The 288,358-nt window shown below is 40.8% G+C and overlaps 5 protein-coding genes across 16 annotated transcripts; 1 reads left to right on the top strand and 4 right to left on the bottom strand.

Annotated features, from left to right (window-relative positions):
• Positions 1–45,110: 45,110 nt before the first annotated feature.
• kiaa1549la (KIAA1549-like a) lies at positions 45,111–160,447 on the bottom strand. 7 transcript variants are annotated; one of them, XM_082538625.1, is made up of 26 exons: positions 160,282–160,311; positions 159,885–159,974; positions 158,379–158,740; positions 116,054–116,773; positions 112,579–113,400; positions 111,842–111,957; positions 108,017–108,239; positions 104,770–104,903; positions 103,705–103,873; positions 95,691–95,750; positions 94,603–94,763; positions 92,680–92,851; positions 87,566–87,726; positions 85,769–85,804; positions 79,318–79,511; positions 70,868–71,013; positions 64,212–64,336; positions 63,232–63,452; positions 60,851–60,983; positions 56,153–56,394; positions 55,720–55,885; positions 53,709–53,806; positions 51,440–51,585; positions 51,207–51,361; positions 51,046–51,106; positions 45,111–48,688 (listed from the first exon to the last, which is right to left on the bottom strand). In XM_082538625.1, exons 3-25 carry the CDS (start codon positions 158,617–158,619, stop codon positions 51,077–51,079), a joined length of 4,671 nt encoding a protein of 1,556 aa, XP_082394751.1. In that variant the 5' UTR covers positions 158,620–158,740; positions 159,885–159,974; positions 160,282–160,311; the 3' UTR covers positions 45,111–48,688; positions 51,046–51,076. The 7 variants fall into 7 exon arrangements, with proteins under 7 accessions (XP_082394751.1, XP_082394750.1, XP_082394756.1 ...); XM_082538624.1 differs by lacking the exon at positions 159,885–159,974 and having other exon boundaries at positions 160,282–160,361; XM_082538630.1 differs by lacking the exons at positions 158,379–158,740; positions 159,885–159,974 and having other exon boundaries at positions 116,054–116,770; positions 160,282–160,447.
• A 28,286-nt stretch (positions 160,448–188,733) lies between these two features.
• On the bottom strand, positions 188,734–220,329 carry hipk3a (homeodomain interacting protein kinase 3a). Its single transcript, XM_082539069.1, has 18 exons — positions 219,941–220,329; positions 215,452–216,488; positions 215,057–215,248; positions 214,717–214,898; positions 203,863–203,986; positions 201,845–201,964; positions 201,194–201,280; positions 198,430–198,614; positions 198,117–198,279; positions 197,643–197,766; positions 197,408–197,502; positions 197,060–197,211; positions 196,603–196,764; positions 196,146–196,514; positions 195,819–195,980; positions 195,420–195,694; positions 194,105–194,253; positions 188,734–193,011 (listed from the first exon to the last, which is right to left on the bottom strand). Exons 2-18 carry the CDS (start codon positions 216,484–216,486, stop codon positions 192,481–192,483), a joined length of 4,107 nt encoding a protein of 1,368 aa, XP_082395195.1. The 5' UTR covers positions 216,487–216,488; positions 219,941–220,329; the 3' UTR covers positions 188,734–192,480.
• A 2,932-nt stretch (positions 220,330–223,261) lies between these two features.
• Positions 223,262–232,553, bottom strand: tcp11l1 (t-complex 11, testis-specific-like 1). Its single transcript, XM_082542301.1, has 10 exons — positions 232,220–232,553; positions 231,706–231,855; positions 229,678–229,810; positions 229,480–229,600; positions 229,165–229,385; positions 228,754–228,890; positions 227,323–227,492; positions 227,037–227,218; positions 225,353–225,525; positions 223,262–225,250 (listed from the first exon to the last, which is right to left on the bottom strand). The coding sequence occupies exons 2-10, from the start codon at positions 231,845–231,847 to the stop codon at positions 225,027–225,029; spliced, it is 1,503 nt and encodes a 500-aa protein (XP_082398427.1). The 5' UTR covers positions 231,848–231,855; positions 232,220–232,553; the 3' UTR covers positions 223,262–225,026.
• Positions 232,554–236,657: 4,104 nt separating this feature from the next.
• On the bottom strand, positions 236,658–245,603 carry LOC309710533 (DEP domain-containing protein 7-like). 2 transcript variants are annotated; one of them, XM_082540101.1, is made up of 12 exons: positions 245,481–245,603; positions 241,191–241,376; positions 240,949–241,090; positions 240,751–240,846; positions 240,307–240,488; positions 239,645–239,843; positions 239,403–239,554; positions 239,117–239,278; positions 238,844–238,986; positions 238,636–238,761; positions 237,949–238,024; positions 236,658–237,191 (listed from the first exon to the last, which is right to left on the bottom strand). In XM_082540101.1, the coding sequence occupies exons 1-12, from the start codon at positions 245,545–245,547 to the stop codon at positions 236,980–236,982; spliced, it is 1,743 nt and encodes a 580-aa protein (XP_082396227.1). In that variant the 5' UTR covers positions 245,548–245,603; the 3' UTR covers positions 236,658–236,979. The 2 variants fall into 2 exon arrangements, with proteins under 2 accessions (XP_082396227.1, XP_082396228.1); XM_082540102.1 differs by having other exon boundaries at positions 239,117–239,241; positions 239,396–239,554.
• A 93-nt stretch (positions 245,604–245,696) lies between these two features.
• ccdc73 (coiled-coil domain containing 73) lies at positions 245,697–269,690 on the top strand. 5 transcript variants are annotated; one of them, XM_082540094.1, is made up of 22 exons: positions 245,698–245,971; positions 246,143–246,237; positions 249,707–249,796; positions 249,948–250,088; positions 252,204–252,275; positions 252,357–252,428; positions 252,520–252,555; positions 252,740–252,814; positions 254,273–254,311; positions 255,569–255,704; positions 256,695–256,774; positions 256,999–257,121; positions 257,384–257,443; positions 257,642–257,746; positions 261,511–261,621; positions 261,797–261,937; positions 263,394–263,607; positions 263,711–265,347; positions 265,575–265,671; positions 265,836–265,975; positions 268,550–268,629; positions 269,147–269,690. In XM_082540094.1, the coding sequence occupies exons 3-22, from the start codon at positions 249,752–249,754 to the stop codon at positions 269,328–269,330; spliced, it is 3,588 nt and encodes a 1,195-aa protein (XP_082396220.1). In that variant the 5' UTR covers positions 245,698–245,971; positions 246,143–246,237; positions 249,707–249,751; the 3' UTR covers positions 269,331–269,690. The 5 variants fall into 5 exon arrangements, with proteins under 5 accessions (XP_082396222.1, XP_082396220.1, XP_082396219.1 ...); XM_082540096.1 differs by having other exon boundaries at positions 245,697–246,237; positions 252,526–252,555; XM_082540093.1 differs by having other exon boundaries at positions 245,698–246,237.
• Positions 269,691–288,358: the final 18,668 nt, after the last annotated feature.

A 288,358-nucleotide genomic window follows, 5' to 3' on the forward strand; every position in this document is an offset into this window, starting at 1 on the left:
TTGTGGCATCCCTCTTTGATGAATCTTGTGGGTCTGTGACCGGGGAACACCACAAACGGGTACAGGAGACGTTTCAGTGCAACTGTAACATTCCTGACTGCCCGACAGACGGTAGCCTTGGAAACGTGCTCAGCGTCACCAATATTATACAGAAAGCTCCCGTTTGCAAAAAACCGAAGTGCAATACAAATAATATGTACAGAACTGAGAGGATGTCCACGATGTGTCACATGCGTAATATATGGCCTGAGGATGTTATCCAAATAACTTATAGATTGTGCTGAAGAACGGTAACGTTCACACAGAAAATCATCAGGAAATGATAAAATGTCCAAACGCGCTCTGATCACTCTCTCCCGGCGGAGAGCTCTGCGGAGAATTTGGGCTTCACGATCTACTGGCTCTTCAAGGACGGGGCACGCCATGTCCGACACTTCCTACTGTCAGGTTTCCGACAAAGGGCCGGAGACAGTCAGGGTTAGTTGTAGTAAACCTGCTAGGGGGCAGGTTAGCTTCACGGAGTGTGTCGTCATAGTGACTCACTGAGGCTTCATCTGAACTCGCTTTGTGAAACCGAAAACCCAGAGTTTTCGTTAACTCAGGGTATACTTACTCAGTTTTTCCACTAAACCGGCTTCCTGAAACAGGGCCCAGGGGACGATAGAGACTATTTGGCTTCATTTTTGGGGAGCTGTCGTGTCGTCCATTTTTTCTACAGTCATTGGTCAGAACAATGAGGCGACTGCTGTCTCCAGGTAGAAAAAGGAGTGATACACCTGCTGCTGTCAGACCTGCAGGTATCAGGCTGTGATGTTCTCCTTTATAGTGGACAGAAATTATTGTTTTGGAGTGGCACAAATAATTTCTGTTGCATCTTATTGAATGCAGAACAGCTGATTGTTATGTAAATAGTTTGAAATGGTTATTGGTAAAAGGTTAATGGATGCAAATAACTTTGTTGTTTGCAAAACTTGTGCATAGGATTTTAAAATTGACAATTTATATTTGCATTCAAAGTTATGAAATATGATTCATTAAACATGTTTGTGGTTGTTACAGTAAAAATTATAACTTTTTCTACTCTGATTTTATGTTTTTTGTCTGATTGTAAATCAATTGTGTTAATACAGTATGTCAAAATGAAAACATAACTGTAAATTCAGACACGTGAGGTTGTGCTGAAAAGGATGATACCAAACAAGGCAAAGTAAATAGTTTTTAAAGGGAAAATGTGGAGGGAAAATCAAAAGTAGTTAAAAATGGTCAATTATACCCTGGACCCCAGAGGGTTAAACGTTTTTTTTAAAAGTAATGCAATAGTTACTTTTCAAGTAATTAATTACTTTTAGAATATTGTAACTCAGTTACTAACTCAGTTACTTTTTTGAAGAAGTAACTACTAACTATAATTAATTACTTTTTCAAAGTAACTTGCCCAAAACTGATTATGAGACCAGGGATGCCAGTTTTATATATAATTTAAATACTGGGTCTATTTTAAATAAATCAATTACTGAACCCATATTTGCTTATAACCCAACCTCCCACCAGCCCTTCATTTAGCTGTTTGAAAAGCTATTTAGCCTAGCCCAAGCAGATTTTTAACATGGATAGTGGTGATCTTAAAAAATACAATATATTGATCAATATTGAGCTGATGTGAAATCATTTATGACAGTAACTTATTATCACTGGCTCTCCTGTCTCCCTCCCCTCAGCCCCTAACTGTCACATCAGATGGTGCCCCTCCCTGAGCCTGGTTCTGCCAGAGGTCTTCCTGTTAAAAAGGAGTTTTTCCTTCCCACTGTTTCCAAGTGCTTGCTCATAGGGGGTCGTTTAATTTTTGGGGTTCTCTCTGTATTATTGTAGGGTCTTTACCTTACAATACAGAAAGAGCTGTTGTTTTGATTTGCACTATATAAATACAATTATATTGAACTGAACGATGCATGTTTTAGAAAAAAAATTTATTGTAAGAAGTTGTGGATTACTGATTTACACCCTGCCTGACTCTGCACAGATTTGTCATGTACTGATGGAAATACGAAAATGGCACCCAAGAGCAGACTCAATACCCAAGTTGAATGTTTTGCAAGGTTTCTTTTTTTTTTTTTTTTTTTAACAAAATGTGACTTTAAACAAGAACATGGCTAGAAACTGAAACTGGGGAACTAGAGCTGAGGAAGGTCGAGGGCGGAGAAATACTTAAACACAGGGAGCACAGGGAGAGCCAAGAGGTGAGTGTGTATGGCCTTGGGGTGTGCTTACCTGCAGACTGGGGGGAGGTGTCCATAAAAGTGTCCAGTGGGGTGAGCAAGGTGAAGGAGGATATCTAGTCCCAGAGGAGTGACGACAGGCAGGAGGGCAGCCGGGTGAACAATGTGACTATGGAAGTCCTTAGATCTGACTGTAGTAGCTGAAGCAGTTCAGACCAACACTGAAGCATGAACATGGCAGTAGGCAAATCTGGTAGGAACTGAGGACAGAGAGCAGCATTAGATACAGGACAGAAGGACCATGGAACTGACCAAGGAAGTCGAGTTACCACCAGAGGTCTGGACACCTCTTGCACACCCTGGAAAATCCCCACTCACTCCCAAGACAGGATTAGTCGGTGCCTTTGTGTTAGTTAGTGGACTAACTATGCAACATCAACACTCATGAAATGATTGAAGGGTTTTTATCAACAGATAAATGAAAATTACTAAAATAAATAACTAATATAAGCTGATAAGATCAGCTGGCCAATATATCAGCTGGGTTCTACTATTTACACAGAATTTATATTACTCACAATATCTAATCTGATTTAAAGTGTACCTCCCCAGTTCAAGCTATTCAGGATATTATCAGAATCCATGCTTGTCAAACATGCTGACTAGAATGGGAAGATCGTCTCCAAAGAAACTCAGCCATTCTGGATATACATTTCCATCTCCTGGAAGACTTTGGAAGCACATTTCATCAGCTGAACAGCCAACAATAGCACGCCTCCAATATTCTACTCATATCATGTGGGTGTTATGGGTTCACGCTAAAGCTTCACAGTGCATTTCATCTGGCTCTTTGTTGTGTTTTTGCAAGGAGTAATGGCCAAAAACCACATGCTCAAAATTTCTAAATATATTGAATATTTTTGAGATGCAGGAGACAGACTGTAGTACTTTTTATAGTTGCCACACAAGGGAAATGTTAAGTTACTCCATTGTTTGGAGCTTGGCAGGTTTGGGTGTCAGGTTGATGCCAACACACATTAAGGAATTTGAGTCACTGAACTGGACCTTTCTGACATATTTTGGTGCTGAATTATGCTCACCTGATAGAGTTAGTTACTGCAATTCTTCAAGTTAATTTTCATGTTTGCACTTCTGTATGTGGCAGTTGTCTAGATCTGTCCGGATACAATTTATGGATGATTATTGCAAAGCATGTCAGCTTTGGCACTCAACCCCTGCAAATATTGTCACTTTTTTTTTTTTGTCAAAGAATAAAAATGCCCAAAATTCCGAACTCAAAGAAGTTATGGCCATCTTTTATAAACAGTTTATGGTACAACCTTGCCTATTTTTCAAACCACAGTATGTCTGAGAGCTGCACTGCGCTCTGAGTAACGAGGCTGCTGGTGGAAAAAATAGTTTTTCTTTCTTCTATGATGGATTTGAGTCCAGTGAGACATTAAACAAGCTGTTACTCTTTGAATCTGAGCAACTGACACCAAAACCTGACATCAGTATCTGTCGTTTTTCCTCCACTGCCTTTCTGCTATTTAATGTTGTTAGAATGTTTAAGAACATTCTACCTTTAAAAATTGTCAACAACAGATAACCCCCTGAGCAAGAAAACACAACGCTCACATCAACACAGAGAAGCCTTTATTTCATCTTTATTTCATCTTTTGACATGAAGAGCTAAAGGCATCCTCTATGAAGTTGTTTATTGAGTCACTCACACAGACTCACACAGACACACACACCTAAAAAAGGACTCAAGCATGTGGAAAAACCCAAGGCATTACTTGTGATTTATTCATTTAATAACCACAATCATTTTTCTCTATTTGGGTGCATTAGCCCGAAGAGAAAAATTGTTACAAATGCAAGTAAAGAAGAAATGGTGAACAGAGGGTAAAAAAAAGAGAAGGACATTGTAGAACTACATTTGTGGGTCTGACCTTCTACCAGCCGATGACATGACTGCCAGGATGGTAAAATCTGCAGTACACATAAATCATGGCAGGTGAGAAGATGTACTGGATTATGGAAATGAGGCATAAAAGGTTTGAGTGAACCGATGAGCATGATGTAGCTGAGTACATGTCACCTTTCCGTGTCCATTTCCTTTTTTCTGGAATTGAACGTGAGCAAAAGATGGATATTTTGTCTGGCTTCTGTTCATTTGTTTGTTCCTTTTTCCCTTCTAGCCACTTCTGTCCCAGCCTTATATTCAAGCTATCTTCAGTACTTCACTTATTCACAGCTGTTAGTAGAAAAAAAATGACTCCTCATTCTCTTGCCCAGAAGCAGCTCCATGCTCTGACTTGTATGCACTAGTGAAATACGTATCATTTCTGAAGTCTCCAGGTCATAACACTGTGAGACAGTAAGTGTAATGGTCCATGTGTCACTGATGCAGGGTTTTGAAGGAGATGTGTAAGGGTTTTCTAGTTTCGTATTTATTATGATAATTTTCTGTTTTGCTTTCAAATTCTTTATTTATTAGTCTTCTGGTGTTATTTTTATATTGATGATCCTGTTTTCTGTTACTTTAGTTTATTTATCCCCTTTTGTGTTCCCATTCTTCATCGTCCGTCTCTGTGTCAAGTATGTGTATCCATATATCAGTTATTTCCTGTTTTATTTTGATAGCCTCTTGTCACGTGTGCTTTGCATGTGGCCCTATTTCCCTGTCTCATAATTATATTCAGCTGTCCTCACACTTGTTGCCTGTTCCCTCATTAACCTTTGCATTTATATATTTTCTCAATGATCCCTTGTCCTTTCTTATGTTCTCCATCATGACCGTGTCCTTCCTTCTGTGTTTACAGGGGAATTGCAGATCATTTGTTCCTGACGAGTCTGGCAATAAAGCAGCTTTTGAGATTAATTTTCTTCATTTCTGATTCCTACATCTGGGTCCCAACTCCTGTTTGCTACACAGCCCATGTTGACTATAATTTTCATGCTTTCCTGAAAATGTTTAAGTCCAAAAACTAGCAAGGGGATGAGGAATGAATCAAGAACTATATTAAATGAATTCTTCAGAAGGTCACAGTTAACGGTTCATGTAATGAAAATTAGAAAATTAATCCAAAATTTGCGCTAGAGCTGCTAAATGTCCCTATGCATAGGAGTGGAAAGAGTCGCAACGTGTCACGGTACTGGGTCTGCAACTCAGTGTTTTGTGTATTTTAGTTTCATTCTTTGATTATTGCATGTTTTCAGTGTTTCCTGTTTTATTTTGAAAGAGTCTTGTGTCTTTATTATTGTGTTTAGGTTCACTTCAACTGTACCATAGTTCAGGTTCTTTTGTGTCAGCTGCTTCCTTATGTGTTTCCACTTCCACTGATTACCCCAAGTGTGTATTTAGTCTGTGTTTCCGTTCACTCATTCTCAGGTCATCTGTTATTTCACTCTGTAATCGTCATAGTGTTCACAGTTTTTCAGTTTCATAGTTGTTCATTGCCTGTACTAAGTTTAGTTGTCGTTTTCTGTTTTTCTCCTTATCGTTCTTGTTGCCTTTATTCATCCCTAATAAACCTCGCTTTTGTTTTACAAACCAGCTCCATCTCCTGTAGTGTCTGCTCTTGCGTCCGTTTAAAATACGTGGGCGCTCCCCGCCACGACACACTGTCAACGGTTTGGTTTGTACTGGTTTGGTTTTTGGTTTGGTCCAGTGTACTTTTTTTTAATATTTTGTATTTTATGCTATAAATTGATAATCCACCATTCACAGTTTTTAAAATATCAAGAACATGCCATTACTCTCAAGGACGTGTCATGTAGTCACACAAAACCTGAACGAATGAGGCACTTTGGTGTAAAGCGCATCAGGGTTAAGTTAAAGCTAGGTGAGACTTTTGCGCAGTAAACGTGGAGATATTGCTAATTTTAGAATATTTTAAAACTGTTTGCCTTAAATTCACTTTGACAGTGAATGATCAATTATTCACCCTCCAATCCTAACGAAAGAATATGTTTCCTTGATGCTAAACTACACTGTGACTGCTGTCTTTGAGATGTTTTGTGCAAGTTCAGCACAGAAAGACTGAACTGACTGATATTTACAGGATATATTTATCAAAAGGAAATGGCTCTCAATGTTGTGATCTCATAATTAGTGCAAACAAAAGACCTTTATTGCTATTTTCAGGCCATCAGTATAAGGTAAACAATAAGATCAAGCAACACTATACTTTCCTTTCTTTAAAATAAACTTTTTTTCAGTTTTCTTTCTCTGAGAGAATAGTGTACTCATAAATATTATATATACAATAATAATAATGTGTTTTATTAGATCTTGCAGCAAATTGATGCATTCTCATAAATTATAAGATTCTCAAATTCAACAACGACAGAAACGCAGCCTATAATTTCCTCCTGAGTGACGGTGAAAAAAGGCTTTGGGGCTCTAGTCTCTGTTGCATGGAGCTCTCCACATGATTATCATTATTATTATTATTATTATTATTATTGTTGTTGTTGTTATTATTATTATTATTATTATTATTATTATAACAAAAATAAGTTCATGGCAGATGAGATAATACAGTTGTGGTTATTGTTACATAGAATGAAAAGGTAAATGTTGCAGAAGTATTCTGTCCAGTTTAAAAAGAATAGACGGTATGGCAGAGACTTGTATCTTGTATCCAGGACACTAAATCTGTGCAGATAGTCCTGAACATCTTTGTATCTGCTGTCCAGGTTGTTAGTGATGACTTTCTTAGCATTTATGATGGTGGAACTGTACTCTTTATAGTTTCCATGTCATCTTTTGAAAATCATCACTGAAAATTAGGGGTATGTTTCTGTGCTCATGAGATTCATCAGTCTTCAGAGGATGGTTGGTTTTCTAAATGATATTCCCAAAAGGAACATAAATAGCAGCTGTAAATGAGACTAATGAGAACTGCAACAGTGAAGAAGTGAAGCATTGCAGACCATAAAACCAAATATCATGAAAGATTCATTCATTCATTTCATTCATTTATTTATTCATTTTCAGGCACAACAAATACCTATATTGAACATAAAATACACAAAACAAAAAACAAAACTTGCCTGAAAAAGGAGTGGGACGAAGAAAACTTATTAAATCCCACCCCTATACTCACTCATCAACAAAAAAAAACAATAAACTTCCCGCAGCTACGCCCATCATTGCATACAGACCCATCAACAGCCCCGGGCAGATACAAGCATCTAAGCGGCAGCTCGCAACCAACAATTAGAGCCTTCATAACTGAATACAGAATATATAAATTATAAATTGCATTACCACAGGTAACAGGCAGTAATAACTACAAGTAACAGACACACATACATATACATACATATATATCTACACACACAAGTACATATATGTACATACATACGCACACTTTATTTTTTATTTTTTATTTTGGAATCCATACCAGCAATGGTAAGAGGACAGACATTACAGAGCACACTAAAACCCATCATTGAGTATACTGTGACCAGACCAACTGTTTGTAGAGAAATTTAAATCTATGAATATTTTTGCATTGTTTCAATAGTAAACTCAGACTGTTCCAGATTTTCACACCACATACAGACACACAAAAGCCTTTACGGGTTGTTCGAGTTCTGGGTAATTTGAATTCTCCAAAGCCTCTCACATTATAAACCTTTTCTCGAATTTCAAATCTAGTTTGTAAATTTGCCGGTAAAAGTTTAGTAAAAGCTTTATACAAAATTATGGATGTATTGTAATTAACCAGATCCTGGAATTTAAGTAACTTTGCCTGAAGAAAGAATTTGTGAGTATGATCTAGATAACCAGCCTTGTGAATAATACGCAGTGCTCGTTTCTGTACTGTGACTAATGGATTAGTTGTATTTTTATATGTATTTCCCCACACTTCCACACAATATGTAAGATATGGAAGAACCAGGGTACAGTACAGAGTACGAAGTGCATCTTTATCAAGGAATTGTTTCACTTTGTTCAAAACTGCGAGGCTTCTGGAAATTTTGGTTTTTATGTGTCTGACGTGGGGTTTCCATGAAATTTTGTTATCAATTATAACTCCCAAAAATTTGTTTTCACTCACATTATCAATTGGTACACCTTCAATGATAATTGGTAATTCTATATTATATTTTAAATTACCAAAAAACATTGCTTTAGTTTTATTTATATTTAATGATAATTTATTTATGTCCATCCATTTTTTTATTAATTTTAGCTCCCTGTTTACAGTCATTACAAGATCAGTATAATCATCGCTACTGAAAAATATGTTGGTGTCATCTGCGAACAGTATGAGTTTAAGTACTTGAGAAACATCAAAAATATCATTTATGTATACATTGAAAAGTTTTGGTCCCAACACTGACCCTTGGGGAACACCACATGTAATACCAAGTTTCTCTGAATGGTAATGCCCTATGCTAACATATTGTTCCCGACCTGTTAGGTAACTTTTTAACCAGTTACCAGCTTTCCCTCGAATACCATATCTTTCCAATTTATCCAGTAAAATTGAGTGATTGATTGTGTCGAAGGCCTTTTTGAGGTCAACAAAAATACCAACTGCATATTTATTTTTATCCAGTGTATCAGTAATTTCTTCTACTGCCTCAATTATCGCCATTGAAGTGGTTCTTTGCGTTCTGAAACCATACTGACCAACATTTATTATTTGATGTTTTTCAAGGAATTTTTCTAATCTTGAATTAAAAAGTTTTTCTAGAATTTTTGAGAATTGAGGCAGTAGAGAAATAGGCCTATAATTGGTAAAACTGTGTTTGTCATTACTTTTATATAGTGGTATTACTTTCGCAATTTTCATTTTTTTTGGAAAACAACCGGACTGAAATGATAAATTACAGATATATGTTAAGGGACTAGCAATATTCAGAATAACCTGTTTAACTACAGACATATTTATGTCATGATAATCCATTGAAGACTTACTTTTACATTTTAATGTGATATTTATTACTTCTTGCTCATTTGTAGCTGAGAGGAACAGTGAAAAGGGATTTGATTTTATATTACTGATATTTTTATTTTTATGACACGGGATGTCTGCTGCTAGTTCAGGGCCAACATTTATGAAGAATTTATTGAACCCATCGACAATATTACTCATGTTGTGATTTTCACCATTTGCATCAGTAAAATATTCAGGATATGATGTTCCAGAAGATCCTTGTTTAATTAAGTTGTTTAACACATCCCAAGTTCCTTTTATATTGTTTTTATTTTCATATAATCTTCTTCTATAATAAAGTTGTTTGCTCGTTCTTATAATATCAGTCAATTTATTTCTATATGCTTTATATCTTTGTTCCACTTCTTTTGTTTTTACTTTGATAAACCGTTTATACAGATTGTTTTTCTATTTGCAAGCATTAATAATTCCTTTTGTGAGCCAAGGACTTTTTATCTTTTTTTTCTTTGTCATGTGTTCGTTTACAGGACAATGTTTATTGTACCACATAGTAAAAATATCTAGAAAATTATCATAAGCCTTGTCCACATCTGACTCTTCATACACCGAACTCCAATCTTTTGGTTCACCGAAGCAAACGTTTTTTCTATCCATTCATTAAAAGTGTCAATACTTGAACTGGGTGTCCGATATATACAACTTATTATAACATTTCTCTTTTTTTCATTCATAATCTCAATAGTCAAACATTCCAAAATTCCATCAATAGCCATAGACATAGTTGTTACAACATTATATTTTATAGAGTTATGAACATATATAGCAACCCCGCCGCCCGCCTTATTTAATCTATTCATGTATTTTAAATCATATCCATTCAAACAAAAATCTATTCCTTTATCGACATTGAACCAAGTTTCAGTGATGGCTATAACACTAAAGGGGCGAGAAAATTGTTGCAAATAGTCCTTAATGAAATCAAAATTAGAGTACATACTTCTGCTGTTAAAGTGAATTAATGAGAGCTTCCCGTCTAGGTTAATTTCTTTTTCATATTGTTCCTGAGTGAAATAATTACAATTTTTAACAAAAGAAGAGAGAAAGTTACTTTCAGAATCTATTTCTGGATCTATTATATTATGCTCCTTATATTCACAATCTAGATCAATTACTTTCTGTTGAAGAACTAATTTCAACGTGTCCATGTCATTTCCTGGTGTAATTGATACATTGGTGTCAGTTATACTTGTCCAGATCCTCCATGTTCCTCACTATCAGTACTTTTGCCTCTTCTGGTGTCCCGTTTAGCTTAATGAAAATCTTACAGTTTGTTACCCATGTATGTTGTATTTTACCGTTCTTCTTCAGTTGCCTTGCCTTCCTCGCGATGTCTGCGTTTTTTCGTGTCAGATGCTCATTAATGAAAACGTCCGTGCCTTTCAGTTTGCGTCCTTGTTTCAGCAGTGCGACCTTGTTCTTCCGATTGACAAATCTCATAATGATGGCCGGCAGTCTGTCACTCCTCCTGGGCAGTGAGTGACATGCTTCTATGTACGCGCGCGCGGCTTGATTTTAATACCGCTGATGACCACGTCGTTCGTACGGGTGTACTGCTCCAGCTCATCCACCCGCCGCTCAAGATCCATGATCCGTCTGTCCTTCTCGGCATTTTGGAGGCGTAGCTGTTTTACCTCCTCCAGAAGCCCCAGAAGCAGCTCCTACTGTGCCCTGACTGCGGCCACGTCTCCGCACAGCGCTCCGAGGGAGGTTTTAATGTCCTCAACCTCCTCTGGTGTTGGGCCTTTCTTGGGTGGCATACTGAAGCGAGAGCACGAGGCGGCCACCACGAGGGACCCGGAAGCGGAATTTCTGATGATGGCGCCTGGCTAGGCCTGCTGGCTGATGGTGGAGCCTGGCTGGGTCTGCTGGATGTGGCCTGCTGGCTGATGGTGGAGCCTGGCTGTGGCCTACTGGCTGATGGTGGAGCCTGGCTGTGGCCTGCTGGCTGATGGTGGAGCCTGGCTGTGGCCTGCTGAGCCTGGCTGTGGCCTGCTGGCTGATGGTGGAGCCTGGCTGTGGCCTGCTGGCTGATGGTGGAGCCTGGCTGGGTCTGCTGGCTGTGGCCTGCTGGCTGATGGTGGAGCCTGGCTGTGGCCTGCTGGCTGATGGTGGAGCCTGGCTGGGTCTGCTGGCTGTGGCCTGCTGGCTGGCTTCAGGGTCATACGTCACATGAAAACCAAAATAATTCCAAACGCCAGATCTGAATGAGGGTGGGGAGGTCCACTTCTGTCTCGCTAGCTTGATAATAAATGGTCCACTGAGCTTTGTAACTACAAGGAACACCTTTGAAATTACAACATATTAGGTAACCCACTGTCGATGTAAAATTTGTACAGCTGTCAGTCTAATCAACCAAACAAATCTAAGCACAGTTAATAATTTCAATTATTTTTTTTATTTATTATTTAAGTGTGAAATGTAACATCAGTGTTAATAGATTATTCACTTCATAGAATATTTTAAAAAGTGAGTCAATTCAATCCAATTCAGTTTTATTTGTACAGCGCCAAATCACAACATCAGTCGCCACAAGGCGCTTTATATTGTAAGGTAGACCCTACAATAATACATACAGAGAAAAACAATCATGTGACCCCCTATGAGCAAGTACTTTGGTAACAGTGGGAAGGAAAAACTCCCTTTTAACAGGAAGAAACCTCCAGCAGAATCAGACTTAGGGAGGAGAGGCCATCTGCCAAGACCGGTTGAGGAGAGAGAGGAAGACAGAATAAAGGACATGCTGTGGAAGAAAGCCAGAGATTAATAACAAGGATGATTCAATGCAGAGAGGTCTATTAACACATAGAGAGTAAGAAAGGTGACTGAAGAAGAAATACTCAATGCATCATGTGTCACGGGCCACCGGGGCAGACCGTGTGGAGTGAGTGGAGGACCCAAGAGCAAACAGAGGTGAGGACACAAAAACCGGACTTAACAGAAGGTGAGCCTTTATTTAGGGCCGAAAACTTAAGGAACAAGGCAGCAAAGCAACTGAGGGAAAACCTGAACATAGACTGGGAAAACTATGGCTAAACAAAGTACAAACTAGGACTAGTTAAGGCTGGGAAACTATGACAAGGGGTAGGGGAGATAACACAGACGACGCGACACAGACTGTAAGAAACACAGAGACTAAATACACATGAGGGATGATCAGGGGAAGTGGCCACACATGGGAACGCAGCTGACACACATGAACTTAACGACAGGACAGGAGGAGTGAGCTGAATACACAGACAGTGAATGCAGGCCTTCAAAGTAAAACAGGAAACATGAGACATGAACCGGGGAGACGTAGTACAGGGGGAGGTGACATAACTGACAGCATGAACTTGACAGTACAAGACACACAGACATAAACACACGAAGGGCAAGGGAGACGTAATGCAAGGGTGACATAATTACAAAAAGGGCTGGACTACCTTAAAGAACCTAAGCAAACAATAAACATCAAAATAGGTTAAGCATAACACACTGGGTCACACGACCCAGGACCATGACACCACCCCCCCACCAAGGGCTGGCTCCAGACAGCCCAAACCAAAAGAAACAGACCACCGAGCCCGGGCGGGCGGCGGGGGACCAGGACGGAGGGACCAGAACAAGAGAAAAAAAAAAAAGCCAACAGACAACACTGGAGCACGTGACAACAGGCCAGACATAGTTCAGGGGGTCGGCCCGGAGGGCGGCAACACACCAGCCCACAGTTTACGAGTTCAGGCGGCCGACCCGGGGGTTGGCAACCCAACAGGCCACGCCATCCCCTATCAGGAGGCCGTCCATGTGAGAGGCAGTGGCGGTGCGGTTCGGGAGGCCGACCCGGAGCCCGTGGGCACAAGAGTTCGAGGGTCATACGGTCGGGGGGCCGACCAGGCGGGCGCCACAGGTGACAGAGCCGGTCAGGAGGCCAGCCGTGTGGGTGGCAACGGCGGCGGCGAAGGGGACGGCGGAGCAGCTCAGGGGGCCGACCGCGCGGAAGGCAGCGGTGGCTCTCCAGTGTCAGGCGCACTGGCCGAGGCCCGGTGGGCACAGGACCAGTCGAGGCAGGACCAGACGACGGCGAAGCAGGAGCTGACGCAGAGGTTGGACCAGGCGACGGCGAAGCAGGAGCTGAAGCTGGACCAGGCGAAGCAGGAGCAGAAGATGGCTGGACGGGCTCCTCGGGCCCTCCAGCTGACGTGGCACGAGGCCGGTGCGGTTCTCCTGAACCCCCAGCTGACAAGGAAGGTTGCTGGACGGGCTCCTCGGGCCCTCCAGCTGACGTGGCTTGAGGCCGGATGGGCTCCTCGGGCCCCCCAGCAGACGTGGCATGGTGCTGGACGGGCTCCTCGGGCCCTCCAGCCGACGTGGCTTGAGGCCGGATGGGCTCCTCGGGCCCCCCAGCTGACGTGGCATGGTGCTGGACGGGCTCCTCGGGCCCTCCAGCCGACGTGGCTTGAGGCCGGATGGGCTCCTTGGGCCCTCCAGCCGGAAGAGACGGCTGAAGCAGAAAGCAATCTGAGGCGGAGAGAAAGCTCACGCCATTCCTAGCAGGCTGCTTCCCAGCCTGTACAGCTGACGTGGAAGGAAGCTGAACGGGCTCCTCGGGCCCTCCAGCTGACACGGCGTGAGGCCGGATGGGCTCCTCGGGCCCTCCAGCCGACGTGGCTTGAGGCCGGATGGGCTCCTCGGGCCCTCCAGCCGACGTGGCTTGAGGCCGGATGGGCTCCTCGGGCCCTCCAGCCGACGTGGCTTGATGTGAGAAAACTTGGTCACATGGACGACATTCACATGGCTGCTAGTGGAATTACTGCCTAGGGGTACGTTTCCAGTGTCAAGATCAGTAACACATACAATGTTATTCGTCATGTCACAGAAAACCAAAGTAGACTGCACTTCAATCTCAGCTTTGGGAACATTAGCTTCATGGGGTGTGGCTGAGGGAGCAACACCTGAAACAGAACCTTGTCCTTTTAAGCCATTAACGTGGCTTCTGCTGCCCTTGGCTGCCCTCGCTGTGGAGCTAAACACAGTTTCTTCTGACTCATAACATGACTTCGACAGAGTGTCGCTCAGGGAAAAAGTCAGGTCAGCTAACACAGTTTGCTCATCTCCCACAGCATCCAGAACACAGTCTAGGTTATCCATAGACCCTCTAGCATGAGTCATGACTGTCTCAGGCCGAGCATGTTCAGACACACAATACACCTTCTTGGCTAACGTGCCCATGTACTCACTGTTTATCAGTTCGCCACCTGGTCTCAGGTCCTGGACCGAATTATTCCTGGCAGAGGTGGAAACAGGTGCCCTGCCCTCACGGAATGGAGGTGGGTTAATTACTGGGTCTAAGTTCCCATGCCTAGAATTCACAGTGGCGTCCTCACCAACTAGAGTGGGTTCATGGTCACAATTCTCAGACGCATTCAACTGGGAGTCAAAAGGCTCAGTTATATAAGCCACACAGGAAACAGTCTCTGGTTTCTCTAAATCATTAACATGGTATCGAATTTCCTTATCTGCTCCCTCAGAACAGGTAGACACAGCCCTGCCATCCTCGCTACATGACACTGGCAGGGTTTCTGTTGGCGCTTGTACGGCCACATGAAGAGCTTCTACATCAAAATTCCTGGAAACCCCACTTAATGGTTCACGCTCAGTGTTGCTCACATTTCCAGCAACAAGAATGCCCCCAGACTCATCATCAGTGATTGAGTGGTGGTTAACACAGGTCACACATGGAAACGCTAAACATTCATGTTGAGACACTCTACAACCCTTGGGGGGCCTCTCTAGCTGTTTAATTTCAGTCTTGCTGCTCGTAGTGTTACTATCAGCTGGTCCATTTACAGTCTCTTTAGTCTTGGCCGGTAAAACAGATATTTGCACGGACTCTGGCTCTTTGATACGATCGCCTCTCTTATGGCTGAGCCCGCAAGGCAGCAGTTCAGTAGTGGGCATAATCTCGCCCATGGAAAAGACACGTGGAGCAAAAGCACAGTCACTCACCTCCATGTCGGAAGGGGCACGAGATGAAACGAGACCCTCCCCAACCTCCAGCTGCCGAGCGGCGCCACGGTGACGTCGCCGTCGCCTCTTCCCTGAAGGCGACGCGGTGACGGAAGCTCCGGTTGCAGGGGAAGTGAAAGGGGGCAGGCCCTGGCAGCTCCGCGGGCCCCCAAGAGCCAGGCGCGTTCCCCGAAAGACTTGCTCATAGTCGGGGGTCAGCCACGGCTTCCACCGGAGCTTCTCCTCCAGCTCCGCGAGAACCACCTGCTCCCGTTCAGCAACGTCCTGGGCAGTGATTTGTGGGGACATCTCCTCAGAGCCGAAAATCACTGCTGACGCGGACTCGGAGGCGACTTCGGCCAGCGGTTCCAGCCCAGGCGACTGCTCTGACGACACCCCGGACTCTGGCTGCGCTGACGTGCTTCCTCCTAGCAACGGCTGTTGACACAACATTGATAGCCGTGACGGCTGGCTCCTCGTCCTCCGACCACATCCGTGCCAGAAAGGAGGCTGGAGAAGCGAAGTCCGAACGAAACGGCGAGGGTGAGCGGCTCGTGTACGAAGGAATGGATGGTAGCGACCCCAGGTTGCGCCCGAGTCTCAGTGAGCCAACCTTAATCACCCCGGAGCCGCAAGATGGTGGAGGATGGTGCGGAGGTAATCAGAAATCAGGGGGGGTAGCGCCTCCCATAGCCAGGGGAACACGGTTACGCTCACCCGCAATGGGCGAAGCAACTCCTCCGTATCCTCCTCCCCGGAACGCTGCATCCACTGACAGCATAGCGCTTCAACTGCCTGAACGACCTCCCTTCTCTGTGTCGCTGGGTCCATACTGGTCGCGTCGTACTGTCACGGGCCACCGGGGCAGACCGTGTGGAGTGAGTGGAGGACCCAAGAGCAAACAGAGGTGAGGACACAAAAACCGGACTTAACAGAAGGCGAGCCTTTATTTAGGGCCGAAAACTTAAGGAACAAGGCAGCAAAGCAACTGAGGGAAAACCTGAACATAGACTGGGAAAACTATGGCTAAACAAAGTACAAACTAGGACTAGTTAAGGCTGGGAAACTATGACAAGGGGTAGGGGAGATAACACAGACGACGCGACACAGACTGTAAGAAACACAGAGACTAAATACACATGAGGGATGATCAGGGGAAGTGGCCACACATGGGAACGCAGCTGACACACATGAACTTAACGACAGGACAGGAGGAGTGAGCTGAATACACAGACAGTGAATGCAGGCCTTCAAAGTAAAACAGGAAACATGAGACATGAACCGGGGAGACGTAGTACAGGGGGAGGTGACATAACTGACAGCATGAACTTGACAGTACAAGACACACAGACATAGCAGTTGGTCCTGGCTCAGCTTCGGCGCCTAACAAGCTCATCACTGGACCCACTTCAGTTTGCCTACCAGCCTGGCATTGGCGCAGATGATGCCGTCATTCACCTCCTACATCGTTCCCTCGCTCACCTGGAGACCGCTGGAAGCACTGTGAGAATCATGTTCTTTGATTTCTCCAGTGCCTTCAACACTATTCTTCCCTCGGTTCTGAAGGACAAGCTGGAGAACTCTGGAGTGGACCATCACCTCACTACCTGGATCCTGGACTACCTTACCGACCGACCACAGTATGTGAGGACTCAGGGCTGTGTGTCGGACAGGGTCGTCTGCAGTACGGGGGCCCCACAGGGAACGGTTCTGGCTCCGTTCCTCTTCACCATCTACACTGCAGACTTCTCCCACAATTCCACCCAGTGCTTCCTGCAGAAGTTCTCTGATGACTCTGCAATAGTCGGCCTCATCACTGATGGGGACGACAAGGAGTACAGAGGTCTGACTCAAGACTTTGTGGACTGGTGCCAGCTGAACTACCTCCAGATCAACGCCAGTAAAACCAAGGAACTGGTGGTAGACTTCCGCAGGCACAAGCATTCTCCACTGCAACCACTGAACATCCAAGGTATGGACATTGAGGCTGTGGACAGCTACAGGTACCTTGGTGTTCATCTGAACAATAGACTGGACTGGACTCATAACTCAGACGCCCTCTACAGGAAAGGGCAGAGCAGGCTGTACCTGCTGCGGAGACTCAGGTCATTTGGGGTGGAGGGCCCACTCCTGAAGACCTTCTATGACTCTGTGGTGGCTTCTGCTATCTTTTATGGTGTGGTCTGCTGGGGCGGCAGCATCTCTGCTGGGGACAGGAAGAGACTGAACAGGGTGATCCGAAGGGCCAGCTCTGTTCTAGGATGCCCTCTGGACCCAGTGGAGGTGGTGAGTGACAGGAGAATGGCGGCTAAGCTGTCATCCCTGTTGGACAACGTCTCCCACCCCATGCAGCAGACTGTGACAGCACTGAGCAGCTCCTTCAGTGGGAGACTGCGGCACCCACGGTGTGGGACGGAGAGATTTCGCAGGTCTTTCCTCCCCACTGCTGTCAGACTCCACAACAAAGACTTTAACTGAACAAACACACACATCCACACATGTGCAATAACACTAAGTGCAATAATCTTTTCTGGCATCGTTGTATTTTTACTCAGTTGTATATAGTATTTGTATTTGTATTCTATTTTTATCTTATTGTATATTTTATTCTATTTTATTCTACTGTATATAGTATATTATTTTATTCTATTCTGTACAGCTGTGTACTGTATTTATTCTTATTGTATTCTAATTTTTGCCTCATAACTTTTGCACTGTCCACTTCCTGCTGTGACAAAACAAATTTCCCATGTGTGGGACTAATAAAGGTTATCTTATCTTATCTTATCTTAAACACACGAAGGGCAAGGGAGACGTAATGCAAGGGTGACATAATTACAAAAAGGGCTGGACTACCTTAAAGAACCTAAGCAAACAATAAACATCAAAATAGGTTAAGCATAACACACTGGGTCACACGACCCAGGACCATGACATCATGGGACATGGTCATCGCTCTGTTTATAAATGATGTGCACCTATAAGCAGAAGTTTGGAGCATGAGTATTCCCTTCATGAATACGTATATCAACACATGAGTTCATATATAATAAACTGTAGCACATCATGCTCACTTTCAACATATATGTGAAGTTTACATTTTCTCCTTGTGCCTGCATCAGTTCCCTCCAGTTATTCCAGCTTCCTCCCATAGTCCAGAATGTGCATGCCATGTGCGTGTTGAGTTATTTTGTGATAAAGTGAGGTATATAAAGTACTTCCAGTGTTGAGAATAAAGTAAAACTCTGATTAAATATAACATGTAGTATAAAGTACTTTGAGTACAGTGCAAATAGGAAAGTTCTATACAAATGTGAGTCTATTGTAAGCTGCAGAGCTCAGCCTAGGAGACATAGATGAATATAATTGGACAGATGCTGAGTAAATGTGAAATGCATGCTGTAATTGTAAACTGTTGCTACTGTGTAACCAAACTGCTCAGGGTCTAAGGAGCTTGCAAATAAAAGCGTCTGGACTTCTTTAAGTTGCTTTCAGCTCCTTAGACTATGATGACCTGGATGACTGAGAACCTTCACAGACAAACTGCCCATGGCACACTAGGAGGCCCTGGACTAAGGCTTGCATGGCTGCCTAGCAAACAAGGCAGAAGGAACAGGAGATAATCTGCAGAGGTAGGTAGACTAGAAGAAGATATACTGCAGACTAAAACCTTAATACCATGTATGTGGTGACATTACACCTGCTAATGAGGGAATTCAATAAATATTGATTGAATTAAAAAAAGAGCTGATTTCTTTCCATTCTACCCACTGGATATACAAATCATACATTTCAGTGTTAGCAGAAAATATGACAGCAAAAGGAGCCTATGTATATTAGTACTGGGATAATGTTGTTTTTGAAGAGACCACATGCTTAGCTGCAGAGAAAGAGTGTGCACATTACTCTTAGCACATGGTGTACCACATCATATTTATAAAGAGATTCTTTTGAAAAGCAGAACACAAAACAATTCTTACACCCTTAAAAAATAAAAAAGCAGGTTTCTGCTGTGTTTTCTTTTTTTGTATCCTCTCATCTTCTGCTTTTCTGTTCTGTTTTTCTCCTTTGTAAGTCGTGGCTGTGTTGTGATAGAAATGGAGCCTGCCTCTCTAACCACTGCCACCCTTTCATTTTTCACTAGCTCTTTTATTCTATTAAGGGTCTACTATCCTGTGAACATTTTCATGCTTTTCTTAGAAATAATTACCTGTTCACAGCTTTTATTCAGTGCAGTCATCTTGTCACCTAATTTCTGTGTTTCTTTGCCCAACTTCCAGCTGACCTCCAGCAGCGGCAAGGTCCCTGCATACAAATGAAAGGTAGGGGCCTGTATTCCCACCCATTATAAACTTAAACAATAGTGAGGTAATGTTCTGTACCTGTTTTCTTAAAAAAAAAAAAGAAATGTCACTCAAGCTTTTAATTACATTTAAATGAGTGCAAAAACTAGATATTTAGAAAGTAGAGCAAGAAGTTTGCAAATAAATTAATTAGAATAAGCAATTGCTACATTAATTATGGAATGAACTGCAGGGTCATTCTGTAAGAAATAAGCAGATCAATAAGTTAATGTTAATGTTGACCCATTAGACTGGTACTTGTTATGGTCTTAGTTGTTGTTGCTGCTGTTGTTGTTATTCTTCTCAAACGCCTCTTACAGTTTCTCTTTGTTTTTGAATTCTAATTCTTGGATTTTTATTTGAATTCTCAGTTACTGTTTCTGTAGATGTTCTCTTTCATGTGTCCCATGTTTGCCTGGGTAGTGCAAAGCCAGTCCTCAGGCAGTCATGGTCAGCTCGACTATCTGCAGTATCTCATGTGATTTCATGCCATTAGTGTTCCCATTCTGTTCCCTCAGTCTCGTCTCTGTTTTTGTCTTTTGTCTCTGTCAGGTCTACATGTTGTGACTTCCTGTTTTACTTTGGTGGTCTTTAAAGCTCTTGTGCTTTGTCTAGTTCTACTTCCTCTCTCACCATCTGTAGTTAGTTTCAGCTGTGTTCCCACCTGTTGCCTCCTCATCCTGTAAGGATCAGTTGTCTTAGCCTCCATCAGCTCTGTGTTTTCTCTCACTTATAGCTGTGTTCCTCCCTGAGGTATAGTTTTGGTTTCCTTCTTTCTGTTCTGCTGTCATTTGTGCTTTTGTAAAAGCTCGGCAATAAGGCTGCTTTTTAGTTTGTTTACCCCTCATTTCCAAATCCCGCATTTTTGGTCTAACTACCTGCTACGCAGTCATTTGACAGTTTGCTTTTTTCTTTTAAATTTTGTCATTGTTTTGGGACAGAGGGATTGTAAACCTAGAATATTTATAGAGACAAGTGTTCTATCTGCCAGGGTCACAGAACACAGTCAGAACATTGTGTACAAACAAGAACTCATATATCAACATGTGGTACAGCTGGCAGTTACATGGAAACAGATTACAGTTTTTTACAGTCGCTAACAAGCGCCTACCCATACTTCAGATACTTTTTCTAAACTCTTAACACAGACCCACACCTACAAAACACAATTGGCCAAATGGATAATATCCTTCCCAAAAATACACTTTGTTAAATATATACTAACTCCTCATTTCAAAATTAGAACACATCGTTCTCTGCACACACTAACTGTACAAAAACACTATAAATCTGACTCAAAATGAAATTAGTCTGTCAAAGAATAACACTTGTTTTCACTTCACAAGGTACATGCAGTCAATCAAAGTACACCAGGTTTCAAAATACTGGCTATTATTGACATTACAAAAACTGCATAGACTTTTATGTTTCAGTTTCACAGGTATTTGCATGCGAAACATGCAATCCACCATATTGACACCAGAAATGTCTTGGTTGGTAACTGTATGTCCACATGTACAGTAATGTTCACATTCAAAAGCATTCCAGTAAAAAGCAAACAAGTTTTTGTTTCTTTACTGTTTACCACAGGAGGTACAGTAGAAACACGGTATGATAGGACAGAGAAAGTTTTACAGTATTGCTTACAGTGAACAAAATATCCATGAAACACACAAGAGCATTCTGAACAAAAAAACAACAGCAAAAAGCCAAGATAAAAAGGGGGGGAGGGGGAGGGGGGCTAAAAAAAGGCAAAAGATTTGCATCTAATCTCTGCGATCTTCAGGGTTAGGCCACATGTTTTCATCAACATCACATCTGATGTTATCCAAGTCGATGCACCTGGGATAAAACCGCCTGGTATGTCGGATCCACCGACATATCATTGCAGAAGCAGAGGTTTTTATACTGTATCTAAGGTTTGGAATATTGTTTTTGCTATTGTGGGATGTTGTGTGTTAACATTCGTAGATACTACAAGAACAGTCCATAGTTTTGTTGGGAGGTATAACTTGTCTGTTAAGAAAATGTAAGCATTGTGGAAATGTGTTCACTGACTGTATATTGGGTGAACACGACATGAAATGTGTGAATGGTATGGCCACAACAGACCGATGCTGTGCTAATTGTGTTTAGAGTTTTGCAAATGTGACAACTGTTTGGACAAACGCTTGTTAGCGACTGTAAAAAACTGTAATATGATGCAGAGCCCTTTCTTCTGTAAGGTCAGCTTGATACAGGAAAGTAGCAGCGTCTCTAAAACTTTCATTACATTCCCTCCTTTTGATGGTTCATTGATCACACAAGTATTTTGCAATTATGACATAAACATCAGACCCAACAGTCCAGACAGGTTAAAAGTAGGTTATCGTCGTGTTTTACAGAAAGCTTGATGTTGTTTTTGCATGCTTTCGGCACTCTTGGGCTACGTCCACACGTACACGGATATTTTTGAAAACGGAGATTTTGCGTTTTCGTTTTAAAAAATAATCCCGTCCACACGTAAACGCAAAAATGAAGGAAAACGCTGCTAGGAACATGCCAAAGCAACAGGTGGCGATATATTCCTAACCATGTAGAAATGTTGGCCAATCAGAAGTCTAGATGCCTGGGAAATAGTAAACAAAGATGGGGCATAGAAGCAGAACCGAGTCCTATGTGTGGAGGGACAGTAACTGTGTGTGTATGTGTAAGCATTTAAACACTGCAGAGAGTACAATTAACAGTAACAGTATTTTGTCTAAGTCCCCCATTGTAGAAATTCATTTCACTGAAACAATAACGTGGCGCATAGTGTGACGTCAAAAAAGGCGCACACCTTTGATGCTGCGTTTTCTCCGTTTTCCTCGTCCACATGTAAATGCAAAAACTGAGTTTTCGAAAATCTCCACCCTGGCAGGCGTTTTTAAAAATCTCCGTTTTCAGTGACCAAAAATGGCATTCACGTGTGGACAAAAGGTGCAAACGCATAGAAAAATCTGCATTTTCAAAAATACCCGGGTACGTGTGGACGTAGCCTTGGTGTGTAGCAATGACTACAAGAGACAGAGTCCATCTTACACTGAAACATCATTTTCCCAAAGGGCCAAATTAGAAAATGGGACTGCTGTCAAGAGACAAACCAGTAAACTGGATTTAGTTCTGCTCAGTATGAATTTTATCCTTTCATGAAACTGCTACTGGTAAAAGTAGATGTTAGAGTGACTGTAGGTAATCTTTTTCTTCTTTTGGCTGCTAACTTTGGATTCACCACAACCACAACAATCTGCTTCCATTTCACCCCAATCCTCTCCATGTCCTCCTTCAGTATATCGATGAATCGTCTCTCTGGTCTTTTTCCTCCTGCCTGACAGCTCCGTTTTCAGCTCCATCCCTCCTCTGCACATGCCCAAACCATTTCAGCCTTGCCTCTCTTTGTCTCCAAACCATTCAAACTGAGCTGTCCTCCTATTATATTAATTTCTAATCGTGTTTACTTTCTCAATCATACCAGGTCTCACTACCAACTTGCAAATCTTTACTTACAAAATTGAATTATAGCACTAAAAAAGTGAAATGGGTGGAGTAAAAATGCTAACATTTTATCACTATTTAATCAGCTTTCCCGAAAACTGTTGTGAACAAAACACTTCAAACATACAAAATACAAAAGTCTTATTACTATCTATTACTATTTTGCTTGTAGTTTAATTACTTCATCTGCAGTTTTTCAGTTCTTACTTTCTTGTTGAGTCAGAGAAATCGAGTCTATTTTGGTCTTGAGCATGTGCGTTAAAGTAAGGTTCAGTGTTAAGGACAGCAGACAGCTGACTATCACTGAGACAGTATCTGTATCTGTATTTGTTAAACTGAAAATGTTTGTTCACATGTGAAGGTAGATCCAACGAGAAACTTCTGAGCATGTTTCCTTATGTGTACAAAGTTCTCCTCTTTCAGAGAATAAAGAAAATCTGGCAGTGATACTGACTCCGCCTGTAGTGAATCAGACTCCAGGTCAATGAGTTCAAGCAGAACATGACTGGATGCATTAACCACATTGCAAGTGGAGGGAGGTGAATCATGTGCATTTCACTCTTAGCTGTTTTGAAGTCTTCAGACTAATGATGCAGGGCTCCTGACATGGATCAGTACCAGCTGAGGCATTCAGCTGATTATTTGGCTTTTTTCACTGTTGGCCAGTGAGTACGAATGTTACTGAAATACTGAAATAAGCTTTCTCATCAAAACCTTCACTATGCTGTACATTTCAGATTTAAAGATGAACTATTACGCCATAGACTTTAAAGTTACCATCTGATGGATGAGAAAGTTTAAACATTTCTACAACTTTAGGAGATACTTTTTTTAGTTTAAACTTCATTGTTATTGTAACATACCTAGCAAATGGTGTTATGAAGAGTACCCTACACACAACATATTCATCAGTAACTATCAAACCTTGGGTTTCCATGACTACAGAAAGTTTTCACGTTACAGTAACAATCTTCCCAAACTTCTTTCTGGAGATATCACTGGCTGTGCTTGGTGATATGTGCCACATTAGGTATCTCTCTAGACTACACCCACATTGCACATTTTGACTGTTAGATTACAATGTTTCTGCTCTGTGTACAGTAGCTGATCTTTGGGACCAAGCTAACAGGAGATGTAAATTGGTTGAGAAACGTGACAGGTTTCAGGATGAAGTGGGTGTAAATTAGAATGTAGATTCCTGAGACAGTCACACAGTTTCTGTGGTAATCAAGGATAACCTATTTGCAGTATGTGAAAGTGGCAAGTGCTGAATCCTGGAAATGGACCCCAAAATTGATCCTTTTTACCTTACCTGTCAGGGGCCCCCAAAATGGAAAAGTGTATGTAAAATATAAACATGGTGCTGCACTCATCCTTAGTGAACTCTGGATCCATCCTTCCCATTCCTCACCTCACTGTACATGACTGACTTCTGACCAGATTAAGAGGGAGTTGGATAAAACTACACCAGGGAAAAGGCTTCTTCAAGTTTCCGAGGATCTGTAATAACCAGCTGCGTGTGATCATGAGGCACATTTATAACCCAAGTAAGAAACAGGAGAAGATACCGGTGTTACAGAATATCTGGTCTAGTTCCTGTACTGAAGAAGATGAAAAACATACTACAGAGACAACAAGTGAAAACATCTTTTGCCTCTCTTAGGCCTGGTCCTGACAGAGGCTGCAAAAATACAGACTTTCTGTGCTTAAGCAGAAGTACATATAGTAGTGTTAAAAATACTCCAGTATAAGTACTGATTCAACTTGTTCCTACATTAGCCCACACCCAATTTGATCCTGGGTCTGTCAATAGGCAGGGTCACTCAGATCTTGCTGGGCCATTCCTATTCTTGATCCTTAAGTCCAGGTAAGCCAACAGGACTGCTATGGCTCTCCTTCAGGAACCTTAGCCAGTGCTTCCTAATTCCGCCTTTCAAACTGTATTTTCCATTTACAACATTACATCCTCTAATTACTCTTGACTTGACATTTCACATTATCTACCTCTCTCTCACTGTGTGGTGCTGTCCAGCATTTTATTCTGCCTCCTGAAACAACCAAGACCCAATGCGATAATGTCACTGATATTGATGTGCTGTCACCAGGAAAGCTGCAGAGATGAGAAGAACAGAGAGGAAGAGGAAAAGACATAGAAGGAGGTGGTGAAGGAGGCATAAAGTAAATTACCAACAGCCACCCAGACTGAGAACCACATAAAGGAAAAAAAACAAACAAACAAACCCCAGAGGGGACAGAAAAGGAAAGGGAGGGACAGAGATAGAGTTCATGTGGTTTAGAAGGGAGCTGTGGCACTTGGATGTAATTCACTTTACTCTCTCCAGAGGAATCCATTTACCCCCTTCCTGCAATTATGGGGTCTTGTTTCCTCTGTTAATCCATCTGAATGTTTGTTTGAGTTTGTTTCTGGTGACTATTAGGGCACACTCGTATAGATGTACACACACCACAAAGCCACCCTCCTCTGTAATAAATCCCTCATTACTGGCAGTAGTTGTTTTTCTTTCTCTTCTCTGCTGTGTTCTGGCAGTTGCAGCTGTTTTCTCTTGCTCTGCATTATTAGCTTTCTGATGTGGAAACGCACTGTGGAGCCTCCTTCAATCCACAACTCTGGGACACAGAGAGAAAGAAAGGAATAGAGACTCTAATTAGACTCTAATTCTACAATCCTCCTACTATTGCCACTCATTATTTAAATAAAGTAATCCCGACTGCTGATGTGTTTTCCTGTTGTGTGTCACAGGATAAGATGAAGATAGCATTGAGGCTAAAAAAAAAAAAAAGCTAGGAAAGCTGCAACCACCAAGTACCTGCAGAGGGTCAGGCAAGTCCTGAGGAGTCAGCTGAACGGTAAGAACAAGATCCAGGCTATCAACACTTACACCCTGCCCGTGATCAGGTACCCTGCTGGGATAATAAACTGGCCAAAGGAGGAGATAGAAGCCACTGACATCAAGACAAGGAAGCTCCTTACCATGCATGGAGGGGTTTACTCCAAGTCCAGCACCTTGAGACTGTACACTATGCAGAAGGAAGGAGGCCGGGGACCAATGTTGTCTGTCCAGGATGAGACAACGAACATTCACTAATACATCAGGAAGCTGGCCACGACCAATAGTGAATACCTGAGGCAGCAGAAACCTGAGCAAGAGGAGGACCCTTGTTATCTAACAAGAGGAGGCAGGGCATACATGGAACGCCATAACCAAGTGGTCGGCATAGTATAGAGAAACATCCGTGCCAAGTATGGCCTGGAAGTCCCAAGGATGGCCTGGAAGTCCCAAGGTCAAAATGGGAGATGCCCCCAAGGGTGGTTGAGAATTACCTAGCTAATATCCTGTGGGACTTCCAGATACAGACGGACAAACTTGTAATGGCTAACCAACCGGATATAGTAGGGGTGGACAAGCAGAGGAAGACAGCTGTAATGATAGACGTAGCGATACCGAATTGCCAGCAACATCAGGAAGAAGGAACACAAGAAGTTGGAGAAGTACCAAGGGCTCAGAGAATAGTTCGAGAAGATGTGGAGTGTGAAGGTAACAGTGGTCCCAGTGGTAATCAGAGCACTCCGATCAGTGACTCCCAAGCTAGGCGATCCAAGGAACAACATCCGAGATCTCTGTCCAGAAGAGCGCAGTCCTAGTGGACCAGAAGCTGCCACTGGCCTTCTACCCCTCCTCAGTGGAGAGCGTGCTCTCCTCCTGCCTTGGTGTTTGGTACGCAAGAGCTACAACGAGCTACAACTGAGAACAGAAAGGCTGCACAGAGGATAATTAAAACTGCAAATAATCGTCTGCCCTCTTCCACCCCTGGAGGCCATTGCCAGATCCTCCTGAATCAGAAATACCAGGGCCAGCATAGGTGACTCCTCACACCCCCACCCATCACCTGTTTGACTCAATGCCGTCTGGTTGGTGCCTCAGGTCAATCCGGTTCCACACCTGTAGACTCACAAACAGCTTCTTCCCCTGGGTCATTCCGACTGTTAATGAACACCCCACCCCTGCCCACCCACCTCACCATGTAACCCTCATCACTCAGCCAATCACACATGGACTTTAAACTCATACCAAGTCTTTTCTTTGCACTACTTCCAGGCACTTTGCAACTATTTTGCTGTCTAAGGTGTGCTTTTCCCCTTTTTGTATATATTTTCCTGTTTGCTACTTACTCCTGCTGTCTACTATTTATACTTTATTCAGCACAGTTGATGTGGAGCACCTACAATTTTGTTGTAAATGTACAATGACAATGCCAAAGTGCTTGTTCATAGGGAGTCATATGATTGTTGGGGTTTTTTGTTTTCTTTGTTTTATTGTAGGGTCTTTACCTTTCAATATTAAGCCTCTTGAGGCAACTGTTGTTGTGATTTGGAACTATATAAATAAAACTGAATTGGTGTATTTGTCACTTAATTTTTAGCTTTAGCTATGAAAAATCGCACCGCTGTCTTTCACTACACATGCAAATTAGCAGCGATTCTTCTGCTGTTCACTCCAGGCTACCTGCTGCTGTTCGCCTTCGATCAGCTGTAAGTTTACTAAATTGACTTTGCTTGATGTTGCACAGATGCTTCCTGCATTTCCTTCTGATAAGATAAACCAGGTGTTTCTTGTGATGTGTACTCAGTGCATTTCTTTCTTTCCACAATGCCAACATGTGCAGCACACATGGATTGTATCAGTGGATGTGCGTGTATGTGTGTGTTAGCTCTATGGTGACCTTCTGAGCATTTCCTCAAGACAATGCCTTCTGGAATATATTATATAACCTGGAAAATGATTAAGTGGGTAATGAACATCAATGCTTGCTTTTAAAATATATTCAATTGTTTCATAATTAGCCTTTTAATTGACCATATGGCAAATGTTATACACGGTTACAGCCACTGATCTACAGCTAATTCAACACTCTCTTTTACGTGTGTGTGTCAGAGTGTGTGCGTGTGAAGTCATGTCCAGTCAAGCAGGTAATGATTTGACACCAATTAACACGATCACACCTCCATCTTGTTGTCAGAACACCAGCTGTGGAAACAGATACAAAAATAGAGGAGAGGAAAATGAAGTGTAATGCTGATAGACTGATAAATGGAGAAAGGTGAAAGAGTAGAGGAGTGCCAAATGAAAAGATAATATGTGTGCATGGTTAGAAGAGAGAGGTGGTGATGTGAGATGGAGTGGAGGGAACCCCTCAGGGAGATCATGGGAAAATTGGGCTGCTTTATATGGTGCTGTCACAGGAATGGAAAGACTGGCCGTAGCACATTGTCAGTCAGGGTGTGCTGTATGATGTCAGGGAAGTAAATCATCCTTCATTGCTTCTGTCCTGCTGTCCTTCATAGTTTCCACAGAATTCGGTGCTCTAAAGGGCTTAAAGTTCACAATTTTAGCTTAAGAGTGCCACCCCTCTCATGCCTTTTATAAAGTCACGGCTTGCATTATGCCACTGTCTGCAGCCGCTAATCTGATTCTGGAGAATTTTACACCAACTCAGAATAACTACAAAAACATGATAACCTATTTCCTGAGAAGTAGAACTTTAAGAGCTGCACGTCTCCAATGTTATGTAACAGGTGGACCGTATATTCCTCTTTTTAACAAAACATTGATGTGAAAAATGAAAAAATGTGATAGAATCTAATCTTCTGTAAACCCCTACATGTGTTATATAAGATTGTAAACAAGAGTTTTGAGAACATTTCTGAATGTTTTTGATGGTACTGAGATCTGTCATCTCTCCAAGTGTATCACACAGTGCCATCTTCTGGTAATCTCCTGTATCTTGTTATTTCTCCACTGTTGAGCCTACTACCACATACTCTGGCTAGGAATTTCAAGCACCACCCCTGACTTAGAGGGTTAATGGAGCAGGTGCCATGGGGAGCCTAAAAGTCACAGCTTGTATGCAGGTTTAATCATAATCGAAAATTAGCAATCAAAATGAAAAAGGGCCTCAAGGCCAAAATCCACCAGAGCTCTGGCTAAAGTAATATTGGTCCTGTTGTATTACCCAGTACAGCGTGTTTAATTATATCTATATATGAATAGAGTGGGGTTAGAGGGGTTCACAGTTCCTTTGTAAAGAAGTTACCTGAAGCTTTTTTTGTTTTTAATGTTAGGTTAGTTCTTAAAGGGCAGCTCCAGTTTTTAGTGCTAAATAAGTTTTTTTAAACACAGTAAAAAGTGCTTCACAGTTTGGGTGTTACTTTAGCTCAGTGGGTGAGCAGGTGACCACGTGCAACAGGAGAGCAACGCCTCAGGTTTGAGTCCATCTTCCCCCATCAACAGACACTCTTCGAACCACGTAAACAGATTAAAAACTATGACCAAAATAATGGGAGAAATATTAAGGGGAAGTTCACCTATAAAGATGACTATAGAGCAAATTACAGGTTGAGCTTACCTGATAGGCTAAGGATGACTGTTCCAAAGATTTGGGCACTACAGCCTCAAAAGTTTGATCATCTCTGGTTTTAAAGTAAGAGCATTGAAAAGTTAGATCATAACCAGATGATCTGAGAAGTCAGTTGTGGTGATAAGGTCTCAGTAGCTCTGATATGTAATTAGGGGCCTGTCCAGGTAGAGCTTTATATGTTGACAATAGGATTTAGAATTTCACTGTGAGCCAGTAAAGGGCTCTCTGATTTGTTCCTTTCTTTTACAGACGAGCTACAGAGACTGTGACTCTGAGTCTGCATGACTAAAGTTAGGTAGAAAATAACAAAGGAGAAATCACTTCCTTAAATTTAGTTTCAGCAATTGGAGACATATCTGCTGTAATGACATTTATTTCTCGATGCAATCCATTATTGTAAATTTAAAAGTTATCAGGACATGGTCAGATAAAATAAAGGTTTTCGGGAAAAACTATGTAATGTTCAGTTTCTGCTCGATAACTCAGGACAAAACCGAGAGTGTGGTTAAGATGCTGAGTCTGCTCATTTTCATTTTAAGAGAAGTCTAACAATGAATTAAAGCAGCATTCAGGATGCTATTTTCTTATAGTTGCGCCTATTTAATATTTTATCTAAACTAGGCACTAAAAACTCAGGAAGGAACTCTGAGTAAGGGCCAGGTGAGTGATAAAGAACAACAAATAAAACTGTGGGTGTACAAGGCAAAGATTAAGGCTTTTAAATAAATCATAAGGTCTTTGGTTAACTGATGAACTCGAGTCAATGATTACAGGCACTCCTCCTCCTCCTTCAGGGATTCTGACAGTGTAACTCAAGGGCACTGATTCACTTAAACCAGCATATTTATCCTGTTGCAACTCAGTTTCTCTGAGGTAAAAGAAATCAATATTTTGATCAATTACATAATTTACTAATGGGGACCTGAAAGAAAGAGACCTAATGTTTAATAAACCAACATATACTATTATGTAACCGTGTTTCCCTTTTGGTGCTGTTGAAACTGTTACATTATTCTTTTTTGTTAGTATTTACTACTATTTGTAGTTATTTGTAATTTAAAATAACTACTGGAATCTAGATAACCAAGCTGAAGAGAATGGGTGGATACAGGAATCTAGTGGTGTAACCCAAAGCAAAATAAAGCCGAATAAATGCCACGGCTGTAGTGGCAGACGTGGTGAGACAAGGACCCGAGTGCAGGCACTGATTTTACTGTGAGTGAGCTTTATTTACAAGTGATGACAAAATTAACAAAAGTACAGATGGCAGGGACCAAAACTTAAGAAAAACCTAAACTGGGAAAACAAACTAACAAACCTGAAACCATGAAATGCAGATGGAACACAGGGGATGACAGGCAGAATGATACGCAAACGGACCGACAAGGAGCAAAGGAGAACACACACTATATATACAGGAAGGGAAACAAGGAATGACAAACATGAGGGAGACACAGCTGAACCTAATTAAATATGATGAGACAGGGAGGAAGCAAAACAGAATACACTGAGATAGGACCCGGACCTTCAAAGTAAAACAGGAAACAGAAACACAGAGGCAAGAGTGACAAGGAAGACTCAGAGAACAGAGACCTGAAATGTGAGGCAGGAAGGCACATAACCAAACCTGAACACTAGAAATCAGGAAATACTAAAGAACCATGGAGCTAGAAATCAAAGAGCAATGAAATGAAATGAAAGTTCAATAACAGAACAAAACTCAAAACACTGCCTCAACGACCCAGAACTGTGACAATAAATACACATTTGTCAACCACAATCTCCATCCTGCTAAAACTGAGGCACAATTTAATGGTACGTGACTAAATTGACTACACATTAAGTATTAGTTATTTTTGGGTAACTGTATTAATAAAACTTTGATTTTAGGACCTTTCTTCCCCCTTTGTTTACTACTTTGTCTACAATAATATCTTTTCGTCAGACCTCCGGTTGTGGGTAAAATGCACATCCCTAGGCTGTGATGCAGACGGGATACATAACATTACTTGTCATATAGTGCATAGAGTAAAATGTCATGTGAATATATCAAAAGGCATAAAGTGCTTTGAGTGTCCAGTAATAGCAAAAAATGTCAATCTACGCAATTATAAATATCCATCTGTCCATTCTGTTGCGCTTATTCTTATGAGGGTCATGGGGAGGCTGGAGGCTATCCCAGCTACCATACGGCGAGAGGCGATGTATACCCTGGACAGGATGCCAATCAGATGCAGGCCATTCTTTTAAAATACAGCTTCCCCATGCACAAGGTCAGCTCCAAATAGGTTTTCTGGGGTGGTGTAGAAGAATGTGACCAAGCCTGCACAGAACTCCGACCTCACTTCAACCAACACCTTTGGGATGAATTGCAACACTGACTGCAAGCCAGATTTCTTGTTGACAGCCTTCCCAGGAAGATTGGAGGCTCTTACAGCAGCAGATTGATACCCATTGTTTTGGAATCACCAGAATGTCATTAAGAAGACTGTAGCTTGTGTCCTCTGTGGGAATTTTGCTTTGCAATTTTAGTTTTAATTAGCTGTTTAATTTAGTCTTTATCTCTTATTTTCTTTCACTTTCACTTTCACTCACTGTTTGGTTAGATTAAGAACTGAAAAAAAGACCATAAATCAGCTTAAAACTTGCCTGTTCATAACTGAAAACAGGTGCCCACTATGTTCAATGTGATGCCATAGGGGTCTTCAACAAGCTGGCATAGGCACTGAAGCAAAAAGATGACTAGTGTTACATTCACTAACAAACTGAAGAAGCGATTCTGTACAGACTAGCAGTACAGAGCCACGATGTCAGTCATAAAAAGAGAGGAGCCTCTAGATCTACAGAAAAACTGTGGCGAGTTCACCAAGATTTTCCTGACAAGTACCTTGAAAGGGGAAGTTAAGTGATAACAACCAGTGAATAGAGCAGTTTCACCTCACTGTGTCTGTGCCACTCATAGATAACTGAAGAGAAAACCTCCTTCCAACCAGCCATGTTACACACACTGAGGGGTAGCAGGCTGGAACCTGCCTCTAAGGATAACAGCAGGTATGTTCCCTTTGTTACGACATCGGGTTTATTGATGAGGGATGTGGAACAGGCTGACTGAAGGCTCTGACAGAGAGACAACAGAGAAGTCTGCTGTTTGGGAGGTCATAACTCACAGAGGCTTCAATTTTCATTTGTGCAGGGGAAAAAAACCTGCAGGGGAGTTCACCTGGAGAGGGAGGGGAGGAAGGTGGATGTGGGGTTGCAAGGTTAACTGCACAGCAGGGAGGTAGACGTGTCAGTATGTGACAGGTTAGGAGTGAGAATGTATTGCAGGAAGACACTGAAGGTCAAACTGTTGACAGAGCAGCCTACGGAAGCTCAGAATGAGGAGGAGGGAGGAAGCTTGGAGAAGGTCAGACACGGAGGACTTCTGAGCTTATAGAACTAAGAGGTGGCGGAAATGGATTGAGACTTTAATTTCAGGAGCTACAGAGAAACCATACATCTATATTGTCTACTGTAATGCTTAACTGTGGGTTCTCCATCTGCAGGAAATAAGTCATTTAACAATTTACAGTTGAGCAATCATTTTTGTACCTTTCCGCTGTGATCTGTAAATTGTAATGAAAGCAGGTTCTTATTACAACTAATGCGAGTAGCACAAAATTGAAACATATTGTTGAAATTGCCTGCAGTTTGCTCAGACTGTTCATCATGTTCTGTAAATGGATCATATATTATACAAGAAGATTTATTTAACAAGAAATAAGATCTTCTGTTGCCTGGCAACTTATAGTACTTATAGTAGGGAGCATCTGACAACATTTGGAATACCTGAATTTGTCCAAAGAAATACAGCGAGCATCACATCTGCATCTTCCCCAGGGATTTTTGTAAATAATGTAGAGCAGGCAAGCTTGCGCGATATGTGGCCAGAGGCTTGATGATTTGAGTGGCCGGGTGCTCTACCAAAGCCAAATGGTTGTACATTATTAATTTGATCTTATTATCTTAAAATGTATCTTTTAAGATCAAAATTCTGTCAGACAATAACACAGTTTTGTACTCAGCAATATTTGTTTTCTGTCTCAAATCCCCAGCTGTCCGATGCTTATGTTGCATGGTCAATAATGTTATTTTTCAAAAAAGTCACAAGCTATTTTTCTTTCTAGGCACATAAAAAGTATCAATCTTCTATAAAAGTAATATCAATCTTCTTACCTAATTTCAATTGAACCATAATGGGGATTTTTTTCTTTCTATAGTTTTCAATAACTGGCCTAAATGCATGACACAAAGTCACATAAATGTAGACTGCAAAGTCTTGCATACGATAGGCATGAAGACAAGTAAAAACAAGCTCCAAGACTATGGACCAGTCTTAATGTCCACTCAAGTGATTGTGGTAGCTTTCAAAAGCTTATATAGAAATGTAAGTGCACCTTATTTTGGGGTGACCGTGGCGCTGGAGGTTGGAAAGCGCATCTGTAACCGGAAGGTCGCCGGTTTGATTCCCGGGATCTCTGTCCTGGTCGTTGTGTCCTTGGGCAAGACACTTTACCCTACTGGTGTTGGCCAGAGGGGCCGATGGCGCAATATGGCAGCCTCGCTTCTGTCAGTCTGCCCCAGGGATGCTGTGACTACAACTGTAGCTGCCTGCACCAGTGTGTGAATGTAAAGTGCTTTGGATGCCTTGAAAAGTGCTATAAAAATCCAATCCATTATTATTTTGATGATCCAAAACTAGCTTTGCACTCTTTTTGTTTTCTTTCTAGTTTTGTATAGCAGGCTTGTTTTGTACCTGGGAGTTTTGTAAGACCCATCGACTCAATGGGTCAAGCATTAGACTCCTTGGTTCATTTGGAGCATTTGGAGCCTCAACCTGACCGTTGCCTTTTGGGTGGAGTTGTACAGTGGCTTGCATTAGTATTCAGCCCCCTTGAACTTTCCCACACTTTGTCACATTACAGCCACAAACATGAATCAATTTTATTGGAATTCCACGTGAAAGACCAACACAAAGTGGTGCACACGTGAGAAGTGGAACGAAAATCATACATGATTCCAAACATTTTTACAAATAAATAACTGCAAAGTGGGGTGTGCGTAATTATTCAGCCTCCTTTGGTCTGAGTGCAGTCAGTTGCCCATAGACATTGGCCCTTTCTCAATATGCGTACTTGTGCGTACTTGCGTTCTCGGGTACTCGTGATACGTCATCAGTCGGAGACCAAGTACTGTTCCAATCCGAAGTACGCATCAAGCCGAGAACGCAAAAAAATCCCGGATGTGTTCTTGCTCCGCCTGTTTTATCGAGCATGCATCGGTGGTGACTTGTGTGTACTTGGTACAGCTAAATATCCCAGAATTCATTTCGTCCAAAACTCAAACGCGGCAATGGCGGATGAGTGGGGCTAAAAACTTTTAAATATTACTCTTTCTGGGTCACAAAATGAACTTTTAAGTTATTTTCAAGCGAGAATGTAGCTGGGTAAACTTCAAATATCCGCTCGATTTATCAAGATATCATATATTTCCAAACGTGCTCCGACGTTTTCAGAGACGTCTGTGACCTGCCAGCGCCCTAGCAGACAGCAAGGACGAGGATCACTAGAGCCGGCGAGAACAGTGGACTCCCGGCACATCGTTTTCAACCCCACTGCGGTCTTTTCGCTACTCAGGTTAAACAAACCCCAAACCCCAGCAGCTGTCTATAGTACTAAAATAAAAATAAAGGCGTTCTAACATCTCACCTGCTTGTTTTTATTAGGACATACATGTACACTATTTTTATTAATAGAGATTTCGCTACTGAGGTTAAACATGATCTATAAGTCACTTAGATCACTTCTAAATGTTAATGTTTGGTTTATTTGAGTGTTTTATTTGTTCCTGAGTAAATCGGTTTGGCTGTGATTAAAGTTAAGCTTCATAACATATTACTCACAGTTAAATTAAGAGGGGACGGCAGTAAAAACTCCGGACCTGTGACATCATCAAGTACGCTGGTGTTCCAATTGTACAAATCGCGAGTCCGTGCTCGCGTTCTCGGCAAGTCCGTACTCCCGTGCAGTCTCGGCAAGTCCAGTCTCACCGAGAACGTGAGTGCGTACTTGTGTACTTAGAACTGAGAAAGGGCCATTGCCTGATGAGTGCTAATGACTAAATAGAGTGCACCTGTGTGTAATCTAATGTCAGTACAAATACAGCTGCTCTGTGACGGCCTCAGAGGTTGTCTAAGAGAATATTGGGAGCAACGACACCATGAAGTCCAAAGAACACACCAGACAGGTCAGGGATAAAGTTATTGAGAAATTTAAAGCAGGCTTATGCTTTCCCAAGCCTTGAACATCCCACAGAGCACTGTTCAAGTGATCATTCAGAAATGGAAGGAGTATGGCACAACTGTAAACCTACCAAGACAAGGCCGTCCACCTAAACTCACAGGCCGAACAAGGAGAGCGCTGATCAGAAATGCAGCCAAGAGGCCCAAGGTGACTCTGGACGAGCTGCAGAGATCTACAGCTCAGGTGGGGGAATCTGTCCATAGGACAACTATTAGTGGTGCACTGCACAAAGTTGGCCTTTATGGAAGAGTGGCAAGAAGAAAGCCATTGTTAACAGAAAACCATAAGAAGTCCCGTTTGCAGTTTGCCGCAAGCCATGTGGGGGACACAGCAAACATGTGGAAGAAGGTGCTCTGGTCAGATGAGACCAAAATGCAAAACGCTATGTGTGGCGCAAAACTAACACTGCACATCACTCTGAACACACCATCCCCACTGTCAAATATGGTGGTGGCAGCATCATGCTCTGGGGGTGCTTCTATTCAGCAGGGACAGGGAAGCTGGTCAGAGTTGATGGGAAGATGCATGGAGACAAATACAAGGCAATCTTGGAAGAAAACCTCTTGGAGTCTGCAAAAGACTCGAGACTGGGGCGGAGGTTCACCTTCCAGCAGGACAACGACCCTAAACATAAAGCCAGGGCAGCAATGGAATGGTTTAAAACATATCCATGTGTTAGAATGGCCCAGTTAAAGTCCAGATCTAAATCCAATCGAGAATCTGTGGCAAGATCTGAAACTGCTGTTCACAAACGCTGCCCATCTGATCTGACTGAGCTGGAGCTGTTTTGCAAAGAAGAATGGGCAAAGATTTCAGTCTCTAGATGTGCAAAGCTGGTAGAGACTGACCCTAAAAGACTGGCAGCTGTAATTGCAGCAAAAGGTGGTTCTACAAAGTATTGACTCCGGGGGCTGAATAATTACGCACACCCCACTTCGCAGTTATTTACTTGTAAAAAATGTTTTAGAATCATGTATGATTTTCCTTCCACTTCTCACGTGTGCACCACTTTGTGTTGGTCTTTCACGTGGAATTCCAATAAAATTGATTCATGTTTATGGCTGTAATTTGACAAAATGTGGAAAAGTTCACTTTTGCAAGCCACTGTATCTCATTGCTGTGTTTTCATGGGTTCTCTCTGGGTACTATGACATCCTCTCAAAGACATGCAGTTAGTGGGCTTAGGTTAACTGGCAATTCTAAAATTGTCTATGATTGTAAATGGTTCTGTATCTCTGTGTTACCCCTGCAAAAGACTAGCAACCTATCCAGGGTCTACCCAGCCTCTTGCTCTATGGAATCTGGGATAGGGTTCAGCCCCCGTCACCCTGAATTGGATAAGACGAAGAGAATGGATAAATAGAGGCATGCTTTGCATCAATTGATCTGAAAAAGTGAGAAAATGGGTACCAAAGAAAGCTGATAGGCTTTGTAGTTTGTTTGTTCATTTTAGAGCCAGAAGTCACTGTATTTAAAGGAGAAGATGGAGTGCTAAGTAATCAGCTAACACTAGCAGGCATGGTGAGCAATGGGCATCCATAGACTGCAAAACACACGGACACAGATAACTGGTCATTAGTGCTAAGAAACACACAAGAAAAGTACTGAAATCTCACACATCAGAAACAGAGCAGAGACTTATTGGATGGAGGTAAAACAAGGCCACATTATTTTAATATTTACAATTAAAAGACGCCAACAGCATAAATATGGTTGAGAGGTCCAAATCAGTGCTTCCAGTAAGTGGGCTAGCTGCCCGTAAGCATCCAGCTGTCAGTCATAGTTGTCAGAATAATGTATAACTTAAAGCCTTGGTAACACAGTTCAATTAATAGGAAAATTACAAAAAATAAATAAGTCACCCACTATGAATGGCTTTAATGGACGTTAGAGGAACTGTATTATCTTCATTTGTAACAGAGGTTGGTGGAAGTCACAAAGTTTTTACTACTTTACTGTAAATAGTTCAGTTCACAGCCACTGATAGAATGATATAGGTTTGCATATATCATTCATTCGCTTCATTATGAGTTGGTTGTAAAGAATCGATTCAAGAAGGAACAGCGCTGAATATTCAAAAAAATAAAAAATTAGCAGCTTGAGTTACCATGGAGATTCCTGTCACATTCATAGAGCCACTTTTGTGACTCTGATAACTGCAGCTTTAGGTTCAGCATACGTTGGTAACATATTAATCTTGCATCCCTGTGATATGATGAAAACACCTTTTAAATTTATGCCGTAAGACAAACGGTTAAGTGGTGATAAGTGTGTTCATATGTGTATTTGAACTTCTTCGTTCTTGGGATTGGGCCAAAAGAACAGCACAAAGTCAATGAGTGTAGACAGTGCAAGTTATCCAGTCTGATGAACCATTTTTCTATTAATTCTGGAAAGATGGTGCAAGTGAGATGACCAGGTGATAATTCTGGAAGTTGTGACACAAAAGAAGAAAATCAGAGGCAAATCGATGAATGAGGGTTTGCCGGATATCAAACAAGAAGAACTTGTCTTCTCACCGCTGCACTGAAATATCTAACTTTTATCACCTCGTTGAAACAAGAACAAAACACATCAACTTTTAATTCAGTTCATTCCTAAATATTTTATAATTAATTTCAGCAAAGTTTCTTGTAAGGAAGGACATCATTTGGGATTTATTATAAAGAGAAAATTGAAGCCGTCTTCAGTTGATGCATTACTAGTGAACTGCTGCTTTAATGAAGTCTTTTAATCAGTGCACAGCAGATCAGCTACATATTCCAACATTTATATAGAATACCAATAATGAATAAATAATGGATTCATGTTTTCTTGAGTTTAAATTGATTTCTTCGGGACACCATCATTTTAACCTACAATTAACATCCAATTATGTAGTTATTTTCAGCAAAGAACCCCAAACCCGCAGTGCAAAAAAACCTACACAGTTAAATATTTAATTTTGGTTTTTTATGATGTAATGACTCACTGAAATACCTCCAATAGTCCTTATGTATTACTTTTAAACCACCGTCCATTTTGGCCCCTTAGTCGTAGCTAAAGAAAGGGCTGCTCAGCAAGAACCAAAAGCTTAATGTATGAGCAATATTTCACTCGTGGCTGCACTTTCCTTCCCTCTCACCATCTTTTCCTCTCCTGTATATAGAACTATAATTACAGTGTCTTCTTTTTCTTATTAGCAGATAAGACTTTCATAATGGTTCCCTGGAGAGCCTGTCCAAACTTAATTAACACTGGCTAAACAGTCCCCTCTCTCCCTCCGTCTTCTTCTCTGTCCTCACCTCTGTCTCTCTCTATTTGTCTCCCTGCCTCTCATTAGACAATGACAGCAGCAGAGAGAAGGAGCCAACCAGTCAGTGATAAATACTAGAAAGCCCTGCACAGGAAAATGAAAGCTGGACTTGACACATGCTTGACTCAGACAACACTCAACAACCACTGGGGACTTCCTGGTGTAGCTGCGTAAATTAGCACACACTGGTCTGAACAAGTTGTGAGTATGTCTATGTGTATGTGAGAGAGGATCTAATTCCACTGAGCGGTATAAGCCCTGAAATCATGTTCTGATCTTCAGCTGAGTAGCCTGCTCTTTTAATTTCCGTTTGTTTGACTTAGAGAGATTAGCCATTAATTACCGACTAGAGAAATCTCCCCCCCACACACACACAACACACACACAACACATACGCAACACACACATACGTGCACATGTGTAGCGTAGCATAGAGCTGTTAAATAGAGCTCATTACACCGGCCCTACCAAAGGTAGAGAAAGCTGAGACAGCATTGTCTAACAGAGCTTACACACACAGAGCTGGCAGGGGTAACAATCAGCTAAACGCTGCTGTTCCAGGGGAAATCTGGCAGGTTTTAGCTGACTGTAACATTAACCTCCCATATGGGAATGCAGGGGATTAGCACCTGAAAGAGACAAGTTTACTGAAGCCAAGACAGGATGAATGATATTACAAATGCAAGACGCCTGAGCTGGCACAAAGGCAGGCTGCTTGTATTTTCACAGAGTCCATCATTGGTTTCAAAAGGCCTTTATATCATGTCTAACTCTGTATTACTCTAAATGTGGCCCTTGATGTCTGGAGGATATGGCACAAAAATACTGGAATAAATGAGTGACGAGGTTTCTCATAGAAAAGTATACTTAGAGGCTCACATGCAGTTACATTACATTACATACAGGGTCGACCGTGGCTCAGGGGGTTGGGAATCGCATCTGTAACCGGAAGGTCGCCGGTTTGATTCCCGGGATCTCTGTCCTGGTCCTTGTGTCCTTGGGCAAGACACTTTACCCTACTGGTGATGGCCAGAGGGGCCGGTGGCGCAATATGGCAGCCTCACTTCTGTCAGTCTGCCCAGGGCAGCTGTGGCTACAACTGTAGCTGCCTGCACCAGTGTGTGAATGCGAGTGAATGAATAGTGGTATTGTAAAGCACTTTGGGTGCCTTGAAAAGCGCTATATAAATCCAATCCATTATTAGCATTACATTTAAATGCCTTTATCAAAACATTGTATGCAAACAATGGATGTAACGTCTAGTTATGAAAAATGATATTTCCTCTGGTTGCAGAAAGAAGTCAGATTTGATAGGTAAGTACAGGTAAATGCATCCTTACTTTCCTAGTTCATGGTCTAATGACTAATTAAAACGCTAATTTGATGTCTTACTGAATACAACATCCTGATCACTATGCAAAGTATGGTTTCAATCAGTATCCAGAAGGTCGAGATGGGACTCATTCGAGTTCATCTTCGCATTTCAAACAGCTGGGGACCTTGAAGTTTTAAAGAACATGACTTGATGTCACAGTTGTTATGTCTGTCTTTTATATAAAGTCTGGGCTCTAAGGAAAAACAGGAAAACACCTTAGCCTGATGGCCAATAACTTAAAATGCATGCAGAATTTGATAAATCTGTTGGAAATGCAGTTATTATAATACATGTTGCGTTTTTACAGCTTCTTGCTCTTCCCCAAAGTAGAAAAAAAAAAACATTTTTAACGTGGCGCTAATCACTATTTTTGTTAGAAATGAATTAAAATACAATGTGTAATGCAAAAGGCATTGCTTATGGTGGATTTTTAAAATATTTTTTTAGATTTCTTGGTTTTAATTTGCACCACAACTGCTCAAATCTAAAGATCCTTCATTAATCATATATTTTTCTCACACACTAGATTTCTATTTAAAGCTCTAATGAGCTGCATGTACACTAGCTGCAACAAGCAGCACACAGACGTTTGGCACTACTCTGTAAAACATTGGTGGAGTATTGAGGAGCTAATGAGCTACATATTTCTCTCAAACATTAAATGCACCTTAGAACACACATGCATCAACACTACAATGAGCGGGTGGAGGGAGGTTTGGAGTCTTCTCTCACCCCCATTCTCTGCGACCTGCTGGAGCGGGGGGGCTAGGAGGAGGAGTTGGCCGTCCGACTGCGGTCTGGAGGGTGGGGCCTCCCTGCTGCTGCGGAGTCGGGGCGGTCTGCCTCCCCCCACCGCAGGGAAAAGGGTAACACCACCTGGGTCTGGGTGCAGTTCCCCCCTCCAGGGGCAAGGGTACCTAGACCCGGTTTGTAGAGTACGCTTGGGGAGTGTGATCGTGTGTACAGCGTCTCTTTATGTCTGTCTCCACGTTGGTTGAGTGTGGAGTAAGTGCATATGAGAGCATGAGGGTGGGATAGATGTTTGTATATGTGTGTGTCTGTATTTCTGTGTCTATATGTCAGGTTGGGTGTCAGGTGCCACCTCTCTGGGGACATCTTAGGCCCTCCAAGGTTTGGAGGCCTATCTCCCCTTACCACCACTTCCCCTGCCAGTGGCGGACTCCCTCAGACATCGGTGCGTTGGTGGTTCTTTGTGTCCGGGGATGGGCGTCCAGGTACACGCCGGCTCACTCCTTGGCAGCCGCTTATCGGGGACTGGAGCCTGGGGCTCGCTCGGGCCACTTCAGAGGTGGGGTGCCCTCGGCCTCTCGGCCTGGGGCTCGGTCACTCAGGCGCAGCTGGCTGCCGGCGGAGCTCACGGGCGCGTCACTGCAACTCCCCCTGGCTTCTGCTCCGCGGCTGCTGAGTGAGCCCTCATCTGGGGCTCTCCTCAGCTCTTTCTGGGACAGTGGCGCAGCTGCCCCTCTGTTGGTCTTCCTTGGTCTCTTGTGTTCTGGGGGCCTCTGGATGTCTGGAGTTTTGATCTCCTCCATACCTGCTTCATGCCCTGGAGGACGGGGCTGTGGCTCCCCACACCCTCTAGCAGATCATTACATGAAGGAACCTTTAAAAAAAAAAAAACAAGCGCGTCCATGCTCACAGGTGTACACACGGGTGATCACACCCACAAACTACACCCTTTTTGGCTCCTACCTCAAAGCACACTGTGTTCTGTTGATCTTATGTGCTGCACAATAATGTTTAATATTTAATATTTACTGTCATATTCCCATATATCATTGTGATATTGTTTATTCTATTACTCTTGTTCTCTTCTGCTTGTTTTCTTTTTTCTTTCTCAGCAGGTGACCCAGGTGATTGATATATGCATTTTCTTTTTCTTTTTTTTCCTGCCCGTTCTGTTGGTTTTTGGTTTTTGCCCTTCTCCCCCGTCCCTCTTCTCAGCTGTTTCTCTTTCCCTCTTTCTTTCTCCCCTTCTTTCCTCCAGTCAAGTCTGTCCCGTATTCAGTAAGTGAAAATAAAATGAACAATAAAAGGTGAATCAAATGGACCATTACGGCAAGGCTGGGATGGTCAATTTGGTAAAGTAAATCCGTTGGGCATCTTTCTTTGCCTTTAGACAACAATTCTGATGGCAAAAGAGCCAAACGGGACAGGCAAAAAAAAAAAAAAAAAACAAAAAAAAACAAAACATTGGTGGAAACCAAAACCAAGCTAAAAGCGGGGGAGATGTTGGATTTAATTCATCAGATGAATAGAAAAAATGTATCTTATGTCAATTTGATCATAAGTTTCTGACGATCAAAGCATAAATACATAAGTTTCCTCTTAGATAACTTTGTTAGATTATGCTGCTCAAGCTTCTTAGCTTAAACTTTATAATTCTTCTCAAACAGACATTTTCATGCATGTATATGCAAATAAATTTTTTTTTATGCATTTACGTGAAAAAGAATTCTAAGGATTTATTGTCAGGATATAGTGAAAAGCTATCTGGTCCTTGTCAGGTCTTAAAATTAGGCAAATATGACCTCATATGCTCTCCATCCATCCATTTTGTTCCACTTATCCGTGTGGGGTTGGGGGGTCAGCAGCCTAAGAAAAGAAGCCTTGACCTCTCTCTCCCCAGATCCCTCCTCCAGCTTAAATGGGGGAACACCAAGGTGTTCTCAGACCAGTCAAAAGATATAATCACTCCAGTGTGTCCAGGATTTGCCCCGGGCCTCCTCCCTGTGGGACGTGCCCAGGACACCTTGCCCAAGAGGTGCCCTGGAGGCATCCTCATCAGATACCTCACCTCAACTGCGTCCTTTTCACCATACCCAGGATATGGTTACTGGTGCCCCGCCTTGGAGCCACAAGTCCAATGAAGGGACATGTATGAAGTGTTCTGGCCATGCCCCACCACCCGCAGGAGGCGTCGTAGGAGTCGGGTGCAGCATGAGCTGGGTGAAGGGTGAAGGAGCTGGCAGCCCAAGCCCAGGCTACCAAGGCTGGAGATGGGAACATGGAAACGTATGACATATTACAATACATCATTATTTAACAAAGACTAACCTAAAATGCAAAAGCAGCGTGTGAGGAACTATGTACATTTTTTGTGCAACTATAGTAATTGAGAGGAAAAACATACAGCAGGCTGCTGATATTAAAATGCACATAACTGATCATCAGCAAGTGTAGGCACCTCTGAAAAAAGGTTTTGCCCATCAATAAGGGTTATACACCTATTTACAAACAATTTAAAGTTATTCTCCATATTCATCAGTAATGAGTGGGAAAACATAACAGTTACCAATCTCACCATGGTCAGACAGTCCTCAGAGAAACTACAAAAAATCCAAGCTACATCTATGACTCTACAGGCCTCAGTTAGCATGTTAATTGTTAAAGTTCACAACAGTACAATTAGAAAAGGGTTGAACATGTATAAATGATTTGGAAGCATTGGCTGAAGAAAATCGCTTCTCTTTCAAAAGTAGATGACGGCTCAGTTTAGGTTTGCCAAGTTGCATCTGACCACATGAGTTCTGCACAGCTGACACCAAAGTGGAGATATTAGGCCAATGCTCAGTTAAAATAAAAAAGCTTAGAAATGTCAAAGGACATTGCAAAATGTAAAAAATGTAACCAGGAAAGATACAGATGAACAAAACTTGTATTTTTATAGCGAATGTTTGAAGCATAAGGTTGATTGTTGGAAGTCTGGGCCCTCTGTGCAAGCTTTTGTTCTTAGGTTGCATCCCGAGTGTAAGAGACTAGAAGATGAAAGGCAGGATTTGCAATCAAAGTATTCAAAGCTTTCTGAGGGATTAATGATATTTTAAATTGGATTAAATTAGTTAAAGTACAACTGCTGCATTTAGGAGCAACTTAAAGTCATTAATGTTTTCTTTTTACTGGCTACACAGAGATATTCTGTGTAGCCAGTAAAAAGATGGGAGAAAAAAAAAGCATCGATTACTTCTTCCAAGTGAGCTAGTAAAAGAAATGCCATTGATATCTGAGAATGTCCTGAAGTGATCAAAGATAGATACATTAACTTCTTGGGTAAAACTGGCCTGTCAGAAATATGTCGAGCCCAGAAAATATCTTGTTTAGACAGAAGAAAGAAGACTTTTCACTGAGTTATTCTTTTGATTCTTTTTTTGAACATCCCAAATCCAAATCAAAAGATTATTCCTTCAGGCTACAGTCAGGTAAGACAACAGGGGAGTTTGAACTGTGATCCAGGGCTGTGTGTTTTTTGCAGTTTACAAGCTGAAGTCTGCCGCAGAGACATCTCGTTCTAACTGAAAGCATGTGAAGGTCACTGACAGGCAGCTGTTTCGGTAACGCATCTTTCATCTCAAAAAGGATTCCCCGTGCATGTTTTATTCATTACCTAACTGCCTTACCTTAAAACACAAATAATTTCCTTATCTTTTGCAGGTATCTGCCAGCGGTAACAACACAAACACTATCTGACAGCTGACAACTTTTTCATAAGCTGGATAAAGATTAAACCTGTAACGTGTGTCTGCCTCCCTCTAGTGGTTTATACTGTTCATACACGGCAGCCCTGTTTCACTGCACACAAATACAAACAAAACACACAGGCTGAGAATTGTAATTTGTATTTATTGTTTAAATTCACCAAAAAGTTTTCTGCATAACTACATCCAACAGCATTCATGGTTGTCGTCACTGTGACCTCCTCAACACCTGAGTGACGATAGTATGACATCATCAGCGCCGCCAAGATGTCACAGCTTCATGACATGCCCTAAACGGCAGAAAAATACTACTGATAGTTAAGTCCGTCCCGGAGTCCGTCATCAATCAAAGCGTCTCGCCACTACCCGTGTAAAACACAAACATTGCACATCAACTTAGAGCATCGCATCAAGCCTCGCTTTTTACCCACCCACCCCTTTCTTTTGCATGGAGTCAAATGAAATGATAAAAGTGCGTCTGTACAGTGAGGATGAATTAAAATGTGATGGTTCCTGTTGTCATCCAGTAATGATACTGACAATTCAAAGCATTCCAAAACACACCGTGTGCTCCCACAATGCATCAGGACTTTCTTCTCACACCTTTGCTTTCCTATCGCTAAATATACACAACTAATATTCATCATGTGCAGGCCTGGATTTATGAAGCGGAGAGCTGTTAATAATCGTCTGTACTGGAAGAAAACCAGTCTGTTCTGCTTGCTGCACACATGGGTTTCATTTAGCAGATTGAGGCAAGACAGTACAGGACAAAACTGACGATTTTGGGATTGTGGGGTTATTTTTCTCTCATAGTAAAATCTTCAGATTATTGCAAAGAAAATGTCCAAAAACTTTGTTTCTTATTTTACAGGACAGTTAACTGATCCCTGTCTGTTACCTAAACTTTTAACAAAACATTTTCATGTTTTCAAGTTTTTTAAAGAGGCGTTTGCACACAAACTACTCACAGCTATTTTTAGCTGTCGACAAGGTTTAATGTTTTTTCTCTTTTGTGAAAAAGAAATATCCAAATCCAAATTTCCTTCTGGAAGAACAAAATGAAAGTGAAAAAGTTTTTTTGTTTTTTTTAATTCTGACTTCTCAGTAATCAACTTGGAAAGTTAATCCATCCACGTATTTGCCTGTAATGTCTTGCTTGAAGTCATAAATGTAAAGGAAGAGTTGTCTACATGTCTGCAGACTACAAATGTCCCTTTCCCCTTTTTAGACATTTGTGTAAATTCCCTAAAATCTATCTCAGTCCATGACCATTTCAGTGGCTGAGATGTTGCTTTAAAGGCAGTCTATTTGTTTTTAGCCATGACTGTCAAAATGTAAGAATTCTAACTTTAAAAAAATATCAAAATCCTGCTATAAAGTGTTAATTTGTAAGACGTGTGTATTACCATGTAATATAAACTTCCTAAAGGTCCTGGGTTAGGAGTCTTCACTGTTAGTTACTGCTGAGCAAAAGTATTTCAAACTTCGTGTTAATTGTGCAGTTACACATTTGACATTTTTGCATTGATTCTGCTCTTTTCTTGTCACAAAAGTGCTTTCATCTTTAACTACCTACTATCCTGTCTTTACATTATTATATCTATACTATATCTCTCTGTCCTCTGTCTCCGACCCCCAACCATATCTCTCCCACTCACCCACCCGTGTCTAATATATTCTCATTTGGTATCATTTACTTTTTTGACATATCATTTATCTTTTATATCCACTCGATAAAGTTAATATATGGCTATAATCTCCTTTAATACCATCTAAATGATAAGGAGCTTTACGTACAGTGTGGTCACAGAATTCCAGTTTTCCTCAGTAAAAATGAGGCTAAATATATTCTAGACATTCCCCATAATAAAAAAAAAAAATGCATTATTTCTATTATTATGGCTATCAACTTTTCTACTTAATGAATACTGCAATTACAGCGGTAAATTATCTTGCTGCACATCACTATAAACTCTCTTCTTCTTTCTTAATGTAATGATTTATGCATTGTGTTATGACATAATATGATACTGAAATGTGCGCCACCTTCAGAAAGTCAAGAAGTTACAACCTTCTTTCATCTGAAACCCAAACAGACTAAAACAAAGAAAAGAATGGCATCGTGATAATGTCAAGTTTCCCTCCCACACTACTTGCATAAATCTCTTCATTAAATCATCTGCTATATACAGTAATACATGTAATCGTTACATATACGGCTCGTCTGAGCCCGGCGAGTCTCTTGAACAGTACTAAACCATAGTCCGGCGACCAAATAATAATCCCTCGGCCTCAAAAGAACCAAAAGTCAAAGTTACAGTAGAATACAGTAGACACCTTTCAAGTAAAAGAACTGTTTTTTTTCTAAGAATACTGGTGTGTTCACATAACTGTAAGAGACCTGAGTCAAACCACAACTGAAACCCCTTCAAAAGCAGCTCATACTAAGTATGTTTTTATCCAAGGTGCCTTTTGTGCCTTTCAAGAAACGGCATGTGACCAAAATCATGCTGAGCAGGATTTCGGTGAGTGTCTCTGACTCAGGTCTGTCTAATGTTTAGCAGACAAAAACGTCATAATCAGATGACTGACAGAACATAGTGACATACAGTAATTCTTGTTTTCATTGCTGAGTCGGATGAAGGAAAAAGGTAAACGAAGTAATTCTTTTTAAAAAGTACAGAAATGCCGTCATAACCACAGACAACTAAGCCACCGATTTCTCTGCTTCAAAGAATGTTATATTTTTTTTGCCTCGGAGTAACATTTTTTGTACAATAATCCATTGATAATAATCAATGCACAAAAGTAAAAGACAAAAGCACACAAATATCCAAAAACTGAAATAGAGACAGCTCAAGACAAGAGATTTTTTTTTTGTTCCTTTTTCCTTAGTTATTTTTTTTCACTCAAGTTTAAAATACACATATTAACCAGCTGTTGAGTTTTTACATAGGAATTTGGATTGATCAAAAAAACAAAACAAAACACAGTTTTAAGTCAGTCCAGCTTTCCTGGCTTTACGGTGGACCTTAGGGGCAAGTCCACGATGGCCCAGTCCAGTCCAGTTCAGAAGAGGACTAGTGGCAACGGCTGGGGCGCTACAGTACTGATAACGCAGCGCTGCCTGCCATCGTGTGCTGGGCAGATGGCAGTTACTCTACGATGATTGCTGGGCCACAGAACTTGTCACGCTGTACTGTAATCACCCTGTTCATCCACTCTGCATCTGTGTTGTTAGGCAGGGAGGCACAGCACAGCAGCTCAGCTCAGCAGTGTGAGGGGCCTCGGACTGTACAGTGGTGGTCACCACAGAAGAGGCAGTCTACATGGAGATAGTGACTATAGGCCCAGAGGGGCCAGCACAGGCCTGTGAGGCCGGGGGCTCAGAATACAGAAAGAGAAAATTATGGCTGAGCTTTTCATTGGCATAAGATCGAAGACGAGGTGAAGAGGGATTAGGGGGCAGAGGAGCTCTGGAGGATGTGAAATGCTTTGAGCTGCAGATGAAGTGGGCTGACAGAGGACAGACAGAGGGCAGGCAGAGGAGAGCTGTGGGAAAAGGTGAGGGCAGGGGGGGGGTTCCACTGGTGATGAATGAATCATACAGGAGGAGCGCTGTGCCGGAGCCAAGGAGGGGTGATGAAGCTCCAAAGAGTTTTGAGTGTGAAGGAGGTCCTCTGCCCATCTGAAGAGACACCTGCACAAAACACAAAGACAGTGGCCACGCATGACAGACCTGCTACCACAGCACAAGTTACTGTATGTGATTATCTCTTTGTACATCAGGATGAAAGTCCAGAAACACCAGCAAAATCAGAGCAAAGCTTGATGTTAAAGCTATAAAAAAAGAGTTAGATTTTAACTTTTTTCTTTGTTTAGTAATTAACAGCAACATTAAAATCCCATCAGCCTTTTACTGCTGAAGAACAAAAACATAATAAAATAATAAAATGGAAAATCTCTAACTCTCAAACTTTAACAACTCCATTCGCTCATTCATCTGTTTCACTTTACAGTGCAACTGCTGCTTGATCTCATAATCACATCTACGGGCTTTTTCTACTCAAAAGAAAAGGCTGTAACTTTTAATTTTAAAGACTTGCTTTCTTTAAGGACAGCTTTACTCAAAACTGGATTATTTTATTATTTTAGTCATTTGGCACTATGTCTGTGTCCTGGGACATACTGAGCCTTCCACATGCATAAGTGGAAAGCCTGAAGGCAGGAGGAGCAGCAACAGGACCCCCTCGTGGAACAGGAGTTATAAATAGATTGAATAGCTATTACAGTAGCGGGAGGTGGGTGGCAGAGCAGGCTGGAGTGGCAGCAGCAACTTTATCCAGTTTGAAGCAACTAAAAAGTCTCATTCAACATGAGTCTTGCCAAGAAGTTGCACAGTTGCTCAGCTGAATAAGATCAGCTGCCAGTGTTACTGACTGAGCTGCACTAGGAGGAGTCACAGGAGTCACCAACCCTATGCTCAATTTGTGGATCATCAAATAGCTATTTATCATTTAACTTGAAAGTATTTGCTAGCTATTTCTCTCAAATGTGTGTATTTTGAACTTAATAGTGTCACAGATAAAGTCTAACTATTTCCATATCAGCTTCATATATTTTACCCTGCACAAATTAAAAAACAAACAAACCCTGAAACGGTATCGGTCCAGGTACAGCACTGCATTGCTTTCTGAACACTACAGCAAACATTTGATCCTGTCAGCTTTTCGCCTGCAGGCTGGCATGCAGTCTGAACTCTGAAGCAGATAATGGTTTTGCTATCAAAGTAGAATTACCTGCCCAAGGCTGTTTGGCCAGGAAAACAACAGTCAACAAAGCAAAGCTTTTTTTTTTTAAACAGTATTTTGAAGGATTCACATGTTTTTTCATGAGATTTCTACTTTTTGTATATCTGGTAAATGGCCTTGATTTATACAGTGCCTTTCCTGTATTACTCATCTATTCAAAGCTCTTTGTCATGACACACTGAGATTCAGTCTATGAATATCTGCTTTGTCTACACACATACTAACACACCAATGACTCTATCTGGGGAATCTGCCGTTTAGTATTTTCCCCAAGTAAATTTCACCGCATAGACCAAGGAAACCATGGATTATCCAATTAGTGGAAGACCTGCCAGGCAACATATGCCCCTATTTACACACAAATCAAATAGTTAATCCTGATCACCATCTCTGGAGGTCTGCAACCTCAGGATCATCCTGAATTCTGCTCTCTCAAACTCATCACATACCAAATCCATTAAATCTCTTCTACCACCTAAAGAACGATTCCAGACTCTGACTTCTACTCTCAGACCCAGCAAGTAAAACCCTCATTCATGCCTTCATCACCTCCCGCCTGGTCTACTGCAGTGGTCTCTGCTTTCGTCTGCCTAACAAGCTGCAGTATGTTCAGAACTCAGCTGCCCGAGTTCTCACCTAAACTAAGTACGGGCAACATATCACCCCCAACCCTTATACACCTCCACTGGCTCCCAGTCAAGTCCCATATGTCCTATAAAATCCTTCTCCTCCCCTACACCCCATCTGGGTTCCTCAGTTAAAGGCCTACTCTCCATTTCCCACATCAAACCGTAGTCCTTCAGGGACAGAGCCTTCAGCGCTGCAGTGCTGCTCCCTGAGAGATTTGCAAAGCTCTGTCTCTGGAAATCTTCAAAAGCCAGTTGAAATGTCAACTCTTCAGTCAAATTTTGGCCTTCGACTCATTTTATGTCCAAATTAGTATGAGGTCTACAGTGAGACACTAAGCAATTCCATAATGCCACAATTATACTCTTATATTTAATTTTTTTTACCTTTAAGACATCAACAAAATAGTAACTAAATACAAAATATTTTCACTACAGATGCCAAAAATCCAAAATAAAATGGAAATATACGTTGAACTATAGATGGAATACAACATTTAACTTGTACAATAAACTAAAATCAGCTAAATCATAGATGAAAAGGTAAACAAAATTCACCAAAGAACCACGACAGTATAAGACTGCAGTGCAGAGAAAAAGTGACCCACCGAGCTACTGACCGTTTCAAATCAGTGTCACAGTCGGACGACTTCAGCAGATGGTCTCGAGGTGACGTGAGTTCTGCGGGAAGAAGTGGGGGAAGTGCTTCACACACACTGAAACTTCCTGCAAAGTGTTCACAGCACATTGTGTACTTAAAAAAAGGAAAACAGTGTCTCACAGGTGTGTCGTTCCATTGCCGCGGCAGGTCTTCTGGTTCAGGTGGATAAGACATCCATGATGGACTCCGGTATGAGGATGGCGGTGACATGACGAAGTAGTCTGAGTAACCTGGGCGGTTGGCCGATATAGCGTAGACTGCTGTTATTGGGTTTCCTGTGAGATGTAAATAGATTTAGATTGAACGGAAATAACATATCAATAGAAATTCAGCGTCCTGTCAGTGTGTCGTACCTGAGTAGGTGCTGATGGACTGGTCAACAGTGACAGCAGGGAAGGGGGTCCTGGAGAGTGGCAGGTAGGGGGCACCATTGTGCTGCTGGGCCTGCAGCTCTGAGGCTTCTGACACGCGAGGCTTCAGACTAACATCAGGGGTGGAACTGTCAGTGGAGAGGAGAGGCAGAAATCAACCCGATGTACAGCAAACAGACACCTGCAAATAACAACTATAGCTTTTTGTGCCCACAGGACACAATTCAATAAAGCAGTTAAGAGAATCTGAAAACATTTGAAACCCGAGTTTAAAAGTTGTTGGCAGAAGAGCAAAAATAATAGCAACTGGAATCTGTTCAAGAGTTCAAGAGTGAGCAATAAAAGCAGTTTAAATTCAGTTGGAGTTAACAAATCAGAGACATCACTGACGCGTCACCACCAACAATATAACATAATAAACTGAGCATTAAAACTGAATATTATAATATGACAAAACCTTAAATAACATAATTTGGTCAAATCTCCCTTCCTTACTTTCTAACTATTTACCATTATTTATCAGATGCTGCATTTAGACTTAGCTGTCTGACACTTTAAATAATAAAAAAACAGAGTTGGCTGTGAGGCTTCAAAATGCAGTCATAAACCAATGGGTGATATGATGGCAGTTATGTCTCTCTTTTATATACAGTCCAAATTTCATCTGTATCAGTTTAAAGGTCAAATCTGCACCATTTGGAAAAAAAAAACAACCAAACAAATATTGATCTTTGTTAAACACGGTTTAAAAAGATATAAAATCTTTAGTAATCTATATAACAAGAATAAAGTCCATCAGACATCTTTTCATCTTAAGTCACATCAGACTGTGGTACTGATAGCAAGTTCAGAAAGTCCTGGTTTAAGTATACACTTCGAATGTTCTTCCCTGTGTCTGCATGGGAACTCTGGGCTTCCAAAGACTTCCGTGGGTTAGCCCTGCAACAGAACTAGTGACCTGTTTGGGGTATAACCTGCCTCTTGCCCTATGACAGCTTCTGGGGTGATGTTCATGCACAGTACAGAGGTTCCCAGACTTGTTTTCAACATCTGGCTGAAATTTCCAGGCATTCTGGGTCACTGCAGTGAAGGACACATGACCTCACGGATCATAAATCCCATCCTGTCACCTTGAGCCTTATTAGAGCTCTCCATGCAGTCATATTCTTTCTCCACCTCTGCACTGAAGCACCATCCTCTTCATCGTACAGACACGTGTTACAGTGCATGTTAACTACAGTAAAGAACCGGAGGACAGATGATGTCACTGGCACATCTCAGGACCATGATGCACTGTGCGCACTAATGCCTCACAGTGCATAGCAAAGAGGGATTAACGTGCTGCACTCTTTCTCCCTGGGAGCACAGTGGAGCTGATGTGTGACGAGCTGACTGATTAACCGCCATAATATGACCGTTTCTGGTTGTAATAAGCAAGAATAATGGTCACATACCCGTGGCCATATCTGAAAATTTAATTAGCAGTAATTAGAGAAGTCCAACTAAAAGCTGTCTCTGTCAAGCAGAACATTTTAAAAAATATATATATAAATACATCTATATTTATATATAGAATTAATATATTTTTATTAGTAGATTGATTGTAAATTATAGTTTGTCTTTTTTTATTTTATTGCATAATTTTTTTTCCTGCCACTCTGCAGCACCTTCTTTTCCCACAAGTGTTAATTATTTATTTTGCCCACTAGATGGCGAGAGTGCTCCTCACTGCTAACCAACAGACTCAATCACTCTCTGCAGTGCTAAAGTGCCCAGCAACACAGTGCACACAGCAGCAGCATTCAAATGAAGAAGAATATTCAGTTCAAATGATGCAGACTAGCATATGGGCCTAAGAGAGAGAAGTGAGTGGCACAAACCGAGGGTGCACGTGGAGGGCACTCTTGAAATGACGCTGATTAAAATTCTGATACATTTTGTGTATTCTCCAGTGTACTCTCCACTATCTGTCTGATCCAGTGATTAGCCCCAGTGCTGCCATGTGACTGGCTGAGAACCAATCTCAGAGTACTTTTAAATGCCATATGTGAGCATTTCCTTCAAGTTTGATGTCTAAATATATTTATGGGCCACATGTTCAACACTGCATGTTTTTATCTTTCACTGAAGGGACTGAGTGTTTCTTGCTTTTATGTTTTTTTCTCCTTATTTTAGGCTTTAAAAATGTTTTCCCTTCCATATATGAAGTGCAATGTGTTTGACTGTTTGATTATATAAATGTGCGTAGTACCGTCGCAGTGAGGTCGCAGGTGGCGGTCCTGGTCTTGAGGGGATCAGTGGAGGTGGAGAACCGATGCCCATATCAGGAAGCTGGGTGAACCGGAAACCCTGCAGGAGCCACAAATGCAATTTAGAGATCTGTTCAGCTCAGTATGAACACAAAACAACCTTAATCCAAAGGGAAAAAGAAGAAATAAATAGGGTAAGGAAACCAGGGGATATCTGATCAGAGCGGAACAGAAAGATCAAATACAGATTCAGATTCAAGCAGCAACTTTATTTGTTGGAAGGCGTTCAGTCCTCAGTTTCTTTAATCATTCTCAAGGTTCTCCTTGCAGAGCAGCTGGTGACGGCACGCAGTTTGACTGTCCAAATTCTCGGTGTCAGTTTCTTGGTGCCAACATTTTAACTTTTGCATGCAGCCAGTTTAGCTGTTTAGTCATCTGGCAGATAATGCAATGTGACTTACACGAGTATAGATAATTACCCCACATGAGCAACTATTTACTACACATGCATGACCTTATCAAGCTCTTTGGGGATTTACGTATCTATTTGCTGGCATAATAAAGCTAAATATTAAACATTCTCATCCATTATGCAGAGTTTCTTTTTTATACTTCAAGTAGTTTAATGCATGTCGGAGAAAAATTACTGGAAGAAATTACTGTGTGTAAGGTGTCATCATTATCTTTGTAATGTAATCACTATCCATGTCTCCACTTTTCTGTTTGAGCATCTTTTGTGTGTAAACATTTCTTTCATTCATTTGTAGCTTTCAATTATTTATTTTGGGTTTTCAGACAGTATGTTTCTATGTTTTGGTTCAGTCTCATAGCTGAAGGCAGTGGACTTCACATTACTAACACATATTAGGCCTAATATGCCTATAACCAGAGGTTATTCAGGAAATAGTCACTTTAAGCTATTTGGGTGAATTGACCACTTAAGCACTCAAGAGGAAAGGTGCTACAGTGTACCTAAAGCCTGAGGTCCAGACAGGCACCCTGTTTACTCGTTTTATTCTAAATTATTCATTAATGTTGAGCCTAAATCTTTTTATTAATTTATTTATAATTGCCTGACTGGTGAAAATTCTTAACAACTTAAACCTATCTGCAATATGTTAGGTTGCTAGGTTGCCTGTGGCTGCATTTTGGTGGGTAATGGTTAGAAAAAAGTGAAGAATCTACTATATAAAGCTATGGGATCCAAAAATCAATACTCCAAATACTGTGAGCCTTCAAATTCTAACAGAAAAATACAAAAAATAAAACAAAAAATTCTGGCTTTCCAGGAATCAGACTTACTGAAGACTTTCTTACTTACTAAAATCAGAATATATTGATACCTGTCACAGAGGTAAGCAATCAACTCAAGCACTGTAGCTGCTAAACTATGACCATGTTTGTGATGAGTCACCTGCCTGAATTGGACAAAAGTACAGATATAGATTTTCCATAATATCCGATCCACCTATTTTACTGCTGTTTGCCTTGTGCATGAATGTGTTCAACTCTTCTTGCTTTGGAGATGCTCGTATGGATCCTGCTGCTGTTTGATGCTACTGGTACTTAATAAACTCAGGGGACAGACAGATAGTTTGAAGCAACAAAAACATCCCTAGGTCCTCTAATTAAATACAACACACATGAAAGGCCAGGTTAATTGCCACATGAAAGCTGAAATGTTCAGAGAGACTTGATCTTGTTTATGAGATCAAGTCACTGAGGATTGGTCATCCTTGGCGTGAGATTAGTTTGAGCTCTGTGAGTGTCAGAGTATTATCAAAAGGTAAAGTTCCTGAAATGCAAATTTCTTTAAAACTATTACACCCTGTTATTACCAGACCTTGATTCCAATTTTAGACAGGGCTATAAATGTGTTGGTTTTTATTGGAACTACTTTCTACTCAAAAATAGAACCTATTAAAAACAGATGGTGACAGTGAAGTTATTGGAAAGGCTGTTGGTAGCTTTAATTGTATTTTTCTGAGCCTTAATCTTCCTTTAAGTGCTTACTGGTTTGGGCAGGCTACACTGGTGCATGTCCTCATAGCCTATGCTTCTCTGCCTGCCTCCACAGGGGTGGTTCATGGTTCCGGGGGCACTGGTCACTCCGTCACTGTAGTGGCTGGTACTGGAAGGGTTGTAGGCGCTGTGAGCGTGGTGATGATGATGGCGATGGCTGAGAGAGGAAGAAAAAAAATGAAATAGAGTCAATTCACACACACCTACTGTCTCTTTATTTTTCTAGTCTTGCTCCAGCGCACACTGCATAGGCAAGCAGACATCAGATAAAACTGCTGTGATTTTGAGAAACAGCTTGGGAGTGGGATGTATGTGCTTTCAAAGTGCGTATCAGGGGACCTCTCTCTTTTCTTTCCCACACAGTACTGTAAATTATGCAGATGTTATAAAAGAAAAGAGTTTTCAGTGAAAAATAAAAACTTACTTGGTTGGAGGAGAAGGAGGGTCATGGTCCGGAGGTGCCAGGCTAAAAGCGTTGCCTAGCAACATATGCATCTGCGTACGGACCTCGTCAATGGACGGCTGGGAGCTGAGTGTGGAGGAGTCGGAGCCACGGTGAGCCTTCACCCCCAAGCTGCCGTTCCCAGTGCCAGTAGATCCACCTCCATAACCCAGAGAGCTCATCAGACGGTCCACGTTGGTCTCCTCAAAGGGTTCTGGTTCACCCTGTGGAGTGAACACACAAACATTTAGCAACCAGTACAAAAGCAGTTTATCAGCTTTTCCAATAAGTTTCGAGGACACAAACACCAAGGTCATGTGTCCACAGTTTAAAGCTCATAACATTCCTCCTTTCACTCCTGGCTTCCTTATAAACAAACCCAAAGTGATAAACATTCTGGTGCCGATGTTTTCATCAGTTATTGCAGAAGCAGTAAAACGAGCCACACTCACAAACATTTGTTTTTCGTGTTTTTCTCCTCTTATGTTGAGTGCTTTCATCAATCCTTGAGAAATGTAACTGTATAGTTATAACTGTATAGCACTAACTGTACAACTGGATGTTTTCAACTCAATCCCATGGACATAGATATCGTTTCTTCTTGTTTTTGTTTTCTATCTTTTTATTTTTAGTCCTTTTTATTCCTGTCCCTATCCTATTTTCATAAAACATTTAAAACTAAAAAAAATATGACAGGAATTTCCATTATTCTGCTGTCTACAAAGCATAAAACAAGCATGAAATGAGTTTTCATGAGTCACGTGCAGTCAATGAACTGCTCCAGGTGGGTTATTCAGGGCAAACATTTTGATGCAGGAAAAGCACAGGTGGAATTTTTTACATTAAAGACCATTTTTACATGTGGACTCAACTCTTATTTAGGTTTCTGAAATCTTATTTTAAGAAACATCTGCTGTTAATAAAGGTCTAGATTCTGATGTGGTGTTAGAGCTGGTTTACCTCTTGCTCTCAATGCTGTTCTGGCACGTGCCAACAAGAACACAGGGTGCTTCTGTTGGTACGTGCCAATGCCCAGGAGGTAGATCCCTGGCTCCTTCAGTCTACATGTTGAAAATACTGCACCTGATTTATCCATCGCTGTGTGTGCATAAGTGGGTATAGAGGAATATCAATGGGTATTATGTTGCTTGTAGTAAAAAGTGCTATGAGTACTTAGAATAGAAAAACAGTCTGTCAGTAAAAGTCAGTGCATCTTGTGTGTAAATACTGTATGTGCAACTTCATCGCTTTGGAAATGCTGGTATGGATCCTGCTGATCTACCGCAGGTATTCAAACGGAGGAGTGAATGAAGTGAACTCAGTATGCATGAAATAGGTCCACATGTACCACAAAATGGCCAAAAAAAATGCACAAGAAAGCACAAATTAGCTGTAATAGTGACAAAAACATTGTTTTGACTTTGTCCCCTTTGTGGAAAAAAGCTTGTTTAATATAGATATGTAACAAGTGGAATTATTTTTGGTATTTTGAGAACTTAAGACAGGCTTTAATTGAGAATTCAAGAAAAACCAATACCTGTTGCATTTCCTGCTCTAATTAGCTTCATACTGATAAGATTTCTTGCCCCTTCTTCGTGTTGCACCAGGGTCTAACTCTCCTTCCCCTGTGTACATTTGGTCTTTCTTTCCTCCTCTCTATCCAAGATTGTCTGTCTGCCACTAATCAAGTGTTCTGGTAATCTTTCCTTCTATTGGACCTCAATTTTCCTCTTAATTTTTTACCTTTTTTTACCCTTTAGTTTTGTTACCTCCACTGAAGTCAGCCTTCTTGATCTTTAGCCGCATCTTGGGAGTCTTCTCATTCACTCATATATATACAGGGACTGCACTAAATGTGTCATGCTGTAGTCAAAACCAGCGTAAGACTCGTTGCATTTAGAAGAGTGAGTTTCAGAAACGGCACCATCTTCAGTATCAGAATAATGCTAATAAGCAGGGATTGCATTTCGCTCTTAACAAGTACTGTAACATACATCTGGAAAATTTAGTTATATTTAAAAAGAATCAGTCCAGCACTGTTACCACATATCTCTGCTCTTTTCTGTTGTAACAAAAAGAAAAAAGAGAAAATCCTGATGCAGTTTCATCGTTTGTCTCTTCTCGACTCCTTGCAATGGAGTCGTGTACTAGTCAACAAAAAAAGTCTCACAGCTGTCATCTATTGATTTTTTTTTTCTTTCTAGAATTTTACTATTTTTCTTGTCCCTGGACACAGATTTCCTAGCGTTATTTTTATGTTCCTAAACACAAACCTGTCCAATCTCATATGGACGGATTTGCATCCATGTATATTGAATTAATATTTTGTGCTTTTAGAGCGAAAGATGCTCCACAATTACAGGAATGAATGGAGGAGTTGGTGGTGAAATGGATCCTCTCATTGCTTACACCAGAGACTACCAGGTATCCAAAGACCGTTTATTTGCTTGCTCATGTCCCCGTGCTGCAAGCACAAAATATAGTTCCTAACAAAGATAATCAGTTTCTTAGTCTTGATATAATGACAAAAAAAAAAAGGAGAATATTTCTCTGGTAACACAAGCAAATAAGTTATACTTTTATTTTAGTAATTCATTTGTGCTATAGCAAAATCTTACAGTTGTGTCATTGTGCATTTAAAGGTTGTCATGGGAGACGAGATGGTTATTATATTGGGAAGGTATTCACACTTCATTTCATGCAAGGATGATAATAATTATTATAATTTTGAAGAAGCATCTTGAGGCTAATTACCCACATTATTGTGGAGCTGTAAAGTCCATTGAGAAGAAGAAAGATGGCGGTGCTGCAGCTCTAAAATTCGATTTTAGCCCAAACTCTCCAAGGAACATCAGGAGCAGCAAGACTGTTGCTGGTTTTGTGGTGGAGGAAATACTACAAGTATCAACTCACTATGCAGTAATGTAAGTCAGTAACTGCTACGGACATATGCAAAGATAAATGGAAACAGTTGTTTTCTGGGAGCACAAAAATGTGGTTAAATGTAACAAATTAGTTTTTAATAGCAGTAAAAAAAAAATTTGACATTTAACAGGGTAAAGATCAGTATCAAATCTATATTTAATATTCTTTGCCTTTTTCCCAAATAGAACTGTATATCTAAATATATTTATTACCTTATAAAAATTGGCTTTTTTTTTTTTAGATTTTCAGATTAGCTCTACTGCAGCTATTTGTGACTATGCTGTGTTAAAACGTCACATAGGAAAAAAGACTTTCATCAGATAAATGTAAGACGTGTGTAACAGAAACTAAAATAACCCACTGTATCAGTTTTTAATTAAATTTTGCATTAATTAATTAGACTAACAGATGAATGAATGAATAACAAGACATTAAAACATAATCACATCACCACATCAGGATTCCATTAAAAGTTGGATAAAGAATATTATTAAATTATGACCTAACCATTGTACAAAACCACAGGAATAAATTCCACAAACCACATAAAAGCCACTCATAAATCCAAACATCGCTAATACCGCTTTAATATGTCTCAACCGTTCTAAAGCATGAAAACAAAAGTGATAAGGGATTCTGATCACATTGCTTTTCTGTCCTGTCTGCACACACACACGCTCATGCAGAAACACACCATGTTCTCCTTCCAAACCGTTTGGTGCAGGGGTGCCCAATCCCGGTCCTCGAGAGCTACCGTCCTGCAGCTTTTAGATGCATCCTTGTTCCCACACACCTGAATCAAATGAATGGCTTGTTATCAGGCCTTTGCCAAACATGATGGCATGCTGAAGAGGTAATCAAACCATTTGATTCAGCTGTGTTGGAGTAGGGATGCATCTAAAAGCTGCAGGATAGTAGCTCTCGAGGACCGGGATTGGGCAGCCCTGGTTTGGTGCATCCGAGGCTATTAACTGCTATCAAGTCTCCCATCTGAATCCATGAATAGGCTATAATCATATTCAGAGTCATTGACATTCAGGTAGGTAGCACGGTCGATGCTGTTACTATGGTGCGTCAGAGGAGCAGCATAAAGAGACTTCACTCACGATGCTCTACCTGTCCCCGTTTTATCTCCTCCTCTCTGACTTTTCACCCCTGTTGGCTACTGTAAAAATGAAGGAATTGTGCTCTAATCTTTTTGTCATTTTCTTCTTTTCTATCTAATTTATTTTTCTTCATCTCTGTGTAGGTTTATAAGGTTCATCAGAAGGTAATTTGTTAATCCACTGGGTCAGAGCTAAAAGCATCGGAGAGGAAAGGAAGGGAAGGATTAAAGTTAGAACGCTCTCAAGAGATTATTTTATTAGTGTGACGAAGTGGCAGCGCTTTACTTTCCTACAACTATCAAGTGACCCATTTCGTCATCGCTCTATGGCACTCAGTTGTTCTGAGATTGGACCTGAGCTGCTATATTACAGCTCGTTACAGAATCAGACTTAAAAGCTTTGCTTTTTCTTACTACTCAGTAAGTTTATCTGAGTCCAGAGATTCAAAAAGATCTATCGGAAATCCTCCATCCTCAAGTCACAGACCTTGGTTAAGTCTGAACTCTTGGTTATAATACACAGGTTATATAGACCTATACTCACATATTACAATTTGGGTCAAGCTATAGTTTCTGGCTTTATTCTGGATCTGCTCTACTGACCCCATTCCTGGTTTACTGTTTCAGAAGGTTGTTGTCCAGTCACTTACATCATAGCCATTGTTGCGGATGCCCCTCCTGGATCTTTCCCTGAGCACCAGCAGGTCCATCTCCGTCTCTACTGGACTGGGGCTGCTCAGAGACTGCCGGCTCCAATATGTAGGCTCTCGTGGGTGAGAGTACCTGGTGGAAAGAAATACAACACCAGCCTAGTGTCATTACTACAATTACTCCTGATGGCACTGAGGTCCTTTTCCAGTCCTTTGACATCTATGTTTAGGGTAGTGTTACGACTGTTGTCGTAATTTTAATATTGGTGCATCCAGGGTGGACGGATCGTACTGATTGGCTAATGATCGGGAGGCAGCGCATAAGAAGACACCGCCAGGGACTGCCAGGTCATTCATCCTCGGCCCAACCCAACCGGCAGACCGTGTGTTCACTGTTTAACTATGTTGGTTTAATGTAGGAGCATGTAGGGGTGGACCGCCTTTTTGTTTGATTCGTTTTCTCCTGTTTTTGTTAGGTAGGGAGGAAAGTAATTGTCGTTTGGTTTAGTTCTTTTGACTAGGTAAGTTTTATTTACTCCTGAGATAGGCTACCTTTTGTTTGTTGTTTTGGCCTTGGGTTCACCCCGAAGTTATAATTTGCTCCCTTCCTCTGTTTTTAAATTCACTCATTGTAAATAAATCACTGTCACAAAGTGTTAATTGTGTGACGTGCTGCTTGGGGTTGGACGGGGATGGATCACCCTTTATGTTGTGGTCTAGCCGCACCTAGATGGGCTATAACAGTAGTTTGATGCAGTGTGAAATGAGAGCTTGATCTTCCATCATGAGGACTTTGTCACACTGCCCTGTATTGCTCTACTCTTATCTGAGTAAGAGGTCCTTGATAATCAGCATTGGTAAATACTCTTAAAATGGCCTGGTGTACCTCAAGGTTCCGTTCTGGTTCCCATTGTTTTTTTTATTGTATTTGCTATCACAGGACATGAAGCTTCTCAATACTTGGGACCACGTCTTTGCACCTTGGCATCATGTTTAAAACTCAGCTAAACAACTTCTGTGTTATTTTTTATTCTTTGCTTAAATTTGACTCATCTGTGTGACCATAAACATGCCAGCTTTTTAAAATTAAGATTTCTATGAATAAATGTCAGAAGCATAAGTCTGCCTCTTGCTTAGATCCATTGAACAATAACTTTAATTAATGTCTCCTTCCTGACTGACTTGTACACAGTTAGTTGCAAATCCTAAACTCTGGAACTGCCTCCCTCTCCCAATAAGGTCGTCAACTTCTACTAACAGTATTCAAATACCAGTACTTACCGTACTATTAGTAAAGAGCCAGTTAGTTACTAGAAGCTAGTGGTTATAGCGATTAAGCTAAAAATGTTAGCTTGCCAGTATGGACGTTTTTTACCTGATACACATACTCTGAAAAAGGAAAAGGCCTAAAATGAAGATAAATAAATTCACAAAAGTAAATAAGATCAACTCTTTTCAGTCTTGGTAACCCTTTTGTGACATGATGGTCAACATAAGATTAATAGCTGCATGTACAGAGTCACCAGTTAAATCTAATAAAAACTGCTGTACAGGTATGTTGGCATTGAAAAAAAAGTTAAAATTTTAAAAGTTTTAAAAGCTTTTTTTCCCCCCTCCTCCATAAGTCAATAAGTTATACTTTTACCAGCCTGTTTGCAGTTATGGAATTCACCCATATATTTTAATTAAACTATTTGAGTGTCATTTGTTTTTCTGGTAAGATTCACTGAAAGGAGTTAACGAAAAATATTATAGAAGTGTTTTTGTCATATTCAAAACAATTCTTTTGTATTCTTTTGATTTGCTTAAAATGACCTAAATTCTTCTAAATCTGAATGGTTTTTGGTAGAAGTTTGAAGTTGCTGAAGTGCTGAAGTTTAAGTTTCAGAAGGCAATAAAAGCTTTTCTTTGTCTGATGTCAAAGGATTTGTGAAATGTCCTCAGGCTGAATGTATTAAACTTAGTGACAAAAACAAGCAAAACCGACACTCTGTCAGTGTGACCTGTGAAATATTAATATGCTGACCTAATCTCACCCCTCTCTATTCACTCACTTGTTACGTGTTGCTTAGCAACTATGCTTTACAGCTACAGCATCACATTAAGTTTATATTTCCAGATGAAAAAAAAATGAATTTAGCCTTTATTGTTCATCATTGTAGTAGTTTAACACTTGAACATTCATTATTTAAATGGCATGAAACAAAAATTTCATGTGTAAGAACTGTAATTTCATAATAAGGTCTAATCCTCGTAATACATATTTTGTGATTGGTCATTGAGATTTATTTCACTTTCTGCAGCAAATCAAGTCAGTGATAAGACAAACATTTAATTATATTCCAAAATATGCATATTTAATTATATTTATATTACAATACCTCTTGTGACACCCTGCAAAGGACGCCCTCTTTTCCTCGGCAGTCATTGGCTCTTTCACCGCGCTGTCGTGCCGGCTGTGCCTCGTGTCACGGTGGCTATAACCGTGGCTTCCAGTCTCGGAGAGCGAGAATTCTCCGTAGCCTTTCCTCCGGGCCTTCTGACGCAGTTTGTTCCTGTAGTGCTCAATGTCGGACTTCTGTTTAAGCCCACTATGGTTAGCCTGCAAATTCAAGTAATCAAATTATTATTATTTTATATATATATATATATACATATATATATACATATACATATACATATACACACACACACACACACACACACACACACACACACACACACACACACACACACACACAATTGTTATTTTTACTGTTTTGGCCTCTTTTTAGTACTCACATCCAGATATTCAGACTATGAAACACACTCTAATCATGGGGTTTTCTAGTCTTATGTTAATAGACTGAGGGTGGATTTATCATGAGCCTGTGTGTTGCTGTTTGAGCTGCAGCAAGGTGCAGACAGGTTGAGGCAGAATAAGAATGAGATGTGATGGGCTGACTGAGAGATTAGAGAGAGACAGAGGAATAGTGTTTGTAGCAACAACAGCTATATTCAGTAACAGTACAATTTGTCCCAGAGGAGATGTTATGTTACTACTACTATGGTGGAGGAGGGGTAGTATAACAGAATGGAAAAGCATCTTTCTGAGTTGATGCACCTAAAGAGCTTGATAAACTACTTCTTCAATACCACCCATTAATATTTGTTCAATCAATTGAGTTGATTGATATCAATTTGGATGCAGTCCAACATCATCAATCGTTTAAACAATGGGAGACGAAACGTGGTTACCAAATGCTGCACTTGTCTGTGTGACTCATGGTGTCCTACTTTTTACTCTGCCCTATTCTGTCACCACTTCCGAGTCCAGGAAAGCTTTGAAGACATGCGTGTAAATGTTTGTTTGCCAACTCACGTCCCCATTGACAACCACAGAATCTTGGCTGTGAGAAGAGGAAGAGGGATACGAGTAGGTTGGCTGGGCTGTCATGGGCTTGATAGTGATGAGACGCAGAGAGCCTGTATGGTCTTCATAGGGATCTGGAAAGACAAGAAAGCACACAACTTGGTAATAAGCAAGAGTACCAGTTCTCAAGGTAGAATAAATCAAAAATCAGTATTAACAGATGGATACAGAGGTTTACTAATGGAGCTACTTTTCATTTCTCGCATACTGTAAGCTTTATATTAAGCTTGGGTGGACTATTTTTGAACCAATGAATGATATGCCTGTTTTTTGCCTTACATCCACTTGCAATCTTATAGTTTACTGTGACGTACAGACCAAGGAAGAAGTTTGTGTTTCAGGTTTGGTGAGGAAAATTTCTGTATTTATTACTCTGTCATGTAGCACTAATAAGCTGGTGTGTGTGTCTACATTGCACCCACAGAGTTTTTGAACTTACTAATGAAGCAAGCTATTGTTAGCTAACACATTAGCACTCTAGGATTTAATTTGTATGATTTTGCTTGTGCTATGTTGGGTTTTTTTGGAGCCATAAGATGAATTTGATCAGTAATGGGTTATCAGCTTTTCAATTTCCTACCTTCCGTTGTCTCATTGCTCACATGTACTTTCCTCCACTGTTTTCCACTCCAAAATAATTGCTTTTATCCTCTAATGTGAGATTTACTTGTTGTCATGGAAACTACAACTTTAATAAACACTAAATCCAATAAGAATTGAGTTTTGTCTCATGAAAAACATCCGCTGTATGTGACTGGTCCTCTGCTTCGCACAGTAACACAATCTCAGTATTTATGAGACTGTATGTTACAGCAGCGAGCAGCAGATGGATAGTGCTATGTTGCTTCACAGTGACTCACTGACTGACTGACATCATATGGCAGACTGCTTCTTTGTAGGGCTACGACAGTATGCCATTAACTCTGCTCCAAACCCACAATGTTACATTCGTCCAGGCACCAGCTTCGTCTGCTCTCATTTGCTGGAGAAACTGTTCAGCCTATCAGAGTGTGACAGCTCAGGTCAGGACAGGTGGCATCACAAGCAGCAGAGGGCTGTGAACCTGAATGGACACAGGTAACAATGTGTTGTAGCTAACGTGAACCCTGAACCATTTCACAGCAAGTGGCAAACACTGTACTGGTGTTTGAATTGAACATGTACATGGTTTCTGCCACAAAGGTTGTTACATCTGGTGAGTGCCACGGAGTGTGTGTGTGTGCATGTTTAGACATCTTTGTGAGGACCAAAAATTGGCATGCTATAGTTTTGGGAACCAACAGTCACTTATGTGGACAAAATGCCCGTCCCCAAGTTTGTAGGCATTTTTGAGGCTCAAAATGTGGTTTTAGTGTCAGGGTTACAATTAGGTTATGGTTAGGCTGAGGGTTAGGATTAGGCATTCATATTTGATGGTTAGGGTTAAGGTAAGTGGCTAGGGAAGGCATTATATCAATGAGATATCCTCACTAAGACATGAAAACGAGTGTGTGTGTGTATGTGTGGCTGTGGGTGGTTGGCTGGTTGGCTGCATATGTGCACTCCTGCACTCAGGGAAGACAGAGGCCAAAACGAGGGTGAAATTCAACAAAGGCTATTTTATATTATTTTATTTTACAATAACTTATCTTGCCTAAGTTTCACTATGAAGAAAAAGTAGCAACTGAATCATATTTATTTTCATACAGCACTGACTGGTTTGGTCTACATAAATGGGAACATTACAAACATTACAAATATAACGTTTGTAGGCTTTGCTTTTTAATTTTTTCCTTATTAGGAAAAATTTCTACTTTCCTGTTGTGTCTGTTCCTTCATTTAATTTAGCGGCAGCATGATGGCTGTGTTGTTGTTTTGCTTCCTCACAGCTACACATTTCAGATCAACAAAGAAGGGTCCTTCTTCTCTTCTTCTTTTGTGGTTAAATACATTTTAAAACATGTGGCTTCATTGACTGAATGTAGAAACTACATGTTGCATAATTTGAATAAACTACATTTTAGAGCCCCCGTTACTCAGTGTGTCTTCTGGTAAACAGTATGAGTCAGTCAACAATCTGCTGGTACTTTTGCTGTTTACTCCTTTATGTTTGCAGCAATATTGGTTACTATTATGGAGATGATTTAACAGATGAACAATAAAGTTAGTATATCCATAGACTACATATAAAACCACCATCATGTTATCCATTAGTTTTGGGATTTGAACCCTGAACATCTGAGGAACATTAAAACGTTCATTTAGCTATACTAAGGTCAGTGTTAGATGTAGTCTGTTTCTCTTGAACAGTTGCTCTAAAATCATTCTAAAATGTAAAAAACTACAACACTGTTTTTAGTCTCTTGTTGTGGAAGTTTAGCGTGCGAAATAAAAGAAGTCCCACTGTCTTTTGAGTGGTTTACTCTTGTAAGAAGGAATTTAGTCAGCACAAGGCACTGATGGCACTGCCCTGAAGGATTCACCGGAACAATGGAACCAGGCCGTACTTATATGGAAAGCTGTATCTTCATATCGTTAGCTTCATAGCATAATTGCCTAAGTCATTTGACTAAGTCAATGACTTAGGCACTTATGCTATGAAGCTAACGATATATAAGAAACTAATCTTCTACATGTCTCACATCTGACAGATTCATTTTGGCTCACACTTCTTTACAACATTGCTTCAGTTTATTGAAGTTTGCATGTATTTGTTCATCACAGCTCTCTTGACTGAAACACTGGAACACCTCAATTGTTTTCTTTTTTGGCCATTCTGTTGCAGATTTGCTGCTGCTGCACTTGGGGTCATTGTTTTGTTACGCGACGCAATCTGGACTAAGCTTTATCTTGAGTATACAGAGGAGTTCACAGTGGACTCAACTACACCTCAACAGGCCCAAATCATCACCCCTCCACCACTGTGCTCAACAGTAGCTATGAGGCATTTGTGCTGGAATGCTGTTATGTTTCTCAAACTGTGGCACTGTGCATTATGGCCAAACATCTCCACTTTGTATCCCATCTGTACAAAGGACATTGCTCCAGAAGTCTTGTGGTTTGTTCAAAATCAACTTTGCAATTCTAAGCTGTGTTGTTCTGTTGAGAAAGAAGATGCTTTTCCTGATAATGCTTCGAAACGAGCCACACTTGTTCAGTCTTTTTCTAGTTTTTTTGCCAGGAACTTTAACTTTTAACATGCTAACTGAGGTCTGTGGAGTCTGAGATGTAGTTCTTGCGTGTTTGCATTTTCATTTCACTTTCGCTGACTCTCGCAAGTAAAATTACGGGTGTAGTACAAAATTCTCTTTAGCCAATGCTTTGACACCTGTAAAACTTCCTGAAGATGTGTGACCCACTGCAGCAAGCAGGTGTTTTTATCATTTCTGTAGCATACCGGCATTATTCTCTCCCTTTTTTTCTGAAAACTCTATTCCTGTCCATCTCCAGCTCTCTGCAATCTCTAGTGAGAAAATGAAACAATTACTCATCTTCTTGTCTCTTCTGGGTAAGCATTCATTCGCTCGCATAAACACTATTAATCACTTAAATTGCTGTGAACATTAGTTTGCTGATGCAAAAGAGATCTGAAAATCACAGTGTCCCAGAATGCCACTGAACAGCAGCAACGTGGCAGTGTTACCAGTGATCAGAGCAATGTTTAGGCAATCAATTCTGAAACTGCAGAGCTGGAAAAAAAACTGGGCTGATAATCTGTTGAACAGTTCAAAGATGCAGTGCATTCACTGCCACTACTGATTACAGGTGATGTAGATCAAAAGGCACAGTCTATTATCTCATGTCTGACAAAATGTTTGTTTTTAATCCTGTGATGTCTGCTAATTTAACGCTAGTGAGGAATCTGTGCAGACAGCGAATAATGTTATCATTTTATCACATTCTGCAAACTATGTAATTTATATAATATTTTATAAATATGTTTTAGGTTTACAGGTTGCCAAATATTGCAAGGGCTGACAAAAGCATTCATGCTTGCATCTTTGGACCTCTAAATTAGCTTAGCAGGTTCAACCCACAGACTGTATATAAAAGATGGACTGACCACCAAGATGGCAACCATTAGTTATGAAATCTGTATGTGGCGGGGCGTGGTCTGCAATGCTGCTGCAGGAGCGATGGACGCACCTGCAAGGCATCTGCAATCATGCCTCGTTGGCTTGAAAATCTGCACTGGGTCCTGAGGGTCGTGTTGTTGTTGTTGTTGACGCAGTCGGGCTTTGAGCTGGAAAGTTGCAGCCGACTGAGTGTGTTTGCAGCAGCTTAGTAAAAAGATGCGGAAAAGCATGTTCATGGAAACATCATCAAGTCTGCCGTGCAATGTGTACACTGCATTTGGAAACTTCAACATTTGCCTTGCTTGTCCCATGTTGAAGTTTTTGGACCATAAGTGAAACTAGTTGGATGGACGGGTGAAGTCCTAAACCATACAAGGCTATTTAGCTTCATCAAGATGCATCCATTAGCAATATGCTACAGCACATATATATTTATTAATTAATAGTAAGTAGCAGACTACTAAAATAGATAATTCCATTAAAATGCTAAAAAGGGACTAAAGGGGCAAACACAGTTGAGAAGTCCATTGCAGTGGAGTGGTCCAAATTACCAGAAGTGAGCCTATCTATGGAAAACTACAACATTTTTTATTGTCACAACCTGCTAACATGCTTTTTTAAGCTTTATTAGGAGAACTGTCATTTACTTCAGCAGCGGAGATTGTCATATGGCTGTAAACAAGAACCTTCTTCTTTAAAATGACACAGTACCTGCCAGCTACTTTGTTGAATTAATGATGGAGAACATTTCAAAAGGCTCAAAGATGATGCAGTAGAAAACAGACATTGTCTTTTTTCATTTCACATGTTCTGTTTAAACTTGGCACCACCATTACTCATAACAGGAGTTCACTTGAAGTTGCGCCATCATGCTAGAACCAGCTATTGTAGCCTCAGGCAATGACGAGAAGACCACAGAAGGTGGTAAGCTCATTTTTTTATGAAGCCTCAGTTTTTGTCATTTCTAGATTTGACTTGAGTCCTAACTGACACTGACTCAAGAGTCTGGATAGATTTAGCCAAAGAGTGATTATAAAGAAAAATGTTAGTAGCTTCCTGGTCCGAAAAGGGGAAGGGGAAGTGAAATAGCTATTGGAGGACATCGTAGTGGCTGGATTCATTTTTCATAGATGTACCCAAATGTAAATGTGTGTATATGACAGATTTAGCACAGCTCCCACAGATTAACATGGGCTTTGTGTATAGTTTTGCTCACATATACCATGCTTACTCCCAACACAAGCACACCTATGCTAATTTTGTTTTGTGTTGTTTTGCTTTTATATCAACTTTAAAGTTGCTTAATTTTTTTCTTGAATTCAATTCAGTTCAATTCAATTTTTCTTATGAAGCACCAAACCACAACAACAGTTGCCTCAAGCTGCTTAAAGTGAACTTAATAATGTGAAGTACGTGTTTGTCATCATCATGGACCAGTCTCCTCTTTTTATGACCTTTTTAAACAAATGCTTTTAAATTAATAATGCATTCTTCATAATTAGTCATCAACCGTCTGTCTAATTGATGTAGTAGTGTGAAAAATATCAGAATCGGCATAAAAAGGTAGAAAACAACATGGAAATAAAGATGTCCTTATAACCAAGAAGTGTCGATAAAACATCAATAAACTAAGCTACAGCATGTCATCGCAGATTTTAGACTACATCAGGTCCCTTCTTTAACAAAAAAAAAAAGAAATGTGACTCTTGATTACAAGTAACCTTCTCATTTTAATAGTAATTCAATTATAACTTGGCATTTAAGTAGTCATACCCTTTGTGTGTGTGTGTGTTTTTAATATTGCACTCTGTGTGAGTGCAATATCTAAAAGCTCATTTAAAATGATGGAGAGGACAGGCATCAAGGATTAACAAGTAACTTTCCTACAGCATAGAACATATGCAGTGGGTTGTATGGATTTGAATAACACCTAAGGTGACACTACGCTGTCAGAACTGTTTCCTCCCACTTCCTTGTCTTTCTCTGTGGTTCTGCTCCAAAGTAAGTTGATGCAACGCTTAAGGAATATGTACTCGCTTTTATCTCCATGCAGCATTTGGAATGAGGTAAGCCGATTGAAAACAGCCTAAATAGCAACACGTGAATGCTTCATGTGTCTTCTAACTGATCTAATATCCCAGTTTGCATATGAGCGGACGTGTGACAATATCTGATGAGTACATGTGTCGTCCCTGATAGTTACATGATGCTGTAGCAGGCTGACTCATTGTAAGCATGAGTGTGTTTGCGCTTCATTAGCTCACAATAATTATCCTTGGGTAAAAACATCATAGCATGAGTGTGTGTGTGGAGGGGCGGGGGGTGGTCAGTTTTTTGGTGATCTGCACTTGTTTATTAGCAATGAAAGACTTTCTGATGGGCACAAACATAAGGAGAGGCAGATTTTTTTCCATCTATCCATCCATCTGTCTTTGTATGTGTCCTTCTCCTAATACCTTCCCTTCTTCCTCCTTCACTGGAATCATCTCATTCTTTGTCTACCTTCTTAACCCCCTCCCTCCTCATCTCTCTTTCCTTCCTCCTCCTCACCGTTGGCGCCCCTCTTGTGTAGCTCCTCTTTGCCGTTCTTGCTGCTGCTGCCAGTCGCAGTCCTCCGGGCCGAGGAGCTCTTGCTGGTGTTCAGCTTCCCGGAGCCGTTACTCGACACCGAGCCATCCTCATCACTTGGCAACCTCCTGTAGTAGCCATGGCAACAGAAAGGAGGCGAAGGGAGAGAGGAAAAGGGAGGGGCGAAGAGGTTTGTGAGTGTGTACACAAACAGGGCATCATCTCACAGTTATTACTGCCAACACACTATTTAAAAAAATGTTAATGGCTCATTACAAAAAAGAAAAAAACCCAAAAGTGCTTTACAAGCCAAAAACATGTGGTGTGGTGTTTGTATGTGAGTGTGCGCATTTTATGACAATCGTGTAGGTAAACCAGCAGATTTGGAAGTTTATATGCAATTTAATTTGTCCTGGAAATGCCAAAAAAAGAGAGAAAAAAGGTAAAAGCTTGGCTGTAAGGACTGTATAGTCTACGGGAACTGAAGGTGAACAAACTTTGTAAAATCTAAGCTACTTTTCAAGTGGCATTGTTTAACTATAAGTGACATCATTAGTCACAAAGACAGAGATGTCTAAAACATTAAAATCTGCAGCAGCAACTTGATCTGAAAGGTGAAGATTAGCATTGTCACACATCGTGCTACCTGCCAATTGTCAACACCACTGACTCAACTTTTGTCTCATCTTGAGCTAATCACTTGTCATTACCAAATTATATAATTGTCAGTCATAAAAGTTTGAGTCCCCAACTTTTTCTTTGTGCTTCATATTGTCCCTCCTGACAGGGTCAAAGGGGACTGGAGCTACAGGATACTCCCTGGGCAGAACACCAGACTGTCACAGACAACCATTCACATCTACAGATAACTAAGAACTAATGAACCTAACATGCATGTCTTTGGAATGTGACACCAGGAGAAGACATGAATTCCACACAGAAAGGCTCCGGCCTGCTGGCGGATTCGAACCCACTGTGCTGCCCGGATAAGCCATTAAGTGAAAGGATGACTGATGGCATATGACATCACATCAGCAAATAAGATAACATTATAGATATACAAGCCTGATCATTTAGAGTCAAATTAATGTCATAGCATTTTTTTTAAATGATAAATGATTTATTTCTTATCTTATCTTGTGCACCTAAACTAATAACACTCCTGACTCCTGGCATTTTCATGCCAGCTTCCACACCTGATAATCAGCAGTTACAGTAGCTTGACCTATGTGATGTTAGCAGCTAACTAGACAAATTACATCACCTTTTACTGTTGTACTGTGTCATACGGTGTTTGTGCTTTTAGAGATGGTGATTAGACTTGTGCTGAATGCACCTTGTAAAAAAAAAAAAAACGTGAAATGAAGAAATGCAGGGCAAATGTGAAGGACAAGCAGAACAATGGCATGCTGATTTTTTGGGATAGCCTGGCTTCCGGCCAGGGACCTTGATGGAAAACAGCCCAGCATGCATATATTTCCCACTCAAAGAGTCATTTCCCTTTACTTCAGAGGAAATTATATTGATGACATTTATTTCCTGTTATAGCAGCAACCTCCAGGCTTTATCATAACCTTAAACCAAATAGTGATCTACATTATAGTGACTTGCTTTTGTCCCCAAAAGGTAACATCAAGTCAGTGTATTAAACACTTTTATGTCCTTTATGTCCAGTGTGTGTGTGTGTGAAAAAAACTCGTGCATAAACATGTACGAATTCAAAAATAGCACTTAGTCAGTTCAATCTATATACCGAGCACACACATACGCACACACACGTGCAGGGTACACAAACACACATGCGCACAGCCTTGAGGCATGTAAGACACAGCAGCTACACAACGTGACAGGCCGGTCTACAGGTGGTGTGAGATGCACAAATCAGCCGGAGCCGACATTACAGAACCACAGGCGAGGCTAACACTGTGAACACACACACACACACACACACACACACACACACACACACACACACACACACACACACACACACACACACACAATGCAGCCAGTGCTGTGTCCGGTGACTGGCCAAGTCAAAGTAAAAGTCATGTGGAATCAGGCAAAGAGCCGCTGGGATGGAAGGAGAAATACAGTGTGTGTTCCACATAAATCTGTGAAGGCCAGAGGGAGGAGCAGCTGAATCAATAATCACACTACTGGAGACTAGCGTTCATCTCCGTGCCGCTCTTTGTGCCTCACAAACTGCAGCTCTCTGGAGGCTGAAGTGAGCAGAATAAATGCTGCCCCTGTGAACCCATCCTACAGTGTTGCCCCATGGTTAGCATGCAGACTGCGTCTTCCTCCTTCCTCACACCAGAGCATGTTCAGCGGGTAAAATAATCACCGCCGTTGTTTCTCACATTGTTTCAATTTTTTATGGTTTAAACAAAGAACCATTTTGAAATGAAGCAGAAAATGATCACATCACTCTACTCGTGTCAAGACAATGACGCAATCACACACAAAAAGCTGACTGCAATTTAGTCACTGTTGAAGACAAACGGTTATATTACAAAGCTGCAGGAGTAAAATATATATTCTTAAAACACAAACATGTGGCACCTGTTCCACTGCTCATTAGCACAAATAACTATAATATACAGCAAACAATAATATTAAAGGAACTGTTGAATTCAAATACAAGACAAATACTATTATTTACTCTCAGACATCATACAGAGCCAAGAAAAAAAAAACCCTCTGACATGGCCTGTTTAGTATTTAACAAAAATTCTTAATTATTTTAAAAGATAGACTACCATCTATGGATGCCTATCTGTCAATCTGCTGTTTTGTGATGGGTGGGAACAACATCATCTACCCAAATCTACCCACTTGTGATACCACAACCAGTTAGGGCCGAGGGCAGCGTCAATGAATTTGAAATGCACGCACAAAATAAAAAGCCCAAACTGGAACGCAGTGCAAAGTGATTTCAATAACATGTATACTGCTTAGCAATGCAAAGTCATTTGAAAATGACAATCGTGCAACTTTTCATCTAATGCAAGTCGGAAACTTTTCCTTTATGATAAAGCACAGCACCTGGTTCTGCCTGCACACAGACCACAAAGCACAACAATAAATGCATTCTTGGTTGTTGTTTGGGTTTGAAATCCATTGCACCCCACATTGCATCGGTTCGACAGTGAGATATGTATGTACCCAGGTGGTAGAATAATGTGAATAGTGTTACCTTCTTTGAGAATGTGTGTGCCGGTTGGTAAAGCTGATTATCAAACTATGCCAGCGCTTCCAGTCCTTTACACTGTCATCACCGTCACACAGAACGGCTGCCTCTCGCTTGGCTACAGCCAGGGTTATAAATATACATGTGTTTATCATCCTCGAGAGGCAAAGCACAACTAATCCCACCTCCATTCATTTTCATCTAGCGGTGTATAAATGTGAGGCTCTGTCTTATGTGCATTTCTGCATTTGCATTAATGTGAGAGGAGGCATGATGCATCTCATTTATGACTCCCGAACTTCCTCAAGGGAAAGCTGTCGCAATTGACTGTGGGCGCGGGTGTGGGTGTCGCTCGTAGTAGAGAAATGTTTGGGGATGGAAACGTTTACAAAAAGAACAGTTTTCATATTTTGTTCTAAATCTTTTCAGTGTTTATGCATAGAACAGATTATGTCATAAGTCTAGTGAAATCTACCGGGAATAAGACCTTTTGGTACATTTTGGGAAATGTGTTTAAATGGCAGGATTCCGGCAGATGTTTGCAAATCACATTCATCGCTCATGCGTGAAAAGCAGGGACAATAACAAGGAAGATTAGAAACAAAAAAAGAGAAAATATATGGGGAAGAGACTTCATTTATTACCAAATAAAGACAAGCTGCATAAAACATGAAGATTAGCAGCAGATAGATGCAACTTTCATTTTCTAACATTATTCATTCTGATTTGAAATCACAGAAATACAATCAAACACTCAAATGTCTAATCCTCAGTAGTAGCCCAGTGGCTGTGGGGACAAATGACCATCTGTTTAGCCGTGTGTTTGGGTCATTACATGGATTTCATTAGTTTTTCACTGAGAGCAGATTGTGTCTGATCAGTTTGTCTCTTCCCATGAGCTCACATTTCCAAAATCACCATAAATCTAATACACAGTATTTCGCTCAACTTTTAAAAAAAAATGTAGAAATAACATTTTACTAGAGCCAAGCTTCAGAGCTTTAATCCAAAATAGTGCCCAACTTTTCAAAACGGGCTCGTTCCGGCTTGCTTGTGATGGTTTTGGTGACGTCTTTGAGTTTTGGTTCTTGTTTTCATTGTTATTCTAGTGGTGTTGACTTTTTGTCTGCCCAGCGCTTCCCGTGTTCCTTCTGTCTCGTCTGTCTGCTTTCTGTGTGGCATGTTTACTGTGAGTCTTGTCGCCTTCATGTTAAACATGGTTTTTGTTTGTTTCCTGTTTGACTTTGATAGGTTTCTTCTGGCTGCTTTGTTTTATCTTGTGTCCTGATGTGATTTTTCTATCCGATTATTGCTGTAGCTTGCATATTCTCCAGTTTTTAATTATATTCTTTGTGTTTGTATGGTCACGTTTGTCCTCTGCTGTCATATGTTAGTCAAACAGGCATGCACTCAAAACATTTTTTAGGGTGTGGAGACCAGTCAGTGAGCTAATGGCAAATTTCTGATCTCTAATTAATAGTGTGTATTTCCAGACTGGTTGGGGAGGTATAGATATGTTGATGCAGCAAAAGCATGCTTGCAAATGCTAGCAGGTTGCTGTTGTTCCCCATAGTTTATATGGAAAACGGTGAATGTCAGAAAAAATACTCAACAAGTAGTTGTGAAAAGTGCGATCAAAACTGGCAATTTCTACCGCTTACCTTCAAAGACAAAGTTTCACCTTTTGAAATGTATTGTTTGAAGTGGTAAGATAGAACTTTTACTGTGAAGGCGCATGCTATCCGTTTCCATTTTGTGTGAACTTTTTTCATGTTTTATCTACAGCTTGAAGAGTAAAAAGGCTAAAAAGTCTGCAGCTTTCATGCAAACTACAGGCGACTGTAGCAATTTGCAAGGGATCTCACGGGGAGCTTTTTGGTGCAGAACCCAACTTGCAAATCATTTCGCTGGGCAGTGAGCTGACCTGTGAGAAGGTGTGAGGAGGTCACTAACTGGTCTCTAGGCCTGTGTGACTGAGGCCTTATGCTTTTGCAATGTTTCTTCCATGTTCTTTTACAGACGTGGATCATAGTGACAGGCTTCAGCTGCAGTTTCTGAGACAAACTTTTTAATCAACAGTGAACTTCCTCCTGATTTCACTGGGTACAGATGCATTTTTTTTTTACTTTATTGCTCCCCAACTTTTGAAATCAGTCTATGATTCATACCACATGCCGAAACATGATCCAAATCTTTCAAACCTGACACTACGCTTTAAGCAATACACCCCCCAGTGTGTAGAAGACTGGAGGAAATGCGCTTAAGCTTGCACGGATTCTATTTTTTTAATATTAGTAGTATTTTTGGAGACATTTAGTTGCAGATAATTATCTGTGAACGACCTAATGAACCCACATTAGTGCAGCAGGAAGCCATCGGACTCATGTCATCAGCGTATTTAAAAATATGAGAAGAGACGTGACATTCATTAGTGTAGAGTTTGTATAAAATCCAGTACTGGCCATTTTTGCTAATGAGAGGACACGGTCTCTCTGCTCACTAAAACGACAATGAAATTATTCATCCAAAAAATGTTATTTAAATGTTACTTAAACAGATGACTTTGGGTTTGTACTCTCTCCAGTGTAGACACCAATCCCAACACAAAAAGAGCCTCAGTAACTATAAAAAAATTAAAATTGTTCGCCTCTGCTGCGAAGCCATCTCTGATATCTATAAAGAAATGTATATGATATTCGTATGTTTCAGTGAGACTAGCTGTGCGTAAGACACCTCCACCCCCACCACCTGTACGGTTGGCGATCCGATCCCAGGCTGGAAACAGTCCCAAAGTATCCTTGGGAATACACTGAACCCCAGATTGCTCCTAGTGTGTGCATCATGTGAATGTTAGATAGAAAAACTGTAGAAAAAAGTGCGTTTATGAATGTCTGTGTCGATAGATAGTTTTGTTTTTTTTTACTAATGAAATATCTGAAGGAATTATGAATTCATACCACCACTCAGTACTTGTAGGAAACTTAATTATCTTTGCGCCTCAAACAAACACAGTGGTGAAATCTCAGGCAGCAGATTCCCCTTTGATGCCATGAGCTTGACAGCAAACTGATAACCAGACAAATCAAAGACAAATGAAAACTTTCTAGTTTTCAGACTCAGTAACATGTAGAAACTCCTAAAAATCATCATAAAACACTGATTTGTGTAACAAGTTATAACTATGCACAACATTTTAAATTTGAAGATAATCAAAAATCTCTTTGAAACACATTTGAGCTTTGAAAAAAAATACTAAGATGAAGCCTGTTTGTTTTTTTGACTCAGCAGGGATGATTTTAAATACGAGAAGCTGAGAATATTTTATATTGAAAGCCATATGGAATCCTAGAGTGCCTTATTGGGTTATATTGCATTATATGTTCACATTTCCCCATAAACTGACATAGAAAAGGTACAAAATGGTGCGTAACATTTGACAAGAATGCAGGAAATGAAACGTCTGATGCTTGAAATAATCAGGGGGAGGGGTGTCTGGCCCTCCACCTTTCCTAAACACATGTTATGTATATTCTTACATATAAAGTATAATGAGAGAGATATTGATTTTGTGGATTATCTGTATTTTTTATTTTAAACTTGTTTATTAATTTCTGACTTTGAGACACACCGGTGTGTCTACTGGCCAGTTAGTTTTTTCACAGGTCCAGCAGCCCCATAATGAGTCATTTAAACAGGTAATGCTCGTCGTTGCCAGTGATACCCCGTCCCACGCTGTTTACAGTAGATCTTGCTCATCAGTAGATGAAAGGCACAGTCGTTTAAATGTATTTCCTGTTAATTTACACAAATCTTTTGTGTCACATCATGTGTCAGATAGGTGTTAAGCTGTTAACAGTTGAAAATTACTGGAGCAATTATTTATTCACACTTAAATGGGATCATCTGTATTTGTATAGCAACACACCTAACACCACTATTAGACTCAGTGCTCTCAACTTCAGCCTAGTACATCACTCCATCCGTTGTTTTGGCTGCAAACAGAAGCAGCTTCCCTTCTTTTGTCTACAAACAGCCTTTCGTTAACATTGGACTTATCTTAAAATCATGTCAATCTGTCAGACTGTGCACTGCTTACTCTGGGCTTCTCTCTGGCTTAACTGTGATGCACAAACAAGCACTGATGTCTGGACTTGCTGAAAAGCTCTGGTTTTGTCACCGCCTTGTTCACTGACTGAAACAGATGCTCGAGAACTTTGTTCTTCCCCTTCACAAGACTTCCAGCTGGGAACAGCATGTCGGATCAGCTCGCTATCTCAGCACTGTACCTGTGTTCAATCACAGCGTATAGTGATGTATGAACAAGGGAGAGCTTTCCTTTACATCCACATCTATAATGAATTATGCACAATGATGGCAGCAGTGTGACATAAGACACCTCCTCTACTGGGTTTTGGTCCGTGAAAGGGTCAGACTACACTTTTGTGTTAACGACATGCTTTGCTTAAACACCCAAAAGCAAACCGTCAAGCTCAAATTTCTCTGAGCCAACTGCTGCTATTGTTGGACATAAAACAATGTTTTAAAACAGACAATACAGCTGAGGGTGTGTTACCCTCTCTGCATCACAGCTGATCGAGCCTAATTCATACCTAGTAGATGCATATCAGCTGAATGGGTAACACAATATTATGTGACAAAAATTGTATTCTTAAAACTTCTTTATGTAAATTTGAGTCAACAGGACTTTTGGAGTTTCATGTGTGTTTATGTTTTCCAGATTCTTCTGTGGGGACGAGTCGCCCTGGCAACCAGCCAGCAGACATTTAAACCCAAACCATGATCAATACCTAACCCTAATCAAATCAATTTTATTGTCTAAACCTCACCAAATATGTTTTTTAAATTAATAATATATCAAAAATAACACAAATGAAGTCTGTGAGGTCTATTTGGGTGAACATTTTTCATTTAATACTTGAGATTTTGCCATTAGAACTTGAGTTCAGTCCACATAAAAAAAATAATGATATATAATTAATGTTTTATCCAAATTGTAGCATATGTCTGTGCATGTCTCTGTTTCGGTTTGGTAGGTAACACCTGACTAAATGATCACACCAAAATAAAGATTTTTGTGCTACTTGTCTTCATGATTTAAAAAAAAACAAACTAAAAAAACAGATGCAATGATAAAGCACAATAATGCTAACATCCAAATCATTTATATAAGGTCAGTTTTCCCAGTACATTAAAGCAGATGAGTCAGTAACTTTCTTACCCTCCTTTGTGTATGTCAGCAGACGGAGGCCTCTTATTGGCAGTCCCATCCTGGTGCACCTTCTTATCCAGTGACAGCGACAATGGAGCGTCTCGCACAGGCAGCCCCAAAACCAGCGTCTCCTTGGTAACAGAGACTGCCTCATCACCAGTTCGACCCATGTGCTTCTTGGCATAGTCGAAGCCCTGGACAGGCTGTTGGGGGGGAAAGGACAACACATAATGTTTGAATTTGCACAGTCAAAGCTAATCCAGCTTTTAGCACAATCCAGTCAGGAGTTTTTGGATTGATGGACCAAAAGCAACTTGAGACATGAAAACAAACATCGACTGTAGAGCACATGCAAAGACATCAAAAAAGACAATGCAACCGTTTCTGATATGCTGTACATGGCAGACGCTGATGAGAGGGAAATATTGGAAGTCAGTTTACTTTAAAACTCACAAAAAATTAACAATATATAACAATATATCAGCCACAGAATGTGCAGATCTAGCATGAATGAAAAGAGCAGTTGACACCAAAAGAATAACTGAAGAATCAAAAGTGCGAGGCAGGATTTCTTGCAGAATTGAACATCAGAGTTTTCCCATTTACATTATTGGTAAGCTAGTTTTCAGTTTAATTATATATGTTATACTGATGCATTTCAACAAGCAAACAAATAGAGCCAATAGCCAGCTGAAGCATGCATACAACTAATGTTCATGACAGTTTCAGCTGTGTGGTGGCAGATGTCTTTTCTGCCTGTTGCCATAGCAAAAACATAAATACATCTGCACTTTTTATTGTCTTTGCCTACTGTTTTGTGACATCAGTTGCCCATTGCTGCATTGTTCAGTGCACAACACCTTTTATCCTGATATAAGCACTCTGGATTGAGCGGTAATTGAAGCCATAATGTTGGGTAACACACTTACAGCAGAAGCAAAAGCTTAAAGTTTAATTTGGTGAGAAGTCACCACACTTTAGAAAAGCTCGCTGGATTTGACAGGCAATACCATACGTGCAGTTTTTATGGCATGCCACAGAAATTAAAGTTAAGGCTCCTTCTTTTACTGATAAGAGCTACTTAAGTGACACATATAGAATTTTACTTTGTAAACGTTTGCCAACTATTTGCAAATTCTAACACTTGGATAGACTTGCTGCGCATGTTCTATGTAGGGCTCTGGCTATGACAGCAAAAAATTTTAATTTTTCCTTGTTGTCGTTTGCCTTCAGTTTCTGAGCCTTGCACAGGATCCAAAAACTCCCTGTGCATGGGGTTCTAATTTTAAATTTTGAATTCCCACTCAATACTGCTGCTCCGAGAATGTAACCTTAAGCTTTGATCCATGAGTTTGGGGGGTTTTTTGGGTTGTTTTTTTTTATAGACTGCTCATCATGTAATAAGCCCAATAGCAGTACCAGCTGGAGTTGATCTCTGTGGCACATACACACCTATCACATGCCTGGTGTAGCCATTTCCTGTGATTAAAGCAGAAGCATAATGCTGCAGCTTCAACTCTATTATTGATACAGTCTATTCACTGGGTTTGTGTGTTTCTATACTTTTTTTTATCCGTTTAAAACCTTCTGTTTCACAAGCTGGGCTACTGCAGCTTAAATGTTAAAGTGTGTTTATTATGTTTTTCCTTTTCAGATTTAACCTCTGTGTGAATAGATATGTCAGTAAACACCATGAACGCCAGCGATGGGACTGCCTTTGTTTGACTGGACTGATAGATGAAAGACTTCAACTCACTTTTCAATTCATAAAACATTTTGAGTCCGTTGTCACCCTGAGCTTTTCACGCTAGCTGCAGCACTGAACAACCTGATGTGGGTGAACAGCGCTCAGAGTTCTACCAGCTGACATGACATGGTCTCCTGAATACTAAAGAAACATTTCCAGATAGGTGTTGCTTCTATTTCAGATAAAAGTAATTGAATGGACATCCCTCCCTGAACCTTTTTTTTTTATCAGTCTCCAAACACCAGAGCTGGCATAATGAAAAGTTGAAAAATAAATAAATAAAAAAAGATTAACAGCACCTTTGAAGTCAGGGGTTTTGGCATAAAGAGACAGAACATAAAAAGAGGCGGCAGCAAAAGCAGTCTGAAAAGCCTCCGAGGCCTGGACACAATCTTTGTATTCAAATTAAGAAAAAGCGTTTAGCGCGCAGGAGTGAAAAAAATTAAAATTTCAATTTAGGTTACACAACCACGTAAATGAAACCCAGATTGAAAAAAATAATAAAAATTGCCGCCTCTTTTCTATTTCGAGCAGCTCTAAAATGGGACGTCTAATGCATTTGATGATGCATGCTAAATTCTGAGTGCGTGTGAGGTTAGGCAATGCGTGCATCCAGCTGACGGCGTTGTTAATAATTCATCAGTCATACACACCGCTGTACCATCAGCAAGCTCCAACACACGTGGCTGCAGACGTGGATGAGTGCCGGGGAAAGTGATAGGAGCTCAGATAGAGACGGAAAGAGAGCGCTACACCGTAGGCCCTCTCACCATGCCATAAATATATATGGATTGAGTCCATCTTTACACGCATATTCTACCAACTGAATTGATGTATGTTGACAGTTGCTGACTCTTTCATGTGAAAGACCTATGGAGAGTGCAAACACTCATTTGCCTATAACCTATGAGGAGAAAAGAAAGGGCAACGTGCAAGGTAGGAGCACAAGATGTGCTGTTGCAAATATGTCCTTCCACCAGTATGCATGTGGATTATCACAGCACAGGCATAAGGTTTCATGCCACGGGTGCTGAAATGGCACTGAACTGCAGGTGATGGGTAAAGTCATGCATGGAGACAGTATGAATTCTCAGAAATGACAAAGCCGAGGGGATGTAACCTTGAAAAGCAGGCTGACATTTCACCGCTCACATTTGATTCATGATCGTTCTTTCTCTCTGTTCTTTTCACTTCCACACATCTGTCTATTCAAATTGTCTCTGCCCTTTCTTCCTTTCAGGACTTTCTCTTTTCCCATTCTCCCTGCCTTGTCATCTCGCTCCCTCATTTCCTACGTCCACTGACAGTGTGTTGACTTAACAAATGGCCGTCTTTCATCTTACGCGAGGGGCCCAGTTTAATGAAGACTTGAAGCCCGTGCTATGGGGTGATCCTCTGATCTCTCTGTCGGAGATGGATGGTGTTTTTCTCCACATCCATTTAGAACAGCACCAGAAGAAAGAAGGCGAGGAGAGAGAGGAGGACAGCAGCAAGAAGTCCGGGATTTCTTCCACTTGAGGATGTCATATGAAGTCACTCTGAGCACGACTCTGTGGCACCACCAGATTATCCTCCCTTTTTTCCCTTCAGTATCACACAGATGCTTCTCCTCTTGTCTAATTTTAACTCAGAGCAATACCCAACAGCAGCTTGATGAGGTGCAGCAGATGGATAAGATATGCTCTTTTCCCCCTGTGGCCATATTGATTTAAATTCAGCTCCAGCAGGGCTGATGGCGGAAGCACAGCCAAGAGATGCGCTTAAAAAAAATTTAAAAAAAGAGACTAGATGCATAATAAAAAAAATAAAGTAAGGCTTGATTGCACATCAACAAGGTGCTGCAGCGGTTAGATAAACTCCTTCAGGGGGCCAGTCGAGGCATGATGCAGCAAAATGCAAACTACCTTCAGTCCTTTAAATGGCAGCCACTGCATTGTGCACTCACTGAACACCTTACAAATGAAAAATGGATTTCTTCTACTTTCGCTGATTCCACCTCTATTGTACTCCACATGGAGGCCAGCTATCTGAGGCTTTCATGCGTATACAAGGCGGCACAGAGGGAGGAAAAGCCATTTTGAAGAATGTTCCGGCTGCACAGCAGAGTGATAAAGTGAGGAGGAAGCAGCAGAATCCCTCTTTAATGCTTAAACACACATGCAGACCTAATATAAGTCACACTATTGATCAGCAGCTTTAGCTTGTCCTGCACAGCGTGGGAATAGTTCACGCACACATGCGCACGCGGGCACAGTTGCACACAGGAGGTCAACTTGATGGAGTCTGCTTGGTATTCAGATGACTTAACAGAACACACACGCAAGCCAGCTTAAGACACGGACTCCGTTTACGCCTGAAATTTGTATGGGATTTATATCTGCATGTCCCGTGGAGGAAAATTCAAGATGTATACACAAGCACTAAAATTAGAATGTGTTGTAGAAAAAAATGAAATGACAACATGGGATCTTTGCCGGGTGTAAATGCGATCTGCAAGGTGTGACCACAAATCCAGCCAGTAACTTCTAATCAGCTCTTCTGCTTCTTTCTTCTTGAAAATTGAAAATTAGACATTTTCAAGCTAAATTAATCAAATTCAGCAGTCGTCTTCTAGCATTTCAGTCTTTTTACTTTATAACTGCCTTTTGTGTTTTTCTTTTTCCCCACTGTAGCTCAGCAAGACAACACTTCCTATGAGGAAACACACTGAGGGAATTTGGTGCTACAATAACTCACTCTGCAGGACTGGCTAGGCTGTTAATCTCAGTAATGCGTACCGTGCTTTATGCTCCTTTTGGACTCTAATGGGGACTATAATTTTCAAAATGAACATCTTATTGTATTCAGTAAGACTTGAAACTAGCAACTGAGATCATGAAGTCATTACAAAAGTGCTCACTGAGGTAAACAAGGAGACGTTCATACAAGTGGGGGTATTTCGTTGCAACCACAATCCTCACCCTCTCCAGGCCATTAGACAGAATGCAGGGTTAGGGCACAGGTATAACATCTGGGATGTTAGCTTTGGGTGGTGAGAAACAAATCAAAATGTATATACCAGAGAAACTAAACAGCTGACTCCTCAAAGTGCAATAAAATTATGAACAAGGCACCCGACTAATAAAATAACTGTTGAGTTAAAATATTCCACCTTGATTACATCTCATTAAAGTAAGTTATTGAAATCACAACTGTTTTTTGGAACAGTCTATATAAGCGTGTATTTTTGCTGTAAAGCTGGGCAGATTGTGGACCCTCGAGTTGCCATTTAAAGACCTTCAGTTTTTGGCAACCCGGAGGTTGCTGCTTGATTGCATAGAACAAGAACTGCACGCCATTCCCACTCTCTTTTTTATCATTTCTTCTAACATCTGGCCTTTCTTATGTAAGCAACAAAAAAAAAAGATTTTAAAAAAACACCAGCCAGTACTGAATGTAGACTGGTCAGTATACATGCCGCCATGAGAATAATTTAAAAAGACCAAAACTAACTGAAAGTCTCTAACTTTAGTTTTCAGCTCCCAAACTTAACTCCTGTTAAATATTTATCTGATTTATTGAATGCACATCTTGCTCGGGTTTGGGAGAGAGTAAATACAGTGGTTGTAGCTTCACGGCGCCACTTATAAAACCTCATATTTTGGGCCTCTTTAATATTTCATGCGCTCTCTTGTGAAACAGCCCATTAAATGTTTACAAACAGTTACGAAAGCAAACAAACCTTGAAGCTGGAAAATTTGAATGTTAATATATAATACTAAAAGAAGTGGAAAACACTCAAACCCAACACGTACATGTATTTTCCGAGGAGTCTACACATACTAGCTCCGTGTCCAACCAAAGACATCCCGCCTACCCCTGCATGCATCGTTCCCTCGGCTCGCTTTGCATCTTGAGGGATGAGGATGAGAAAGGCTGGACCAAAATAACCCTGATATGTTCCACCGCAGTAACACTAACCACACTGATGGCCTCTGCACAGTTCTTTGTCATTTAAGGCATTTTTAAGCATCTTTATCTGTTGGCTCTGTTGCTGCTCTGCTTTGAGTTCATGATCATATCATTTAGTGGAAAAACCACATATAAAAAAGGGAATGGGTTGGAGGTCTGTGTGCAGGGATCCTGCTGTGCCACTGCAGAATGTGAGCAGGATAAAACAACCGGTCTGAAAGGGAATGGCAATAGCAAATAAGCCAAGGCTGATGACACAAGCTTGTGTCACTCTTTATGGATGCTACAAAAATAAAAATAGATCAATTTGGTTCGCAGATGTTGAGCTTCATTTTTGCAATTCAAATTTATGGGCCCCGGTTAAAAATGGATTCTTCTTCAGGCCAATAGTATTAAGCTCATTTGGCTGTTTTTATGAGCCAGCATTTTATCAGCCTATCAACTCAAACCTAAACATTTTAAATCTCACCGAGCATGCTTTAGATATTTCTTCACCTGCTCTCAATGCTCCCCCTTCCAATTTCCTATTGATATCTCGTAGCCAATGAGAATGGTGGAAAAAGTGATGTCCACAGAACAGCAGCCGCATGCAAGAATTTACCCGGCAACAAGGACACACAGAACACAGAGTGATAAGCAGCCAACAAAGCAGTTCAAGCAACTGTTCAAACCCTATTAATTAATGAGAATAACAGCAACTCATTCATTCATCCACTGACTCTATCAGTCAGCTATACACCTTTCAGGCGTCTTAGTGAATACCTGGTGGTGGTAACTGCCCTCCCTTCGATATGAAGTCTAAACAGGGAAGAGAGGGAAATGGTCAGGAAAGGGTTATTATAGAATAGAAGAGAATAGAATAGAATAGAATAGAATAGAATAGAAAACAGGTGGATAGGGGAGGAAGGAATGCATCAAATGTTCCGGTTTTGGCCATCACTCTAATCTGGGTTAATAAGGCTGTATTCACCGAGTTCAGAATGAAACAAGAGTAGCAAAACAATCAAAGTAGGATACTTCTGACATGCCTACCATGTCGAGCTATAAAAAAAATGTGTATTTCAATTTAAGAAAATATGTTGAACACTTTTTTAAGTGAAAGATCACTAAACACCTCATGCTATGGTGAGTTTTACCCACGGCAAGAACATTCAATGTGTGAAAAAAGGAATTTTAGCTCATCTCCCTTTAACATGGCAGTCTGCTTTATTATGGACTGTCCATGGAAAGTAGCTGGGTGGGGCTTTGCACTTACACCCAGATGTGTGTGCCTGAGATGCCCATTGTAGGGATATCAGCTCCCTTTGATATCATAAAGAGCAAAGAGTAGGAAAAATTATAAACCAAGGTTATTCAAACCTATTTGGTTGGAAAAGCAACAATAAAAGGCAAACTTTTACACTTTCCCTCCACCTAACACAGTCTACAAACCCCTGGAAACTGTACTTATGTGCCACTTTATAACAACATTATAGGCAAATGAAGCTTTAGTTTTATCCAATAAAGTGTTTTTTCTCATTTCTTACTATTTGGTGGGTACAGAAGTTTTAGAATTGAATTTATGGCCAACGCTATATGATGAAATATCTGTAATCAGTCAGCGTTATCCTTTAATGTGCACATCCGTAGCCTACTGTGGTGCAAACGGGCTGCAATCAATTCAAATAATGGAAATTATCTGCAGGCTTTTCCAGTAACTCAGTGAGTCACTTCGCTTTGTTTTGGGCTGTGAAATGTGAACATGGTTCACGTGGATTTACAACCAGCCACATCCCATAAGTCAAGTCAATGCATGTGCTGGAGTGGAGACCTAATGATGATATCGAATTTGAACTTAAAGGCGATCAAATTCTGAACACCCCTGCAAGAATTTTCTGAAGAAATAAGGCTGGCGGGCTCGCTGCTTGTTTAGCACTTAACTGACTGCAGTGACACCAGCAGCTGTTGTTCTGGCGTCATGTGCTGCACGGTGTCAACCTGACCCGATCAAACCCAGCTGGTAGCAATCCATAACAAACATGCCCATTGCAAATGATTGACTTTTACTTAACCTCACACTGGCTCATGTTGGCTGAATGCTATTATTGTGAAAGGGCCAACATTACCCTAAGGTCCACTTCTAGCACAACAGGGCCTGCCCATTTCCTTTTGGTCATTTGGTCTTTGCAGCATGCATGATTAGCAGTAACCATGGGCTATTGGGCAGTGAGAAAACAAATGAGTAATTCCGGGACAGATGGGATTCATTTTTCTGACCTGAAGGAACGGCTTAACACACTCGTTACTCTGCGCAGTTTGTCACTCATAACAGGGTTATGTAATATTTTAGAAGATCCAATTTCTAGTATTGGGATTTGTTAAAGTGAAGCAATGACATTTAGATATTTTAGGTTAATTATTTTTTTCCTCTTCTGCTATAAATACTGCAACAGTTGAGCTGCAGTATTTATAGCAGGAGGGGAGAAAGGAGCAGAAAAAGCAGCAAAGGGAGAGAAAAAGTGGACAGACACAAACACAAAGGGCAATAAATAAAGGCAGGAGAAAGGGATAAAATCTTACCTTGGATCGAGTTTTAAAGGTCCTGAAGGCGCCCGTTTTAAAAAGGACCCTGTTTCTCTTACACAGAATGAAGGCCACCATTCCGATCACCACCATCAATAAGAAGAGAGGCGTCAGAACGGCCATGATCCACAGGTTGCTGGGCGGTGTCTTTACCACAGCTGCACACGAACACAAATGGGTTCAGTCATTAAAAACAATACACTGTATAACAAGTTAATTAAATATCTTTACAAGAGCTTATTAGGTAAACTGATTCAGGCGGTTTTCCCAGATGCCTCATTAACAATCTCTTTTCCACCTCCATGTTTTTCCTTCTTGGACTTCACTAGCAAGGCTATGCATGATTCACAGCTCAAAATATGCTGGACATTGATGCTAAGCCACTGCCTGAAACAAGGCAACATCTGATTGGCTCTTCAGCACAAGTAAAACAATTTAAACAGCAGGTGGGTGTGGCTTCTGCATAAGACCCAGAGGTTTTAAGAGAGAGAGACGTGGCACTGAATTAAAATCACACAGTCAATGCTGTCTGCCAGAGATGAGCATATTAAAGACATCACTACTCTATGACGTCATAAAAATCTAGGAGTATAAAAAGCTGTGGGAAAATAAAGCGTGTAGAGAGTCTGAAGCCTGAGCTTTTAGATGACAGGGATTGCTTGTTTTGAATGTATATCCAATATCAAAATCAGGCAACAACTTGAAGTTCACCAGAGTTTTGAACTAATAACATATTTCTCTGAGTTTCTCTTCAACACAGCAGTTTACCAAATGGATGCATCTCCATTACAAGAATTAATGTAGATGGTTTCCACTGAGGCCATGAAAGCAAAGCAAATGAATTTTACAGGAACACTGTGTTCAGCTCCCTGCCCAAACACTGTGTGGAGGAGCTGTGAAGGGCACACATGGTTGTTGGTGTCTTTCCAGTTTCTGTATAACTCAGAGGGAGAAAAGGTAAGGGGGAACATTTTGTCCTCTCCAGCACAAACAATACGAACAATAGTTACTCAAAGAAAACTGACCTGAAAAGCATATCTAACTACAGCGTCTTCTTAATTTAGAAAATCCTGTTATGCGTTATTTTATTTCTATTTCATTCAAAGCTCTTTTAGATGCACTGAGTATAACTGAAAGTTAATTTAAGTCCTCCCTGCAGTCTGTCATTCCATCTTCACCTTCCAATCCCTGTGTTTTGTCTTTGTGCCATTCTGCCTTTAATCAGTTCGAACCAATCTCTCTCTCTCAGCTGCATGAAATAGTCTGCAAGGTTAAGACTACCAACTGTTCCACCGATGCTATCCCCTCTCGGCTTCTGAAGCAGGTTCTGGACTCAGTCGGACCTTTCCTTCTGGTCCTGATCAATGCCTGCCTCAGTTCTGGTTGTTTTCCAACACCCTTCAAGCACGCTGTTGTTCAACCTCTCCTTAAAAAGCCTAATCTAGATCCATCCCTACTCTCTAACTATAGGCCCATTTCCAACCTCCCTTTTCTGTCTAAAGTACTGGAACGAGCCGCCCTCACGCAGCTCCAGCTATTTCTTGACAATAACAATCTCTATGAGAAGTTCCAGTCTGGTTTTAGAGCTCGGCATAGCACAGAAACCGCCCTTCTGAGAGTTTTTAATGATTTGCTTTTAACTGTTGACTCTGGTTGTGCTGCTGTCTTAGTAACCCTGGACCTGACAGCAGCCTTCGACACTGTTGATCACAACATACTGCTATCCCGCCTTCAACATTGTGTCGGTTTAAAGGGCACTGTCTTAAAGTTTTTCCAGTCCTATTTGAATAATAGGAGTTTTTCTGTTCACCTTGGTGAACTGTCATCTCCCAGAGCTCCTTTAACCTGTGGCGTACCTCAGGGGTCCATACTAGGCCCCCTGTTGTTTATTCTGTACTTGCTCCCTCTGGGCGATGTGCTCCGTAAACATAATGTGTCCTTCCACATCTTTGCCGATGATATTCAGATCTACCTCCCTCTGAGGTTGAACTGCAATGTTTCTTTGCAGCCGCTACTCTCCTGCTTGTCTGACATTAAGACTTGGATGACTCTTAACTTCTTACACCTTAATGAAAGCAAAACTGAAGTCATTGTGTTTGGGCTTCCTAAAGATCCCAACTTCTCTCTTGACTTTTTGGGACCCCTAACCTCCGATTGCACTTCTTCCATTAAGAGTCTTGGTGTTATTTTTGACAATGCTTTTAAACTTGATAAACAAATCAGCTCTGTAGTTAAGGGATCTTTTTATCATCTGCGGATTTTAGCCAAAGTCAAGTCTTACCTTTGCAGGAACGATCTAGAAAGAGTGGTCCATGCTTTTATTACTTCACGGCTAGACTACTGCAATTCCCTCTATGCTGGCCTAGATCGTTCCTGTCTACATCGCCTTCAACTGGTGCAGAACGCTGCCGCTCGCCTGTTGACCGGTTCAAAAAAAAGAGACCACATCACTCCGGTTCTCTGCTCTCTCCACTGGCTCCCAGTTGCCTTTAGGATTGATTTTAAAATCTTATTGCTGGCTTTTAAGGTTTTAAATGGCACTGCACCTTCTTACCTGTCAGAACTCCTTAGTACTTATCGCCCCAGGAGATCTTTGAGGTCAGCCGACCTGATGCTTTTAGATGTTCCCAGGTATAAATTAAAGACAAAGGGAGAGAGGGCGTTTGCTGTGGCTGCACCCAGACTGTGGAACAGTTTACCTCCTCACGTCAGACTCTCCAAAAGCCTAGAAACTTTTAAAACCGCTCTTAAAACTCACCTCTTTTCATTGGCTTTTAGAAAGGTTTAATTTATTTGTTTTATATATTTTTATTTTATTTTTATCAGCGAGGTGTTATTACGAAATTGTGTTCTATTGTATTTTTATCTGTATTTACTGTACAGCACTTTGGTCAGCCTTGGTTGTTTTTAAATGTGCTCTATAAATAAACTTGACTTGACTTGACTTAAACCCAAATGTCACAGTAAGCCAACACTGCTGTGCCCAAGTTTAGCAGATCTCTCCTAAAGAGGAATGTTTTAGCAGTGTGGGGTCTCTACAACTGCTACTAAATGAGAAATGTGCTCTGTGAGTTGATTCTGCGTCTATAATATCTCACACTGACAAGATTTGTGTTAATATTCAAAGAAAAAAAGGTCCACGTACTTCATTGCTCCTATTTTTATGCTAATTAATTCTAAATTCTAGACTAAAATCTGCAAGTGTTAGAACAAATGGGAACAGATCTTTTTTACACCAGACATTTTGACTTGTCACAGCAGGAAAAGCACTTAATGAAACATTAATAACTTAATGGAGTCATCTTTCACTCTCTGCCATAAAGTGATCCCGTAAGCCGTGACAGTGGACCAGCATGCATGACAGTAGAGCCGCTCCAAAGTGAAATGCAGCCGTCATTAATCCGTCTACTGTGCAAAAACATCAATAGTTGATCAATATGTACTTGGATTACACATTTCAACTTTGACAAATTATGCATTCATTTAGGACCTTTACATCAAGGATTTAAAACAACAGATCAAAATTTACTATAGCAGCTGCAATTCCTAAGCAGGTAACTACAGAGAGCTAAAATCACTGCTTGTAAAACTAGATTTTCAGCCTGATGAACACCCCGAAAAATTTTAACAGCTGCTTTTTTAACAGGCTGTGAAGCTTGTGTTTGTCCCAAAAACTGCATTTCCACCTCAATAAGCTGTGACAAAACCAAAAAATGCCACAAACAACCAGCAAACCTGTTTTGAAACTCCTTACATTATCTTTCTTGTCAAAACTTACTAAATACAATTATTACATTGTGTATTTAATTCTTTTAAAAAATACCTTTTATTATAGTCAAAGGAGCTTTCAAAGAAAAGCGTCTGGACTTCTTTAAGTTGCTTGAAGACGTTTCACCTCTCATCCGAGAAGCTTCTTCAGTTCTAAGGTCAAATGGTGGAGAGTCCCAGATATAAACCTAATGGGAGTGACCCCCCACAGAGGGACAAAAGGACCCCCTGATGATCCTCTAATCGCCTGAGCCAAGGTGTGAAACTGGGTGTGGGTCCCAATCAGCCAGAGTTTCGGGTGAGCTCGTTGTGAAACCTGGCCCCACCTTATCATGCGAATTCCTGAGGTCAGATGGCCCAGGATGTGAGTGGGCGTTAAGGCGTCTGGGGAGGAAACTCATTTGACCTTAGAACTGAAGAAGCTTCTCGGATGAGAGGTGAAACGTCTTCAAGCAACTTAAAGAAGTCCAGACGCTTTTCTTTGCAAGCTCCTTTGACTACGATGACCTGGATGACTGAGAACCTTCACAGACACCTTTTATTATATAAATATTCTTGTAAACACTGGTTATATATTTAGGTTCTGAACCTGTTTGTTGGAAGCTCATAATTATGCTATAAATATACAGTTGGTATTAAGGAAAAAAAATAGCCCGCTTGTTATTTCCCAAATTGCACCCCACTATGGTTTAAGTTGATAACAATACTATACTACTAATTTAGCATATATTTTGCGAGCATACTTAGTAGTTAGCAACTGTAAGAGGAGAGGTAACAAGAAAAGCAATTATATCAACTCTAGTTCACAAATTTACAAATAAAGTCCTTCTACATTTTGTTTTGTTTTTTATCACAAAGATACACACAATTTAAAGCTAATGTTAGTGTTATACTGCAGGCATGAAAAACTAAGCCAAAGTCCTAAAAACTGCAGTTTCTGAAGTGGCCACTTGAGCCTGGCTTCAAAAATGAGTCTCCACAAAAATGCCCATATTTACAGCAATGCATGTTTACAGGCTGATCCAAACAACAGCTTTGATCTTTATAGCCAATATGTCATAACTAGTCCATGCTGGGTGAATTTATAACTTACCAGTTTTGGTAGTTTTTGACAAGCTAAGCCTGCTCAGCCTAGCTTGCACCCTAGCTAGCTTTCTGGCTACAACAATCAACATGGTCATAGCCAAAAAACTGACACTTACATTTTGTTACATTAAAATAGCTTTTATGCATAGTGACACTGGGATAAATAAAGCCCTCTTTTGTGTGACTTGCCTGGTCCCTGATATTCATGATATATGACAATGTAACTGAATACTGGAGGAGTATAATGAGAAGCTTACGTTCAGCCTGGACTTGTACAAAGTATCCCAGGGTCAGAGCCATGGTCTGGGAGTCCAGACTGCTCAGTGTCTTAGCAGCTGTGGTTCCAGAGATGGGTGCTCCATTCAGCTGGGCATAGTAGGTCATCTCTGCTGGGTTCTTGGGACCGGGAAGTCTACGCATGCTCACCATCTGCAAGAGAATGGGGATGTCATAAAACCTTGAGTAATATGAGAAAAAAATGTTTTACCACAGTTCATACTAATAAAACATATTATATGGCAAGATTTAACACAAAATCCAAACTCTCTTTCTCTCTACTGAGCAAAGGATTAAAAATTCTTGCTGGTGGCCCAATCAAAACTCTGAATCAGCTCAGTTGCTTTAATCAAGTCGAGCATTTGGTGGAAGATAACTACACTTGGGGAAGACACTCGAGGATAACTGAGTCACTTGAAATCTCAATTTCCTTTCATCATACATCAAACACCATTTTTAATTTGACAAACATTACACGGTTTAATAAAGTCCGGTAATTTGATTTTGTCATAAGAAGAAGGGATGTGTGTTATTAAATGGCTGGATGATTTCTCCACTGGCTACACCCCGCACCACCCTTTCTGTCTCTCTCTGCCAGCCTCTCCCTCCTCCACTTTGCAAGCATAAAACCGGTCATCCATGGCAACCATAAAACCTTACGGGTGTGTACGGCATAAGGCCCAGGAAGAGTCAAACATTGTCTTAATTTGCACAATATGGAGCAGTGGAGCCAGGAGGTGACAAATCCCCAAAAGTCATGCACACACACACACACACACACACACACACACACACACACACACACACACACACACACACACACACAGGGTTTTACTAGAAAAACACAATGAAAATTAACTTACTGGCACTTGAGACCTATTTATGACAAATTTAAGACTTTATTTAAATATTTGGGTACTGCTTTTAAAGGTTTGACATTGTAGTGTGTCTCAGTTTTCATAAAGTTTGCCCTTTCCATGTCAGTTTTCTGGCAGCGTACTTCATGCTCCCCTGCAGTTTATGCGCTCAGAATATCAGCATTCTTGAACGCAACAACAGTTTTGAAACCCGTCCCCGCTGACTACTGTCAGTAGCGCTGTCCAGGGTGCTAAATCTGGAGCTGTCCAGGGACACGCAGACTTTCACAAATAGTAAGTTTGCAATTTCCCAAAGCCCTGCCAGAAGGGGGTTCAGGGAATGATACTGACACTATGTTCATTGATAGTTCTTCCAGGGCAAATGTGAATGTTATTTATTACATTGAAATTTTGCATGGCTTAGAGGGAGGGGAAACAGAAACTTAAAACTCAGGATGAACAGAGGAACCAAGATTTTTGATTATTATGAACTGTGAGTTGTGCAAAGCTACCAAAGTGTAATATAAGAACAAAATTATGTTGCTTGAAATTATCATAGTAGGTCCTCTATATCACCACTTTGAGCATCGTTAGTACAGCAAAGACATGTGTAATGTGAATTACAGTAAATTACAGATTGTATAAGCAGAGTGAAGGAATATCAAAGACAACCATGACTATAATTATTGTTATATTTTTCCAGTAAATATACATATTAATTTGTTTTTGAAGCACAGAAAGGAGTTTAGAAACCAGATTCTACTGTGAGCTTCTGAGACTCTGTCCCACATTTTCTGGAAAAAGGTAGATGTCTACAGACCGAATGTGAAATCCCAATACCTAGAGCTATCTTAATAAAAGATTAAAGCTAAACCTGAATCTCTAAAAAAATAAACCTGAGTAGGTGAACACTGTGTACCAGTTTCTAAATACAAAAGGTGATGAAACTTATAGAGGTGCAAAGTGTTTTTCTTCCCGTATGGAGGAAGCAGAAGACGCCATCATCACAGCCACACACTGAGATCCACAAATCCCATTTCCACCTACCTGTACGGTGTAGCCCCCCACAGTGGTGGCCCGCCGGGATCTCGCCGTCCGAGGGCCCTGCCTGCCAGCCACCAGGAAGAGCTCAGCTAGCCGTTGCTCCATAAGACTGGCAAAGCTTTGGTAGTTGACCTCCAGGGAGGAGCTGTCTACATCCTGGATCACTGTGAGTTGAGACAAGAGAGGACAGAGGAGGGATTTTGAAGGGGGGGGGGGGGGGGGGGGTTCAGGCAGTCAAAGAGAAGAGAAACCGGAGACAAGTGAAGAGATGGAGGACAGGAAGGAAAATACAAACAGGACAAGAGCAAAGGGAGGAAAAGAGAAAATAGGTGTGAGGAGGTGATAAAGAGAGAGAATGAGAGTGTAAAGACAAATTAGCTGAAGACAGTATTAATACTTGAGAAAAAAGAAGGAAAATAGATAAGAGAAACAAGCAGACAGGAGATGAGTGGGCTATCAGAGAGGACTGGGTGATTGTCCCTTCAATTTAATAGCTGATCATCTTGAAACTTCTATCAGGGCTACAGCGGCACACAGAGCAAACAGTCTGTCTGTATCACACACACACAAACATATAAACAAACACACACGCACAAACAGATGAAGGTGCTTGCATCAATCTTGATCTTGAGTGCGCGTCTCTTATTAGAGGCCATAAGTGAGATGAATCTGTGGACAGACACACAGACACACACACACACACTTCAGAATCATTCACACCCTGCCATGATGTGATGTGAAGTGATCTCTCCCTCTGCCCCGGTCAGGAAGCTGTGAATTATACATCAATAGGTTTTCCCGGGAACAGAGCAGCTAAAGACACTCTGACACGGAGAGCTTAAGCGGGCGAGGGGGGGGCTCAAGAGGAGAGGATAGGAAAATGTAAAGATCCAATACCATTGTGCTGAATTGCACAACAGCACGCGGCAGGCATTTAACTAACTGCTGTTTTGTCCAATCGATGCAGCTCTTGATTACCACTGATCACCAAGCAGCACCTCAGTCCATGTGTGTGTGTGTGTGTGTGTGTGTGTGTGTGTGTGTGTGTGTGTGTGTGTGTGTGTGCGCGTGCGTGCATGCGTGCAATTTACCCGTTATGACCCAGTAGTTCTTGGTTGCTGCAGACGTGTTGAGATTATGATACTCAAGAGCTGGAGACAGAGAGACAGAAATAGGGGGTTAGATTAGATTAGATTCAATTTATTGTCTTTGATAAAGTATCTAACACAAACAATGAAATGCAGTTTGCCATCTAATCTGAAGTAAAAACAATAACAAAATTCATAGAAATATGGGAAAGTCTCATTTGAGTCTTTTTACCATCTAAAATTTACTTTGGGATATTTTTTAGTATTTTCTAAAGATACACACATGCAGACCAGAACTTCTGATTTTGGATGGAGCTCCTTTCTATAAATAATAACACTGACAGTTCCCTAAGATCGTATTTTTATTTATTTATTTATTTCTGGTTTACACTTTTATGGCGTGAGTTGCAGTTTTTTGTTTTTAAACTGTTGAGGATGTTGAACCCATGTGGAACAGAAATAGAAAAAAATCCTTTGTTAAAGGTAACGTTTGAAAACGTTCACCCCTGGATGTCAGTAGATTGTATACTGCAGTCAATTGAATTGTTTTTTCTTAGCCCTCCCAATTCAAATGCATAACCCTAGCAATGATAGCCACTGTAGTAAAAACATATTTTAGTCTTCCAAGAGAGATTCAATTTGCAGTATTTTTACTTTTTCACCCCTGAGTCACCTCAAAAACCCTGGACACCATTCATCGGTAGAGAGTGTAGGCTGTCAGCCTGCTGTTTACCTCAGCAGTAAACGTCTATTTACTCTGGAGGAGGCTGTAAAACCTTTTGAAAAGAGTCTAATATGAATTAATGAGTTAGTGAAGCTCACTGCTGTCTGATGAAAGCGATACTAAAATGAGTTTTTGAGGATATCCCGAACTGGTTTTTGCCATTATTAGTTAGCCAGCCTTACTGAATCTTAGATCTAATATTGCGGGCTCAGCGAATACGATGTGAGAATGTAATCAACCTATTTATCAGAGAGAAACTCTGATTTTTAGAACACCAGAGCCTAACATCAGCTGCTACAGTGTTAGCATATAACCATTGTTATTGTTGTTGTTGTTTTGCAAGCTCTTGTCACCTGGCAGGAGACCGGAGGGTCACATGGCTAATCTGCTGACGCTAAATGATTGTGACAATACTGATAATAAATTTATGGACATTTTTGTGTGTTAGAGCCCTTCAGAAGAGGTTTGAAATGAGCAAGGATAGAGAACAGTGGAGGAGAAAGACAATGAGAAAGAGATGATATAAATATATATGTATAAATGTCATATAGACATATATAGTTTGAATGAGATATATTATGATCTTTTAAAAGTTACTTATAAGGCGTACTGCATATGTGGCCCGCTTCTCGTGAGGTCTGTCTTGGCTACTTTATTAAACATAGCGGGGAAGCAGGTAGTTTCCACGATCCGGTGCCCAATCCTATGTATTTTAATAGATTATTAAATCTACTGGTGTTGGCCAGAGGGGCCGATGGTGCGATATGGCAGCCTCGCTTCTGTTAGTCTGCCCCAGGGCAGCTGTGGGTACAACTGTAGCTGCCTCCACCAGTGTGTGAATGTGAGAGTGAATGAATAGTTGAATTGTAAAGTGCTTTGAGGGCCCCGAAAAGCGCTATATAAATGCAATCCATTATTATTATTATTATTATTACTTCCAAGTTTATTTTCCCGGGTAACAATTAAATCATAATTAATAAATAATTGAGCTACACATCTCCTCTGCTGATGTACTATAATTATTACACAGCAGTGTAGGTCAGGTTTCATTATCTGCTTTGATTTCCTTTACCTCTCACGTCTACACTAGCCTTCAGTCTTCCTTCCCGCTCGCGTGCTTCTGTTAGCAACTCACTCTCTGCTTGTTTACCTGTCAGTGTATTCATTTCCTAAAACGCCAGCTCCTTTCTGTCCACCCGGCCGTCTCCTTCTGCTTTTATACACACACATCATCACTCCCTCAGCCTGTCGACCTCTTTCTGTGTCCTCTTCATCCGTCAAGCTCTCCCTCCTTATTTCCCATCTGCCTGTTTTACCATCTGTCTCCACCTAACTCCTCTGAGCTGGCTGCTTGCCGAGCATTGAGTGTTTAGCCTGAGTCAGTGGCATTACATGATGCAGTAGCTGTTATCAGCCCGCGTCCTGTCTGCCTGACGTCTCTGTATCTGAACGAGTTCATATTCACTGCGCTGTCCTCTCGAGTTAAACAAGTTCGCGTAAACACATAAGACAATCCGCACCGAAGTGTGAAAGTTTAGACTCATTCACTTTGAGAACCTGCTCAATGTGCAGATGACTCCAGCGCTCTGATTTCATCAACACAACAGCTGGAAAAAAAGAGGAAGAAACTTGAAGAAGAATCAGATGAAAAAATAAAAGCAAAAAGCTACTTCTACTATCTAGAAAAATGCCATTTCTCAACAAGTGTAATATTATTGCCTGTGGACTATTTTCACCTGTAGATTGACATATTATCGAGTGAGCATTTTCCATAGGCTATATATAAAAGACAGATGCAGCCATCCTCACATTAACACTGTCACTTTAAAATGTGACAAAGAGCTTTATGACCGTAATCATTTTGCTTCTCTGAAGCCAGATGCTACGAGTGAGTGGTGAAAGTAACTGAGGAATTGAGGGCGCTGTGTTGCTATCAGCAACCACAGTAAGGGTTTAGACACAGAGGATAGTGAGCAGATTGGCGTCTATTGGATTGTTTTAATTGAACTAGTTTCTGCATTCATGGTAATACATGGACATGTGTATACTTTTTTAGCCTCAGTTTCATCTGTTTACCTTATGAACGCAGACATAGAATTCTTAATATGAAACCTAAAATCTTTTGTTTCTCTGTTTTATTTCTATCAATCGCTCAAGCCACACCTGCTCCCACTGAATCCAGGGGATGAAGTGCTTTATATTCTGAACAGCAAGTTTGTTTGAGGGAAAACAAGGATTCGCAAAGAATTGCATCATTTGTTTGACTGACAGCTAAAGCAGCACGATATAATAACCACGTGAGATCAAAGCTCCCTCAGATGTACGCTGCCAAAATTCAGTCACGCTAACCTATAGTTAGCACAGGAAGGTGTTGGGTTTTTTTTTTTCCCCCAAATTAATCTCAGTTTAGACAACATTATAATGAGAATAATTTAGACATCTCACTGACCTGAAGGTAAGGATACACACCAAAGCAAATGCAGACACTCTATAAGGAGACAGGCTCAAACACGCACAGTCATTCCCTGTGGCAGCTAATTAAATTCACATTACACATGCCTTCACTGCTTTACAGGCACGCAGCATACTTTAGCCTGTACTTTGAAGAATAATTAAATACACCTGGTGAAAGATTAAAAAATATAATTATACTATAAGGTTGCCCTTTAATCCTCAAAAATGCAAACACTTAAATGACTATATGCTCCTCTGTATGCAAACAGACTGTTCATATGAATCTCAGTATAACTATAGTTAATTTTTCTGACCAATACAGTGACCTGCATATGATCATTTCCGCCCATTTGTTCATTTAATTATGTTTTTAGATTATTATATACAAAACCATTCGCTCACTGTTTCCCTAGAAAAACATGCTGCTTTTAAGAGAACAGACACTGTTTCCGTGGTGATGCCAAGTGGGTTTGCATGTGACTAGGTGAAGTGTGATGTTTGAGCCCTTTGGGTGTTGAGAGCATGCACAAATAGATACTAATCTAATCTCACCGGGCTAAAATTAGCTCATTCGGGGGACGTGGTCAACAGACTGCCGATGGCACGATCGAGATGATCGGAGCTGTACAGCTGTTTGCCCTTTCAAAATCTCACAGATGGCAGTAGAGACAAGACCGGAATACAAACAGAGCTCCTGTGGCTCATCTTTGGGGTCTATGGTCATTTACATATGTTTGTAGAGTCTGCGTCAGCTACTGCAATAATTAATGTTTACCGTAAAGATCTTCAGGAGTTGCACTGTTTTTTGGGTTGTTTTTTTTAACTGAATGAAACACTTGAAGTGACAGAGGTGACTGCAGGTTATTCATTTGAGTAGAGAACACAAATTACTCTATAGTACCCTAAAGTGGCCTTTGTCAAGGTAATGCTTGATATAGTCAGGTAACTTAATCATTTCTTTAACTTGTTAGCACCTTCCTGTAGTCTACCTACCTTCAGGTATTTGTAGCTAAATATATAAATACATAAATACAAATAAAATACATTTAAATACATTTAAATTCAATTAAATTCAATTATTAATAATAATGACAAGCTGAAATAATTATTTCCTATATGACTTTATCAGTCCATCACATTTCTTTTGGCCCACTCCTTCCAATGTTGCTTCACTTCATTAAAGTCCTGCAGGCATTAGTTTATGCACGCCTCTCTTAGGGCCAGCCTTTCATTCAGGCTGAAGTCTGGGCTTTGGCTGGGCCACTGCAGCACCTTGATTCTTTTCTTTTTCACACACACTCTGTTGTATATCTGCTGCTGTTCCTGAGATTTTTGTTCTGCTGAATGACCCATTTTTTCCTTAGCTTTAGCTGTCAGCCAGATGGCTTCACATTGAACACTTTGGTATACAGAGGAGTTCATCATCAGCTCAATAACTGCAAGATTCCCAGATTGTGTGGCTGCAAAACAAGCCCAAATCATCAAACGAAGATTGACAACAGCCCTAAATGTTTCCCACTTGTGAATAATCTTTCTCACTCAACTTCAAATTGTTTTGAAATTACTTTATAAGCCTTCCCAGATTATTGCTGATGTTTTTCCTCCTTGGCATTAAAACAGACCTGAATGCTCCAGATGAGCAAGCTGCCAAAACCTGCACTTTTATAGAGGTGGGCACATTTGCTCATGATCAGTTAATCAAGCGCATTTCATTAGCAGAACCTGTCTGCTACTTACCCTCTTAATTCCTATGTAAGCAGCGTGGATGCACTTTCACAGAGTCCTATGCAAACATTGTTTTGGGTGTTTGTTTTATTCTTCTCTCTAACTAAACAGTTTGACCTCTTTCTGTTAACATATATGTGATAAAAGACCATCACTCTTCTTGAATTAGAAAAAATATAAATATTGCAAGGAAAGCCTTAGGTGAGAGCTCTTTGAAGCATGTGGGGGGGAAAAATGAGTAGCACCTTGCATTTTGTAGGAGTACCTAAAATAATCTTACTGTTTATGCAGAATGCTGCTAATGTCACATTATAGCAACCATAAAAACCATAACAAATAATGAGAGTTTTTAGTTAATTTAACTGCAAAATAATAAGTAAAAAAAGCATCAAATATAGCATGACATAGGAATAGTTATGGAATAAATAAATAACATTAAAACTCTACTGCATTAAAGTAGTTAGTTACATTTCTACTGCTCCTATCCATGCTTTCATTCACTCGTCTCATTTTTGCTGCAGGACACGCGTCACAACACCAGATGCTAAAGGAAAAATGAAACCCCAGCAGGTTTGATTAAACAGCAGAATCGGATGTTCTGATAATGAGAATGGAATAACTGCATCAGCCATGATATTTTAGAAAATGCCTCTTATCAGTGTTACCCAATCCTTAATTCCCCCGTAGAGAAGCAGGTCAGACATTTGTTATGTCACGAAACATGCAACGCCCTGCAGTGAACTCACTGGTTCTCAGTAGTCAGTGTTCACGAAGGTACCCTACATATGCCATGTCAGTTTCAGGCCAGCAGCACAAAGCAGCACAGATTAAGTAAAAGAACAATGGTTATGTAAAGACTAAAGGAATTAGCGTGAAGAAACTCACAACTGCTTTATGGGAAGAAAACAAACAAGAGCATCATCTTCTGACGCCTCTTTCTGCTCTGCATGTGTTCGATCGTCTTGAGTCAATACTGATATCCGACACAGGCAGTCCTCCACTCTGCCTCCAACCTTTGTCTAAGTCATGTTCTGCACCCATGTTCCCTTCCTGCTGCTTAAAACCTGACAAAAAATACACATGGATGTGGGAACCATCTCTGTTCTTGTTGTGTTTTCATTCCAGCCTTGCCAGAATGAGTGTAACACTCTAGCAAGTCATAAAAAATAAATAAATAAAAACATTCCCTGATATTTTCTTGGTTTCGGATCTTTGAGGCAGATATACAACATGTTCAAACCTACCTCAAATTTACCTCGGGGTGATATATTGATTAAAGTGGAACAGAGCAAGGTAAATAAAAAATGTAACGTATTTATTTATTTGAAGTTCTTCTCAGTAGGTGATGAAGATACCAGCAAAACAAAAACTACAAAGTCACCTTTTCAGCTATAAACTATCCCTGACAACGCAGAGGAGGCTCCTTCTGATTTGTCAGAATGAGCTAAAAAAAACAAAAAAACAACAACAACAACAACATCAACAAAAACCACACCCATTAGGGCAATATAACGTCAAGTCAGTATAATGTCAAAAGCAATCTTGCCAAATCGGGCCAAACTCTGAAATGTCACTCCTAAGTCTCCGACAATGGCAGCTGTGGATGAGGTTGATTTTGATAGTGTTATAATAAGCTCTGGTACAGTGCATTGACATATACAGCTAAAGTGTTGCTGCGACATTTAACTAAACATTGCAAAGTGTGAATGTAATATTTCTTAATATCTTCTAAATTGTCAGAGCAACATGCCTCACCCGATGATGAATTTCTCATTTTAATTTCCCCTTGCAGCCCTTTATAAAAGATTAGAAATGCATCATAATCATCCAGCCGCGACTCTAAGATGGCTTGAAGGTAGATCTAGTGAATGAGTACTGAGCACCCTAACTGAACTCTAATTTACTGGTTATACATCATTTATTCTGAATTAGACTGTTGAAGTCTTTGTGTGCTGCACAAAGTAACAATCTCAGTGATTAATAATGAAATACTAAAAACTGCAATACCTCCAATGGCCACTTGAGGCTCCAAAAGTGAGTCAATTTGCTTGTTAAATGCAAAACTAACACCATTAACATCATGTTTCTAGCCTGATATGCTACAATAGAGAGTTTAACCCTTCATAACAACTTTGAGTGGCGTAACTGATTTCATTGGTCGATGGCGCCAATCAGCATCACCTTCACTAACTGGAGTGATTCTAAAAGACCTCTCGACATTGTGCTGTTGGTGGCTTCCAACACATTCTCACTCCCAAAGCGTAACATTTTACACTAGGTGACAAATCGTCTGTATATTACGCTTCCGGGCACCCAACACGTCCATATATCACGAGATCGGAAAAATGAGGAAACATGAGAACTGTTTGGAATGAATCTACACATGTACATTTGTTTTACTTAAATCGCTTTGAAAAACACTATCTAACGTCATTAAAGTGCTGGGTAAGGTTAGGGATAAGGTAAGGGTTAGGGCTGGAATACATGGCTGGAACGTGTATTACCGTGGGAGCATCATTCTACTGGATTTCATCCATAACCCGGCACGTAGCATAAAGAACGCTGAAGGTCACCTTTCACATTCCTCAGGAAGGCCTCTGGACTTGACAGGTCGTCACTACATTACGCCTTTTGGAGCATTTTTAAAGGATTATCTGAATACATGTATGGCTTTTTTGTAGTGCAGATCAGCCACAAAGTTTAACTTCACCTGTGGTGATCATTACAGTGGCTACAACCATCTTTTATATACAGTCTATGGGTACCATAAACTGTTAATGCGGTTGCTCAAAAATGGGATTCCTACCTGCAGCAAACTACACTGGAAGTGATGTAAAGCATGCTTTAATGCTCACAAAATCTGTTTCTGCTAATCAACATGGCAGATGCACTAATTAAATTTCATTACTATTTGTTCTGGGTGCCATAAACCTAAAACTTTCAATAAACATAAATGGGGGAAAATAAAACCAAAAGCATCTGTATGGCTATCTTACAATGAATAATCGATTACTGTGTGTCAATGTACAGTATGTATGTACAGCACTTTAGCTGTAAGTGCAAAAAATAACTAAATGGATAAAAGTGTATTGAGTGTATTATGGATGCACTTACGCTCAGCGATGACCAGCGGTGGGTAGAACAGAAAGTACCCCACCAGCTCAGCAGTGAGCTGGTTGAGAAGACTGCTGGAAATTGTCCCGTTAAGTATTGAATCCTGATTTTTCACCACATACACCAGAGTGACTGAGGGGGAGTCAGGCTCCTGGGAGACACTCTGGATCTGAGGATAAACACACAAGCACAAAATACATTTTATTATTTTTATTTGAATCCGCCTGTCAAATATGGTACACTATGTGCCCCATAGTCATTCTAATATTTGTCATATTAGAATGACTTCAATACTTTATAGCGGGCACACAAACAGCCAGCTACGGCTGCATGTATAATTCAAATATTTCTGCTGAAATATCTAAGCGTATCATGCCAAATGTCAAAAATCCACATAAAGAATGCATACCAGAGCTTCAGACACAGTATTACACTTTGAGTGAGCACAATATAATAAGACCTAGGTGGTGCTGTGAACCTTATGTGAATGAGTCACCGTAAACGAGTGGATGGCAATACAAGGTACGAGGGATTCCCATCACATTCCTCCATGAGTGTTAATATTTCAGAGGATAAATTATGAATGGAGCCTATATATCTGTCTCTTCATGCTGAGACCTACTTCTGATTGTGATGGTGTGTGCATGTGCAGTATATCCTGCATTCATGAGGGTACATTGACAGATGGAGAGAAAGAGACAGGAAATAAGAAAGAGGAAAGAAGAGCTTCAAAAAATAAAAATAAAACAGCATTGCACACAAATGAGCTTTGATTGTGTCTCCAGTTGTTTAACAAAACAGCTATTTTCTTCTTTATTTTTTTAAATTGCTGCAAAACTGTCTGACCTTTTATACCAGGCAATTACCACAGAAAACACAAGAAACACACGCCTGAAATAAGGTATTCTGACTAGTTATAGAGTGGATACAATCAAGAAAGCTTGTTTTCTGGTAAGTGACGAGAATTTGACTTTATTATTCATGTAAACCTTCTCAGCATGCAGCATGCAAATACTGCTTATTTGTCCATCTGTTTTTTCTAATAAAAAACGCCCCACGCAGCACCTCAACAGTGAGTGTGTTGTAGGTCTCCAGCACTTTGTCCTGAGCTTCATCAAAGGCGTTCTCCAGCCTCTGCTCCAACATCTGAACAAAACTGCAGGAGTAGATGTTGTCTGTCGGGCCAACAAACCTCAATACTGGAAAACAAACCATAAAAAACAACAACATTATTTATAGACTGCAGTTTTAAAAACCTACAAAGTTTGACAATGTTCCCTTTTTTTTTTTTCATGAACCGGTGGTAAGATGCTTTAAAATTTTTCACTTTATGGGCAGTTAGCTCAGCAGGATGAGACAGAGAAATGGCCCGGGAGCCTGGGAGCCTCTTCCAGTGCAGATAGCTTTTTTACTCCTCTATCAATCAAGTGTATTTCATTTTGCTCTCGTCATTAAAAGGATAAAATAAACCAATTATTGAACAAAAACTCTTTAGTTTGAAAGTCAGACACATTCATATTTATTATAACTGATTTATGGGTGGCAACCTTGTGTCCAGTGCCTCTAATGCCATTCTCTGGTGATTTCTTTAGCAGAAACCTACGTATTCAGGTACCAGCTCCAAAATCTGGCTCTTCAGATAACAGACTTTCATTTAGAGTTTAATCTGTTGTCATGGCAATGTTGTAGCTACAAATTGAATTACTGCACCACAAGAATCATGGAAAGAGAAATTATTTAAAAACTCTTCAGCAATCCACTTCATCACGCTGCATCTAGAATCTGTATCTGGGGCTGTGGTTTAGGCATTAGTGCCCTATATAAATGTCGGTGTGATCAATAAACCTAAGCAGTGAGACACAGAAAGAGGATTATCATCACTATCTAGAATTAGAACAACTGAAAATAGTATTTCTATGTTAGCGTCACACAGTCCTGCACCGAGGAGGCACAGGGTAAGCAATATTGAGTCTATCAGATTACAGCAGATGTTATTAATGTTGTCGCCCTCTGTTCTCGCCTTGCACTCTTGTCTTTCTTTGCTGTTTTTTAAAAAAAAGCTCTGTAGCGACTGGGATAGGAGAGGTGGAAAAATATTCTGACCTTAATTCAAATGCCGTGATTCTTATGAGTGCGGGCTACATCTCTCAAAAAAAGAAAACAAAAAAGACACTACATCATTCACTGGTGTCTTAGCCTGCAACACTGTGCAGGCACAAACACTGCTGACCCAGTTGGTAATCTTATGTAAATGGATCTGTGGCTGCTAAATTGGCATATACTATACATTTATGGATTAAAGCTGTACAACACAGAAATGGGTTTTAATTTCTGCTTCAAGTGCCTACTTCACATCCAGGAGTAGATACAACAAACACAGCAAACATCACTACAAGTGCTAAAGTGTGGGAATTGGCAGAGAGCTGTAGTTGTTTTTACAGAAAACGTGAAAGCCAAAAAATAGATGTTCTCAGTCGCTTAAAGCCACTATGTAGGGTTCATGAACATACACTAAATACACTGAATAGTCGTAATGGTTTTCATAAACACACTCATCTTTGCATACAAAAGAAATCATATCTTAAATGAATAATTCTTACAAAGCGGGCCAGTTTGCCCATTTACAGTCATGAAATACAGAACAAGTAGCTTTAATTGAAACTGTGTGTCTGATGAGACTGCTGAGAAAATGTTTTACATCTAATTAGTTGCTAATGCAAAAGTGTACATTAGATAAACAGCAGTCAAAGTTGTAATTAACACTAAAAACATTTTTAAAGCAAAACCATAGTGGGAGCTTGTTTCCAAAGATTTTTGCACATTTTTGCAAATAATTTTATTAATTAGAAAGGAACAAAAAGATGTCGCATACATACCAAAAAATGTATGCACAGATAAAAATGCACAGAGATTTGTATAAAATGTACAGAGATATGTATCACTGTACACAAAGCTTAGGAAAAAACTGCAATAACATGATTGGTATTTTTTAGTTTCTACGGCAGGGGGATGGATTAAACCACTATTTTACATGGAAAAATGCCTTCTCTGCCCATTAACAACTACCATCTTCAGCCCGTGAAACAATATTACCTCAGCGAAATGAAGAGAATTTCAGAGGTGATCATTATTCTTATCCTCCCCGTTATTAATGTTTCTTTTTCATGAATGCAAGTTTAAGAAAAGGATTAATTATAGACAGTAAATTGTCTTTCCTTCTTTTCTTGGGAGAAATAAATCTCTCTCTTATTAGCTTCTCTTCATTAGTTCCATAAAACCGGAGCTGAATTTAAAATGCTTCTTGATGATCGGGCCCCATCATTTCTTAAAGACCTCATAATATCACGTCATCCCAATAGAGCACTTTGCTCTCTTACTTGTGATTCTTGGGGTTTCCAGTGGAACCAGCTCCCAGTTTGGATTCGGGAGACAGACACTCCTTCTGCTTATAAAATGAGGCTACAAAGCTTATAGTTAGGCTGGATTCAGTGACCCTGTACAGTTCCTTAATTATCCTCGGGTTGCTGGGATACTTTCCACGATGCAGTGAGAGTTCTTCTTCACCACTTTTGCCATATGCTTGCTAATAAGAAATCATCTGACTGTGGAGGGTCTTAACTTTACAACATAAACTGTAACTTCTGTCGGTGCTGTGCTTTTTTGGAAATCGAATTTCCCAGAGGAACCCACCCAAGGGATTAATAAAGTTCTATCTAATCTAATCTAATCTAAAGTGGCTAAAGGTGCCTGCTGTTATGCAGTGCTGCTATATAAATACAACTGAACCAAAATTAATAATAGAATTAGTGATACCAATTCAAAACCTACAAAATTCTACAGATTTAAAAAGTACAATACTTATTTAACGAAATCTAATCTGTGCATGTATATTTTAACTAACAATTCAATAATTGCATTCATTGTCCTACTTTTGCTCCCATGAGGTTTCGATGTGTGTCTGGGTGGGCATGCTGAAATGTGTTTTTTTAAGAGGCTTACCAGGCTGTCTGAATGAATGGAGCAATTTGCCTTTGCTCTGCAGTCGTGGAAGTTTGTATGGGATTTAGGGTATCAGAGAAGAGTAAAGGAGAGCAGACATGTAATCAAAATTTTCTAATTTTGACTCAGCTCTACTCTTCCTCTGTGTCCTCCTCCCTGCGTTCTCTCTCCCTCCCTTTCTCTATACATCTTTAACTTCTGCTATCCTCTCATACTCCACCTCCATCGCCAGATCCTAATCAAGCTGGTGCTGTGAGAGCCGCTTGAGTAAAACTGCTCCATCATATCTCATTTTTTTGTTTGCTTTCATCACCTGTTTTCAGCTGCAGGTGAATATTTGGAGCAGGCACCCAGGTTGCCACGGGAACCAGAACAGCCTTAACCAATGGCGTGTGCTGCCTGATGTCCGACAGCAGCTTGTCAAAACCGTAAACATTCAGGGCTCTGACAACCATGGCGGAAATGTAGACAGTTTTCCCGTTGGTCACGTAGTATCCCAGCGTCACGTTGTGGGGGCTGCAGTCATCGTGTTCCACCTGTGACAGAGATGCAGAGGAGAACAATACAGGTTGGAGTTTGTTTTTTAAAACTACATTTATATCTGTATTTCAAGGCAGACTGTCTTTAAAGCATTGTTTACCTAGTGGATTTGTGTGCTCATTTTAAAGCATACACACTGCAAAGAACTGCAGAAACCATATCAGAGCAGAAATCAACTCTACCAGGTGACACGAGCTTAGAAAACTACACTGTACACCAAGCATCTTTGTCTGATACATGTTGTTCTCAAGCGATGGGCTTCAAATATAAATGTATCAGACTATGAATACTTATAATCCTGGCATTTTTTTTTAAGTCAAATCTGACTCAAGGGAATTTTATAGCTTGAGCCCTCACCAGTCATGAATCTGATGAACCGTGTCCCGGAAAAACACACACAGACAACAATCGGCGGTGAGTCAAGGCTTGTATTTCTGGAACTATACACCGCCCACTTTCCTCTACCTTCAACCACACTGAGCTGCTGTAGCTTGTGTTACTATGGCGTCTTCCTCTTTCTTCATCCTTCTTTTTCCTCTCCTCTCTTCCCTGGCTTCCCCGGCTAGTCCATTTCTCAAAAATAACACATCCTTCTTAGTGAAACTGTATCTCATTAACCTTCTCTCCTACTCTTATCCCCTCTACTTTCCATGCAAACAGAAACGAAAGAAAGTTCACACAGTTTTTCAAACTATAGCTACCTGCCATCTTTGTTTAAGCCCTTTTCTGTTTTAAGTTCTCGTCAAAGCTTTAGCCCCAGTTTCTTCTTTAGTTTTTAATTATACTCAGCGACACATTCCTTTATTCCAGCACCCTACCTTTGGGTTTTGCATATCATTAGAAAACAAAAAAGAGCTTTTGAAGCTCTCATTTTAAGGGCTAAAATGAAGAAGAGTGGGAAAGTCAAAGTATTTCTTGCAGATATTATGTGCGGTTGCAGGAACAGACTGGTTGTCCTCATGTCCTCCAGTGTTACGGCTGGTTTCCTGGCTACAAGGAAAACAAGTGAAAGTCAACTCGATCCTGTGACGCAATCTTCTAACCATAAGCACTCTGTAACTGTCAGCTTGTTAGCTTGTATTCTTTGTTTTGCCCACCTATTTACTAAAGAAGCACACAAACTATTAATGACTCATTTATGGAGATTCCAGTACAGTAGCTGAAAAAGCAATTATGTTAAAAGACATGGTTCAATGACACAACATATTAAATGTAACCTGCAAGTTAATTTCATGCTGTTTGACAATCCCTGCCCACGCTGAAGCAATGTTTCGCCTGCGTATCACTGCTTTTAAAGATCTGTTTCCTTCCTCTTGTTGTTGCTATTGTCAAAGGACTGATCCTGACTGCCAAATAATAGCTTACGTTATCTGATGGATAGGATGAAAACTCAGGAGATTGAGGTTGTGTGTATGTGTTGCAGGAGGGTTAGATGAAAGTGGACTGCAGCTTTGAGATACTGAGTCACTCCAGCGTGAGCTCACAAACAACTGGATAAAAATAGAAAGAAAAAAAAAAGATGAAGACAGACAGACAGCAAGATGAAGGGAGGCAGGTGGACAGACAGAGCCGGGCAAGCCCAACAGGCGTACAAACAGACAAGTGAGACAGACAGGTTGGCAGAAAATCAATCGACTTAAACCCAGGGAACAATCAGATTGGAGGGAGACGGAGAAAGGGAGCAATATGAGAAATGTAAACACTGAGAAATATGCAAAGGAAACAAAAGTCAGAACAGAGACATGATACAGAAAAAAAACAGCAGAATGGGAAAATTATGTGAATGAAAAAAACGTAATAGCTCATTCTTAATTTGTTTTACATTGTAGCGCATGTGAGAGAGAGAGACAGTACAAGGGTGCGTAATAACCTCTGAGTAAACTGCCTCGATATTCAGCAGGTCATAACAATTCAGACTCAACCACAGTCTGCATTAGTCACCTCTCTAGCACCCTTCATGTGAATCCTTATGAAGTGAATGAGGAGGAGCATGTGATGAAAAGTATTGTAAACTGATGACACACTCACATATAGAATATCTGAGCACACATGAAGAGCAAAAATCATGGCAAAACAGAAACACAACAAAAAGATTTGACTGCAGCATTGCGGCGTGGTCCTTTTAAATATAATTTATAGATCTACAAAATTTCTTCTGCAGTATTAAATGCACTAGAAGATTAATAATGTGTATGCAAAAAACTTGTATTAGCCTTAATAGCCATTTTATTTGCTTCTGACATATGTCTTCTAGCCACTTATCCATTGCTGCTGTGGTCTGATCTTTCTGATCTAATTAGCAATAATTAATTATTGTGAATTGCTCGAAATACAAATTATTAGTTGAGCATACTAGTGTTAGCTGCTAGCTTAGCACCCTCTGATCACTACTGGCTCCAAAAAAAGATGTTTGATGCTTCAAAATGTCCAGAAAACAACGCTAGATATGTCCATCTTTTATGTACAGTGTTTGGTAGTTATGGGCTGGTCAGCTGTGTTAGTATGAGGGGGTGGAGCTCTGAGCACAGGTTCGTCATAGAGAGACATGATGTCACTGGAGCTTCCGTAGTTGGCCACACCACGACGATTCCCACAGTGAAACCCTTTACTTTGCTATCAGAGAACCAGGGATTACAGGAAGTAACCCAACATCATTGTTTTTATGATTTTTATTATGTTTTTGATCTTTACCAGTAATAATTTAACAAATGCCTTGCCATTATTGACCTTTTCTTTTGGACCCTTATTACACAAACAGATGTCTGTGGTTACAGTAATGGCAAAAAGAAAAAAAAAGCGCAGCCTCTTCGGTCACCTTGAATGAAGCTGAACTAAACTTCAAGGGAGTTTGAGCTTTTAGGAGGGGGCTGAAAGCACACAGTTGGTTCTTTTCAGAGTCCCTTTAGGAAACACCACGGCAGATCATCCCCCTCCATCTCACCTTATCCTTCACTACATCCATTAATTTTGTCTGTGCTCTTTCTCTTCTCGTGTCTGGCAGGACACCCTTTCAACATCCTTTGCCCAGAATATCCACTTTCTCTCCTCTGCACACCTCCAAACGATCTCATCTCCAGTTTGAACTCCTGTCTTTTCGTTCATGCCACAGTCTCCGAAGCATACATCATAGCATGTATCACCAGCATCTTGTCAAGCTTCTCCTTCACTCTTCTGCTATCTTTATCACTGCTGACACTCATCTTCATCGACTCCGCCCTGCCTCCACTCTCTTCTTCACTTCATATATTCATTGTAACATCCATCTTCTTCTCATTCACACACATGTATTCTGTCTTGCTTCTAATGACTTTCACTCCTCTTCCTCTGCCACCTGATTCCTACTTTCACTGCAGATCATAATGTCATCTGCAAACATTATAGAGCTCTCTGTCCTCCTCTATCAACCTGTCCATTACCACTGCAGACAAGAGGGGGCTTGGAACAGATCCCTGATGTAATCCCACCCCACCTTGAACCAATTTCTCACTCCTTCCACATACCTCCCCACCGTGTTGCTACCCTCAGACATGTCATACATGAAAAACCAGTGAGCGGAGCTTATAGAAAAAGAAGAAGACGATGATGAAGAAACACTGACCTGTGCATAAACAGTGGAGTCATTCAGGGCTCTCTGCAAGGCATGACTCAGACCTTTGGAGAGGTGATGTTTCAGTATGAGGTCTAAGCGGTTCCTGCGCAGCTCAATAGATAACACTGTGAAGATGAAAAAATGTAATTAGTTCTCAATCACCGTGCACTATGTCTTCATATGTGCACATTTACATAATTTTTATGCTTTAATAAATCTATCAGCACTGCTTCTGCTGTAAACTTAAAGTATACTTACTTATATATCATGAACAAGCTCAAGTACTATTAAAAGCTTTAAAAAAAACCACAGCATCGCTGCTATGTGCAATCAAATGCTCACTAATGTGTGATGTGTGGCTTTTTATATTTGTTAATGGGGAAAGGCTGTACTTACTTTTATCCAAGTTTTAATTAATTTGTGCACCTCTACTGACATGTTGGCCACATAATAGGCACTTTCTGCCTGACTCTCAAATGCGGCATTTTGTGTGCATTCATTATTACTTCATTATTTTTTCTGGAAGATAAGATGGTAAAGTCTGCCTGTACTTAACACTGAGTGTACTTTATGTAATTTAAAGGACATGCAGTACCTAGATTATTTTTATGAGAGCTCTCTGATGTCCTAGCCATTCATCTTACTAGCTTTACTTATTCTTCCTCATCTTTCACACAGTTTCTATAAATGTTAAGAAATCCATCATTATCTCATTATCGCTTACCGGTGATGTTTTGGTTTCTTACCTGTTCTAACCCAAAACTTTTCAGTAATGTTGCATGGCAGAGGACTTTCCTCTGCACTGGTACTAGATGGAGGAGGAGATGGAGTAGTCTGGATGAACACAGTGGTAGCAGGCGCCTTTGTTGTTGTTGTGGTAGAAGTAGTAGTAGTGGGAGCTGTAGTAGTCGTGGTAGCCATGGTGGTAGTAGTAGTGGGCTCAGGGGTGGTAGTGGTAGTAGTTGTGGTGGTGGTGGTGGTGCTGGTGCTGGTGGTAGTAGTCGGGGGAAGAGTAGTAGTAGAAGCAGTAGTCGGGGCAGGTGTGGTTGTTGTAGTGGTTGCAGGTTGAGTTGTTGTGGTAAGTCTGATGCTTGTTGTTTGCTGCGTAGTGGTTGCAGCACTGGTATTTGGCGATAACGTTGCATTGTTCCCAGTGGTTGCTGCCTGATTCATCATATCATCGGTGGTCACAGTAAGAGTGGTCGTTAAGGGTGTTGTTGTAGTTACTGTTGTCAGCTGAAGACTGTCATTGGTCACAGTGTCCTGGCTTGTGATGTGTGTAGCCGTGCTGGATTCTGGTGGTGTTTGTGCTCTTGCAGTTGTGGGGAATGGTAAAGTTGAGCTGGTAGTGGGAGACAGAGGCATCTTTATGGTGGTGGTGGTTGTTGTGGTGGTCGGACGCCGTGAGGCGTTTCTGGTGCGCACAGGTGCAGTGGTGTTCCACTGGTGGGTGGAGAAAGGGCTGGTGACATTGGCAGGAAGTGTGACATCATGGTCACCCACTGTGGACAGGAGTGATTCGGGAACTGTAGGGAGATCCCAGGCCGGCAGGCTGCTCACTGAGTCCTCTGTAGGGCAGAAAACATGAAAATCAGTCATAATAAAGGATTTCCAGAGACTCTGAATATAAAAACTACTCAGCCTTTTTTCGGATTTAAATGGAGCACAGCATTAGTTCAGCTAGTTCATCTCAAACAGGGTACACAATTCAAGCTGCAACAATTGCTACAGATCTGCAAGCCACTTTGTGACCCACCACTTCAGCACTTCCTTTCACAGTATTTCTAACTTAAATGAATGCTGTGTCTGACGTCAGTGATGCCTGCTTTGTTCTGTTTGGGGGTCTTGCTTTTTCCCACCCCCACTACAGTTTTCCCATGTGTGCACAGCAAAGGATGGAGAGGTCCATAAACAATGCCAGTGTGCTGCATACAGAAGTATCGCTCATCTGTTGATTATAGTGGTCCTGAATGAACCATACATCTTATATTAGGTCAAACATGAACTGCAGAAAGATAAGACACTTGAAAGTATTGGTGCTATTTTTGGTATTTTATATCATCTGCTGACCTACATACAGCGTATGCAATATATAACATAAGGGACTACAGGCTGATAGCAAACACTAATGCAGCTACACTTGTCTTTGACCTGAATCTGTAATATTTGACTCTTAAAAAGTGTAAACACAGTTTTAACCTACTCATACCACACCTATATGCATATATGCAAAGACCCCTGAGCAACCAAGTTTAGAGCAATGTCTCTTAAATCCTCATTAAAGCACTGCCATAGGGGTATTTAAATCTAAATAAAGTGATGCAAAGGAACCAGTTGCCTGATAACAGCAAACCAGCAAGACTCAGTTTTCACTTTTGTCATGAATGAAAAAGATGAGGTTTTTGTCCAATTGAAAGCACTTAGATGGACTGCATGATAGTTTCAATTTTGAATGGGAAATAGAAATCCAATTATAAAATGTGAACCAGAGAGGCATTTAAATGAAAGGGGTTTGTTTAATCCATCTACATACTGATGCGAGACGCATATTGATGAGTGTAGAGGAAGCTAAAGTAAACAAGAGCCAGGCGATCAATGAACCTTTTCAGACCAAGCTGCGGATTCATTCTTATCAACACCTGACGACTTCAAATATTGTGCTTGTTATGTGACACAAAACTCTGAGCAACAGGATATTAGCTTTCTGCTCACTCGTTGATCAGAAGCTAAAATATATGTGAAGGATTTACCTTGCTGATGTCAGCGCTATAGATAATGATGGCATGACAGGAAGCAGGGGAGATACGAAGGTGATGAAATGGGACAGGACATGAAGGATGCTGACAAAATAGTGAGGGCGATGATGGGATGATGAAGATGATGCGCCTAAGTGGCTGTGATGATAGCAATGCTGAAAATTACAATTTGATGAAAGTAGTTAAGAATGACGATTCATAAAAGATGACATCAAAGCCGATTTCGCTGTGTGAAAGTGTGCTGTAGGCTTAAAAAAAACAAAAGCTGAGCAAAATTAGCTGACTGTTTGCTATTCACTTATTATTGCCACAATAGGCCTTTGTGCAATGACGTAAGCAGAGTTAATGCATGCCATTATTCAATTAGGGGGAGCAATTAAATTCCACAGTCCCTGCAATCAGGTGATCACATTAAAGCAGTCTCTTTATGATTACTTTTCACAGGATGCCAAATACAATACTACATTGTTGTGCATGATCGTTCAGTGGCACATAATCCTCAGAGGAGTCTTGCTATTCAGAAAGGTGAGAAACTGCTGAGACAATTTGCAAGTCACACACACAGCTCCACACACGTTTAGCTCCAGTAGCTAAATGTTGGTGGGTGGGTAACAGTGTGATCCTATTTTATGCTAGTTTAAAGTTTGGCCGGAGTCAGAGGGTCAAACAGCTTTGTTATGCTAGTATAAATAGCATGCTTCCTGCCTCTCTAAGCAGACTGTATAGACTGCATGGGTTGTTTCATTTCATTCTTTTAACTACACTGAAGTGATACCAGAATCCTGAGGGTCAGGCTATAGTATGAAACATCCACCCAAACTAGCATTTTTCATTATGTAGTATGAACCACAGCAGATGAATTATACTTTGTATACAGGACACCGTTGCATTGCATGTAACCCATGAACCAGTGTTTGGAGCAAAAACAGGCCCAGATTTCTTGTTAACAGCAGTGGATCTTAGATGAAAGCTAAGCTAGCAGGCTAATTAGCTATAACTAATTAGCCGCTTAATGCTAATTCAAAAATCTTAGAACCGATTAGTTTAATGAAAAAAAAACTAAATGTATTTTAGCTTATATCATGATGTGTATGCAAATCAATGCTTACTGAAAAAAACATTTTTTTTATATTTAAACTAAAGTTATTTTTTAACTGTATGTATTATATTTGTAGGAGAAATGACGAAAGCGAAGATGAAGACAGTACACTTCATCTCAGTTATGTTTCCTCAAAATTGCATTGCTCCCTGTTGTACTCGAAGTCTAACCACTACTTACCAAGATAATTAGTGAAAAATACTCATGCTGATGAACACACAATTTCATCAACTCCTTACACTGTTTCTCTTGTTTTTCCTTTTTAGGAAAAAACTATTTTTTAGTCAGCAGTGTCTAGTTATGGTTGCTAACACGTAATCATTGTAAAAATGTGAAACATATTCAAATGGCAGAAATATTACATACCAATGGTGGGGCTACTGTTGCTGTTGGAGTAGTTAGTGTTGACAACAAGCACAGATATATTCTGTGATCCTGCTGTGTGACTGTCTTGTAGTGTACTAGCTGGAGAGGAGGAGGATGTGGAGGAAGAAGGCAAAGAGGATGCTTTTGTCGTAGAGGAGGTGGCGGCTTTGGCCGATGATGAAGAGGAGCTTTTGGTCCAAGCAGCTTTAGACAGCAGCCCTAAAGGTTTTCCAACCACTGGAGCCTGCAGCTCTGCTGTCTCTGCCAGCATGGTTAGGACAGATGAGAAAGCTGCCTGCTCTCTTCTTTCCTCTCCATCTGTCTGTAGCCTCCGCTGCCCCAGCCAGGGAGCTGTGTCCCCAGGCATGCTCGGCAGGTCTTCCCCTTCTGTGTCTACGGGCCTCCATTCTGCTCCGACTTCAGCCCAAGCACCAGTTCCTGTCATAATCCCAGTCTCGGTAAAGACTTTGCCACCTGCTTCAGCACGCACTCCTGCTTCTGTTTCTGTCCAAACTGCTGTTCTGGCTTCAGCAAACACTTTTGCCTCAGGCCAAGCTTCAGACCCAGCATCAGGACCAGTGTGAGGCCCATCCATTGTATCCTTGTTGTTAGCCCCAGCTTTGTCTCCAATCCCAGGGGTGGCCGAGAGGTTGGAAGTCACTGCGGGGTCCAGAAGCAAGTCAGCCTGCCTCATTGACTCATGATGACCTCCCTCAGCTGCTGGAAACAGAGTGATGGAGAAGGAAATGGGGAAAGAAAAAGAAAGAATAGAGTTTAATTAGGAGTTCTGGACAACGGCACAATAGTGAGCAGTCTTTGACTCATCAGTCCCACAAGCTAGACAATTACTTTTATGGTAACACGTTCCCGTCCATGCACAAACACACATTTGTGAGCACACACAGCTGGAATCCTCAGATCATTAGTCCTCATAATGCCATCACAACTTTCCAGATGCCAGGAGATTTTAACTGTTTTGCTCATCACTGGGGAAAAAATAAAAGTTCCTCCCTCACTCTCTGCAAAACACACACACACACACACACACACACACACACACACACACACACACACACCTTCTCTTTTTTACCCCTCTGTCTCTCACACATTTATCCAAAGGGATTAAAACTGCAACTGTGGAAAATAGTAATAATGTCTAAAGTAGGTCACTTATGTTTTTAGAGGATAAAGCATAGGGAATTAATTTAGATGTTCCAGAGTGCATTAGGACACACACACGCACACACACACGCAAATCCTAATCAGCTGTGATTTCACAGATACTAATCTGATCTGTTAGGTTAGCTGTGCTACGCGTGGCGTTATTATTCCTAGAACATACACAAGCGCTCAGCTCACAAGTCAAATGATGAGAATGATCTGTTTTCCAGGCAAAGTTTGGTGTGGCTTATTTTTAAGTAATCACAGTTTTGTGGCGTCATTTTTCATTTGGTAAACATCAGATGATACGTGGAAATGGAGCAACAAAGATAACATTCAGTCAAAGCATTTAGCTCCGGCCTTTATCTCCATTCTGTAAACTGTCTTCATCTTCTCAACAAAGCCTGAAGGTTTGGCAGAGAAAGGTGATCATCCTGCCTAATACATTCAGGCTCAAAGGCACCTTGCCTTAGTGGAAATGAACAAGGAAGAAATACAAGACTGACCGTCTGATTGGCTTGCTGGACGTCTCAGTGGGTGGTACGGTTTACTGCATTTGCTCATTTGTTGTGAAGTCAAAAGGTTTGGTTTTGGCCTCAATCCAGGTAGATGCTGCATGTTTTTGGAGGGTTTTTTTCTTTTTTTTTTTTTTTGGTTTCCAGCCAAAAGATTATAAGAGAAGTAAATCTGGATAGATTTTTTTTCAGCACACACTCATTTTAGCCTGTGTGTTAAGTGTGCATGTGTGACGCACACTTCCCATGCTCCCCATGTCTCTAAGGAGGATTGGTTAATTAAAAGACAGTGATTCTGAGCAAGAGAAGCTTTATAGAACTAGCTCTGAGCTTAGCTGCTGTATATCCTCTGGACACCTGCTAGAAAGCCTTTCAACCACTGCACTATTAACTACCACCAATCTGTTCCTCATTAAAGGATGTCATACTATAAATATCATTTAAAGTGGAAGTTAAGCTACTGCAATTTATATTGCAGCTGCTTTATGTTATAGCAAGCTAAGCTCCAATAGCAATCTTTGCTTTTAATTAAGTTTAGTTTCTAATGTCCTTTCTTGTTTCAGTTTATTTATTTATTTATTTTTAATATTTCATTTTAGCTTAGTCTTTTGTGGTAGCTTTATTGTTTTCAGTAAATGGGAGAATTTGAAAAATCCGTACAGGTATTACAATAAAAAAGGAAATTATTAAAAGCAGTGGTGTCTCAGTCTTGTAGACCTCCAAAGTCTGAATGAACATGTCCATCAAAAACTCATCAGGCAAGTTTTGATACAATTTCGATACAAACTAACAATTCAATTCAGTTTTATTTATTCAGCACCAAATCACGACAACAGTCGTCTCAAGGGGCTTTATATTATACAGTAGATCCTACAATAATAGATACAGAGAAAAATCCAACAATCATATGACCCCCTATGAGCAAGCACTTTGGCGATAGTGGGAAGGAAAAACTCCCTTTTAACAGGAAGAAACCTCCAGCAGAACCAGGCTCAGGGAGGGGCGTGGCCATCTGCTGCGACCGGTTGGGCTGAGAGAAGGAAGACAGGATAAAAGACACGCTGATACTTAAACAACGGATATTTCTGCTCTGATTTTTATTCTATTTTAATCTGTTTTATAGGTTTAAAAAATCGTTTGAGTTCCTTTAAATTTGTATTTTAACTAAAATGTTTTTTTTGTTTGTTTTTTTTACATCTAGCTTTAGCTATTAGTTTCGTTTTAGTTAACTATAATAACCTTGAGAGGAATGTGATTAGTAAATCTACCCTAAAAGTTGACATTTGGCACATAGTTCTTGATAATGTTTAAAAGTAAAAGTGGTACAGAGCATATTAATTTACTATAATTTGTACAAACACAAGTACACAATACTTATTGAGGAGTGTTTTCTTTCCATAGTCAACTTTTTGTTTCTTTAAGTATCTAACAGGAATCTGTTTATTTGAATGGATGAATGAATGGTCATGGAATGAATGAATGATGGACGGTGTCGAGGATGGAAGGCCTTTACCATATGCATAACTGTTAGCAGTGATTTGAGTGTTTTCTCCGCCAACAGTTGGCCACCTGCTCAGGCTGAGAGCAACATATGCGACTCTACCATCAGACCTCTGACAAAACACTAGGATAGAAGAACCTCTACTGAGAACAAATATGGACAGGATGGATGGATAGATGGTAGGTGGATGGCGGAACAGAAAATATGGATTAAAGATGGATAAATGTAGATCTGTCCAGACATGATATGCTTTCTCTATTTGGAAAAGACACACTGAGCATGTCCATGTGAGAACATTCGGCTTTTAGCAGATTATGAGAATCATCACATGAAAACGATGCACAAAGCAGGCCGTTTAGGTCGTACTATGTATTGACGATAGCGAGTTTCCAGCTGGCATTGTTTCTGCTGATGTCCCACTGCATCTCTGCAGATGCCAACACAAACCTGTAAAACCTTGCCAGGTCACTGCAAGCTTTCTGACCACTTCGGCTTGCTATTTTCAGGTGCCTGTGATAATATCCGGGTATAATCTCTTTGGTCAGGGCTTTGCCTTCCTCACTCCTGTATTCCATGCTCAAAGCTTCCGGCCAACAAAAGTTGATCCATGCTGCCGCTCTGACTGAGCAGGACAGGTGGTTAGGAAGTGTGAGAACAGAACTGAGCCAATTGGTCGTCAACATGGAGAGAAAAACTGAGGAGGGGGAGTGTGGCAGCTCAGTCTGCCAACCAGCCAACTGGTGGCTGGTTTTCATTCAGGTAATTATCACACATGCTGGATTAAAAAAAATCTAAATGTCTTGATCTCCACCTCAGAGCTGCAGGCAAGATTTGTCTATGTGACTAAACTACATAGTACATCTGCAGTACCACCCTGCAGTACAGAAGAGTGTCACATTATGTGCACTAATGAAGACACTGCAGTTTCAACTCATTAGGCCAAATAAAATAGCATTGTTAGTAACAGGCAGAGCGTTTTTCACATACACAATGCAATCAGTGGATGCGCTCACAATGCCGGGACCTTCAGCAAAAGATGTCATCATGTCACGTTCAGCCTGGTGTTCTATAAAGACATTAAATTCATTTATCAACAACGATTGCACAAAAGCTGCTCAGGATGGTTACAAGTCTTATCTCAAAGTGAGGCACACTGAGCACTGCTGTGAGGGACAATTTTCCATTTCACTTTCACAAATTAAAATATTTACTTGAAACTTTGTTGTAATTATCAAAGTTTCCAAGGAATGAATCACTGGTGATCTAGTGTATATTTTAGTTGGTCTACCTGAGCTAATACTAATGTATTTAATGTAATTAAAAACTAGCTTGCAAATTGCATCTTTATCTCTTAAATTAGCAGTGGTGAAAGGCTAAATGTTAACATGTTACCATTTTTATTGCAAAATTTTAAGAATTGGTTGTCATGACCTTTACCCTTGCGGTTATAGCTTCTTCTTTTTTTGTTTAGTCTATTTTATTTTAATTTGGTATTCCCAGCATGTACAGTTGTGCATTTACATATCTAGCTAACACAGAGCAAAAACAGCATTTAAATGACCTGAATTTTTACTTTAAGTGTTTAGTGAACTCTATCATATAAATGCATTTAATGAAAATCATCCGTCTTTACTGTTGTTCCAGACTGGGTAGTTACTGTAGGGTACATTATTTTAGCTCGTTCGCTGGAAATCAAGCTTGGACTGAATAATATGGTCTATTTATTTTGTTAACAGCTTATCCACTTATCCCAGCTGTCAAAGGGTAAGAGGCAGGGTACACACTGGACAGTTTGCCAGAGAATTACAGGTATATGCTGAATACGCAAAACAAATTTGCAACTGCCCTCAGAGCATGTGTATGTACAACTGATTCAGCTGAATTTAATCCAGATCATTGGCAGGGGTATTTTTACATTCATTTGTTGTCTAAAGCTTCAAAGCTCACCAGTTGGTGGTGATTTTTCAGTTAAGGTAATTTCTAAAATGTAAGACAAATAGAGGTCACACTCACAACCAACATGCTAAGGGGCCAAATTCACTAATATGTGTGCAAAAGTGTTTGTCATTTGCAAACAAAACGAGTGTGCATGTTGTTCTTAAAGTTTTGTTTAGGATAATGAAACAGATTTATTCTGGACTGCCTTCTGCGGTCCTTCATTCTGCTGGAGGTTTCTTCCTGCTAAAAGGAAATTCTTCCTTCTCACCGTCACAATGTGCTTGTTCATAGGGGGTTATTTGATTGTTGAACACTCTAGGATCTTTACCTTACAGTAAAAAGTGCCTTGAGGCAACTTTTTTTTCCTCGTTTGGCACTATATGAATTACTATTTGTACAATGCATGTGTGTTTACATTTTGATCATTTGCACATACACAAACCGTTGGGAGTTGCACATTTCTGTGCAGAGTAAGAACAACTTCATGGGACAAAATTGAATTTTTTTGTGGACTGGTGTTTAAAGCATTTGCATGGTTTAAGCACCTATCTACATATTTGTCTCTACACAGTGCTGTGAATGAGGTCCAAGGTCTCTGTGTAAAGCGAGACTGTGAGGATCATGGAAATTTTTTTTCTCAATGCTATTGTTTTTCCTTTTAAAAAATAAAGTGTTTGACTTGCTACCAGGACTCCCACTCTAACCACAAAGCACTCATGTACTCGATGTGGTACGAGACTCAGTGGGCGTAATGGTAGTCTCAAGCCAATAAATTCTATCCAACACAGTGAGGCCGTCCAACAGGATGGACATGTAACCATTTCCTGGGACTATTCAGGACATCCATCTGTCTGTGTGGAGGCAAGAACAGAAAGCAGTTTGGATAGATTGTTGGAAAAAAAAATAGATATTTAGAAAAAATTAAATCAGTCAGTGATAATAAAAAGAGGCGTACTAATCAAATCGTACTCAAAAGGTGGCTTTTATGTTAATATTTGAGTTGCTGTCTTTAGTTTAATTCTTTAGTGATGTCTGCCAGCATATTAGTATGACCAGGACTGTTGCTTTGACAGGATCTGACAGCACTGAAGCAACCCAGACACTCCATCTGTTTGTGTGAGAAACAGCCCAAAATTTCCACAAGGATGCAAAAAATGCTCATGTGATATAATGCAATTATTTAGGTTCTTGAGCGTTTAAAACAATCTGTCTCTCATAATGTGTATGTGCAAAACAAAAGTAATGCAGCAGCAGTTCTGAGAAGTTTATTATTCTCTGAAGGGGAGAAAGCAGCATTTGGAAAGTGTGCCGTGTTCTCAGTAATACTGCTAAGAGCTGCCAAAGTGTAAGAAAACTGCCTGACAACAACAACTACCCATTGTGTGAGCTGAGTGCAGCACAATATCACACCGACTAAAGAGTGTGATAACAGGGAAGTAGGCCTACTTTTCTCAGGATTTATAGTTAAATTAATGTAAATATGTACTGTTTGTGTTTTTTTCCTCATTTACACCTTTAAGCCAAACCAAATTGTGGAAACCTCCAGAATACAGCTGATCATTAAACATTTGATTTGATGTGGCGATCCTATGCAAGGAACCATTTAAGGCATCCAAGTTCGCAGACAATTTTCTGCACATCTGCAACCTACTTTGCAACCCAGCATCACGTCAGCTCCAGTTAGCATCGGATCTGTTGCCACTGCCTCACTGCTCTTTCCAACTCTGGTTGTCTATTTCTGGCTGAACTGAAACAGCAGTTACATGCACACACAGTACAGTGATGGATTTAATGCACACAATAAAAAATTGTGGCTAATGGTGAAGCTTTTTGGTTTCTGAAAGTTGCATCACTAAACAGTTAGAAGAGGACACGCATATCCACACACACACACACACACACACACACACACACACACACACACACACACACAATGCAGCTTATCAGTGAGTATTAATGCAACGGCTGCTATTTCAGCTGTTGTCAATATCTGAATGGGTTACATTTATTCAGTTCTATTTTCATGGGGGAATGGACTTGCTACACATATATAGTTGCACTGTAGTAGTGGCATCCATGTCCATGTGATCAATTCTAAAAATCAGGAGATTTGTGCACACAAGACAAATAAGAGGAAACTGTGCCTGTAGCTTAGACATTTTTCCCTTTTATATTTGTTTCATAAATATTCTAAATTCATACATTATTAGTGCTGCCTACTATCCTTGCCCAAACAGTAGTATGGGCTATAACATAAATATCTCTATGTTTTTATGAAAAGCTGTAAGCAGTAAATATGCTGAAACCCTCTACATATAATACAATTCTTGTTTTCCTCAACTTATCACTTGCTTTCTGCTTGCAACTTGTGTAACGCCATGAGCTAGCTGCTTTGGACTCGCCAAGGCTGCAAGCCTGCCATTGGAGAATATGAGATTAAGTTTAAATTGATGTTTGATCACTGCTGAAATATCCTACACTAATAAACTTCACACAGAAAGTGAAAAATAGCACTATCGAAACTATCGAAAAACACAAGCACCGGCTCATTTAATCCCGCAGCACTCCAGACATATTTTACAGTCCTTGTGCCAGCATTCATTAATCTTTTCCCAGTAAGATTGCACTTCATTTCCAAATGAGGGCCAAGAGCTGTCAATCAGCAACACGAGGAATAAAATCTCAGAGAGATGCTCAAAGCCTGAACAATAATTCCACTTGTTTTTCTATTGCTTTTTATTTTTTGTAGCATTACTCATGATTACGATTATTTTATGTCCTCGGCATCCTCTCCACCAGTAAACTCTAAATGAAAATGCAAACCTTATATAACGTATATTACATATGGATTGGAACTACACGCTCTAATTCCTACACCCCCCTGTGTTCAGCTCCATGCAGTCTCACTTACAGCTAGTTTAAATTAGGAGATCCAGCCTATTTCAGTTTCATTCAGATGTTTGTTTGGTCTCACTTCATTTTTTCTTTCTTGCTCTTTGCTGTTATACGAATAAAAATAACATGACTTCTGAAGTGGCATGCAAAAAGACTACGTGCAAACATAATTGTGTTTATAAATGCAATATATCTGTAAATACGGGGCCCAAGTTTGGTTAGTTAGCCAGCAGCAGAGCAGAATCAGGGTATGAAAGCTTTATAGCCCACTTCCACTCAAGGCTATCTGCTCTGGAACATCACTTAATGTTGTGAACCCTCCATGTGAACATCAAACGGACTGAAAATGAGTAGGGACAGGGTTTAGGGGCCAGACTGGAACTGGCCAATATTCCACTTCAAAAGCCAAGAAAGTGTGATCACTTGGATTGTAGCTACAGACACTGACAGTCGGAGAGGTGCTTGGTTATTGGGGCATATTAATATGTGAAAAAGTAGAAAAACAACAACATAAAGTTTGGAGCCAAAGTGGAAATCAGTACATGCAAATAGACGGGGCTCCAGTATTTGTTGTTGGGGTTTTTTTCCAAATAATCATCTTATTATTATTATTATTATTATTATTATTATAATAAACTTTATAAAGCACACTTAAAAACCAAGGGTATGCCAAGGTGCTTAACAAGTAAAATAGAGTATAGGAGGAGGATAATAGAAATAGGACCAAAGCAAGTACTAAATATGCAAGCAGATAACTGTCACTAATACATAGGAAAGCAACAGGTACAGAGCAAACAAGAATTTAAATGAGCATAAAAGTGCATGATATAAAATCATAAAAGAAATATTAACTAGAGGGAAAGGCAAGATTGAATAAGTGGGTTTTTAATCGTGATTTGAACAGTGCAATGGAATCAGATGCGCGGAGGTCGAGAGGAAGGGTGTTCCACAGTACCGGGGCAGCCAGAGCAAACGCACGGTCACCCCGAGACTTCAGTCGAGATCTGGGTTGGGTCAGAAGTAGTTGAGTGGCAGATCTGAGTGTTCTAGCAGGAGTATGTGGTTTGAGAAGTTCACTAAGATAACTTGGCGCTAATTTATTAATAGTTTTGAAAGTAAGAAGTAATATTTTAAATTGAATACGGTACTTTATGGGCAGCCAATGCAGGCTAGCTAGGACAGGGGTAATATGGCAAAATTTCCTGGCACCAGTTAAAAGGCGGGCTGCTGCATTTTGGACTGTTTGCAGTCTAAGAAGAAGAGAAGAGGGAAGACCATAGTACAAGGAGTTACAATAATCATTATCATTATTAGGCCTACTTCCATAATTGTTTATATATATATATACTTATATTTGCTGTGTGTGTGTGTGTGTGTGTGTGTGTGTGTGTGTGTGTGTGTGTGTGTGTGTGTGTGTGTGTGTGGTCTTATGATGAAAGAGCACAGAAAGTCACAAAATGTCAAGCTGAAATGTCATTTCCTCACAGCTGTTAAAGTCAAACATTTTGGGTGTTTGGGTCAGTTCAGACCGGTCAATACAAAAGAATTACCCTGTCAAGTTTCTCTGTGTCAGATGGTTTGAACTGAGAGGTAAAATGAAAGAAAAACGAAGGAATAACTTTTGTCACCTCTGCTTTCAGAACGATTTTTGAATCGTCCGTGTTCAGTTTCTGTATGAGAACACATTCAGCCTAACATGGCTTTGATAACCTGATATCCTCTAAATCAAAGACAAAGAGAAAACAACATGGAAGAAAATTTTTTTATGTTAATCTGCAGAGATTCCATCTTATACATTCACGCATTAAAAGAAACTTACTAGACTTCCTTTTGCTACAAGACGTCAACCTTGCACTTCAAAACAGCGCAACAAAGTGATACCAAAGTCAGTCGTTAGATGAAAAGAAGCAAAGCAGGAGCCCAAACCTATTTGAGGTAACAGTAAATCAACAGCCTCGTTCAGCTTGACAACAAGCTTGGGCTTCCTCTGCTGCTGGGTCTCCACAGCAACCACAGGGATGCTGTCACCGGGGTAACCATTAGAACGGATAAAGAAAGACACAGAGCGTTCTGGTTATTTGTGACGTCTGAGACGTCTGTTGTGTATCACCTTGAACGGCGGCTGTAACAATAAGAATGAGCGATAAGGAAGTATGATGTTATCACAACAAACACAATAACATATTTAACGCAACAACTTCACAAGTGAACAGAGCACAAAATGAACTCTTGTTTCGTAAACACAGAAAATTACACTGATAAGGAATTCATGCACCGCAAATATCTGCTGATAAATGAAGGCAAAAGCGAGCATGTTTGTGATGTTCGGCATTCTTTTTTTTTGCTTGACAGACAGCCTCTAGCTTCTAGTCTGAGTTACACTATGTGATCAGTCACCCACAATGTTTTACAGAAATGAAATCGAGTCCCACCTGCGTGTCACAGTGGTGCCCTGCAGTTTCACGGCTTGGCGTAAGAGGCAACATTAGACATTATTTTTGTTGGCAGGATGAAAATGCATATGAGGGCTTATCGTACTGTGCCAACAGTTTACAGATAAAAAGAACCTTGAATTATCTATAATACAATTATGATCACTGGGGAATTACATGCACTAGTTGGCTGCATGAACAGACCCCTCAACAGAGAAAATAATATGGCTGCTTTGTTTGAAGTTATTTACTATTTATTAGTTCTGATTGAAAATCAGACTAATCGGATGACATGTGGATTAAATTTAGACCTCCAGCGGTTTGGCTGGTGTTTGATGTGAGAGGCCTGTGGGCTTGTCTCCCTGCTGTGTGGCCTATATTAAAATACCTAACCCACCATATAGGAAGCCATTACAAACTTGATATTATTAGACATTACTGACGTGAAATATGCAGTAGCATTGGTATATCTCTGCCAAGTGATATTTAAAGCCAGAGCTGGATGGATGATTTTGTACTTCTGGACATCAAATATGATTTGAAAGAGATCTGCAATGTGACTAAAAGAAAAAAAGAGGGTGTTTAAAGGAGATTAATGTGTAAATTGTGGTAGGATGCTGACAAATTTAGTGTGTGTGTGTGTGTGTGTGTGTGTGTGTGTGTGTGTGTGTGTGTGTGTGTGTGTGTGTGTGTTTTAAAGAATGGTTTACAAAGATATATATTTTTTGGTGTTTTGATGTTGTCATTTATCGGTTTCTTTATTGTTTTTTTGAGGGTCGGGTACTTTACAGAAAAGAATATAGGTGCTCTTGCCGCCTCAGCCTGTATGTACTACACTAAGAAATAGAAAAACTGAATTATGCTATATTTTCACACAGTGTTTTTACAAAAAAAAATGTAGATAAAATAAAAAAAATATTAAAAAGGATAAGCCTGGAAAAATGCTATATAAAGGAAGAAAGGCTGGAGATAGCCTCAGCCCCATAAAACACAGGAAGACTCGACTGGTTTTACAACTGTGTATTTTGCTAAGTTAATGTGCTGCTTTAATAATTTTGAGGTGTGTCAGACAATATCAGTCATATTTGTTCAGCAGAAACCTCGAAATAAAGAAAAATGTTTGTAGCAGGGGGAAAAAAACAAATAGGAATCTATATTTTTTGTCCTCTTAAAAACACATACTGTCTTACTTTCTGCACACTGAAGGCAAGGCAAGGCAAGGCAAGTTTATTTGTATAGCACAATTCAACAACAAGGTGATTCACTGAGGACCAAATTTAAAGCTATTTTGCAGAACTGATTAGTTTTGCACACTTTGATTTTTTGCTCATAACCTGGTCTGGCGCCTGCTGGGTCTGCAGCTTAAATTACCTCTGCAATGTTTTCTAGTAAGAACTGAACCACCATCATTACTAATATGAAGTTGCAAATCCTGTTGCATGGACACGCTTCTGGTTTCAGAGCACAGCTGAATGGGGAGAATGTGGAGGTCACTGCATCTTTCTATCCCTGCATTGGCCTCTATTTCCATATTCTCTTGGCATATTTGGTAATCCGTGCCCGCTTTTGACTGATCCAATCATATCTAAAGGATTTCATGTGGAAATATGCTGCATTACTGAAGATAAAGGCGCTTTAAGTTCCGTTTCACTGTGGGGTTTAGCACATATTTGATTGGACAAATTGTTCTTCTGCGGTGAAGAGGATCAACAATACAACAACACACAACAGACGGACTACACCACATCAACTCGTATCAAATTGGATTTCTGGGTTCAAAGGTTCAAAGTGCTTTGGAGATACAGTTAAAATGTTACACAAACTCAAATGTGCTAAAATCATAGCAACACATAATCCATAGCACAGTCACCCATAACCATTGATTGCATTTATCACATTATGCAATATCACAGTTTTGATGTAGTCTTAGCCTTGGAAAATTAGCGCAGGTTTAAAGATATTTGGGGGGCTCTCTATATGCTGGTGCATACATGCACGCAGGATCTCTTTCATGTAGACATTCCCGTGTGCTCGAACAAGGTGTCCTGTGGAATTTGTACCATATGCAAATCAACAACATTTGACACCCTAAAGTGAGAATCAATCACCTCGTCACATCCTCAAAAACTACTAAAAGTCCTCTCTCCAGCATGTTCTGGGTCTGTCCCGGGACCTCCTCCCGGTGGGACATGCCCGGAACAACTCTTCCTGGAGGCGCCCAGGAGGAATCCTTGTCAGATGCCCGAACCACCTGAACTGGCTCCTTTGGATGTGGAGGAGCAGCGGCTCTACTCTGAGCCCCTCCAAGATGGCTGAACTTCTCACCCTGTCTCACCACAACGGACCGGTACAGTGTCTCCATCACTGCAGCCGTCTGTCAATCTCCCGTTCCCTCCTGTCACTCGCGAAGAAGATCCCAAGATACTCCATTTGGGGCAGGAACTTGTCCCTGACCCGGAGTGGGCACTTCACTCTTTTCCGACTACCAAAAGTCATTAAAGATAACGTTGCAAGAAAGGGTGACTAGATGTCCTGATTTTGCTACACAGTAAGTGTTTTTATCAAACACGTTACAAAAAGGATGTAAGCATCAGGATGACAAGAGCCAAAAAAGGTCAAAAGTGAAAGAGGTGTCAGAAGGAATGCAGGAAGAAAGTCAAAGTGCAGTTTTGCAGTTTTACTTAAGGTAACGACATGCTGTTGTTGGTCAGTGTAAATACAAGTGTAAAACAGCTCATGGCGAGTCATTACTGCACGGTATTCAAGAAATGTCAGAAACTTGGCAGAAAAGTATTCTTAACGTTGCTTTGTAGATCGTTAGAAGATGCCAGGTGACTAACAGGAAGCAAAATAATCCAGGGCACTCAGTTGGGAAATCTAATTGCTTGATTCATATTGTAGCTGCCTGGCAGACTGCCTCTGTGTTGCTTTGCTTCTCATCAGGAATTTGGCATTGTCTTGCAATATTTAGGCTGTCTGGCTGCTACCTACACCTACTGCTTCCCTCCATGGGAATTGTTATTAGCCTGTTAGAATGAATGGATTGTTCACAGAAGGAGCCTCAATCTCAAAGAAACTGGTACTTTTATTTTTAACTTGCGTTTAATAATAAATTCACACTCATACCTGAAGAAAGACATCCACACATTTATTTTCCCGAGGCTCGGCTATCGCAGCTACCTCCTCTCTGGCATAAATGAAAAATGTCTTTCTCAGCTCAAATAGTTCAGATTTCACAGCTCAGATTCTCACTTTTGCACAGCATGTGTCGATCCCCAGACTACAAGCAGAAGTTTTGACCCTTTATTAGCCCGCCTCAGATGCTCGGGTGAGTCCCTTCTGGCTATGCCAAAGTCCAAACTAAAAGCTAACGATGCTTTTTGTAAGGCTTGACTTTGGAACAACTTGCCTGGAGAGATACAACTCTAAGGATCAGTAAGTTTCTTTAAATCACTTCTTAGAAGACATTTTTATAGTCTTGCTATACACAGACATGTATTTAAGTGTTTTTATCTGTATCCACAGTAAAGATATTATTATAATTATACCAATTATTCTTAGTATTACCAGCAAAAATGCACAAGGGGGTTTTACCAGGCCTTCAGTACTTGTTTGCTTTTACTCATGTATGAAAACACAGACATTAATCACATTATTCCTTTCCTTTAACTACAGCATTGTGTACAGTGAGATGGCAAAATTAATTAAAAATAAACACACATTTATTGTTCTTTTTTACAATATTCTAAAAATTACAGGCTCATTACTTTTTGATGAACATTGACACGTAATGTCAACAATGTACACGTAATACAGATGTAATGTCACCCTTGGCTTTCAGATCAGCTACTACACGTAGTAATTTGTCCGAATTTTAGTTTTATAAAAAGAATTTCTAAAGCTTATGTAGCAAATTTCATCGAGATTCCATCCATTCTCTGACGCTTATACTTTTCAGGGTTGCGAGGGGGCTGGAACCTAACCCTAAGTCTTAGGGTGAGAGGCAGGGTACACCCTGGACAGGTTGCCAGTCTTAGGCAGGCAACCAGTCGCACTCACATTCTTATGGACAATTTAGAGTTTCCAATTAACCTATCCCCACTAACTGCATGTCTTCGGACTGTGGGAGGAAGCCAGAGTACCTGGAGTGAGTCCATACAAACAGGGGGAGAACATGCAAACTCCACACAGAAAGACCACAGCCTGATGCTGGAACTGAACTCAGGACCTTCTTGCTGTGAGACAATAGTGCTAACCACCATTATTACGTGTCTGTGAGTTGCACCTATACAGCCTGCTCACTGATCCTGCTCACCTTAGCTGATAATGTAGCACTCCACAATCTCATCTATGCTGGTGTGAAAAAAAACAACAACAACAAAGCAGTGACCAAAATATTAAAGACAAGATCTGAAAAACAAGTGTCCACAACCATCGCAGCTATACCCATGCAATCTGTGATCTAAAGCAGTGGTTCCCAAACATTTTTTGCTAGGCCCCCTTTGTTTTACAAGAAAAATGGGGCCAGAATTGACCCGATAAAGACCCAGCAATCTGGAGAGGATTGGATTGTGAAGCAAGGCACACATTTTAGACTTTTAACTGTTTTTTTGTAAGTTCCACAGTTCCTTCACAGCCATTCATACGACACAAGTTAAAGAGATGTACATAAGCCATTAAATGACAGAACATTCCTGTTTTTTTTTCACTTACATCGACTATTCAAATGTATGATTTTTACAGTGGGTTAAAAAAAATTAAAATGAATATCAAATAAATAAAACAAATGAATAAATCATGAATAAACAACAAATTAACAACAATTTTTCACTTAAAACTATGGGCCAGTCAGCACAACAAGCTAAACAAACTTTTACTGTAAATTTCCATATTTATTTCTTACAGTTTAAGCCCAAAGCACTTATTTTTTTACATTAAAAATATATTTTCTATATTAAAATATCTGACCTAAAGCCAAACTAGTTGTTTCACCAAACTGAGCAAGTGTATGTGTGAAAAATTCAGCTTGTCATTTCTTAAAGTTCATTTTGAAGTCTCACTGTAAAACTCATTCTCTGGAAATTGATTTTGCTGTCTGCTCGGGTGACATCACTTCACTGCAACACTTAAGCGCACGCACAGCAATGTTAGAGTCTGATGGCCCGCAGTTTTTCATTCTCAGCGACACATTGAATTTTAAGGAACTAATTGCATCACTGTGAGAAAGAACAAACTTTATTCAATTATGTCAGCCTAGAGGGATGTAAGATATATCGCCATCAGTAAAACATTAGAGCACATTTTTTTACCCTTCAGCTTGTATTATGTTGTGTATTAACACATCTGCTCGATCATGAGAAATGATGCGCACCACTAAACTAAACTAAGAACCAAAGTAGCTGTAAGCAACCTAAATGTCTGTAAACACAAGCGCTCAGTCTCATACATCTTTAGAGTCAGGGAGAGGTTGGGTGAGGAAGGCAATAAGTATGCACTCATGCAATAATTAAGAAACAACCGCACTTGGAAGGCAGCATGGCGCCTCATCTGTGCTGCTCTGTCACAGAGTCCCTTGTGACTGGCTTACGCAGTCATGTGATTAGCTCTGGGGCTCTCAGTAGGTCAGTCAGTCTGGCATAATCAGAACTTGGGAGACATCCTGGGCTGCTGCATTGTGCATGTGCACACACAGGCTTTAACTCAAGTGTACACACACACACACACACACCAGGAGACATGTTATTCTGAGACACACAGGAAGAGTCAAGCACTCACAAGCACTAAAATTTTCAGTGGCAAAAGTAGAGGCACTATTCATACACCAATATAGCCAGACACATACATAAAACATCACTCTTTCTTCCTTCCTGTTCACAACACAAACCAACTGTGCTCATAGACAACCATGGCACCGACAAGCTTAAAGCAGGCTTCAATCAGTGTGATAACTCGAAAATACTTTTTTTCGGTATTTGGATTACATTAAAATCTTTCAGACTACAGGAATAAAAATGCACGTGACAAAGATCACGAAGCACATCAACATGCTAATGAGAACTACCATGAAAACATGAAAGTCAGGAAGGTTGGCTTGAGCGTATTTCAAAGTAACATCAGTCTCCAGCAGAGAGAGGAGATGAGGTTGTATGCAGAAACAGATTCTGCATACATTCCTAAACAGTTGGCAGCACCAACAGCTAAAGCTAACGCTGTAGCTGTGTGTGACAAGGACCCATCTGGCCCCAGTTTTTGCTTTGTTTTTTTCAGCTGCTATGCTGTAACCATCATGTCTGATGACCACCTGAAATACTTCCCCAAGATAGACTGACAGCATGTCACAGATGAGACAGAAAAGCAAAATATTTGAGAGTTTTTTTGTTTGTTTTTCTCATTCTGGGTTTAAGTTCTGGTTTATTATAGCATGCTCCACTGCAGATGTTGCATTTATCTTATCATTAACCTCCTAAGACCCAAACTCTTTCATGGCATGCATTTTTATCTTCTCTTTGCTATTTGGGCTGATTGGGACCTGATGAATGTAAAACCAAAGACTTATCTTTTCACCTGATTTTGCTCTACAAGGGCCTGATATCCACACACACGAGGACATTCATTTTAAATTTCGATAGAAAATTGGCAGTATAATCTCCTCATAAGTGGATATCAATTCAGTATGGTCTAGACAACCCAAATTATGATGTCCACATGTATTTGGATGCCAGGTCCTAGGAGGTTAAGGGGAAATGAACTGTCTGTCTCTGTCTTCATGTTTCTGTAATTTGTGGTCTTTTTATTTTTATTTTGAATGTTAGTTTTCCTCTTACCCACTGCCTGATTAGAGCCACTTATTTTTAATTAGCTGTCTGTGCATTTACAGACCTCCCTTTTCGGTTTTGTCAGTAATAAAACCCCAAGTTTTCACTATTTGCTACATTAGTTTGAGCATAAAGGCTGTTACAAACCAAACACACTGCGATTTTGCAGCAAATTCAACCATCAACAGATGCTCTGTGAAAAAAAGTTGACTGCAAGCAATGACGAGCTGGTCCTGATGTTTCTAAACAAGACAATTAAGAAACTTCTCGGTCCATCCAGTTCCCACGAAAAGGCAACAGCAGTGAAAGTTTCCATGTTTGATCCAGGAGCTGAAACTGCGTTATGGCCGCTTTCGTCCATATTTCAGGATGTCAGTGGCAGAGTTTGGACCTGTTACAGCTGCCGTCATGGGCTGGGGTTCTGAAATGTAAATTTGAGTGTGCAGGTGCGCCTACAGGAGAGGTGGATCCCGAAGATGGTGTGCTCGGATTGGATGATGACCTGGAGGCGGAGTATATGACAGCACGGTTGACGACGGCAATCCATCCATCCTCGTTTTTACCCCAACCAGCTGGGGCTGCAACATGCCCTGTGTTGTTTTGTGAATCCAGGAGGAAGTAGGGGTGGATCGCCTTTTCAATTGGTCACAGTTTTCTCATGTTGTGTTAGTCAGGGAGGTAAGTGATTGTTGTTTGGTTATGTTTCTTTTGGAGCAGTCGCTCCTCTGAGTTAGTTTCCTTTTGTTTGTTATTTTGGTGTGGGTCCGCCCTGAAGCCTGAGCATCTCCTGTGAATTCCATTTTGTTCCGTTCCTGTACATAAACCACTTCCTATTTTTAACTTATGGTGTGATGTGCTGCTTGGGGTCGAACGGGGGGTGGATCATCCCTCTTGTTGCGGGTGTCGGGTCACCCCTAGATGGTCCGTAACAGACTACATCTGAGAATGCAGAGAAATCCTTTCAGAGAGCCGGAAGAGTATCTGTGTGCCTAAAGTAAGACAGGATTATTTCACTATTTCCATCTCACTGTGCACACAGTACCGGTGTGCGTTTTGAGCAACAAGCCTAGTCTTTGCTAAATGCAGTGATCTGATTGGTTAGATTTGGTTATTCTGAATTCAAAAAAATCGAGATTGGGTTGAAAGAATAAATTATATAAAATAAATTATAAAAGAAAAAAAAAAAAAGACTTGTTTGCCAAACTGGCCTCTTGGTACTCCCACAGCTGCTGGTTCTCAGCAGGACATTAAACATGCACGATTCAGTCAAGTCGGCCTGCAAAATTCACTAAATACCTGCAGAAAACTGAGCATTTACTCTGTCTGATACAGCAGCTGAAAAGTTTTTCCTGCACTTAAAGTTATCTGAGCTCACTGACTTGTTCTGGAGCATTTCATTTACATGTGACGGTGCTTGAGATTGTGATTTTTTTAACAAAGCGAGACCCTCTGGGACTGTGTGCCAACCCCAACCAAGAGGGCTAAAGCTTATTTTCACCAGGTGACAAAAGTAGAGATCAATAGGCTTTTAGCATTGTACATTTCTACAGGTATTTGTTCCTACAGCAGAATCATTGTCACCACAGTGAAGCGCTCAATCACTTTCAAAAGCTGACTTTGCTGTCGGCTTTGTCGTACTGCTTAAATAGGCTACTGAAGAAAGGAGAAAGGAACTTTCAGGATTTGTACAAATTATTGTAATTTATTTGTGCTCTATATAATTAGCTTAGCTGTATATAAAACAAAACGTGACGTAAAAGATGAGGTAAGATCAACTGAAGAAATAGCAGCTGATTCAAGACGGACACTGAATTACAACTTTCTTCCTTCACTGACTCCTTTATGCTGAAGCTGACCTAAATAGTGTATGGAATATGACACAGTCCCAATCTCCACACCCGCAGACTTTGAAGCACCTTCCCGCTAAGTCCCACTGTCAAATCCTCAAGTGCATGTGGACTCCATCGCACACATTTTGAGCCCCTTATGCACAGTTAACATAAGTCTGCCAACATTCTGCAGACATTGATGGAATTACCCAGTGTGCAGTGTTGTGACATTTAATGTGGAAATGTTTTTTAACACATAAAGAGGTTCATACAGACATTTAAGCCACCGACATCATTAAATTATACCGCAAACTACCCAGCGCTACCCTTCACATGTGGTCACATCCAGTTTTAAAGAAAACCAAAACAGTGACGATCATAATGTCAGACTTAAAGCTTCAAATCAGCCGACGCTAATGTCTCAGAGCAAAGTTAGTGGCGAGCTTGATGACATATTGTGTTTAGCAGTTGTTGGAAATCAAAACTGAGCTTAAAACAGACCGAATGTTGCACTCAAATTCTTCATGCATTACAATAAGTTCCTATTCTGTGTAAAGATTGAGTAGCATTCAATATTCTCAGGTTGGGTATATGTGGATAGCTTGTGTAGTATGAAGTCATTTCTACTGCCAAATATATTACTACGACCTTTATGTTTAGTCAGTGGAGAGTGGGCATAAAGCTAAATCCATCCTATTCTGGACACTTAAAGGTCTAGGCTTATTTATTGTAGTTGTTTTTGGTCAATATTTCATTATAAAGCTGAATTTTTCCATTTTCACATCTACAGACAAAAACCCCCACAAACTTTTACTTGTTGCTATTCATTGGTTTCTGGAGACAGGCATTACCACCATCTCAGGCATGCAGAGAGGCCCACAAATCACTGTCTACCAGTGTGATCGTCTTTGTTTATGGTAATCCTGGACACAGTGGGGGCCTTCACACTTGCATTGAGCATATTCGGATTTTGAAGAACCAAAAGAAAACATTGCATCCTATTCAAATGTGATTCTGACCATGAAGCAGGGAGATTATAGCACTGTGATTCTGGACACAAGCCCCGAGAAGGCCAGGGCAAATTTTAAAAAGCGGAACACATTTGACTTTATAAGCACCATATCAGAGTACACCTGATATTTTCAGCACAATTAAAGAATGGATTCAAGATCATTTTCTTATTTACCCATATTCAGTTTCAGGTGTGGATTTTAAGAGAATTTCTATGGAACAAGCCAATCCCACGCATACAAATACGCTATAACCCCCTTAAAAGATGAGACCTTGGTTATCTCACTGCATGTCAATCAGGGAATCATGGGGACGCTGTCATTCAGGTTTACTACTAACAAGAAGGTTGCTGGTGGAACCCAGGCTCCTTCAGTCTGCGTTTCCTTAGCAAGATAAAAAGACCCCAAATATGTCCCTACTGCAATGTTAATTTGTTATAGAATAATTCATAGAAGACGTAAATGTCTGTTTACTACCAAATAAGTCACATTTTAAAAAATTTTACATAATTTTTTATCAAGACTATTTAAAATAAAAACAAGAAATGAATTAACATAAAAATAAAACAGAATTTAATAATATAACTAAGAAAATAGTGCATTTTTGATTCATTGGTATGAATGCTTTTATTACAACCATGAAAAATCAGTGGTTTCATTTAATTTTTTTCCCCATTTTGCAACCGATTGCAAGTAGTAGAAGACCTGGGTTGTGATTTTAAAGCAACCATTTCATAGACAAAGTTTGCAAGTTCACTGCCCTTGGTTGCAATAATTTTGATGTTGCCATGGTTCCCAGCTACTAGACTTAAAGTCAGAGGAAAAAATGCATCAGGGAAAGATAAATCAGATAAATTCTTTAGTTGTTAAGGTGTGGAAAAAGGAAGAGGTGGTGTTTGAAATCACTCATGCATGCAGCATAAGAGCAAATAGGTTCTTGTTTGTTTTGCAGGATTTTACAACCAAAAGATGGAAAACATGCCATCGGCCAATGGAGATAAGAATACTGCTGCTCACCGAAGATCAGCTCCTGCTTGTGTCAGGTTACCCATACTCGTTACTCACACTGGGAATAAACGCAGAATCCGCGCCACCACATGCACAAACGCACAGAAACAAGGCTGGCTGATCCGCCAAAGCTTCCCACTGTTATTATTCCAATATTTTTTCATCATAAGAGACAGGTTCATTTTAAATTTCATGTTCTCACAGTTAAAAAGCTCTCGTGTTTTACAATACCGTACTGCGGCATCAAGGAAATGTTGCTCATATTGCCTTAGAAAATGGGAGCAGCAGAGGTCAATTGATTCTTTGTTATCCAGTGTGCTCTAAACCACTCCATAAATTCATATTTCTATTTGACATGTGGGAATGCTGCACTGCACTGTATGTATTAGAGACACAGAAAGAAAAAAAAAGCTAAAAGGGATTCGGAAATTATTTTTTCGATATTTTCAGAAAAAACACTTTGGCACCAGAAATGATCAAACATGGTAAAATCCATCTTTACAATACAGTGTCCCACCGAGTCCAGTTGTGTAAGAATAAACCAGAAACATTGTCCTACACCGATTCTTTGCTTCGGTGCTGCACTTTAAACAATTAAGGATTATGGTTTTAGTAAGCTGAGCACCTCCCTGTCTTTGACAAGATGCATCCAATGAAATTCCCCCACAGAAACAAACACACACACACACACACACACACACACACACACACACACACACACACACACACACACACACACACACTCTTTGAACTCCAAAGCCATTAGCTTATGTGAAGTGACACACAAGGGGACAAAAAGTATTACATCATCTGCCTAAGTCCATTTACCCTTTCACAAACACACACAGAGCTACGCAAACAGTGACAGAAACAATAACACACCCAAAGCTGAACCACAGACAAGCGCACAGAAACCCTGATGTCACCGCACGACACACAAACAAGCTGTGACACACACCGCTGCAGACAAACTTGGAAAATAGGTCCACTGAGTCCCGACAGGGGTGCAGATAGAAGAGTCCGAACATACCCAAATTACACACACACACACACACACACACACACACACACACACACACACACACACACAGACGCCAGTTCAGATCCCATCTCTCGCTTCATTTCCCGCAGCCAACCTGCTGCTGCTGAGGCCTCGCTGGCGTGACAGCAAGTCTGTGATGACGGATCACCGTGGAAACGTGCATATGAGTGCGCGTTTGTGTAGTGGGAGTGTGTATAAGATGGATAGATGTCTTCACCTTGTCGCAGAAACACTAAAGATACAAATTTTTCTTGCTTTTTGAAGAGATTAAATCAACCTCAACTCAAAAGGAAGGAGTTTTAATAAATCAAAAGTCTGTGCAAAAATTTATGGTCCCTTTTAAAACAAACAGGGAGCCAATAAAATGCCAGGACAGATATGAGGCGCACATTTGGATCTAGCCAACGATCTCGCAGTAGAACTGTAAAGCATGTGAAGCCAATCTACTGCTGGGTAACAATAAATCTGTCAGGCAACAAGGCATTGCAGACAAATTTATCTCAGCAGGCCATGATTTAGATTTTTTTAATGGATTAAAGAAAATGCAACTTAACAACCAAAGTGTAAACAGCCATAATTAAAGCAGAAGGCTAGAGCTGCGTGAAAAGGTCTTAGAAATGTAACTTGGTTTAGAACACGGGGGAGAATTTTTAATGAGCACATTTTTTGACACCAGAATAAAATAACTGGTTTAAAAGCAGAGCACCAAAATAAGCATTAACTAAGAAGAAAAGAGAAGTCCAGTGCATCATGGGTCAGCCCCATGACGTCTGTGGATCCTCTGAAGGTGTATTTTTAGGCAGCAGGACAAATACCGTGGGGTCAGAGAAGCAACTGTAGACCATTTCAAAACATAATCTCACTTGATATCACAACTTTAGGCATAGATCTTGCTAACTAAGCTAGTCAATAGTGCAAGCGTTAGCTAATGGCAGCTAGTGTACCTTGTTGTGTATATATGTTCATATTGAGTTTTAAAAAAAAAAAAATGAAAGCGCTAAAATGCCAAACTATCATTGTGACTATGTCCATCTAATGTATATGGTTTTAACAAAAGATGATCTACAGTTTGCACAGATTCACCAAAATTAGATGCAGACAAGTGTTTTTAATTTTTTGCAGCAACATTCAGATTGTAGGCACTCAGACGAGCTCCACAGTCATCCGATCTCAATCCAATACAGCAACTTTGGTATGTGGTGGAATAGAAAATTTGCATCATGGACGAGCAGTCGAAAAATCTACAACAACTGCGTGATGCCATCATGTCAATATGGACCAAAATCTCTGGCGAATGCTTCCACCGCCTCGATGAATCAATGCCATGAAAAATTAAGGCGGTTCTGAAGGTAAAAGAGGGCGAGTGTAATGTTGAGTTTAAAAAAAGTCACAATTTTATCAAATGTTTGTGGAGATCAAAATTGAGTTAAAACAAAACTAAATGTTAGACTTAAAGGAAGAAACAGCCTCGATTGAATGCTCCATAACCGCTGGATTAAGCTGCTTTTTGACAACAAGCATAATTTATCAGTTTATTATATGTGAAGCTTCTAACTAATGAAGCTTTTACCAGCCAGCACTTGAGAGGTTTTATGGAACCATTCCTGCCCAGCTGACAGAGCAAAGCAGTGCCTACTTTACTTAGATTTAAATCTGGTGCTAGGAATGGTCACTGGTGGGAAATCATCTCCACCCACACAAAGTGCCAGCTCTAGTGCTTCTACTGAACCGCAGTGGGAAGTGATCTAGATGAGACAAAAGCAGACTCCACTGGTATTTATTATTGAACAAAAAATATAAATAGATTCTGCTTTATGCAGCCACAGGCAGAACATCCAAACGTTACACAGAAACACCCCAGGCAGGTTTGAACCTGCAACCTTCATGTCGTCAAGCAACAGTGCTCAACTGTCACTGTTATTTATGGCCTCTCACTTTTCGTGAAGTTATCATTGGCTGTATTTATGAATTTTGCACAAAGTACATCAGCTGTGCTTTTTAAAAATCTTCAAGTCGAACTGAAAAATTGCAGCTGCACATCTCCAAGCTACGACTGACAGTATCTGATGAATCCAGGAGAACAGCAGGGCATGAGTCCCAGTAGTACACTCGGGTCATTGGCCACCCCAAAATACCTCTTAGAGGCTTTTAGTGCTCTGCACCCACACACACTCACTGCAATTATTTTTATTTTTAGATTTCAATTTTAAACCCTGGTGAAGGTAAAATGGAGAGCCACAGACTGATAGATTAGGTAGCGTCTGTTTTTTGGAGCAGAGAACTGTCACTAGGGAAATATACAATCTACTTTTATTGAATCAGAACGACAATATAAAAGCCACACAGCAATAAAAGAGTCTGAGAGTTTGATTTTGCCTGATAAATACAGAGACTCAAACAATGGAACTTGAAATTTGACTGAAAACTTGTTTTGTGACGGTGTGGTGTTAATTGGAAATTCATGTACATAACTCGGGATGTTGTTCTGGGATATATTTGGAAAAACTGAGGTATTTAAAATGGAATATCGAAATCGTGTCACTTTTACATATATCACAATAATAATAACATTATGTTATATTGATATTACTGAGATTTTGTATCAGTTTACAGAAGATGTTTCCTAATTAATAAGACAATAAATCGCTACAAAAGCTGGAAGTGAATTGTAAGAGATCATAACAACATGGCTCCACTTAGATTACATACTCAAATATCCACACTGCAGTGTGTGCTTCTGTGTGAACGACACAAAAACAGTGCATCACATAAAACTTACAAACAACATATTACTGTAAGCTCATCTCACTTTTACACAACTTTGCTTTCATTTTTGTTCCAGTTTCTGGCTAAAAATCTCATCAGGTTGTGTTTTCACACAGCTGTCAAGCCTTCGACAACTAAACACAAAAAGTCAAATTGTTAAAGACAACCATTTCCTCTGAGGAATGTCAGAAAAAGGACAGGCCTCTTTGTAGTGTGACACGCACACACTCAATGAGGGAGCTCTAATTCGCTTATAAATTCCTATTAGCTGAAGTATACTCAAAACAGAACACATGACGCACTCCTGTCGCCACACAAGTGCACACTCGTACATACTCACGCGCGCACTTACACAAACACGTAATCATAGTGGATTGTTGTGGTACTTTGATGCTTTTTGAACATTGTGTGCCTGTGTGTGAGTCTGTACACAGTGTGGGTGTTTGTGTGTAAAGCTGTATTGATTTTTTACTGTTTAAAAAAAAAAAAAAGAAAGAAAGAAAGAAAGAAATGAAAACAAGCCAAAGCTGCTGCAAGATGTACCATGTGACTTTGAGCAAGCCAATGAGTGAGCTGAGTGCTTTCGATTGGCCTGGAGCACCTGATGTGCGTTTGCCCTTATTGTGTCCCCTGTGGTGGCACACTATTATCCGTGTGAGTGCATAAAACACATATGGTGTGAGCAAAGAGTGCCATTTCATTACCGGGTGTGGAAATAAGACATTAATCTGATTAAGTGTCCTCATCATTATCTTTAACCTAACTCCTATCAGTCAGTGCTTCCACCCAGCGATGACGAGACGATGACGGCGTTGATGAAATTAAAATCTTGTGCCGTTTAAGGAACTGCAGAAAGAGAATAATTGTGCGCCAATTAGTCATCATTTGTTATGTAACGGTCTGAACCATATTACACAGACACCCAGAGCAGAGTTCAACATCATCGCTAACAGTTTGCCAGTTAAAAAGACCGAACAGACTTCTGAAGTCCCTAAAAAGTGATTAGAGCACTAGTCTGAGTGACGGCACTTTACTTTAATCCTAAAGTGCAAAACACACAAACCAAAGATATGGTGCTGCACTGGTTTCTCCTTCAATCACAAGTATCTCAGTGCTCACAGCGAGGTGCTGGTTTCATAATGCCTGCTGCTAACTAACCTCTGATCTTCATAAAGCCATCCGAACCAGCGGGAGCACTGGTTTTTAAATATTCCTTGCTCACGAACCCGGAATCTAAACTAGGTTGTTGAGACCTTACAGCTTGCTAACACCTAAACTAGGTCTTGAACAGCATGTCTGATTATGCACAGTTATGAATATTTTATGTAGATTTTTTTTCTTGAGGCTGGTAAACAGAGTGTGTGTGCTGGGGTCAGAGCCATGCGGTTTGACTTTGATTTACCCAGGGGGAACAATTACCTTTGCCATCGAAAGCAATTGTTCCATTTACACAGCAATCTAAGTTCGGTTCACCAGGCACACATAATGAAGAAAAGGAGCTGCCGTGTGGAAATTGATTCCCCTAATTGCAGCCAATTGTTGAAATTAAGTTGCTTTTGATGCATGCGGAGGAATGTCTTGTATTTTTTTTTTAAATCCTTTATCTAATGTCCAAACAGTTTTGATCCCTGTGTTGAAGGCACTTAAATTTAGCTATTTACATAAGAGATAACAGACCAGAGGCTCAGGTCAACTTCAGGATACGGTTTATGTGCACCTTCGCATTCTCATCACATACGACCAAAGAGAATATTTCAAACATTGCTATGGAAACAGAAAAAAAAATGTAATCCTATAAATATGAGATTATGTAACAAGAAACTTAAGGTACATTCGGGCTAAGCCCACCACGCTGAATATCATATACGCTGCTTTTTAATGTTGTTTAAAAAAAAAAAAAGTGTTCATTCAAAGAAGATTCCAAATATCATTGATATGCCAAAAGAAATGGATTTAAAGGGAACCTATATTTTGTGTTATGATAGGGGAAATGGCTTTTTTATCAAGTTTAGATCATTTCATACTATATTTGCAAGATAATGTCTGTTGCTGGTGTATTGCAGGAGTCTGCAGTGGATGTATTTGATCTTTAATCTCCAGATAAAAACGCAGTACAAAGTGGAGGGAAATTTTCATTCTTGGCTGCTCCTCACTGAGCCTGTTTCTGCCAGAGGTTTATTCCTGTTAAAAGGGAGTTTTTCGTTCCCACTGTCACCAAGTGCTTCCTCAAATGGGCTCATTTGGTTGTTGGGATTTTCCCTGTATTATTGTAGGGTCTTTACATTACAGTATTAACTGTCTTTAGGCAACTATGCGTTTACATTTTCATAATTTGTACATGCACATGGTCTGAGGGCAGTTACAAATTTACATGAACAGTTTTGGGGAGGTTGCCTTGAGGTAGGGCTGTGCGATATGACCAAAATCTCTTTTCCCAATATAAGACATTTATCGTCCTGACAACGATATATATCACAAAAATTTTACATTTTCTGTGAATCTCAGGCAACTCGACTTGCGTGAAATGTTTTCAGCTGGGTGTCATGTACCTGGAGTCGAGTGTTGCATAAGTTGAAACGGCTGCAATTTTCTCTGTAAGTATTTATTACACGGAAAAGCCTGTTCCAAGCTTTATTCTTTTAGCTCCTGACAGCTCTTTTTTGGCTTGTCGTCCGTAACGTGCATACTACGTGATTCATTTTATTTTGAAAAAATTCTCAACAGGATCTTCAGCTTTATTGTGAAAGGTTTATGTGGAACGACGGAGCCACACGATGGTTTTAACATCTTGTTGCTAATGACAACGCATACAAACCGTCGCTTGTCCGTCAGTAGTGTGGTTATATTAACCTCCTAAGACCCGAACTCCTCCACGGCATACATTTTTAACTTCTCTTTGATATTTGGGCATATTGGGGCCCGACGAATGTAAAAACAAAGAATTACCTGATTTTTTTTTTTTTTTTTAACTTACAGTGGGGCAAAAAAGTATTTAGTCAGCCACCGATTGTGCAAGTTCCCCCACCTAAAATGATGACAGAGGTCAGTAATTTGCACCAGAGGTACACTTCAACTGTGAGAGACAGAATGTGAAAAAAAAATCCATGAATTCACATGGTAGGATTTGTAAAGAATTTATTCGTAAATCAGGGTGGAAAATAAGTATTTGGTCAATAACAAAAATACAACTCAATACTTTGTAACATAACCTTTGTTGGCAATAACAGAGGTCAAACGTTTACTATAGGTCTTTACCAGGTTTGCACACACAGTAGCTGGTATTTTGGCCCATTCCTCCATGCAGATCTTCTCGAGAGCAGTGATGTTTTGGGGCTGTCGCCGAGCAACACGGACTTTCAACTCCCGCCACAGATTTTCTATGGGGTTGAGGTCTGGAGACTGGCTAGGCCACTCCAGGACTTTCAAATGCTTCTTACAGAGCCACTCCTTTGTTGCCCGGGCGGTGTGTTTTGGATCATTGTCATGTTGGAAGACCCAGCCTCGTTTCATCTTCAAAGTTCTCACTGATGGAAGGAGGTTTTGGCTCAAAATCTCACGATACATGGCCCCATTCATTCTGTCCTTAACACGGATCAGTCGTCCTGTCCCCTCGGCAGAAAAACAGCCCCATAGCATGATGTTTCCACCCCCATGCTTCACAGTAGGTATGGTGTTCTTGGGATGCAACTCAGTATTCTTCTTCCTCCAAACACGACGAGTTGAGTTTATAGCAAAAAGTTCTACTTTGGTTTCATCTGACCACATGACATTCTCCCAATCCTCTGCTGTATCATCCATGTGCTCTCTGGCAAACTTCAGACGGGCCTGGACATGCACTGGCTTCAGCAGCGGAACACGTCTGGCACTGCGGGATTTGATTCCCTGCCGTTATAGTGTGTTACTGATGGTGACCTTTGTTACTTTGGTCCCAGCTCTCTGCAGGTCATTCACCAGGTCCCCCCGTGTGGTTCTGGGATCTTTGCTCACCGTTCTCATGATCATTTTGACCCCACGGGATGAGATCTTGCGTGGAGCCCCAGATCGAGGGAGATTATCAGTGGTCTTGTATGTCTTCCATTTTCTGATGATTGCTCCCACAGTTGATTTTTTCACACCAAGCTGCTTGCCTATTGTAGATTCACTCTTCCCAGTCTGGTGCAGGTCTACAATACTTTTCCTGGTGTCCTTCGAAAGCTCTTTGGTCTTGGCCATGGCGGAGTTTGGAGTCTGACTGTTTGAGGCTGTGGACAGGTGTCTTTTATACAGATGATGAGTTCCAACAGGTGCCATTCATACAGGTAACGAGTGGGGGACAGAAAAGCTTCTTACAGAAGACGTTACAGGTCTGTGAGAGCCAGAGATTTTCCTTGTTTGAGGTGACCAAATACTTATTTTCCACCCTAATTTACGAATAAATTCTTTACAAATCCTACCATGTGAATTCATGGATTTTTTTTTCACATTCTGTCTCTCACAGTTGAAGTGTACCTCTGGTGCAAATGACTGACCTCTGTCATCATTTTAAGTGGGGGAACTTGCACAATCGGTGGCTGACTAAATACTTTTTTGCCCCACTGTATATTTGTTTTTAAGAAAAATAAGAGCCACATATGAGGATATTCGTTTAAAATTTTGATAGGACAGTATAATGTAAGTGGATATCAGGCCCTTGTAGAGCAAAATTCACTGTTTTGGTCTAAATAACCCAAAATGTGATCATAGGAGGTTAAATATAAGAGAAAGAGAGAACTTTAATTCTACAGTGACCATCAAAACGATGAAAAAAAATATTGCTGTAAACAGTTTATTTTGCGACACAATGAAACAATCCATAGCGCAAAATGAAACGATAGACGTTTTCATATCATCATCATCCGATCTATCTATCTATCTCTCTCATTATATCGAACAGCCCTGCCTTGAGGCGACTGTTGTTGGGATTTGATGCTATGTAAATAAAACTGGATTGAACTGATAACTTACCTGATCAAAAAATGAAATAAAATCATTCATGTGACTGTGTCATATCGACCTAAATTCACAAAAGCATCAGTTTGTAAACTTTGTAAACCCCCTTCCTGATTCTTGTCCAGATTGTAAAAGGGGGTTCTTTCTCTCCACTGTTGCCAAATGCTTGTTTACAGGGCATCAAATGGGGTTCTTTGTTCTCTACCGTACAATATAAAGGGCACTGAAATGACTGTTGTTATATAAAGAAAACTGAACTGCATTAAACTGTGATGGATGTTTGCAATATAAAAGTTTGGGTAAGCATTGTGCCCTCAATTTATCTTCTAAACAGGTCTGGCAAACTGCGAGGTTTGCTTTACATCTGTCAGCTGACCACCCTTTTCTTTTGGCTGGAAACTCCAGATCTCAACGATTAACACCGTGAATATCTTTGCCAGATGGACTTTGGCCACAAATACAAAAGTAGGTTATTGTTCTGTACGGCCACTTTTCCAGGATTGCTCAGACAACAGCTGAAGTGAATGAAGCTTACTAAAGAGCAGAACAGCATCCTTAGACGTGAACAAAATGTGGCTGTTACATACACATCATTGGCTTCAAGGCCAAATGACACATCAGAAACACAAATGGAAAGGCCCTTGCATGCACACACAAACACACACACAGAAGTGAGTGAGTGATAGGAGGGAGGTGAGCAGCTGGAGTGATACATGGTGAGTTGAAAGAGGGAAGGCCAAGCAGCTATAAATCCAACCCTCTCCCAGTCAAACCTTAAGAAGCACAGCCTGATTAAATTTTCATTCTTTCACCTGCTTTGTTTCCTCTCTCCCCATTTTTTTCCTTTTTCAGTTGCTACAGCAGAAATAAATCCCTGCCTGTCTGCCGGTTTGGAGCCTGAAACAACCTCCTGCAGTACAAGCAGTTCATCAACAACTTGCTAAAAAATAAATAAATACTGTAGTAGTTCATCTGAACAAATTGATTTCTCACGGATATCACAAGCTGGATTGCATTTTCTGCACAGTTGATTTTAAACAGAAAAGCAAACGAACATGAAGACGATGGAGTGGGTAACGGCGGAAAAACACAGAGGCCTTTGAAGGCACACTCCACAATCGGTCTGGTTGCATAATATCCTTACAGGAACAGCAGGGAGCATGGACAAAAGCAAAGTAGTTTGTACATTTCATTTTATTTTAGTGACAGAAAATAAATCTTCTTGTTAACAAGCCCCGAGGCTGACTCTAAAAGTAGATGCCAGATAGATTGTTTCTTCCCTTTCTACCTTTTGCACACGAGTTAAATCTTTTGCTTTTCATTCTTATTTTCATTAGATGATCATTACAGTCCTAATGATGACAGTGCTGCTAATGACAAGCTAAATCAAGTGAGGCCATCAGCCAGCATCATTCCCTCTCCGTCTGCCCAGATTTGATGTTTTCTCTACCATCACTTGATATTTAAAAAAAAAAAAAACACCTGTTTCCATACTTGTCTGCTGCCAAGTCCGGGGGGAAATTTCCAATCTCAGGATTTACCTTTCATCTCTTCAGCAGGGTGCGCTCTCCATCGAGAGGCAGTTTTATCTATTTGTTGCATGTACAAGGCTTCGAGACCTCATGAAACTTGGCGGTTGATGTGGTCACGCCACATGCTTTTTATTTTGATCAGTTCAATCATGCTGCCATACAAAACCCCTAAAAAAGTAAACCTCCACCAGCACTCAATATTTCTCTCTGGCTACCTTTACTGAATTAATTTCCTGACCTTGGAAATCAGAAATGGGATCTGGGGACAAAAAATCCATTCGTTTCATTTGAGGTATGAAATAATGACTGACATTTCATATTTGGATCATTTACTAAATTTACTCAGTTGTGAACCGTGTCCATCAGACTGCTTGCAAATGTTTGTTATACTCGCCTCATGCTCTGCCCTTTAATGTTCAAGGACATTTCAACAACTGAGTGTGCAGGACGCTACAAGTTCATCTAATAGTTTATAAGCAGTGTTAACTCTCAGCCCAGTTTCCACAGAGAAGCAAGTGTTTTAAAAAAAAAGTGATAGGTGTTGGACCCAAAAATCTAACAAGCACCACATGACAACAAAAAGGTGAGGTATGATTAACATACAAGCATGTTACCTCCAATAAGGGAGGTAATATTTTTAGTAGTGTTTGCATGCAAGTCATCATTCTGTCTGCAAACATGAAAAGTTTTGACTTAATTCTGTACAACACTGTAGGGGTGATTTATTGGTTGAAACCTGACACAAAGCCTTCCAACTTAGAAACTGTGATTCTCACAAATGTGGTGTGTATTTTCAGCATGTAGAAAGGTATCTAAAGGTCAGTGATAATGCTGTATAGAGCCATTTAAAACCGTTTCTTACCGTCTTTGTTTGTATTGACAACAGACAGGCACATAGGGGATGATATATTTTACAACTGCCTTTGTTTCAAATTGACCCTAAAATATGTCTTTAAAGAGGCTATTGTCAAAAGAAAGAGCTGCTAGTTCAAGATATACTGTAAGCTCAAGTTAATCATGTCTCCTTATCAACAAATCAGTACTTATAATCCATTACATACTCCTTGATAGTGTTTGTGTAATCCACCTGATTTTTAAGTTTCATTTTTCACCACAAACGTCTCAAAGCACCTCCAAAAAGAATTAAGAAAACAAAATTAAAAATAAAAAACACAATCCTATTTCCTTAAAAGTAAATACTGCCTTCTGAGCTACCTTGCTGGAGATTTGTGCTCTCTGACTGCTACATCTACATGTGACCAAGGCCTTACAGGTACGGACTACTGGCTCATTTTTGAGTTGGCTTCGTTTTTTTAGCCCTCAGGTGGTTTCTTGGTCTCTTAAAGTTACAGACACACACATGTTGGATCTATGTGTAATTTGGGGAAACTAACCAGCTAACAGTTGTCGTCTCATACTACAGACGCTGCAGAGATGCTTTACGCAGCACGAAGTAATCGATATGCAGAACCTGTCCCACATCACATGACCACAGTGAGGAAGCATGATAAGCACGCTGCATGATCACACAGATGTCTCTATTGTAAAGAGGTAAAATCTAGAGAAGATGAAATAACTTAAATCAGTGCAAAAGGGCTCGTTTTTAGCAACAAGGCATTTCTTCTTCTGATCCAGCTTTTCAGTTTTTTTCTATATATTCTATTGTTAAAAGTAAGTTGATGATCTTTTATTACTAGTTTTGATTACTGTTTGAAATTTGATTTATGTAAATTATGAAGCTGTTTGAGCTTCCTTTTCACAGGAACAAACAAAAGCCGGCAGAACGAGGCTCAGGCAAGCGTGAGGTAACCAGTTGGGGCTGCAAATAATCCCGGAGACAGATGCTCAGGCTTCAGGCAATTTTTTTCTACTCTTAGCTTTGCATGGTGTTAGTGACTGCTGGTATCCCTAATATAAAGGGCTGCACGAAGGTCCAGTATATACTAAGTTCATTAGTGCAGATGTGAACACAGTCACATTTGTGTTCGGACCAAAACAATTGCACCGAGACCCTTGCGGGACGTGGTCTCAGTCTGGTTCCTAACAAACTCTAATGGGGTTTTGGTAATGGTGTATGTTGCAAGTTTGAACTAAGCATCTCCCCGTTAGCACATATACTTTGCAGTCTGGGATGCAGGAGAGTACCACAGATGTGAAAAGGTCAGTAAATTCTCCAGAGTCTCTAACAGTCCAGAACACAGCACCTTCTTCCTGTGTTTACTTTTCTGGCCACTAAGCGGTCTGATCATTTTCACATGGTTTGTAATGACACATTTTGGTTCCCTCTGAGATTGCTTGGATATTTCCCCCTGAGTGGGGGGGGGGGAAATAATAATAATAATAATAATAATAGGAAAAAGCTTCTGCAAAACAAACCAACGGAGAAACATGCAACCTCCCACAAGATTAGAAAAATACAAAGTGTGGCTAATTGGGATTATAAAATCAATTTATCCAAAAAGAGCTTCTGCCTACCCGTAAGATTTCAGAGAGTCCTTCCATGCATAATGTGTTTAATATACAAGCTGAGGCAATATTTATGGTCGGCCTATGAAGCCCCTCTCTCTCATGTCAAGTCACTCTTCCTCCCTCGAACATACACACACTCGCGCTCTTTCCTGAAATAGATTATTAACTTCAGAGTGCTGCAGAAAGGAGCTGTCTGGTACACTGATGCTCTGCACTGAATGTGACTTTGTGCCACTGCGTGCGTGTGTGTGTGTGTGTGTGTGTGTGTGTGTGTGTGTGTGTGTGTGTGTGTGTGTGTGTGTGTGTGTGTGTGTGTGCGTGCGCGCGCGTCAAGGAAGGACAGATCAGATAAGGACTCTCTGTGAGAGATGTTTGGCCTGGTTAGCTTGCTCACAGTCACAAAAACACTCGCCAGAGCACAGCTAAAATAGAGCTGTGTCAGTCATATCATTAGAGTTCATCAGCACTTCCTTGAAGCTGCGCTGCGTTTCTGCCTGGCAACAGTAAGAGGTATGACAGCGCAGCCAGAGGAGACGTTTAACATGACAGCACGCATCACTACAAACTCTATCTGCACTAAAAAGAAGCCTCAGTGGTACAAAATAATCGTGAATGACAAAAAAAACTCTAAAAGGACTCACAAGAAAATATTTGGCAAATCCATAATAAGCATTTTACTTTGAAAAATAATGCTATCAGTTTTTAAAACTCTGCTGGCTTTTTAATCTCATGATTTAGTGACCATGGTGCTGGTTTAAATCTGTGTTGTGTTTTTTTTCTCCTTGTCGGTGTGAAAAGCTCCAGCAGTGCATAATCAGAGAAGCACAGAATGGAGTGCAGCCAAGCAGAGCGATGCAAAATGAGCCACTGCTGCTTTAATGCTGAGAACATGTGCTCGGATGATGCAGTGACCCCACTCCCTCACCCCACCTCCACTCCCACACCGCTCCAGCCTCTGGGACCAAATGCAGGATCTTTGGCCTTGGATCCATTGCAGGCAGAATCCTCTTCTTAGATGTGCTGCCACACCTCTGATCACCTGTGCCCTTTAGATACGGGGGGGGGCAGAGCAAAGAAAAGCTACCGTCTCATTATGATGCAAAGACAGCCAGCTAGGGTCTGAGCATGAGCAGCAGCAGTGTTAATTTAAGCTACAACTCAAAACTTTAATCCTTGAGGCCAGAGCAGTCTTGATGGCCCTGTCCTCCATGCTGTGAGTCGGGTTTCTGCTCCAACTGTTGTCACTCGTTTTGATGAAATATCTGCTAATACCTCCCAAAGGGCTGAAGTAACTATTAAAATCGAAGCCTCTGCTAATAAGGTCATCTCGGGCATACAGCTCTGACAGTGAGCCGAGAAGTCCCACCAGCCTTTACAATAAAGTTGGCTCAAAGGGAGGATGTCCTTTACATTTACATACTTTTCATATTTCATGCCTTCACAAGTGTGTTCAAGGTCAGCTATGACCTGGGCTAAGAAAACCTTCATATGTTATTGAAGGTTAAGTTGGCAAGAACAATCTGGGACTGTTGGGATTTCATTTACAACTATGCAGACCCAATGCAAGCATCTTTAAATGACCTTTTCATACTTGTCATTGTGTCTCATCCACTGCAGTGGTTTTCTATCCCTGTTTGGAAGCAGGGAACATTTTTGGTACTTAATGATGGAAATTCATTTTACTCATGAGCTAATTTCAGAGCTTTTACACAAAAAAGAAGGAAGCTCCTTTTGCAGAATTACCTGTCAACTACAACAGCGGTCCCCAACCTCCGGGCCACGGACCGGTCATTTTGTACCGGGCCGCAAGAGTTGAGGCTCAGGTGTGGAACTCGTGGTTTCCAGGGTTTTTACCAGTTTTTAGCGTTTTTTTAATCATTAACTCTGTTTCCCTGGGTCTTTTCCCTTGTGTTATGAATAAATCTTTTTTGGGGGGGTACCGGTACTGGTTTTGTTTTGTTGTATTTATCCGCAACACCTTAAAGGCCGGTCTGTGAAAATATTGTCGGACATAAACCGGTCTGTGGTGCAAAAAAGGTTGGGGATCGCTGAACTAAAAGGCAAAAATTCTACTCAGATTTGGTTTTAAGGGCTTTGCTGAGTTTCTTTATATTTTGTTGATGGTTATCTTTCACGTCAAAAGTCCATCTTTTAAAACCAAGCGGCAACCGTCCAGGAAGAATGAAGCCAACAGGAAGCGTAAAAAGCTTGAGTCCCATGTAAAACTGCAACTTCATGCTGTCTACATCCATCTTTTTTTTTTTTATACAGTTTAGGAATAATCTGAGTGTAAGGCTATCTAAAACATTCCCTCTGACCTCCTTACATCCCTATCTATAGATTATGGCTTTTGTTATAACTACAGGATTCAAAACCCTTGGAGCAAAGCTGCTGAAGCACCGGTTTTCATTTCCCCAATGTTTGATTACATCCCCTTTTTTAATACTTCTTATGAGACATACTTTGACACCAAATAAATTGAGCAGATGTGAACTGTGGCTTTGCAAACCTCTTTGGATTGAATCTCGGAAATGTTATTTACTTGAGAGCTGAAGAGGACACATTGGAGCGTGCAGTGCTGCCGTTCATTTGATTTGTCAGGGTTTCTAAACGGATGAACCGAGCGATCGTGTGTGAGCAGGAATCCTTATGAAGCCAAGTAACTGGCATCAAATACAGCAGGTTGTAGCGCAGCAAGCCTTCTCATCTGTCAGCCGTCATCAGAGTTTTCAGAGGTATCGCATCCGACATTCCCCGTGCATTAAACACGAGCTCGGAGCTTAAGTGCTCTGTGAAGCGGGCGGAATTCACCGCAATTATGAGTAAAATGTACTAAAAATTGACATATGCAGAAGAAGAATACACGGTAAAGTCGTTCTCCTTTCACATTTGATAAAGCTACAGATAAATATTTATAGATTTTATCTTATTTATTATTCAGTGCCACCACAGATTTAGTATGTGTCATTGTTACACAGTGGGTAACGGGGCTGCAAAGCTCTGTCAAAGTTCACTGACGTAAGTGAAGCAGCAGTATTAATAAAAGCAGTCTCTCCATCTGAACGCTATTCTTTGCTTTGAGCTGAAATTGCACTGAGCCTAAAGTCACATTTAAATCAGCCTCACTAAGGGACCGACTGATTACCTCCTCCTCCTCGTTCTGTCTCGTCTTTCCTTTGCAGCACCACAAACTTTTAATCTGATTGTGAGGGCTCTGATGCTCAGCCAGCTCCTCTTCCTCCTCCTCCTCCTCTCTCTCTGAAGCCACAGGAGGCGGGGAGGAGCCCAGTTTCCCTCTATGTAATCAGCACAATCGATTGCTTTAATTGATGACAGCAGATACATGATCGGTAGCATCAGAATTTATCAATGACTCTGTGGCCAGACATTCAATTCCTCACAGTCCGGCTCCTGGTTATTAGATTCCCGGACTTTATCTGATTCAGCTATTTATAGACCAAAAAATATAAGCATGCCATCTAATGCCCAAGTCACCAAGACACGGCGTTTTAAAGATGATCCGAAATGACCAAGCAGCTTTTGGTTTTCTGAATATTTGTATCTGAGCGAGCAAATCGAAATTAAAACTCCTGACATGTAAAGTTAATAACACTGATCTTTTTATTGTTGCTATGTAATATTCTGATGGGAAACCTCTGATCCTGATCACATCTGGTACTTTGACACATACTATGAATTATAACTCTGCTACAGACCAATCAACCCATATTATAACAACAGCACTCCCCGATGGCAGCTGTCTCTCTCAGCAGGACAATCCCCAACACAATGAGTGTCTGACCTTCTTAGGCCCCACCCTGCAACTCACTAAAACCTAAGGATCTGGTGCCAGGCACCACAGGACATCACAGAGCTACAGCTGTTTCTGCAGAATGTGGTAGATCTGCAGAACATCAAGCAGGTGTGTGATTTTAATGTTCATAAGAAGATGTTACACTTTACAAGAGCTGGCTTGGATCCATTTAAAGTTGAAAGGAACAGCCATGAAAATTCACCAAGCCGTCCCGTGAAAAAGGTTAGAACATGTATCATGATGCCACAACGAACAAATGAAGCCCAATCTCTTAAGCTGCCTTCAGTCCATGAAACTGTGTTGTGTTTAAAAGACACGGCTAACTGACATCAGCTGTCACGTTGCTGTTTGTGAAGCATCCTGAAGTGAAAGAGATTCAGTCGCATATGATGTTAAACACTAAGAAAACAACAGCAGCAGGATGCAGTGACTCAGACGACCAGAAAACCGGATGTTTAGCAGCTGGAAGCAGAAGGTTTGAGTTGATTTTGAAACAGTGCAGCACGGGGAGCGTTTCATCTCCGCTGGTGTGTCATCAGACGCCGATCATTAGGCAACAGACTCTAACCTGGCACTTACTCAGATGTTATTTTCAATCCCTGACTGACACAAACAGACACACAGTGAGAAAAAGTACTAGCTGCAGATCTGTTCCCATGGTAACGTGGACCAATAGATCTCAGCTATTGACTGAGGATGAAGATCTCTGTAGACCTATTAAAGAAAACGCCTACATTCACATACTGTATGAGCCTGCAGACACACACACACATACACACACCAGCTGGGCATCAGCCTTCAAAGCATCTTTTTTCTGTTCTAAATGCAGAAAACAAAAATACAATGGGAACATTTTCTCTCTGGGAAAAAAAAAAATGAAAACAGCCAAAGGCTTGAGTAACCAGGTACGAGAGAGAAAGTCAAATCTCCCTGAGCCATTCTATGGAACAGCTCACTCTTAAGTGGCACAGCAGCATGACATAAAAGAGGATATATCATCCAGAGCAAGTGGGCGATTTGCTCTGATTTAACCGGGGAGGCTGGGCAGATAAACTCTCTTTTGCTAAATACTTTGGCAATCGTCTCCATTTTCTCAAATCTTTACCCAACAACAGGTTTATGCATCTAATGAAGATGTTCCTATCACAGGGGTGCAGTCTCTCTTTATTACCCTCTAATCACACCCTGAGTAGTGGCGGCATTTGTTATTAAGATGAGCCCGAATTTCATTATTTTCCAGTTTGATCGGGAAGTGAGGTTGGTAAAGTGGCACTGAGACAGAGAAAGAGAGAGAGAGGGACAATCTTCCTTTAACTACATGGCACTGAGTGTGCAAGTCAGTCAGACAATCGCTTAAATTATTATGCAAATATAAACCAGCAGCAAGCCAACAGAGCTGCTACTAAACTATTCCATTAATTCACACCTGTCCTTTAATTACTCGTTTTAGGGAAAAATGAGGAAGAGGAGTGTACCGGGGAATGTGCTGCGTCTGATCTCCCATAACATCACCATATATGTATGAACACGTATGAAGTTATCTTTTCTGATGCACTACTTAGACCAGAACAGGTCACTCCTTTAGAGCAACATTGTCAGCTGCAGGTGTGGCAACATCGTGGAAGTGAGACAAAACCATTCACTGTATATAAAAGATGGCAGTAAATCCTATAGTCCTATAATTTAAGTTTGATTGTTTGATTTGTGTGGTTTGTTTGAGGCCTTTGTCGAACACAGGCTGTCAATATAGTCTAACTTGTTGAAACTCTGTGAAGTAGAAGCTGAAGGCAATTTTCACTGCCGTGATTCCCATGTTGGTGAGGCTGAAACACCTTCTGCACAAAATACACTGGGGCTTGAATACATTTGCAGTACTTTGTTTTGTTTTGTTTTTTTTAAATCAAATTTACACTTCACACTATTTCTTCATGCTCACAGATGGAGCAACCTGGTCACCATTTTCTCTCCAAAAGAAACTCTAGAGATTTTTAGGGCTTTGCTGGTTTTATTAATACAAATTGTTGATTTTTTGATCAGAGATTTAAATGCAATTAAATCTAGCAATCGTTGCTGCATTTTGAAATTTCATTGTTAACAATTTGGCTGCTGCCGTCAGGGGTTTTTGGAGCTAGAAATGACTGTATATCTGGAAAACAGGGTAGAGTGCTAAGTTATCGGCTAATGTTTGTGAGTTTCTTTAGCAAGCTATGTCCAACAACTATACACAGACAAAAACACATGGGTAACAGATTATTATAATATAATTTCACTCACCAATATTGAAGAACAAAAATATGTGAAAAACCCCAAACTAACTGCAGGTGCTTCTCCTGACACACCTGTCAAAGTACCCCTAACTTTATGTGTTTTATATCTAAATGTACGAGTTTTATTTGTAAAAGAATTTCTGTCTTGTGTTTTTGTAGCGCGCTGTAAAACACGCGTTTTAATGATAGCATTTAATATTTTCCCACAGGAGTTTTTTCCCCACTCACTTTTGGAGCCACCCTCAAGTGGCCATTAGAGGAACTGCAGTTTGGTGCTTCAGCACTACCTTTGCTTTTTAGACCTGGAGGTTGTCATTTGTACAAAATACAGAAACAGAGGTGCACTCTGTCGTTACCCACGCATTGCACCAGTGACATCTGATTCATTAGGTCCTGAGCCATGTAAATGAAAATTAGGGTTTGTATACACATGTTGGCACTAATTGTGTAGCACTTCCTACGTAGCCACTAAAGCAGAGAAATATCAACTACATGCCTGTTGCCCGCTGTTGCACAACATTTCAGGGAAACCTGCCATTCAAACACAGAAACCGCACCAAAACGTTACATTGAATGTTCACATTATTACACCACTGCACTGTATTTTGGGGCTTTTACATTGACATCGTGTCCAGTAGGCTTACTTTATATTGTAATTTTCATGGGACGTTATTTGCTTTCGATAAAGGCAAATATGAACAGATGAATAATACAGTTCAAATAAATTTGCAGCTGCATTTAATTATAACAAGAAGCATATTCTCTTTGTATTTGTCTGATGTAATATGGTTGGCACCTCAGAAGAATGAGTTTATCTAAGCTGAAGCTCATTTATTCCTTATCTTCTTTTTTTTTTTAACTGTCTTTTCCCAGATACTGCTACAGTGTACATGCCATCTTGGGAGAGGGCCGACATATTTATTATAATTATTCGTGTGTCACTTTAATTGAAAGTTTGAAAAGATATTTTAATACTGTTCTCACTGGGGCTGGCCACACTGACTCATTATTCCTGGAAAGCGACAGGACATTTGACATTTTTGCAAATGTCACCCTCGGAGCTGTGAGCACCACCAATAAACTGCGGTTCAGACGGGCTGTGTGTTGGCACATTTGTGTTTTATTTTAACAATATTTATTGTGTACAGGCATTCACATCTCAGCTGTAGCTAATACACGTGTTGTGGATTATTTCAGCTGAACAGACTTGACTTAAAGATTTAAAAGCTCAAAAAAAAGTCCGATTAAATTAGAAAATGTGTTTTGCAAATTGGATGAAATGGCCGTTTATTTCTCATCTCCACTGGATCTGACTGGAGCAAATAAATTCTAATTGTGTTGTTTGTGACTTTTTAAGCACAGCTTTGCAGATTTCTCCCTTTATCAGACGAGGTTTACTGTTGCTATGCGTCCAAAGTCCGTTTCGGTGTATTTAATTCTCTTCTTTTATAAGATTTTATCAAACCTGTAATCAGTCTAAACATGACTAACAGATGAGCAGTGATGCCTGCGCGGTCGTTCCAGCCAAAGCCCAGGAACATGTCAGTGTATGAAGGCATTCTGACACAAAATGACCCAACTTAAGGCCTGAATTATTTCCTTAAGAAAAAGAAACAGCATCTTCTTAAGGGACTGAAACAGTAATTTCCAGTATATGCATATCCCAAAGGATTACACGGAGGCTTTGCTGTCAGTAATAAAGAAACAGCTTCCTGCATTAATTATTGCTTCTCTGAATGAGGACTGGTGCTTTTATTTTTTGCTTTTTATCCTCGGATGTCTGTGAGCACATAGAGATCCTAAATTATTAATTTGTGCCGACTACGAAACGTCCCCTATGGATCTTAATCGAGGCTGAAGACCTCGGGGCCCAATTTTCCATGAATGAATAAAAAGTTTCCTCCTTAACGCAAAGAAGCGGCCGCGGTGAGCGCAGCGCTGCGGTCCACAGTGCGCTCCGGCTGCCTGTTTGGGGCCGTGACATCGGTTAGGGCCTCTGTGACACTACACCGACGGTTCAAACGCAAAATAAAGAGATTTAAAATCAGTCAGACAAATAAATCAATACGGTAAATGTAAACAACAACAACAGGAACCCCTTCAGAAATCGCCACAACACCTCCGGGTGCATTAACATAGCTGCTGCTGCTTTTGCAGCTCGTCTCCTGTCTAACAGAGTTTCATTAGGTCTTCCTCTCCACTGGCTCTTCATCGCTGTTTTCATGGAGCCAGCTCGAGAGTGGATTCAAAACATTAGCGCGACTCAGGCGGCTGATCGCGAGGTTTATGCTTTATTTACGTGATTAAAATAAGAATACAGGGCTCCTCTCGGTGACAGGAAAAAGAGAGCATCGGGGTCCTACCGTCAGCGGCCAGGGAGCTCTGCATCATCAGCATCAGCACCGCGCCGATGGTCACAAACCACCGGGCCACCATTCCATTCAGCACGCGCGTCCTCTTCCCGATCCTCGGCGAGTAGACGGCCACCATCCCCGCATCCAGGATCCATAGCGACGAGGAGGAAGAGCAGGGGTCTTCTTTCTTATTTACCCCTCCGACCCCGGGGCCACCGCTGCTGGAGAGGCGCGCATGTTTGGGAGCCATTGGTTAACCAATTAATCCTGAATGGGAAACATCTAACGGCGCTGCTGGGATGAAAGGCATCCGATCAACCTGCCCCCGGTTCGGACAAGCAGGGCTCCGCTCTCCATGAGCCTGCTGGAGGCTGTGAAGGTCGACGAGGAAACAAAGAAGCGTTAGTTTTCTCCTTTTGCGAGTCTGGCTGTGTCAGTTTCTGTGTGCTTGCGTGAAGTCTGATGTCCCTACTGCGTCCGCAAGGCGCTCTCCATATCTGCTGGCAGCTGTGTCAATGCACAGATACAGACCCGGAAATCAACCGAAGTTCTCTTCAAAATAAAACCACGTGCACTTTGTATACACGAGCTATTCTTCAGGCTACTACCTTTTCAGATTTTTCTTTTTTCTTTTTTTTTTTTAAAGTCAATTTCTGAAATTTTAAATTGAGAAGAAGAAGTCTTTTTTTATGCAACCAATTTTGGTTACCAGCATATTACCACTATATAGCCCACTGCACCACAAGTGCAGTGGGCTATATAGTGATTTTTCTTGATATAGTGATTTACTTGAGCGTTTCAGATGCTTTATACAGAACCCCTCATTCACACATATTTACATTTATACAAACACCTTTTTTCTACGTCTAACTGATTGCTATCGCTATTGAATTGGGAGCAACTGGGGTTTTAATATCTTGCCCAAAGATACTTTGGCATACAGACTGGAGCCGCCAGGAATCAAATCACCAACCTTCCAGTTGGTAAATAACCTGCTCCAAGACATCCCAACTGCAGGTATGTCCTATTGCCCAGATTTAAGAAGGTTTCGATTAAAAGCAATGCGTTTATAGTAGATATTCTTTTGCTGCTCAGTTAAGATTCAGCAGAATACTTGGTCACATTTTGCATTTCCCTCTGCAGGTCAGAATATATTTGATGCTGCAGCCTGCTGAGCCAGCCTACTTCATACAGGATAGAGGGTATACTGGAGGTTTTCAGTGCACTAGAGTGTAGCGCAGTTCGCAATGGACCAAGTGTTCTGTCCCTGTAGCAAATAAGACACCAGGCTGTTTCCCCCCTTAACTTTTGTGCATATTTTGATTTGGGTGTTCTGTCTATTAAATTTTAAAAATTTCCCTTTTATGTATACGGTCTATTTTAAAAATTGCATATTTTGCCTAAAGCTCAGAGTAATGGTCAACAATCTGTGGTACAAACATACCTCAAATGCATTAGATCCAAATAATTGAAAAGAAGTCTGCATTCCTGGGAGATTCCACACATTAAACCTACCTTTATTAGTCGGTTGCACCCTGAGGTTAAAATGGGTCGCAGGCCAGACCTTCAGAGACCTTTTAGGAGAGCAATGACACTCAAAGAATCCTGCATTGAAATGTTTTGGGAAAGAATTTCCAGAGTAAAGAAAAATGTCCTTTTACAAACTTATTTATGGGGGAAATCAAGAAACTTTTAAAGAGGTTTATCAGATTTTATGCGTATCTGTATATAATTCCCTCGAAGCACAGACAGACGCAAATGGGTTTCCGGTGTTCCAGATTAACTGGATTTGGTCGAACAGACGTGTGGCAGATTTGCGTTTCACGAGCTGCTATCGACAAACCAGCAAAAAAAAAAAACGCCAAATGTGTCATCTAAAATAAACAACAAAACACGATAAATCAATAAAGACCTCGTTGGTCGCATGCTCCAAAAAGGGAATTGGCCGCCGTTCTTCTGAGCTTTCTTTTAACCGTGTGTATCTGAAGTCCATCCCATGTAACATGACTTTCAATAAAGACCATTCTTGCTGCGTGTTTACAGGTGTTTTCTCCTTTTTTTTTCTCCCCAAAAAGGAAAACCAGCGCCACTTTTAACAAACTTGACCTTCAAAATAAAAGCACAAAAAACTTTAACATAAAATAAAATAACATAAAATAATGTACTGCTTAAACAATTTATAATGATGACATGGACCTTGACAAGATAAAGAAATAATCTAAATGATATAAACAATGTCATCATGCCAACAGCTACACTATACATGTGTTTTTGTCATATGCCAGATAATTTATACACTTCTTGAAAATAACGTATTTGTTTATTTTCATTATATTTCCAAATAATGACACATAATGAAATAAATAAGCTATAGCCAGTTTAAGTCAATAGTATGACAGTGACAAATTAAATATAATATGTATGTAACAAAAAGAGAGTTCCGGAGGTGAAACGTGGTTCTAGGATGATAAAGCTACAATTTCCTTAAGGCTTGCCTGGTCCAGCTACTCATTTAACACTTTTTGTTCTTGTAAAACCAATTTATACAAGTTTAGATTTTCCGAGATGCTCACTTCCGGTCGTGTTCTGCTAACTGCGGCCACCTTGACGCATCTTCCTGCAGGTAGAAACAGCCTGTGTGTTTGGTGTAATTACGCTGGAAATGACAGGAACACACTGGATCTAACAGACTAATTATCCCCCCGTCTAAAAACTGAGATGAGACATGAAACTTTTGTATTAGTAGTAGATTAACTCCCGCATTATTCCGAAAGAGGACCGAAACCCCGGACGGGCAGTGTTTGTGGCTGAGTTCAGCTGGAAGCAGGCGACCCCTGGTGGCAGCCGGAGGAACGGCCTCAAAGTGAACTCCATCGTTACAGTTCCCTCTGTGCCCAATTCGCTGTAATAGAAATACAAATTTCAGTATTTTCAAAAGGAATATATGTAAAAAGATCAAGAAAATTAGGCACAACAATTCTAATTTTCAGATATCAGTTTTTCACAACATAAAGCTTTTTTCACCCATACCTACAGTAAATAATATAAATATATAAACAGTGCAAACAACTTCCAGTGACAAGATGCTGTAAACTTTATATTTATTATTTCTATTATAGAAATAATAGTGAAGTTTTACTTTAGTGAAAGAGCTCCCGCCAGTCATACTCCAGGACCATGCATTTGTATATATCATCATCTAACCCGCACAGATTGAGGCCTGCAGAGAAGCTACCTGGTAGGCCTGTTTGCACACAGCTCAAATCACACAAATAAATAAATTAAAAGTGCAACTGCTGGCTTTTTTCTGACAGAGAAAAATCTGATGTTTTGTTCATTCTGTTTGCACACTTTTGCACCTTTATTAGAAAAGCAATGGAGTAACTGTGGCACTTAAACTACAAGGAGTAGGGGAAGGAGATATCCAGAAGATGCAAACACTGATATAAAATGCTAAGTTTTATGGTTTAAGAGACATCATCAGTTTAGAAGTGAGTGATAACTCAGTGCAAAACTAGCTGCATTTACAGAAACCTACAGAAATACAGCAGCCATTATGGGTGATGTGCAGAGCTGTAGAAACTACAGAAGGCTGATGCTGATGAAGTTATGGGAACTTAAGGTAACACGACAGGTGATGATCAGTGACCAGTAGTATGTCTTCGTTTCATGATAAAGGCACTACACACATGATGTTTGCTTTAAGAGTATTAATGCAGAAGTACAGAGAAGGTCAGTAGGAGTTGCGCTCTGTCTTTGTGGATCTAGAGAAATCATGTGATAGGGTCCCAAGAGTCGATCTGTGGTGCTGTATGAAGAAGTCAAGTGTGACAAGGAAGAACAGTATGTGAGGATGGTGCAGTACATGTTTGAGGGCAGTGAAACACCAATGAGGTGTAGAAGTGACAGATGTGACAGCCCCTTCTTGTGATGGTGATAGGCAATGTAGCTGATGAGGTCATACAGGAGTCGCTGATGTTTGCAGACGACATTGTGATCTGTAGTAAGAGTAGGGAGTAGGTGGAAGAGAGACTGGAGAGGTGGTGGCATGCTCTGGAGGGAAGAGGAAGCAACCCAAAATAGATGTGTTTGAATGAGTGTGACAGGCTGAAAGATGAAGAAGCAGAAGCAGTGAATGTAGATGAGTTTAAACATTCAATCAAACATTCATTCAAACATATTAACTAACAGGTCGAGCAGTTAGTTAATAAAAGTTAATCAAGAGGCGATGCGGAGATGATGTTGAATATGGACTTTCCAGGCAAGAGGAAAAGTGGAAGACTGCTAAGAAGATTCATGGACGTAGTGTGACAAAGAGGACACTAAGGATAGGGTGAGATGAGGCAGATGATCCGCTCTGGTGAGAAGCCAAAGAAGAAGATCTAATTGGGTTCAGTGATAAAATATTTTCACTAATGACGGCTTTTGTGGTCCAGGTGACAAGTTGAGTTGTTGTAGCGAAAGTGCACCATTGTTAGTAATGACAACCTTTCCACAAATAATTCTTTACAGCAGTTAATCATATTTTTAATCACATTTTTTCATTGGTAATAAAAATTCAAAGGGAAAGGGATATTCGTGTGTTTGTTTGTTCTATCTAAATTTTTGCCTAATAAAGTCAGGAGGTTTGGTTTGGCACAGGGCGCAGGCTCCGTGGTGGGCTGAGATCTGATGCTCTAACAAATACCTGCAGAGTTGCATCACATAAAAAAGTTCTGTTTCAGGCCAGCGAGTGTTCTTCTGCTTGATAGATGGAATCCTTGTTGTGTTGTCTGCACAGTATCCAAATGTCAGCATGCACTTTGCTTTTCCGGATCAAAGAAAGAGGCAGAGCAACCAACGAATTAAAGATTTAACTTGTATGTTCATCTGTAGGGTGTAGCTGTAGGAACCCCAGAGTGCACCAAGACGCTCCAGTCCTCCAGGTGAGATTAACCTGCTGGCAGCTGATGCTTTAGCTTGTCTGTCTCTGCAAATCCATGTTCAGAGTGTGAAAACTATTACTGCAATGTTATAATTCCACTGTAAACATGTTGGCTGTTCTCTGTGCCTGCACATATTACTCTGGTACAGCTGAGTATATTTACAGTTCATGGTACTTGATTGCCCTGATAGTCATAAATATTTTTTCTCTGAAATGGTCAGAACATTCTTGCCATTTAGCAAGTGCACACAGTACGTGATACTAAACTGCATAGGTGCTACGTCTGACGGTAATCTCTGTGTCCATTTCATCACTCTTCGGTACCAGAGTATGTTTCTAGGTCTTATTAACAAAGGTAAGATGATTTGCCACTTATTTATAGCTGTTAAAGTATGCTTGTACTTCACATTTACAAGGGTAGCATGGTTTGGCATGCAATTTTAACATTTTGTTTTCTACCATTGCTGTATTATTTTAGAAGATCGTGTCACTATAAGATATGTTGGTTAATCTTTTGTAGGTGGAAAGAGTAGTGGAATATCTGGTGAACCTGAGCCTGCTGCTCAACCACAGAGACCCATACCTCCAGGTGGACCAACCACCAACATATTTGGGCCTGCAGTCACTGCACCTGTCCTGCACAAAGTCCAAGCTGAAGCCCCCCAAATAAGCCAAAGGTAGGCTGTAACATTACCTTCCTTTCACTCTTTGACTTGTATTTTATGAGTTGCAGAACATTTTTATTCAAAGCCTGTGCAACAAAAGGACTCTTCAGTGAGGAATACATAGCTTTGCGACAGGCAGCACTTCAATAATAATCTCTAATAAACAGACACTAACTAAGCCCCACCCCCACCTGTCTGCCTCCAGTGAGGCTGGTGGTATAGTAACCTCAGAGGTGATCTCTCATTTGCATAGATAGTGACTGCAAACCTGGCTGATGTAAATGGTAAATGGACTGGTTCTTATATACTGTAGCGCTTTTCTACTCTGAGCGCTCAAAGCGCTTTATACAACTAATTCATTCACCCAATCACACAAGCACGTTTTTTTCTAAGTTGTTAAGTGCTCACTGTCTAACATTCATACACATTCACACTGATGTGAATGCTATATACAATATGAGTATAATACAACAATGCCAGAAAGAGTATTGCACTTAGTGTTATTGCTATTGCACATGTGTGGATGTGTGTGTTTGATCAGTTGAAGTCTTTGTTGTGGAGTCTGACAGCAGTGGGGAGGAAAGACCTGCGAAAGACCTGGAAAGACCCACATCGTGGGTGCTGCAGCCTGCCACTGAAGGAGCTGCTCAGTGGGAGATGTTGTCCAACAGGGATGACAGCTTAGCCACCATTCTCCTGTCACTCACCACCTCCACTGGGTCCAGAGGGCATCCTAGAACAGAGCTATTGTAGATGTCTGTGATTACTAATCAGCAAAGGTGTGTTTAAGTCAGCACGAAAGCCTGAAGTCACCTCTAGCTTTAGCTCATTGTTTAATGAATCAACAAAGGTCCTGATGTTGGTAACCTGTCAGTTGTAGGTACTGAGGGTCGTTCAGATTATTTGCAAAAGTAAACAAAACATGTGGCAAATATAATCATCGTGACCTTTAAAACGAAAGAAATGTACACAATAATGTAGAATAATTTCACTTTCTTGTCCTGTTCTCATGTCCATCTGATATGCATTTTTATGCCCATTTACTCATCTGTCATTTCAATAAACACACCATCTAGAGATGTTTTAAAGGACAAGCTGACATTAAAAAGAAAGGATGAGTTTGTGCTTGCAGGTCACTGTCTTTGTGTTGATTTCTTTCTTTCTTTTTTTTGCAGACTGATTTACCTTTATAACATTATTAATTTCCATTTTAAGTGTATGCAGTAAAACAAGAACACCTGTGCATTTTATTTTCTTCCTTAACTTTACCTTCTTTGTTTTAAATACAGGACAATCTAAGTGTGGGACCTGACCCTGAATCACCAGGTGGGTACTGTACATGTTCTTTGTCTATAACTTTTTTCATTGTACTATTAAACTACGTGTGTTAAGCCTTGCTGTTCAGACAGATCAGATTCAATCATATTGTACTGTTTTCTGAACTTTAGTTTTGCAACCTAAACTTTTAATCAGTCTTTGTTAATGAGTGAGAAAAATACATTTTGAGTCTATTTGCATATAACTGCATATAGCTCCATGCAAACAATGAAATCACGTGATATCTATCACCCCCGGTCATGCTGATTTGCATTGGTTACCCATAAAATATCGTATTGAATTTAAAATATTGTTGCTCACCTTTAAAATTATAAATAAATTAGCCCTTAGCTATCTTGTTGATCTCCTTAGTCCATATGTCCCTGGGCAGCCCTCAGGTCTTCAGCCCGATTACTCTTGGCTCAGCCTAGATCTGGACTTAAATCTAGGGATGACCGTGCTTTTGTCCTGGCTGCACCTAACCTGTGGAACAACTTTCCCATCGCTATCCATGCGTCAGACTCCATTTTATCTTTTAAATCCTGTTTAAAGACTCACTTGTAAGCTGTATATATAGAACACCAGGTTCAAATACTGAAATTTTTAAGGAGTGGGTAGATAAAACATTCACCAGGACAAACCAAAAAGTCATATTCATTTGTGGGGATTTTAACATAGATTTATTAAATCCAAGCAAACAGAAAATGACAGAGGAGTTTATTAATACATGTATAGCTTGGGACTTTGTCCAATGATCACTAAACCCAGCAGGATCACAGCACAATCGGCAACCTTAATAGACAATATATTTACAAATGAAATAGAAAATAGATCCATAAGTGGTCTTTTAATAAATGATATCAGTGATCACCTACCTGTTTTTATAGTGTATAATAAAAACTATAGGAAGGTTACACAGGAAAATATAGTAAAATACAAACGAATGAGAACAGAAGAGTCAATAAATGCATTTAAAAAATGATTTGCTCAAGCAAGAATGGGAGACGCTGTATAGGGAAAAAAATATTGATAAAGCGTATGAGATTTTTTTTAGGAAAATTTAAAATGTTATATAATAGCCGTTGCCCAGTAAGGAAATACAGTAAAAAACAAAAATATGCAGAATGCCCATGGATTACAAAAGGATTGCAAAATGCATGTAAGAAGAAAAATACCTTATACAGAGAATTTATAATGAACCGAAGTATAGAAGCTGAAAATAAATATAAGAAATATAAAAACAAATTAACGAGTATTTTGAGGTTATGTAAAAAGGAATACTATGAGAAATTATTGATTATGAATAAAAATAATACTAAAGGGATTTGGAAAACATTAAATACCATCATTAAAAAGGGCTCTGGACAGTCAGACTATCCTTCGTATTTCACAAATAATGATAGAAATATTACTAATCTGAGCGATGTGGTAAATGACTTCAACAAATTCTTTGTAAGTGTTGGGCCAAATTTGGCTGAAACAATTCCTGATATGACAGATTCGGTAGAGAAAGAAACCAGATTCATTGATCGCAATCCTCATTCAATGTTCTTAACGGCAGTAGAAGAAAAGGAAATCATTGATATTGTTGGGAAATTACAAACAAAAAACTCTACAGACTCTGATGATATAGATATGGAAATAGTCAAAAAAGTTATAGAGGGCATTTCTAAACCCTTAACACATATCTGCAATTTGTCCATACAAACTGGTACATTCCCGACACAAATGAAAATAGCTAAAGTAACACCATTGTTCAAAAATGGTGATAAACACCAATTTACAAATTATAGGCCTGTCTCTCTACTTTCTCAATTTTCAAAAATACTGGAAAAAATTTTTATTAATAGACTCGACAAATTTATAGACAAACATAAAATAATAACAGATAGTCAGTATGGTTTCAGATCAAATAGATCAACATCATTGGCATTAATAGAATTGATCGAAAATATCACTAACAATATAGATAAAAGACAATGTATAGCTAGTATATTCATAGACCTAAAAAAATCTTTTGATACAATTAATCATGAAATATTACTTGATAAACTGGAGTATTATGGCATTAGAGGAGTGGTGTTAGAGTGGGTAAAGAGTTATTTGAGAGACAGGAAGCAATTTGTGAAAATTGGGGAACATCAATCAGAGTGTGTGGACATTGTTTGTGGAGTTCCGCAGGGGTCAGTATTGGGACCAAAGCTGTTTATCCTCTATATCAACGATATATGTAGAACATCAGATATATTACAGTTTATTCTATTTGCAGATGATACAAATATTTTTTGTGCTGGAGAGAACTTACAGCAGCTTTTGGAAATTGTCACACAAGAAATGATTAAACTGAAAACATGGTTTGATAGAAATAAGTTATCATTAAATTAGGAAAAAACGACATTTATGTTATTCGGAAATTATAAAAAAGATGCCGAAGCAAAGTTATTAGTAAATAATGTCGAATTAGAGCAAGTTTCGGATACAAAATTTCTGGGTGTGATAATAGATAACAAAATCTGCTGGAAACCTCATATAAAGTATTTACAAGCTAAACTGTCAAGAAGTGTCTCCATACTGAGTAAAGTTAAATATTTTTTGCCTTCCAAATCACTCCGGGTACTTTACTGTTCACTTATATTGCCATATTTGGAATACTGTGCGGAAATTTGGGGAAACACATATAAAACGTCACTTCAACCAATATGTAAAATTTAAAAAAAAAGCAATCAGGATGATTAATAAAGCTGGATATAGAGACCATACTAACACCGTGTTTTTGAAATTAAAAATATTGAAGTTTATGGATCTTATAAAATACAAAACGGCAAAAATTATGTATAAAGCTAGATATAATATGTTACCAGGAAATATACAGAGGATGTTCTATGACAGAGAAGGAGACTATGAACTAAGGGGTAAGTTAAATCTGAAGATCCTTAAAGCACGGTCAAATGTTAAAACTTTTTGTGTAACTATTTATGGAGTAAAACTGTGGAATAGCTTTACTGCAGAATTACAGCAATGCTCAGGAATTGGCAAGTTCATAAAGACACTTCGAAAATTACTTTTGGAAGGATATGATATTGAAAAAAACAATCACCCATTGTATGTATAAATATGTCAACTCGTATTGAAATTATAAATATCAAATCAAATCAAATCACTTTTATTGTCACATCACATGTGCAGGTACATTGGTACAGCACATGTGAGTGAAATTCTTGTGTGCGAGCTTCACAAGCAACAGAGTTGTGCAAAATACAATAATGTAAACAAGCAAAATACAAGAATGGCTACATCTGAAACTAATAAATATATGTACAATATATGATAGTATATGCATTTCTGCATGTGTATACTAAATATTTTTCTACGTGTGTGTGTGTGTGTGTGTGTGTGTACACATATTTTACAAATTAAATAGAGTAAACAATAAGTAGAATATTTAAAATAAATAAAATAAAATATACAGAGTGAGACATGTGCAAAACAGTGGCATCACTGTACAGTATGGAGTGCATAATGTTAAAGTTCCAGTAGTGAAGCTGAGGTGTCTATGACGTGTTCAGCAGTCTGATGGCCTGATGGAAAAAGCTGTCTCTCAGTCTGCTGGTACGGGACCGGATGCTGCAGAACCTCCTTCCTGATGGAAGTAGTCTGAACAGTTTATGGCTGGGGTGACTGGAGTCCTTGATGATCCTCCCCGCTTTCCTCAGGCAGCGCTTCCTGTAGCTGTCTTGGAGGGAGGGAAGCTCACCTCCAATTATCCGTTCAGAGCACCGCACTACTCGCTGGAGAGCTTTGCGGTTGTAGGCGGTGCTGTTGCCATACCAGGTGGTGATGCATCCAGTGAGGATGCTCTCAATGGCACAGTGATAGAAGGTCCTGAGGATGCGGGGGCTCATGCCGAATCTTTTCAGTCTCCTGAGAAAGAAGAGGCGCTGCTGCGCCTTCACTGTTTTGTTTGTGTGTACTGACCACGTAAGATCCTCAGCCAGGTGTACACCAAGGAACCGGAAGCTGCTCACTCTCTCCACAGCAGCGCCGCTGATGGTGATGGGGGTGTGTACTTCTCTGCACCTCCGGAAGTCCACTATCAACTCCTTTGTCTTTGCGACGTTGAGGGTGAGATGGTTGTCTTGACACCAGTGGGTCAGGGCGCTGACCTCCTCCCTGTAAGCCGTCTCATCACCGTTGGTGATAAGACCCACCACTGTAGTGTCGTCCGCAAACTTCACAATGATGTTGGAGTTGTTAGTGGCTGTGCAGTCGTAGGTGTAGAGTGAGTACAGGAGAGGGCTCAGTACACACCCCTGTGGAGCACCAGTGTTCAGTGTGACGGGGGATGAGGTGATGCTGCCCAGTCTGACCACCTGGCGTCTGTCAGACAGGAAGCTAAGGATCCAGCTGCAGAGGGAGCTGCTCAGTCCTAGATCCTGCAGTTTCCTGTCCAGCTTCGAGGGAACGATGGTATTGAATGCTGAGCTGAAATCTACAAACAGCATTCTCACATACGTGTCTCTCTTCTCCAGGTGTGACAGGGCAGTGTGTAGTGTCAGGGCTATGGCATCATCAGTGGACCTGTTGTGGCGGTATGCGAACTGTAGAGGGTCCAGTGAGTCGGGTAGTGCAGAGCAGATGAAGTCCCTGACCAGCTTCTCGAAGCATTTGCTTACGATGGGGGTCAGGGCTACAGGTCGCCAGTCGTTCAATCGTGCCAGCCTTGTTGATATAAGTTTCTTGTGTATTGTGTGGAATATGTGATGAGGAGAATTAGGTAAATATGTGGGATTAATAAGATGTTGAGCAGGGGTAGGAGTTAATAAGTATGTGTATACTTCTTCCTACTCCTTTTCAGACCAAACAATTGTTATTTCATGTTAGACGAATGTGTTTTATTTTATTATATTTCTTTTTTGCTTGTCTGTACAAATACGTGTGTGTGTGTATATCTACACATATATTCGTATCCGTAAACGAAAGTACATGTAGACGAGTATATATTGTTTTTTTTTTTTGTTTTTTGGTTGTTTGTTTTATTATGTCTGAAATAAATAAAGATACAATACAATACTTATTTAACCTAGCTTTCCATCTGGTTAGTGTCCCTATTTTATATTGGGCTCAATTTTTTATCTGTGTACTTTATCTTTTAGCTATATCTGTTCTTATGTTCCCTTTTCAGCTCACAGCCAGAGAGAGAGAGAGCTTAATTTTAGATGTCAAAAAGTATGACGTCACAACATTCTGATTGGTCACTTGCAATGTTGATCCTGGAACAACATTTAATATGGTGATCTGGGAACAACACCAACACGACGGTATCAGATCGCCGGCAGCCAGCTGTGCCAGAGTGACCGAGCCCCAGGCCGAGGGCACCCCACCCCCGAAGTGGCCGAGCGAGCCCCAGGCTCCAGGCCCCAACAAGCCTATTTAATCATGTCTTAATTTTCCTGTTTCTATTGTAAAGCACTTTGGTGTACCGCTGGTTCTTTAAATCTGTTATATAAATAAAGTTGTATTGTATTGTATAGTCTCAATAAATTGTCCTCCATCTCTGCATTTTTTTTTACATTTATTAGTTTCACTTAGAATCAGAATGCGAATACTTTATTGATCCCTTTGGGGAAATTATTTTGGTTACAGTGCTCCAGTACAAACAGTAACAAACACAGAACAATACACTAAGTAAGAAATAGCACAATATATATATACACACACACATACATATACATATATACACATATACATTGACATGTCTCACTGACAGTGATGTTGATTTCACTGTAGACCTGATGATCCTGATGTTTCAGATGTCTGAAGCAAGTGTCCGATCACCCCACTTTAAGTCGCTTTCTCATCTGCATATTCAATGCACTTCTAAAGAAAGTGGAAAAACAATCAACAACCCCAAAGTTGGTTAATAGAGTGAGTTTTTCTGTACCATGAGATAACAGGAAGTTTCAGGGACTCATTATCAGTTTGCTTATCTGATAACACAAGCTCAAACAAAACACCCATTGTTCTACAAAGTTCTTACATTGCATGCATTGTCTTTATATCACAAAGTTAGTAGGTCAAGTTGCAAATGTCAAGATGTAGTTTGATGATAAACTCTTCTTTTTGTGGTTCGTTCATTCATCCTGTTTCCTTGATTAAACATTTCCTGTCATTTCATAATTCTCACCGATAGTCCCAAATCATCACTTTCTAAAAACCTTCGCTTTATCCAGGCTGCAGTGAAGGTCTGTGTGAGAATAAACAGGCGGCAGGTAGTTATTCAAAACATCAGTACTGAGTTACCGAACATTTTTAGGTTACTGATCAGATTTTCATACAGCAACATGTCTGATGAGTGTACATTCGCATGTTTCTGGACGTCTGGAGTGCCACATTTCCGAGCTACATTGGAGTCACTGTTACACCAGAGTCCCACTAGAATGCCTTTGTTGCTGAAACTCCATGCATCTCAGAAACGTTATTACGTCACTGTACAAAAAACTGCTTAGTAATAAAAAAACATATTTTTAAAATACATTTCGTGTGCAGATGCTTGTATGCGTTGCCTGATGATTCTCGCACAGACCATCACTGTAACCTGCACACTGCAAGGCTCTGAAAGTGATGATTAAGGACTATTGGTGACAGTTATGAAACAACATTAGAGGTTTAATAGTGGAAACATTATGACTATGTATGATTGTTGGGTCTGTGTTTCCACATGGCCCGCTAGTTTAGAGACTTATTCCTCAGGAAGAGCGGAAAACAAGACAGAACATCTTCAACCGGCTTTTTAACTCGCTGACGAGGGAAGTTTGGGTCAGAACCAGCTCTTGGAGCTCACGCTCCTCACCTGACTCCAAACCCAAATCCTTCGAAGAGCAGCTGTCCTCGTAGCCTTTTTATATTTTTACCCTACTGGCTACTGGTGTTGGCCAGAGGCGAGGCCAGAGGCGTTGACAGTGTTGACAGAAGCGAGGGGCAGCCTCAGGGCAGCTGTGGCTACAACCGTAGCTTGCCTCCACCAGTGTGTGAATGTGAGAGTGAATGAATAGTGGCATTGTAAAGTGCTTTGGGTGCCTTGAAAAGCGCTATATAAATCCAATCCATTATTATTATTAATGTTAACATTCAACAATTAGACTTAAGGCAGAAGCCAGTCTAAATTATTCACCCCACTGTTAGTAGCTACACAAGCCAACTGTCAAGCACAGTGGTGGAGATATGATGATGAAAATGTCACATTTTCAGCAGGGATTTGAATTTTTTTCATTCGAAGCCAGACTTTACTGAACAGCCGTTTGGCAATGGCATCGGCTTTTTCAGAAGAGCAGGGTGAGTCGGCATTTTCGACGACATGCTTCACCAAGTCCTCGATACAGATTTCCACAGAAGAGCTGTATTTTTGAACCTCTTCAGCTGCACTAAGGGCTGGATTCTCCATCGACTCGATCAAGTACTTTTTAATTATCTGGATCGTCAAGTTTTGCAATACCGGGTCACTGTCATTTAGTAACATTATCAAATGTTTGTCTTCACAGAATGTTTTGTCGCGGAGCTCTCGGTAAATGGCCTCATCAAGACCTATTAAATTTTTATATTAAAGATATGAAGAGTTGCTGTTGCTTCTCATTAGACGGCGGCACCTTTGCCTCTCTTGAGGCGCGTATAATCACAGCGTTTATGAGCTCTTTAACGAGCCGCTGTTGTTCCAACAGTGGAGGTTCCACAGTCACATCACCAGAAGGGGCAGTGGGCTCAGCCTCACACACCTCACACTCCAGAGAGGAGTCACTCTTTTTTTGAGTCCTCATTGGGCTCAGCCACTGGTCCACTTTTTGGCCCCTCTGCTACTTCTGAAACTGATTCCAGACCAGCTGACTGTGGATCCTCCTGATTCAGTTGCTGGGTGCACGAATGGGGCCAGCACGCACAGTGCTTCCATTTTTCCCCGACTCCCTGTAAAATTGTCTCCCCTTGGTAGACACTACCCTCACAGTGCCTAATCATTGGCATGACTTCAGTTATGGTGATGTGAAACAACTCTGATGTAAACCTGCCAAGTGCCTGCTTGGCGTTTTCATCTGAGCGCACCCTGTTTTCAGTGCACGCCACTGGTCTTCTGTTATTTTCATAAAGAAGTCCCTAATTTTGGATTTTATAGTTTTCCTAGTTTCACTCAAACGATTCATGTCAAAGGAATCATTGTTTTGGAGTCCTTGGTGGGCTCAGTCACTGGTCCACATCATGTAAAGCCAGAAAGCTTGAGTTCACTGAAGACAGACACCACAAGCCCTGCCATTTTCAAGTCCAGTTCACTAACTAACAGAGGAGGGTTAAATCGCATATTTGTTACATTTGACATCTCAATAAACTGATCCATAAGGCCAGTAATGTTGTGGGGATGGAGCTGGACTCCCTTAAGGTGGTGTCGGAGAGGCGGATGTTGTCCAAGATAAAGACAGTGTTGGATAATCCCTCCCACCCACTCCACGACATGCTGGTCAGTCACAGGAGCACGTTCAGCGAGAGACTGAGATTACCAAAAAGCGCCACTGAACGACACAGGAAATCATTCCTGCCTGTGGCCATCTCCCTGTACAACTCCTCCATCTAACACACTGTATACTGCAATAGCTACACCCTTTTTGCAATGTATATGTGTATATATGTATATGTATGTTAGGGGTGCAACGATACTCGTATCGATATTGAACCGTTCGATACAGTGCTTTCGGTTCGGTACGCATATGTATCGAACAATACAAAATTTGTAATTTCTTTTATCAACTTTCCTTCTGACGATGCTGTCTGTGTTGAGCGCTCAGTGAATCTGCGTTCGACTACTCCGCCTAGGCTGCACTGTCGAGCGCAGATCCACGTTCAACACAGACAGCATTGTCAGAAGGAAGAGCGCAGGGCAAGCTAGCAAGACAGAAGCTCTCCTTGCAACAGGCAAATTGAACCTCCCCCACCCTCATTCAGATCTGGCGTTTGGAATTATTTTGGTTTTCATGTGACGTATGACCCTGAAGGTAAGCGCGTCATGGACTAAAGTAAAACAGTATGTTGGATGTGCCACGCAATGCTCAATTACATGGGTGGGAACTAGTGTGTTAGCGCAGTTAGCTCGTTAACGTGTTGGCTGTCTAGCCCCAGCACAGGGCGATCAGGGGTAGCTCGTTAACGGAGATTTGCCGTGTTGTGGCGTTAACGTCATTTCAACGAGATTAACGCTGACAGCACTAGTGGGAACACAGCGAATATGACTGCACATTTACACCGACATCATCCTAGTGCAAAGACAAGTGGAAGCAGACAAAAACAACAAGCATGCATGCTACAAACTTTACCCGAGTCATTTAGACAGCCGTTAGCACATTATGGGGACGTGATATGTTTAATATTGTGGCGAGCTCAGACAAGGTGGAGACGGAGGTGTCGTTTGGTCTTGCTTCCCGTGAGCTAGCCAGGGAGCACAGCCGTTTATTGACATCTGCAGAAGAACACTGCCGCTAGCTAACTGCTCAGCGCAGCAACCGCACAGCAACAACAACACACAGAGCGCCCTCTGACCCCGGAAGGACACACTGTCGCAGCGAGAAGGCGTCACCCGTCACTATGGCAACATAAACAAAACATAACCGTATAAACAGAACCCCGAACAGCCCTGACCCGCTACATAGCCCCCACCCATGGGTTAGTCGTCCCCGACGACCCCATTACCCCACACAAAGTCCTGCAAATGTCCAGGTGCCTTCTTTTGGCGCACCGGCCGGTCACGACCGGCGGGGGAAAAGTCACTCGGGTCGGAACATGGGGTGCCACCATCATCCCACTTCTGACACCAATGTGGCGAGCTCAGACAAGGAGGAGACAGAGGTGTCGTTTGGTCTTGCTTCCCGTGAGCTAGCCAGGGAGCACAGCCGTTTATTGACATCTGCAGAAGAACACTGCCGCTAGCTAACTGCTCAGCGCGGCAACCGCACAGCAACAACAACAACAACACACAGGGCGCCCTCTGACCCTGGAAGGACACACCGTCGCAGCGAGAGGGCGTCACCCGTCACTATGGCAACATAAACAAAACATAACTGTACAAACAGAACCCCGAACAGCCCTGACCCACTACAATATGCTGCTGAGAATATAGCCCAGAAGAAGCGGATAGTATAGCTTTTATTTTGGAAAGAGCCATTTCTCTGTAATAAACTCTCTTTTCCAAAGATGAGTGATTCCTCAATCAGATACAGGGCTTGCAAAATCGCTAGCCCGACGTCCCGGGGCTAGCGATTTTTCCAGTCGAGCTACCAAAATCTATCTCTGCCCTGCCCGTCGGGCTATTGTAGGAAGGAAAAATATATGTCAATGCTTTTGCATTCTTTCGGAAATGTAGCTGGGTAATTATGTCATTGGCATCGGTGAGCCACTGCCACTATGTGACATATTGAAATCGCGTTTGAATTTGCGCTTGTTTTTTGTTTTCACTTTGCAATCGCGCGAACTGTGTATAGAGAGCGACAGTACTGATTGGTGAGTGATGATAATTTGCGCACCAATTCCTCTGACATCGTCTTATCAATCGTTAGCTTACTATGCAAACATGACAAGTGAAATCTCCCGCAGCAAGCTTAAACATGTGAGAGGTTGATCGCACAGAGAATCGCTGACCGTTATGTGTGTGTGTGTGTGTGTGTAAAAGCAGCAGGATATATATTTTAGTTCTGCTGAGCCAAATAAGACAGGTCAGGGTGAAGAAGTGACAGCCAAAGAAAAGCTTACCACAAAACGGAGAAGTTATGACAAATCAGACTATAAGGCAAAAAGAAAGTGCAGCTTTATGGTTTCATGGACAAAAGAATTTCTGTGGCAGCAATATGACGAGCTATATAACCGGGGCTGCACATAAGTGGTCCGCAGGTGCGCATTCGCTGTCAAAAAAAAAAAAAAAAAAAAAAAAAAAAACACGCACAAGATATGAAGTTGCAACGCGTGTTTGCATACATAAGATTTTCTGGAGGAGGACAGACATTTGTTTAAAACTCTTAAAGAAGCTCCTTTAAGCAATTACTTTGGTGTTCCTCCACCTCCAAACAAATGTCAGAAGGAGTCCGAACCACAAAAGAAGCACGTATTCTCGGAAAAGTGGTTGCAGGAGGTGAGCTGGCTTCAAACAAATGATGAACGCACAGAGATGTGGTGCGGAATGTGCCGTGAAAATCCCACTCTAGCGGACAAAAACAGTGCTTTTTATATGGACGCAAACGCGCGTTGCTATGGGACGCCGTTTGTAAAGTGAAACATAACGGCAACAGTTTTCCACATTTAGCTCAAAACCTTACAAAAAAATATTTTTTTCGAGTAATTTTTTACAACATTTAGTAAAATATTTGTAACTTTTCATCAAATGTTAAATATTAAATCTAAATGTTAAATATTAAATCTAAATATTATATTTAAATCTAAATGTTAAATCTAAATGTTAAATGTTAAATCTAAATGCTAAATGTTAAATGTTAAACCTAAATGTTTAGGCTAATATGCAAATGTATTGTACGGATCAACGGAAATACCAAAATAAAAGCTTCCCGAAAACCTCCGGTGCAAAATTGTGTCTGTTCTCTTCCTCGCTTCTCCCCACCATGTGCTGCTTCACTTCTTGCCTACGAGCATGTCCAGCGATTTTGCTGGACATGTGCTGCAGCGATTGTGAAGTGGAGACTGCAGCTGCTAAGAGTGCACTACTGCTAAACCTTTGGATGGCCGACAAAACGGATCTTCCGATGTTTTCAACTAAATCGCCGGACGTGCTTTCTCATGGTCGGGTTATGGCTGAATTCCAGTGGAATGACGGTCCCGCCATAATAGACGTTCCAGCCATGTGTTCCAGCCCTAAACCTAACCTTATCTAACTATAACCTTATTCCTAACCTTTACTAGCAGTTAAATGACATAAAATAGTGTTTTCCAAAGCGATTTTTAGAAAACGAACGAACATGTGTAGATTGAGTCCAAACGGTTCTCATGTGCTCTCCTTTTTCCGTTGCCCGAAAGCATAAAATGTTGACAATTTGTCACCTAGCGAAAATTATTACGCTTTGGGAGTGAGAACGTGTCTGACCACTACCGGCACACTTTTGCACCGGAGGTTTTCGGAAAGCTTTTATTTTGGTATTTCCGCTGATCCCTGCAATAAATTTGCATGTTAGCCTAAACATTTAGATTTAGATTTAAATATAACATTTAGATTTAACATTTAGATGTAACATTTAAAATTCTGTTTTAAATATGAAAAGTTACAAATATTTTAAGATAAGATAAGATAGAACTTTATTAATCCCTCGGGTGGGTTCCTCTGGGAAATTCGATTTCCAAAAAGCACAGCACCGACAGAAGTTACAGAGTTACAGAATATTATATATATATATATATATATATACACACACACACACACACACACACATATATATAATACAGAGACAATATAAATAAAATATACGAAGGGGATAAATAGAATAAATAGGAATAAAAAATAAAAATACAAGTGAATTGCACATTTCAAGTATTGAGGTCTATTGCACTGTTGACTATTTACAAAAGTATTGCACAAAAGGTATTGCACAGTGAGGTGAAGAGGCACTACAGCTTAGTTGTTCCCCCCTCCTTTGTCCTCCTGTTTCCCCTCCCTCTCCCCTCCAGAGAGGAGTTAAACAGTCTGATGGCGTGTGGGACAAAGGAGTTTTTAAGTCTGTTAGTTCTTGTCTTGGGGAGAAGCAACCTGTCACTGAACAGACTCTTCTGGTTGTTAATGGCCGTGTGCAGAGGATGCCTGGCATTGTCCATAATGTCCATCAGTTTCTTTAATGTCCTTTTCTCTGCCACTGTCACCAGAGTGTCCAGCTTCATGCCGACCACAGAGCTAGCCTTCCTGATCAGTTTCTCCAGCCTGGATGAGTGAATGTTGTAAAAAATGACTTGTTTTTCAGCTAAATGTGGAAAAATGTTGCCGTTAATTTCAGCATGTTTCACTTTACAAACGGCGCCCCATACGTTTTGACAGCGAATGCGCACATGCGGACCACTTATGTGCACCCGTGTAAATAACATAATGTTCTGCCGGGTGTGTTGTTGGTTTTCTCTCAATTTCTGTGTCGACAAGCGCCTTTGTTACTGGGACCAGTCATTTTAAGAAAGGCCCCCATTAGAACCCATGAGAAATGCAAGAAATGCATTATTGCTCAGTCTGCAATATCTTTCCCAGAACAAACACCAATTGCAAATAACATACTAAAAATGAACCTGAAAAATCTGTTTAGAACAGCGTACTATGTTGCAAAGAGTGAACTACCACTGGCAAAATTTAGCAGTCTTTGCAAACTTCAAAAAGCAAATGGCCTAGATCTTGGTTCCACTTGTCTCTTACCCGTGACTTCAGCGGAAATTTCAAATTCAGGATCTGACACAGACTGATTCATGTCCTACACAGTTCTTACAAGTTCATAGAAATTTCTGTTCAATTAGAACCAAGTATTTGAGTTGATGATTGTAATTTTTATACAATGTTGTAATTTGTTTTTCAACAATTTTTTGATTAATGTTTTGTTTCCTTTACAATATTATACTTTAATGTATAATATTGTAAAGGAAACAAAACAGGAAACAAAACATCAATCAAAAAATTGCTCTCTTTTTTATTTGGGCTACTTACATTTATTTTGGGCTACCAAAAACTGAAGAGTCCCTGCCCGAAGGGCTACCAGGGATTTTGAAATTTTGAGAGCCCTGAGATATATTTATTTTTTTAATTACTTTTGTTTCAGCAACATTAAATTAAAAAACTGTACTTTTGAGTTAAAATATATATTTATAATTTTAATAAATGACAAATTAAAAAGGCATGAACTTTTTTTTTGTATCGAAAAAATATCGAACTGTGACACCAAAGTATCGAACCGAACCGTGAATTTTGTGTATCGTTGCACCCCTAATAGACATATATAAATAAAACCACTTTTTTTTTACATTAGTAATTCCTTTTGTGCATAATTATATATTATTTTTAATAACAAATTAATTAAAGCAACAAAACAACTTGAAGAGCTGGTTTGGAGCCGAAAGAGCTGGCTCTTTTTAGTGAGCCGAACCGAAAGAGCCGGTTCTCTAAAAAGAACCGTAAATCCCATCACTACGACCCATCCTTCAAATTCGGGGAAATGAAGAACGCATTTGTCGGCCGCATTTGAAGGAGTCGACGAATTGGGACAGCCTTCGTCGCCTAGCTGTGACGTAATCGGCCTTCAAATGCGGCCTCCGAAGGATGCAGCCGACGTTTTGGGACACAGCTACTGTATATATTGTTTTTTACCTTTATGCTTTGTGTGAACAACTAAGGTGTGTTGAAATCCATGTGTTGAATGAAATCCATGAAGTGCTACAGAGAAAGTTACATTTTATTTATGTAATTAACACATTTTGAAAGACACCCAGCTGAACTAAAATGATCCATGTAGCAAACAAAAACTGCTGTGAGCCGCCACCCTTATATCGCCTTTGGGCTTTTTTCCCCCAGCATTGGAAATGTATTAGCCTCAAACTCTTGTTAATAATGACCTCATGAACGTATCTGTGGTATAATGACATGAATGTCAGAATTACATCTGGGTCTTTTCATTTCTCTATGAGAGACTTGTAGACCATGTTACTGAGGAATGTCACATTTTCGGCAGGGATTTGAATTTTTTTCATTCGAAGCCAGACTTTACTGAACAGCCATTTGGAGATGGCATCGGCTTTTTCAGAAGAGCAGGGTGAGTCGGCATTTTCGACAACATGCTTCACCAAGTCCTTGATACAGATTTCCAGAGAACACTTGTATTTCTGAACCTCTTCAGCCGCACTAAGGGCTGGATTCTCCATCGACTCGATCAAGTACTTTTTAATTATCCGGATCGTCCAGTTTTTTAATACCGGGTCCCTGTCATTCAGCAACATTATCAAATGTTTGTCTTCACGTAAAAAAAAAACAAAAACATAACTATGATAAACTATGATGAACCCATGACTGACTATGATAACTAAAGGTAAAACTATGACTGTGACTAGATGACATGAGGGAAATTGGCAGACATCCTGACAATGAACAGTAAGAGACAAAACACTTAAATACACACATGAGGTGATCAGGGAAAGTGGAGACACGTAAGGAAACAGCTGACTAGGATGAACATAATGATGCACAGGAAATGTAAATTAAAACACAACCACATGAAAACTGGACTTTCAAAATAAACAGGAAAACATGACAAGACAGGCATGACAGCATTAACCAGGAAGACCAGGGGCCCGTTCTTCGTACGTCGCTTACTACATCCAAGATCAAATGACACATCCAAGGCCAAATCATCGCGCTAACCGTGAGCTCGCTGATCCGGTTCTCCGAACACACCCGCTGTTGACGATCAGTACAGCTGGATGAAGTAATGTGAGATCACTGGGTGTCGTAAAAGGGGCTACGCATCGATAGTAGAAACATTGATCGGAAACCCTCTGATTGGTCGGCGAAAATGTCGAAGGAGCGCGCTCGGCTCGGTATTTTTCGGCAGCAGAGCAAGAACTCCTGAGTGAGGGATTTCAGGAGTTTCAGAGTTTAATCAGAACGCAAGGGAACACTGCAAAGGCTGCAAAAGCAAGGAGAGAGGGCTGGCAGAAAGTTGCTGACAAATTAAACTCGTAAGTAATTTAATAATAAAAATAATAATGGAGTGGATTTATATAGCGCTTTTCAAGGCACCCAAAGCGCTTTACAATGCCACTATTCATTCACTCTCACATTCACACACTGGTGGAGGCAGCTACGGTTGTAGCCACAGCTGCCCTGGGGCAGACTGACAGAAGCCAGGCTGCCATATCGCGCCATCGGCCCCTCTGGCCAACACCAGTAGGCGGTAGGGTAGATTTATCATATCACACTATATTATCCAATATTATATTACATCATATTATATTATAATATGTTATATTATATCCCCTTTCACATTAGAGCCACAACAGGACCCACTAGAACATGGGAATAAGTAAAAGTGAAATATAAGAATATTCTACAGAATGGTAATATTTATCACTTATATTGCTTTTAGTCTCTTGGAAAGAGACCCTGAAATAATCTGTTTGTTTGTTTATAACAGCAACCAAGAAAAGGGCAGAGGAAAAAAAGACAGGTGGTGGTCCTGCACCCCCTCGTCAACAAGTTGGTTAAGTAAATAATTCCCTCACGGGAAAATCGATATCTCTCAATGAGCACACTGTCGCGCTGAGCTAAAGGATCCTGTCTGTCCCGCAATATATGCTGAATTCTGAGGACTCTCCTTATCAATCTTGCACCTTCCGCAATGGGTTGCTCGCGTAAACGGACAGGACATGGCTGCGACAGACTTCCCAAATCCACCTTGGCTTTTATAGCCGTGGTCTCTCATCTTGATTACACGAAGTAATTTACAATTACTACTCTGAAATATGAATTACATCTGTAATAATCACATACATGTAATAGGATGTTAATAGTACATTTCCCTTTTTTAGGAAATGACCTGTATGTATCTGTGTGACATCAATAAAAGGATCAAGTGCTGCATTATCTTCAGTTACATTGATGTTATTTATTTATCGCTGTTGCTTTCGTATAAATGAAGCGGACATACCTGCGTGGCCGCGATCTAATCCTGTTTACATAAAGTAAACCTGCTCCCGAGCAGGTTTACGCTTACGGCTCTGTTGCTATGACAGCAAGTCCCGGATGAGCTTCGGGGAACCGAACGATCCAAGATCACGCGAAATCGTCAACAATCAAATCCAGCTAACTTACTTAGCGAGGTACGAAGAACGGGCCCCTGTTGTCAGGCCTGCAGGTACCAGGCTGTTGTTCTCCTTTATCTCATAGTGGACAGAAATTTTTTTTTGGAGTGGCACGAATAATTTGTGTGGCATCAAATTTGATGCAGAACAGCTGATTGTTCTGTAAATAGTTTAAATGTTTATTTAAAAACGCCTTGGCTGCATTAAAAGAAAGCTGCAAAAAAATTTGTTGTTTGCTAAACTGAGTTACTTTTTTAAAGAAGTAACTATATATGTCTGTGAAGGTTCTCAGTCATCCAGGTCATCGTAGTCAAAGGAGCTTGCAAAGAAAAGCGTCTGGACTTCTTTAAGTTGCTTGAAGACGTTTCACCTCTCATCCGAGAAGCTTCTTCAGTTCTAAGGTCAAATGGTGGAGAGTCCCAAATATAAACCTAGTGGGAGTGACCCCCCACAGAGGGACAAAAGGACCCCCTGATGATCCTCTAATCGCCTGAGCCAAGGTGTGAAACTGGGTGTGGGTCCCAATCAGCCAGAGTTTCGGGTGTGTTCATTGTGAAACCTGGCCCCACCTTATCATGCGAATTCCTGAGGTCAGATGGCCCAGGATGTGAGTGGGCGTTAAGGCGTCTGGGAAGGGATCTCAAAACTGGATTATAGATGGCAGAGAGTTGGTGTCGTAAACCTCCGCCTCTGTTCAAAGATGGTCGCTCACAGTGGACATAGATGGCTTCTTTCACTCCTCTTTCAAACCATCTGTCCTCTCTGTCCAAAATGTGAACATTGGCATCCTCGAAAGAGTGTCCTTTATCCTTAAGATGCAGATGGACTGCTGCGTCTTGTCCTGTGGAGGTGGCTCTTCTGTGTTGTGCCATGCGCTTGTGAAGTGGCTGTTTGGTCTCTCCAATGTAGAGGAATGCTCAGACCTCTACATCCAGACGCTTTTCTTTGCAAGCTCCTTTGACAAGTAACTATATAATTAATTGCCCAGCATTGGTCATTATATACTGTATTTTGCAGACAGAGAGATACAGAACTCTCTCCCAGACCACAGACTCATAATACAAGACAGAGCTTTTTTTAAAAAGAAAGAAAGTTGTGTTTTCAAAATTGGAGTTCAAGTTATTTTTACTTCCAATAGTGTTAGCATACTACACAGGTCAATGACTAGATTTTTTTTTAACATTTTCATTCGAAGTGGGGTAAAGCAGTTAATTAAAAGTAGTCTAACATAAATGTAAATGCTGTAATTTGATTATTTTAATAAACCATGTAACTTGGATGGATTCGATGCTGGCGTGACCACATTGCACACGTCTGCTGTTGCTCACAGTGGTCCAAGGGATTGCTCAGGGAGTTTGTGTGTTCGCTCAGACACGAGGGAACGTCGCCTCATTATTCTGAAACACACAACAAAACTATTGACTACACTACAAACTAACTACACAAGATGTGCGCTAAACATCGCAAATCTCTCACATCTCAAAACACCGCTGTCACTCCTAAAACTTCCCCCCTTCATAAACAACTAAATTCCATATTGCCATTTCATTTTTTTGTTTGGTCCACATGGTACATTTTTCCACCAATAGGAAAGGGTGGGGGGTTTTTGGTGTTGTTTTTGCTCACAGGCTTTCAAGCGTTTTCCTTATAAAACGCCGTTTTTACCGTTTCTTCCCGCAGTAAATATAAACAACGATAGTATTCAGGAAGAAAACCAAACATTGCGTATATTTTTTTTATCATAACTCTGGTTTTACGTGGCCTATCAACACAAAATTTAAAACTGATATAAAGTCCACACTTTTTCCGTCTGTCCTGCTCACATCTCCAGTGGTTGTACACGTTGTCATTAACGTGGCTTCACTCCACATCAGCCACGCCGCTTTGCTAGCTAAAACACCGGTGTCGGCACATAAGGACGCTGCCTGTCATAGCCTGTAAACCACGTTGATTAGCTGAATATATACTAATGTGAATCGCATTATTGGCCAGACTATGGGATAAGGAGGCATCGTGCTAATCCCATAAGGGAGCAGCCAGTCACTTACCGACTAACACTGCAAAACAGAATTGTTAACATATTCATTTTAATTTCAATTCAGGTTAGATTTTTTTTGTGCGCAACGCAGATTTTCTGTGCGCAGAGATCGTGCCAGCAGTGCGCAATTGCGCACGTGCGCAGCTTAGAGGGAACACTCCGTCAGTCTTGTTGCTCTTGAACAATAAAATGTTTAAAAATGTCGCGAGTTTACCTGGTGATATTGTCATGCAGGAGGCGATCGCGAAAACGGCAAACAATTAACACCACGCCGATGGTGCTCACGGGGCAGCAAGAGTAAACGATCGGGAGAGTCTTGTCTTCGTTATCGTTCCCCTCTTACGTTTTATTACTCCAATTTCAGCGTTTTCGCTGCACAACTAAAGCGTGCAGTTTACTTTGTGTGCATTCAAATGGAGTCGAGTCATCTAGCTCCACCTGTGGCCATGTGCCATAGCCTACAGCCAGATTAACTTGTGACGCACATCTGCACTTGGCTCTAGCGCCACGTTTGAATTCATGCACAATACATTTGGAACTTTCTGTTTTGTCTGTTTTTGTGTCTTGCAAATAAACCTTTAAAATAAATGAAATGGTACTATCTATTTAGTTTTGGCCTACATCAGTAAGAAATGCCAAATTATATACACAAAGTTATAGAAATCACCACCCATTCATGATGATTCCAATAACATCAAATAATAACATGTAACATCACATCCTGTAAGCATAGTCTGATTGTGTCTGATGTATATGGGTAATACATCAACATGGCTGGAGAGAGTTGGTAGTCATATACAGTCTGTATACGTGTGGTTAATCCAATAAACATTTATAAGGACATGGCAGTTACTGTCAATTTACAGCAGTTACACAGTGATTAGTAATAAACAGAGCCAGTGAGACTGAGTGCATTTAAGAAAGTGAGTGACTCAGGTGTGTCGGTTGGTTTGTCATCTGCCACTGGTTCAACTTGATGGAAATCCTTTGGTGCAACCGTAAGAGAGAGATGTGCATAAACAAATACACCCAAACTTCAATAAACTGAAGAAACACTGTAAAGAAGAGTGGGCCGAAATTCCTCCACAGTGATGTGAAACAGTAATGAAATCATACAAAAAACCACTGCTTCAACTTACTGCTGCTAAAGGTGCTGAAAGTTTCTCTGTGCTGCTGTTTTTCAGGAGTCACTTGGGGAACATTTTTCAGGACCAAAGATCTTGACTTTCAGCCATGTTATCTATGATAGAGATGCAAAATCTATAGATTTTGCTGGCTAAACCTGAACAATCAAATCAAATGTTCAAAATGTAAATTTGGTGACAGGTTAACAGAAAGCTTGAAACATTTATTCTGACAGGGAATCCGTGTCTGAGATTTGAATGTTTAACCTTAAAGGGCTGTTTTCATATGGAGGCAACTGGACTGTGAAGCATTGAGTTTCATTTTTGGTTAGTGCATCATCATAATTATTCTGGCACCAAGCAGCGATGTGACTTGTGGACTACTGCAGGCAAAAAATAAAACTTCCGGGCCTTCTTTCAAAGTAAAAGTAGTTGTGGGAACCTGCCAAATGTTGTGTTTCCATCAGCATTTTAAAAAGCTAAAATAAATAAATGAATAAAAAGAGTGGGTGGTGGGCTGAATGAATGATAAAACCACTCTGTGAAGACAAAACAAAGCTATAATAAATGACCACGTGCACAGACATGCACACAAAAACTGCGTGACTCCTTATTGGCTGTAACTCACCGCGCGTGATCACCTGTAATGTTCTTTAAAGCAAGAGGTTCAGGTGCTATTCTTTTTATTTTAATCTTGAAAGCACCAGTTTCTGGATCAGCACCCTAAGTAGAATGATCAGACTTTCAATAACGAAAGAAAGTATCTGTCTGATATAATCTATAGCAGACAATGGTTCCCATGCGTATATGGTGCAATTCCTGGGCCTGCAGTCACTGCACCTGCCCAAAGTCCAAGCCGAAGCCCCCCGAAAAGGCCAAAGGTAGGCTGTAACATTACCTTCCTTTAACTCTTTGACTTGACTTGTATTGAGTTGCAGAACATTTTTATTCCATGCCTGTGAAAAAAAAAAAAAGGACTCTTCAGTGAGGAATACATAGCTTTGCAACAGGCAGCAGGTTTACTAAAAAACAATGATATGGTCTTTTTTTACCTTAAGGCATGAGTCACCATTTTTGTAAATCATGCAATGCCAATGAAAGCTGATGGGCTGCATCATCAGCAGTTTTGGCTTGTGTAAAAATTACAGTATCATGAGCATACATATGAAGTGCCAGATCTTTATTGGATGACCACTTAATTTCAGAATTTAAGAAACAATGCATGTGACTTTGGCCTGATATAAGCTTGGCATCCTTTCATCTCTCAAGCCTTTTTGTTAATTATGCCTTACTAAAAATTAGAGATGGCACGATACCACTTTTTTATGTCCGATACCGATACCGATATCATAAATTTGGATATCTGCCGATACCGATATGAATCCGATATAGTGTTTTTTAATCAACAAAACTGTTTTTTAAAATATCTTGCTGCATTTTGCAAGTCTGCAAGTTCATACTCAAGTTTAAAACAACAACTACACTAAAGCTATTCTGTTATACCTGTATACAAAAAAAATATTTCATAGTTCAGCAATACTGATCAATCTAATAAACTTAAACCTACACCATCCTCACTATTCTGGTATTTTAAAGAGTACTTAGCGTAAATATTAAGAAACCTAACTAATAGGGTTCCAACTCCCAGCAACAACAAAAATAAAAAAATAAAAAATAGGGAACCACCCCTCACGCTCCACCTCATGATGCTTAATCGACGTAATCAACCTTAATTTGATGAAGTGTGAAAAAAATGCACAGAAATCAATTATTTTTCAAGAAATATTAGATAGATTCAACATCTTTCTTCAACAAAATTGCAGACTGCACAGATGGTACCTTCCCAAAGGAAAAAGTACTATAGCTTACTAGGGTGTATATATTAGACTTAGTAGTCACTATATACAGTAATTGACTTCTATTCATTTTACATCAAATTAAAACTTTGGGTGTCAAATAATTATTTATTAAAAGCTCGACATTTTAAATGAGAATAAGAAAGAAAAGTATGTCTTTGTGCCCCCTTTTCCCTGTTCATGCCCTATCGGCCCCCCTGGCTAAACTTTGCTAGATCCGCCCCTGCACAGTTACCAGCGTCAGCTACGTAGAAAAAGATCCTCGAGTAGAAAGTAATATTAAATAAATTCTAACAACAGCTTATCAAGCTTAAACGTGCTGCTGTTGTTCAGCCGCTGGTTTCCTCTTTCTGGTGCAAAGTGGGCCAAAAACAAAGACGGACTCGCGACAGAAAAGCCGATCAGCTGATCATTAAGCAGTTTCACGATTGAAGTAGCAGCCGGAGAGCGAGAGGCAGTCGCTTGTTAAGCTTAACGCAGGAATGCTTTACATTCAGAGATGGACTTACACACTTGCTTTACTTCTCTCGGGGATAACCTTGTCGGAGATGAAATGCCAGGTTGCTAGCGAAGCTCCACATGCTATCCAGACCACAGGTCCCGCATGCCACAGCCGCTCTATCACGTGATGCATACTGCTCCGACGTGCTAACGTTCTGAGGCGAGTTACGGCGTGTTGCAAGTTTTGTGAGGTGCTTTCGTGATATTTAATGGATCGGATTACATTTTTTATTTTTCTCCGATATCCGATCCAGTAATTTAGGTCAGTATCTCTACTAAAAATGCGTACAACAGAGAAACAGCAGGGTTAAATGTAGTGTTAGGCACTTTGTTTCAGAAGGAGGTGGGCGGATCAAGACAAATATTGATAGCATCAATACCAACATTGGCATTGTATCAGATTGATACAAGTGTGGGAGGATCAGTACTTTGATTACTTTCACTAGAGAGAGGCACATTTACAGTCCAACTATCCATCTTCTTCCACTTATCCAGAGCTGGGTCGCGGGGGAGAGGTCTAAGCAGAGAAGCCCAGGCCTCCCTATCCCCAGGCACCTCCTCCAGCTTGTCTGCGGGAACACCAAGACGTTCACAGGCCAGCCGAGAGATATAATCTCTCCAGCGTGTCCTGGGTCTGCCCCATTTGCATCCCTGTCTCCAAAATACCCATTTTTAAGATACATGAAAATCTGTGATTTAATCAAATGTGTTCAGAATTTGCAAACTAATGATGATCTGATAAATCACAACACACTGCTCTCCCCTACATAATCGGTGTAAAGTATCAGAATCAGCACTGGAAATACTGGCCCTGTGTTGAATTGGTATTGGATCAATGCTGCAGTATTGCTCTGCACTGATTTCAGACACTGGATGAGCCAAGAGGGAGCACAAAGGCCAGTATAGGAGAAATGAGGAATATTGTCAGTCAGGCCAAGCCTTTGTAGTACAGTTCAGGGATAAAAATATGGAACTAGAAATGAACACAATGGGTCCACTTTAATATGATCCCAACAAACACATTTCGTGTTTTAATCCCTTTAAATAAACTTTCACGAATCATCAGTGTACAATCAGAGGCAGACACAGACTGAAGCAAAAGATCTTTTTTTAATTCCAAGTGAATCTTGACATGGTACACCACCATTTCATAATTTGACACTCACCAATAAGAGTCACCAAGAAGGAACCCGCTTTTTGTGACAAAGTATATACGGCTTGGTCACACTGAAACTCACTGAGAACTAGAGGAGGGGCGAGGGGCAGGAAAACGACTGCAAACTGGTAAGACACACATAATTACAACCAAACAATTATCATTTCCCCAGTCCTCAAATTGATGTATATTGCACAGTGCAGTTGCTACATGTCACACAAGTGTAGCATTTAAGATAAAAAATAAAACCAAAATGAAAAATCAAAGCCACACAAATCTACACATTTAGAACAGTAACAGATTCAATTTAGCAAGCATGTCTACATAATTGTGTCCAAGTACAACAAATGTTTACCCGATAATTTCATAGGTGCCATACAAAAATTAATGTGTTCACACTGCTTATTTTTCACTCCATATGAGACATTGAGAGGATGTTTGGTAGCTTTGATATAGCGCCAATAACGGCAGGCCTGGGGGTCCAAATTTTAGTGTTAAGAGTGGAGCCATTTTTGGATTATTGCTTTTTTGGTTTTGTTTTTTTATAAGAGGGACTCGTTAGTTACAATGCCTATAGGAGGAACTCTGTCACAGAAATTTCAGCTTTCCCCTTGTGTTTTATTGGTGTCCGAGCAGTCCTCAGGCCTGCTCGAGGATGCTGAGCACCGAGTGCTTTTGGATCCTGGGCTGTGCAACCCCTCTAGTGCCTTTGAGATTGTTAACCTCAAATGGAGAGGGGGGGGTTGTGGCGTGCGATGTTGCTGAATTTGGTACATCTCATCACCTGTGCGTGGCTGACAAAGAATACACACAGGGGCTGCACGCCGCAGGATTTAAAAACTGATTTTCCTTGGAGTGGAGTACATGTTACGGTGCAGTTGCACTCCAAGCCAAACTGCGCACCATCGCGCATCACTTAAAATTCATCAACGCGGTAGAATAGTAGACAAAAAAACCAAACAGGATACACCCATTAATTAAGCAACATAGCAAAAACCCATATGATGTAATACAATAAGCAGATCAGGGTGGGATAACTTTGGAGCTAAACCTTTGAATATTAATTGATAGATAAAGCCTTTTGAAGGAGCCCCTGACTGAAACACATGATGTCTGCCTATGGTAATAGCTGCATATCAACATCCCAATCACAAAAAAAAGCAAGAAAAAAAAAAAAAGAAGCTGTGCAGCCAACAGAAACGCAACAACATTTGAAAACCACAAACAGATGTCGAGTTCCACAAATACATTCACTGTTTGAGAGTAAAGCTTTGCATTTGTGTATGTTCAGGCCCTATGTTCTGGAGTACTGCACAAGTACGGTGAGCACGATGAAACATTCCCTGACTTGAACCTTCTTAGGATTCTGTGAAAAGAGGGATTGTTTTTAGACGTCATGTCGGTCTAACAAACAAACTTTGGATTTTTTTCTTCTTCTTTTTTTGTGAAAACAGGATCTGATCCCGTTAGAAAGAAAACTAATCTTAACGCGTGACTGCTTTGATATTGATGCGAGACATCATCTCTCAGCCACTTGTATGAAGAAAGGCACTAGTTGTACAGTACGAAGAATTGCGAATACAGTCCGATAACGCAAATAAGAAGAAAACGATAATACGTCAACAGCACACAGAATCAAAGAGTGAATCCAGCCTACGTTTGAAATACTGATGCTAAATACATACGCACAAAACACACACACACACACACACACACACACACACACACACACACCAAAAAGCACTGAATTAAAAAAAAAAAAAAAAAAAAAAAAGGGGGGGGGGAGAGAAAAGGAAAACTCATAACTTCCATTACAGCAGTTTACAATCACTTCAAAACAACAAAGCCAATATACAGAGGCACTATCATATAGAGTAGCATTCAATATACTCTAGGATCAAAATAAACCCCACTTCTATTGTATCTAGCTGTCAGAACTACAATATAGGAACGAGAATGCAGGCTAGAATGAGATTAATCCTCGAAATTCACAGCTACGAAGTGGCAGATAATCAGTACATAGCAGCTTATTATCTAATACATTCCAAAAAACAATTTGCCAAACACAGCTCAGAAAATAATAATAATAATAATAAAACCTCAACCAAAACACTCAAAATAGAGATCTCACAATATATTCCAATGTTGACAACCGCAACAAGTATGCTGGAAGTGAAAAAGAGAGAAATATCGTCGACCATGCTTCAGTAATTATTAAAAACAAACTGTCTTTGGTGCTGATTGGAGTAAAATACCAGCTGATATGACGGGTAAAGACACAGCTCTACTACACGGTGGGGGGAAAAGAAAGTCGAAAAACACTAGAAACACACAAATCAAGGCTATGCATCCACCCTGAAGGAATGTATCAAAACTGACAACAGGCTTCAATACATGGACCAAAAAAAAAAAAAAAAAAAAAAAAAAAAAGGTTTGCCTCACATGAATAATTTCAAACGATTATAACTCTAATACTCGATAGCCCAGCACTGATACTGTAAGTTGATAGGTTATTTCAAACACTGAAAAGCAGTTTAAAGTAAAAACATAAAAATTCATGTTTTTTTAAAGTCTATGCCACTCCCAAAATCTAGAACGTAAAATGCATTAATGCAAGTCTAGCCTAAATGCCAAATAATAAAAACACAGCAACCCAGAGTCTATCTAGATTGTATTGCAGTTACAGTAAACAGTGACAATACTGTTGTGAATTAAGTATTATAGTGAATAGAAAACGATTATCAAAATATCAAATCACTCTTTATGTACATAAAAAGCTCATTCAGTCAAAGCCCTATGTGTGCAGCCTCTAGCTAAAAGAAATCCATACTCTGACTTAGAAAGCACACCCAAGTCCAACGTTTGCCAATATTATAACATGAAAACAAGGATTAACCTCATATGTATCCAATAAGCCCATCTTATTTAAACTCTGTAGGTTAAGTGCTGCAAGACTATTTAAATGTACAATCTACTGTATAAGCTCCTGAAGTAACGTCAGAGACACTCGTTTTAAGGCACTAAGAGAGGGCAGCAGTACAGTCTGCCCGAAACAAAGAGGGGGTGGGGGGCTATCAGCGGTCGTCGATACACACTGGGATGGCTTAACAAACACAATCTGACCGGCTTGTACATGCTACAAGGCAATAAGGATAAAGGGGGAGAGAGGCTGGGCCGCCTGACAGCAACAACTACTGATTTCCAGCCGTGAATTAGATCATACTCTCTGAAAAACAACCACTGATGGGAGGTAACATGCAAAGGACACATTCTTAATTAAAATTTCCTTATTGTCATATGAATTCATTCACTCCCGTTGCGCTCTCTTTAAAGCTTTGCGGTTCTAATCTATTATTACTTCTGTTAGTCGATTTCACGGAGAGTCTTTCAGAGCTCAAGATGCTCCGACAATCAAAACATAATCAATGAATCGGGATTACAGGCTGGGAATTTCTTTGTCCTCCGAACTTTAACGTCATCTTCGGCATTGTTACTTTTTTTCTTACTCTGTCCGCTATGATACGTTGTTTTCCATCTTCCCATCTTCTTCTTGCTCATCTTCATCATTACATGCGTCCATTTTGTGCTCTGCTGCTAGCTCTCCCGGCCCAGGTTGATGCCCCTGTCCACTTCCCGTGGCCCTTCCTGACCAGAAGGTACTGCTGTGGCCCCGCCCTGCTCCTCAGATATAAGAGAACTGGGGGTGGTGGCTGAGCTTGGTGGGGCTCAGAGGGAAGCCTGTGTAGGCGGCTGGGGAGGCCATGTAAGGGTGAGGAGGGGGCGGTGGAGGAGGGAAGGGAGGCTTGAACTGGTGGGGGTGGGCGGCGTATCCAGGCTGGTGGTGCGGGTGGATGGTTGGGGAAGGGAGGAGCCTGTGAGGGTGGGGAGCGGGGTGTCCAGGGTGGTGAGGGTGGGCGCTGATGCTCAGGGTCACCTGGTGAACTATAGCGCCTCCTTGGGGGTGGGAAAGACCGTAGCCATGCTGGAGGAGAGGGGGAGGAGGTGGGCGAGAAGGCAGGATGGGGTGGGGATGGTGGGCGGTGGTGAGTGGGCCGCTGGGAGGGTAGGACAGCAGAGTGTGGGGGGCGGCTGAGGTGTGTGTGGGGCTGAAGGTGTGCGTGTGGACAGTAGGGGGAATGTAGGCGTGCGGCCGCAGAGGCCCATAGTTGCCGTTCCATTCTTTGCTGCTCTGGTTTGAAGCGTACGGCTGCACCTGAGGGAGAGGACAGACAAAGAAGACTCATTTAACACCAGGCGCAACTCACACAGGAGCAGTCTGAGACCTCTGATATATGCGCATGCTCTTCTCTCTCAGAGTAAGACCAGAACACTGACATTACTCGTGTCTGTTGCTGTGAACATGAGCTCATAGATACACAGCCTAACGCTGCTGAGTTTTCCACTCCACTAAAAAAAAACAACAACAACAAACTCTTGTTTTACTTTCAACTGGCAGCAACAAAAAACAATATTAGAGATTACTGATTTAGCTTTTTGATTCACAGGTGAACTCTGGGTGATATCTGGACATGTTGGAAACCATTACTGGTCTGAACGCACCAGCAGCCAGTCAACTGGCTCAACAAGTTTTTTTTGCTGGTCCTAAGCCACTGGTTAAGTCATTTCATGAACAGAGATTAGAAGAGCTCAGAAAAGGGAAACAAAAACTTTCAGCACCTCTGTAAGTAATCCATCGCAGACAAAGTGTATAAACTGCACATTGTCTTTCCATGTAATCTATGCTGTGAACCATTTCTTGGCTGAAAGCAGAAACTTTCAAGTTTTTGCCAGTACGTGACCACACACACACACACACACACACGCGCGCAAGCTTCAGAGATGCAGATTATGTTACCGCCACTCAGAAACAGCAGTTTCCTGGTAAACAGTGGCAGCATAAAAGACAGATTCTTGAGTATAAACATACAGCTGACTGCACAAGCTGACAATATCAGAATCAGTATATGCCATTAATCCTTGGGGTGGGTTGTTTAACTTTGTAACATGCACTCAATTCCAATCGGGAAGAAAAATGAAATTTACAATTGACTTAGTAGTCGATTAAAATCTGCCTCACTATTACTTTGAAAGTTCACTGGCTTCTTACAAGTTAGTCCTGATCCCTGGTTTTCCCTTCCAGCTGTTCACTGTTGTTACAGACAGCCTCATAGACAAACACACAGTACCACATACAGAGTGTGGGAAACACAGAGTCCTCCTGGAATGATCTCCTCTAAGTAGAAGCAAACCTTAGTTCAAACCTGTTAACGGCCTATATATTAACAAGAGAAAGGACACAAACTGACCTGTCCAAAGCCCAGAGGGTGCTGCTGCCCAGTCACCTTTTGCTGTCGGGACAGCAGGGGGGCAGATGGGAGGAGGGGGATGGAGGAGGGAGTGCTCTGTTGTCCTACGAAGCTGCATCGCCCTTTGGACCGGGACCAGGACTCTAAGACTGGAAGAGACAGAAGACACATTATTCAAACAAAAGCATATACAAAACCAAAAATAGACTCCAGGTTTAGTCTGTGTGACTAAAAAGTAACAGCAACAACCACAATGACTTCAAACAAGAATGCACACCAGAGTGACAGTAGGTTTACTCTGTTTAAAGAACATGAAACTTTTGGCATCTCAAAATGTGACCATTACTAATTTAAGTTAACATGACATATTTTAACCTGTCATGACTCAAAATGTTAAAAAACAAACAAAAAAATAAATTAAAAAAAGCCTTACTCCTGAATATATGTAAACAGCTGGGAATCTTCACATACAACACAGAACCATTAAACAGATAAGAAAATCCATAAAATCAGGCAAAGGGGAAAATGGACACTCAGAAAATGGCATCTGAGCAAAGTTGATCCTCAGACTCTGATCTGTATCAGTTTTAAACTCACTGCACAATTAACACATTTATAATACCAAATTATATTCTGGGTATAGAAACTGATCTCATGTCAGTGTCTTAGGATAACTTTTGCTGCACAGCAAGAACCAACGGCAAAAACTCAAGCTCTGGTCCAGTACCAAACCAAATGCATCCTCCTTTCCCCCTCCGTACGTAGGATCCAACAGAGTATCCTGTCCTGTCTTTATGTAAACCTTTAGAAACTACTGTAATACAATGTGGATCACTGATGGAAGACTATGCAGATTTAAAGAAGAAAAACTTTTGAGGAACGTTTCAACTCAAACGGAGGGAAAGCCATAACAGAGGCAATGTTAGCATTGCCTACAATGGATGCATCTTTTGAGGTCTTAGACTAGAAGAAAGTCTTCTGCTGTTGTCTCTTGATCACCTGTTAAAGCCTCTATGACCCACTAGGGGGCGGTAAGCCCCTACTGCTTCCAAATGACCTGTAAAGCAAACACCACCAAAGCACAGGTGACAGACCACACAACTGGGCCAAAAACATGACCACCCCCACCACTATTTCAGGTGGGTTGTTTAAAAACTCCACTTTTATACACTTTTTAAAGAAAAACAAAAACAGCGCAAAGCTCTCTGTACGTGTAACAAAAAGCAAACAAAAAGATACAATAAAACAAAAACAACCTCAGATTATAATTATACACATAGACAAACTTTGCATTGAAGAATCAGATTTCACTGACCGTTTCTCTGGACACGCTCCTCTATCCCCTGAGTGTTGTTATTCTGCACTCTCATTGGTGGAACTACCATTGTCCTGATGCCACGTGGGCTCCTGCCCTGCACAGTAGGCGAAGGTAGTGGCGCTACTACGGCAGCCAAAGACGGGTGGTTGTTGTGGTTACTGTTGTCAAGGTAACGATAGGAACTGTTGCCGCGAGGGGAAGTCGACGTGTCGGATGAGGGGGAGCCTTCCACTGTGTCACAGCCGCTCTCGTGACCATCATCCTCAGACATGCTGAACGGGAGGGGAGGGACAAACAAACATAAAGAAGATTCAAGCAACCGCTACTTAAAAGTGTTTTCAGTGTTTTTCTGTTGAGCAACTTTTTTTTTAGTTACTGAAGGATGTAAACTGCTACCTGTTGGCTCTCTTGCATGGTGAGACTGAAGGGCTGGACTGAAGAGAGTTGGAGGCAAACGAACTGGTGCTGAGGCTGCTGTCGGGGCTGCTCAGTGAGCACACTCTCTCCATAGACAAACTGGTGTTTCCGCAAGCCTCACACACACACTTCTCTTTGCACCTGAGGAGACGTTTTTAGATTTTTTTTTAGTCTGAAACAGCCGAATTTAGAGGTAGTCTCTTGTATAATGCAGGGACTTTCACAGAATGTTGTACGTGAAGCTGACATGTTTTCCCTCATAAGCAGGGTGAGCTTGAACGAGTTAATTTTCCTGATTATACTCACTCATTCAGACGGCACCTCAGTGGTTGTTCCTCCCCACCCTCATCCTCTGCATCTGTCAGATCACTGTGGATGCTGATAACGCTGGGCGTGGGGCTCCCGTCAGTGCCGGCCATCAGAACCGCTACATCTCGCTGCCTGAGCAAGTCCGACTCTCTATTAGCGTTCGTCGCCACCTCTTTGAAGCAGCTCACTTCCTCCTCTGCATCATCATCGTCCTCATCTGTGTTTTGAACTTCTGGTTGCCTGGTTTCCACTAAAGGCACCTCCCTTTGAGGCTGCTCCCTTCCTGCCACTGCCTGTTCAACAGCATCAGCCATTTTGGGGGTCCGACATCCAGTGATGTGGACGTTGCTGGAGTGAGACAGGTTCCTTTAAACAGAATTATTTCATAAATGTTTAATATATCAGTGACAGAGAATCTAAAATCCAAAGACGTGCACAAGGAGCAGAAGCCAACCTGTTGTGACTGCGCCTATTCCTTTTATTGGTTGGCTGTGGCCACACAACGTGAGCTATGCCAATGTTGATCGGCTGATGGGCCGAGAGCGCTGGCATCTGATTAGTCAGAAGAGGTTGTTTGATCACTGCGTTATAGTGGCTGTTGTGTGGACGCACTTTCCTGTTACAGATTTTAAGAGTAAAGGGTGAAAGAGAAACATGAAGCTCCATATTTCGGGTAAAAGCATAAAGAGAATAGAAAACATGCTGTGACATGATAAGAAAAACAGTTACAACTCATGACAAGAACTCCAGTAATGATATTTCAACCCTGCTTTGCACATAATTTGGTAATTCCCAAAATGAATCTTATCATTTTTGCACACATGCCAATAAAGAATTTGACAGAAAAATGTTGACCAGTGCAAGTCTTGCAAGCAGGGACTTTCCCCAGACTTTAAGTCTTTGTGACTCACCCCCAGTCGCTGATTCGCTGAGGTCCAGCTGTGGTGTCCTTGGTTAGGGAGGATGGTGGTGGTGGTGGGTGAGAGGGAGGAGGCCCTACTGGAGTCATCTGCTGCCAGGCTGCTGGGACAAGGAGCTGCTGCCCCCGGTTAGACCAGGCCTGCTACAGGGACAAAGGAGTCAAATCATAGATGTTATGTAATCTTCTTTTGATCTCCATTGGCGTCAGAAGTGGTTTTTGAGGAACTTCTACTCAGTGACGCATCAGCAGTAGGGCGACGGGAGCTGAGAGTTACTCAGGGTGTGTCTGCCACTGCTTCTTTAACGGTTCAACTTATTGTTGCATGTACAGAGCTTACCTGAGCTATTACACCAGGCCTCACAGGTAAGGGTTGTATAGGAGGTGCCTGAGTTGCCATGGGGACAGAATAACCTGCTGGCTGATTAAGGTTGCCTTAAAAAACAGAAAATTTTAATTAAATTAAACTGTTACACAATAACTAAATTTTATGCCATTTGGGTAAAGTTACTTCTTAGAAAATATAAAATGAATGTTGTGTAACTGCCAAAAGAAGCTATGAACAGTCGATATACCTTGCATGGTTGGAGGACAAAGAAGGAGGGCAGGTGGGAATGAGTCACTGCACCCAAACTGACCATTTCCGGTTGTCAGAGCTATCCCCGGATGCAACACTGATGGAGCCGACTGGGTGATAGCCTGCTTCAGGTACGTGTACACAGAGGCAACGGCAGAGCAGAGAGCAGTGAGTGATAGACAGAAATCAGGTGAGAAGGTAGAGGAGAAGAGAGGAAATGAAAAGGAGCGGTGACAAAGAGACACAACAAAGGTTAGCCATGAAAAGAAGATAACGACAGCGGTGCCAGTGAAGTCAATGTGACAGAAATATTTAATCCAGTTTACTACAGTGATGCATTACAGCAACTTCAGGTCAACATTAAAGAATATGCCAACAGAAACAATATGTTAATTAATTGTACATGTTTAGAGGCATTTATGCACTTGCTGTGCTGAATGACAGACTAAACCTATTCCTAGCACATTCTCACCTGAGTGTGGATTGGTATGTTGCTGTAGCCCAGGAGGCCAGAGGAGGCAGTGGGAGCTAGAGGTGGCCTTGAGAAATGAATGGTGTTCTGGTTGAGAGCGTCAAAAACTGCATTGCTGGACCGAGTGTGGCACATGTCCATGATGCGGAAAGATGACTGCACACTGGTAAGGGTGACAAGGGAAGCTGTACGTTTGTGGTTCACGAGTACATACTGTATTTTTACCATGCCAGTGTGCTCTAAGTTAGACAGGAGAAAGGAAGCACACAGGAATGTGAAAATCAACACATCTTGTGAGCTGTCGTAGTCTTACTGGTTGCTGTGAGGGTAGTCCAGAAGATGAGTCATAGTGAGGAAGGGGTGACTGAGGACACTGGTGGGAACAGTCCTGTCTTCGGCATCGACCAAAAGCATGCTCTTAAGCAGAGACACAAACTCCCGCCTGTCTGCCTTCTCTGCTTGCATGTCAGCGTTATCAGGACTCAGCACCAAGTTCACCTAATTGACAGAGCAAGTCACAGCCACAAACTTAGGTTTAAATATATATTTTGTGAAGGTAAGACTTGTATTGTATTGTAAGGTGTTTTATTTGTGTCTGGTGTAGGGATGGGTATCGTTTAGGTTTTATCCGATACCGGTGCCAAATCGGTACTTTTGAAACGGTGCCGGTGCTCAAACGGTGCTCAAACCGGTGCTTAAAGAATGGAGAACACAAAATTGGTCCAAAAACCTCTCATGTTCAGCTGTTTTTTGTAAAAATATAACAATGTTAGCCTTTTCTGCAGCTATGGGGCATATATGGTATCACTCTTGGCTGGAAGCAGTGCTTAAACAATGGAAAAAACACAAACTTTGTCCTAAACCTCTCATGTTTAACTGTTTTCCACTTTTTCTTTGGTCATTTTAGCCTTTTTAGCCAGGGTGAAGGGAGTATCTGCCATCAAACAAGAAGACAGCCGCATGTAGCTACGACGGTGTTTGCTAGTTCACCTTACATGCATTAATGTAATAACGTGGTTAGCCTACTCAACGTAAATTAGCTACTCACGCAGAGAAGAACGGCTGCTGCCACCATCATCCTCATCATTTCTGCTACACTGGCAGGGCTAGGGGCCAGGACTCTCCTCTTCGTGTTTTTGGGGGATGTTGCATAACAGTAGAGCTGGGCGATAGAACGATAACGATATGTATCGCGATATAACTTTTACTCGATAGAGAAATTAAGCTATCGCGATAGACCTCGCCGCTCTTGTCCTCTTAAAAAAAAAAAAAAAAAAAAAAAAAAAAAAAAGGTCAGCCAATCCAAATTAAGTAGCGCAGAGCCAAACCAATCACAGCCGCAGCGTCACGTCGCGTGACTTGTTACGTACAGCACAAGTGCCAAGCCGCACGTGTGTTTGTTTGGGAAGCAGCCAGCGGGTAATGGAGCCAGCTCGTAATGGAGGAAATGAGTGTGCCGACTAGAAAAATCAACCGAGCGTGACCGAAGAGAAAACAGATGATGGTTCCAATGCCGGAGAGATTGTCGAACGGAAGAGCCATAGAAGCTCCGTAGTGTGAAGGTATTTCGGCTATTTCAAGTCTGACAAAAAACAGAGTAGCGTGCACTGTAAATTGTGCCGAAAGCAAGTCTGGAAATACAATAAACTGGTGCATGCGTCACACTGTGCGCCACGTTATTGTTTCGGTGAAATGAATTTCTACAATACTGTTACTGTTAATTGTACTCTCTGCAGTGTTTAAATGCTTACATATACACACAGTTACTGTCCCTCCACACATACGACTCGGTTCTGCTTCTATGCCCCAGCTTTGTTTACTTTTTCCCACCGAGGCTTCTAGACTTCTGATTGGCCAATATTTCTGCACGGTTAGGAATCTAGCGCCACCTGCTGCTTTGGCATGTTCATAGCAGCGTTTTCCTTCATTTCTGCCTTTATGTGTGGACGGGATTATTTTTTAAAACGAAAACGGAAAATCTCCGTTTTCAAAAATACCCGTGTACGTGTGGACGTAGCCTCAGTCTCTGACTGGAAGCGCTAATTCGTCATTCGGCTTTTGTCAGACTAAAGTAACTGTTAAAACTGTTTGAAAAGCTAAGCTATACAAGAAGGAGAGATTGAGAATTTCCTTTTAGTTCTCAGTTTATTTGATATTGACAAAAGTTAGTCAGTTTTGTCTGTTCTTCTGTAAAACAAACTAAGATTTATTTTTAGAATTAATATTTTGTTTCTAAGTGGAATTGACAATTTAGTCTGTTTCGTTTGTTCTATTTTGAAACTTAAACGCTTTAGCGGCTGCCTTTTGTGTAGTTTGCAATATTTGCCTTTATTTATCTGAAAAAGTCTCATGTTCCTTAAGTACATCTACCCTGTTGAACTTATTATGGGAAATAAATATTTAAATAAAAACAAGCTGCTGATTATTTCACATTTTACTTGTGAGCAACGGCACATTTAAATCTTACAAATATAGTTATTTGGCTTATATCGTGATAGATATCGTTATCGCCTGAAATGAAAAAAACATATCGTGATATGAAAAAATCTCATATCGCCCAGCTCTACATAACAGGCAACCCACCCGCAGTAGATGTGCTCGGTGTGAGGTCTCGCAGCAAGCTATCAAATACGGCGCATTTCTGGGCTTTTAAAAAAAACGCTATGCGTCGCCAGGTGTTTCATCGGATTCGAGGTGTTACCTCCTTTGACAGTATCACAGTATCAGCTTAAAGCACTTGTTGCTGCTGAGTTTGCATATTTTGCTATGAAGTACAGCCAGACTTTTGACCGCTTCGCCTTGGGCATTTTTAATCTGTAGCTCTGCTTTAAAAGAACGTACGTACCTGGCCCCGCCTACTATCCTCGGAAACGTAAAATGATTGGCTAGAATCTAAAGTGTATCACAGCTCAGGAAAAAAAAGCACCGAAATAAAGCACCGAAATGTGCGCTGCTTTTCGGTCTGGTTACTACCGTTTATGTCAGAACCGGTGCCATCATGGCACCGGACACCGGTACCCATCCCTAGTCTGGTGTGGTTTGATTTGATGCAAGTGATTTGGTTTATAAAGACTCACGTGGGCTATGTCATCCAGACAGCTGAAGATGTACTTTCTGGCCTCTTTGGATTTAAGTCCTGTCTCTTTCTCATGCTCCTCTGTTGTCTGGAGGATGAACAGGAACATGAAGATAAATATTTCAGACACATAAATGTAATATGTTAAGACTTTTGTATAAGCAGGGGTTTGCATCTCTGTGTTTTGGAAATTATTACTGGATTTGTTTCAGAGATGAGGGATGAAAGGTTAGAGTATTACATAGCAGGGAGAGCAAACTATACACGTCAGCATGCAAATCTGGACGCGCAACTTGTTCCAACTGAGTTTTGCTGGAAAGTACACGTACAGATAAACACTCGGCTTACATTCATTTAAACTGTATTTAAAGTCAGCTCAGCAGGTAGTCTAAACACAGTTTCACATTTCCTTCGGCTTTCCTCCGGGTTTGCCGGCTTTGTTCTGTTTGGAAAAGATCATGCAGCTGTTTCCTATTGGGAATGTACTGCCACTTCTTATTTTTCCATGACTGCAAGGATCTTTCACTTGACTTTTTTCTAAAATTTTAATAAACAATTACTGACTTTTAATGATGTGTAGTTGGCAGGAAGAGGCAGACATTGTGTTTGTGTCATATATGTGTCTATTTTTGTAGGATCTGAATGCACATACTTTTAGTCTCCACGATGCATAGGGAGAATCTGATTCTTTGGAGAAGAAACGAGAGGTCTTGGTCCCCTTGTTGAGCAGCTGCTCGGGAGGCAGGCCTTGAGTCTGAGAGATGTACCGGATCTGAGCGGTGAAAGAAAGCAGACAGGACGCAGTGAGGAAGAGGCAGAGGAAGGAAGAGGAAGAAAATAACAGGAAAGTCACAATCAGTCACAACAACTTACATAATCACTGCATAAAACCACACCAACATGAGCATCACGAATGTAATGAATTTTACCCAGTTTCTATATTAGTTTAAATCAGCTGATGCAGTCTGCTTGTGTAAATATGTATATGACTATTCTTTAAAAAGAACATAAGGTAGACTGAAACACTTTCTCCAACATGTATCCCATAGTGCATGTTGGAGAAACCATTTTATTAATAACAATCTTCACCCACAAAATGTAATCAAAGGCTCAAATGTTAAGTGACAGATTCATATGTTCTCAGTCCATGTGTAAGAAAGGATGGCCACCTTTTACCCTTTCCCCCTCTAACTAACAAGTCCAAACTTTTTGTAGTTGACTGCAAGAAATCACAAAGTTTAACACAGCTGAATCATGTAATTTCACAATGTTTTTATTGGGATGTGTAGGCCTCTATCTGATGTTTATTTAATGAGCATGAAAATCCATTTCTATTTATCAGCCCATGCTTAATTTTACTAATTTGTGAGACATTTTAAAATGCCAATGAAGGTGGGATTACCTTCGCAGTGTGATAACACAAAAGTAAACCATCGTGCCCAGATGTAGGATGTCTTTTACCAAGATTGGTTGAGCTGACCCCCCAAGGCTTGATTAAACATCTTAAATACTACGATACTCCAGAAATTCCATGAAAAACACAAATCCTACAGTAACAATTTTACAGTGTGTATGTGTGTACATGTCATGTCTACGGCCTAGAACAAATACACCGACTTGCCAGAGAGCACTGGACTGAGAACCTGCTGATGGTGCACTGAACGCCAACCACACTGTCTATGTGTGCACAAGTGTGTGTTATGTGTGCACGTGTGAGTGTGCGCACTTGTCTACCATCAGGCTTATGTTTATAAATACATTTTGCTGTGTAGAGTGGAACTGCAGTGAGCCTTGGCATAGGACAGCATGCTTTTCGGGACTCGATGTGCACGCGTGAGTGTGTGTCCTGGCATGGCCTTGTGATACAGAGCTGTCAAAGCTCAGCGGATGACTATCAGCTACTCTCTGACTGATGACAGTTCAAAGCATTAGCTTCTTATAGAGGAACAAGGACCTCCAAAAACACTGAGAAACACACAATAAAGCAGGGACGATTTTAAAGAATCGATTGCTTGGTTTGGCAACCAAGCAATCGATTCTTTAAAAAAAACAAAACAAAAAAACAACTACGTTTGATTATTTGATGTTTGAAATTCATGTCAAAACACACAACGGTGTCCCACTTTTTTCCCTTCAAATTTCTAAACCCATGACGGCCTTCATTCTGGACCTCGATGAGTTGACTATGGTCAAATGCAGGATAATCCTGCACTAGTCTGTGAATGTGTTATGGGCCTGTTCCCATGCTCCCTCTCCCTTGCCGGGGGACTCCGTTTAGGGTCCCTGTTGTATAGTTTAGATCGCCCAACCCTGTGGGAAGATAATCACACACTGCCAGGAACAATTTCCTGATTCACTTAGTCCAGATTAGTATTAGGTGGACTTCATCAAGGATTTGTTGGACCACAGTCATAAAGCAGGAGAGAGATTGGGAAGCAACAACAAATGAAGGTTTAACTGTGTAATAAAAATACTATCGTTAGGCTCCTGGGAAAACACAGCCAAGAATGAATTATACACACTAAATTTATTTTCTGCAAAAATGAGGTTTAATTTTATTTTCTCCACCTTATTCCGCCTTCATTTATGAAAGGTCTCCCTCTTCAGGCTTTCTGTCCTTGAGAGTGTGCATGTGTGTGCGCGCGTTTGTGTGCGGGAGGGGAAAGTCACCTGGTCGTACTCCAGCGCTCCAGGGTAGAGAGGCCAACCCAAGAAGAGCTCAGCTATCACACATCCCAGCGACCACATGTCTATGGCCTCACAAAATGGCAGGCCCAAAATAATCTCTGGAGCCCTGCAGAGAGAAAAGAGAAAGAAAAGGTTACGCCTGGGAGTTGTTCACCAAGTATAATCACAAACAGGTCATACTGACACAACCCAGAGAACAACAAAATAAGTATGGATTGACAAGAGTGGAAAGGCTGGGACCGCTGCAGCTTTTGTTGGATGGAGCTCAAAAGAGGTTGAACAGGAATGTTTATGAGAACAAAAAGGTAAAACAGCTCAGCAGACACCAAGCATACACCCAGGGCATTAAAGACAGCCCAGGGACTAGTGGATGAGAAACTTGCACTTCTGGACTTGTCTGTTTAGTTGCATAATTAACCGTTACATTTAGAACACAATGAACTTTTCTGAAACTAAGACCGTTGTGGCAATGTGGGAAGACAGAACCATGAAAACCATTCAAGAAAAACAGATTATTGTAAGAACTTGGCGCATAATTGTTATTTGTTTGGAACAATTTTCTGGTATTTCAGCAAAAAGATCTCTTATGGCTGGTACCCATTTTTAGCATCATTGATGACCAGAGATGGGCAGTAACTAAAACTAAAACCGTGATTTTTTGCGAGAATGTCTCATGACAGTGACGTTAGCAAGTGCGACGTTTGTGACAACAGCTGTGTGCAGATCAACAATGGATCATATATCAAGTGCGGGAGGGAGTATGAGCATGCAGCGTTTAAAGCGTGGAAGTACTGAGCTTACTTTGAGTTTGATTCCATAAAAAGTGACAAAAACATTAGCGTCCATTAGCATTGTGCGTGGGAAGAAAACTTCTTTTTACAGCGAACCCCCCCACTTCCAAGCAAGCACCGATTTTCCCTGGCATGTTTAACTAAGACATGGTTAAAAACTTTGTTTCAACAATGAATCTTTCTGTATTATACATAAGGAACATTATGAATACCACCATGCTGCCTAGCATATGACTGTCAAAAAGGAACCAATTACCATGTTGTCAGCAGGATATTCTAAGAACTTAAACCAAATACTACATCCATATGACATGCATTCATTCCGGCAACAAAAGAACTAAATCTCTTTCAAAGAATGGACTTTGCCACTTGCGCAATTTACTGGGTCTCGTAATCTTGCAGTAGTTTCTTGAGCTGGTGGATGAAAACAATGCTCTATCAGGCCTGGACACAGCAGCTGAGAAACACTGCTGCAAACAGCAACCACTGCTGTGACGACCACAGGGAAAATGACTGTTGCCAAGCAACAACTGGACGCAGGACGATAATGTAACCGCATTACTGGGTGATAAATGGGGCCATCAGTCATCGCACTGTGTGTACATGTCTGTGAGAGTGTCTGCTTGTGTGTAGACACACAAACGCATATGTCAAGTTCATTTTTACAGAGCCCAGGCTTTCTGCCCTCCTTGGCTTGCAGGAAATTACACTTTGCCATTTCCCATTGCTCATTCAGGAGGAAGAAGTTCAGTTACGCAACACCAAAAAGAGCCTTGGGGTAGATGGCCTCAAACATTTACAGAACAGTCCTGTAGCAGGGAATAAGACGGTGATTGTGGGTTTCCTTGTTCTAAACATGCTTGAAGTGGTTGATTTTATCTGACAAACCAAAAACCAACCATTTTTCAAACAAACAGAAAGGCTAATAAAATACTTTTAAAATCTTTACTAAAATAATGAATTAAAAAATGATTCATACTTATTGAAACAACAAATAAAAATAGATACATAATGTCCCTTGTTGAGAAACTGCAGTCATAAAATAAGACAATGCTGCTGGAGATTACAACCAGTGTATTATTCTGATGTAGGAAGAGGAAACAGTGGTTCTTGTTTTAACTGTCATCACACCCATGTGCTTCTGCTGTTTCCTTAAAGTCAAGAACAGATCACACGGCAGCAACTCAATGCATTTGGACACGTACACACAGTCAAGTTTAAACTGAGCACCAGAAAGGGGAAGAAAGCGGAGTTTAGTGACACTGAACGTAGCAGTGTCCCACAGCTGGTCTACTGGGATTTCCCCCAACACAGCCTTCTCTAAGCTTTACAGAGAATGGTCTGAGAAGGACCCAGAAAAATGCTTTGTTATTAATCAGAGAAAAACTTCCAGACGGTTTCATGCTGATAGGAGGACAACAGTAACTTAAATAATCACTTGTGAAAATGTTGAATCAGATGGGCTACAATTTGTATGAACTCACCAAAAACATTGCTTTGTCTCCTGAAATCGTAATTTTTGCTGCAACATCTGCACAAGCAACATGAGAGTGTGGTGCCATCCTGCTTTGTATCAACAGGTCAGTCCAGTGGTGGTGTAATGCTGTGAAGGTTATTTTCTTAGCACACTTTGGGCCCTTTAGTACCAACTGAGCATGTGCAAATGTGTAAATGTCTACTTGGGTATTGTTGGAAACTATGTCAACAACATAACCATCTTCTGATGGCTACTTCCAGCAGGATAATATGCCACGTCACACAGTTCAAATTGGTTTCTTGAACATAACAATGAGTTCACTGTACTCTAATGCCATCCACAGTCACCAGATCTCAATCCAATAGAGCACCTTTGGGATGTGGCGGAACAGGAGGTTCTCATTATAAATGTGCAACAGACAAATCGTCACCAACAACAGCTTGTTCAAACCATGCCACAAAAAACAAAACAAAAACAAAAAAAACAAAATCAAGGCAGTCCTGAAGGTAAAAGGGCATCTGTAAAGGTACCAGTAAGTAACTGAAAAGTCTTCGGTGACTGTGTCTATTCTTAGCTGCTATTAAATCTAGAGTCAGTAGTAATGATTTACAGTAATTATAAACTACCCAAGTGTTGATGCTCAAATGGTATGGTAAATGGGAAAGACTCCACTCCACCTGAAAGTGATTCCTCGAGGCTGACATTTTGAAACGGAAGAGTCAATCTCTCTAGTTTAGACAGTACAGCCCATGTTGGTAAGCTTCAACTGCACTTAAATTTTAGTCAGTATTAAGACCACTCATTTTGTCACTTTATCTAAGGAAGATACAAGATGCTATTCTCCACCAACTACACAAGCAAAAACTCAGTTCAGCTGTGCATTACAGGCCTATAGCAAAAATAAACAGTCCACATGCATATGGTCAAGGGAGAGATGGAGACACAAAAATAAACCTGAAGAGAGGAGTGTGTATGTGCACATGCATGTGTTGTTGTTGCCCCCCAGAGCAATAGCGGCAGCCTTCCAGATCTATAAAAGCTCATCACACAACACACAGCTGACACTCCCGCACACACACGCACACACCCACAGGTGTTTGGCAGGCAAACCAGGTTCCAGAACTAACTAGTCTCACTAGAAAGCAGCAGCTACGACACGAATAAACAGTGCATACAGTATGGCAACACACTGCTGCGGTGTTCAGAGAACAGAAATAACTATGGACACACACACACACACACACACTCTCTCTGGACACGTGTTTAATTGATGTTGATGTGATGGGACTTGGTACAGGACACGTGAACCCTGTGCTTGAACAAACTGCAAGCAGAGCTGATTCATCATGATTACATATCAAACAACGGCAGCATTTCATGTTGCAGGAAACACGTCAACCAGAGCAGCAACATTTGAAGCATGTCTTTGCTTTCTGTTGCATTTTCAAAATGTTTGTAACAATTCCTTAAGACTAACTGATCTTTGCTTCTAATTTGTAAAAAAATAAAATAAAAAACCCAAACAAACAAACTTGTAAGTAATATGAAGGCGACTCAATGAGTTCTCAGGCCACACCTTTACAAACATGGATGCATGCCTGTCATTCATTTGTGACAACAACTAACACATGCTAACAGATTTTTGCTACTTCCTCCTTCCATCAAGCATCTACGAGGCCATATTTGTGATACATGCACACGCACACTTAAGGCCATACTACTCACACAGTTGCTTTATCCTACCTAGTGACAATATGTACACAATTTCTGCACAAATGTGTGGATTGGTGGGGAGGAAATTACCCGACGCTGGTCAGATCTTGGACTAAAAAAAGTTGGCTCAAACAAAACTGACAATGAGGTGATCTGTGGCCAATCCAGTACACTGTGTACTACACCAAATGTCAGCAGCACAGAGGTTGCTAGAGGGAAAGCTAATGCAGTGTAAAATAAGCAAATGAGCAAAGTGACAGCAGCTTTGAGGCATTTCACTTTAGCTACACCAAGTTTTTAATTTGTATTTTGTAGGAGTTTTTTAAACTGCAAAACTGCAGCCAAATAAGTTGACATGACTGACTGGTACTCGACATAAGCAGATATCATCAGCCATGGTAAAGGTGTGGTGACTTTATGGCAGACTACATTACAGGATTAGTAAGGAGGAACAACTAACAAATAAAATGACAATTATATTATTTAGTCATCCAGATCAGCCTCAGATATATTGAATATCGTCTCAATGGCAGCTACCTGACATTTATTCACCTGTTCACATGATTACATTTCACTGCTTTGTAGAATGTAACCACTATCATTGTTTTACTTCATTAGCATTTAAACACCACAATAATTTTCACTTAGATTTTGTTTATTATCTACACAAACTGCATTTGTATGCGGCTGATTATTATAACATTCACACTAACACAGTAGCCAGTGTTTATAATAATATCAATAGCCATAACAACAAAACTGATCTTATTAGCTTATTAGAAATATAGTGTAACAGTTTAATTGTGTTTAAGTGTAGCTCTGGACACACCAGTTTCAGATTTTTGTACAAACAGCTGCTTCACCACACAGTAGCATAAATAATCCATCTGGAGTCCCCAGAAAAATCAATAAGCTTGCCACACAGCTACGCAGATTAGGTGTGTGTACTATCATATCATATAATACAATACAGGTGTACAATTTTACGTGATAAAAAACTGACATATCACGAAATCAGTGTTATAGAGATGCCGTGTGTTTACATTCCCTAGTATCCACAGAATGTGATAAGCCCAGGCATGTCAAAACGATGATTTAATACTGAAAAAGGCAGCTACTTAGACAACCTCTAACAAAGCACAGTACGTTGCAAAATATGCAAGAAAGCCGTTACTGCTAAAGGAAGACACAACAAATTAGTTTCAACGAAGACTAGAGATGCTGGCACCTGGTGATGCGAAACCCAAAAGTAAAGAAATCACTTAAAGCATTGCTGGAGTTGGCAGTCCATATAACAGGAAGTGGAAACGGTGGACGGAAATGACTGGTTATGTGGTGGCAAAGGCAGGGCTTTAAGCAGCTAGTTAAAAATCCCAACTCAAGATTCCCAGGTACAAAATGTTTTTTAGGTTCAGTTTTATTATGTGACAATATTGAGCAGGCTGCATAAGAGCTACAAAGTTAAGTTAGTTACTTAACAGTAACTAAGTCAGTTAAGTACGTTTGTTTTTATTTCTATAGCATCAGAAGTAGGGCTGCACGATTAATCGTTAGAAAATCGCGATCTCGATTCATACGTATGTGCGATCTCATTTCCAAATGACAACGATTTTAAAAAAAACACAAAAAAAACAACAACAACCAAAAAAAATAAATAAATAAAAAAAATTTAAAAAAAGACGACGACGATTGTACCGCATTTTGATCCGGGACGTAATCTGCATGAAAACAAGCGCTCACTCTTCCTGCTCAACAAATGACAAGGGCGGAGCCTTATACCACGTGATACAGAAGCTGTGCGATGCTAAAATTAGCAGGGAAAAAACAACGGAGAGCACGTCAGGGATGACGAGAAAGTGACAGGAGAAAATCCGTCCCGGTCAACCACCCAAACATCAATAACGGGAACCTTATACAGCGCTTCCCTATACACGTCGAACTCCCGCAGGCACAAAGAAATTACGGAGGCTATCACTTATCACCTGACCAAAGATATGGCTCCCATCAACACTGTGCAAAACGAGGGATTTAGGAAAATGATCAACACCCTAGACAAACGCTACACAGTGCCGTCCCGCAACTATTTTTTTTTTTATTGTTGCACTACCTGCTCTATACACGCAGTGTCGAGCAATGGTGGAGACGGAATTTCAAGCAGTACAACATTTTGCGGCAACAACAAAACGTGAGATATTTGTTGTTTTTATGTTTATTTATTGTTTTTATGTTCAGTCTCAACTGTTACGAAGTTGATGTGCAGTTAATAAGTGCAATAAATATTTATACTGGAAAAGAAAATCGTGAGAGAATCGTGATCTCAATTCTAAGCAAAAAAATCGTGATTCTCATTTTATGCAAAATCGTGCAGCCCTAATCAGAAGTATCATCACAAAATTCCTTCAAATATCTTAATACAACTTTGAGTCTATGCTACACAATCCTAACGCAGATGTGTGTACACATAAGCACATACACACAAAAACAAGCGCACACAGGTGAAAAAGGGGTCAGTATATAAAAAGAGAAGTGCAGGTAAATTAGGAACCAGCAAACAAGAGACAGGGAATGTATTTAATGTTTTATCATATACATACACTTAATGTGAGTATCATATATTATTCACTCAAAGTACAAGAAACGTATCATGGAATCAGGTATGGACTTCACTGGCAGGTTTCCCTGCAGACTAAATGTCAGTTAGGAAACATGATACCAAACATGGTTACAACTGATTTCCACAGTTTTACTTCCACAGAGAACGGCAAATAAAAAAAACCCAACAACAACAACAAAAAAGTCATCTTCTAGCCCTACTTTGTAAAACTGTGCCAACGTGGGTGAGGCAGCAACTTAACTCAACATATGGGTACTGCATTTTGAAAAGAAGCTCAAGATCTGCCTAGGACTCTGTCAAATTAGACCTCGACAAAGACACATCTGAATATCTACATGTACAAGATGTACGACACTAGGCGCCAAAGTAAAACATCACTTCAGTGGCAAAGACATCACACCTAGCTTAAGGAAGGCTACACACCCTGCCCCGATCTGCAACTGTGTTAAGATGATAGCAGTCTTTACTTCTACCTGAGCTGCTTAGCTGAATTATTCACATAGCCCAATGCTCCATTTTCACTGTGGGAGGTGGTTTTACGTCAACAACCCCCACAGCACAGAACAGTCACCTCACCAGGCCCTGCTGTGTCATGCTACTATGGCAACATCACATAAGCACATGATGAGCACAAAGGTTTCAGCTACAACTTTCTAGTTACAGAGCAAGGCTTAGGGGAAATCAATAAAGTTCAAGTTCATACCATCACCCTCTCAACTCAAGCACGGTGCTCACTACCAGATAAACCCAAACTATGTTGACATATTGCGCCTTTGACGCCGACAGTGAAAGATGAAATAAAATGTACACACTCACAAATTATGTAAAATGGATGTGATAATCTTTATAAGAATATAATTTCCGATCCTATAAAGTCTATCCAACTTGAATGCATATTCCTTTACAGGCTTTTGAACATGCAAACAGGAGGATCAAAAAACCCAACCTTTAATTACTGGACATGCTACCACTTGAACCACAGATTACCCAGTGAGTCATAAGTTTTTGTTTAATTACCAACGCAATTAGCAGCAGCATCCAAAAGGAAGTTCACCGTAAATTTACACAAACATTGCTAATAACGGCCCAATATAATATCTCAAATCACAATAATCTTATTACATAAGCTAGTCACAAAAGGCCCTAACTTTACATTTAAGAAAATGTACTTATACAAGCAGTTATGGCTATGCTATTTGTCTGCCCTCACTTTGACATTAGGTGATATGTGAATGCCTTGAAACTAAGTTCTTTTCAGTGAGTGTCTAATGTGATTTATGGTCAGTGCTCTCAAGACTAGAACTAGACAAAACACCAATCTGTTCATTTTTTTGTGGATAAATATAGACTCTTTGTCATGCCAGTAAACACCAGGAACAAAACATTCATACTGGGCCTCATTAAAATGACCTCAGTTTTACAGCCATTTTCAGGGTTTCTTTGTGTTTTAAAAATCTGAATTCTCATCAAAGCCACACTGTTGGCAATGCCATTATCCATGGTGCTGGAAAATCCAGGGAAAACCCAAAAACATTAAGCAAAAAAGCAGAAAAAAGAAAAATCCATCCAACCACTGTGGTGAGGCTGTATCTATTAAGAGCTTCGCTATGGTAACAATACAGCACAGGCATTATGTAACATGAGCATGGGAGATGATACACTATATCCTTCAAACCACTCTCCACATAACCTCACTTACAAACAACGTAACACTCGCACAGAGTGAGCTGACTCATTGAACTGGGTCTTGTATAACAGCAATAAGAAGCAACAGCTACTTTCATCTGCTCCACACGTATAGGAAACAAAATGCACTGCAAAATATTATTATGACATCTCAGTTTGAATACAGACAATTCCCCCAACCAAGCTTACATACATGCTTACCAGTGCACACTGCACGTGCAGTACCAGCTATCATCATGGCTAAGCCAACTCCTCCTCACACAAACCCACAATGGAAAGCAGGTGGGATATACAGCAAGAGAAGAAAGCCATGAAGTACTGGTTTATTTAAAAATAAGACTGTGTCTGGAGTCAGCATATTCTTTCAGCCATACACCACCAGCTAAGATAAAGGTCAAGTTAAAAGGTACAAAATCTCAACATACAAACGTTGAATACTCAGCAAAGCCCCTCTGTGACATTCATGTGGCATTATTGTCAGGCATGTTAGGGCACATTTTATATCCAGGCTCAACAGCTGTTCTATAGACAGGGGCACCACATAGGAACACACCCAGACACACACAGGAATGTCTGAATGTTTTTTCCTGGATCTAAATGTGGGTTTTCACATACCACATTCTTCACTGGCCTGAGTGACCTCTCTGAAATCCACCAGCAGCCCATTTTAACTGCACTATGATCTCACTTTTGCTGCTTCGAGATGAAACACACACACACACACACACACACACACACACACACACACACACACACACACACACACACACACACACACACACACACACACACACACACACACACACACACACACACACACACACACACACACACACACACACACACACACACACACACACACACACACACGCTCTCCACAGTTAAACAGGTCAAATGAGGAGCAAATCCTTTATGTTATGTAACAGCTGTAGCTCCACACTAAACCTCAGCTCTGGTAGAGGAGGGGGCTGGGGAGTGGCTAGATTTATCTAAAATAGAGAAGTTGCACAAAGCTATTGGTGGAATGTTTGTGCTCTAAGGCTCAGTTTTACATTTACACAAGTTTCTTCACCTCAGGAAACCCAGACTTATGTATCCCCATTTCAACACCACTACCAGAAACACTTTTGAAATAACTGATAATGTGCTACGTTCCTTACAGGGCAATAAAATCAGAACTGCAGAGAGTGTACTGTTGGGTGTGTGTGCTCCATTAGCTGCTGGCATACCCCTTATCCCAGCAGCCTCTGAAGAATTGCACAATGAAGAGTTTGCAACAGTTCACCCGACCCAAATGACCTGCTTGCTGAAACTTGCTAGTCGGAGCTGTGATGAATAAAATTGCCAGCGTTCTGTCCCGTGATTAGCAAAAAGCAAATACTTTTGCTTTGGAAACAAGCTTGGATATCATTATACGTATCACAAACAAGCCTACGAGTCCACAATGAGACGGCTATATACCAAAGAGAGACAAGGTTGTTTTTTTTAGTCGACCTTGTGGTCTACTTTGTTTTTAAGTACAGAAAGTCCTAAATTTATTGTGTCATAATGCGAGCATGTAAGCTTACAGCTTAACAATGTAATTAAGTTCTACATTTCAGTTCAACAATGCGTCCTGAGGTTGGGAAAGCTGTTTCATAAGCACGTTCTTGCTTTCACAGAGGCCAGAAAGACAAGCCAAATATTTCATGACGCTGTTCCTCATATAAACATTTCAGTTCCTCTGCACATTATGCAAGATCAGCCAAGTTAAGGGCGTGATGCACTGAGAACTACTCAGATGTACATCCAGGCATGTACATAAAAAATGCATACAAATACAGAAGGGGGAAAAAACAGCTCCCAAGACATGTCAATGAACTCCCAATGAGAGTGTGCAGGTTGTTACAGACCACGTCATTTTACATAACAGAGAAGGCCTAAACACACAATGCTCAGGCAAGACCTCACTAAGCCCTGTGAGAAACGGGGAGAAACACACAAACAACCATTACCCATGGGAATAAGTCAAATCACTGTGCTAGCATGTTATGAAGACAAATACCATGACATTTCACCTCGTGACATATCTGATCTTCCTAAAAATATTCTACCATGTGAAGCTTATTCTGAACACTTTGTACTACTGGAAACCAGCTGGGTTCAGTCTGATGCATGCACTGATTGGTTTTTTTAAACATATTTAGGGGCCTTTTTGACAAATGTGAGTCCTATTCAAAATTTTTAAAAGCCCATAATTACAGTAAAACTAAAACTTTAATTGTCACATTACAGGAAATAAAAATGTTTACCATAAACATTTATCTCAAAATTAAACATCATGCTTCTCTTATGATATGGTAGCTGATAACGCTGCATTAAAACTACAGGGAGTAGTGAAGGCTGCATTCTGATCTACAATAACAAAGCAAGTTTACACAGCAAATTATTTTAGAACAGCTTCAAAATGTCTTTCAAAGTATGAACAGGAATGCCTATCATACCACGCCACACCCACTGGTGAATGACTGCCATGAGTCTTGAAGAATGATTCAGAATTGAGTGAAAGCACTCACCTGTAGTATCTGGACTGCAGATAAGTGGAGCAGACAGCCTTGGAGACATGGCTGGCTGAGCCAAAATCAATGACTTTGACTCTGTAGGGCTGTCTGGAGGGGTCAACCAGCATGATGTTCTCTGGCTTCAGGTCAGCGTGAATCAAACCCAAAGACTTGAGCTTCTTTAGGGCTGTTGCCACCTGCAGGAATTAACACAAATACAAAATATGATTCAAAATGGTGCTCTGCATTTTTTTTAGCCCATTAAAAACTAGGTGTGCCAGCTCTAAAAGCATCATCATACAATATGTCCTGTATCTTATGTGTTTCTATGGCAGAAAAGAAAAGTTTGTTTTACCTGCTGCAGAATAGGCCTGATGATTTTGAGTGGCAGTGGGCTGAACTTGTTCTGTTTAAGAAAGTCATACAGATTTTGCTCCAACATCTCAAACACCAGGCAGGTGTGGCTGCGGTGCTGGAAGCACTCCAAAGCACGCACCACATTGTGCTCCTCTGCATTCTCACTGCTCAACCGTGCCAATATCTCAACCTGGAACAAAAGGAAATAACATAGGCTCAGACTATCAGCTGTTAAAAGATTATGGGAGAGAGAGGAAAAAAAGGCAAATTGAACCGTTTCTGTTGTTCGGTTTTGGTGTGATGCTGCAACAAAACTGTGGGCATGCACAGAGTAACACAGCAGCAGATTTCAGCTAACACACTAACAACAGACAGTAATTCACAGTTCCTCACCTCAATCTGTCCCTGACGTGCATAAGACGGATGGTTCTTCAGTATTTTAACAGCCACCACTTCACTCGTTCCCCTCTTCCAACACTTTACCACCTGGCCAAAGGTGCCACGACCCAGAAACTCCAAAACCTCGTAGCTGTTCTTCTGGGAACACAGAACCTCATGCTGAACTAACTGGTAGTCACCATCTCCTGACCCAGCTCTAGTCACTGTAGCTCCAGCCACTGCCTCGTTACTGCCATTTGGCCTGATTTCAGATCCATCCACCCTGATTCCAATGTCTGTCACACCTTCCACCCTGTTGTGTTGAGCAGGCATCCCTCCACCTCCTAATCTGACAGTGTCTGCAAAGTTCCCAGTGTTGGTTTGCAACATGGCCACCGGAGGAGGAAGTGAAGGCAGAGCAGATACCTCCTCCACTATCTGCATGGTTCCGACACAGTTGTTTCCCTGCAGTTGTTCTCCACTTTCACCTGTCTTCTTTTCACATTTCTGGATGGCAGCTGTGTCTAAAAGTTTGGTGTATCCTCCTGGCCTCGGTACTCTTCTGTTTCTACCACCGTCCTCTTGCGTTCTGATACAGGCCCTACTCAGCAGCCCACAGTCCAGGCCTCCTCCTGCTGGAGTACCACCACTGTCCCTATAAGGCCTCACTTCCTGTGGGCCTCTGCCTCTGCTCTGGTAAAGAGACTGCTGATCCTGGGTCCGAGTTGGACCTTCTCCTAGGTTCTCTTCACTCTGTATTCCTGCAGTCTGCAATGCCCACAGCCCCCCTTCTCCGAGCTGTATTCCTGCGTGCAGTCTCCCTGAATCAGCCCCGACTGAGGATGGGACAACGTTGTTGGGATATGCAATACCGTAGTTGACTCCGATCACATAGGTTTTGGGTGGTGGTCGGTGCTGAAAGGCTCTGCTGGTGTTATTACTGCGGTGGGCTTCACCTATATGTCTGCTGGTACCACTACTGCTGGTTCCTAAGGCACTTGTTTGAGCTGAGTGCATCTGTGATGGGTAGACCAAGACTTGTGAGGCCATACCTAAAGAACAGAAACACAAGCCACATTAATCATTTAAAGCATGGCAAAACAAACTCACACCAAAATGCTACATTCAAAAAAAAGTAAAGCGTAGAACCAAAGTTTTTTCTTCTCCTTCACCATTCTCTCGAGCCAAGATTTTAAACAAAAAGAAAAAAAAAATACCAAAGGACACCAGAGCAAATACACATTAACTCATCATTTCACCATTACAGGAAAGGGGAACTGGCCTCCTGTAATGAGAGATGGGGGAAGCCCGCTGCATCTCTGGCCTGTCTCTGCATGCTATACTCAAGGTCAGTTTCACACAAGCAGAACCACACTGCAAGCAGTACTGGAGGGGAAAATAATCCACCATAAAGGCACGATGAGTTATCAACCAGTGACATTTTACAAATATGGCAATGATACTGAAGTAACAGTGCTTATTTAGATTAGCATCAAAACCAAAATCAGAAGTAACACCATCTGTAAGAGAGGACGCTGAACTGTAGTAGCTACTGCTTTACTTTATGGCCTTTGCAATGCTGTAGTCCAAATGATCTAACAACGATTCTTTGATTAAGGCACACCTCACTCCCAAATCCTAGAAGCATATTAGATCAAAACATGCATTAAAGAAACTTACACAATCTTCATGTCAAGCACTCACTTTTCTATTCAGTGCTTTCTACTTTAGGTAGTTGTCTATTACTGATGTTCATGTATTAATGGAAACATTTGTTCAGCATACAATGTGATCTATGCTGTAAAAATGTAAGAGTTCACATTTCTAAAGTCAGAACACTGTGGTAGCACACCAGGCGTATACTAGCTAAAGTGTGATAACATGGTTAGAAACCAATGTGACACAATGTGGGGGTCATGATAACTGTGTATTGATAGTATTAAAGTATTAAATATTCATGTCATGCCTATAGCACAAATAGGCTTTCTCAAACTGTTTTTATGCTTTTGTAGAGTTACAGTTAGACTCATCACCTCCATCCACTCGAATTTCAATTTTAATTTCCCAAAACAAACGACAACAAACACATTCAGTTATAGAGCCAACTAAAAGAATACAGACTTTTTTTCTTAAAGATTTTGTACAGAAAATTTAATACTGTGATAGCCCTGGAGCACAATCTACAATGTTTATTAATGTTAGATGCTTTGTTGAATTGGATTACATGTTTTAAATCACAAATGACACTGACGTTATAGACCAAGGTTTAGGCCAGTTTTCTCAGCTGACAGTTCAAATCAAATTCAAATTAGATGTAGGCCTATTCAAACAACATGGATGTGTATTCAATGTTCACAAAAAGACAGAAAGGCAGTATAATTTTATGGAAATCTAAAGCATAAATTTTACTGATGGTTTTTATTGGGTAACTGAATTTATAAGAGATGGGGTATGGGCAGGAGGCTTTTTTGGGGGAAAAAAAAAAAAAACTTTCAGCAAAGTGTAATTCAAGTTGTCTTGATAGGATTAGGACTGTTCCATGACCACTGGGCTCTGACCAGCCAGTATCAGGTTTCTTTTAGACTAGATCAGGTGAGCAAGGACTAACTGGTGGAGAAGTGGAATAAGAAGAGGGTCTCACCACACTGAGTGGGGTTGAAATCAACCAGGTAAGACTACTGTGGCTTGATCCGTTTTTATATCTGAAAACAAACAGCAATCTTTTAATTAATCCTTTATTTTCTCTTCCAAACTGAAAAAGTACCTAATGCCCCCAAAGCTGAACAAGGACTTTTGTTAACCCTTAAACTCTTTTAAGTGAGCAATGTCCATCTGTCCCACAAAACAGTTAAATCATTGACTAGAGTGGACACATTAGGCCGAATTATTAATTATTCAGACCTTAATGAAGCACTGCTGGCATTACTCACATCTCCCTGGAAGTTAGGAATATACAAACAAAGGAAAGTGATTATGCAGCCAAAGAACAAACATGCTTGATTTAGTTTTACACCAAATAGGATATGATTAGAGAACAGTGTTAGCCATTGTGTAACATACATATTTTAACATCCCATTGTCTAATGCTACACACTACTATAAAATATTTGCCTTCATTTATTCTTTTCCTGCAACTTTCCTTTCATTGCAGCAAGTCTGTACACCGCGATAACAGGCATAGGCAAAGGCTGCAGCCATACTTCCTGAATGCCCGTGTTTGGCTGGGTTACATTGGGACTCAGGTGATTCCAGTTTGACGCTCATGAAGCCGGCTGCATTAAGCACAAAATTTCATTCCAAGTGCCAATGCAGGTTGAGACAAGCAGAGGGGTGGTGCCTCAAAGTCAACATTAAAATAAAACACACCTCTTATTACCAGTAGGGCTGATGTGTTTCACTAGACAAACTGCTGATGGACAGTAACACTTGCAACCACACTTTTCTCTCTCAATATAGATCTGTATTCAGACTCTGGTTAACAACAATATTACTCAGAGCAGAAATGAGCTGGCAAATAGCTGTGGAGTGTGGCTGTAATTAAAATTCTTGCTGACATCATTGTAGTCTAAAACCAAACCCATATTTTTCCACTGCCTCCCTCACCGCTACCTTTCTTCATTCAACAACTACAGCAGCAAATTTAGCAAACACTAAAAATAATCTGATGGTGCTACAGGGAAAAAAAAAAAAAAAAAAAAAAAAAAAAAAGGCGACACCACCATATGGCTGATGCCAACATCTCCACCTTCCTACGCTTGCCAATATGTCATTCCAGTCTCTGGGGGCCACCGACACAGCCAGTGCTGCTCTGCCTTCTCACTGCCAGGCTTAGGTAGCCTGATATCCCCACAGGATGACAAGACCCAAGCCTGAAATAGAGAGCCACGACACACACAAGTGTTTGCGTGTTTGTATGTGCTCACGGGTCCAGCTAGCGTCCACCCCACAGTTTGTTACTGATCAATCTAGAGAGGCATGTTAGCACACGGGGAGGGTGATGTGTGCCTGGCTGTGTGTGTGTGTGTGTACGTGTTTGGGGGATGGGCAACACCAGCCGAGACACCTGTTGGAACTTATAAACTGACAGGCAGCAAAGTAATTTACTCAAACTCACTCAAAAATACAAGTGCGAACTTTTACAGATGTTATATCTTTACTAAGGGACAAAAATGTGTCAAATAAAGTCGTTTTTTCAGTACATAACTTTTTCAAGTTAGCATAAGTTAACAAAATGCATAGCTAAAGTTACTTAAAAATGAACACACATGAAAGGGCACACTAAAACCACACACCTGAATAGCTACCGTGTGCCCTAGCTCTAATTAAGCACGTTTTTATCGCCAACAGTTTCCAGCTACAGGGGACAAATCGAAGTTAGCAGCTGTTAGCAAACAAGCTAGCCATGAGCGAAGTACTGTCAACGTTAAAGGGACATATGAAACAAACACCAGCGCAGCACACAAAGTCCATTTGACGCCCAGCCTTGCCAGATAAGGTGACATACCTTCAACAAAACCAGTAAATCGTATCGCCCAGGGTGTGAAAGAGCTGGCTAGCAACGAGGACCCGCACCACAGTCGATTCCTGCAACGGTGCTGCTCCTGCTGCTGCTGCCATCTTGTTCAACGACGAGGACACACCGAGCGACTTTTCGCACATTTGAAGCACTAAATAACGCAATTAACTATCTATTACGAGAGCCCGACGTGACCCATGCTTTCCACAGCCGTCTCGGGTTGCGCCGAACGTCACTCTTGTGCCTGCTTAGGACAAGGAATCCGTGTTTCTAAACTTTTGCATGTTAATACGCCTCGTCCCCCACGGAGATAGCTGCTGGCGGGCGGCTAGCTGTTGCTGCTGGTTCGGTAGCTTGTTGCTTCTCCGCATGTGTGGAATGTTGGGGAGGGCAGAGGGAGGGGACAGTAAAATAATAACAGTGCTGTCTCCATGAAACACTGACTGAGCTGCAACGTTTGATTTCTGTTTAGATGTGCCAGAATTAAAACTTGTTTTTAACAATCTGTTCATTTCATCATCTTTTGAACTTTATTACAGTACTATGAATTTGTATCCACTCCAAAAAAAGATGCTTTGTTTTTACACGCATGGCTTCATCAGCCCCCATGTTCACCACAAGTCAGTTGATAATGTTTATACTTCTTTTAGCTCATTCTAGCTCACTGTGCTGGCATGATCCCCATGTTTAAATAAAACACTCTCTAGCTGAGCTGTGACAAAGAAAATGGCACAAAGGACAGTCGGTGGCATGTAATAATACACCAACACAGGAGTACTGGTTGCTTCTGGTTCTCTGGTCCTAAATTAAAGTTGCCTTTTGTGTTAGCGGTGATCAGCTGAAGCTTCTGTGTGCTGCTATTTTTGAGTCTTTTTAGGGAATCAAACAGAATCACTCATCGGTAATAACTGGATTGCACACCAAAGTGATAAACACAACACTCAAAGATGTTTAATTGTTGTTTAATTCTTAAATAAAATGTAAATTCAAATGTTTTGTTTTCTTCTCCATCACATCCACAGTTAGTATGCATACTCCTGAAGACCTTCTATGACTCTGTGGTGGCTTCTGCTATCTTTTATGGTGTGGTCTGCTGGGGCGGCAGCATCTCTGCTGGGGACAGGAAGAGACTGAACAGGGTGATCCGAAGGGCCAGCTCTGTTCTAGGATGCCCTCTGGACCCAGTGGAGGTGGTGAGTGACAGGAGAACGGCGGCTAAGCTGTCATCCCTGTTGGACAACGTCTCCCACCCCATGCAGCAGACTGTGACAGCACTGAGCAGCTCCTTCAGTGGGAGACTGCGGCACCCACGGTGTGGGACGGAGAGATTTCGCAGGTCTTTCCTCCCCACTGCTGTCAGACTCCACAACAAAGACTTTAACTGAACAAACACACACATCCACACATGTGCAATAACACTAAGTGCAATAATCTTTTCTGGCATCGTTGTATTTTTACTCAGTTGTATATAGCATTCGTATTCTATTTTTATCTTATTGTATATTTTTATTCTATTTTATTCTACTGTATATAGTATATTATTTTATTCTATTCTGTACAGCTGTGTACTGTATTTATTCTTATTGTATTCTAATTTTTGCGTCATAACTTTTGCACTGTCCACTTCCTGCTGTGACAAAACAAATTTCCCACGTGTGGGACTAATAAAGGTTATCTTATCTTATCTTATCTTATCTTATCTTATCATACAGCTGGGGGAATCAGATCACATGTATATTGATGCAGAATAATTGAAAGCAATAATTGCAAGTGTCATTTTGCACATTACTTCATAATACTTTGCTGAATGTAGCCATCATATTAGGTACACCTGTTCAACTGCAAATATATAAGCCAAATAGCATTGCATTGTAGCAACCTGCTTTTCAAGCTGAGCATCTGAATGGCAAAGAAAGGTGATTTATTAAGTGACATGGATGTGGGTGCCAGAGGGGCTGGTCTCAGTATTTCAAAAACTGCTTATCTACTGAGATTTTCCCACACAGCCATCTCTAGGGTTTTTGGAGAACGGTCCAAAAAAGGGAAAATATCCACTAAGCAGGAGTTCTGTGAGCAAAAATACCTTGTTGATGTCAGAGGTCAGAGGAGAATGGCCAGAGTGCTTCAAGCTGATAGGATGGCAACAGGAACTCAAATAACCAAGCCATGCAGAACAGCGTCTCTGAATGCACAACAGTCCAGCCTTGAGACAGATGTGCCACAACAGCAGAAGTCCACACTGGGTGCCACATCTATCAGATAGGAGCAAGAAACAGAGGCTACAATTTGCACAAGCTCAACAAAATTGTAGTTTCATTTTATGCTGTGACGTTCAGATGGTAGGGTCTGGATTTGGCGTAAACAGTATGAAAACAAATGTTTTTGACTAACTTTTAGAATATTTGAATTTAATTCAAATATTACATGAACTCTTTGGGAATGTCAGCCTTTTTCTTTCGTTATTCCTTCCTCTTGAAAGGTTTAAAAGCAACTGTAAAATCTAAAATCATAGTGTATAATTTTAGATATGAAGATTGTTTTTAATACATGGCTGAAAATCCTTTGCAGTCAATGACTGCTTGAAAGTGCACCACCTCCCTTGATATGTTATGCCAGGCCTGCACTTCTGTTAAAACCCTTAAATTAAAGCTGAAAATTTAAAAAAATTATAATTGTCCAATAACGTTCAGAGCTTACTCTATGTAGATTTAGTAGTAATTAAGATTACGGACAAAATGGCAGCCAGGCAGTCATAATATAAGTGAAACAAGTTAGCTATTGGATTAGCCAAAACACACCCCAGTGCAGTTCAGGACAAGACAATGCATGTTAGCGTTACAACAGTGCGAACTTAGTCAGCTCTAAAGCATTCAAAGTGCATGCTCCCATCATGCTGTTGCACTTATTTCTTGGTTTCTTTGTAGGCATGTTCAAAAACATTAAAATAGTGGTCATAATTGCCAACAAAACTTAATTCAAACACACGCTGTTTTGAAGAATAAGTACAAGTCTCCCTCTGGTTATAAATTGCTCTTATGCAAGTATTTGATCGCACGCTTTTTATTGCACAAACGCAACGCCTTGTACTGGTTTTTAAATTTGAAATCTGGCGCCACCTACCGCTATATAAGTGTATTGCATGCAAGCAGCCTAGCGATACACAGAAGAATGCACCAAATCTTATTGGAGTTAATAATGAGAGCTCTATTATAAAATCTTTAAACGTTTTATTTCCCTCACAGTGTTTTTGATGAACGCAATCAAGCTCTTTGATGTGAAGATGGATTCAAAAATAAACACAGACTGCTGTGTGGGACGTAACGCTTTATTGTCATGTTCAACGAACATTCAAAGTGTAGTCAGTGTGATCAGTCAGAGTGTTATTCATTTGGGGAATGGCTGACGTCATTCTGCCTGAAGGCGTGAAACAGTGTTACAACCAGCTGTGTGGTAAGTTGTAAAATATGCACGAGAAAAGCCAAACCCCAACGAGAAGTGCTTGTTAAAATGAAATGTTCCAGCTTCTTAAAAACAATCAAAAAATCAATACGTAAACATCAGTTAAATTAAAATAGTTCGAGTTGGTCAACAACACAAGTCCCTTGGTAAAAATTACAGTACAACATATAATGCAGGTTATTTTCATTTTATCTAATATGCTGGAAACTATCTCACTTACTGCGGGTACAAAAAGTCTGCACACCATTATTTCCAACAGATAAACGGATCCTTTTCTTTTTCTGTGAGCAGGTATAGAAGAGATTCAGATCATCTTTTTGTTTGTTGGTTTTTTAAGTCCAACCTTCATCATTAAAGGAAACTAATTTACTTTATAGTGAAGAATTTGTTTAGCTGGGTTATTGTACATATTTCTGAAGCTACTGCAAGGAGTCCCCTGTCTGTTTAAAAAAAATCCACTAGTACTCAGAGATGCATGAACTAAATGCTGCAAAAAGATTAAGGTGTATAGTTTTTGTACCCTCTGTATTCTCTTTCAGTTCCAGTGTAAAAGACAGCATGCAGGCATTTGCTGTCTTGCTCATTCTTTCGGTTGTGTGAGCTACACAACTGCTTAGAGTGCCAGTTAAACGGTGCCACGAGCAGTAAGTTAAAAAAACGTAACGTACTGATGCTTTCTAAATACTTTAAGGCTTTTACCCATCACATATCTCACTGAAGGGGTCAGCTTTGTCAACTCATCAAGGAGCTCTCTGCCAGTGTTTTAGAAGAGCTCCACCTCACCTGTCAGGAGCTAACAGGAAGGAGCATTCAGGCAGATTCACTAAAACACTTTCCCCCACCCCCACAAATTCGTTTTAAAAATACTCAGTGACTTGTTTATCCTGAGTAAACAGATTCCTTTTCAAATATACTTAAATGACCCTTTCTAAGTAGAGATTGTGGCTCTTTTTTGATAAATGTAATAAAGCAAACACATCTGTGAAATACCATAACATCTCCTGGCAGCTCCTGACAGGCGGGGGCAGCACTGGAGCTTGTTGGATGTTGGGGGGAATTTCCTAAATTAGGAAAAAGGATTGTGTAAGAACAGGAGACCTGGGGGTTCAATTGTAAAGTCGGCAGTTTAATTTGCTGGTAATGACAGCAGCTAACTTCTTTCAGATCCTATATCTTCCTACTTTGGGACACTTTTATGATACATACGCTGACACTTTATCTTCCTGAATTCTTTCTTTAATTGAATATTGCGCAAACTAAGTCATAAGGACTCTACCACGTATGGTAAAGATGCAGAATACCCCAAAATATTAGTTCTGGGTATTAAACTGTTCCGAATGATACCCTGCCATGCTATAATACTGAATACAGGCTCATCCAAGACAGCTGCTAATAGGTCACAAATATGAGGTTTGACATTTTTCCAAGCTAACAACTTTGTGGATTAATGTAACTGAGATGTGAGTCTATTTTCTAATCGACTTGGTTTAAGGTGCATACTTCTCTGGGCACCTCCCGTGACTGTTTTCTTTAAATCTTAACCGTTACTAGTGAGAGGAAACTGCAAAAAATCACAGACTGCTCTCCACATTTCTCTTCTCCCTCCCTGCAGATTTTATGTGTCTGTGCCGGGACTCTCTCCTGGTGCCAGTATTTTCTGCAGGGTCTTTTGATAGAATGGGGAGAAGACCAGCTTGTTGTAGTTGACAAGGCGACTGAAGTGAACAGCAAGCTCTTTTAGCTCCTTGCTGACTGGAGCCAGACCTCCTGGCAGAGGAGGAGGGGTCTTATGTTGGCTGGACTCCAGGGAAGCCAGAAGGTAGTTGTGAACCCGAGATTCTGAGAGGAGAGAAGAGAGTTTAACTGTCGCTGACAAACACCTTCACTGAACTGTGCACCGCTGGTGTTGCCTCTAAGGAAGTAAGAAGTAAGTGCTCTTACCCATCAGCATGCGGACTGTGTTGTCTGGTTGGATGGCGGCGGAGATTTGCCCCTTCAGAGCGCTCTTTCGGTCAGCTGAGAATGGAGAGTAGCCATGCTGGCTTAGACACTGACTCAGCTCAACACACAGTTTCTCCCCAATGGTTGCCAAGACCTCCTGTGCACTAAATGAACTTAGGACAGATCACAAAAAAAAGCTTTAGTTTTATAACAATACAAGTTGTTAAGTTAATAAGCTTCACAACAAAAGCCAAGCTTTATGCATCTTCTATCCATAGTTTTCAATCATGTAACTAACTCGCTACCCTAGTGTGCAAAACCTTACTCCATTATGATGGCTAACAGTGGACAGTCGGTAGTATTGTGGGACAAAAGTGCTTTTTTACCCATCTGTCTTGAGCTAAAACTTCTTGGATTTTTTTTTTCATTGGAGAAAAGCTACAACCTTTAATATATAATAAACTTATTTTACTGATACAATTAACTTTACAAAAAAAAGCTGTATGTAATCAGTACTTCATAGCCATCTATCAAACACTGTCTCAAAAAAATTGTAACTGCTTTGGCCTCTTGTTCTCATGTTCACAAATTAAGCCAATTTAGAATAAATGGCGTGGCTGTAGCTCAGGTGGCAGAGCAGGTCAGCCACTAATCAGGTCGGTGGTTCGATCCCAGGCTGCCTCCTGGCTGCATGCCAAATATCCTTGGGCAAGATACTAACCCAGGGGTGGGCTCAGTCCACGAGGGCCGGTGTCCCTGCAGGTTTTAGATCTCACCTTGGGTCCACACACCTGAATCACATGATTAGTTCATTACCAGGCCTCTGGAGAACTTCAGGACATGTTGAGGAGCTAATTTAGCCATTTAAATCAGCTGTGTTGGTTCAAGGACACATCTAAAACCTGCAGGGACACCGGCCCTCGTGAGATTGCCCACCCCTGTACTAACCCCATGTTTGCCTACTGGTGGTGGTCAGAGGGCTGGTGTCCGGCAGCCTCGCCTCTGTCAGTGCGCCCCAGGGCAGCTGTGGCTACAATGTAGCTTGCCATCACCAGTGTGTGAATGGGTGTGTGGCTGAAAGTAGTTTAAAGCGCTTTGGGGTCCTTAGGGACTAAGTAAAGCGCTATTCAAATACAGGCCATTTACCATTTAAATAGTTAGTACAAAGCACATCTTTTAAAACTGTTGGAAAACACACAAACTCCACAGAAAGGTTCCAGTTGACCAGAAAAAAATAAACAAAAACCCCCTTAACATAGTGACAGCAAAGTCCAAAAAAGTTGTCCAGAAATTAGTGGTCCATCTTTCATATACAATTCGTGGAAACAACACTACTCTTGTCTAAATGAGGCTAAACTAGTCACATCACCACATCTGTGAAACTGATGGAATCTACAGTGTCTCTCTTTATTTTTGCTGAATTCAGATCAGGCACGTTGCAGAATATGTCAGCATGGGACCTTTCCAGAGAAAGTTACCTTGAAATTCAAACTAATCCTAAGTCGTTCAATTTACGCATTAATGCAAGTCAAATTAAATCCACTCTGGCTCAGTCATATTTGTCCACCTTTGTTTATTCACATAGAGAATAATTAGTGCTTGAGGAAGTGAACTGAAAGAAATGAAGGCAAATTTGGCCACTGTAGCTTTAAATATAAAAAAATATATATATCTTTGTGCTTACGGTGTATGCATGTCTGCAAGCAAGACGTTAACAGTGTTTTTGAGGGTCTCCATCAGTCCTGGCAGGCCTGAGATGGCCTCCCCAGTTGTAGTGTAGACAATGAGCAGCACAGAGGAGAGAAGAACCAGCTGTTCAGCCTCCTGCTGCATCTCCTGGAATCGAACCTGATCCATCAACACCGTCTGTAGATAAAAGCAGAGGAGAATTTTAGGATGAAGAGTACAACACAAGAAGTGAAATTTAAACAAGCACTGAGATACAATGAACCAGGATTTATTGGGTTTACCTCCGGGAAGGGGTCTGAGTCGTGGTCCCACCTGAGCAGGCGAAGATAGGCATGATTATGAACACTGAGGGGGTGGAGTGAAGAATCAGATGCAGCACCACCTGTTGCTGCTGAGTCTTGCAGGCTTTTTACTGTATCCTCAAGCCATTTCTCAGTGAAGTCTAAGGCATCTGAAGGAGAAACGATCATTGTTATTATTCAGTATAATAATAGCAGTACTAGTCAGCGGTATTACATCATTATAGAATATAATACAGGAGTCTATAACCAAGATTTTTTCAGTTTTCTGTATTGTTAAATGTAAAAGGTTCAGACTACACTAGACAGAAGGGCAAACATACAAATATTTTGAGTAGAGCAGAGATGCACAGTGGTATAAGATGAATTATTAAGTCTATGTGTAAACACTGCATCAAATCAAAGCTGTTGCGTGCTGCTGAAATTCACCTGATTTTCAAAAAGTATAACAAAGAAGTGGCATTCACACAGGAGTGACTACACCCCTGTACATCACATGCTTTTTAAAAGCATTCAATCATTGTGTAACTTATAACTGCAGTATTCGTGGGTTGACAGATTGAGTATTTCCCTTTTGTAAAAAATAAAAAATAAATACGTTAATAAAGCAAACAGTCAAATTTGAAGATGTTTGGTTACAGAAAAATGCAATTTTGTATCCTTTCTGATCTTTGGATATCTCACAAACAGCAATGAGCAATTAGAAAACAATGGACGCCACAAACTGCATATATAAAACACGCATATAGCTGTCACAATGTTGGCTTGTGAAGTCAGATTGCAAAGCCTCAAGCGTTTGTTCAGGTTTTGGCATCCAGATGTCAAGACCCCCGCTGCCTGATTCTGATGAGGAGCATAATTAATAAAATAAAGATTATGTTGTATTTGATATAACTGGAACCTGGATGTTGAGCTGATACAGTCCTGAGTCACAGAGCAAGAAAACTGAGGGCCATACTCCAACAGAAATCCACATAACTAGTCTTTTTGAGTCACCCTTTGCTGGCCAATAAAAAGAATACAACCTCAGTGGAAAGTCTGACTTTGCTTCACTTTTCACATCTGGAAGCTACATCCATGTTTTATACAGTCTGTAGTACATCTTATTAGAGCTGCAGCTCCTACAGTCATGTTCTGAATGACAAATGGGCAACTGTTTCAGTCTTGCTACAGAGGTAATCAGTGGGTATCACAGTACTCAAGATGGTGCAAAGGACATTGCACAATGTTAACGTCTACAAATCTACCAGCTAATGAGAGATATGTTTTGGGGTTCTGTATTTCATATTGCAGGTGATTAGTCTGAATACAGTAGAATTAGACACTGCGTGTTTTGTGCTATTTAAATAATCATATGTAATGTTTAAAGCTAATAATGCTCATAACAGTAAATATGAAAGTTGTATCCCTTACTTGGTTGTTTCTCCAAAAACTCCTGGAACTTGTTCCTCTCATATTCAACAGACTGTTGCATCAGATGTGGTCTGATGCTGCTCAGGGCAAAGTTAGCCATGTCCACCTTCATCAGGTCCAGCACTGAAAATATGGCCCTAAAACATGACAGATGGAAAAAAATGGGCAAACTCTAAGCACTGATGATGAAATATACACATTTCATGACAAGCCAAACTTTTAATTCAGTCTTGGTAAGTCTGGATCTGTACTAAGAAGTTGTTAATAGCGCTTTGAGCTATAATCAAAGAATAGTCGCTCTTATACAAGCTGAGAGCTGCATGGTCTGATGGGAATGAAATTACACAATCTAAAAATAAACCACAGCCTGGAACATGCAGAGCTAATGATGACCTGTCTTCCATGGCTTACTTGAGCAGAGGCACAACTTCGGTGATCTGCTTCAGCTTCTGGATGTCCTCGTCTCTGCTGGGGGCGCAAAGTGAGCCCATCATCCACACAATGAACTGGGACAGACGACCGATGTCAAGAGCTCCATTTTCAGCTTGCTGCTGGATCAGGGGCAAGTCCAAAACCTCCTCAATCTGAGAGCGCAGACGACCGTGGCCTGGTAGCAAGAAAGACAGCAGTGTCTAAAAGAGGGGAGACGAGAGGTTAAAAGAGGTTGGTTAAATCTAGAGAAGGATGATTGAAGAATACGAATGAATGCAGGCTTCAGCATCTCACCTCTTTGATCTCAGCCAGAAGTTTGATGGCGTGTTCATATGACGGTGGATCCTCCTTCAGCTGGGCTTCCAAACAATCCCAGAATGCTTTGTGCATGATCTCCTTCACTCTGCGCTCCAAACTGTTCCAGAACAACACGCATGCTTTTATATCTGCAGCAAGAAAGAACTCACACTGAGGAAAAGATCCAGTCCTCACCTTCCTTCAGGAAGCTCCGCGGGTTTGATTTGAAAAGCCTGGTTCACCATTATTTCATGAGCCAAAGCCATGTTGGTGACTCCTTTAGCTGTCTCCATCAGTTCCTCCACAGAGACAAACCTGGGTGGGCTGGCTAGAAAGAGAAAATGTATATATTTGTACACAATTACACGTCATTCTTTCAAAAGATAAAGTTTCCTTCATCTGGAGAACACACTGGATATAAACCCATTTACTGAGCGCATTATCTCTCACTTCCAAATGGATTTAGTGTGAATGTTTTACAAGCAGGCAACACTAAGTGCAATAAGCGTTGATCTCCTCAATTCATCAGTCAGAGTCTAAACAAAGCTCTCTGTTCAGCAGCACACCTGCCTTTAAGCAAAGCCTCTGTTGTTGTGGCTCACTGCCATGAGCAAAAACAAAAAGTCACAATGTTCCACTCTCGTGAAGTCATCATCTGCACAAATCTAAATCTGGGAATAAACACATGAGAACATTTTCTACATCAGAACTGACAAAGTTAATCTTTTTCCGTCTTATACAAGTCCAAGCTGTTTTTAAGTGGACAACACTGTGTCACATATTTAGTAGTACTCATGTGGATATATGGCTTTGGAGGAGTATTTTGTTTTGAGGTTTTTTTTACATTTTCGAGGGCTAGCATCCTCCACAGCTGGAGCTAGAATTGATGTTTGGACTTTCCAGACCCCTTTGCAAGGTTTTTAATGTACACCGTGTCACAGTTTACTGTGTTCAGCACACAAACCAAATGATATTACCTGCCAAGCATCTTAGAAAACATGGCATTTTAATACAGAACGCACAACAACGAGGCAAAGTAGTCACTGGCAGTGACTGCAAGAGCCAAGTTGGTCAAAACAAGCAAGCAACACAGACAAGAAGATTTTATCTGCCAACGCTTGAAGGCATGTGCCTGTGAACTGAAGCATTCATGGTCTGACTCCTGTGGTCAAAAACAGGGCAAAGATCACATGTTTGAACAGAAGAACTGAGCTGTTCTCACAGCATGCAAGAAGAAGGGGTCCGAGCCCAACTCCAGCCAGACTGCTAAACCATCTGTGCTGCCTCTTTCAGGACATATTCTCACATGTATGTAGAAGGTCTCACAGCCAACATGTTTATGGATGACCTACCCTCAGAAACACAGGCCTGCAGGGGAAGCAAAGGCCTGAAATGACAGTGAGCAGCAGGAACCAGTAAATCTTTTTTGAAAACGTACTTTTAGGTAGAGGTGGGCGGATCGATCCAAATATCAATAGTATCGACACCAACGCTGGTATCGGTATCAGAGCAATACTAGAGTGACAGGGTCGATAAATGTATGTATATATACTTTTTTAATGAAAGAATACACCTCAAGCATGCACTATGAACAATGTCTGAACCTCTGTGTGTTGATTGTCACATCTATTTATAGCCTATATAGCACATTCAACCAACAGAAGCTGACCCAAAGTGCTTTACGGGTGGGCACATTTATATTCCGGGTTTCAAAGTACATGAAAAGCTGAATAGTGTTTTTTGTTGTAATTACTAATTATTGCAGTACGTAATCACAATCACAGTAAATCACAGTGATTTAGTGGTCAACAAATGTGTTCAAAATGAGTAAATTAATGATGATACATCTCATAAATCACGACACACTGCTCGTCCCTAAATAAGGTGCCTTTACAGGTTTAAAAGTATCGGCATTGGTATCAGCATTTACTTGGTATCAGATGGATACCAAGATATGCAGTATGACACAGCACTACTTTCAAGGATGTGCTATTGTTCAGTTTTCATTTCAGTCACATGACAGGCTGTGACACATTTAATCCAGATCACATTCATGTGTTTAGCCAGTTTATTCAGTTGAATTAAAACAAAGTTTCACAGAAACTAACCAGGAAGTCTAACAAATCTGATGCTTTTACAAAGTCTCTGTTATACGATCATGATCTCATTAGTTAATGAGCAAGCCTGCAGACAGTACTGAACAGTTAAAATAAGCCTGATCACCTTGTGGAGTGTTGCCTCTGTGAGGACTCGGAGTGTTCGCCCGGACCCTCTTCCTAACCGTCTCCCCAGAAGCCCCCTGCCTCTGCTCCTCCTTCGACTCCTTGTCTCCTCCATCCTCCATGTGGTCTGCCTCCTTTGGCATTCTGGAGTCTGCAGGAAAACAGGTGACATGGAGATTTGAATGTGCAGGGATTTGAAATCTGAGAGTCTGCTTTTAAGAGCCCAATCACTATGATACAGCCAGGTCTTTGTAGAAGGGTGTATAGCAGGGCTACACCAGGAAGCAGTGGCTGTCACATGAAAGGACCTCACTTAAGAGCACAAAGAAAAAGAGATGTGCAGATTTGTTTCTGTGGTGCTCAAATGATGACATCATCTGGACTGGTAGAGGATGAGAGAGGGGAGGGGGGGATCCGTGTGGCAGTGCGATGCTAAGACTGAGGAGGTGAAGTAAACAGAACAAAGCCTCATGGGTACTGTGGCTGTCCTCGCAGGCTTCGGTAACGGTACTAACCTTGTCCTCGGCAGCCCCGGGGGGAAGAGACGCGTCTGATGTGGAGCTCAACTTATCTAACGTTAGCTTTATAGTCAGCGTGAACGCCGCTTTCTGTTTAACAATAACAACACAACAACAAAGCTTTGTGACACCGCTACTCCTTCATAACCCAGACACACGTTTATTCACAACTTCACCGCCGCCAGGCACCGCGCTCAGGAGAAGAAAGGCTTTGGTTTATCCTCGGAAACTCCAGCTTTTTTATTTACGTCGCAGCCCTCCTCTGACGGGTTGCCGCTAATCAAGAGACGCTTCCTGGATTGGGTGGGGCTAGCGTGACGTAACAGCCGAGCCCCCCCTCCCAAACGCACACACACACACGGACACAGCGGCAGAAACGTTACATTTATTAGGGCCCGAGCACTGAGAGTGATGGGTGACATCTGCAACTCAAATTTCTCTAGGAAAGCTTTAAGGAGTTGGTCTTTGGTTACAGTGAAAAATGTGAGTTTTTGTTAAGGGTGTGACCCCAGCAGTATTGATGAAGAAAAAAATTAGTATAAGTCAAAGAAATCCAGTCTGATCAGTACCAGAATTTTCAGGCGTGATGACAGACCTGCCCTGAACAGATTGATATGCCCATAGTTGGGTTGCGGTCACGTGGTTCTGATGACGTGCGGAGGCAGCGCGATTTTTGAGTGGAGGGCGGAAGTAAACATGGAGGACACTGTGGAGAGTCAGGAGAGCAGCTATTGTGCAACTTTAGACCCCGTTTCTCGGGAGAGATATAAACAGATAGTTAAAAAATATATCGGACGTGATCCGTATTCTTTGAAAATGTCCGAATACACCACAGAAGTAAAGGATTTGCCTACTATCGAGGCTGTGGATATCACCAACTACTTGGTCCTCCAGACTTCTTACTACACTAGGCAGCAAATGAAAGCTTTCAAGAGTCTGGAGGCGTACAATTTTTTTGTCAGCGGGTGGGTCCACAACCTTGGAACAAAACGTCTCCGTGATGGATACAGTTTGGTGTTTGCAAGGGTGAGTGTTTGTTCTTATATTGCTTTATCTTAAACACGCTAACAGTTAGCGGTAGCGGCTTTAACGTCAACAAACATGCCACATCCTTAGGACTTCGTTAGAGTGACAGTTGTTTGTTTCAAGGTAAACCATTCTCAGCGGTCTAACGAGACACCTCTGAAGACTTGGGTAATTGCAAAGGAGGATGGAGAAGTGATTGCAGCTCATTGCAATTGTATGGCAGGGTTAGTAGCCTGTTCTCCACTGTCACTAGGCTCAAATCCGGGCTCTCAGCCGTCTGTTGCATATCCAAAATCGCCTCTGCACATCGATGCTTCATTCTTTTCTCTCGTTTGAGAACTGATTCCGATCTGGGTTTTCGTTCGTAGCCGAGATTGACCGTCGGAGCCCAGTCCTCCGACTCTTCGTCATCCAAAGCACTTGGGCAGCCTATAGTCCCAATCAAGTCAATATTAGACTACTAACTTAAAAGCACTAAGTAAACGAGAATTTAACGACAACCTAATGCTAATAAGTTCGTTTGCAAACATAACATTACCTCTGACGAAGTGGTCGCTGCAGACACGGGCATTGAATGAAGCTTAAGGCAGAACAGCATCGATGTGCAGAGGCGATTTTGGATATGCAACAGACGGCTGAGAGCCCGGATTTGAGCCTAGTGACAGTGGAGAACAGGCTACTAACCCTGCCATACAATTGCAATGAGCTGCAATCACTTCTCCATCCTCCTTTGCAATTACCCAAGTCTTCAGAGGTGTCTCGTTAGACCGCTGAGAATGGTTTACCTTGAAACAAACAACTGTCACTCTAACGAAGTCCTAAGGATGTGGCATGTTTGTTGACGTTAAAGCCGCTACCGCTAACTGTTAGCGTGTTTAAGATAAAGCAATATAAGAACAAACACTCACCCTTGCAAACACCAAACTGTATCCATCACGGAGACGTTTTGTTCCAAGGTTGTGGACCCACCCGCTGACAAAAAAATTGTACGCCTCCAGACTCTTGAAAGCTTTCATTTGCTGCCTAGTGTAGTAAGAAGTCTGGAGGACCAAGTAGTTGGTGATATCCACAGCCTCGATAGTAGGCAAATCCTTTACTTCTGTGGTGTATTCGGACATTTTCAAAGAATACGGATCACGTCCGATATATTTTTTAACTATCTGTTTATATCTCTCCCGAGAAACGGGGTCTAAAGTTGCACAATAGCTGCTCTCCTGACTCTCCACAGTGTCCTCCATGTTTACTTCCGCCCTCCACTCAAAAATCGCGCTGCCTCCGCACGTCATCAGAACCACGTGACCGCAACCCAACTATTGTCAGGAATATGCAGAGCGCCACCTAGTGGGAACAGGAAATGTCATGTCTTTCACTTTGATATACTGATTATCACAGGTTCATCAGGTCCACCTCAAAAGCGGTGAATATTAACTTCAGTCCCTCATGATGCTTCAGTGAGAAAATTAGGAGTTGGCCCACTCCTCTAATGTCATGAAGGCTTTCTTGTTATGTGATCATTTTCATGGAATATTGCAAAATGGCTCAACAGCGCCCCCTACAACATTTAAAAACATCAGCCTCTGCTCTGTGTTTCATCTATGATTTTGAAACCTGGTAAGCTTATGTAAGCTATCAAGATGTACAAAAATGTCTCTTGGAGCAATATCCCAAATCCAACAGGAAGTCAGCCATTTCAAAATTAAAGTGTCATTTTGGCGACACCTTCCCTTCTTTTCAGACCTCGTACATTAGATTGACTCGATCTCCAGTGCAGGGGATCTAAAGACCTTAATGATGTTAAATTGCGAAGCTTTTTACGTTCAGGGAAACGGGGTGGTCATGGCGGCACGTGGAGTTTCAATCACTCGCCAAAAAGCATTAATCTGCTGTCACTCAGAAACCAAGTTCAGTCTCTCCCAAACTTCGTATGTATGAGTCGAGAGTCAAGCTCGGAAATATTTGATATGCCATTTGTCAGTAATAGTTAGAGCGCCACCTAGTGGGACGACTATAATCATCATTGAATGAGATGAAATTTTAGCTGGTGGTTCTACGCATGAATTCCATCCATGTGACATAAGATCGGACATGCTGGGTGTAGGTGTTGGGCGTGTCTCGATGCCCTGGGGTGCGAGGACCCTCAAAACGCTGCTCGCAGCTTTAATTTGATTGTAATTGTCTAGCTGCTCAGATGTGAAGAAGAAGAAGAGTTTCCTTCTCAGACATTTCCAAATAGATTTGATTTCAAAAGAACAAAAGTACATTTTACATGAATTTCTTCTTTGATAGACAATAACTGGCCTTCCTATACATTCCTATATATGGATGGTAGAAATACACAAGAATGTTACAAAATATCAGCTAAAGGAAGTGATAAGGTACAAATATTTTGTTACTGTACTTAAGAGGAATTTACAGGTATCTGTACTTTACTTAAGTATTTTTTTCAACCATCTTTTTTACTTTTACTCCCTACATTTTTAAACAAATAGCTGAACTTTTTACTTAAAATTTCAGAACAGGCTCGCTACTTTAGGTTCAAAGGTCAAACTGGTTTGAGCCTAAATGGGGGTGGGGGGGGTTGTCTCACACAAAGGGATGAAAGAGCAAAAACATAAATTATGCATAATTTATAACGCTATATAAGACCTATGTTTTACTTTCTTACTTTGAATACATTTCAGAGCTTGTACTTTTTCACTTGAGTAAAGAAGTTGAATCAGTAACTTTCACTGGAGTATTTTTTAACACAAGTATCGGTATTTCTATCCAAGTAAAGAATGTATGTACTTTTGCCACATTTTCAAAAGATACACTTCTCACCTCATTGTTTGAAACACCTGTTCAGCTGATATATTTAACTAGCCAGCACCATGGCAGCAACTTAATGCTTTTAAGTATGCAGACACAGGGAGGAGATGCTGCTAAAGTTCAAACTGAGCATCATAGGAAGAATGGTGATTTAAGTGACTTTGAATGTGACATGGTTGTAAGAGCCAAAAGGACTGGTCTGGGTATTTGATAAACTGTTGATCTATTTAAATGTTTCCCCACATTACCATCCATTCTATCTAATATTATATCCAATTTGCTGTACAATGAGGTTGAATGCCTTTTGGAAAACAAAAACATACATGCTGATTGATATCAGACGTGTTACGTGTAACAGATTTACAGAAAGTGAACATTGTTTTTGAGCAGGTTATTTTAATGCAAACTCACTCCATTGTTATGAAAGTTTGGAACCACCCCCTCAGGTTTTCAGTCAGAAAACGGATCTACAGAGAACTGAGGAGTGTGAATGAGTGGTTTCGTTTTATTTTATTTTATTTATTTATTTTTTAAACTCTATTAATGTTAAAGATTAAAAAAAAAAAACAAAAAAAACAAAAAAAAAAAACCTCTTATATAATGCTTAGAGTAGAAGTTCCCAACGTGGCCACCTCAGGCTCTCTTCCAGAAAACAGTTCATTGGCAGAATATACTTGCAAAGAGCTGAATGTTTCACATTTTACAGAGATGCATTTGAGATTTTGTAAACAATTGACATTTTATTCAATAGTAAATACACATACATGCTTTAGTATTCTTCAATATTTATACATTTGATATACAGACACAAACTTACTGTCAGTCAAAAATGCATCTGTGGAGATGGTTCACTTTTGTATAACAAACAAGTAAAAAGGCAAAAAACACTTTAAAGAAAACAGCAGAGACAAATCTGCACAGATCTACAGCACACTGAAGGCAGAGTCACCAAAGTACTGGTTAAATATTTCTGGGTGGGAAAGGTGAAACTGTCTAAGAAGACGCTTTTTCTCCTTGGCTGAGATCTTGGTATCCAGGTGGATGTTGTTTAAGAGGACCCACAGCGCTTGGTTGGTGGTGGTTTTTGTAGAGCTTTGTAAAGTGTTCCTGTCAACCTGCTGACAGAATGTAGAACCTGAAGAAGAGAGAAAAAAAAAAAAACGTTAAAGGAAATGAACATTGCATAATTGCCAATTTAATGTAACTACAGACCTCCAGTCTCAGCTGGGAATAAAGTGATCTGGAGATTCTGCCACCACTAGGGGGCAGTGAAACATCAATAACCTACACATGATGTAGACCAATTTATGAATCACAACGGACGAGGAGAACAACAATAAAGAGGAAAATTTAATTAAAATTGATTTGAATAGAAATGTCTGGATATTATTTAGTTTTTTCTGCAGATTATAGTCTCCACCAGGGAGCATCTGCTCTTTAGCTGCATGACCTCTTAGCTGTTCTGGCCAGTTAGTCTATGGCAGATCCAACAGTGCTCATTTTTCTTAGAAGAGAGCCTCACTCTGTGGAGATGAGGGAAATCTGCTGTTGCAGATATTCAGGATGCCACGCCAAGAAAATTACTGCATGTTGAAGAAACTGTTTCACTCCATCAGTAATTAAAGATTTTTGGAAAGACTGTCATAGTAATACACAGTCATAGTGAGAGAATTTTAAGAATTTAGAGCATTGAAAGATCGTGCGACCTGTTTGAGTTAAAGAAAGACTTCATGTTAATGTTAAACGATAAAAGTATTTTACTGAATTACAGATACCATTCCTTTTGTGTTTTGCAGTGAGACGGAATTGTGCGATCTGTTCTGGAGTTTCTCCATCTTAAAAGGAAACCGATGTTTTGTGTCATTTACCAAAAGTAATCAAAAGCCATTTACCCGTCACATCCGGCTGTTTCTCCTGTACAAGGCAAGCCAGCTTGTCACTCACTACTTTGTGCAGAGCCCCAGGTATCTGGAGCAGAGAAAAAAAATAAAAAAATTTACAGAACAAAGCTGCGCATAATCCATGAACACACCCCCCCCAAAACAAACAAACAAAAAAAAAAAACCCAAACCACAGTTGGAAGAACAAGAACTGTGTAGCTTTACATTTGTATTTAACCCATTCATATTTTCCCACATTGTCTTCCTTTGTAATATCTACTGCTTCACAGCACCCCAAGCGAACCTTCGAGACACATTCCCATTTACATCAGTGTCTGCTGTGTGGCCACTTGTGTACAGCTTTTTTATAATTGCCATCTCTTCTACTACAAGTCAAAAGGGCCCCATGCAAACACATTTTAAGTTGTTGGACAAGCCGCAGATTTACTTAGCAGAGGTTACCAAAGAGAATATTCTAGATAAAGTAACTGATTACATTAAGGATGGCCAACTACAGTAGGTCATCCTTAGCGGTGGTTTGAGTGACCGGATCACAATGGGTTTAGTTCGTATGTACAAACATTTCTTGCACAAATCTTTGATCATTTTTTCTCCCCGCTTTCTTGCTGCACTGGGGCAAGAAATCAGGCAAAAAAATTCATCATCACTTTCTCACACAGACCAAAAGCATTCTATTACCTTGAAGATTTCTTTAACATTGCTTAGCATAAAGACCAATATAAGATCTTCTTTCTCTTTGGAGAGAGCCTTGCTGTGTAGGATCGCCCTGGAGAAAGACCTCTTCACTGCCAGCCTGTTCTCAATCTACAGATGACAGAGCACATTCTTTGATGTCAGACCCCCCCCCCAAAAAAAATAAAAAAATAAAAACACCACTTGCTCTCACCTCCTTGTCCACTTTAATCCCATGTGGGTCAGCTGCCAGAGACACGAAGATAAGCAGCCTACGGAGCTCATCTCTGCAGCTGTGCGGCAGCAGCTTCAGACACAGTTGCAGAGCCTCGAGAGCCTTATCCAATTTAACATTTACTGAAAAGGTGAGAGAATGAAAGAGAATGTGCTGCAAGTGGTGAGGTTATTAAAAATCTTTGGAGGAGAAGAGAGCATGGTTGGAGACGCGGTAAAAATCTCACCGTCACGTCTGAACCAGTGTTCTTACCGAGCAGCTCTGTGATGGCTGTGTAGACGTCAGTCATGTGCTGCGGCAGAAGTGGAAGCCTGTTTGTGATGCTGTAGTGTTTGACCAGAGTCCCATATAGAAGCAGCTTACACTGGGCCAAGCCACTTGGGGAGAGATGTGTGTGCTCTGCACTGTTGTCACCTGAGTATTTTAAAGCTATTGTTAAACATGCCATCATTTGCAACATAAGCTATACATGTCTCTCACCATAGCTCACCAGTGGCGTTTACATGCTTTACCCGATTCTGATACTCATACCACTTGCCTCTTTCTTGGACGCTGAGACCAGCTGGTTCTGGGTCACAGCTCTCATTATCTTGAGGGAAACAATGAGGCAGCTCCCTGCTGAGCTCCACTACCGGCTGGTCAGGCAGGAAGTCCAAACAGTCCAAAGCTGCACAGAGCCACTCATCTTCCCTGAAAAATGAGGAGGAAACAGTGCAAGTGAGATCAACAAAACATCAAATTTATAAAAAAAAATAAAGATTTTTAAAAATCCAAACTTACTGAGAGTCTCGGAAGGCCTTGAGGATCTGTCGGTCCAGGTGGTTGCTGCTGTAGATCAGATCTGGGTTATTGTGTGCCAGGTTGGCTGGAGATGGAGAGGATGGGCTCTGCCTGCACTGAAGCACGCCTTCCAGCACAGGGAGCTCCACCAGGTTTAACAGCCTGAGCAGGGTCTGCTCCTGCCACACCTCATCCACCACTGCAGGAAAGAGCCAGAGGAACCAAGTTCTAATTGAGTTGCAGCCTGTGCAGGTGTATTGCTGCCTTTTGTCCCGCTGAATGCAGTCTATGATAGGATCCATGCTGTTAAACTACATGTGTAATGTTATTTGGCGTCAAACATTGCCTGATAGATGCATATATTGCTCAAAAGCTGAATAGATCATTCAGCATTAATGTCAAATTAACAGATGTGCAAGTCACTCAAACCATGTGAATGAATGTACTCCGATTATCCTCAGAGATGCCAGATTGTGGCTGATCCAGTACCATCTGCTACATGTCTCTTTGAATGCAATTTGCTTGATGATCACAGCTATGTAGTACAGATTTCCTGCTTGTCCTTTGTATACCACAGCATTATGTATTGCAGAAACATTTGCTTTAGTTTAGTTGTTCAGGATTGCTTTAGTGATGCATACGAAAGAAAGATTTGTGCTCACATGATTGTGGTAAACCCGTGGCTGTCTGTACCCTGCACGGACTCAGACTCAGACTGTTCATCGGCAGCTCCAATGATTGGCTGCTAGTGGCGGGAGCATCTAGCTGGCTGGAAGTATGAGTGAAGAGGACTGGGGTGGACATCTCAACAAGCGATGCAGGGGGACAGGTCTGCTCTTCCTGCCTGAAATGCAAGAGACACGGATTTCAGGCACAGTAAATTCAGACCTTGATGGATCTACGCTACAAAAGAATTCAGCCAGTCCCAAAGGTAAAAGCAAGGTGTACCTAATAATATGGACAGTGAGAGTATACAGTAATATTTATTATTCAATTCATAAAATATTCATACATGAGATACATTTTGACTTGATGCTACCTTTGGTTAGATGTTTTATATGCAGTGTGCCTGTAATACAGATAAATAAATATTTTAGAGGTGATACCTGTCTGAAGGAGCGCAGGTGAAGAACTTTTGGATCCCATTCACAAGCACACCTTTTTCCAACTCATCTACTGAAGGAGTAGATGTGTCTACAAACCTGCATGTTTATATGAAATGTTTAGGGAATGCCATCACAGGTAGAAATTTATTTATTTATTTATTTATTTTTTTTAAAAACAGTTCGTTTCATGTATCCAACCTGTAAAGAGCGCTCTTGCTGTCATGAAACGCATCCTGTTTCTTGTCTTTTCCCAGCACTTTGGTTCCCACCGCCTCAAACACGCCGCACTCCAACAGCGCCTGGCACACACACACCACTTTGTCCCGAGACACGACGGCACCTTAAATTTAATCAAATAGAAGGGCCGAATATCATAAATAAAATGATCTCTAGAAGGTGAAGCTATGGGAATAAAACAGCATCTACAAACCAACACACACCCTCAAAGCCCTTCGCTTTAACAATGTATTCTGCCAGTACATCCACACCCTCTGAGCCAAGGAAACAGTCACTGTGGGATTTCAAGAGGACTCGTCTGCGCTTCACGGTCACAGTAGACTTCAGGTGGGAGATAAGGCTGCTCCACATGGTGCAAGACTGGACTGGCTTGGAGGCCACACAAGGAGCTTTAAAAAAAAAAAAAAAAAAAAAAAAAAAAAAGGCACATTCAGAACAAACTCTTAACATATTTTACAGGCAATTTGTGCAGGGCACGATTAGATATATGCAAAAGGACAGAAGAGACCTCTTAAACACCTTTATAGGAATATATATCTCTAAGAGAATGAGGGAAAGGAGCAATTCCACCTTGTAGTGCAGTTTGCACAAATTGTTTTAAAAATGCACTCACGCTACAAACAGGACAGAAGAGAAGAAAAAAGGTGACGGTGAGACAGCGGAGGCTCGAAGCGAGGAGGAGGTTTAAACCGTGTCTGCCGTCTATCGTGATGGGTAATGTGCGATCGTTGGCAATTAAAATCGACGAGCTCTCAGCACTGGTACGGAGTCAGAGGGAATACCGAGAGTGTAGCCTGATGTGTTTCACCGAATCATGGCTGCACCAGGACATTCCCGATGAGAATGCTTCCGTGGAAGGCTTCCACACTGTTCGGGCGGACAGGGACAGCATCGCTAGGAGGTGGGCTTGCTGTTTTAGTTAACAACCGGTGGTGTAACCCTGCCAACATAACAATCAAAGAAAGGATTTGTTGCCCGGACACTGAACTGTGTGCTGTTGGACTCAGGCCGTATTATTTACCCAGGGAATTCTCTCACGTCATCTTGGTGGCTGTTTATGTACCCCCCTCTGCTAACCCCACAGCTGCATGTGACACTATCCACTCTGCCATAGCTCGGCTACAGACTCAGCACCCGAGTGCCTTTATTGTGATCTCGGGTGACTTCAACCATGTATCACTGGACAATACACTACCAACATTCAAACAATATGTGGACTGTCCCACCAGGGGAGAGAAAACTTTAGACTTACTGTATGCTAACGTCAAGGATGCATACAGCTCCTCCTCCCTCCCCCCACTTGGTAGGTCAGATCATAACCTGATTCACCTCACCCCCCGCTATGTGCCAATTGTGAGGAGGGAACCTGTGACCACCAGGACTGTCAGGAGGTGGTCAGAGGAGGCCTTAGCAGAACTACAGGGCTGTTTCGAGGTGACCGACTGGGAAACACTCTGTGAGCCTCACGCCGAGGACATCAATGGGCTTACTGAGTGTATCACAGACTACATAACTTTCTGCACCGACTCCATTGTTCCAGCTCAGACTGTTCATTGTTACCCAAATAACAAGCCGTGGGTGACTAAGGACATCAAAGCCCTCCTCAACAACAAGAAGAGGGCTTTCAGAGGGGGCAACAAAGAGGAGGTGAGGAAGGTCCAGGTGTTACTAAAGGACAAGATCAGAGAGGCTAAGGACAATTACAGGAGGAAGCTGGAGTGGAAACTCCAGCAGAACAGCATGAGAGAGGTGTGGAGGGGCATGAAGACCATCACTGGATTCAGGCCAACCAACAGCAGGGGAACTGAGGGAGGTGAGAATAGAGCCAATGAGTTGAATCTGTTTTTCAATAGATTCGACACCACAGTGTCTGCTCCTACCCCCACAACCTCACCTGTAGTCAGCCTGGAATCCAGAGCCACACCACTGTGCCAGCCTCTCTCCTCACATGTTGCCTCCTGTGAGATTCCTGACACCCCTCCCCCACCCATCACCTTCACTCAATACCAGGTTGAGATGCAAATGAGGAGACTTCACTCAGGCAAGTCTGCTGGACCAGACGGAGTGAGTCCCCTTGTCCTCAAGACCTGTGCCCCCCAGCTGTGTGGAGTCTTTCATAAACTGTTTATGCTGAGTCTGAGTCTGCAGAGGGTCCCGGTGATGTGGAATACATCATGCCTCGTCCCTGTACCAAAGACGCCTCGTCCCAGTGGCCCCCAGGATTACAGGCCCGTGCCACTGACCTCCCACATCATGAAGACCCTGGAAAGGCTCATCCTGGACCAGCTGCGACCCATAGTAAGACCACATCTGGATCCCCTTCAGTTCGCTTATCAGCCTCGTCTCGGAACTGAGGACGCCATCATCTACCTGCTCAATCGTGTCTACATCCATCTGGACCAGCCGGCGAGCACTGTGAGGGTCATGTTTATTGACTTTTCCAGTGCTTTCAACACCATCAGGCCGACCCTCCTGGGTGATAAGTTAGCAGCGATGCAGGTGGATGCTTCTCTGGTGTCCTGGATTGTTGATTACCTGACAGGAAGACCACAATATGTACGTCTCCCACAGTGTGTGTCTGACAAGGTGATCAGCAACACAGGGGCACCACAGGGGACTGTCCTCTCCCCCTTCCTCTTCACCCTCTACACCACAGACTTCAGCCACTGCACAGAGACCTGCCATCTTCAGAAGTTTTCTGATGACTCTGCGGTGGTTGGATGCATCAGCAGGGATGATGAGACAGAGTACCGGGCTGTGGTCGACTCCTTTGTCACGTGGTGTGAGCAGAATCATCTGCAGCTCAACGTGGCAAAGACCAAGGAACTGATCGTGGACTTCAGGAAGACCAGGAAACACTTGACCCCTGTTTCAATTCAGGGGGTCAGTGTTGACATTGTGGAGGACTATAAATACCTTGGAGTACACATTGACAATAAACTGGACTGGGCTAAAAACACCACAGCACTTTACAGGAAGGGCCAGAGTCGTCTCTATTTTTTGAGGCGACCGAGGTCCTTCAACATCTGCCAGAAAATGCTGAGGATTTTCTATGAGTCTGTTGTGGCCAGTGCGATCCTCTATGCTGTTGCATGCTGGGGGAGCAGGCTGAGGGTCGCAGATGCCAACAGACTTAATAAACTAATCCGTAAGGCCAGCAATGTTGTGGGGATGGAGCTGGACTCCCTCAAGGGGGTGTCGGAGAGGCGGATGCTGTCCAAGATAAAGACAATGTTGGATAACACCTCCCACCCACTCCATGACATGTTGGTCAGTCACAGGAGCTCGTTCAGTGAGAGACTGAGATTACCGAAAAGCACCACTGAACAACACAGGAAATCATTCCTGCCTGTGGCCATCTCCCTGTACAACGCATCCACTTAACACACTGTTTGCTGCTACAGCTACACATGTTTCTTTTCCAGCTATTTATTTATGAGTGACTTATGTATGTATGTATGTATGTATGTATGTATTGTACTATTCTTAGTTAGTGTATTGTCTGTCTTGTCTTAATGTTGGTTTAAAATGGAGCACTGTAACAAAAAATTATTTCCCCCAGGGATCAATAAAGTATTCTGATTCTGATTCTGATTACTGATGAGTCAAGACAGTTGTTAGGCTGCTGATGTAAATTGATTCATTAGTGTATATTTGACAAAGAATCTGAATTAACATGTCTCACTTTTTATATGGCACGAATCAATGTGTTTTTTTATCAGGTGGCAATATGTCCTAGTGCAGACAGAGGGGAAGAGCCAGGGCCAAAGGTGAGGCACATCAAGCACAGAATAATAATTTTAATCTGAGGATAAAACGCAGGTATTGAGGCTGAAAGAAGCTTCAGTGCTCTCAGAAGACTAAAAAGATGGCTAAGGTTAACAATGACTCAAATGAGATTAAACAATGCTGCTGCATGTCCACCAGGAGAGACTGGACAGTATAGATGTAAAACAAACATGCCAGCAGTTTATCTCAGTTAACGAGAGGAGCAGGCACGTGTTTGGCTCCTTCACATAGTGGACATTGAGTTGTGTGGGACACCAGTAGTCCATGTCTGTTGCTGTAACAGTAGTTCATGTTTAGAATAGAAAATCTCAGCTCACTGATTTGATCGGGGCAATAGTGCCTAATCTGTTGCATAATTTTGCTGAGAGATCTTTTACTTTGTGGTAATCTTAGAGGAGTAGTTTTATGGCCTAAAATACTTAGTCATTTGTTTAATAGTAATTTAACATTATAAAATTCACATATAAAACTATGAATCATCCGTCCCCACCAATGCCAAAACCAAATCTACGCCCTTGGAAAGGAGAGAAATCAAGGGTTGAGGAGGAAGGTTAGACTAAGCACAATAACGGAAACCTTAAAATGACCACTGCCAAATTCTTTGCCACAGCTGTTTGTAAGTGTAGCTTTGCAACGCTTGCTTAACATGAGAAAAAAAACAATCAGATCTCAGTTCAGGCCTCCGCCAGGTGCAAACAACTCACCTTGATTACGCACACACAATTTCTCCGCAAGGTTCAGCGCTGCGGCTCTTTCTTTTATTGAAGCCATGCTTCTGACGGATTACAAACGTTGAGAATGGGCGGGTATAAAAGCAGGAGGAAGCAATCAATGAAAGCGCCTCCAATCAAACAAGCGCCCTCTCTGGCGTTTGTGTGCAGCTCTGTAATAAAACCGCTAGAGGGCGCTAGTAGCTCAGTCACACAGAGACCTCTGGCTATGGAGGTCTTCAACTATGTGAACTTTGTGTTTTACTGACTTGCTTTCATAGATTCAACTAATGAATAATGGGAACAGATCTTCTGATCCTCTGCGGAGTCATTAGCCATAGCTTTATCAACACTTTATTAAAAAATAATTTATATAAAAGCACTAAATGATGGAGTGATCATTTATTTTAAATATCAAATTAATTTAAATATTTAAACAAATGTTATGCATTTTTTTCTTCTCCGTTTGAGTGCCTGCAGGTGGTGTAAGTAAATCTTGACCATCTGCCTGTGTCACATTACTATTGTGCAAAAATAGGACATCTCTATTAGAACTCTATTCTATTAATTTATGCATACATGCGTTTTATTTGTGCATTATATATTTTTATAGAAAACTACTGTCATATTAAAATTTGTATTTATATATTTTAAAGTTTTTGGACATTTCACATTTTTGAGAATCTTCTCAGCATCTGTCCAGTGCGCTTCCTGTAGTTCGCCATCTTGCTTGCTGTGCTAATTGCTAAAGGTAAGCTACAACAACAAGCAAACATTTTATTTGAAGTACTTACTTATGGCAGTGCCTAATTTATTTCTCTGTTAAATTAGTGTACAAATATGTATTTCAGCATTAATATGGAAATGTATGTTTAAACAGCAGAGTCATGTTAGCTACAACTAGGTGGCTTTAGCTTTAGCAATCATTTTTGCTAGGCTAAACAGTTTGTGCTTATTCTGTTAGCATGGGAGTTTGATAACACTGGAAATACCTTTAGAACAACAGTACAGTCACAGTAAAAACTAATGCTCTGCATTTATTGTGTTGTTTATCAACATATCTGGGCCTTAGTGTTTTGTTAATACCCAGATTATTAGTTATCATCAGGATAATGATAACTGATTTTGGTACAGTTGAACCTAGAGCAACATTAGTTATCATAATCCAGGAACACCACCAATGTGGGCACATCAGATACACCTGATATTGACGAGTCTTACACTGTCAGCTTTCTTCTCTGGCTTCAAACAGACTAAACTTTATTATTATAGTAGCTCTCTTCTAGTCTTACTGATTAAAGTGCCAAAAGTGCTTATCACATTCATACAGTACCTTTACTTACACATAACCAGATTTGTGTATCCTGATTGCCAGTATTAGGGTAACTGGATCCAGAAAACAGAAAGTTATCCTGGGTTCTCTGAACTTTCGTAGTGCAGGGCCAAGGTCTTAAAATTAGATCAATACAAACTCAGATGAACTACAGAACAATAACACATTTTTGAGTGCCATTATTGATTTAACAAAATTAAGCCAAAATGCGCAAGTGGTGTCTAAAAATTTAAGTACACCCTTACTGCCAATCATATGTACTTTATTAATTGATCATCAACAACTGATGATCAATTAACATCTGGAGTATTCAGGTGTTGACCCAAGGAAGAAAGACATTAGCAATGATCTTAGAGAAGCAATTATATCTTCCCACCAGTGTAGGAAGGGTTATCGAGCCATTTTTAAATATTTTAATAATCCTTTTTTCTACAGTGATAAAGTGTAAAACATTCAGGACAGTTGAAATCTTCTTAGGAGTGGATGTCCTAGCAAATTCACCCCAAGATCAGATCAATGTTCAGAGAAACTGCATAAAACGTTAGAGCTTCATATCAGACCCTACAGGCTGACCTTGGCATGCTAAGTGTTAAAGTTCATGACAGTGCAATTAGAAAAAGACTGAACAACTATGGCTTTGTCTGTTGGACAATGTGCTTTTGTCTTGTCCTTTGGACAAACAAGAGCAAAGTGGAGGTTTTTATCCATAATATGCAGCCTCATTATGGCAGTTCAGGAGATAGAGCCGGTCATGTACAAGTTGAGAGATTGGTGGCCTTTTGCCCAAGGATGCCAAATATCCTTGGGCAAGATACTAACCCCAAGTTGCTTTCTGATGCATCCATTGGAATATGAATGAGTGTGAATGTTAGATAGAAAGCAATTGCCTAGAAAAGGCATTTCATTTCATTTAGTCAACCATGAAATCCTCTGTATACCTAAAATATTCTAGAGTCACAGGTGAGGTCATCTGTCGGTCCAAATTGGGTCATGTAGCAGAACAATGATCCCAAGCACAGCAGCAACTCTACAACAGAATGAGTGAAAAAGAAAAGAATCAAGGTGCGTCAGTGGGTTTAAGTGTAGAACTCAGTCTGATTGAAATGGTGTGCTGGGACCTTAAGAACTGTATAAACCAATCCCACAAAATCCAGTTAACTAACATTTCAAAGAAAGAGTACACCAAAATTCCTCCACAATGATGCGAGAGACTGATAAAGTCATACAGGAGGCCTTTACTTTTAAGCCACTGCTGCTAAAGGAGGTTTGACAAGTGCTTGAATCACGGGGGGTACGTCGTTTTTCACACACATAAATAAGCCCACAGTATATTACAGCTTATGTTGATTTAATAATAAGGTATGATTATTGATACATTCTTTTTAAATTCTATTTTATTGGAAGGAGGACAGCATACCGCGCCATCGGCCCCTCTGGCCAACACCAGTAGGCGGTAGGGTAAAGTGTCTTGCCCAAGGACACAACGACCAGGACAGAGAGCCCGGGGATCGAACCGGCGACCTTCCGGTTACAGATACGCTTCCCAACCCCCTGAGCCACGGTCGCCCCGTGATAATGTTTAAATATATTTTTCTTATTAGTTTTCCAACTTAGAAAGAAAGACAAGCCGCTTCAGACTAAAAACACAACATCCCTTTTAAAGTCAGAAAGTTTGGTGTGCGTGACATTTTACTGGTCACACGAGGTGAAGCACAGGTCACTTACTTTATCATATCATTAACAATGTGACAGTAAGCCAGCATGAAAAGAAAATAAGTAGAGTTTATCAGTTTAACCCCTGCATTTCTTTTACTTGACGAGGTAAAATAAAGAAGCCAAATTGTTGTGTTGCAGTAGTTGGCAGTATCCACACTTGGATTGCATGTATTACAGATTCAGAGCTTCTTTAACTTTCTTTTATGGTTGTATTACAAAACAGTTACCAGCATAACTCACACAAAGATAATGCAAACTTCATGTTACTTGACAGAAATGTTCCATTTTAATGGCTACGGCACTTCTTTTAATTTGTCCCTTCATGGCTTGGAGGTGGTAGTTAATACCTGCTCAACTAAATCCCAGGAAAAGCAAATAAAGACACTGCAGTTTCCTCCCCTCCTGCCACATTCACACATACACATTCAGGCTGTGCACATAGTGCGCCAGGAGAGCGACACACTAACGCACGCTTGCACAAATCCCCTCCCTGCTCAGCCGGGGGTCACAGTGTCAGTTTATGATAGTAGCCAATTCTAGCAGGGATCATTTAATTCTCCAACATGATTGATACTAGCGCAGGTTAAATGGGAGAAAAAAGGTCTGTTCTATTAAGAGATCATTGGCTAGTGGAGACCTCCCACTTAAATAGTTATATTTTCAGTAGGTGTGTGCTTGCAGTGTGTGTCTGTGTGTGTCACTCAGTTTCTTGGTTATGTTGAAGGGACAGTTGCAGAGGACTATCCACAGGTCAAATTAAATAACCCAGGTAATTTAAAAAGCATTGACAGTGCAATTTGTCCATTCAGTGTTATTGCTCTGACCCCTATTAGTGTCGATGGGCTGGTTCATTTGAACCTGGATGGCTTATCGAGGTGTTATCTTCTCATCGCAATGGAAGCGGTGTAAAACAAAGAAAGAAAAAAGCCCTAACAGTCATTTCAAAGCCATTAGGTCAGACTGCAGTGATTGAGAAGTATTACGAGGCCTTAATGTTCTTCTCTATTATTTCTACTAAAATCATTTAGGGGTAAAAATTGCAGATGAGGAAGTAATTATAAGCCTATAAGCTCATAAGTGGAAAGGCAGAGATGTTACTGCTTATTAAACCGTCTATTCTATTAACCTTTCCAACAAAATGCGCCCCACTCCCACCCCACCGGATTATCAGGCAGAAGAGGCCCAGTGGGACCTTTGGCTGCCCTGAAACGACTCGATGGATGTTAGCACAGAGTCTGAGACACTTCCCACCCACACCACTGTAAGTTACTAATTTTGACAGTGCAAGGCAAAGTAAATAACATCCATCAGCTGGTTTGTTTACTTGACAAAAGATGAGATTAAAATACATTTTACATGAATGATATTGTTTCAATCTTAGCTTTGTTTGAGATTTCGATCTTCTTTTTCAGTTTGGAGAAGATGTGTTGGAACATGAGCTGAATCTTTCCAGCTCACACTGTCAGACGGAGAGTGGGGGGAACATCTTACTACAGCTGCTGGAATTCAAAACCAATCTGCTCGAAGCCGTACAGGAGCTGCATATTCGGAGGGTAAAGTTGAAGTTGTAACCATGTCACTGTGAAGGCATTAAGGTACCATCTCCTTGAAGTATACTTTATTTTAATTTCATAATCAAAATCACGTCCTGTGTCATGGCTCCGGTGGCATTTTTCTGTTTCTCCATGGTGGTAAAAGACGTAAGTACTTAAAAAAAAACTGTAACAAGTATAATAGACCAGTGATCCAATGTAGCCCTTTCGTGGGCAGTGGTAGTGCTGCGTTGAGTGTCATGCCTTGATCCCTTTCTCCATCTTCTATTAGCAGTAATTAACAGCAGCTTAGCGACAGAGTTCACTGATTCCTAACTTTAAAAAATCTACCAGCTACAAGCAAGGTTCATCCATACTTTAAATACTGATCACATAAATTAGCAGAACATTTCATATCAATTTACCAAATTAGTGCAGTGAAGCTATTTTATTTAAATAATATCTGAGCTGGTTGGTACTAGAATGATACACGATACTGACTTATGCATAATTTCAAACAATACTAAAAGCAAAGATTTATAAGCAGATGCGTGAGCACATGCTCTGTGTCAACACTGGTCATTATTAGCAGCGGCTTTCTGGGAATTACGCTGTGCTCGTTTAGGTTCGGAATTGGCTGACATGAGAGCTGTTTGAACTTTGAGGTGCCTTGTTATGTGTATTGTCTCTAGTATTGCTCACTTCCTCTATTCCTCTGTATTATATCACCATTTCCTGAGTAGAACTGAGACACTAATGACTCTGTTTGGCTGAAGAGCAGTGTAATTTCACAAATATATTGGTTATGTTGGTATTAGAGCATTCATAGAGAAAGCTAAGTGCCCCTTTGGCTACGTGGATTTAACCCTGCTGGATATGATGCACATTATGTCAAGAAAGAGGGGAGGGGGTCATATAAGCCTATTAGCCCTTAACCAATGAGCACAAAGTCAATTTGTTTGTAAAGAACTAACAAAAAGAATAAAGCTTTCTCCCCTCCAGCAAGTACTTTAAATCCGAGTGTGCTTAAAGGTTAGAGGAGCAAAAATGGGATGTTGGTCGTTGAGCTTTTATTGTTATAGTCATGTTAACTCAGACACAGACATTAGATGATATATCAGTCTGTTCCTCCTCAGGCACTGCCGTTATCAAAGTAGCACTTTGTAGTTGTGTCGTTCACGGGGGTGGGAAGGTTAAGAGGCAAGAGGATGTCATGATGGAGCCGGACATTCCTGAGCAGGTCAAATTCCAGCACTTTCTTTTTTTTAAAGCGGTGTAACCAGCGGCTTTAGTTGGTGAAGATGAGTCATAAATGGGGAAGAACTGCGAGTAAGATGAAATGTCACATTACATGAAATGCATGTGATATGAGATTTAGTGTGATCTGGAAACAGTGTCAAACTTTTTCCAACTCAAATTTTTATTCCCACAAACTTCCAAATGCCATTTTTTGTTTTTTAACGCCCAATAAAAGGTGACCATTCAGAACAGCAGTAAAAATGGTAAAAAGATGAAAAGCTATAGATGAGATTGTGCAACATGGCTTTTCGGCCTTCTCTTGATACACAGTTACCTGTTTTAATTTACATGGATTACTGATCTTAGAAAGGCTTTGCTGTGCATTTAACACATGCACTCACACATACACACAGCAATTATTCCCTGGTGGAAAAATAACAGCTTTATCTCCTGTGTACTCCTTTTTTCTTTTTTTTGTGCCACGCTGGTAGCATACTTTAATAGGAACTTATAAAATAAGCTCGCTGAGTTAACCGGCTCCCACGTGCACATAAAAAAGTCCCCTGGATATAGTGAGCACTTGACTTTTACCTGCCTTCTCCAAGAGAAGAGGGAGGATAGGGATGGTTTTCCACAAATATCACCTCCCTTCTAATGTTCCCCCGTCACTGACTGCTTCCACAAAAGATACGCAGGACTGAACCAAAGAAACTTAAAGCACTTTGCAGTTTTGGCTCAACTCCACTGGCCCACAGAGTGAAAAAGATGAAGATTTTCAGACTGAATCACACCTTCTTAGTCACAGCTTTCCCGTTTAAATGTTCTTATCAGGTGTTTCCTGGTTGCTTGTCTAATTGTGAACTTACTGATGCCTGAGAGTCAGTTTTTTTGGTTTAGGATGCAGAAACCCGCTTTGAGGATCAGATCAGTAAGCTGGTGTTGGAGAAGCAGGAGATGGAATGGGAGAAGGTACAGCTTTATTTAACAAGTAATATCAAAGAATAGATGAGATCATCAGTAACTTTCTTCCGTCTTCCCTTTCATTTGCAGGAATCCCTACAGCATCGAATTGAATCTGTGACAAAGCAGCACACTGAGTCACTCACAAATCTTAAGAAACAGGTGTGGTTTTTATTCCTCCATTTTCATTTCTAAACAAGACTTTTAACAATGTATTAAAACCTTTCCAAATAATTTATTATCTTTTCTCAAGTTTCAGGCCAAATTAAGAAACACAGAGGAGGAAAAGGTACAGAACTCTTATTCCCCCAAACATCCCCACGATAGAGCATTTTATTCAATAAATGTCTTTAGAGGAGAAGTAAATTTACTCATCTCAGTTGCACAGTTTTGGCCCTCGGAGTGAATTCTTTTGTGCTGTGCTTTGGGCTTTTATTGCTTTTTTGACACTCAAAATGAATTTAACATTTCAGGGGAAATATCAGGTCATTGCTGAGTTAAAAGACAAGGAGATTAACAACTTAAAGGAAGAGCTGAAGTCACTGCAGGTACTGAGTTGTTCAACATTCTTCTTTCTTCTCTATCTCTGTTTTATTGTAACATGCACACCATCAGCACCTTTTATCCCTTCTTTATTAAAAATAAGCAAGATAACACAGTTTAATCGTTAAACTGTTCAGAGAGACAAGTAAATAAAGAAAAGGCATGCTCGATCAGAGTCAAGGGTTCTGGTGCATGAGCCTGGCCCGCTCCGGCTCCCCTCTGCTCATCTTCAGACTTGACACCACAGAGGTGATAAACGATCGTACTCACGGTCCAACGCACTTTAACAACCCAGCCGTGTTACAGAGACAATAGAGACCGTTTTTGATATTCTATCTGGGAGACTCTGACTGCTGTGTTTGGATAAAATGAAGCCCGTTTGTGTTCAATCTTGTGACACGGTCTGGTGGATTCTTTAATTTAACACATTATCACACAAGTGACAGGTGGCACTGAAGTGATTTAATTGCCATGTACCTTGACTTATCTGCACACCACTGGTGTTGTATAGTTCAAGTAATGTGAAATATAAAAAGATTCATACACCAGCTATTTTAATTCTAGTAGAAATTTTTTTTTCATATTCATAGTAATGTTTAAATTCATGCAAATGATAAATGGGGTATTATTGCCCCCAAACTTTACCTTTAGGACTATTTTTTTCTGTATTTTGGGGCAAAATATTTTGTTGTTGTTTACATTTTATATGTTAAGAATAAAAAAGGAAACTGTATTTTCTCCTGGCCTAAGACGTAATTTGGACAAAGTCAGTGTTTTTTTGTTTGATTCGTTGTTTGTAGGTGGAAGTAAGTATACAGTTTAAAGAAGCAAAAAAAAAAACACAACAATTTGGCAAAATGAGAAAACATCTGGTGGCCCTATCCAGGGTGGGACGGCCTCTTTGAGTCCTGTCAGTGAGGCGTTCATTGTGTAACAATCTATGCCAAAAGTCTATAAACGTGGAGGGACTTAATCACAGAGCCCGTAAAGACAGTGTATTTGAAAGTGAGATGTCTGCATGACATGATGGCAAAACAAAACATTTGGACATGCAGATGCAGAGAGAGAGTTACAGTACTGAAACAAACGCGTATGTTGAGATGGGGCTTTGTGTCACATTACATGATCTTTAGTTGGTAGAATTTTTGCATTTTTAAAAGATTGTAGATTCAAATTATTTCTTTTTAAATATGTTTTATGTTGCTTTTGTTTACCTGAACATGTTAAGGAAGTCTTTGCAACACAGGCTTCAAAGCTGAAATGTGAAGGTTTTTTTTTAAACTTTGGAAAAAGCAAGACTTGCTTTAAATTTCACTCAGTTGCTGCTGTTATTAAAAATGTGCCATCTTGATTCCAGATGTGTTGAAAACTGTCATGTACGATTGCAACATCACTTATTTCTATTTTCTAGAAGCCGCTCTCAAAAACAGGCTCGCTAATTTTCTTTTACTTCTGTCACACAGTTGCTGAAGTACAACTTGGAGAAGAAATCAAGTGAGCTGGTAAGGAAGGATTTTTCCATTTATACAAACTGTTGACAGAAGGTTGGTGGGAGGGGAGTAAAATTAAAAGAGGAGGATAAGGGAATGGTGCTAAGGAGGGATGGGTTTAGAGGGGAGAGCTCATCAGGAGTAACGGATAGGGAGTGTGCGACACTTTGAACTGCCAGCACAGCAGAGAAAATATCTCTATTAAAATATTTTATAACTGGGCCTCGCTCAGTTTAACCTTCTTCGCATGCCGGTGGCTCAGCAGAGTGAGAGGGAGTTGTAGAGATCTGGCGAAAAGGAGAGTCGGACAGATTGACTGAAGGGAGTGAGAATGAAAGAGAAGGGAGTGAGTGAGAAAACGGGAGAAGGAAAGAATCTGCTCAGCTTGATACACACAATCAAACTGTAATGGCAGTTTGAAGAGCGATAAAGCGCTCTGAAGCATGAGCCCACTTGATTCTTACATTTCACTGAAAGAGGCAGGCACTAACTCTGTCAAAGCGTGACCCTCACTTTACTTGACAGCTGTTTCCACTGTCGTATGTCTTTATTTTGCAAAATAAGCTAGCTCCTTTTGCTGAGCCACAGCCATCAATCTGCTACAAGCTGGTAATAAAGGGGCAGCGTGGTGGTGAATAGAGGGTCCGTTCTGGATTTGAACCTCCTGGTGACCTGTAGTCGTTCTGTGATGAGTTTGTTTGTTCTCCCTGTTTCATCCAGAAGCTCTAGTTTCCTCTCACAGTCCAAAGACCTGCATGCTACGTTAACTGGTGTTTCTTATTTGGCTGTAGGATGTGAAAGTGTGTCACCTATGTCTGTATTGCCCTGTGATGAACTGGCGACTTGATAAGTCTTTCTCTTAAGCCCCCAAGGTGGATAAGGGGTTAAAAAATGGGCAAAGGAAGAACTGGAGTCAGGGTGAAATTGCTAATCTGACCCCTACAAAAGTAAAACATCTGCATATGGGCATATCTCATCGACCAATTAACTTTTAAGGGGGAGGGGAGAGAAGCTGGGGACAGGCAGGTGGTGGTGGCTTTAAAGTCTAAGGAGTTTTGCTGTCACCATTTATCATTTGAAACCAGATATAACAAGTGAGGGGCGGATCAAACTGACAAACCGAGGGCCCTCATAGGTTAGAGACATGTCAGTCACATGTAGAATCATCCTCAGTGATATACAAACAGTCCCAGGATCTGTGTCCATTAACGGGCCGGGTCCTCCTCAACATATTTCTTCTTGTCTGTTTTAACTGTGGCCCCTCCACAGGAACAGAAACTGGCCTTACAGAGCCGGACAAAGGACGGCCACCTGAGCCAACTGGGAGAGGTGGAGAAAAGATTCAGTGCCTTGTCCAGGCAGTGTGCCATGGTCAAGCAGGCCCATGACAACCTGGAGCAGAATGGTAATAGATACAGAAAGACAGATATATAAATTAATGTTCTGTATGATGATCACTCTAGGCTTACTAATGATCCCATGCAAACAATTATATACACAAATCAGATCACGCATTTCACATATGTGCCGCTTCAGTTTGTCATTACTGAGTGTTATTAGGTTGTTTTCAGCAGAAGAGGTTCTGGTTTGTTCCCAGTATAGCCTGAATTCTCTCGGTTATAAATATAATAAGGTGCTGGAAACAGTTCACAGGGATCCTGGTACATCGTGACGTGATACAGTAGTATGTCTCTGCTCATGCAGAATTTTCAACAGCACATTCATTCCTGAGAAAATCTTCCTTCACATCATTCATTTCACTTTATCCTCGTCTTTGTTTTGGGGTCAAGATCTGGGTAATGCGCAAAGGTCACTGTCATGTTTCTTTAAATGCTCCTCTAGGAACACTTTGATAAGAGTAAACTATGAAGACATCTCCCAGGTCAGCAGTGAGGTTTAGTTTAGCACTGGGTTGCTATCTAGAGGCTTTATGTGAGCCAAGAAAATATTCCCACACCACCAACACCAGGCAGCCTGTCCTGCTGACACCAGGCAGGATTGATCCATCACATTATTTTCCTGCTCTTTAACTTTTTAACCTTGCTGTCTACTCATCTAACATACTTTCCTCTTTTTCCTGTCAGCTAAAGGTAGAGTTTTTGTCAATGAAGCCCAGATGTAGTCATGTTTAATGAGACGTGTGTTCTTAAACTGACCTTTTGCACAACACCAGCCTCAATTTTTAAGTCCAAGAGGCATTTTCTGGCCAAATATTGGGATTATTTTAGTGTCTGTTACAATTAGTGGTAAACCAACTGCAATGGGAAATCCATTTCATCTTGTGTCCTGTTGTTTAGTTTTTTCATTGAATTTGTGATTTAGATGGGAATCCTTCCTGTTTGCCCTCATGTATAAGCTGTGTATGTTTCATGCTGCACTATGTGTCAATTTCCAGTTGATGAAGCCATGAGAATAAACAAGAAACTGACTTCTGCTAATGAAAAACAAGCAGCAACCATTGTGTCACTAAAGAAGGTATGGGGCCAAGTGGTCTAGCATTTAGATTGTTTGAGGCATTTTTGTGATTTTCCTTCTAAACTTTGTACCATTTGGCGTTATCAGTTAAATATCAGCCACTAAAATATATTGTTGTTTCAAACTAGAAGATATTGAGGGTATTATTTGAGTTGTCCAGTGGCCTGAGTAGTTTGTGAGGCATCAGCTTGACTAATCCTGTGATTCTTATGGTGTCCTGTCAGGAGTTGGATGAAGTCAGTAATGAGCTCAGCAAGGCCAAGATGACTTCAGTTAGACCGGCCAAACCCTACAGTCCCACAGGCAGAGAGCAGCATATACAGCAGCTGCACCAGAAGCTAAAGCTGGTAAATGATGGTCATTAACAGAAATCGTGTTTTATTCTAGCAATTCACAGCCAAATGATCCCAGGTTCAAATCCCATTCTGTGTGAAGTTTGCATGTTAGCCCTGCAAAAGTGTTTGCCGCTGCATAGTACATGGGATAAGGTCCAGCCCCACTGCAACCCTTATTTAAATAAGTAGAAGAGGATAGATGGATCGATTGATTAATGCTGAAAAATCTAATCCAGTTCTGACACAGACAATATTTATTTTTTTGTATGGTTAGGAAACTGAAATGAACAAGAAGCTAAGGGAGGAAAATGCAACTGAACTAGCAGAAAAGCAGGTAAGGACCTGGAACATGACTAAACCTAGACAGCTTTAATGTTGAGTCTCTTCCTTCAGTGAAATTTTGTGAACGTTATTGTTTTGGAAACTCCTTTGAAGTATTTCCACTTTTTATGATGTCAAGGTTCAAATAAACCAAAATCAAGCCCGGTCAGTTTGTGCGCCATTATTGTGTTTGTGTCTGTGTGTGGTTTAGGAGGTGATACGGTCTCTGCAGCACACCCAGCAGCTGTTGCTGAGTCAGACGCAGACAGTGAGGAGAGTAGAGTTGGAGCTACAGACACAAAGACAGACGTGCGAGGTCAGAGTATTTCATCCTGTACTATTTTGTGGATGTAACTCTTCACATGTATACATGTTAGCCAAGACTTCCCTCTTGCCATGCCTTGGTAGCCTTTTTCTGAATTGGCTTCACTTTTCAGACAAGGAGATTACATCTGTGGGGGTTCACATGTAGTGCATTTTAAAAATAACTCAGTCCCCTTACAATTGCTGTCATTCAAAAAGTGGATCAGTCTAAAAAAAAACTTGGTTCTTTTTGCATTCGCGTTATAATAATGAGCTCATTTGAAAAGTCACTTTACAGAATACAGGCAAGTGAAAAGTACTTCTCACTTACCTGTATTCTGCACTAAATTCCCACCAAAGTTCCTTATCTTCATGTGATGGTAAGATGGAGAAAAAGTTTCTAGGTGTTCTGGACAGTTCCAGTTTGATGTGTTCTTCAGTTCCTCCTGCACACCAAACTCTCATTCAGCTTTATTATTATTTTCAAGGGCAACTGTTTTTTGTCTGTTTGCTTTGAGCATCTCATTGCAGTTGCGTGTGATCTGTCTGTTGTGTCTCTGCAGACCTAAATTACAATCCCCGATGATGAAACGCATGTGAAGTTTACTTTAACAGATCAAAAGAGAGAAAACAGCTAATATGCGTATCTGAGTGCCCGGCTTGAAATTACCTCCACCAAGGAGTTTCTGGTTTGAAGGCATTTGTGTGCATGTCATTCTGTCTGTAAATACAATAGCTTGAAAACTTTAGAATGAATTCTGGTGAAACTCTGTAGGGGTGTAGAGTGGAGTTTACACCCCATTCTGTCATGCTAATCTCCAAAAGTTGATTCTGTTCATCTGGACGTAGCGTTTTGTGGGAGAAACGTTTCGTTACTCATCCAAGTGACTTCTTCAGTCTCAGCTGACTGCAGGTTTCCCCAATCTTATAAACAGTACATTTGCATAATGACTGAAACCAGCCCACTGAAGGAACAATGGGCTGGGCGGTCAGTTCCTTAATCATAATTATGCAAATTCTCATGACCATTGATCAACAACCACTGACCAAAACCCACTGATCAAAGACCACTGATCAATGGCCATGAGTACCATTCACAGAGAGTTGGGGAATGGCTGCAATCACAACATGTAAGATGGTGACAGATGTACCCTTAGGCCCCCTCCTCGATTCAGAGATGGTCTTTCCCTTTTCACATAAATGGCCTCCTTGACTCTGCGCTCAAACCAGCGTTCCTCTCTGTCCAGGATGTGTACATCCTCATCCTTGAAAGAGTGTCCACTGGCCTGTAGGTGTAAACAGACTGCAGAGTCCCGGGAATCCTCCTGGCACTTAACAGCGTACACTATGTTACTCTGTTTGTGTCGGGGGAGCCGATCCTTGGGGTGGACCAGTTTTTGGCGCAGCGTGTTTTGGCGTTTAAAAGCCACAGAGACCCGGCGTTTAGAAAAAATGCGTCTCAACTGCTCCGATACTCCTGACACATATGGGATCACTACAGGTTTTCGCTTGGGCTGTTCTTCTGCCTCCCTGGCCGCTGTGTCAGTGGGGATGGTGTTCACTCTGTGTTGTAGCGTCCTGATGACACCCAGTTTGTGCTCCAGTGGATGATGAGAGTCAAACCTTAAATACTGGTGTAGGTTTACGGTACACGTCAGCTTTTAGATGGCCCCCATTACTGATGGAAATCTCACAGCCTAAGAAGGCTAACCTGCCACTTTTCATATCCTCCCTGGTGAATTTGATGTGTCGGTCCACCGAGTTAACGTGATCTGTGAAATGTGGTACGTCCTGAGATTTGATTTTCACCCAGGTGTCATCAACATATCTGAACCAATGGCTTGGTGGTGTTCCAGGGTAGGATAGCAAAGCCCTTTTTTCCACTTCTTCCATGTATAAATTGGCCACGATGGGTGAAACTGAGCAGCCCATGGCACACCCATGTTTCTGCCTGTAGAACTGACCCTTGTATGTGAAGTAGGTGGAATGAAGACACAGTTCAAACACACTTGGTCGATGCTGAGAGTGGTCCTGTTGCTGAGGTTGGGGTCATCCTAATCTCTTACGGACTACCTCCAACGCTTTCGTGACTGGGATGCAAGTGAAGAGAGATGTAACGTCGTACGAGACCATGGTTTCATCTGCCTCCATAATGACATCTCTCACCTTCTCAACAAAATCCAGGGTGTTCTGGATGTGGTGTTCAGAGCTGCCCACCAGCGGGTTGAGGATCGAAGCCAGAAACTTGGAGATGTTATAGGTGACAGAGTTGATCATGCAGACAATCGGTCTTAAAGGTGCACCCTGTTTATGTATTTTCGGTAAACCATACAGACTTGGTGTAGATTCCCCTGGGTACAGCCTGTGGTATGAGGTCCGGTCGATAGCCTTGTCTTGTTCTCACTGCTTCAGACAGTCTATCACCCTCTTCCTGTAGCCACTTCCTGGGTCTCGTTTCAGGGGCTTATAAGTATTTTCATCACTGAGTAGTGACAAAATCTTCTCATGATAGTCTTTCTGGTTTAGCAATACTGTGCACCGACCCTTGTCTGCTGCAAGGATGATAATGTTGTTGTCATCACTAAGTGATGTGAGTGTCTTCCTCTCCTCCATGGTGATGTTGGATGCTGGGGGCTTTGCATTGCTGAGACAGGCCGAAACTTTCGTCATGCTAAGTAAATAGTGCCCAGAGAGAGAGCTACATTTTGGAGTGCTTCTTGTTTATTAATGTGTTAGATTGGATAATTATGTCCAAATACACATTTCAACCTTAATCACACATTTAGAAAAGTGTTGCAAAGAAGAAAAGAATAGAAATGTAAAGTGTAAATCAGAAAAAATAGCACATCTTAATCTCCTGATTTATTTTTAACTGGTGTATTCATGTTAACTATCATATACTGTATGTAGTACAAATATTGGTAAGCATCACTGGTAAGCAAAATTGATTTAATAATAACAAAGTTTTTTTTGCCTACAGGAGAGAAAAAATTAGCTCCAGGTGTGTCTTTGTTTATCAATAATAAGGAAGAAATAGAAGAATTTATCTTGTTGATTCTTACAAATTACAGTCATACATTTAAGCCACATTTAACAAAAAATTTGGGGCGAATGAAATTTATCCTTACAGACTCTGGACTTTAAAGTTAGTGCGATTTCAGTCCTTTTATGTTAGAATACTTTAATTGGTTTTTGTGTGCAAAAACAAAAATAAATGCCAAACTTATAGTAATGACATGTCTGTTATCCCACTTCACCTTTGTAGAAACCTCCTTTTCATGCACGTTGGAGTTTTGGCTGATAGAAAATGTGATTTATGTCTCCAGATAAAACCCTGCACCACCCATTGGTCCCACACAGATCAGAAATTTTTCAGGGTCTATTTAAATGATTATAGAGTAAATTTATGCAAAGACCAAAATGAATGACAACCATTGTTCCTTCCCATAAACTTGATGAATGGGATGTTGTATATCACAGCATGTACATGTGTGAATATAGTCGGCTCCACAACTGAATGATAGTGTGTTTATTCTGCATTTATAGCTTTAAAGTTTATTGTTCTCTTTTCTTCTCTCTATACCACCCCCTCTCATTTTAATTCACCTATTCATTAATTTATTAAAATCATTATCAAAATGACACAAGCCAACTGATTTGTATTAGCAAGAAGTCCTCTCTCTGCCTGCCCTGTTTAGAACCCCCTGTTCACATTAAATAAACACATAAAAATTTAGTATTGCACTAAAACCACATGGGCGATTAATTTTACTGCAGGCCCTTAAACAGGAACATGAGGTGATGGGAGAGCAAAGCAAGGCAATGGAAGACAAGGTGGCCCAACTGATGGAGAGCTATGCTGCTTCCAAGACCAGCTGGGACAAAGAGGTAGAAGAAAAACTGTGCTGTGGGAGAAGGCATTGTGATGATAGTAGCACATATTTACAGTGTCCGTCAGGCTGGACTCTTCTATAGCAGACTTAATGTGTATATGGGAAGATGCCAGAAAATCATACAAGCTCATTTAAAATCACATCTTTCATTTGTCTGTGTGGGTAAACAGAAGACGAAGTTTCTGGATCACCTCAAGACACAGCAAGAAGCCCTTCAAGCACTGAAAGAGGCTTATGATGATCTTCATCAGAAACACGCTGAGCTGTCCTTACAGGCCAAATCACATGAACAGCACATACATGAAATGGAGGTATGTATCCAAAAACACATGTAGGGGATTACACGTGTCATGTGAGGCAGGAGTGAAAGATGGGTACGGGGGGCTACAAATGACAAATAATGACACTGTGATTTGTAGCGGAAGTAGTGAACAGATGAAAGAGAGCCTGGAGAGGTGGAGGTATGCTCTGGAGAGAAGAGAAATAAAAGTTCGTAAAAACAAGCAGATGTAACAGGGATGCTCCAAGGAGAAGAAGCAGTGATGGTGGATGAATTTAAATGCCTGGGGTTAACCATTCAAAGCAATGGGCAGTGCACAAGTAATGTGAAGAAGAGAGTGTAGGCAGGGTACAGTTGTTGGAGATGAGTGTCTTGGGTGATTTGTGAAAGCAAGAGTGAAAGGGAAGGTTTGCAAGATGGCGGTGAGACCTGCTGCTATAGAGACAGTGGTGCTGAAAAAGGACAAGAGGCCGAGCTCCAGATTAAAGCACAAAGGGGATCAGGTCTGTGGAGCAAATTGTCCCTAACATCAGGACATCTCCAGTATTAGATGCTTTCAAACCCCGTATGTATTTTTTGGCTTTTAAATCAGAATGAGTTTGAAGTACTTTCATTTGTGCTGTTTTTACACAGCTTTATATTTCATTTAACTCTGTCATTTTTCTCCTGTGTTTTATTTGATTTGATCATTTTAGATATATAGCACTTTGTTCAACAGCTGTTGTTTTTAAATGTCCTGTAGAGACGAACTTTACTTGATTTGAGTACATCAGAGAGACAGCTCAGGTTCAGTGTTTCGGAGGCAGAGTTATAGCGGCAAGGCTGACGGTTGGACACGTACAGGGGAGAGATAGTGGATACACTGGGCAAAGGATGCTAAATATGGGGCTGGCAGGCAGGAGGAAAAGAGGAAAAGAAGATTCATGGATGTTGGTGTGACAGTAGAGGATGCTAGGGATAGGGTGAGATGAAGAAGAAGAGAGTTTCTCTTAACAGAACACAATAAACACTTTTCTACAACTCTGTTTTTACATGGAAAAACTCATCACGCAGACTTTGTACTACTCAATTGATAAGTTTAAAGTATTTACAGGGGACCTTCACTTTTTTCTACCAATATCTGTACTGTTGCAGTGTTGGATGATTATATTAAAAATGAAAAATAACTAAAATGAAAAATTAACAGGTTGTGTTTTCAGCAGTTTTGACAGAAAGTGAAATACATGTGCTGACTTGCAGAACGTTAAGAACTGCAAAGCGGTCCTCTCATTTATTAGACAAACCTTTCAAAACAGACCAGAGTCAGCACTTGAACATTCAGGGATAAAGAAACCAGGAACAGAGCTCACTATAATATTTTTCATAATATTCTGATTTACAGCTATGGGAATAATGTTAATAACAGCAGGTGTAGCTGATGTATAGTAGGTGAGTTTATAAGAGAAACTGTCATGTGAATGCATGCATGTTTATTTTTCTTTGCACAGGTAAGAGACAGCAGCCAGACACTCAGTGTTTCTACCCATCCCACCTCTGTGGAGGAAGTTAGAGGCGAGGAATCTGTAAGTGAACGCATCTCCAGATCTAAGCTTCCCGGCTTTGGCAGTCTGCAGCACTCGGTCTCCTCTCAGGCCAAAATTCCAGACCGTTTAGAGGACACAGCAACTGGAACTAAGATACTTGCCACTGCAGAAACTGAAGGTCAGCACACTAAATATAAACATACAGACGATAAATATGTTCTAAGACACTATGAGACAGTCATTTTCTTATTTTTTCTCATGCGCGTTTTATTCTCTTTTAGGTCAAAAAGTCCCAAAACAACAGTCACAAACAATAAAAGAGCCTTTAAGCCACCTAAAAATGCCCAGTTGTCCACTTACCATGAATTTCAGCTCGTGTACTTTTTCTGGGACAGGAGCCACAGAGGCCATAACATTGAACAAAGGGGTTAACAACTCGAAAAGTGAACACAACCCTGATGTGCTTTCAGATCTAACTAATACTGCTCTCTCTGTGTCTGATGATGATACCCACTTTATCAGAGGTTGCTCTGCGAGTAGTATAACTGCATCGAACTCCGATTACAGCTCTCTCGGTGAATCTGCAGATTTACCAACAAACATGAAAAATAAAGGAGACGACACAGGAATGAATGAGAAAGAACATGAGGAGAAGGACAGCGGGAAACAAGGAAATAGCCATAGAGAAGAAGAGGAGAAAAATACAGGACAGCTGAGGAATAGGGAAGACGATCAAGGAGAAGATGTGAAGGAGGGAGGACGTGCTGGAGAAAAGAGAGGAACAGCCATGGCACAAACAACAGATAGAAGAAACAGGCGAGAGGACAGTGAGGGGTCAGCAAAGGATGCTGGAACAGAAACAAAAGATAGAGCGGATGGAGCGAAGGAGAGAGAAAAGACAGCAGTGCAGACACCACAAACACAGATACGAGCCCAGACGATCACTGATATGACTGCTGAAAAGAGCCACACACTGCAGGTCATTGACTTCATGGGCGCTGAGCCGCCTGTGGATGTCTGTAAACCCTCAGACTTCACACAAAGTCTCTGTCAGAAAGTCAGTGAAAAGGATGCTGAATGCAAACATTTGAAGATCCATGGTGAGACTGGAAGAGATGGAGAACATCAAAGTGTTAGCTCTGAACAACAGGAAGTTTCAAATTTGTGTCAAAACGAGGTCCAAAGCTCAGACGGAGACACAGGATCACTAAGTCAGCCTCCCACCAAAAAAGCAGGGGAGCTTTCTGCTGGACTTTCTGAACACCTGAAGCAGTCAAGTACCTCACAGACAGACGATGCCGCATCAGCTGGTCACTCATATGGTTTTCACAGCGCTGAAAACTTGGGATCATGTCAGACACATACAGAAACACGTACTCCTTCTGATGTTATTTCAGATATGACGCAAACAGATGAAATCTTTGATGTACCTGTGAGTGAAAAACTGGCAGAACCTGAGCAGCTGCTGGAAAGCTTAGAGCAGAAAGATGGGCAGCGGAAGTCTGTGGTAACTGTTGAAGGAAAGGGTGATCCAAGTGTAGAGAACAGAAGAAAAGATGAATCAAGTGTAGATACGAATGTCTATCAAACACCTATGGAAGAATCCCACTTAAAAGATGGCAATGTTAATATTACGATGGGTGCCATAACCCTTGATTCTGAGGTGAAAAGTGAGCATATAAAGGACACAGAAGATACAAAGAAGACTAAAAGTGAAACAGATCCGAAGCTGCCACTCGTTACAAGTCTGGGTCACAAGCAGCCTGAGTTAGGAGAGAAGCTGCTGAGTGATTGTGGCGAGTCGTCTCTGCCCAGCAAAAAGACTTACAGGCCATTATTTGAGTGGGCCGCTCCCGAGAGAAGAAAGTCAAACTCCAGAACAAGGTCAGATGTCACCATAGCGCACCAGCCAATCCAGGTATTAGAATCAAAAGGTTGTAGCGTTTTCAAGCTGTGTGATGAAAATATGTACAACAGTTTCAAAAGTCATATGATGCTCATACAGGACTAACTAGCTACACTAACCTAGAGAAGTGCAGTTAATCTTAGTTTGTAATCGTAACAATTTTTTGACATTCGGATGTAGAAATGCTTTAAAGCTGTGGTTAGTTTTATATCAGTTAAAATCTTGGTGTTTTTTTCCAGGGATCTTCTCTGTCTGAGCAGAATACAACTGCTGGATTCCCAGGACATCCTGCCAGCACAATAATACCCAAGCCCCTCAAAAGCAAACACGACAATGGTGGTGGTTTATCATTTCACTAAGGAGCACAGAAACTGCTCTGATGCATGACTAGGAACATCTTACACAGTGAATTCATTGTCCGTCTGCGTTTCTTACCATTACTAATCATCATTCATTCTTGCTTTCTTGCTGTTCTTGCCATCTCACCTCATTCCTCTTAGTCCCCTTGGTGATTATGAGGGCGTCAGACCTGTTGAATGCCTCCAGTGTCTGTGGGACCGCACCTTCCCTGAGGAGAAAGCAGCAGGGACTCTGGGAAGCAGTGCAGGAGACCTGCAGAGAGAGAACAGCAGCAGATACGGTCAGTTGTTAAGAAGTAGGGAATTGCTGGTACGACACTTTAGAAGGTGGCTCATTTATAACTGTGAGAGTTAATAATCATATATGTATGTCACAGAAGTTATTTTAAAATAGCTTGTAAAACACTAGTCAAGTGATAAAGCACAGCTCATGATTTACATACCTTTACATTTGAGAGCTTTATTGATGAGTCCTCACTGTGCGAGCTGCACTTTGGAAAATTTAATTTCAGCTGCTGAAGCCCGTGTCCAAGTACATTTCATCACAGTGAAGCTTTAATCGTGTTCTCTAGTACAAGTTGATGTTGAGCAGCAGGAAATGGCCACAGTGTCGTGTTCACATAGAAATGCGTGCCCCCCCCTCAGAGGACATCAGAATGACCGTTATAAAAGGGTTTTCTCTGTCGAGGTCATTGCTGTTCCACAGATTCAGAGCTTCATCATTTTATAGAATGTGTCTGAGCGGAGCCCATGGGAAATTTGAGCTGGAGCTTGAATGAATATGCCCGTTACAACAGCCTGACATGTCCTCAGAGGAACTAGATATTAAAATGCTCTTTCAACATTTTTGTGGTCCTGGACATTTAGAATGTAGGAGAACTTGTTTAACAGAGTACGTAGAATATCTGACAAAGATTTCAGAGGTTTCAAACTTTCCTGCTCTTTGATTAATGTTCGGTCAGGTGTTGACCGAATGGATGTGGCTTGATGTATGTTGAGCTCATAGACAGCCAGACAGACAGAGAACAAATGACCTGTGGAAGAAAAAGTACCTAATGATGCCTGGGTACCTCGCCTCTCTCACTCACTCAGTCTCTGGTCTCCACTCTCGCTCTGTCTTCCTCTCTCACTTCATCATTTGTCCCTCACTCACCTTCTCCACCCTCTTGCTGTTTCACTTTTTTTTAATTCTGTTTCACTTTTTCTCTCTCACACGCTCCCAAACTCTTTTGTCACCATCACCGCACTGTCACTCTGTGTTTTATACAATCCAGGTGCTCGCAGTTGAGGGAGATGGGCTGCAGCATGACTCGAGTATGAGGGGAAAAAACAAACTCATCTGATAGTTTAACAAATTGTAAAGAAGACCAAAGCGAAGAGTTCTGGCTGCTCTCTCTGGGCTGGATACAGATACAAATATCAGTTGTTGCTGCTTATTGTCTGCCCTGAATTTGTTTATCTGTCTTTTCTTTTCTTATGAAGGAATTAAGCATTGAACTGACATTTTTGTACCAAAAAAAGACCAAATGGTGGTGATAGATTTCTGCCTTATAGGTGCACCAGGTTGATCACAGTCTGTGGGCTTCTGCTTGTCCGCTTGATTTTCAGAATTGGCCATAGATTGCAGATCAGGGGAGTTACTGGGTTGTGAATCCACATTGTTCATTTGATATTCCACTTTATCACTTTATCAGGACTAGATTGCGATCACTCAGGATTTGGCCTAGAAGCATGCCACAGAGAACTGAAGGAGAAGGTTGAACACTATGAATACTCACTCTTTTCATACATTTGATTTATCTGCCAGTAATAGTCCAAATCCTATAGAAGAATCTTTGTGTTTCTTATTTACTGTATTATCTCAAACTATTATATTATAGAATAATAAATATGAAACACAAACTTTGTGTGACCACAATCATCAGCAGGGATGATGAGACAGAGTACCGGGCTGTGGTCGACTCCTTTATCACGTTGTTTGAGCAGAATCATCTGCAGCTCAACGTGGCAAAGACCAAGGAACTGATCGTGGACTTCAGGAAGACCAGGAAACACTTGACCTCTGTTTCAATCCAGGGGGTCAGTGTTGACATTGTGGAGGACTATAAATACCTTGGAGTACACATTGACAATAAACTGGACTGGGCTAAAAACACCACAGCACTTTACAGGAAGGGCCAGAGTCGTCTCTATTTTTTGAGGCGACTGAGGTCCTTCAACATCTGCCAGAAAATGCTCAGGATTTTCTATGAGTCTGTTGTGGCCAGTGCGATCCTCTATGCTGTTGCATGCTGGGGGAGCAGGCTGAGGGTCGCAGATGCCAACAGACTCAATAAACTAATCCGTAAGGCCAGTAATGTTGTGGGGATGGAGCTGGACTCCCTCAAGGTGGTGTCGGAGAGGCGGATGCTGTCCAAGATAAAGACAATGTTGGATAACACCTCCCACCCACTCCATGACATGCTGGTCAGTCAGAGGAGCTCGTTCAGTGAGAGACTGAGATTACCGAAAAGCACCACTGAACGACACAGGAAATCATTCCTGCCTGTGGCCATCTCCCTGTACAACGCATCCACTTAACACACTGTTTGCTGCTACAACTACACATGTTTCTTTTCCAGCTATTTATTTATGAGTGACTTATGTATGTGTATATATGTATATATTGTACTATTCTTAGTTAGCGTATTGTCTGTCTTGTCTTAATGTTGGTTTATGTTGGTTTATAATGGAGCACTGTAACAAAAAATAATTTCCCCCAGGGATCAATAAAGTATTCTGATTCTGATTCTGATCACAGCTTTCTCACAGTGGATATTTGGTGATATCTACTGTTTGTCGTCGTTTTTATGCAGGATGGCAGAGCTCCTCCGCCAAGCTGTTCTTTTCCAGCCTCCAGCACAGGCAGCAAACTGTCATGGCAAACCACTGCAGAGTGAGTATGTTTGTTCTTTAGAAAGAAGACACCAGCATTTGAACCAGAATAAATGTCAAAGTAAATAAGTAATAATGGGCAAATTTCATAGCTCCTATCTTTGTATCTACACACCTGAATGAAAATGTTCTTCACTAACGTTTTGGCCCATTCAGTAGTTAACAAAAGTATTGACAAAAAACAAGAGGGTTTTTTTTTTTTCTTGGTTAAAAATGATATTTTAGAAGTTTTAGAAGTATTCTTATCATCTTATTCTATTCCAGCGTTTTTCTAATTTTTGCTATGTGACTTTGCACTGTCCACTTTCTGCTGTAACAAATCAAATTTCCCATGTGCGGGGCTAATAAAGGTTATTTTATCTTATTATCTTATCTTAAACATTTTCATTTAAGTGCATTACTTCAGTCTAATGGTAAGGAGAATTTGTATCGCTTAATTTGAAATGTGTATTATTACATGATTAATAATATGATTACTGACTACAAACAAGTTCATGCTAGTGTTTTCTTTGAATCAGGTGTAGCAGAGCTCCTACCTTAGCTGCAGGACCTAGTTCAGAGTCCAACTGGGAACTCTCCTGCTCCCAGGAGAGGGACGATCAACAGAAATCATTCAGGGCGCAGATCTCAAAAATCGAACAGTTCCTCAAGACAGAGAGACTCCGTCTGCCCAAAAGACAACGAACTGAACCAAATCTGTAGAAACTGCTGGTCGTCTTTATTCGCTGTCCTAGGTGAGACATTGTGTGGCACACGTTTGACAGTTATTGTTAGCGCAGGTCTAAATGTTCTGAAACATAATTGCTTTTTAATATATACATGTGTTACTGATTCCTTTGAACTGTATAGTTTCTTCTAACATTGCTGTTTGAAGTTTAAAGTTTTTTGGGTCAAATCATTAATTCTTCACTTTATTGTTATTTTAACATTTCTGTGCTTTAAATGGAAAACTGCAGAGTTTGTGTGTTTGTTTCACACGTGTGTATTTTTATGTTTTTAAGTGAAGAGATGAAAATAAGATAAGATAGCCTTTCTAAGTGACAAATATACAATACTACTACTGCTACGTTGGTAAGATTTTATTTTATCACACAGTTGCATGTGATTTAAGTAATTTTAAAAAGGCTCTGATGTCACCAGTGTAAAAATCCAACATTTCCAATCTCTTGTAATTTCATTAAATTACAGGGTTATCAGTTGTTTTCAAAATATTGTATACAAAGACTTTAGATACACTACAAGTTTCTGCAGCCTCACTGACACAACACTGACTCATCAAACCACACAAACAGGACATCGGTATGTGTTGAATGTCTTTTACTGGAAACATTATTCACAGTAAATCATGCATTCACAGCAAACAGCTGGATAAGTAAGGACCAAGAGCGCTGTTGCCCATTAAAAAGGCTGGGAACATGCTAATTAACATTAATTAGCATCATAGCCAATCAGTGTGGCATGTCTCAGAGGAGCTCTAATTGTGGAGGCACCTTTGGTCTACACCATGTTGTTTCTGCTGCTGCTGTTGTTGGAGGCAATTACAACTCGGGACACTCTGGTTTGACTGTGTTTACACCTATTAAATTAACAGAAATAACAGTTCAAATAACAATTAGCACTAAATACCCCAACCCTAATTAACCAAAAATCAATTAGTGAACACACAGTCCAATTAACACGTACTAACAAGCCTCTCGTTAACTTTATGTTCCCTGTGAGGATGATGGCGGAAAGAGCATATGGCCCCACAAGAGCATGAAGCAGCTGACCACACATGTTTGGATTCTCATTAGTCTGGTTGCTGCTTATGTACTGTAGACGTGTGGCATTTGGCTTCAGCTCACTCGCATCAGGTTAGTTTAAGTGGGTTTGAGAGTGTTGGACAAAGAGGTTTTTGTAGTATATAGACTGTCTAGATGCAAATTTCTATTAGCAAACTGATCTATTAATACATCTGACTGACATCAGTGCAGTTTGTAGCCCTAATTTTCAGCTGTCACACAGATACACAATGCTTTTTTACAGTATCACCTTCAGAAGACGAGATAATTTCAACATTATAATGTGCTGTTACGCATTTTTGACTTGGTGATAATGTGAAGACATAAAAATATATTACTTCACTTTTTAAAAATTACTTTTTTATTACCTCACTTTTTGTAGGTCACCATATTGATGCAAAAAAATATCTTTTTTTTTTTAATATAGCATAACAACATAGTATGTAAATATAATGCAAACATAATACATAATACCCATCTGTCAATTTTCCAGCACTCATCTAGGGCCAGGTCACTGGGGCAACCGTCTAAGCAGAGAAGCCCAGTCCTCATTATCTCACCTGCATAAACAGAATAACGCAAAGTTCAGTGTTGCAATGCTTCCCGTTTAACTTCTTACCTGTGCCTGATATGCAGCGAGTCAACAGAATTGCATGACACTGCCTGAGAGCATCACTCATATAGGGCTAATTGTTTTGGTTCATAACGTTAAATGGACTCATTCTTATATAACGCTTTTCTACTCTCCCAGAGTACTCAAAGCGCTGTATACAACATGCCACATTCACCCAATTACACCCATTCTCACGGACTCTAAACTAAGTGATTTTCTAAAGACATTCACACACATTCACACTCGGATGGATGCATCGGAGAGCAACTTGGGGTTAGTATCTTGCCCAAGGATACTTGGCATGCAGACTGGAGGAGCCAGGGATCGAACCACCCACCTTCCGATCAGCAGGGGACCTGCTCTACCTCCTGAGCTACAGCCACCCCACATTAGATTCTGTCTTTAGCTTTAAATCCGATACACGGGACTTTGAAGCACATAAAGATATAGTTTTGTTTTCATTACTGTACTTTGACACTATGCTGTGAAACATAGGTTAGCAAAAGTTAACCATTTGGCTGTGGTAATTGACCCTTATGACTCCCCCACGCCCCAGAGCATGCCTACCAACAGATCCACAGCAGACCTTGTTGAAGTTATAAGAAAAGACTCGAGCTTTCACCATATTTCTACTCGCACGCTAAAATTAACAGCTAACATTTCAGTGGTGGTAAAATGGCTCAGCTTGATCCATCTTACTACACTTACTGATAATGAATACGTCTGAACCTTAATGCACTCATAAAGAAACCTGGAGCATTTGAGTGGCTGTGCCCACCACTGCTGACCCTTATCCGTATTGGGAGGACGGGAGATGATGGGAGGAGAGGTGGGGGAGGTGTGGAATATAAAAGAGTTAATTTTAATGCACTCGTGGTCGCAAAAACTCATAGACGATCTATATTTCTCACTCATACAGTTTTTGCCTCTCCTCTTTTACATAAGCGTGCACATGGCCACATACACACATACAGTCTCTGTTATGAAGTGTTGGCACTTTGAAACAGTCAATTACCCTCTGGCTAGGGAGGATACCTGCTGTTAATTACTGCTCAGTGTTTTATATGGAGCGTAAATAAAGAGATCGCTGACATTCACATTCCATCAATGCGTCCCCCAGCTCACACTGCATTGTGTGTGTGTGTTATTTGAGTTTAAAATAACCCTTGTGAGGTAGGAACCATGGGGAAAACAGCATTTTGGAAAGAACGGGTACAAATCCTCCAACCTGACCAAAAAGATGCTGTTTCCCAGTGAATTTGCCTCATAAGACTAAATCCTGAAATAGTACCCCTGCACAGATATGCAGTATAATATATGCAGTTAAGATTTTGGTTTATAGTAATGTTGAGCTGGGGTTGGCAATGGCAACCTTCCATTTTAAACACAATTTGTTTTTACCCTTCCATCTACCCCAGCCTCCTCCTTAGTCCTAAAACACAGTCAGTCTTCAGTCCCAAATGTGAATCTGATAAACTTCGATCATCAGTTTTTAATGCATGTTGACTGTACAGTGATAATAACTATAATGAATCAAGGCCATGATACATGTCTATTATTGTTTTGTTATATCTCCCTGTCATTGTTATGAGTTATGAGTTGGTCCCCCTGAATTCATCCCAGGTTATCTTTAGTTGCAATTATACACTGTACATAGTGGGAAACATTGGACCACTACTTTGAAGCCACAAGTAAAGGTATCATCATCTTTCTGTCATATTGGTAAACTTTTAATTTGTTTAGTAGAGTGAGGTTCTCGAGCCAAAAATGCCATTCATACGTCTCCATATAGGGTTTTAATTATGAGCCATAATGTTGTAGCCATCTAAAGTTGACTTACTATATTCTTCAAAACTGGGAAACAATGATATGTGTCTTGTAGAAATTGCCATAAGATATCAACAACCAACCAATGTGATGTCAGACAAAACATCTACTATATCCATAATCCTAAAGGGAAGCAAATACATCTCTGATTAGTGGAGGTCACTGTTGCCATGGAAGATTTTAAACATGTGACAAAAACTTCAGAAACTGTAATAGCAGTGATTGCAATCAGTTGATGAAGCACTGTACTATATCGATGACGTGGCTATATATATTACTTTGCTACACACAAACAGCAAAATATATTTTAAAAGTTCCGGTTTTATTTATATAGTGCCAAATCACAAAAACAGTTGCATCAAGGCGCTTTATATTGTAAAGACCCTACAATAATATAAAGACAACAGAGAAAAACCCTTATAATCATAAGACCCCTATGAGTAAGCGCTTTGGTGACAGCGGGAAGGAAAAAAATAAATTTTAACAGGAAGAAACCTACAGCAGAACCAGGCTACAGGATGGACAGCAATATTCCGTGAGCAGTTGGGGTGAGGAGGGGAAGACAAGACAAAAACATGCTGTGGAAGAGAGCCAAAGATTAATAACTAATAATTGATATTATTATCAAAAGTCCTATTATGCAGCGCTGCAATAATGAAAAGAATTTCATTTGAAAAAGTTGGAAATCATTATGGGATTTGCAAAAACTTTTGGGATGAGTAGCTCCTTCACTGTTAAAAGAAATTATTCACACAGTCCTGCGTCTTTTTATGGTCATGACTTAACTGGTAGCTGGCTGCTTTAGTTCAAGACAATCAACGGGTTTCTTTGCTCTCACTGGTAGTAGCTTCAATTGCTCGCTTCAAAGTTGAGAAAAGTTTAACTTAGGACAACACTGGCGGTTATTTCATCACTTTCTGTGGTCTGTCGCCACCATATGTCTTCTAGTCACTTCCTATGTGGATGCTCCATAAAGGCATTTGTATAACAGGCTAAAAAAGAGGCAGATAACCACTACTGTGGCACAGATATAGGCTTATTAGTGCATACAAATACATACAGGATACAAATTAAATTAGCATCTTACCGATACCAGATTAAAAACAAATCCAATATTTGAGTTTCCACAGCAGTTATTGTTTTACTTGTTTACACTCTGCTTGAGTTCACTTGGATCAGCTGGTTGTCGTGTTTGTGACGTTTCAAATATGTGTTTCCAACAGCAAAGGTGTCTTTGGTGGACAAACTGCAATGTCAACGCTCGTAACATGGTTGAAGAATGCTTATCTCATCTCTTTGTTACTTTTTCAACCTTAAATTATCAGCCGATATAAATGCTAATACAAAAAGATTAACATATAGCTAATATCAGTAATCTTGCTGGCGGTATTGGAGGTTGCCACTTGGTGCAAAGTAAAAAGTGACTTAATCACGCACACCTCCACCTTTACCTCCCAAATTGTGGCCTGTACAGTTAAAAGAAAAAAAAAAGACAGAAAATGTAGTCAAGTTTAAATTCAACCCTGATTTACAGTCCCATTTATTGAAATTCTGTACATGAGAAGGGAGGAAAGTTATATATTTGCCAATCCTCCAGCTAAATGGGTCTCACCACCACTAAACATTGCTGACTGTCCTGGGGTTACAGGGCCATGTTTTGTCATATTATACCTCTTTGCCTCAAAAGCCATCACAGTAAATCTAGCCGGGAAGTCGTATTAAACAGTGCAGTAGATGTCTGCAGAGACGGACGCTGAGTGCAATCCTGGCACTCTGAGTGTACTCTGCAGTCTTAAAGTGAAAAAGTGCAGCTGCTCCTTTGGCCCTGTAAAAATACTTAAATGAGCAGATTATTATAGAGAGAGAGAGGGTGGCTTTGGCTCCTCTTACCTCTTGTTACACTCTTGGTAGAATAGAGCTTCCTTTTTGTATTTTCTATATATAGTAGCTAATTTTTAGTATACTTCTTACTTTAGTATAATTAATGTTAAATGTGGTTTGGCCCTGTTTTAAATAACCCTTTTGCCAATCAGAACATCTTATTGTTTTGCTTTCAATAAAATTTAATTGTATAGATGTATGGTGACCTACGGAGTGTAAATAGCCACAATTAAAACTGTTCCTCTGTTGTAAATGGCCCAAAACTCTGCAGAGTGTTTCTTTAAGTTTCTGTCTTTTTTAGGCATGAAGAGTTTGCTTTAATTCAATTTCTGACTCAAAAATCTGATGATTTCTTTGATTTTAGGGACTTAAGTTTTTGATCTTGAACTTAACTTCTTCAGAAGGCTATTACTGTGAAAAGCGACCTGTTAAAAGTCAGTATAGTAGTCAATCTACGCTCCTTTCCACACCTATGGTCACGAGCTCTGGTTTGTAACCTAAAGAATGAGGTCGGCTGGACTTAGTCATTCAAGAAGGACCCGAAGTAGAACAACTGGACCTCCACATTGAAAGGACCCAACTGACTGGGATTCCTCTGGACACTTCCCAGGTGAAGTATTCCGGGTACAACGGGGGATTCCCAGGACTCGTGTTGAGACTACATCTCTCATCTGACCTGGGAACATCTCAGTGTCCCCCCAGATAAGCTGGAATCTGGGAGGACACTGGGGTGAGGGAAATCTCAGAATGCTGCCCCCGTGACCCAAGCCATGGTAAGCGGTAGAAAATGGGTGGCTAGATAGATACATGCAACTGTCCTTAAAGAATTTTCCAAATAATAAAGAATAAAGTAAATCTTTTCCAGTTTAGGGTCACAGGGGAGCTGAAACCTGTCCCAGCTGTCATAGAGCAGGTCGACAGGCTGTCACATGCCTAATGGAGAAACACTCACATTCTCACCTGTGGGCGGAAGCTAGAGCACCTGGACTCATATAAGCTCCACACAGAAAGGCCTCAGCCTACATTTGAGATGCTAAGAGGCATTAGTGCTAACCACTGTACCACCTTGCTTCTAGTTTAAAGCTATGAAAGTTTCCCTTGAGTATGGCCTATGAGTTTGTACACACACTAAATCAGTTAGGTACCCCCTTAAGCAGCTGGACACATCAGAGGAGGAATCAGTCATCAGTACAAAAGAAAACAACCGACATTTAAACTAAAACCTCTCAAATGTTTTACTGTTTTCTTCACATAGTATTTCTTATTCTTAGGTTTGAAATATAGTTGTGCTGTTTGTCTTCTGTGGTTTCTATCTCTGTGCATTTTTACTGCAGTGAGACCTCGCGACACTGATAAATAACAGGCTTCACCTTTCCTTAGCGGGGCTTAGCATGACTGAATGCACTCCTAGTCTCTCTGAGAGTGTGTCCTCAGCTGTGAATCACTTGTCTTCAACATACATCTACGGTATACTCACACACACACACACACACACACACACACACACACACACACACACACACACACACACACACACACACAGATGCTGCTCTCGGCTTTTACCGGCATGCAGAGAGCAAAGCAGAGAAGATAATCTCTGAAATGCTGACCTGCTGTCAAAGGTCAGAGGAGTTGAAAGGTCGCCCTGCGCATCATTTATAGGCTCTTAAATTAGACTGGCTCTTACACTCTGGCATACTCTCCCTTTCAAACTGTTATCAGACTCTACAAGTTATGACTGTGAAATGTGCAAATCGGTTTAGTTGGCGATGGGTCCAATTGTAGAGAAGAAAGAATGCAAAGAGAACAAAACACAACAAAACAGAATATGAAAAGATAGATCGAGGCTTTGGGATCTACTAAACATCTTGATTGGGATCTTATTTTTACTTTTAAAATTATTAATTCTTTATCACATTTTCTAGAACTTTTCTTACAGATATCGCTAACACCTGCTGTTTTCACAACATTACATAAACACAACATTGTATTTGTGTTGCATTTCGCCTTTTTATTTATGTTTTTATATGTCGTTTATTGAATAAAATTCCATAAGGTCCTGTGGTGTGGTTTAACCATGTTTTAGACAGTAACTTATCAAGGCACTTTCTGATCCCTTAAAAAAAATCTTTTTTAAGGTTAAAAAAAAGCTAGAGGCTACAGTTTGTCCCATAATCTTACCATTTAATGCAGCCCGATTTTATTTATGTAGCACCAAATCACACCACAGTTGCCTCAAGGCACATTATATTGTAAGGTAAACCCCATACAGTAATACAAAGAAAACAGGGAAATCCCCACAATAATATAAACCTCTATGAGAAAGCGCTTTGGTGACAGTGAGAAGGAAAAACTCCCTTTTAACGGGAAGAAACCTCCAGCAGAACCAGGGTCTGTGAGGGGCGGCCACCTGCCGGGACAGGTTGTGGGTGAGGGGAGGAAGATGGGACAAAGACACGCCTGTGAAAGAGAGCCAGAGATTAATAATATTGAATAATGTATTTTTCTCTTACTTACGAAGGAGTATTAATGCCACTTTAAGAAAGAAATAGGACATTCCTTTTTCTTTTGTTATTATAGTTGATTTTGAGAATAAGGTTGAAATTCATAGATTCAAGTTGTAGTTTCAAGTTGAACTATCTACCCTCTACAAAATTTCTTGTTTAGTTGACTTCAGAATCAGTTTAAGTAACAAGGAAATGATTTATCTTTTGTGATTTGATGAATGTGATGATAACTATGAGGACGTTTCAAAAGGAAAAAACACACAAAGTTGGAAGAGTTGGCTGGATTTGTGCAAACTTATTTAGCTTGAAGCTGAGATATTGATGGTTACAACCTTGTCCAGTAAAGAGGGAGTATGGTGCATCACAAGACAGCTGATCAAGTTGTTTCACTAACTCTTGCTCTACAGATTTTTCAGAGGGTATAGCAATCGTGGCTGTAGTTTGACAACTTAATCCCCTCTTTGTTCTCAAAATAGTATTTTGACGTTGTCTAACATTGAAGCTTTGTGTCTGTAATACTCTGTTGTAGTCACTCACTGAACAGAGAAGAGTAGTAGTCGTGTGGCTAGGGGAGCTCACTTCATGAAGGAGTAGTCTGCTGTCCTTGATGCTACCGTTTTGGAGTGAAAACAAAGTTAAGGGGCTGTGAAGAGTTGCTAAACCTAGTGACAAAATGTTTAGGTTTGCAAAACTGAGGAGAAATGAAATGTAGCAATCACTGCTCCAGAGATGTCAGGGACTCCAGCTGTGAAGCGACATATAATTCTACAACAAACACTCAAAGTGAAAACCTACCCAGCAAATTAATCTCTGAATAGTGGAATTGGTTGAATAATGCTCTAACCTAAAGGTTACAGTTAACATAATGGTTGCTCTACAGTAATGCCACCTGACGCCTTTGCACCTGTCATAGTAACCAAGACCACCAAAGAGCTTCTTATGTCTGTTATATGTGAAAAAGTCTATATGTCATTTTTTAGGACATTTACTAAACAATTAGTTCCCTAACATTGCCGTTGAACGGTGTCCATTAATAGTGTAACATATAATAAACTGTGTAAATCGGTCACTTTCAAATCATTTTTAACTTAAACTACCAGGCAAAAGAGATTTTCTGATGATTTCAGAGAACGATGTTACACATAAAAGAAGCTAAAGATACACACTGATTATTTCCACCAGAGTTGGACCGATCCACCGCTGACTGGTCTCTTGCTGTTATTTGCTTATCAAGCTGAAAATAAAATACTACATGACGAGAAAATCAGATGTTGAATTAATTTGAGCTGCTGGTGGAGTTTAAAGAGGCAGTAAAAGCATGCTCGCACCTAAACTTCTCTATAATTTACTTACTACCCCTGGAAATGTGGTAGAGTCACAGGCAAAGGGAAAAACAGATGAACATGAGCGATGTAAAGAAAGACGGGATGAAGTGAGAGATAGAGAAGCCAGCCAGGCCTGTGATACTCTGTGGACTGTTACCAGCTCCAAAATTATCTTCACGGAGGACCACCATGGCGGCAGACATACGTTTCTGATTTCCTGAGAGGGCTTTAACTTCTTACGGGTACATGGTCCTCCCACAGACTAACACTGTCACTGATGCCTATATATCTACAGGAATGTGCGCGTATGTCGCAGCATGCGTACGTGCTTGTCTCTGCACGTGCACGCCACTCTGGAAGATGAAGCCATTTTGTAATTGATGGAGCAGGGGCCTAAATCTGGGCTCTGGGTCACACAGACACACGTGTGCAGATGCACACACACACGCCATGTTAAGTGTCAAGCCTGGGAGTCCCTCCCTCAGCGGGTTGCTTGTGGTCGGTATTGCAGAGCATTTCTTTTCATTCCAGGGGATCCTATAAACCTGTCACAGCCATGATGTCTCTCTCTTTTTCTCTCTCTCACTCTCTTTATTTTCCGCTTCACAGCATCCTTGTCTCTGAATCCCAAAAACTAAACACAGCTTTTCCGAGATTAGAAGTTCTGCATCTCGCTTTCGTACACACACATGCCCTTCCCTCTAAATCGTCAGCCCAGAGCAACCTGCCAGCTCCGTTTTGGTACAAATGTATTCAACTTCTAAATGTCAGGCCTTGGAGGTCTATAACAACCCTGTGTGTTTTTTTTCTTGTTTTGAACGTGGAACTCAGCTTGAACTCATAGATAACGGTTGCTATGTTTCACCTTGTTTTCTTAGATTTTGTTTCAAATAAATGGGACCTGCGAGGCTGAGACAATAAACCCAGGGTGTCATGTAACACGTGATTTGTGCAAAGTCCTGGCTGAACGTTCATGAATTTTAACAGCGCGCATTAAGCAGACAAGTATTATCAGAGCGCGGTGAATAACGCGGCGTTATGAGGAGAGCGGGAAGGTAAAAGGTGCATCTGTTCATATCTGTCAAGTCCTGGACACGCAAGGCTAACATAGAGGCTATGCTGTAAGATAGAGCATCTCTCCTTCTGTATATAAACACAGTCAAATTTACCATAGTGAGACTAATTCTCTGGAAGAGGTTAGGTGAACCATTGGGTAACCACAAAGCACCTTATGGTGCGCATATGCAAAAAAGCAGCTTTGTGGAAGATCCTGTCAGTGCAAATTCACTAGTCTTCTGTGAAAGCTCTTTATTTAGCATTTACATTTGTTGCTGGTCAGTTATTTCTATTGTTTGTTAATGTCTCACCTGTCTTGTTAAACTGCCACATTAACTAGATTGCATAATTGATTCCCTACAAAAATACAGACTAATCATCCTGTATTCGTGTCTGTATGATCCATCATTTTCTCCAATGTTAAACCAAATCTATACGAAAGAAGTCATTCCATTTTTGTTTTATTAATTATTTTTGAAAAGGATGTAAGAGATGTTGAATGTTTATTTTATGGGATAAATGTGTAAAACATGTAAAAGATGGATGTGAGGTACAGTATCTGCATTCTTTCTAAGCAGCCATAACATCTGGAGCTTTCCTTTTCCTGATGAGTTTACTGTTCTGGTAGTTGATTTCAGGCCTTTTTGTTTGCTTTTAAAATTATGGGTCCCATCAGTGTTAAAAAGGAGGATAAACCTGGTTATGCTTCGTTGTGTGATTGACCTGTTGCTGACAACCCGTATCCATCAGTTTTTCAGTCACAAATCACTTCAAGTCTCAGGTTGATCCTTCACACCGGGGCTTTTGTGTTGTCCACATTTGCATGTTTTGTTGTCTGTAAATATGACTTTTGTGTTGTTTTTCCTCTGATTTTTCATCTGACGGCTGCTTTTGTCCTGACAGAACATCTTACACGGGTCTCGTTTCAGTGCTAGACGTCATCCCACTCACTGCCCCATTAACCACTCTGATACAGCTCAGCTCTGTTTGTTTTGATAGCACAGCAGCGACACAGATGAATGTCTCTCTCTATTATGATTTCATTAACAGAGACAGTGTCATTTTCCCACTCTGTGCAGCTCATGGCCTCTGTGGTTTTCCATGGACTAGTCTGCCCAGAGACCCACTGCCTTCTTCTGCCTCCAGAGTGGGTTACTGGGGGGTAAGTCTGGATGACCTCCCTGGTATACTGGAGGGACAAGACCCAGGAGATAAAATGTGAATAAAAGGACAAAACAAATAGAACCAAAATGGAGATTTTACGATCTCACTCGAGGGAAATATTTTATTCTCCTCAACTGCCACAGTTTGAACAAGGTCAAAGCCATAAATATAAAAATGACAGGGAACCAGGCTCTATGAGACTACGTTTAAAGTCCATGTGTACGTGACAGTAACGGTTTTGACCTTGAGTTGTGATTTTTTTTCTTCAGAATACTATTTGACTTGACAAAAATCAGCTCAATGCCACAACAGAACAGAAATATGAATTCACAGATCCATTGGCCTAGAGGTGTCAAACATCAGCCCGCCATGTCTGACCCCCTGGAAGGCTTTCTAAATGTGCAGCGGTGCATAGATTTTGCACTTTTAACTGTTTTTCGAAAATAAGTTTTATAGATTTTTCTATTGATTAAGACTTCCCTTGTTGCCATTCATGCAACACCAAATATTTTAGTTACGTAATAGAGAAATGATTAAATGACAGAAAAGTTTCCTTTTTCCAGTATCTACTATATCTAAAAGAAGAACATCATTATGAATACAGCTGCCATTGCCTGGTCAACCAGCTACCAGAGCTTTTTACAATAGATTTTACAATTTTATCATAAAGAAAACTGAAATGTATTGTTGAGATTGCACTTCTTTTTCTTACATTAATATATGTCAGGGATTAAATGTAAAGTTAGACACTCACAGAAAGTGGAGTTTCACTGGTCCGGCCCACTTAAGGTCACATTGCCCCTTATGCGGTAGTTTGACATCCTGCATTCATCAATCTGAGCACTACAGAGTTACAACATCTTGTACAAAAGGCCAACATTAAGGAGAAAGAGATCCACAGTGTGTTTTTTTGTCCTGTCTCTCTCCCCTCACCCCCAACTGGTCACGGCAGATGGCTTTCCCTACCTGAGGCTGGTTCTTCCTTTCTCTTAAAAGGAAGTTTGTTCTTCCTACTTTTGCCAAGTGCTTGCTTGGCAAAAGTAGGAGTTCATTTGATTTTTGGGTTTTTCTCTTTATTATTGTAGGGTCTACAGTTGTTATGATTTGTTGCTATAAAAATAAAATTGAATTGAACTTGATTCAGGCATACTTTTGTGTCATGTAGAACTCAGCCTGTATACTCTGCGAATCTTTTAAAAGTGGTCATTATGAGCTATGAAAAGGTTTCAATATGGCAGTGAAAACACCTCAGACAGTATACAAGATGGACATCGCTGCTGTGATGTCACCCATCGGTTGTGAAGTCCCACTTAAAGCCTCAAACATTTTCCCCATTGTCTTCTTGGTGTTTGAAACTGAATGTGTTGAGTGAAGGTGTGGGTCTGACTGCACAACCACACACTCTAAGTTTCAAACCACAGGCTAACAGACTAACGAACTGTGACTGAAAAGCCATTAGCCATTGGGGATGTCCTGAAATGTGCATGTCCTGAAATCAGTCGCAACTGATTTAGTTTTTTACAAATGTTTCCAGTAACAACCACAGGAGCAACAAAACTTTTAAACTTCCGCTCAGCCCTTTTCTTAACATGTCGATTGTTCTTTTTTCTTCCATAAAACAACCTTAAAATCTTAAATTCATATAAAAAAGTTCACTTTCCTGTAGATTTCACATTGTAAAGAAACATAAGTGATGTGGTTCAAATACAGTTGTTCTGTTTTTTGTTCTTTTAGACTTCTTGACCATTGTGGTTGGTTGCAATCATAGCATGTCAAAGCAACGTGTCTGCACATCCTGCGACGTCATTAATATGCAACACGAACACTACAGAAAAGATGGATGTTGAAGCAAATATATACTTTCTGCTTGGTCTGTAGCTGTTCGTCACACTCGGGGAACACAGTGTTGTTTTTTGTAGCCATTTTCTTTGTCGCCGAGTTTCAAACATGACGATTTTGATTTTCCTGAATGAGACACTCTCATGACTCATCGAGTGTCGCTACTGACCAGCCAATCAGTGGCATGTAGTCTGATGATATCACATTTTAGTACCTTGTCCTTGTACCTAATGAAAAAACCTGCAAGTCTTGCCGAGTCGATTGAAGTAGGTACTAATGGAAAAGGGTCTTTAGTGATTGTCTGGCAACCTCTGGCTGTGAGGGAAAAAATCTGCATATATGTAAATGTGTTGGTGAGTGGTTGCAGGAAGAGACTGGGTCAAATCAGTCAGAAACTGGGTGCTGCACTAAAATCTGCTTGTGACCGCTTTGGTTGCTAGCAGATTACCACCTGCATCTGTAGTTTGTACGAAAGATGCAGACTTGCCTGTACTCACCATTTTACTCTCCGAGCTGTAGTGTAGCTACGCTAGCGACCAGAAACCAAATGCCAACTCATCACAGAATACACACTTTCCCCAGTTACCAAGGTGTCACTGACCCTCTCTAGGTTTGGGTGACTCGGGCTTTAACAACTGATACCAGGAACCACTCACGCCCAGTCAGGGAATACATATTTTTCTCTGTACAACTAACCGGTTTCATGGCCTGTTTGACTGAGCCCTTAGTTGCATTATTTATATGGGTATAGAGAGGACACAAACTCAAAAGAACAAGTCAAGTCTTGGTGATCCTGTCCTCAGCAAGAAAACAGGCAACACAAACAGGGCACAGAGAATGTTTGCCATCAAAATAAAAGGTTGTGCTTTAGTGCTGTAACCAAGATTTTAGAAGGTTTAACTTTTATTCAAATGGTCTCTGTTTCCTGTTTAAGTGTGACACCACCTTAAGTGTGACACCAAGACAAAATGGAAATAAATGTTCTTAAATTGTTGAAGTTGTTAGGTGAGAAAGGATTTTTCATTCCATTGTTGCTTTTCAATAGTTGTACCCCACACTCATACTGAGGGTTGTTATGGTTGCATATTACTCACTGCGACACTGCACATCTAGCGAAGGGGAGCCTTGGCTGTAGTGGAAACAGAAATGCAAAACGGCTCACGTTCACTAACCCCCATCAACTCCTCCAGACCTACAAAACATTACGGTTGGCCCCCACTTATCTGCTGTATTTAAATTCACAATTCCTTATCCAGCCTAAAGTTTACAAATGAGCACGAAGCTGCACGGTTGTGTTTGGGAGAGCGCTTTGTAGATAGAGTTTACAGCCGTGTGGTCTAAACTGTTTTTATTGTAGAACTCCGTGTTTCAAGGCTCCTACGTTTTTTTTCAAGTTTTCTTTTGGTGTTTTGAAGCCAAGATTCATTTTTCTATTTTTGAAGTTTACCATTCTCATTCTGCAGAGCAGTAATTTTAGAAATGGCTCCATGAGCTGATTTACTGATACACAGAGGTCAGCAGTTTGATTTACTCACTTCCTGTAGTGCCTGCCTGTTATTTGTTCTCATGTTTTTTTTTCTCTCTTTTAATGGTTTTTCATAGCCGGTAAACATTTCTCAGTGAAGATAGCTGTTTTTCCCCCCATGTTGTCTAATTGATAACTCTTCAGTCATGGAATTTTTATTCGACAATAATTTTCATCGAATTGTGGGATCAAAGAGATAAAATTGTTACACACACGGTTTTGATAACTAATTGATAATGATGGATAAAGTGTTTTTACTTTCAAATAACTATTTGGAGGGAGGCAATAATGTGGGTCGATAGTGATCTGTTAGTAGTTGATTGATTGTGTTCAGTCCAGCCTGAAATGACCTGTCAGATGGAGGAAAAAAATGAGGTCAGAGGTCATCAGAATCAGATCAGCGGAGCTCCTGCCCGCTGCCACTGTGGTCATCTCTCCCTGTGTCTCTGATAAAGACAAACAGTGTTTGTTTTCTGGTGGGTTTCTGCGTGTCGGAAGTGAAATCGGGCCGTCCTCCAAGAGCAACATGTGGAACTAGAAATAGAAGGTTGAGATTTGCAAGGGAGTTCTGATGGAAAGAAAACAGAAGATAGAAATGTTAAGAAAACTAAAGGGAAGCAGAATATCTCCTACTGGGCTGCAAGGAGTCTGCTATTGCTGTGCCGAGTTCAGTCAATGCTTTCAAGTAAAAGAACAGCGGTAACCTCAGTTATCAAAGCTTTGTCACAGCACGAGATACTTACAGACTATGCAGCACCAAAGAACAGTGTTAAAATGATCTATTATTACACTTGATGACTGAACTCATACCCCCCCATCATCGTTCGCTGTCAGCCCATTTGTTATTAAAGTGCTGGAATGTGTCTGGTACTTCATCATGGCGAGCGTCGCTGAGCGGTCACTCTGCAGCGGGAGACCTCATGACCGAGCTACGCTCTCACCCACCAACTCAAAGATGTTGCAACAAAAAACCCAGGAAAAAAGATGCAATCTGGATAAATAGACTAAACTGTAATGAGACAAAGATGAAGATGTCAAAAGAGGCAGTGGTGATGGATTCAGAGTTGGTCTATTGGGCAATAATCTCTAAATGTATGAAGGAATATGTATGTAATATAACGAGTATCATTTTCTTTTTGTTTTTAACTGCTATGCCAAGGCTGATCTCGCACTGCATTTACTGCCTAAGAATATACATCCATAGTTTAGGGATTTCAAAATGTGGACAATGAAAAAAATATACCAATGTCAACAAAATGAAAACTGGATTTGTATGACTAAAGAGCTGTCATAATGGCATTGTAATTTATGGTTCCCTAGGGTTAAACTAGTAGAATTTTAGACACCCTATATCTCAGTTCAGATGCATAGAGGTACCACACCTTCATGTAACACGTGGTTGCTTCTGTAAATTGTGAATTTTGACAGGGTAGTGTTTGCAGTGCTGATATCATCGTCAGGGTTTTAAGTTTTGGGATGTTTTTAGTTTTCTGTGACCTCGTGATTGCCGCTTTTGGATTTTGAGATGTTGGTTTTTTTGTTGCATTCTCCCTCAAGCTGTGTGTACTTCCTTGTGGTTCATCTGTGGTTACCTTTTGTTAGATCAGCTGTCCTTGACAGTTGACTGAGATCATCGCGCTTCCTTCTGCATTTTATGAACATTTGCAACTTGGGCTTTTCCTGTATATGTGTATTCTATCAGGCTTGATATTCCTGAAACCAGGTAAGTAGTAAGTAATGGCACCAGTTCTGAGTTGAACTTGTCCTTAAGATCCTAACGGCGTGTGTTTTAATGACAGATCTACTAACCAGTCACAAGTGGTTGTTGGCAGAGTGAGCTGAGTTGGAAGAAGCCATAAACCGCTAAATATCTGTAAAGTCTTTCACAGGACAGAAATCTGTTTGTTTTTGTTTGGTGTGTGTGTGTGTGTGTGGGGGGGGGGGGGGGGGGGGGGTATGGCTGTGTATAATAGGCTCAGAGCTACACTAGATAATTGTGGTTTGATCCATGATTCTAATGGCAGAATCATGGAAAACTTGTCCTGTAGCATTAGCCACAGTTTATAATACTAGTTTGGAATGTTGCTTTTTTCCTTTGTCCTAAAACAAAACGCTTTGTTGACCAGCCAGTGAACCCAACACACATATAAACACATGTATGCAGTCCTTCCTCTGTCTGAGATCTGTTTCAGTGTTTCTGCCAGTTTACTTGCCAAATGTATCATTGCCAGAAGGGTAATCTGTTCTGGTCTGACTCCCTATTAGCTACTTTATAGTCCCGGTTGGCTGACTGAATCTCGCTCGTTATGAGCAGGTGACAAGGACAAGATGAGGATGGAGGGCAATGCTTGATCCCTGTCACTACAGTCTGGTTAGCCCAGTGTGGAAGGGTGGGGGGTAACATTTAGTTTTCTGTGTTGAGTGTAGCACTTGCATTAATACTATAAATCTGGAGAACTTTATACATATTACAATATGCTATGTAATCAAGCACTTGGCGACAGTAGGAAGGAAAAACTCCCTTTTAACAGGAAGAAACCACAGAACCAGACTCAGGGAGTGGCAGCAATTTACCTCGATCAATTATGATGTGAAACTTACTTACTACTAAACCTTACAACCAAAGAAGCGAGTAACTTTTTAATATTTTATTTTTCTGAATTTTTATTTTTATTTATTTATTTATTTTGACAAAGGGGGGATTTTTTTTCTTCTTTCTTTCTCAAGTAAAAAAAAGTTATTTTCTGAGAAATGTTCTCTCTGCTCGACATTGTTTCAAAACTCATCTGGAAACAGAATTGTGTTACGGGAGGAAAAATGAGATATCAATGAGAATGAGCGAGAGAAAGGAGATGACAGGTGTGCGCACATGAAAACTTACAATCAACACTGTTATCATTATTAAAAACATGAGAAATCTCTGGCTGCTTCATTTTCCATTTAATATAAGGTACTTCAGAGTACCTACTTTTAATTTCCTTTATAATATGTCGGATTATTGGGCAAATAAAAGAAAAACCTGATCATCAAAACAAGCTGGCTATGAACTATTACCAAACATTGGCACCCATGAGTCTATAATTTGCTGATATATGCATGACAACAAGCAATACAGCCCAGAAATCCTGCAAGAGGCCAGGTAGACCCCAGGCAGGTCACCAGTCCCTCCCAGAGAGCCAGAGTAACAACACAGACACCTGGGAGACCAAGGTCAAAGTTCAAATGTTCTTGCACCTTTCCCCCGCCCCCGCTTTGTGTTTCTCATTTCAACAGTGGTCTTGTTTGATGCCGTGAATCAGAGGTTACTTTGACTGTAGCACAACATCAAAACGTACTCCATCAGCACCCAGCTGTTAGATCCCACTGTGGCCTTGACTGGTCTAGTTTCATTGTGTATTCTTTGTTGCATTTCACGCTAGTCTCGGTCCTTTTATCTTTCTCCATCCTGGTTTTATGTGGTTTTGGGTACAAGCAAGAGTTATCAGTACCTGTTAAACCTGGTGAACCTAGGGAAGGGTCAAGCATTGGCTAAAGGCACAGAGGGGTTGATATCAGTCTGTTTATTTATCTTTTTTATAGACGTGTTTTACCCATAGACTCGCCTTATCAGACATGAGTCCGTTCTGGTTTTGTGTGTTTATAAAACTGCTGTTTTTGTATTTTTCTCCATGCCAGTGCCTGCATTTCCTCTGAACGTGACCTGCGTAAAGGTCACAGACTACCTGCAGTGTTTCCTCAATTTCACCTAAAAATGCAGCAATGGCCAAAAAACTTTAATGAGCCTGATTAATGAGCAGTTCTTTTCAGTCTGTTTTAGCATCAGACAAATTTTAGTGTCTGGCGAGTTAAATCAAAGCCATCTCAAGTGGGTCAGATGTTTGGATCTATTTTCAGATGTATATTAACTCATGTCTACAGCTTCAGATTGTGTCGGTGGATTTGGCTGGATATTAAGGAGAGAGCAGTGATTTGTTGCTCTTCTATTCAATGCTGAAAATATACATACATACTGATTTGGAAGTCGTTCCCTCAGCCGTCTGCTCAGAGACAGAGATAGTATCTTTGAAGAATTGTCTGCAACAGCCAGAACATAACTCACTTTACACAGCCTGCTAAAGCTGATAGCACGCCAACATCTGTGTGTGCGTGTGACTGTGTCTGTATATCACTACCTCTCCCTCTGTCCTCTTCTTCACATCTGCTTCAGCAAAA

Source organism: Aulonocara stuartgranti (genome assembly GCF_965226115.1).
Source record: "Aulonocara stuartgranti genome assembly, chromosome: 7".
NCBI lineage: Eukaryota > Metazoa > Chordata > Actinopteri > Cichliformes > Cichlidae > Aulonocara > Aulonocara stuartgranti.

What these genes read in the sequence shown, in the direction of transcription:
- kiaa1549la (XM_082538624.1), bottom strand. Translation starts at nt 158,619, where the DNA reads ATGGCTCCCAAACATGCGCGCCTCTCCAGCAGCGGTGGCCCCGGGGTC. An exon ending in CAACAGTAGCCCCACCATTG is followed by an intron (nt 113,401 to 116,053) that starts GTATGTAATATT and finishes TCTGCCCTACAG; the next exon opens with AGGACTCAGTGAGCAGCCTG. An exon ending in GGCAATGGAACGACACACCT is followed by an intron (nt 51,107 to 51,206) that starts GTGAGACACTGT and finishes TTCTTCCCGCAG; the next exon opens with AACTCACGTCACCTCGAGAC.
- hipk3a (XM_082539069.1), bottom strand. Translation starts at nt 216,486, where the DNA reads ATGGCCTCACAAGTCTTGGTCTACCCATCACAGATGCACTCAGCTCAA. An exon ending in GGCCTGGTGTAATAGCTCAG is followed by an intron (nt 197,212 to 197,407) that starts GTAAGCTCTGTA and finishes TTGTCCCTGTAG; the next exon opens with CAGGCCTGGTCTAACCGGGG. An exon ending in CAGCGAATCAGCGACTGGGG is followed by an intron (nt 196,765 to 197,059) that starts GTGAGTCACAAA and finishes AATCTGTAACAG; the next exon opens with GAAAGTGCGTCCACACAACA.
- tcp11l1 (XM_082542301.1), bottom strand. Translation starts at nt 231,847, where the DNA reads ATGCCAAAGGAGGCAGACCACATGGAGGATGGAGGAGACAAGGAGTCG. An exon ending in GAAGTTGTGCCTCTGCTCAA is followed by an intron (nt 228,891 to 229,164) that starts GTAAGCCATGGA and finishes GTCATGTTTTAG; the next exon opens with GGCCATATTTTCAGTGCTGG. An exon ending in CTTGCAGACATGCATACACC is followed by an intron (nt 225,526 to 227,036) that starts GTAAGCACAAAG and finishes ATCTGTCCTAAG; the next exon opens with TTCATTTAGTGCACAGGAGG.
- LOC309710533 (XM_082540101.1), bottom strand. Translation starts at nt 245,547, where the DNA reads ATGGCTTCAATAAAAGAAAGAGCCGCAGCGCTGAACCTTGCGGAGAAA. An exon ending in AGCAAGAGCGCTCTTTACAG is followed by an intron (nt 240,847 to 240,948) that starts GTTGGATACATG and finishes ATAAACATGCAG; the next exon opens with GTTTGTAGACACATCTACTC. An exon ending in GGATTAAAGTGGACAAGGAG is followed by an intron (nt 238,762 to 238,843) that starts GTGAGAGCAAGT and finishes TGTCATCTGTAG; the next exon opens with ATTGAGAACAGGCTGGCAGT.
- ccdc73 (XM_082540093.1), top strand. Translation starts at nt 249,752, where the DNA reads ATGGATGTTAGCACAGAGTCTGAGACACTTCCCACCCACACCACT. An exon ending in TGACAACCTGGAGCAGAATG is followed by an intron (nt 255,705 to 256,694) that starts GTAATAGATACA and finishes GTCAATTTCCAG; the next exon opens with TTGATGAAGCCATGAGAATA. An exon ending in CAAAAGCAAACACGACAATG is followed by an intron (nt 265,672 to 265,835) that starts GTGGTGGTTTAT and finishes CATTCCTCTTAG; the next exon opens with TCCCCTTGGTGATTATGAGG.